The 288358-nt window shown below is 35.5% G+C and overlaps 1 protein-coding gene and 1 pseudogene across 1 annotated transcript; one reads left to right on the plus strand and one right to left on the minus strand.

Annotated features, from left to right (window-relative positions):
• The first annotated feature begins 4844 nt into the window (after nt 1-4844).
• Nucleotides 4845-5697, plus strand: LOC102959067 (annotated as a pseudogene).
• A 27128-nt stretch (nt 5698-32825) lies between these two features.
• Nucleotides 32826-208226, minus strand: SEMA3C (semaphorin 3C). The gene is made up of 18 exons (XM_007076782.2): nt 207921-208226; nt 205701-205841; nt 121858-122018; nt 120679-120741; nt 111140-111259; nt 104828-104918; nt 100771-100890; nt 98820-98962; nt 97178-97292; nt 95305-95374; nt 93393-93537; nt 83953-84175; nt 57799-57887; nt 54607-54648; nt 51227-51384; nt 42590-42657; nt 40309-40439; nt 32826-35713 (listed from the first exon to the last, which is right to left on the minus strand). The coding sequence occupies exons 2-18, from the start codon at nt 205801-205803 to the stop codon at nt 35300-35302; spliced, it is 2256 nt and encodes a 751-aa protein (XP_007076844.1). The 5' UTR covers nt 205804-205841; nt 207921-208226; the 3' UTR covers nt 32826-35299.
• Between the last annotated feature and the right edge of the window lie 80132 nt (nt 208227-288358).

Consider the following 288358-nt stretch of genomic DNA (forward strand, 5'->3'; position numbering starts at 1 on the left):
GAAGCAAAGATTTAATGAAAGAGTTGAGATAATTTCTCAATTGAATAGGGAAGTTAAATCCCTAAAAATTTAAAATGCCTAAATCAAATACCAGGATTATCTCACTTTATTATGAAATGGGGTGTTGAAATGCCTACGCCATTCAAGGTACAGGTAAATCTGCATTTTGGTAGTGTTTATTCCCCCTAAAGTATTTGTAAGCAGCCATGTGATCGACTGGATTTTCTAAATCAAAGCCACTGATCTAAAAGTTCTAGACATAAAATCAATCTCTTTAAATAATCAGATAGTCCAGAACTGTACTAGGTACTCTGGGGGATTCAAAGTAATCTGAGGCCTCTGTGTCTACATATACACATAAAAAAAGTAAAAATAAATATAATACAATAAGACCTCAAATATAAGATAGTACAGTTTTCAGACAAATGCTATAGACAATAAACACTCTCATTTGAAACTTGAGAGGAGTCAGAAATTATATGAGCAATTATTTAGTAGGATTTTTATTTCTTTTATTTCTGCAGGCTATTCTTATTGCTATAATTAAAACTTAGTGATAGATTGGGAGATGTTTTCAAAAAGAAAGATAGGAAAATAGGAGTGGGAGAGCAGGAGTAAATGTAGGGAAAACCAAAAAAAAAAAAAAAAAAAAAAAAAGGCAGAAGTGAAAGGGAGATAAGTGAATATAAAAGCAGAAGGGAGAGAAGGTCACCAGTCAGTGCCATGCTGCTGAGTTGCATCCTTGCCACAGAACCAGGAGTCCTGGGAGAGCATGTGGAGGCTGGGATGGAAATCAAATGCATGCAAGTGTATTACTTAGCTTATCTTAGTCCCATTTTTTTTTTTTCTGCAAAGGACAGTCTGACCCCAGTGACCACCAAGATTCCTTTTTGCTTCGAAATACAAAAATGCTATGAAAGGTCATACTCTAGGCCAGGTGGCAGCTGGGCAATGTGCAAACATGTGTTTATATTCCAAACATATTCCAAAAGCACCCTGTAGAGTTTGAAAAAGCCCTTGAATATGTCCATCCAAAATTCTTAAACAGGAAATATTCTTTGGTCTTTGTAAAAGTGTTCTTTTCTTCTTTTGTACAAGACCTTTGTCCGAAAATGCATTTGGGAAACATCCACCTCAAGATTTCTTGTAGGGTGGAAACACTATTGCATGTGAACTGCCTAGAATAAGTACAAATCTACCCAATGGTCACTACGTGCCATCAAAACCCTAAATCACTAGCAGCTTGGAGGAGACATATGTGTTGGGATGAGTCCCATTCGATTAGTCTGTTTCAGCTGAATTCCAGAGTGAATCAGGGCTTAAGCCAATTTTTAATAAATACACCAGATTTTAGCATCTGGAAAGCAACTGATCCAAATTAAATTATATGATCCATATAATATGTAGCTCTGGTGTGGTCATCTGATTCCTGAGCAGTGACCATACTTTGGATGAGTGGGACGAACTTTTAACCCAACAAATGACAATTTAGCAAACAACAGCTGCACAGCCCTTTTACCGGTGGAACTATAAAAACTCAAATAAAATGAATTGTGTTTATAGTTACATTAGCACTTCAAAATGGCTATTTCTTCTGGTCTTTAGAGAATAAGGAAGCCTGCAGCAATCACATGATTCAGCCCTTCTTTAGGAGATAAGCTACATCTTAGAAAGGCAGTTAAAATGCATGATTTTTACTGGCAGTCTTCTTATACCTTTAGCTCTATATCAGATCTTTTCTAAGGGAAGGAAGAATCTATCTTGGATGGTTTTAACAACTTGGTTTATGCTCTTTTATGACTAATTGAAAAGAGACTGAAAACAGCAGGATGGTGTCACAATTAATGCACCCTCATTTGGACCCCCTAGGCCTTGCCTCAGCAGGTTATGCCCTAATCCTGTAGCCCCAGGCACTTTCAGGTGGTTATTGATTGAAACCACAGATTCAGTTACAGCAAATGACATTATGTGGTCTGTCTCTTAATTACTTAATGCAGTCTCTGTGGGTCATGACAATATACACATTAAAACAGGTGGTATAAATTTAGCTGTAATGAGCCTGGTTGAGGCAATTTTTATAAAAGCTGCTGTACCCAAATGGGAAGTATCTCAAATTCAGTTAGGCAAAGTGTTTCAGTGAAAATGAAGCATTATCCTAAAAGCCATTTGGATGACGTCATCTGTCATGTATAAAATGACCAAATGAAAAAATTAAATTGATAACTGAACCATAAATGTCCATAAGTTGTGGTCTGGATGTCCAGGGTAATATTTTGCCTTGCAGCAAGCTCCTTTTCAAACTAGAATAGAGAAGAATGTTGGTGTGTAATTAGTAAGCAGAGTTCAGTGGGTTCTTATTAAGGATTCTCACTTTGTTCTAAATATGTGTGAGGCATTCTAAATGCCAGATATGGGGAGGGCAGCTCAAGATGACAGCATAGGAAGATCCTGAACTCACCTCCTTCCATGGACACACCAAATCTACAGGTACATATAAAACACTTCTCTCTGAAACAGACCTGAAAACTAGCTAAAGGGATCCTCCACAACAAAAGATAAAAAGGCCACATCAAGATACAGTGGGAGAGAAGAGAGAGAATCTTAAGGCTAGCAAGAGGAAAACAACTTGTTACAAACTAATAACCTCGATAAGACAATCAGCACTTTTTTTAAAGAAACATTATAGGCCAGAAGGGAGTGGCATGATATATACAAAGTATTGAAAGCAAAAACCTTCCAACCAAGAATACCTGGCAGTTAGTTAACATTCAAAATTGAAGGATACGGGCGCCTGGGTGGCTCAGTCAGTTGAGCCTCCAACTTCGGCTCAGGTCATGATATCACAGTTTGTGAGTTCAAGCCCCGCGTTGGGCTCCATGCTGACAGCTCAGAGCCTGAAGCCTGTTTCGGATTCTGTGTCTTCCTCTCTCTCTGACCCTCCCCCGTTCATGCTCTGTCTCTCTATGTCTCGAAAATAAATAAACATTAAAAAAAAATTTTTAAATAAAAAAAAAAAAATTGAAGGATAAATAGTGTGTTCCACACAAGTAAAAGCTAAAGGCATTCACCACCACTAAATCAGCTTTAAAAGAAATGTTGATTTTGGGGGCACCTGAGTGGCTCAACTAAGCATCTGGCTTTGGCTCAGGTCACGATCACACGGCTCAGTGAGATTGAGCACCACATCAGGCTCTCTGCTGTCAGCACAGAGCCTGCTTTGGATCCTCTGCTATGTCCCCCTCTCTCTATGCCCCTCCCCTGCTCATTCTCGCTCTATCTCTCTCTCTCTCAAAAATAAATAAACAAAGGGGCGCCTGGGTGGCTCAGTCAGTTGAGCGTCCGACTTCAGCCCAGGTCATGATCTCATGGTCCGTGGGTTCAAGCCCCGCATCGGGCTCTGTGCTGACAGCTCGGAGCCCGGAGCCTGTTTCAGATTCTGTGTCTCCCTCTCTCTCTGACCCTCCCCTGTTCATGCTCTGTCTCTCTCTGTCTCAAAAATAAATAAACATTAAATAAATAAATAAACATTACCAAAACAAAAAAAAACCCTAAAAACATTTTTAACATGTTGACTTTTAAAAGAAATAGCTTTTTTAGGCTGAAAAGAAGGGGCACTAATTAATAACAAGAAAATATAAGAAAGCAAAATCTCACTGGTAAAGATAAATCTATAGTAAAGGTAGTAGACTAATCACTTACAAAGCTAGCATGAAGGTTAAGAAACAAAAGCAGTAAAAATAAGTATAATTACAGCAATTAAGGCATACACAAAATAAAAGGATGCAAAATGTGACATTAAGAACAGAAAACATGGGAAAGGGGCAGGAAAATGTGGAATTTTAGAGTGTGTTCAAACTTAATTTACTATCAACTTAAAATAGATTGGTCTACATCTAGGCAACAGATACATGTAAGCCACATAACCACAAAGCAAAAACCTATAGTAGATACACAAGAGGTAATGAGAATGGAATCTAAACAGAACACTAAAGAAATTTATCAACTCCAAGAGAAGATAGCAAGAGAAAAAGAAAGGAACAGGGAGAAACCATAAAACAACCAGAAAATAATGAACAAAATGGCAATAAGTACAAGCCTATCTATAATTATTTTAAACATTAATGGATTACTTCTTCAATCAAAAGACAAAGTCTTTATTGAATAAAAAAAAATACAAGAGACTCACCTCAGAAGTAAAGATACATACACACTCAAAGTGAAGATATGGAAAAGATACCCCATACAAATGAAAACCAAAAGGAAGCTGGGGTGGCTATACTTATATCAGAAAAAATAGAATTCAAGACAAAGACAGTAATAAGAGTCAAAAAAAAAAAGGATTATATAATGATAAAGGGGTCAATCCAAGAAGTAGATATAATATCTGTAAATAATTATGTACCCAATATAAGAACATCTAAAAATATAAAGCCAATATTAACAGACCTAAATGGAGATATAGACAGCAATACAATAATAGTAGGGGTTTTAATGCCCCACTTGCCTTAATAGATAGATCATCCAGGCAGAAAAATCTATAAGGAAAAAAAAAGAAAGAAAAGAAAAATCAATAAGGAAACATTGACCTTAAACAACATGTTAGACCAGATAGACTTAACAGATATATATGGAACATTCCATCCAAAAGCAACCTAACACACATTCTTCTCAAGTGCACACAGAACATTCTCCAGAATAAATATATGTTAGGCCACAAAACAAATCGTCATAAATTTAAGAAGACTGAAATTATATCAAGCATCTTTTCTAACCACAGTGGTATAAAACTAGAAGTCAATTACGAGTAAAAACGGAGATGTGGCGGGGGGGGGCAAACACCAGACATGACACCCTCCAGGAGTCTCATGGTTCCTGTAGCAGGGCTCCTGCTGTTGTTTTGTGGGGTTCCCTGGACCCATGTGCAGTAGAGTGACGTGCCCAACATCATGGCAAGAACAGGAGAGAGTTGCTGGAAGGAGAATGGATGATAGAATTTTATGCTCCATGGTGTCTTTCTTGTCAGAATCTACAACCAGAATGGAGAAGTTTTGCTTAATGGGGAGAACATCTTGAGGTTAATGTTGCAAAAGGGGATGTCATAGAGCAGCCAGGACTGAGTGGATGGTTTATCATAACTGCCCTTCCTTCCATCTACTATTGTTAAGATGGTGAATTTAGGTACTATCAGGGCTCAAGGAATAAGAAGGACTTCATAAACTATAAATGAGAAAGAGTGGAAAAGTACTGAACCCATTTCATCATGGTTTGGCCCAGATTCTGTTCTGATGAATAGTATGTCAGCACTCTTTCAGCTATCTTCATGGATCAGGACTTGCTGTAACTATTTTATTGAAGACCTTTGATTATGGGTTTGAGGATAATGTACAGTTTTTGCTTTTAGCAACTCTGCTTTCAGGACTATCATTGGGACTCTGTATGATATTTGTGCTGCACTGCCTTCTTCCTTCAAAAAGATACAGATCAAGCCATACCCTTCCCCCCCAAAATAATTATTATCAGAATCTTCTCAACCTTTGAAAAAAGTAGAGTAACAAGAAGCTCATGAAAATGTTTCAGAAGAGGAAGCCGAAAGAAGGAACAAACAGACTTTCCACAGAATGCCACAGACAATGTCCTGTGGGTCCTTCCTTGTTCACAGATAAATCATGGTTAATTGTTATGAATATTATAATATGATTTTGATAAAAACAAAAGACTGACCATTTGGTTTGAAGTGAACTGAGTCATGCTTGTACATTGCAGGGTTCAGTCTAGATTGTCTTAGACTGAACAAACTATCTTCAGAAAATAAAAAGTAGCACTACATAAAAAAATTTAAAATGGGATTTAAGAACAACAGTATGATGGTTTAAACAATTGTTCAATTTTTGAAAACTCTGGTGCCAAGCACTAAGATTCGATTATGTTTATTGAATAATTTGTTTCAAGTCTGAGTTGAAAAATTACATTTCTCAAGTATTGCATTATTGAGCTATTTAAAGAGATTGCTTTGGATAAAAAGATTTCTCATTTGATACAATTTTTCTCAGTTTCACTTTGTGGAAAAAAAAACGTATTTCCCATAAATGAGAACTTTGCCCAATTTCTCAAGAAATGTTTATTTCAGGAGCGCCTGGGTGGCTCAGTTGGTTGTCAGACTCCATCTCAGCTCAAGTCTTACTCTCAGGGTCATGAGTTCAAGTCCCTCACTGGGCTCCATGCTGGGTGTGAGGCCTACATTTAAAAAATGTGTATTTCAATGACAACTCTGGTCCTTTTAGAGGTATAGCTCAAAATTTCCTCATTTTTTTAGATTATGCAACTAATAAAAAAACTATCTTGCTTTAATTACAGTGCTCTAAACATGATAATACAGGGTATGTTGCTGATTTGGGAAGATTTTATATAAGTCCATGGTGTTGTCTTGATTCCTATAAAGGTCAGTTGCCTTTTTTGTTCCCCTCTGTTCAGTGTATGATTTGTATTTTTCCTACTTACCAAGGGTTACGGTTTTCATTTTCCAAATTGGACACTTTTCTGGAAATATTTTTCATGCTTTAATAAATAGTCCTTTTTTGTTGTTTCAAACCAAAGTATACTGAGGGACCCTTAAAATTGAAGAGCTATCTACTGATAATTTAAAATTTGGGTCACTCATTTCAGATTTTATATAATGATTGTTGAACCTCTACTGGATTTTTTTTTTTTTTTTTTTTGGATATGAAGGTGAACATTACTGATTCTCATTTGATGTAGTGTAAAACCTTTGATACTTTTACATTTTGAAAATTCACAGAAGCTTGGGGCGCCTGGGTGGCTCAGTCGGTTAAGTGGCCGACTTCGGCCCAGGTCATGATCTCGCGGTCCGTGAGTTTGAGCCCCGCGTCGGGCTCTGTGCTGACAGCTCAGAGCCTGGAGCCTGTTTCAGATTCTGTGTCTCCCTCTCTCTGACCCTCCCCCATTCATGCTTTATCTCTCTCTGTCTCAAAAGTAAATAAACGTTAAAAAAAAAAATTTTAAGAAAATTCACAGAAGCTTAATTTCATATAAATGAAAGCATTCTACTCAGGAAGAAGAAAAAAAAAACAAGTAAAAACTGGAAAATTCATACATATATGCAGACCAAACAACATGCTTCTGAAAAGTCAATGTGTCAATGAAGAAATCAAGAAAAAAAAATACGTGAGACAAATTAAAGTGGAAATAAAACATACCAAAACTTATGGGGTGCATCAAAAAAAGTTTTAAATGGGAAGTTCACATCAGTAAATGCCTACATCAAGAAACAAAAAATATCACTAATAAACAACCTAACATTACAAGTCAAGGAAGTAGAAAAAGAAAAAGAAAGCCCAAATTTAGTAGAAGAAAGAGAAAGAATGGTAAAGGTCAGGGACTTAAGGATGGTTAACATCCACAAATCAATCCATGTGAAACACTAAATTAATAAAATGAAGGATAAATATCATAAGATCATCTCAATGGATACAGAAAAAGCATATGACAAAATTCAACACCCATTTATGATCTAAACTTTCAAAAAGTGGATATAAAAGAAATGTACCTCAATCTAATAAAGGTCATATGAAAAGCTCACATCTAAAATCAGACTTCGGGCGCCTGGGTGGCTCAGTCGGTTGAGCAGCCGACTTTGGCTCAGGTCACGATCTTGCGGTCCGTGAGTTCGAGACCCGCGTCCGGCTCTGTGCTGACACCTCGGAGCCTGGAGCCTGTCTCGGATTCTGTGTCTCCCTCTCTCTCTCTGACCCTCCCCCGTTCATGCTCTCTCTCTGTCTCAAAAATAAATAAACGTTAAAAAAAATTAAAAAAAAATAAAATAAAAAAAAATAAAATCAGACTTAATGTTGAAAAGCTGAAAGTGTTTCCTCTAAGAGGAGGAATAAGACAAAAATGTCCACTCTCACCACTTATATTGAACATAGTATTGGAAGTCCTAGACAGATCAATTAGGCAAGAACACTATTTCCAGATGACATGATATTACATAAAGAAAAACAGTTTGGGGGTCCACCAAAAAAAATGTTAAAATAATCAATAAATTCAGTAAAGTTGCAGGATACAAAATCAATATACAGAAATCTGTTGTATTTCTATACACCAATAACAAACTAGCAGAAAGAGAAATTAAGAAAATAATCACATTTACAACTGCATTAAAATGATAAAATACTTAGGAATAAATTTAACCAAAGAGGTGAAAGAACTATACACTGAAAACGAAGACATTCATGAAAGAAAATAAAGGAGACACAAATAAATGGAAAACAATTCCACGCTCATGGATTGGAAGAATTAATACTGTTAAAATGTCCACAGTACCCAAAGCAATCTACAGATTCACTGCATCCCTATCAAAATCCCAATGGCATTTTTTCACAGAAATAAAGCAAACGATCCTAAAATTTGTGTGGAACTGCAAAAGATCCTTAATAGCCAAAGCAATTTTGAGAAACAAGAACAAAGCTGGAGGCATCATGGTTCCTAATTTAAAACTATATTAAAAGCTATCATAATCAAAACAGTATGGTACTAGTGTAAAAACAAACACACGTATCAATGGAACAGAATAGATAGCCCAGAAATAGACCTGTATGTATATGGTCAATTAATTTATGGCAAAGGAGGCAAGAATACACAAGGGGGAAAGGATAGTCTCTTCAATAAACTATGCTGGAAAAACCGGACAGCTTCATGCAAAAGAATGAAACTGAATCACTATCTCACGCCATACTTAAAAATTAACTCAAAATAGTATGAAAACTTGAACATAATACCTGAAACCATAAAACTACTCGAAGAAAACAGAGGTGGTAAGCTCCCTGACATTGCTCTTGGAGATATGTTTTTGGATCTGACTCTGAACATAATGGTAGCAAAAGCAAAAATAAACAAATGAGATTATATCAAACTAAAAAGCTTGTGCACAGCGAAAGAAAAATCAACAAAATAAAAAGGCAACCTACTCCCATATACCCAATATATATGATTTGATATAATATGGTGTGATATATACTAACAAATAAATGTTTAATAGCCAAGATATATTACACTAAAATACAGCTGAATATCAACAACAACAACAACAAAAAATGACTATTACAAGAAAGATCAGAAATAACAAGTGTTGGAGAGAATGTGAAGAAAAGGGAACACTTGTGTCCTGTTTTGGGAATGTAAATTTGGGAATGTAAAGCTATAGTGGAAAACAGTATAAAGACTCTTTGAAACTAAAAATAGAACTTTGATATGATACAGCAATTTCATGTCTGGGTATTTGTCCAAAGAAAATAAAAACACCAATTTGAAACAATACATACACCTGTATGTTCACTGTGGAATTATTCGTAATAATTCATAATAGATAAGATATGAAAATAAGTATTCATTGATGGATAAATAAAGAAGATATAGTATATACACAATGGAATATATTGTCGGGTGGTTGCCAGAGGGGATGGAGTTTGGAGGAGGTGAAATTGAAGAAAATGATCAAGAGGTATAAACTTGCAGCCATGAAAGAAATAATCATGAGTATATAATGTACAATATGGTGACTATAGTCAATATTATTTTGCATAATATGTAACTTTATACAGTAACAGGGAAAAACTAAACTTATTGGAGTGCTCATTTACAATGTGTACAAATATCAAATCATTGTATTGTAGCTCTGGCAATAATATAATGTTGTATGTCTATTATACCTCAAACAAACAAATAAATGCTAGATGTGGACACTGACTAATCCACAAGGCAGGAAATCAACTTAACTACATCATCTGTTTCTAGTTTTATTAATGTATTTTTCTATGAAATAAATCCATTTGTCATTTTTTATTCATCTTTGGTTGGGAATGACTGGCCATTTGGTACAAAATATTACAAGGAGGAAATCAACGATAAAAGATTTGGGAGAAACTGCTGAGCAGCGAATGGGGAAGAAAGGTCTTGAATTCAAAAAGGTTTTCTAGATTGTTAAAAATCCCATGAGTAATTGAAAGTTATGGCATTTTCTTTTTGATTCATCATTTTATTCTAGTTGACATATATGCATTTCCATTAGGTCCTTAGCCCATCAGTATGCCTTGTGTTTTCTGAATGACAGACTCAGAGCACAGAATCGAAATGCTGTGTTATACATGACATTCAATATCCGATCCATTCCTAATTTTTTATACTAAAAAGAAGTGCTGCTGTAACTACAAAAATCAGATCCAGATTATTCTATCAAAGGTTGATTATTTCCGGAAGATATAATTGTTTTTATAGTCTAGCACTTAGAATATATAATATATTGTATTATCATAGTTATATTTCATATTGATTCTGTGATATATGAGGGAGGTAAAAGGAAGGGTTGTATCTGCCAGAAGAGCCAAGTAATTACTCTTGGTAACTCAGTTTTTTAGCAAGAATGAAGAAAAATATTACAGGAACCAGTTTTTGATTAGGAATTTATCTACAATAAAGATATAGGCAGCATGACTTTTTAAGCCTTGGCTATTGACTCAAAGACAAGTTTTGAAATGCGTAGTTTACTGCTAAACTCCAACTGCTATGCTTTTCTTTCCACTTAATCATCAATCTCATGAATTCTGAGATTATGAGACTAGAATTTCTTTAAAAATAAAGAACTTGAACAATTCTCTTGTGGCACATGCACACACAGCTCCTGTGCCGGTTGAACTATGCTGTTGAGTGGCTTCGTCTTCAATAGCAGTGACGGACAAGTTCCTCTTTACTGACCCCACTGCCATCTGTCATCCTGAATTCCACCTACAGTGCATTGTATGAGCTACACTGAACAGGTTTCACCCTGGTCAAGGTCACTGCCCAGCCAATCAGAACTGATGGGGTCACTGCAAATATCCAAATTACTTCCAAATGGAGGTGCTGACAGACACTGTTAATGAGGACTGTTCTGTCAGACTTGTTGATGACCTTTGACAACATTGCTCTTCCAGACTGTCAAGATTAGTCTAGTTTTTCTCTCTCTGACATTTAGGTGGTATCTGATACTTAAATGCACATTTGAGGGTAATCTGAATACAGTGTCCAAAGATGAATTTGCAGAAGTGACAAAATTGATAGCATCATTATCCATCCATTAGTTAAGAAAATATTTTAGTTGCTTATCTCAAGAAAGATCTAAGCCTGTACTTCTGAGTAACCATATGGGAGAAGCAGATGTTAAATGAGTAAATCTATATATTTTTAAGTATAGCTCAATGATGACAGCAAAGCAAATAATCCTACTTCTAAACAATGTCACGAACCTCCTTTTCCACTTGTGGGTGTCCTGTGGTGGCTAATGAGGTGCAGAATATGGAAGAGAATACCTCATTCAAAACTGTTCTTTGCCACTGTGAAATAATGACATCTGCATATGCTGGTGTAACAGAATTATCAGGTATATTATCAAACACACTCTTCAGATCATACCCTTGCCCTTAACATTAGAGAACATTTTGTAACATTTCCTGCTATCCTCTGTGATAACAGCCATGTCACAACAGTCTCAAGAAGCCTTTTAAAATGATGAGGTATAATGGGGCGCCTGGGTGGCTCAGTCAGTTAAGCGGCCAACTTCAGCTCAGGTCATGATCTTGCGGTCCGTGAGTTCGAGCCCCGCGTCGGGCTCTGTGCTGACAGCTCAGAGCCTGGAGCCTGTTTCAGATTCTGTGTTTCCCTCTCTCTCTGACCCTCCCCTGTTCATGCTCTGTCTCTCTCTGTCTCAAAAATAAATAAACGTTAAAAAAAAAAATTAAAATGATGAGGTATTAAGAGAGTGTGTGTGTGTGTGTGTGTGTGTGTGTCTACAGTTCAGTAAGACACCCAGCTTAGAAAAGATTAATATATACTTTTTTTTCTTTAATTTTAAAATTATTTTACTGGAGCACCTGGGTGGCTCAGTCGGTTAAGTATCCAACTCTTGATTTCGACTCAGGTCATGATCTCACTGTTTGTGAGACTGAGCCCGTGTTGGGCTCAGGGCTGACAATGTGGAGCCTGCTTGGGATCCTCTCTCTCCCACTCTCTCTGCCCTTCCCCATGCCTCCCTCCATCCTCTCTCTCTCCTAAATTAAACATTTAAAAATAATTTAAAATAAAATTATTTTACCCAGCAGCCTTCTATATATATATTCCATACATTCAGTTATCTGACTTACAGTAAAACCACTTTTGTTTTCAACATTTCTTCTTCCCAATCACTGATTCTTTGTTTAATGGTCTATAAACTTAAATTATCTGAAGTAAAATTCTTATACAACTCTACTTCCTTAGTTCCCACTGCAAGTTCCATGACCTCTCTGTTCTCTGCTTCCTCGTCTAGACCAAACTGTTAATAAACAGACCTCACTACCTGTTGCCTCACTCAGGTTGCTGTTGCTCACCTTTCTTCCAAAACCTGAAATCTGGAAGGCTGCTTCACAACTGTTTTACGACTTTAGATGAAATTACTTTAATCTTAGAAATTTCCTTAGAATACCTATAATTCAGGAAATACTGTCTGTGCTTCTTAATAATCGCAGGTGATCATGATTGTTTCTAGTAGTGTGCAAAGAAAAGGAACGCTTTTTCTGTGAAGAATGGGAGGAAAGGAGAAATAAATGAATTCTTTTCTCCCTCCAAAATCTACCTTCATCCTCTCAACCATCAATTATAAAAGTAAAATAGAGTCTTGCCAGTCAAAATATGGCCTGCAGACCAGCAGCATGGGCATTTTCTGCAAGCTTTTTAGAAATACACAATCTCCAGGGCACCTGGGTGGCTCAGCCAGTTGAGCGTCCGACTCATGGTTTCAGCTCAGGTCATGATTTCAGGGTTGGGGAGATCAAGCCACGCTTCTGGCTCCACGCTGGTGGGGTGGAGCCTACTTAGGATTCTCTCTCCCACCTTCACTGCCTATCCCTTACTCACGCACTTGCTCTCTCTAAATAAATAAATATTTAAAAAAAAAGAAAAAAGAATACAGAATTTCCACATCCATCCTAGGCTTACTGAATGAAAATCTCCTTTTTAACAAGGTTTGGAGGTGATTTATATACACGTTAAATCTTGAGAAGCACTGGAATAGAGGAGATAGAATGATGGGGGACATGGGGAAAAGAAGGTCGCTTGGAAGGGGGGTAAGATGATGTTGGGTTAGGTCAGAGGTATATCCATCAATTGTCAGGCCATAGTATGCTGGCTTGTCTACAAAAGAGAGGCGAAGCAGAGGACAAACTTGGGTTTTTTAATGATTTTTTTTTTGGATCATTTTTCTATCCCCTATACCTGTGGTTGGTTGTCTGACTCCCAGCGCCAGTTTAAAAACAAAAACAAAAACAATGATGCTGACAAGATAATGATCAACTACTGCTGAGAAAATTGGATAAAATTGTCATTGTGACCCTGAGGGTAAAGCTCTTCATTTATTCACCAAGCAGAAAATGTGGATTAAGGAAAAACATATTCTTGTTTCATTTTGGCCCTGCTTTACACCAAGGCCATGTGTAGCTGAGCAAAGCCAAATGAGACTGACCAAAAAAATCTGGTCTAGTTAGTGCAGTTGAACAGCAGCCAGGCAATAAATTGGAATCTCAGGAACTCAGGCTCTCACTTATTTTATGCTGGCAGCCAAAAGAATAATTTTTTGGTTTTGTGTTCACTTTTCTGCACTATTTAACCATACCTTTAGGTCACTTATGTATATAGGGAAAGCACTGCATCGAGAAATAGAACTGGCCAAATTATAAAATGTGTTGACTTCTTTATGGGTCTCAATTTTGTAATCTGTATAATGGTTCTGTAAGAGCTCTTATAAGAGCCCTGGCTTTCTCACCTGTCCTCACACTTTTCACTGCAGAGTATTCTGAGTTGTAAGAGCCTTTTAACTAAAAACACTTTGTTCTTCATCTCTAGCTATTTCAGTGTGTCCTGACAATGTGTATCCATTGCCCTAGATTTTTTGGATTCTTAAGCCCTATGTTTGCTAAATTCGTCAGAAAGTTTTTCCCAACTAAAGTGTGCCTATTGTGAATAATTCTACACATGGGTGGTGTTTTAACCTGATCTTATCACTGATTTTTCTTGTGATAAAAGTGATGTTCTGGGACATTAGAGTTGTTTTTGGCATAATTGGAGGTTATGAAAAATTCTGATATGATGCAATCATATTATCTGCAGAGACAAATGTCTATTAAAAAGATGACAAAGTTACAAGTTCTCATTTATAGAAATTAATATTTCTATCAAAACTTATCTCCTGGGGTGCCTGGGTGGCTCAATCAGTTAAGCATCCGACTCTTGATTTACGCTCAGGGTCGTGATCTCACGGTTTGTGAGTTCAAGCCCCGCACTGGGGTCTGGTGCTGACACTTCAGAGCCTGCTTGGGATTTTTCTCTCTTTCCCTCACTCTGTTGCTTCCTTGCTTGTGTTCTCTCTTTCTCCCTCAAAATAAGTAAATAAAACTAAAAAAAAGTCTTATCCCCACATTAAAAATCACTTGGGTGCCATTGGACACCTATGGGCAACTAATCATAATGTAATAAGGGCATCATAGTTTAGAATATTCTACTTACTAACTCTGATTAACGTTAAATTTCTTAATACGATTATGCCTTGGTTTCATCATCTGTAGAAAGGTAAATAATAAGAGTATGTAGTTCCTAGGTTTGAAAATGATAATTAAGCAAGATAATGCACATATGCAACAATGCCTGGTAATTAGAAATAGCATTCATTAACGTGAGCTATATTGTCTTCATCATCATCATTATTATTAATTCTTTTATAAAAACCTAAAGCACAAAGTTGGCAATATTCCAATCCATTAGTAATTATTCAATTAACCCAAATGTAAGTATCACAGGCATTCTCTACTTTCACACATATGTGTAATTAAAACCTAGTGCTCGGTGTGCCCACTGAGTTACTGAGAACACATAAGTGCTCATTATTCTTCCACCACTTTAACTTTAGTTCCTCCGTCTCACTTTGATTTCCTTAGAGGAACAGCCAGGACATTCATCCATCCATCATGGTAAACATTTCCCTGTTATTTCTCCCTTCTTAAGTATATCCTTCTCAAAAATGAACAGCAGATCACATTTATTTCATTATGTACGCCATTTGCTTGCACATACATCGAACTTAATCTTTGCTCTTCATAACGTCAACTCTCAGAATCAACCAGTGGATCTTCTTTTGTGTATTTATTAGACATTTCCCACCTCTAAACCCACAGCAATATCCTTCTTCCTCATTAACCTATATAAATTTAATACTGCACAGTCCATTGTAAGACCCTCTGAACATGAAACCTTTCCTGATTACTACAGTGATGTCCTCACTCTCTCAACTGTTACTACCTTGGAGGTACAGGACAAAAAGTAAGTGTGGTTTTCCATCCTAGCTCAGCAGCTTGTGAGCTGTGGAAGGCCTGAGCTTAATTTTCCATCTATAAAATTCATATCACAATGCCTACCAGATAAGTACTGTGGTGGGAGACAGATAAGCCTATTTCAATAGGACTCATGTAGTGAATAGAACACTAATAGAGCAAAGCACATATTTTATTCATGTTCTCTTGTTGCCCTTGTAATAGACAGTTATTTAAGTGTCATCTTCTATGAACAAATATTTTATATTTGTTTTCACTTTCTCTTGGAGAATTGCGATGGTCTTATTCATTTCCTATATGGAAGTACATGGTAGATTGTTACTTGTTTGTTGATAAGTGTTAGTGAGTGTTCTAGTTACCATAATGAAAAGTTTATGCACTTTCAAACTAACAACTGTTCATGCTCTGAAATCTGTATTACAGTATATAGTATTAATGATTTCCTGTTCATTAGATATTAGAGTTTAAAAGGATTTACTATATACTATTAAAAAGGGAAGGCCCCATATTTTTAGTAAGCACCTATTATATGGTCGACACTGCCCTAGACACTAGGAATAAAGTAGCTGTCAAGACACAAAAATAAGAGGTTAAATGTAATAAACAGGGTGAATATTATAATAGTATGAACAAGTCTTGTGGGAACAGCAAGAAAGGATAAACTAACCTGGGGAAGTAGAAGGCTTTACAAAGCTATCCTTTTCTTCTAAATGACAGGATTTCAAGGAAGCCTGAAAAAAATACTTTTATGATTTCTCCTAATGAATTGAAGAAAAACCGGTGCTAATAATCTCAGAACACATTAAGCATTCCCCTTGCTGTTTTCTGGCTATAAATATTTTTTTCTTGACCTTAAGCTAATGGTTTTGGTAGTGGTGGGTGGTACAGGGTAATGCTCTTTAAGGAGAGGTAAAGAAGTGAATCAGTCCTTTATTCCTTCTCCTATTCCTCAAATTTATCTTCCATAACTATTTTTATTCACAAGTGTCCATAATTATTCTGTTGCTAAGAAGAAACCCGGGTTTAACTCGATTTTCAAAACCTCAATGCCAGCTTCTGATGAAACTATCTCAAGGCATTCAGTACAGAGACCATCTTTCCAGAAACACTTTGTTTCCCTTTTTCACAGGGCAGAGGAAAGCAGTAATCTAGGGTGTGGGAGTCTACTGTGAGGAGTAGGAATAGTCAGGGAATCACTGTTTCAGTGCTGACCCCAGTGACCTAATTAAAGATATGAGTTCCTACAAAAACTGCATGGCCATTTCACCCTTCTGAAAAATGATATTTCACCACATGCTCCACTCCCTAAGCTGTCCCCATTGACGTAGACAGCTTATTTCTAAATGCAAGATGAAAGTGCATCATTCCACAGTAAATAAAATCAGGATTAAGTAACGGGGCCATTAAAACAGCTGGCCTTTGCAAATATTTGGTCTCTTAATCATGTTGCATCGTATCTTCAGGAAGGTTATTTATTGTGGACTCTCATCCATAATGGCCGTTTGCATCCTCAGTTATTTACAGTCACTGTCCACGTGAGCCTAGCCTGTCTTAAAGCATCCACACAACATTGTCTTTAACGACCCTTAGATTTTTATCCATGACTGTTTTGTTTCCCAATATTGAAACCAAAGCCATTTGCTTCTCTGGACATTACTAGGTAATAAATCCCTGATTCTGACAGTTTCTGCATATTCTAGCTTCAGACCACTGTTAAGGCTTTCTTCAAGCTACCTCTTGACCTCTGTTGGTGTTCCTTTTGCCCTTCTAGGGCACACCGAGCCAGCAATTCTTCCTCAACCACAGGGGATAAATACTGTCTCATATCAACCCTTACTTCCCTGTTTCAAAACTACACTCCAGGAGGGATCTACTACTAGTTGTTTGTACCTCCATGTGAATGAGAGTCAATACTTAAATCTATCAGAGTTATGTGCTTTCAAAAATGTCTTGGACTCCTAGTTGGTCTTTCTGTTTTCTTTGTTTGCATTATTGCTCTCAAAGTCCTTTGAAATACAGTTAGAAATATTTTGTATTGAATGTAAATCAGTCATCTGACATCACTGGCCTCCAGTAGCTTTTGTAAGCCTTAGAGTCATGTCTAAATTTCTCACCCTCGTCATCAGGACACAGTGACTTGGTTTCTCTACCTTTTGGATCTCATTTCACATGTGGATTTTCCTCTTCACACAGGTCTTCTTTTCTTTCCCTCAAATCCAGCAAAATTTTCTTCAGTTTAGAGTCTTGTCCTGGCTTGATTCTCTGTCTGGAATGCTCTTTCCCCCCGATCTTTCCACGACTCCTTTACCTTTATTTAATTTTCTTCATAGCACTAATCTCAACTTAAGCTATTACATAATTATTTGCTTGTTTCTTGTCTTTCTCTCCAGAAAGTAAATTTCACAAAAGGAGAGATAGTGATATATTCCCTGCCATAACCTTAATACCTAAAATACTGCCTGGCGCATACTAAGTGCGCAATAAATAATTGTTGAGAGAATTAATAAATGGTATTTCCAGTATCAGAGGCATAGTAATAAAACTGCCAATATTTATTTGATATTCACTTTACATTATGTAAATTCCAAGTACGTTACATGAATTATCTCAACCTTGATAGTCCCATGAGACTGTTGTTACCATGATAACCTCAGACCTGCAAAACGAGGCAATAGTAAGCTAGAAAGTCAAATCTAGGTATTCAGACTCTATGGTTTGAGAAAGAGGTTACCTAGAGACCTATAAATCATATTACTGTATATTAATATTTTTGTCATGGATATTCCTTAGTGAAACTCTGGATAATGAAATATGGAATATGCTTAAAGCCTAGAGCTAGAGTCTTTGCATTTTATGCTTTTGGGCCTTTGGAAAGTTTTTTCACTCAGGGCAAGTATGTAAATGCATAAGACTCTCAGTTTTGTCATTTGCAAAACATATTAATACCATCTACTTCCTTCCTGTGAAAGAAGCAGATAGATATAGTGCATACCTTTGTATACCAATGTTCACAGAAAATGCTCAATAGATGGCTGTTTTTAAGAGGATAATAATGGTAGTTCTGATGGTGCCGTAACTGTTGATGCTATGAGTGGCCTAGCACAGTTTTCTCTCCCACTGTGAATTCAGACAAGATTTACTATGCCTGGAGGGTTGCCAGGGTAAAATTGACAGAAGGCTGTAAAAAGGGGATAGCAAGGAGTCTTATGAAAAAGGTCAAGTTTGTAACACTGTAGATGACAGCTAACATCCAGGATGAATAAATCTAAGCTTCAGGAAAGCCGGCTTCTCACAGTAAATCCAAGGTTACCAGGTAAATGGTGAAGGAATTCAACTTGAGGAAGGAATGGGTCAAGAGCCTTTTCCTGATTTGGAAAAATAAAAGTTTAGGGTTAAAAATGAAGATCGACAAGGGGCATAACTTAATAATGATTGTCAGATTGCCTGCCGGACAGGGCAGGGGAGCAGGGATAATGGAAATTAGAGCAATAGTAAAGATAAACTGTCACTGGAAATTTTGAATGAAACAGAGGGTTTTTATAACAGCATGTAAGAAGAGCATTAACTGAACTAATAATATCCTAATCATGCGGCAGGACTGTTGTAAACACTACACACACACACATACACATATACACACACATATATATACATGTATACATATATGTATGTGTGTATACATATATATGTATATGTATATAACATGTATATATATACATAATATGTACATGCATATGTATGTATATACATAATATGTATATATATAATATGTATATATATAATATGTGTGTATGTATGTATGTGTGTGTGTGTATATATATATATATATATATATATATATATATATATATATATATATATATATATAACAACCCTATGAGGTAAGTAATATTATTTTCCTCATTTTTTCAGATAAGGAGCACAAGAGATACAGAGAGGTTAAGTAACTTTCCCAAGGCCACTCAGTAAGCAAGCAGCTTCTGGAAGTCTGTATTACAAAGTATTATTCTGGAAAAACCATGGAGATGGCCCCACTGAAGCAGAAAATCCATCAAAGGCAGGGCTCTAAGTATTGGGACAAGTATTGAGAAGAATGATGGTTTCAAAAAATTTGTTTAAATAAGACTGTAAGAGAACATAATCAAATTGTTAGCTTATTAATTAAAATGAATTTTGACCCTAAAATAACAAAACAAATTAATAAACCAAACAGGAAAAACAAAAAACAAAAAAGGAGAATCAGATCTATAAATATAAAGAACAAACTGATGGTTCCATGGGGGAGGTGGTGAGGGCAACAGGCAAAATGGGTGCAGGGGAGTGGGAGAGTTAGGCTTCCAGTTGTGGAATAAGTAAGTCACTGGAATGAAGGGCACAGCATAGGGAATACAGTCAATGGTATTGTAAGAGCATTGTATACTGACAGATGGAAGCCATACATGTTGTGAGTATAATGTACATAGAACTTGCATCACTATGTTGTACACCTGAAACTAATGTAATGTCATGTATCAGCTATACACGAATTACAAATAAATAAACAGATTCTGACAATAATGATGTGAGACGTTCTTCAAAAGATATCTAAATATTTGAATAGCAGCACTATAATGAAACTTCTTCTAGCTCCATTAAATTATGTAAGTACAATTTGTTCAGGCTTTCATATCTAAAAACAAAACTTAGGAGTAAGATTTTGGTTAAACCTTGTTTCATTCCCTCAAGTAAGATTTGCACACAGGTACCTTAACTAATGAAAAAAAAAGAAGAAGAAGAAGAAGTTCCATTCCATTCATCTCACTACATGTGTTTTCATTTAAGATTTTACTTTTTATGTTTGGTGACTCAGAATTTTGAATTTATTTGTGATCTTTGGCCAAATTATAGCAATTTATAATTTTAACTTAATCTAAAAATATTAACATTAGAGCCTTATGGCCATGGGATATTTTAAAATGGGAATTAAACAAATATACATATTTTGTTGCAAAATTGTTTAAGAGAGTAATCCAAGTCTTTAAGATATAAAGCTTATACAGGATAAAATTTTGTAGGACAAGAATAGATATATGGATAAAGAAAAATAGGAATAATATATAATTTCTGACTGTTAAAAGAGAACTTGTTCTTTATTATTTAAAAATATTATGGTGGGTGCCAAATTCTTGTATTTTAATTCCACTGCTATCATTTTAGAAAGCAATAATAATAATTATTATAGGAACTATAACATATATAACAATAGAATATAATAAAACAAGAGAATAAGAAGCAAGAGGAAGGTAAGTTGAATTATCCAGTTGCAAGATTCTTACAATGTTTTTAAAATAGTTATCATTTGAAAGTATATCATGAATACATAAAGAAAAATACTGTAATCATTAGATCATCAAAAAGAGCACAAAAATATAGCTAAATGACTTATGATGTTTTCACGTATGGTTTTTCAACTCTGCCATCTTTCAAGGATTGTGAAAAAGCAAATCAGTCAGTAGATAGAAACCACACTGTGATTTTTGAACTTTAATCTTTTCCTGAACTAGCAATATGTGGTATAATATTGTCTTGTGATCCTCACAGGCAGGGAACTGCAACTCCCAGTCAGCCACGTGATCATGACGGTAAACAAACCACACACCTGCAGTCATTCTGTATGCAGACAGCCATTCCGTTTTCAACTTTCAGTAAAGTTTTCAATAAGTTACACAAGATATTCAACACTTCATTATAAAACAGACCTTGTGTTAGATGATTTTTCCTAGCCATAGGTTAAGGTATTTTGAACATGTTTAAGTTAGGCCAGGCTAAGCTATGATGTTTGGTAGGTTAGGTATATTAAAAGCATTTTTGATTTATGATATATTCAACTTACGATGGATTTATCAGGACATAGCCCCTTTGTAAGTCAAGAAAGATCTGTACCATGCTGTGGCGATATAGCATTACACTAAGTAGACTTTGGAAAAACTAGTACAAAAAAAAAAAAAAAAAACCTTTTAGAACGTTGAAAGGATCAAGTTCATCGAGAACAATAACAGTATTAAATGGGTATGCACTTTGAATGCTTCTATATACACTAGGGAAATATTGGTAGATATAAAAGGGAAATAAACAAACATAAGGCATAGTTGAAATTTAACAATATTCTTTCAGGAGTTGACAAAACAAACCCCAAAAAGTGAAAATAAAAATATAATTGATGTGAAAAACATTATTGACCAATATGATCTAGTTGACAATGAATAATGCACCTAACAGACAGACGTGGAGCATTTATTAGCATAGACTATAGACTGGTTACAAAAGATGTCCTAATAAATATCGAAGGCTTGAAACCATTCCGTTTATATCATCTGACCACAATGGTATTTAATCAGAAATTAATAGATACTTGATAATAAGGTATCTGAAAAAAAGTCCCTAAGCATTTGGAACTGTATCAACATACCTCTAGATAAACCATGGAGCAAAAACAAAAACAAATAGGGGTGCCTGGGTAGCTGAGTGGATTGAGCGTCTGACTTCAGCTCTGGTCATAATCTCATGGTTCGTGAGTTTGAGCCCTGCACTGGGCTCTGTGCATAGGGCCTGGAGCCTGCTTCAGATTTTGTGTCTCCTTCTCTTTCTGCTCCTCCCCTGCTCACACACTCATTCTCTCTCAAAAATAAAGATTAAAAAAAATTAAAAAACAAAAACACCTGCTTTATTTTAAAATTTCATAATTATGCCATACCAGAAATTATATCTTTTGCAAGTACTTAAACAGAATAAAAAAAGGAGATGTTAACTTAGAAATATCTTTTGCAAGTACTTAAACAGAATAAAAAAAGGAGATGTTAACTTAGAAATGTGTTAGGGGCTACATAGCTTTTCAAAAATATCTTAGAGGGTACTTTAGTGCCAGGGTGTGAAAGCCACTGCTTAATCTCATGGGAGATATTTAATGAATAATTCTTGCCATCAGAGACTGTAACAATGAAAAGTAAAGGGTGGTGAGTACAATAGGGGTTTTGGGTCCTATATTTCTATCTTACTTCTGGGTTTGTGTCTTGAGGATGTATAAGATCTGGGAGGGGCCAAGAAAACACACACACACACACACACACACACACACACACACACACACACTCCCCAGTAATTTTAGGTAAGAGGGGCTCTTGGCTTGTCTCCCAGAATGATGCAAAAATAGCAGAAATAATTATCTTTATTCTTCTAAGCATTTTTGGATGTAGTGGAAAGTTTACCTGCTCTGAAAGGACTTTGCATGGGCAACAAGGGACAACCCAGGGGATACCTCTGCACTGACAGCAAAGTTTAATTAAAAAAAATTATGTTGCCATGCATGCCAATATAGATAAATTACATCAAATACCAATTGAACTACCTTGATGCAATCTGAGATAAAAGAGGAACAAATGCCCAAGTATTTGAAATAGTTATGGTCTCCTAGTGGAAAAATAATAGCATGTACTTACTGGGTCTTCACTATGTGTCAGGCACTACAAGAATTCCATGTGTATTAACTTAATTCTCACCACTACTATATGTGATACTGTTATAATTCCAATCTTAGAGAAAGCAACAGTTCATCCAGGGGGATGCAATGTTCCCAGGTTATATCATTTATAAGTGGAGGAGCTGGATTAGAAACTTGGAGCAGAAATTGAGACTTATTTTGAAATAATAAATAAATAGAATACAGCTGTTTTGTGAATTTATGTGTGCATAATTCATGATATAACAAATATATACACATACATAAATAAAAACATCACTGGGACTTTACTGATTGTCCCAAGCTGATATGGCTTAACTAGCACTTCCTCAGGTTGTGTTTCCCACAGCTTCTTTTCCTATTCAGGAGTCAAGTTGACTTCAACCATCATACCATGATTTACAAATGCCAAATCACATCAACTCAAAAGAAGATACTTTGAAGGTCCAGCTTCTCTGGAAAGCCATGATGTAGCAGAGAAAGAAAGAGTATTACAACCTCCCATATCTAACATGAAAGCACAAGTAAGTAAAAGAAAAAAGAAAACAGAAAGCTTCAACTCCTTTTTCCTATATAGAAATGTAGAAATAACATTTTGAAAGACAAAACAGGAAATTCCTTTTATGTCATTGTACCCCCTTCATGAGCCAAGGATCACATGTATATTGAAAAATATCCAGAGAGGGGTGCCTGGGTGGCTCAGTCGGTTAAGCATCCGACTTTGGCTCAGGTCATGATCTCATGGTTTATGAGTTCGAGCCCCGCGTCAGGCTCTGTGCTGACAGCTGGGAGCCTGGAGCCTGCTTCAGATTCTGTGTCTCCCTCTCTCTCTGTCCCTCCCCTGCTCATGCTCTGTCTCTCTCTGTCTCAAAAATAAATAAAACATTTTTAAAAAATTTAAAAAAAGAAAAATATCCAGAGAAACAATAGTAATGGCTTTTAGTTTCATAAAAATTTTATCATATATCCATTCTGCCATGCAGAAATCATTGTTTTTGGAGTCATAAAATGCTTGAATGACATTTTTATATAAATAATTCAGAGAAACTCTTAAGGAATAGGCTTCACCATGCTTTTGTTCTTGGGTTTTGTTCTTTGTCAGAGGTAACCTGACATAGAATAAACAGTCTTAATGTGTTTGTTATAATGTCATTCTTTAATAGCATTTTATGTAAGTAACACTCGAGCATGGCAGCATAATAGCCCTGAGAAATACACAATTCAAACTGGGTTGAAGTATTATTTTATGAGGTGAATAGACAAACACATTAGTCACTAGACTGAGGATGGCATTTTCTTATCTTGAAGCTAGTTCTCCCAATTCTCAATATCTAAGTGCTATGAAAGTAATATTGTTATTAAACTACAAAAAAATGAAATATATACATATATATATATATATCAGAAACCCCTTAGGAAAAACAATTTATTGACAATGGGATTCACTGAATGGCACACACATAGAATGTATAGCAAATGATTTGATTTTGCAGAGAGGCTGGTATTCTTGTGCAAAAGATGATGGATAAAAGGATGGCGGGTTAAAATCTAAAGGAAAAACAATAAAAATTCAGTCTCCCAAAGGTTTCTCATCATGCATAAGTTCAATGAAATTCTCAATGCCTCTAGGTAAGTAAACATTTCTACTGAGTCTGATTATTTCCTTGTCTAGACTTAAGTGTTTTACAGGCTTAACTATGCTGTAATACAAAGGTGCAATGTTTTTCTTGACTTTAGCTACAAGAATAGGTATAGAAAAACATCATCTTTTTCTTTTTAATTTTTTTAAGTTTATTTTGAGAGAGAGAGAGAGAGGGAGGGAGGGAGTTGGGGAGGGGCAGAGATGGAGTGAGACAGAATCCCAAGCAGGCTTCATTCACACTGTCAGCACAAGGCTGGATACGGGGCTCTATCCAAAACCGTGAGATCATGACCTGAGCCGAAATCAAGAGTCAGATGCTCAACTGACTGAGCCACCCAGGCACCCCTACATCATCTTTTTCTTAAATACTTTTTCGCTTAGGTAGGAGGCATAAAGCCTCAAAAGCACATTTAAATGATACGAAATACATTACAATTATTTTAAACTAAGGTTAAGATGAATTAAAAGCAAAAGAGATTCTGAAAAATAATGATGCAATTAGGGAGTATTGTTGAATCATGAGGTTGGACTATTTGTTGAGATAATTTTTAATATTTTTGTTCACTTTTTCTCCACTTACGTTATTACAGAGTTACGGCCTAGAAATAGAAGAAATCTCTAATGCTTGTGTCTTTCAAATGCGTTAGCAGAATTATGAGTTAACTTGTGGCTACCTTCCCCTCAATTTTATAAAGGCTCATTTTACTTGGTAAGATGTTATCTAACCTGCTGACTGCAGGCTCCCCAGCCTGGGTCACTGGCATGTAACTTAACAAAGAACATGATGAAGATTCCTTTCTGCTCTAACAATATGTCACTTTCTAAGCAAAGAAAATATTAAATATTATTGAACACTTAGTATATCATATGTTCTGTTCTAATACTTTACTGGTATGAACTTGGACAGACAACTAAGGCAAAAAGAAATTCAGTAACTTTTCCAAGATAGTGAGCTTGGATTCAAATCCAGGCAGTCTGGCTCCAAACACCAAGCATTCCTAAACTATACATTTTCCCCCCACTGTTAGAAACAACATAATCTGCAAAGCTGATAGGTGTAAATGGATGAACAATGCCTTTTAAAGAGAAAACAAATGGGAATTTTCTTGCATATATGTAAAATATAGAAATTTACACAGAAACTGACAATATTGGCTTCTTCTGGGGTTAGGACTTGAATAAATGAGGGAAAATGGTACAAGGAGAATTTTCCATGTATATTCATCTGGAAGTTTTGAATTTTGAAATATCTAGATGCATTATTTTCACAAAAATGGATCAATAAGTAAAACTTAAAAAGAGAAAAACAAGTATAAGATTCAGTAGATTCTATCATGTCAACAAGCACTTATAAGTTTCAAACATTAAAAAGAAAAGTTGAGAGAGGGGCCAAGATGGTAGAGCAGCATGGAATTTTTTTTTTTTTTTTTTGCTTCCCTCGGCCCTGAAATGCAGCTAGAGCAACTCCAAACCATCTTGCACATCTAGAAAACTGGTTTGAGGATAAACACAACAATCTGCACAACTTGAACCACAGAACTTGGCAGGTAGGTACGAGGCACGGAGAGGTGAACTGGGGGAGAGAAGCTACCTAGAATAGGGAGGGAACTTATTGCTTGCAGAAAGAGGATGGAGAGGCAGGGTGGGTGGGGAGTACAGGAAAAGCAATCTCTTCTCCCCACTCCCCCCCCCCCCATCCCATCCTGAAAGCAGCTGGAGAGAAAGAAAGACAAAGAGTAGACTGAACAAAAAAGAGAGAGAAAGGAACTGCAAGGGACTGGAAAAAAAGGGAGAAAGGAGAAAGGAGAGGGCTTAAATTCCATGAGTACACTATAAACAGGGGAGTGAAGAGCCTGAAACTCCACAGCTCAATACCTGGTGGTGCTCTGGTGGGAAGGGCGAAAGCCCAGGAGCAGACAGCAAGAGCAGAGGGGTCTTCAGGCTGGAGGACGTCCGGTCCTGTGCAGAGAACAGCCACATTCGCTGGTGTTGGAAAAAAGACGTTAACAGTTCACTGAAGCCTGGTGCCAGGTGGGTGTTGTGATTTACCATAATCCCTGAACCACAGCTGCTACACGATTGCGCGAACTTTCTCTGGGGCGGGCTGGCACCCGGCCACAGTCTCTGAGCATCTACAGCAACACAGTCCTGCCAACGTTCCAGGGGGTGGGCCGGCACCCAGCCATTACTCGAGAGACCTTTCACCAGAGGCTCTGAGCGGGTCAAAGCTGCAGGGTGCTCAGAAGGGAGGGGTTTGGAGACGCGGCCGCCCGACTGAGATAAAACTCGGGAGGACCGTGCCGCCTGGCAGGCTGAACAACTTGGTCACAGTGTAGAAGCCGGGAGGAGACGGAAGCCAGAGACACGGGAGGGGTGTGCTTGATTGCCAGTCAGCAAGAGCACAGAGTCCTGATACCAGAGAGGGGCAGCTGTGTGACACCATTTTCACGCCTCCCACGCATGCGCATACACGCCTACACGCACCACAGTGATCCACCCCAGCAAATTAAGTAGCGCCATCTAGTGGAGAATGTGGTGGCTACACTAAATCCCACTCAACTGGGCCACCATGCTCTGCAAGAGCACAAATCTCTCTCCCTGATTAGTTTGTGGACTATAAAGGGCTTCATAGTTTGACTTCTAGAGGAAGCTGGATGTAATTTCAATCTTATTTCATTCCATTCACTGGTCCGTCCATTCAATTTTTTTTTCTTTTTCTTTTCTTATTCTTGAATACAGAAAGAAAAAATTTTGTTTTCCGTTTTTATAAAAAAGATCCTTTCTTTTCTCTATTATATTTATACTTTGTGTAAATTTTCAAATTTCTATTATACTTTCATTATTTCATTTTATTCTCTTTAATTTTTTCATTTTTTGAACTTTTCAATGCTTTCCTTTTTTTGTTTTTTTCTTTTTTCCTATTTTTTTCCCTTTCTTTCCTTCCCTTTTTTTTTTTCTCTTCTATAAAGCTTCTTTCAACAACCAGACCAAACCACACCTAGGAGTTAGCACCCTTTATTTGATTTTTTTGGTGTTGTTTTTAATTTTGTAATTTTTATTTTTTTTAATTTTATTAACCCTTTTTTCTTCCTTCAAAATGGCAAAATGAAGGAATTCACCTCAAAAGAAAGAACAGGAAGAAATGACAACCAGGGACTTAACACACATACAAGCAAGTTGTCTAAACCAGAATTTAGAATCACAATAAGAATACTAACTGTGGTTCAAAAAAGCATAGAATCCCTCTCTGCAGAGATAAAAGAAGTAAAATCTAGTCAGGATGAAATAAAAAATGCTATAACTGAGCAGCAATATGAATGGATGCCACAGTGGCAAAGAGGGATGAAATAGAGCAGCAAATCAGTGATATAGAGGACAAACATATGGAGAGTAATGAAGCAGAAAAAAAGGGAAACTAAGGCAAAACAGTACGATATAAGAATTAGAGAACACAGTGACTCATTATAAAGGAATAACATCTGAATCATAGGGTTCCCAGAAGTTGAAGAGAGAGAAAAGGGGATAAAAGTTTTATGTGAGTAAATCATAGTGGAAAACTCTCCTAACCTGGGGAGAGACACAGACATCAAAATCCAGGAAGCACAGAGAACCCCCATTAGATTCAACAGAAATCGACCATCAACAAGGCATATCGTAGTCAAATTCACCAAATACTCAAGCAAGGAAAGAATCATGAAATCAGTAAGGGGAAAAAAGTCCTTAACTTATAAGGGAAGACAGATCAGATTTGCTGCAGACCTATCCACAGAAAATTGGCAAGTCAGAAAGGAGTGGCAGAATATATTCAATACACTGAATCAGAAAAAATATGCAGCCAAGAAATCTTCATCCAGTAAGACTGCCATTCAAAATAGAAGGAGAGATAAAATTTTCCAAAACAAAAATTAGAGTTCGTGACCACTAAACCAGCCCTGCAAGAAATTTTAAGGGGAATACTCTGAGGGGAGAAAAGATGGAATAAAAAAAAAAAAATACCAAAAGCAACAAAGACTAGAAAGGACCAGAGAACAACACCAGAAACTCCAACTCTACAGGGAACATAATGGCAATACATTCATATCTTTCAGTACTTACTCTAAAATGTCAGTGGACTAAATGCTCCAATCAAAAGACATAGGGTAACACAATGGATAAGAAAACAAGATCTATATGGTGTTATAAGAAACCCATTGTAGACCTAAGGACACCTTCAGATTGAAATTAAACAGATGGCTCTCCATCTATCATGCTAATAGTCACCAAAAGAAAGCCAGAGTAGCCATACTTATATCAGACCATCTAGAGTTTAAAATAAAGACTCTAACAAGAGATGAAGGGCATTACATCATAATTAAGGAGTCTATTCACCAAGAAGATCTAACAATTGTAACATTTATGCTCCAAATGTGATAGCACCCAAACACATAAATCAAGTAATCACAAAAATACAGAAACTCATTGATAATAACACCATAATAGTAGGGAACTTCAACACCCCACTTACAATAATGGAAAGATCATCTAAACACAAAATCAACAAGGGAACAATGGCTTTGAATGACACAATGGACCAGATGGACTTAACACATATATTCAGAACATTTCACCCTAAAGCAACAGAACACATACTTCTCGAGTGCACATGGAACATTCTCCAGAATAGATCACATACTGGGACACAAATAAGCCCTCAACAAGAACAAAAAGATCAAGATCATACGATGCATATTTTCAGATCACAACACTATGAAACTCGAAATCAGCCACAAGGAAAAATGTGGAAAGATAACAAATACTTGGAGACTAAATAACATCCTACTAAAGAGTGAATGGACTAACCAATAAGTTAAAGAAGAAATTAAAAAGCACATGGAAGCCAATGAAAATGATAATACCACAGCCCCAAACCTATGGGACACAGCAAAACACGTTCATAAGAGGGAAGTACATAGCAATCCAGGCCTTCCAAAAGAATGAAGAAAGGTCTCAGATACACAACCTAACCTTACACCTTAAAGAACTGGAAAAAGAACACCAAATAAAACCACAAACCAGCAGAACACATGAAATAAGAAAGATTAGAGCAGAAAACAATGCTATCAAAACCAAAACAAACAAACAAACAAACAAACAAACAAACAAACAAACACAGTAGAATGGATCAATGAAACCAGGAGCTGGTTCTTTGAAAGAACAAAATTGATAAATCCCTAGCCAGTTTGATCAAAAAGAAAAAGAACCAAATAAATGAAGTCAAGAATGAAAGAGGAGAGATCACAACCAACACAGCAGAAATATAAACAATAATAAGAGAATATTATGAGCAGTTATACGCCAATAAAATGGGATATCTGGAAGAAATGGACAAATTCCTAGAAACATAAACTACCAAAACTGAAACAGGAAGAAATAGAGAAAATTTGAACATACCCATAACCAGTAAAGAAATTAAATTAGTAATCAAACATCTCCCAAAAAATGAGTCCAGAGCCGGATGGCTTTCCAGGGGAATTCTATCAAACATTCAAAGAAGAGTTAACACCTATTCTTTTGAAGCTGTTCCAAAATATTGTAAATGGAAGGAAAACTTCCAGACTCATTCTCTGAAGCCAGCAATACCTTGATTCCAAAACCAGAAAAAGACCTCACTAAAAAGGAGAACTACAGACCAATTTCCCTGATGAACATGGATGCAAAAATCCTCAACAAGATACTAGCAAACCAGATCCTACAATACGTTAAAAGAATTATTCATCACAACCAAGTGGGATTTATACCCGGGATGCAGGGCTGGTTCAATATCTGCAAAACAATCAATGTAATACATCACATCAATTAAAGAAAGGACAAGAACCACATGATCCTCTCAATAGATGCAGAGAAAGCATTTGACAAAAGATAGCATCCTTTCTTGATAAAACCCTCAAAAACATAGGGATAGAAGGATCATACCTCAAATCATAAAAGCCACATATGAAAGACCCACAGCTACTCTCATCCTCAATGCGGAAAAACTGAGAGCTTTCCTCCTAAGGTCAGGAACAGGACAGGGATGTCCACTCTTGCCACTGTTATTCAACATAGTATTGGAAATCCTAGCCTGAGCAATCAGATAACACAAAGGAATAAAAAGCATCCAAGTCAACAAAGAGGAAGTCAAACTTTCCCTCTTCACAGACAACATGATACTCTATGAGGAAAACCCAAAAGATTCCACCAAAAAACTGCTAGAACTGACCCATAAATTCAGCAAATTCACAGGATATAATATCAATGCACAGAAATCGGTTGCATGCCTATACACGAATAATAAAGCAACAGAAAGAGAAATCAAGGAATTGATCCCATTTATAATTGCACCAAAATCCATAAAATACCTAGGAATAAACCTAACCAAAAAGGTGAAAAATCTATACACTGAAAACTATAGAAAGCTTATGAAAGAAATTGAAGAAGACACAAAAAGAAGGAAAAATATTCCATGGATTGCGTTGCAAGAACAAATATTGTCAGAATGTCAATACTACCCAAAGCAATCTACATATTCAATGCAATCCCTATCAAAACACCAGCATTCTTCACAGAGCTGGAGAAAACAATCCTAAAATTTGTATGGAACCAGAAAAGATCCCGAATAGCCAAACAATCCTGGAAAAAAACAAAACAAAAAAAAGAACAAGGCTGGAAGCATCACACTCCCAGACTTCAAGCTGTATTACAAAGCTGTAATCATTAAGGCAGTATGGCACAAAAACACTCAGATCAATGGAAAAGAATAGAGAACCCAGAAATGGACCCACAAACATATGGCCATGTAATCTTTGACAAAGCAGGAAAGAATATCCAATGGAATAAAGTCAGTCTCTTCAGCAAATGGTGCTGGGAAAACTGGACAGCAACATGCAGAAAAATTAACCTGGACCACTTTTTTACACCATACACAAAAAAGGAACTCAAAATGGATGAAAGACCTAAACATTAGACAAGAAGCCATCAAAATTATAGAGAAGAAAACAGGCAAAAACCTCTTTGACCTTGGCCGCAGCAACTTCTTACTCAACATTTCTCTGGAGGCAAGGGAAACAAAAGCAAAAATGAACTATTGGGACTTCATCAAGATAAAAATCTTCTGCACAGTGAAGGAAACAATCAGCAAAAACTAAAAGGCAACTGACGGAATGAGATATATACTTGCAAATGACATATCAAATAAAGGGTTAGTATCCAAAATCTATAAAGAACTTATTAAACTCAATACCCAAAAACAAATAATCCAGTGAAGAAATGGGCAAAAGCCATGAATAGACACTTCTACAAAGAAGACATTCTATGGCTAAAGACACATGAAAAAATGCCCAATATCACTCATCACCAAGGAAATACAAATTAAAACCACAATGAGATACCACATTACACCAGTCAGAATGGCTAAAACTAACAACTCAGGCAACAACATGGTGGCAAGGATGTGAAGAAAGAGATCTCTTTTGCACTGCTGGTAGGAATGCAAACTGGTGGTTTTCCACTCTGGAAAACAGTATGGAGGTTCATCAAAAAATTAAAAATAGAACTACCCTACAACCCAGCAACTGCACTACTAGATATTTATCCAAGGGATACAGGTGTGCTATTTCGAAGGGCCACATGCACCCCAATGATTATAGAAGCACTATCGACAATAGCCAAAGTATGGAAAAGTTCAAATATTCATCAATGGATGAATGGATAAAGAAGATGTGGTGTATGGATATATGTGTGTGTGTAGGTATATATATATATATATATATACCTACACACACACACACACACACACACACACACAATGGAGTATTACTTGGCAATTGAAAAGAATGAGATCTTGCCATGTGCTACTATGTGGAGGGAGCTGGAAGATATTATGCTAAGCGAAATTAACCAGTCAGAGAAAGACAAATATCATATGACTTCACTCATAGGAGGAATTTAAGACAAAACAGATAAACATAAGGGAAGGGAAGCAAAAATAATACAAAAACAAGGAGGGGGACAAAAGAGAAAAGACTCTTAACTACAGAGAATAAATTGAAGATTGTTGGAGGGGTTGTGTAGGGGGATGGGCTAAATGGCTAAGGGGCATAAGGAAGGACACTCGTTGGGATGATCACTGGGTGTTATACATACGGGATAAATCACTGGAATCTACCCCTGAAATCATTATAGCACTATATGTTCACTAACTTGGATATAAATTAAAAACAAAAATAATAATAATAATAAAAAGAAAGAAAAGTTGAAGACATTCTTGGGGAATTCAACATGTTTTATTTTGCCAGGCAAATGATTTCTTCAATATCCAATTAAATATTAAGGTACTAACTACATTTCATTTGTTTTCTCACAGAGTGAACATTCACCGTAATGACAGTTTCATCATGCTAAAATCTATTCACAAACCTACACTTTGAAAAAAGTGCATTCCTAGGAAATTTTATGTACAATACAAATGGAAAACATATTAAATCACTGAAATGTCAAACTACACAAAATAATACTAATTAACCACCAATATTCAGTATATGTTGACAATATTTTTTGAGAAATTTTTCTTTACATTTGGCAGTTATGTTCAAGATTTTCTATAATTTTAAAAGTAATAAAAGTATATACAATTGAATAATGTTCAAAGGAGAAGGTATTAAATAGCACAAATAATATTACAAAACTAAACACCCTTATTGTCTATCATTCTGGTTTTACACTAAGCAAGGGGACCTGTGTAGTTACCCTATCTTCTGACTCTAAAACAATTTTGCTTTAACTCTGTACATAGAATAGAATGGTCATAAACATTGAAGATGGATTTGGCTTTCCACTGATGTGCATTTCTATTTTTGCACATAGAGAAGAAATAAAGAAGTTTAGTTATATTCTTTAAGCAGGCAAAATATCTGTATAATAAACTGCTTTAGTGATTACTTTAGAATCATACACATTTGGAAAATAGCTTTTGTTTATTAGCTTATTTTTGAATGAACATTATTTATGTTGTGTATTTTAAATGCAGTGTTTGCCCTCACTGGGGCCTCCTCTTATAATATCATAACTTACCACCACTTAAATAAGAAATCAGAAATCTTAAATAAGAAATTGGAAATCTTAAATCTTCTTAGATTCTGATCAATGATCACATTAATTTGGACAATGATTTAGCTCAAGCTTTTATACTGTGGCGTTTAAAAAGGTAATAAATCTACCTTAACTTCTTTGTGGACTATAAACTATACCTATAATTTTGTACTAGATTTTGAAAATATATATGATGCAATTTCTATTTGCACCTGGAAACATGACCATTTCTTGAAAAGTAAATAAAATAAAAAAGCAAAAGTTGTGTTTTTAAAGGAAATACAACAATAGAAAGACATTTCTCATATTTCTCCCATTTAATTGCTATTTGGAGTAAAACGTTCAAAAATAAATTATTCTAATGAAAGGATCCAAACTTACAAATAGAAGAAAGTTATTTTACTCATTATAGAACTTATCATATTTGTATTTATATACCAGTGTGCATAAGTATCAGCATTCTTTTAAAAGAAAGTATGTCTATTTTTGTTCATATTTGAATTTTTTTCATTTCTCCACAAAATGAGCACCTCTTCAGCACACATTAAATATCATTTAAAAAGAAAATGAATTGGTGACTTAAAATCTGTATGATATCTAAGGTTGGCAAACCAAAAAAATGTGAGAGTTAATTATTGAAATTAATCACTGATGTTAAAAATTAGTTATATTTTTTATAAACAGCTCTTAATAAAATTACATTCCTTACTTTATTTTTCCCCATTTTAGTTTCACCTCTCATATACAAGTTTGATATTTCATTTTTTCTTCTTATATTGTTTACTTTGCCATGCAGACTAGAAAGTTAGAACAAATACAGTAATTAATTAAACAGTGTGAGATTATATTCTCTGAGTCTAAAATAACTTAAATAACTTCCAAAAAAAGTGCTTTCGTTTGGAAGGTAATAGCATAAGAATATAAACTTAAATGCTTCGCTGACATAACTCCAATCAAAGATGTTTATGGTGAGGGTCATTTATTTTATCTTCCTAAAACAAGAAAAAAACCCAAAGATCAATAACAGGTATCAGCAACTGACCATTTTCACAATAATAAAAAAAAATTAATATATTTCACTGGAAAAAAAATAAACTGTTCATTGTTTTATTTATGAATCACTCACGTTTTATACAATTTTTAGATGCTTTCTTCCTTGACTTGTATCTATTCAATATTTCTTTTGAGAGCTACTCTATCACATGTATTTATACCACTTTTACAATGTAAAAGTTTTAAATGTGGCATTTGTGCTCATATTTAAAATCAGTGACAATTCCAAATCTAAACCATTAATGCAAGGAAGGAAAATCACAGGGTTATGGCCCTCATTCAATTAAGGGAGGTAAGAATTTTAGTTTTATAGCCGCCATATCGATTTTGAAGAAAAAGTAAATAAAGATATAAATAAAATCTAGGTTAACTTAAATATTTATATGCACCATGAGGACCATGACATGTCTAGTGCTAGTCAATATCATACAAGAAAATGCATGCTCATTTCAGTTCATGTAATATTCACTTTGGGAGTGAGTAACCACATTTATCAGGAATTTCCCATGGGTTAAAACACAAGGTTGTTTGCTCAAAATTTGATCATTGAAGACAGACCATTATTTACTGGAAGCATAAGCCCCAAGTAAGAGAACATTATGACTCTGGCAACTGATTCCTCCTGTTTCTACTTTTCCGGCTATTGATGAGAGCTTTTAACTTGCCATAGTCCCCTCTTATCTTCTGGGATTCTTCTCCATGTTGATGTTGCTGCCGAGTGTCTTTGCAGTACTGATTAATCATCTGCATTTCTGAGTGGCTGAATGCCCCCATGATGTCCTTTGGGTGGAAGGGTAAAGCTCTCACAGAGCTGGCCCAGGTCCATGGGGACCATTTGTCTGTCACAACAGCCACCATTTCAGAATCTAAAACTTTGAAGTTGATCTTGGCTATTGTCTGCTTGAAGCTGTTTTCTGTTGCAATGCAGTGATATAGTCCTTGGTCAGAATCCTGAACAGAGCGGATTAGAAGTCCTTGTGAAGTGGCTATGATTCGTTCATTCAGCTTGACCTAAAAGAGAGATTCATCAAAGATCCAAACCCAACTCTGTGTCTTCTAAAAAGATATGATCAACATATACAGAGTATCACTGAACTTCCAAATTTGGCAAAAGCATCTAGTACTGATCAGCTCACTTCTTAGTGAACATAAAGTTTTGGTCAGTTCCACTGCCTGTTTTGCCCAGGAGATGTTGTCTTAAGAGCATTGAATCTATTAAAATCTATTAAAGACAGGATGAAGTTATCACCCACATTGCCAAAAATAGCTTAAAGTTCATTCCCTTTGGATGGAAGTAGTTTCTCCACCAATAAGCACAGAGTTTTGGTTGCTTTGTGAATATGAATCACAGTCAACCTATATACACAAAATTCACAGATAATTTAAAATATCTATTTCATCCTGGAATTCCTGTCTTTAATTGCAACAAAATACTCTCTTAGTAGTAAAATCATTAAGCCACAGTTAAATGGTTGAATTTTTATCATTTTTTAATGAATGAATGAATATTCTCCTAAGTAAAAACTGAAACAATTCATTACTTTATTAAAGCAGTAAGATGACTCAAAAAAAAAAATCATGTAAGCAGAGACTGAGTTTTGAATACTATCGAGGCTTTTTCTAATTATCCCAAACTAAGGAATGACTAAAAATAAGATGAAATGCCATCATCTTCTAAGTCTTCTAAGTAGTTTTACTTGCCAAGGAAAGATAATACAAAGCTATGAGGTAATATTTAATTATAGGCTTGCCCTAGAAAAACTATTATTTGCTGAATATTAGTTAAATGCATGAAATCATCTTTCTTAAAGTTCTAGCTATAGTATTGCCAACAAACAGACTAAAAACTTAAGTGGTAAGAAGTTCTTTGACATGCATACTCGAGAATGTTCTTTCACTGAGGGAAAAAACAAAAACAAAAACAAAAAAAACACCCCTGACCGAAATAAAAATAAAGGAATGCATGTACAATGCTTTTTTAAATGGTAAATTTCTGTGTAAATAGGTATTTTATTATCAACGAAATAAAAATCAAACATAGATTGTTTTAGATAAAAAGTAAGCTTCACACAAAAGCACAAAAAGGCAAAGTATACAAGTGAAATACAGATAATAGAACAGACCTAGAAGAGGGAGGCCAGGAAGAAGGACTGAAATATATAAACTGAAGTTTTGATATTAATTTAATTTTTAAAGTTTAAGTGTGTCCCCAAAATAGTTTCAATCATGTAGAAATGCATTCGAAAAAAAGAGAGAAAGCCTTTTATGTTTGTGCAAAATTAGGAAAAATTGTGGACGCCAATTTGATAAAATCATATAGCATGTATATAAAATGTGATGCAGAAACTTCTTTTCTAGGAATTTATTCCAGAAGATACAGTCACAAGTATGCAAGTATTCATGTAAATGATGTTTGATAAGAAGAAAAACAATAACCTAAGCAGTAGATGGCTTTAAAAAAAACCTTAAGATATATTCATATAGTGGAACACTATGTGGCTAGGAAAAATAAGTTAGCTGCATATGTACTTACTGATATTAAAGTGGGTGAGTGTACATCAGAGAGAGAGAGAGAGACAAAGAGAATGATAAAAATAGGAAAATTATGGGGAATATTTGGAGGAATACATTATGATTGAATATATAATTCCTAGTAGCTTTATACTTTGGGGAATTGTGAATAAATATTGAAGTGAAGGGGAAGAGGACTTTTAGTGATCATTTTATGCTATTCAGTATGAACTATGTACATTTTCTCCATGAGCTTTTATCATTTGTTTTACATTTAAAAAATTTTTTTTAATGTTTATTTTTGAGAGAGAGAGAGATACAGAGTGTGAGTTGGGGAGGGGCAGAGAAAGAGAGGGAGACACAGAATCTGAAACAGGCTCCAAGCTTTGAGCTGTCAACACAAAGCCCAATGTGGGGCTCGAACTCAGGAACAGCAAGATCATGACATAGACCGAAGCTGGACGCTTAAACAACTGAGCCACCCAGGTGCCCCCGTCTACATTATTTTTAAAAAATTCAATATTTACATATTAACATGAGAAATAAGCACCTTTTTGCCTAAACTACTAAGAAAGAATTAGGATAAATTTAATAAGACAGTAATAGTTTGCTTAGCCAAAGTAAGGAGTAGAATTGTGCTCTATAAATTCTAGATAAAATAGATTTGCATAATTATATTATAGTTAATGTTTTCCTAGTCTTACAGCAATCTTATGCTTTTGAGATTTGAAGAAAAAGCAAGATAGTAATAACTGAGTCCCTACATTCTTGGGCATTCTGAAATAAAATATCAGAAGTATCACAAAAGAGATTCAATCATTAAATCTAGAACTCGATCCATTATTAATTGCATTCATTATTTCTGTGGCATGTATTCAAGCTTGTATGTACTCGTTTTCTTTAAATAATACAAATTATATTCACTGATTGTATATGATTCTATTTAACTTTTTAATATTTTTTAAGTTTAATTATTTTTGAGAGAGAGAGAGCACACGCATGTTCAAATTGGGAAGGGGCAGAGAGAGAGGGAGAGAAAGAATACCAAGCAGGTTCTGTGCTCAGCATGAGCCTGATGTGGGGCTCAATCCCATGACCCAAACCGTGAGATCATGACCTGAGCCGAAATCAAGAGCTGCATGCTTAATCAACTGAGCCACCTAGATGTCCCTCTATTTAACTTTTTAGTGAATTAAAGAAAAACATTTTATTCATGTAAGGTAATCCCTGTTTGAGTTGTAGATTTCCAATTCACATATATACACACAGACCTTCTCAAGAAGGACTGTCCATGAATACATGCCATGCTTTAGCCTAAGAACTTCATTTCTGTACAATAATCATCACCACACATTATGACTTCTATCTCAGCTTATGTTGTAAGACAATTATTATCACCTATATCCACTCAAAAGAATTTAAAATTAACTAGTCTGTAGAAATTTCAAGTCCTTTTTGATGACAGATTTTTGTAGCAAAGTAAACAGATCTTAAACAATATTTTTATTAATAATAATGTCTAAAAAGATTTTTTTAGTATCATAGAATTCTGGGGCAAGAAGAGGTCCTAACGTTCATCTAGCTCCTCTTTCCTCCAGATGGTTAAAAAAAATAATCTTTTTTTTTTTTTTTTTTTTGAGAGAGAGAGCTCGTTCCTGAGTGGGGGCAGAGGCAGCAGGAGAGGGAGAGAGAATCTTAAGTAGTCTGCATACCCAGCACAGGGCCCAACAAGGGGCTCAGCCTGAGGACTGTGAGATCATGACCGGAGCCCAAATCAAGAGTTGGATGCTCAACCAACCGAGCCATCCATGTGTCTCAGTTAAATCTCTTTTTTTTTTTTTTTAATTTTTTTTTTAACATTTATTTATTTTTGAGACAGAGAGAGACAGAGCATGAATGGGGGAGGGGCAGAGAGAGAGGGAGACAGAATCGGAAGCAGGCTCCAGGCTCTGAGCCATCAGCCCAGAGCCTGACCGGGGCTCGAACTCACGGACCGCGAGATCGTGACCTGAGCTGAAGTCGGACGCTCAACCGACTGAGCCACCCAGGCGCCCCTCAGTTAAATCTCTTCTTATGCAAGTGTTCATCAGCCTGTGGTTTAATATCCCATAGACATGGACGCACAATGACTAAACTGCTCCTACTGTCTTTGGACAGGCAGGCATGAGTTGTAAAGTATTCCCCATATGGAGCCAACATCTATTTCAGTAACTCTGATGCAGTGCCTGGTTCTATAGCTTTGGATTGTGTCCCTTCTACATAGTCCTAATTAACTTAATATGTAGTACTTAAACTGTCCACAACAGAATACACCCAAATGGGGAAGGCTCCATTTTCCCCTTTGCTCCATCAGACTTTATGAACACTGCTAAAAACATGACATTTTAGACTACCCAAAGGCTTTATATATACATATATTTTTTTCTTCTTCTTCCTCTTATTTGTCAGTACAACATGACATGAGTATTATGGGACTTCATTATTTATAATATTTCACCCTATGCTGTTTTACAATGTTTCCCTTCTAAAACAGCTCTTTAAGATCAGTGAAAAGTTAATGTCAGTGTCCTTTTATTTGAAAAAACTGCTTTTTCCATATCACTAAATAAAGGCAGTGCTCCCATAAACAATGGTTCCATACATTACCTAACCAAAATCATAGAGTTATGGATAATAAAGCAAAGGAAATAGATTACTGCACGGCAGAAAAATGCTTCTTACCATAAAAGTTATAGTTTAGTGAAATTTCTTGCTGAGGAAAATTGAATTTTTTTAAAGCTCCCTTTTATCTTGTGAATCACACAAAGGTGCTGCTGAGTGAGAACTTGGCTTCTGGTTTTGCACACATCTTGTTTCTTTTACAAATGCTTCCTCCTATCACTACCCCCGTCTTGAGTGCAGGCAGCAAGGATTTCTAATTAATTCATCAACTCTACAGACAAAGGATTTTAAAGGAAGTGGCACTTGTCATCCTGAGGACATAAAAGGATGTTCATATGCCTTTTCTTTTTCATTTGATCTGAACTTCACTAAGAGGTGGTGATTTAATGTCTTTCCAAAGCCCTGACTGATTGCTGTAGTGCTGCCTTACTCACCTCTTTCCTCCTGTCTTTGTCTTTCTGTAACAGCCACTTGATAGATGCCTGTGGAGACTTAGGGGCACACTCAAGGAAAGTGGTGTTATTTTTTACTCCATACTGAACAATTTCAGCTGCATTTCTATATGCTGAAAAGCAAAAATGAAAGGAGAAAGACAGGGAATAGAATTCAGAGCATATTCTCCTATATGAAAGTTTATTTCTCTATACAATTGTGATCATCTATAGAAACCACCAAAAGGCAATTTTTAATCATTGAACAAGCAGACTATTATACATTGTTTACCTGCTGTGTTTAGCCTAAAAGGAAGGACAAAAAGACATGGGGGCATTGATGTTTATTCAAGAATTACTTGATACCAAGGAATGTCCTTCATATCACTTTGAACTTTTAATTATTACAATATACTTATGAATTCAGTTTTCTCAGTTTTTCATAGCTGAGAAAACCAAAGCTGTGAATTATTAGGAAACACATCTTACTTAAAGAGTTAGTAAGTGCCAGGCATTATTAAAGCCAGTTTCATCCATACTCAATGTAGTATAGATGAAATTCAGAAGCTTCAGGAAAAGTCAGAAAGCAAAGAGTGTCTACGATGGGAAGTGGTGATTAAAGACACAATCTTTGTATTCAGATGTATTGGAAGCAAAATTCTGACTTCAATGATGCTGGGTGTGTAACCTTACACAAGTTACTTGACCTTTCTGTGCCTCAGCTTTACTTGGCTCTAAAACATGGATTATGTTTTCAAATAGGTTCTTTACTGAAATTCTTAATTTAGGAAGACCATTTAGTATAATCATGTGGTAGCTTAGACATAAACAGAATCCTCATTCATAAAACAGGGATAATTATAGAACTGTAGTACAGTTTCATAAGCATTAAGTGAGATAGTCCATTAAAAAGCACTTAACTCAAGTTCTGACACAAAGCCAACATAGATGTTCGTTCATCGTGACCCCTAGTGACAGACAGTTCTAACACTAGAGTGAATACTATTAGTACAACTGGCACAAGTATTTATAAAATAGTATACAGAGAAATGATAACTTGGATGTATTCCCTTAGATGTATGGAACAACCAAGCAAAATGTGTCATAATTTTCTCCTTATACTTAGTGTAGTTAGTAATGTCATTTTTTTACTAAAGAAAGGCCCACACTCAAAAATATTAGCAATAGGAATCTTGGTGTTAATTGTTAGCAAGAGTGTGTCTGCAGCACCTGCACGAGCTAAGAAGAGCTCTGTCTGAAGATACTTCACTCAAGGGATTGATGTGGAGCTGGGAGAAAGTATACTGGGGAAAGTATAATAATACGGGATCTACATGTGAGGATCAGAGAAAAACGGGTTAGATTGCTTGTAAGACATAAGACAGGACCGCCAAAAGTACTGGAATTGTTATAAACTGTAAAACCAAGGCACTGTAGTATACCCATGAAAACAGCAGGATATTCACATAGCCCAAAGTGGAAGCAATCCAAGTGTCTAGCGATAGATGAGTGAATAAACAAAATGTGATACATGCATACAATAGAATACTTTTCCATTTCCAACAGAAAGAAATTCTGACACATGTCAACAACATGAATGAACCCTGAAGAACCGAAATAAGCCAGTTACAAAACAAAGAATATTTTGTGATCCCACTTATAAGGGGTATCTAGAATAGTCAAATTCATAAAGACAGAAAATAGCATGGGAGCTTCCAGAGGCTGGGGCAGGGGGAATAGGGAGTTAGTATTTAACAGGTATAGAGTTTCACTTGGGAAAGATGAAAAAGTTCTAGAGATGAGTTGGTTGTACAACAATGTGAATGTACTTGATACCACAGATCTGTACATTTTAAAATGGTTAAAATGGTAAATTTTATGTTGTTTCTATTTACCACAATAACAAACAAACAGGGCACTATTCTATTTGTTCTTCAGTGGTAAAGTTTTTAGAGCAATTTTTTTTTTTTTCTTGAGAAAGAAGGTAACAGCTTTGTTTCTTCAGAAAGAAAATAATAGCTAGGAAAATCTGTAACTGATATCTATGTGAAAGACCTACCAACTAACATACCCAAGGTGTCTGTGTCCATGGACATTTGTCTTTTTTACTATACATACAAATGACATTTGATTTTTAATTTCCGTATCTGAACACCAAGAATCTTCATAGTGAATCTTTCCTTAAAATGTGAGATCTGAATTTATTATGAAGGTTCCCTCACTGAAATGTGATACAGAGTTTTGCTACTCTTTACCAAAATTGACCATTGCTCACTTTTAATACCTTTTAGATTAAATCCTCTGCATTGAGTCAATGGATTTCCATGTCTCACATCTTGTCTTCGGCTCCTCCTGTAAGTGCAGAGACATGTATAAAACTGACTGAGAATTAACATTGCTGATTACACCACACTTAAAAGACTGCATGTTTAATTTCACAGTATTTTAATTGCCTAAACTTTCATAAAGAAAACAGGTCTGATTATCTAATACAGCTACTTCACATTTCTTGTTCAACACTTCCATGACAGGATGGGTACTTAACCCTTTTTTCATTCGGAATTAATTCTGTCCCTCCCCATCTAGGAAGAGTGATAAGATGGCTATGAAACCCTTATTATTTGCACTTCCTGGGTAAATGTTAGATTCCAAATTAATAGTGTAAATTTTAATTTAGGGACATTCAGCCAAAATTTTCTAAGATGAAACTTCTAATGTATAAATTCACTGGCATCTTCTTTCTTGTAATTTTTTTCTTAAATGAACATAGCTTTCTTAGAAGAGTCAACACTTTCTAATACTTTTAAGATATTTTAAAACTTTTCTGAAATAAGTGATAGAACATGCACATTTAGTGTAAAATTAAGCAAAATTGTTCATTTACTAGAATAATAATTTTCCTTCAAATTTTCACTTTGAAAAATGTCAAGTCAACAGAAAAGTGGTGAGTACAATGAACACTGATAGAGACATGAATAGTTATACTTTGCCACATTTATTTTTTTCTATCATGTGCAAGTACTGTGTTGTGTATTGTGTATATATTATTTATGCACATATATGAAAACCTTTAGAAAATAAGTTTGCACACATGATAATACTTCACTCTTAAATACTGTGGCGTGCATCTTATAAATAATCACTTATAACAACAGTAGATTACTCGATAATATCATACAATACACATTTTATAGTAAAATTTCCCTAATTGTCTCCAAAGTATCCCTTATGGATTTGTTTTTATTCATGATCCAAAGTTCACTCATTGCATTTTAGTTGTTATGTATCATCAGTTTAAGCATTTCCAAATTTAGGTACATTCTTTCTAAGCTGGTTATTATTTAAAGCAAAGTTTTAAATTATTTCAATACTAATTAATTTCCTGAGTCTATAAATTATATATTTTTAATAAAATTATATTTAATAAAAATGTAATAAATCTATCTATCCACATATAATTCCAATTGTATCACATAGTGAAACAAACCAAAATAGAGCAACTGATATTCTCTTAGCAATAAATCATGGGATGAAGATTGCTATAAGAGAGTAGGAAAGGAACCTCTCTTTAAATATTAGGAATACAGGGATAAACTGATTGTTTACTATCAAGGCTGAGAAATATATACAAACAAGCATATTACTTAATTGGGTTAGCTGTTAAGTCTCTCTTAACATTTTTAACCTTAAAGGTAAATTAAATATTCAGTTAAAGAGCAGAAATATTAAAATCACACAGGGATTATCAAATTCACAAAGTGAGACTAATCTCAAAGTCATTGATAGTGAAAAAAATCATTTTAAGGTTACAGCAAATCGTAGCTTGTAGATTTAATGGATTATATACATCTATTTATGGATATATAGCTATAACATTTTGTGTCATTTATGCATTCTTTTTCTAAAAAAGTCATAATCCTTATTTAATTTTATATTTCTAATACAACCACATACACACAAACTAGTAAAAGTCACTCTTGTCTCAGCAAATACAATTAATGCTGTACTCTAGAATAGCTCCTACATCAGCTCTTTATTGCATTGCATTTGCTATATTTCTAAGTCACTGCATTTTTACTTGTGAGTGCACTATATTATATGAGCACCATGTGAGAGTTCTTATTGCTGAAAAAGTGATTTTCAGCCATCTAGAGAAGCAATATCATTCACAATGGTTAAAATGATTGTCCTGTGACTAGCACTATGTTATGGTTTACATAGCTGGACAACCTGAATTTATGGTATCACATAGCTTCCAGACATTCCAATACAGAAAAGCATTATTATGTCTTGGCTTAAATGATGAGATCAGCAAGACAGCTATCTGAGATTTTTTTGTATTTGTAGATTCCCTTTAGGGCATTCATTCAGCATTGCAAAAGCATGCTGGTAGGCAGAGTAATATTATACTGCATGTAGGATTTGGGATTTGGGCTCAAGTTACCCATGTTTTCTCCCTTAGAGTCTAATCCTTTGGATAAACAATGAAATCATTTTGTTCTTGTATATAAAACAGATAATTTACTTGAAGGCTGAACTGATTATCTTGTCTTAGAATAAAATTTCTTACTTGCATGTCTGAATCCAGAATAAATAACATATGGGATTAAATTGCAATATTTGATACAAATGCACAAATATTTAAAATACTTGAGAATGAAAAGGAAAATTGCTTGTATTGTTTGCTAGGAGCAAACTTTTAAAAAAGAGAAACTACTGAGCCAATAATAGTTAATAACTTTATTATATCAAAGTATAAACACTGATTTCTAAGTATCACTGTACTTGTTTCTATACAAAAGACACGTTTTTGATTTTCATTCTTATGAATTTCTCCATGGTATGTTTGTGTACCAGATAGATAGACAATACAATTGCAATAAAACCAGGTAAGTTAACACTATTAAAGAAAATGAATATGGAAAATACAAGTGATCATTTTTATTATTACTATTAATCACTAAAAATAGATGAGAATTTAGGAAATACTTGATTCAGCAAACATGGTTTGCATTCACTATGATATACGCTTAACTAAGTTTTAAAATAATTTGGAGAACTTCAATAATATGGATATTTTTAATAAAACTTTCAGTGTGCTAGCCAAAGATGGGTATGAATATGTCAAAGAATAAGATATATATAGATATAGATAGATAGATAGATAGATAGATAGATAGATAATAGATAGGTAGTTAGATGATAGAGATCAAACTTTTTCAGCTTTTTGTGACAGAATTAAGACACTGCTAGAGATTCAGCTCTTTAAGGATTACTACTTCCTCTTTCAACCCATAATATATGTTTTCCCCCTTTTCTTGTACTTTTTTTAAATTGAGAAATAATTGATATATATTATATTAGTTGCAGGTGTACAATATAATGATTGGCTATGAGTATACGCAATGTCCACAATAAATCTAGATAACATCTGTCACCATACACAGTCACAAAATTTTTTTGCAATGCAAATTTTTAAGATATACTCTCTTATCAACTTTCAAATAGGCAATACAGAATTATTAACTATAATCACCATGCTGTACATTACATCCCCATAACTTAATTATTTTATTATTGGAAGTTTGTGTCTTTTGAACCCCTTTGTTCATTTCTCCCATCCCCTACCCCACCGTTAGCAACCACCAATCTATTATCTATGTCCATGAACTTGGTGTGTTGTTTTTAAAATTCCACATACAAGTGAGATCATACAGTATTTGTCTTTCTCTGTCTGACTTATTTCACTTAGCATATGGATGGTCCTGAAGGTCCATCCATGTCATAAATTGCCAAGATTTCATTATATCTCATGGCTGAATAGTATTCCAGTAGGGTGTGTGTGTGTGCGTGTGTGTGTGTGTGTGCGGGTGTGCACCACATCTTTACTCACTCATCCATTGAGGAACACTTTGGTTGTTTCCATGCGATGGGGTGCACATATCTTTTTGAATTAGTGGAGTTTTATCTTCAGATAAATACCCAGAAGTGGAATTGCTGGATCATATGGTAGTTCTAGATTTAATTTTTTGAGGAACCTCCATACCATTTTCCATAGTGGCTACACTAGTTTACATTCCCAACAAAACTTTCTTCCACATCCTCTCCAACACTTGTTATTTATTGTCTTTTTGATAATAGCCATTCTAACAGGAGTGAGTGAGTTGATATCTCCTTGTGGTTTTCATTTGCATTTCCCGGATGATTAGTGACACTGAGCAACTTTTCATGACATGTTGGCAATCTGTATGTCTTCTTTGGAAAAATGCCTATTCAGATCTGTCCACTTTTTTAATTAAATTGTTTTTTTAAATTATTTTATTTTATTTCATTTTTTTGCTACAAAGTTGTATGAATTCTTTATGTATTTGGATATTAACCCTTATCTGGTCTATGGCTTGCAAGTATTTTCTCCCATTCAGTAGGTTGCCTTTTCTTTTGGTGATGATGTCCTTTCTGTGTAGAAGTTTTTTACTTTGATATAGTCCCACTGGTTTATTTTTTCTTTTGTTCTCTTTGCTTTGGAGTCATATCTAAAAACTCATCCCTAAGACTTATATCAAGGAGCTTAATGCCTATCTTTTCTTCTAGGAGTTTTGTGGTTTTAGGTCTTATATTCAAGTCTTTAAATGATTTTGAATTAAATTTTGTCTATAGTGTAATATAGTATTCTAGTTTCATTCTTTTGTATGTAGCTGCTCAGTTTTCCCAACACCATTTATTGAAGAGACCGTCTTTCCCCATTGTATATTCTTCCCTTTTTTGTTGTAAATTAATTAACCATATATGTATGGATTTATTTCTGGGCTCTCTATTCTGCTCTATTCTATGTGTCTCTTTTTTATGACAATAGCATATTGTTTTGATTATTATAGCTTTGTAATCTAGTTTGAAGTCAAGAAACATGATGCGTCCAGCTTTGTTCTTCTTCCTCAATATTGCTTTGGGTATTTGGGTCTTTTGAGATTGCATACAAATTTTAGGATTATTCATTCTAATCTAGTGGAAAATGCCATTGGAATTTTGATAGGATTATACTGAATCTGCAGATTGCTTTGGGTAGAATGGCAGTTTTAATAATATTTATTCTACCAATCCATGAACATGAATTATCTTTCCATTTATTTGTGTCTTCAGTTTCTTTCATCAATGTCTTGTAGTTCCAGCGTACAGGTCTTTCACCTCCTTGGTTAAATTTATTCCTAGGTATTTTATTCTTTTAATGCAATTGTAAATGGGAATGTTTTCTTAAATTCTCTTTCAGATAGCTCATTATTAATGTATAGAAATGCAACAGGTTCTTGAGTGTTGATTTTGTACCCTGCAACTTTACTGAATTCATTTATTAGTTCTAACAGCAACCCTATGATACATGGTTTCATATCAGGCATGATATTGTAACATTAAAAAATTGCAAGAGAGTTCCAGCTCTTTCTTCATTAGAAGGAAATGATTAAGATCATGATTTGTGGTATTAGGATGACAATGTGAAATCTACCTTTAAACATACATCTTAGAAAAGATAACTGGGGTTGTAATTAGAGGGAGAATATGAGAACAAATCACAAATATGCAATGATAATCTATATATAGGATGGAATTTTACTTGAGAACTATTCTTTGTTAAATAAAAATGCTTCACCAAAGCCAAGGTCTGGAAATTATGCAGGGAAGGAGTGTAATCTCCAGTTCATTCACATTAGAGCCGAGAGGCTGGTATGCCTCAAGGACTATGGTAAGAATCACTTTGTAATCCTCACATCACTTTCATTCTTAGGAAGTGTGTTGCTTCTGGGACACCTGGGTGGCTCAGTTGTTTGAGCATCCAATTCGTGGTTTCGGCTCAGGCCATGATCTTGTGGTTTGTGAGTTTGAGTCCTGCACTGGGCTCTGCGCTGATGGCATGGAGTCTGCTTGGGATTCTATCTCCCTCTGCCCCTCTCCCACTCGTTCTCTCTCTATCTCTTAAAATAAATAATAATAATAATAATAATGATAATAAAGAAAGTGTGTTGCTTCAGCTTCCTTTAGCACTAAATCTGTTTAATAGGTAGATGATTGTATTCTAGGGGTTAGACATGCCAATTTTTAGAACTCTTTGTCAAGAAAAATGTATTGTCCTACAAACAATTATGGTAATAATTTTTAAATATCACTGCTATCGTAATTGGGAGTGCAAAACAAGTTTGGTAAAAAAGAATACCAGCAATGGCTACAAATATCATTGATTTGAGATTACATGTGGAGTTTGCTTTCCTCATACTATGTGCTCAGTTTTAGATCTCTAGTCCAGTGCCAGCAGAAGATCTCAGGGTACTGAGGTTCTAAACTTCTATGTAGAAATCAAAAGACACCATAGACTTCCTGCCTAAATCTTAAAATGACACAGAAGAACATGGGTCTTTGAACACAGATACTAAAAAGTATTCGTTTGGGGCGCCTGGGTGGCTCAGTCGGTTGGGCGTCCGACTTCGGCTCAGATCATGATCTCGCGCTCCGTGAGTTCGAGCTGCGTGTCGGGCTCTGTGCTGACAGCTCAGAGCCTGGAGCCTGTTTTGGATTCTGTGTCTCCCTCTCTCTGACCCTCCCCCATTCATGCTCTGTCTCTCTCTCTCTGTCTCAAAAATAAATAAACGTTAAAAAAAATTTAAAAAAAAAGTACTGGTTTAAAGAAAGGGTGTTCTCTTCACATTTCATGCCTTTAAATACAAAAGTCTTTCAAATTATCCATCCCAGGCCATGCCTGTGTACTCCAAATTCATATTATATGAGATTGAACATCTCATAGGCACTGCTAACATCATCTTTCTCTCCACATACCTGCTCCTTCCATAGTCTTCTCTTTCTCGGGAAACTACAACTGCATATGCTCAGTTCTGAGGACTTGGTTCATTCTTCAGTCCTCGCTTTCTCTAACATCCTACATATAATACATCAGCAGATGCTGTGAGCTCTATCCAGAATCAGACCACTTTGCCACCTCCACCTCTATCATCCCTGTGCGAGCCACCATTCTATCTTACCTGGATCCTCACGGTGCCCTAACTGCCTTGCAGCTTCTGTCTCCTCTCTCCCCATCCACTTCCTATCCCAGGGCTATAATCCAGCCAAACCCAACCAGATGATCTTTTCAAACCAAAAGTCAAAATAATATCATTCATATGCTCAAAAGCCCTCAGTAGCTTTCTGTTTCACTCTAAACAAAAGCCTACAATAACTTGATAAGTCCTAAGTCATCGTGCATTTTGGCCTCGTTTCTTCCTACCCTTCCTTTTTCTCATTCCAGCATAGCCCCATTAGTTTCAGTGCTGTTTCTTGAACAATCTCGGTGCACTCCAGCTTTAAGGATATGTGGTTCCTCTCCCTGGAACGCTATTCTCCCAGATAATGCCTTTGTGCCATTCCTTCTCACTTAAGTCCATCTTCAAACACCACACCTTCAGTGGGACCATCCATTTAATATTGCAACTCCCTGCTTCCCACATCCTCTGTCTCCCTTCTTTGCCCTTTTAAAATTCATAGACCTAAAAAAACAATTAAAAATTAAAAAAAATCATAGACCTTATCATTATTTGATACACTAGAGGGCTTCCTTATTTATTTATTTTCTGTCTTCCCCTCTAGAATTTATTATCCCTCAAGGCAGGAATTTTCATCTTTTTACTGTTCTTGTTTTTCACGTTGTATGCCTAGCTCTAGAACATTGCCTGGCAAATAACTGTCCCATGATACAAATTTGTTGAACTAATAAATAAAAGTATCAGTACAATCTTGACAGGCAGAAGTGCTAGGGTTCCTTTAATCTGTCAAGGTCTTTAAGGGCCTATATGTATAACAGCGAGTAAAGAAGCTATAAAACACCTTCACCCCAATGATTTTACTTGAAAATCATTAGTGCTTAAGGCTGGTCCTATTTGCTCTCTCCTGCTGACCCTAATTTTGTCAGGTTTTGGCCTTGCCACCCATCATGACCCACATCAAGAAATGACTGAAAATAGCTATGACCTTGGCTGACCCTAAATTATGCATATTCTTTGTTCTATAATCAGTGTCACTACTGGTGGTCCCTTCCAACTTAGTGCAAGTTGGTTCAGAGTTTCCTATCTGAGCTTTTGCTTGGATAAATGGCACTTAGCCTCACATTGCCTAACTCTGTCAATCTGACCAGCATCCATGCACTTACCCCTCTAAGAGGTAAACAGCATGGGCATCAAGGTTCTGAAAGCAATTCAGGGTAACCATGTTGGAGCAATGTTCCTGTTGCCAAAACTAAGAAAACGTTTGATTATAGAAATATTAAGTGCCACAGGAAACCCTAGGAAGGTGGAGTTTAATCATATACTGAAGCACATAAAAACTCAGGTAATGCAAAAATGTTACATGCTGTTTGAACTTTTTGATGGTCCACAGGATTGTGTAGCTACAGGAGCTTTAAGAGGAGAAATAAATTTTTCCAGAGAGATTTTTAAATACAGAGAACAAACTGAGGGTTGATGGGTGGGGGGGGGGGAGAGGAGAAAATGGGTGATGGGTATTGAGGAGGGCATGTCTTGGGATGAGTACTGGGTGTTATATGTAAGCGATGAATCATGGGAAGCTACCCTGAAGCTAACAGCACACTACCCTGAAGCTACCCTGAAGCTAACAGTATACACTGTATGTTAGCTAACTCGACAATAAATTATATTAAAAATAAAATAAAATAAAAACCAAAAAACCCCACAAAAGCGAAAGGACTGTATCCTCACATATCTGTGAAAATCTCAAGTTATAAAGCATAGGCATTTACTTCATTCATTGACTACACGTGATGCTGAACATAGCTACTATTTCTAACGCCATTGAAAAGAATACGTGTGGAGCATGACTCAATTGTCTGGGAACATCGTTTTTGATTCTCAGCTGAATGTTTGGGACTCACCGCTTCCCAGTTGGGTAGAATCTTGAGCAAGAATGGCCATCCCAGGCACAGTAAGGGTCCCTGGCCAGGCAGCAGTCAGCACAGGCTGTACCATAGATGTGGCAGCGATGCAGAGACACTTGGGAAACCCCTTCATTGGAGCTCACATACAACTGTTGCTATTAGAGGAAAGATTATGATTTATTTCAGATGTGGACATTAAAGAGGACTTTTAGCAGGAACACGTTATAATGTGTCTATACCAACTTAGATTCATTTTAAAATAGGCTAAAAATAAGAAGTGAAGTACAGAGGGTAGAAAGCCAAAATAAATAGAATTCTCCTATGTTAATATGCTTAGAACATTACCACTTTCCTGTTTAAAAAAAAAAAAAAAAAAGCTCAGAGCCCTATGTAGAACGGTAATACATTTTAGACATTGGGATTTACTGTTCTCTCAGATGTGAGCTAATATATTACAGATTTAAATTATGACGTTTGCTTTCTCTTTTGAGTGCACAGGCAGCTTTCTTTTTCTTCAAATATAGGAACCCATCACCTTGTAAATTTGAAAAAGTCAAGTCTAAAATAAAGGGTATTTTTAAGTTTAAGGAAAACAGTACACAGTATTAGATAAAATTAAAGAAAAACATGTTTCACATGCCTTTGAAAATAACATATTACTCATTAGAGGAATGTTAAATTATTTAGAAGAATATCAGCATTTATATTTAGATATGTCTTAACTTTTCTGTATGATCCAGTGATCTGCGGCACCCTAAGTCATAAATAAAGATTTCACTCTCCTTCATTTGTTCGATGTCAAGAGCTTCTTACGATGCTGCTCCAATTCTTTTATCTGTGCATAAATTAGTTCTCAGGAGTTGAAAGATTAAGTTTCTAACTCACACTTATTTTATAAGGAAGTGATATTGTATAATTCAAACTAGAGAATCTCTAAGCTGGAACTTAAATATGTACATATATGCACATGTACACACACACACACACACACAGACATCTATACATATTTCACATATATACAACTTAAAATTTAAAATTTAAATTAACAGGGGCACCACTGATCCACTAGGTTCTGGAGCCACACTTCTGGGATTCAAATCCCAGTGCAACCACAAATACACTGTGAAACTTTTCTGAATCTCAGCTTCCTCTTCGATAAAACCGGGATAATACAGTATCTATACCACACAGTTTTTTTAAAGAACTAAATGTAAGGGCTAACTCCATATAAAATCCTTAGAATAGTGTCTGACTCCTAACCTCTCAATGAATGTTAAATAACATAGTAGAATAAACTGCCAGTTAACTATCATCTTACACTTTTTTTAATTCTAATTAATAATTTGAATAAAATCTCAGTGTACTGTTCAATAAAAAATATTTTATTCAGATCAATTAATTTTTTAGAAATTGGGCTGCAAATGATTGATCCCTACTTGAGACAATCAAACTATAGGAAAACAATAGCATATTTTGACAATAATAATTTCTCTAAGAACATTTCAAATAAGAATTTATTGAGTACAGATATAGTGAATACATCAGCTGCATCAAAATATTTTAAGGAAACTGGTTTATTTCAGGAAATAATATGGGTAGTTTTATTCTAGAAATTATCATTTGTATTAATCCAACTATCTTGTGATATATGGAATGCAAGAATAAACTAGGGAATAAGGAAGCATAAAATAGAAAATAATATAATCTGAGCACTAGGGAAGGTACTAAATTCATGGTATTTAAATGTATATGAAATACCATCGATAATCTGTAATTCTTTCTCACTGAAAATTTAATGTCGTATTCAGTTGTGCAAATGAGTTCCCCAAAACTCAAATAATTACCATATCCTAAATCTAATGATTGAAAGAAACATTTTTAATTATCTGTAATATAAGATGTTGAAGACAGATATAATACTCAGTCTCTCCTGTGTGCATATGCGTGCTGCATATTGCAATTTAACGGAATGTATTGTGAACTATGAGTATACCAGCTGAATTTCAAGTTGTATTGTAACTTGTATTACTGTAATTGTATACTGAACTACTCTGCCACACAAATGGCTCTGTGTCCTTTTTGAATTTTATTCTGACACGTTCTCTTTTCATTAAGCTACTGTAAACAAAGGGCTTCCCTGCTGACTTCAAAGACAATTCTGACTTGGGATCAGCTCCCTAGGACATTGGGGAAAATGACGAATGGCTTCTTGTTACTTGGGAAAATGTTTGTTATGCACCACACAAACATTTTTACAGATGAGATCTTTAGCTCCATTGTACCCTATTTATTTTTCTTCATAAAATTGAGTCAAGTGAAAAGCGTACAAGACTGACTGTGGAATACTTCTTCATCTGTATCAGACCAAATAAGGTAAAGAACAGTAACGTTATGTCATCATTTCTGCTAACACTTAAAATCTTTATTCCATATTCCAAGAAAAATAGATCTCAGACTCTTTAAACAGTTACCAAGACCTGCTTTACTTTAGGCAATTTATATAAATTAACTAATTTGTGAGAAAAGCATTACCTTGTAGAGGCAGAAACTTGGGTCAGTGAAGTTTAATGATCTGTCCATAATTTATGGACAAGTTAGTATTCAAATGCATGTCAGTCCCACTCTGAAGCCTATTCCACTTTTGACTATATGACTCTGCCCCTTACAACTATCTTCAGAGAGAACACCTGTGCCTGGAGAAGTACGTGAGTCACACACGTAGAGATTGGGATAGGGCTTTTCCTTTTCTTGGTCATTGTGCATTTGCATGTGCAGGCACGAAGTAGAAGATTAAACATTCCCGAAAATCACAGTCAAACATTTTTTCCTCTAAACCTGAATCCTTATATGGTTTAGATTTGAGACATTCAGATTTTTTAATGATATGTATAAACTCTAAAAAAAAAAATAGCACTTCCTTAGAAATAAGCATAAAAGAATGCATTGCACATTTCAAACATGTGATAGCAGCAGTGACTCAAAAGAGGATTGATTACTCATTCCAAGCCCCTGAGAATGTCTGTGATGTTATAGTAGCCCAAACATTATGCCGAGTTCTTCCTACAAAAAGATTACTTTTATTTTGGTTGGCTTCACACACTGTAATATTTGAGAATATAGGATATACAAAATGTTGGAATATCTTGCTGTGTATATTTATATGTTCTCCTCTGATGGGCTTTTATACAAAATAGACCTATTTTGTCTTCCATTAATGGCTTGTAAATGATGTACCAAAATTAAAGGTGATTCTGTGGTATCCTGTAAATGGTATTAGTTATTTTTCTAATACTAAAATTAATATTTTACAGAATATATTTTTCATCATAGTAAAGGTTTATAACATGCAAATAAAATAAAAACGGGGTTGTTTTTACCTTTTTGGATGAAATTTTCAGTGTTGTTATAGGAGCATGATTCTGAAAATTAAAAAAAAAAGGGGGTCAGCTGTTAAAATAATTCTTTAAAAATATTTACATTAAAAATGTTCTCCTTTCTTTTAAAATTCAAGAAATCATCATTTCTCTATATATGCATGTATACTTTCAAAGTTTAGCAACACTTGTCTATAAACTACATTTCCTTTGCTGGTGATAAAGATGGGTTGTGACACATATCTATGCTTAAACTAAAAAAAAAGTAGCAATTAAAACACATGATCAACACAGTCATTAGAAAAGGAATAAAAATTTGAGAAATTTGAAAGAATTGAAAAAATTACATCTTGGAATATTGAACCCAATGAATAAAACTTAGGCTTGAATGGGGTGGGTAAGATGCTGTGGAATGGTACCCCATGTTATTCCTCCACAGCAGAGGCACTATCTGCATAAGATACTACCTTGCACCTGCCAGAGGTTGCTTTGGAAGGATGTATTAGAATGAATCATGCTTATTAATTCTTCTGTTGCAAACAAAGAAATATTGTTAGAAAATGTCCTCTTGATAAATGTGAATTAGTGAAAGTACCTAAGAATTTTCTGAAATAGTAATCCTTTTTGAAAGTCACTCTATTCATAAACTTTATTCTTAAACAAAATATACTTCCTTTCAAAATTAGACTTGCGATAACCTGATAAATATCTGTGAAGTTTCATTTGAATAGCTCCAGTGAGAGAAAGCACTCAAAATTAACTGTACCTACAATTATTTCGTTTCTAGAGGTATATGTTCTTACACATGTTCAAAAGAGAAAATGGTAATATATCTAAACATTCACTTGCCACAGGTTTTGATCATTGCATAGAAACACACACACACATACAAACCATATTGCAATTTATATAAGTTAAGTTTGAGGAAGCTGGATGTATTTTCAGGAAATATTCTGGACAGAGGATTAAAAGAAGAAATTATGGTTCTGCACTCTATAAAATAAACAAAGGGTCTGGTTTTTAAAAGTTACATTGTGTTTTCTGCAATATATCAGGGTGACACTTAGCTAAGGAATTTGTTTCAGTTCAAATGCATTATTTCCTCACGTGCTAATCACACTATATCATACACACCCAGTTATTTTTACCTCACATCAGAAAATATGACACAAATACCATGTGGAAGACAGTAAGTAACTTGTATTTGGTAACTGTGTCTCTGTTTAGCCATATCAATCACTGGCATAGGGTTCCATAAGAAAGCTCAACATTTTTTAGTCTTGACTGACTCTATTTTTCCACTGAGAGTTTATTCTTCATGATAATAACACCAGCATAACTAATATAACAGACCATAAGTAGTTAGCACATGATCAGAATGACTCACATTTCTTTAAGAGCTTTCCATAACTTATATGTTTGGGTTTGTGTCAAACTCACTTAGTTAAAGTTTTCTGCTTATTAAAAACTGATATTTCAGAATTAAAAATGAAGCTCTGCAATAATAATAATTTTTTCTATCTTCAGGAAAATTCCAGAATAAAGTACTTTGCTATTTTGGCCAAGCCAAGTTGTCCTTATTGAATCGAATGAGGAAAACATATTTTATCTATAATGCAATTTTGGTTAATCTAGTGAAATGATCAATTCTTTTATCAAGCAAGGCATAGAAAAAGCACTTGAAGGTACATAGTTAACATTTGGTAAGCACAACATTAATGCGCTAATTATGAAGAACCTTATGCCAAAGTGAGTCTAGCATTAAAAATTGTAAATTTAATAACATTCTGGAAAAATTGCCAGAGTTCCTCAGATTTCATTTGATTATTTAAAAAAATGTTTTTCTTTAAATTTAAAATTTATTAGCATAACCCAAAAAAATGCATCTTGATCACTTACATGCTTATAAATTCAGTAATATATGTTCCCATATATTAATAAGTTAATATATTCTGAGTCTGCTCAACTAAGCAAAGCAACTTACTGACCCAGCAATAGCCTGCTCCTGGGAGTCCTACAGTGCTAATTTTACTGTTAAAGGCTGACTCTGGGGGCGCCTGGGTGGCTCAGTCGGTTGAGTGTCCGACTTCAGCTCAGGCCATGATCTCACAGTCCGTGAGTTCGAGCCCCTCATCGGGCTCTGTGCTGACAGCTCAGAGCCTGGAACCTGCTTCGGATTCTGTGTCTCCCTCTCTCTGACCCTCCCCCGTTCATGCTCTGTCTCTCTCTGTCTCAAAAATAAATAAATATTAAAAAAAAAAATAAAGGCTGACTCTGGTCTTTTGATATCCATGGGCTTTTTTTTTTTTTTTCCTTAATTGATTAATTTGGAAATAGTAGTCTGCAATAGGATTGATTCCATGGCAAAGTATCTTCGTAGTCCTAACAGATCCTCTGGCTGTGTTTCATCCATTTTTCCAAGTATTTATCAGATAAACCACTCGAACTTCAATGACTTTCATCTTAAGGAAGGAAGGGTATGCAGAACACCACAAATCTGCTCTCCGGGATCACAGATACATAAAGAACAGGCACCTTTTTCTGAGCAGGTTATGTCTTTCAGGAATGAACTTCCTTCTGTGTGCCTTTTTATTGTTGCTGTATACTGTTTTTCTTTCTTTTTTTTTAAGCCCACATTTAAGAACAAAGAGAACAATAATGAAATCTCAAGTTCAGCAGAACATGAGTTTTGAGTGGTAAAGAGACAACATTTGTTTTATGTAACCAGAGTGACATCTGAATTGAAAGCAATAAAACAAGAGAAAGCAAAGTAGTTTTTCTTAAAATTCCTGGATAAAAAATTATGAGAAAGTTTATCTAACAATCAATAATGTAAAGCATTTAAGTTTCAGCGGCTTGTGAAGCAAATGATAAAAGCCCTTTCACGGCAAATCTTTTAGACCTTGACCACAAAAGCCCATTTATAAAAATAATGATGACCAAAATTCTCGGAGTCGTGATAATCGCTGAAAAAAACTAATCTTTTAATGTTAAGATAACTTCTAATGCATAAAAAAAAAACTTCAGTAAAATATTTGCTCTATATTTCTCACTTTAGCTAGCGTTTCCTACCCTCAAAAATTTATGACATTTATTTGATCTTTTATCAAGTATTTTTTCCTCCCAAGTGGCCCTAAGATGAAATAGTTCCATCCATTACGCATGTTCCGAGATTAACAAAAGAGATGTTCAAACCTTAAAGACTTCTAACTCCTCCAGAATGAGCTCACCCCTGGAAGAGCTATTAGCAGGGAGAACCACCACCTTCTGCACAGTGCCTCGATCTGAATCAAAGAAAAAAGAAAAAAAAACAAAACAAAAACCTCAATGCGATGTAGGAAAGAAAGACATTTAAACACAAACCCACTGGCTTAGAATTTAGAATATTATTTATGTAATTAATTAGTCATCAAGAAAATACCATGTATATTCAACTATTACCATTTGCCACATTCTAATTTTATTCCAAATTTCATGTTTATTTTATTTTATTTTTTTTCAAACTTCGTATGTTTAAATTGAGGTAATATATAATTCAGACTGAACTAATAAGAACATCTTATATTTTGTACCTATTTGGTGCAGTCAGAACTATGAAAGAAGAGAATGTCTGAATGTCTTATAAACTCAAAAGTTCTGTTTCTGAACCAAGTGTGTATTCTTTAAATATTAATACATTATTGTAAGTTTGGCCCTTAAGAATATTAGTTAAACCTCCAAACCAACGTCATAAAGTCACACTCCCAGGTTTTCATTAACACTGATACATAATGATTTGATTATCTGAGAAAAAAGATGAATTCACAAACGAATTTTTATAATTGTACTATAAGCACTAGCACTAGAAATTTACATTTGATCTGTGGCCATGAGAGATTTCAGACACAATAAAATGTTTAACTCGCAATTCAAAATAATTTTCAAAGCAGAAACATAAATGTGTTATCATATCAGATGTGGACACGTATTTACAGAATAATTCTACTGTTTTCACACACATACACACACATTTGAGAGAATTTTTTGGATATTCTTAAAATTCAGGGGAAAATATGAAATTACATGGTCCAAATAAACTGAAGAAAAAAAAAAAATTACTCATGTTTCCAATGAGATTGCCCCAATCTCATTTATTTGTCACTCAATAAATTGTCACTCAATTTATTTGAGTGACACCCAAATAAATGTAATACATACAGAAAATGTTATTTATGCCAATATTCTTAGTTAAATAGTTTCATATGTCACATAAGCATTTTATAGACATATAATTTTGCCACTCTACCAATCACATACATTTTAGGTTTAAAAGAAATTAGTTGAGATTCGGCAACGTGGGGTTAAAGCAAATTTGTGAATGAATGATATAGTAAAAATGTATTTCCTCACCAAAATATTAAAATATTACAATACAATACAAAATATTACAATATTACAATAATTAATGAGCTGTATCATAAACATCAAGTCATTAGTTTTAAGTATGAACATGTAACTGTGGGTGTATAATTTGTAAAGATATATTATGGTCAACAGATACTGGAATATTTAAAAATTCCGTTGAGAAATGTCAATAAGAGTTCATTTAAATTGAGTTGTACAGGACTTTAATCATTTAGTGATGAATCCCTAATTCCCAAATCTCACATCTCAAAGTGGTCTGTATTCCACAGGCAAGAGTATCTCTGACATAAAAGATCACATTTCACATTGATAGTTTCTATCTTATCAACCTAAATTGAAAGATTCAAAATAATTCTTACTTTTTGAAAAGTAATCTCTACACTCAACGTGGGGCTCAAACTCATGACCCCAGGATCAAGAGTCAAATGCTCTACTGACTGAGCCAGCCAGGTGCCCCTCAAACAATTCTTATAAAAAATAAACTCTACTTTAAAATGTTACCAACTAAGGGGCGCCTGGGTGGCTCAGTGGGTTGAGTGACTGACTTTGGCTCAGGCCATGATCTCACGGTTTGTGAGTTTGAGCCCTGCGTCGGGTTCTGTGCTGATAGCTCAGAGCCTGGAGCCTGCTTCTGATTCTGTGTCTCCCTCTCTCTCTCTGCCCCTCCCCCACTCATGCTCTGTCTCAGAAGTAAATAAAGATTTAAAAAATTTTAAATAAAATGTTACCAACTAAAAAATTAAAACCTATTAATTATAATAAAAATGTTTGTACTGAAGAACAAGACCTAGAGATTTTGCCAGACCAATCCCTGTGCCCTGTGAGGATACAAAGTACGAGCACCTGATTTTAGAAGTTCCAAACTCTAAACTTGATAGCAATTGGTACTATTTTTCTTGGAAGATCGGTAAATGTGTGTATAAATTTGAAGTGAAAAACATTGGGCGATGCTGTGCAGAGACAGGTCACAATTAAAATGGATGAGTATGGTTGCAGGTGTTTCCCAGTTTCTATTAACAATTCATCACCAAGAGCCTTGGAAACTTCTAAGGGAATAGGATGTACCAAAAACCCTAAAATAAAAACTTTGAAATTGTAACAGCTAGGTCAGGATTTGTGTAGTATTGTGTGTGAGCACGTGTATGTGCGTGTATGAAGAATGAGAGTGTAAAACCATCTTTGTTTTAAATCATGTTATCATAGGCATTATATTTTCTTTTCTTTTCTTTTTTTTTAAAGAGGTCACAGCAGAGGTTTATGGTTCCTTGCTGCAGCTTGTAGCCATTCTTCACGACAGCAATGACCTCTTTCTTGAGCAGAGACAGAGCAGAAACTGTGTAACCATACTCTCAAATAAAACTTCATGAAAAAGAATCTTGATTACAGGGATTCCCAAAGATAAAACTATCAGCTCTGAAAAGAATTAAGTATTCTCAAATGAGACAACTGGCTCCTGTTTTTAACGTAACGTTTTAACTTACTATGTGAGCCATATTTCACACAAATCGTCATTACTTTTGAAAGGATCCACAACAAATACGCACACACTTTATTCATGCCATTTATAAAATATTACCCAAAGAGCGGCTATAAAAATGGTTTAATAAAAAGATAAAGCAATACATGCTTTTGACTCCTTTGCAATAAAAGCTAGAGCATCACTTTTATTTATTGCTTGTCTTTCTATTTTAGTTATTTTTTTGTTGTGCTGGTAATGATGAGTAGATTCCCTTTTATTTTAAGGCCATTAAGATAAAAATATATTTTTCTAACAAATAAAACTGACTGTCAACTTGTCTGAAATTCTTGCAAAAAAATAAGCAAATTCAAAAATTGGTAACATTTGTATTTGAAAATCAAGTTCAAACAAAATCATCGAAATGCAAGATCCCCAGAGAGAAACACATATTTATTGGATGCCCACGATGTGTCTGGCTCTATGATAAAAATATATTATTTAAGTCTGACATTGAAGAAAATAAATATCCATTTTAGTTCCTTTACTTTTCCACCTTTAGGCATGTACTGGTACTTATGAGCTAGTATTTCTGCACGTTCTTCATTACACTGGTTCAACTTTCATCAGTACATCACAAATGAATATATCGGTTCTTACTAGAATTCCATATATTAAAGTTTTATGTTCATAAGTTAGAATATTCATTCAAATGTGTGGATTCAAATATGAATAGAATAGCTTTAAATCTTTGTGGTGTTATTAATCATCATTATTAATTTAGGTTTCATGAGACCTTAAAGTTATGTAATTTGGGAAAGCTTCTTTTAAAATAATATAAAAATACAAAAAGAGTTGTTTGTGTCTTCCCCCAAACAATTACAAAGAGGAACTCTAAATTTTATGCTAAGTCCACCTCTAATAATTAGTTTAGCTTTCTAAAAAAAAAAAAAAAGAAAGAAAATTGTCCATAAATTTGGACAATGCATTCCTTACATTGAAGAATCTCTATCTAATGAAATCTAATCTATAATATCTTATCAGTAGAATTTTATTGTCCAAGATCATCTTTCACAAGTTAGCAAAAGGTTGAAAATTTTCTTCTTCAGTTAAATCTACTGCTCTGTTTCTTTTTTTGATTAGCCTTTATTCTATGGCTACCAAGAATGCATTCAATCTCTTTTTTACATCCCTCCACATTTATCTTTATAATTTCTTCTTCTGGTCTAAGCATGAGCACTCACTTCTGGTATACTTATCCAAATTCAAATCCAAATCTTATTGCTTGTCTTTCTCTGGGCACTGTGCAATTGGCATTATCCTATTTAAAATGTGGTGCTCAGAATTTTAACTGATTATGTAGTTATTTTACCAAATGCCACACCTCACTGAAACTGGACTATTTAAAAGACACAGCAGTAGGGACACCTGGATGACTCAGTCAGTTAAGCATCTGACTCTTGATTTTTGAAGGTCATGATCTCACAGATCATGTGGTGGAGCCCCACATGGGGCTCTGTGCTGACAGCACTGAGCCTGCCTAGGATTGTGTCTCCCTCTCTCTCTGCCTCTCCCCTGTTCATGCTCTCTCTCTCAAAATAAACATTAAATGCACACATGCACACACGCGCACACACGTGCACACACACACACACACACACACACACACACAGTTCTAGTAGTTGATCAACAACTTAGGTGATTGGTCAAGATCTCTAGTACTTGCGGCCAGGGGAAAAAGTATCCTAACTCTACACTATTTTCAAGGTTCTACTCTGGATATCTTTATATTTCTGCCTTCATTACAAACTGCCTGATTCCCACTGTCTCTAGTTCAGATTCTGAAGACATACGTCTAATTTGGTCCAATTTAATCTCGACTAAGGCACAACATATACTAGTATTTAGAGACCGATCAGTTGTCAACGCTTAAGTATCCTTTCATTCAGTTTTGACACCAGAGAAGAGCCAATACACAGGTAATTGCCAATGGCTACTCCCTAAGTAGACCCATGTTAATGGGATAGTTACTCTCAAAATGCAGTCATGGTAGATGTCTATAGCTTTTTTTTTTCAAGACATACAAATCCTTCAGTTTCCCATATAGAAAACACTTTTGAGGTCAATAACTAAGTTGACTTGGGTTATCCGCCACCCATTTTCACTCACTGATTTAACACAAAATTACTGAGTGCCTTCAGCGTGTCAGGTGTCATATCCAGTATGGATGCAAAAATAAATAGGCAGAGCACTCAACAGTTTATGGTCTAGAATTTATGGTTTTTTAAGTAGTAAGTGTGTTCCCATTAAAATGTTAGTCATTGAAAGATACACATTCCAGAATATCCATAAAACTTCCAATTACTTATGTCTACATAAAGCCATCTCTGTACCTTTTAGTTTGAAGATGATAATATAGTTATCAAATGTCTGCTTTCTGAGGGTAGTGAGAATGGCATTCCTTGAATATACTCAAAACATAAATCCTTTCTATTGTTTTATAGAATTTGAGGTATTGCTTTTATTTCCTTGGGGTAAGGTCCATACCTATCATACATTTACAGTGAAGCCGAGTATACTTTTTCCCTTAAGCCTCAGTGTGCTTGTGTGTAAATATAAATAATAATTATACCTTTGTAATGGATATCTAAGGCCTACCCTCAATCACTTCCCTTTCTTTTGATAATAACACCCTGAAACATCTTTTGAAAACACGTCTCTCATTCTCAATCTATACAGTTAAGGAATGGTGTGTGTATCTCTCGTCCAGCTCCAGGGAGATGCCATGACTTAGGCCTGTCCAATAAGAGTATTCCTTTACCCTGGTGATTCATGAAGGAGTGGGCACAGAAACAAGTCAGGGCCCAGCCTTCCCTGGGAATTAGAGATTTGTGAGCCTCCTTCTTTGTGAGATCAGGGCTATTAAAGACTTGTAAATCTGGAGGAGCAGGGCCATCCTTCTGACCACATGCAGGGACTCCATGTGAGAATGAACAATACAGAGGAAAGTAGAATTGAAAGAGGGTGAAATAAATTCCAGAAAACATCATTTAAGCACAAATTCAGTTATGTCTGCGGTTGCCTTCTGCACTTCTCAGTTGAACATACACACGCACACAGACACAAACACACATACAACACATTAATGTTTTAAACTAGATTAAGAAAGATATAAGGTCACTTTCAGTTAAAAGAGTTCTGACTAATAAAAACTAAATGAATAATACACAGAAATTGCTTAGCATGATCATAGTATGCCCTCAATAAGTACAAGTCATTTTTTATTTATAGTTCAATCACTTACTAAATTTTTGACATTATTGGAGTCAACATTTTTTTTCTAAGCCCCAATTTTCTCATCTGTGAGATACAGATAATAGTCATACCTTGAATATATTGAAGCATTGTGATGTGAATCAAGCAGGACAAGTTTTATTAAGTGATTTGCATGATACAAACCTATATACAAAGATAACATAGTAGACTCACCAATCCACATTAGTAATTTTAATTTTCTTTTGTTTCACTGAATCCTTAAAGAAAATTCCCCAGACAAGCTTCTTTCCTGCTATATATACATTTTATACCATCTAGGATTTTTTTTTCTTTCTAATACAAGGAATCATAGCAATATTATTCCTAAACCTTTCCACTGTCTGCAGACAAAAGAACAGCTTGCATTTATAGCACAGTAAACGTTGGCTGTCTCAAACAAGTGATCAAACATAGCTCATCACCCAGCAGGTCATTTGAATGGTCCTTTGTCTATGTATCAGCAGAGTCTCATTTAAAATATAATCCTGAGGGTGTTTCACTGGAAATGGCCGTGCCAAACTGTCTGCTTGCCACTGGTCACCTGGGGATCTGGGAGAACACTGCCTCCTTAATCAGATCTAGTCAGACCCCTTCCCCCAATTGCTAATCTGTCAAAATAATCTAGTCAGGGCTGGCTTCCTGGCTGTAAGACCTGTTCAGTCCCTCAAAGTCTTGCAGTCAGAGACCCATACTTGGTTTAATGCTTTGCTGTCACCTCCTTGAACTTCTTAATAATTTTAAACAAGTGACTCTGATTCTTCAATTTACACCAGGCTCTGCAAATTGTGTAGCCAATCTGATTCTAGGTTTTGGTAATTAATGTACCTGCTAAGGAGTGGCCTTATTCAATTTAGTTAAGAAACACACAAATTCCGAAGGCATATACTCAAGACTTTCTTCTTTTTCCTCTATATTCACCGTGGTGCCTCTAGATGTCGACCCAAGCAGCCCTACATATGATTTCAGAGCCAATTATTGCAAGTAAATCAGTGGTAGTATTTACTATTAAAATTAGTATTATAAAAGATAAAATCAGTATATTTGTTAAATGGCAATTCTTCCTTTATCATAATTTTTGAAGCATTTGTTTATTAAAATAAAGAAACAACTGAAGCTCCCCCAAACCTGCAATAATTGTGTGTGACAAATGAAAGCTTTATATATAAATGAGGGACAAATGACTAGACATCCTACCTTGTAAGTTTCTATAATTAGATCTTACCAGTTGGTTGATTTCTTTCATGTTAGTTAGAATATGTATTCATAATAGATTTTTTTCTGTTAGGTTATCAAACTGCTACATTCTTTTAATGGTTTTATCAAATATACTTTTAAAAAGTGGCAATTCTATTCATGAATGTTCTCCTCTTACCAAAAGAAAAGAAAGAAAAGAAAAGAAAAGAAAAGAAAAGAAAAGAAAAGAAAAGAAAAGAAAAGAAAAAGGGAAAAAGAAAAGAAATTTCTGAACTAGGTCATTTAGCACAATTTCTCACACTTAGCAGAGCTTTTCACACCCAATGTGAAAAGGTAATTTAAGTGCTGTGATATTGACAACCTTCAGCAACAGTCCTTAGGGCAGTTAGAATCCCACTGGGTCATCAAAGGCATCTTAGTGTCTCTATTTGAGGGGAGGCCCTTGGAAAGGCAGTATCAACAAATGCTATCTATTCAGCATCTCCTAAAGTGCAATAGTGTAAAAAGTTTGTAGGGTAAAGTAAATTTGGATAGTACTGGGTTAACCTAAGTTAAAGAGGTTTCTTTGCTGTTTGCTGAAGAACCTTTCAGAACTGTTAAAATATTTTTCTGCAGTGTAAAGAAAATACAGAATTCAGAGACTTTCAAGTGTATTTGCTGACACCATTAATGTCATCTCACTCCTAAGAAACTACCATTCAGGTTTAGAGACCATATTCTGTTGAAAAAATAGTTTCTCAAAATGTGGTGTTCAAACGATCTCACTCAAAATCACCTAGGGAGTCTCCTAGAAAATTTGGGTGTTGTTTTCTATGTCAGATCACAGACTTATTATAATTTTTAGAAGTGTTAATTTTAAACAAACTTTACAGAAGAAATGCATATCTGCTCAAACATTTGCAAATCACAGAATATGAACAGTACAATTCCTTGTACGCTATTTTGTTTCTTGGCAGTTGTATTTGTCAAAAAAAGAGACTACTAAATTAGTTTTTTATACATATGTTAATTTTTAATTTTCTTTCTGCTTCAGTTTAGCTTAAAAACATATTTTCTACTAATAAATAAAATTAATTACTGAATTGGAATGTACTAAAATACTTTGGGAGAGTCTCCAAGCAAATTATAATAAAAAGTTTCAGACATTTTGAAAATTATATTATATAATTATGAAGATATATGTGATTTGTATATAAAGTATATTTATGAAAAAGTACATATATTTTTTAAAGTTTGTATATATGAAATTATAAAAATACCCACTTAATCTGCAAATCTTAAAATAATGATAAAACCTAGGGTTGGCATGGATATAAGAAAATAGCTGTTTCAAACGCTTGGTAGAAATACATTCCAAAACATCTTTCTGGAGGGCAATATGGCAGCTGGCCATGATGAAGTAACCGATACTGGAACAGCCTTCCTGCAGTAAACAACTATGAAACTGACAAACTAAATGAGGTAATTCTTTCTAAGTAATGGATAGTAGATAGCACATGACTAAAAGAAGAAAAACTCACAAGATAATCTTCACAAGATAATCATCATCACCTCACTTTCTGCCTAGGAAAAATCTCCCAACAGAGATTCAAAGAGCTGCTGTCCAGGTAGTAGTGCATGGTGGTCCCACTGAGAAGAGGAGGCAGGATGTAAGAAATTGGGGCAACAGAAGCAAAGTAATTCTGTGGTATGTGGTATCAGACAGACAAAGCTGTGCAGAAATGGGGTTCCAGAAGTCCGTGTGGAAATTCCCTATGATTTTTTTGCTGATACCTAGGATATATGTTTGCAGGATAGGACCTCCCAGGGCTTAACAGTTTGCAGCTGCTATGCAGACAACAGAACAGATAAACTATAGTTTCAGGAATTCTGGGAGGAGCAATCCTAGGTGAAGTGGGAGCTCTGGCCCTACCAGAGTGCACAGATTTCACTAACACCTTCTTAAAACTGCTGGCATCCAACTAACATGAAAAGCCTGAGCCTATGAGAGTAAGTGCCACATTTTAGAGTAAGACCTAAGTTTAGAGCTATCCGAACAAAACTTGTAACCAAGACCTGATAAGACATATAAGGGAGATGGTTTGGAATTTGAGCCCTGCTAAATTAGAGTGACTTACCTTGAGCACAAGATAGTTAACAAACAGTGAAACAAGTCTAAACCCATTCTAGCTGACTGTCTGCCAGAACAAGAATTAATACTTTTCCCCTGAAGACAGAACCTAAGGCCAAAATATTACCTGTAATGTCCAGTATTCAACAACAATGAGAATCATTATACATGGAGATAGAGAGAGAAAGAAAGAGAGAGAGTGTGTGTGTTTAGGGGAGAAATGTGTGGTCAATAGGCAAGAAGAAAAAGAAATTAAAATTATCCAGGTGTTAAACTTAGCAAACTTAGCAAATCCAGGTGTCATTTGCTAAATTTATAGTCTAACTCCATAGACTTAGTAGCAGACTGGAGTTGAAAGAATAAAGAGGGGCACCTGGGTGGTTCAGTGGGTTAAGCATCTAACTTTAGCTCAGGTCATGATCTCATGGTTCTTGAGTTTGAGATCCACATGAGGCTCTGTGCTGTCAAAACAGAGCCTGCTTCAGATACTGTGTCCCCCTCTCTGCCCCTCCCCCACTTGCGCTCTCTCTCTCAAAATAAATAAACTTAAAAAAGAAAAGGAAGGAAGAGTCAATGACTTGAAGCCATATCAATAGAAATTATCCACTTGCAAGAACACAGAAAAAAATGAGTGAATAAAGTGAACAGTCTTTTGGGCATATGTGACATTATTAAACCTTCTAATATAAGTACAATTAGAGCTCTGAACAGACAGTAGGGAGAGATTGGAAAAATATGTGAAGAAATAATGGCTGAAAACTTTCCAAATTTGATGAAAAATATTATGTTGTACATCTAGAAATGCAGTGAGGCTCAAGCTGAATACAGCCCAAGTTGAATAGAGCCACCCCTAGGCACATTATATTTAAACTGTTGACACCAAAAGCTATAGAAAAAAACTTGGAGGAAAAAAAAGAAAAACAGAAGAAAGACATCATGTCATGAGAACAAGGGATATCGTTATTGATGACATTTTATTAGAAATAATGGAGGCCAGAAGATAATGGGACGACTTTTTTAAATGGTGAAAAAAAAAAGTTAACGCAGAATTCTATATCCAGTGAAAATATTCTTTAAAAGTGAAGATGAACTCAATCATTCTTTCGATAAATAAAATCTGGGAAAAGCTGTTGCCTGCAGATCTCCTGCAGTTGTGAAGAGATGCTGAAGAATGTGTTTTAGTCAAAAGGGAAATAATACAAAATGGGAACTTGGGTTTACAGGAAGAACAAAGAGAACCAGATATGACCTTCTTTCTATCAGAGCTGATTGAGTTGCAAATATCTTTGCAAACTTCTGCAGCCATTTGTAAGTAGGACAATGGTTGACATAAGGACAAAGCTGATTCCTGCTCCCTGCTAAGGAGAACAGAGCCCAAAACTCCAAAGAAAGAAGCTAGAGCCCTAGTGAAACGACATCTAAAGCCATTCTACCATTGTTTTTCAGATTTGTGAACCAATAAATCTTTACTAAAAAAGCAAGCAGGATTTCTTAGAATCTCAAGTGCCAGTAAAATAAAATCTCCCCTTCCCCCCAAAAGAGCCAAGCAGAGCCATTTGTGATACCTTACAGAGTGAAAATATAATCAGCATTTATAGTATAATACTTCTATATCAGTAGATTACACTCCATTTTTAATGTAGGCCCGTTATCTTTTTTTTTTCAGTTCTATCCTTTTTTTTTCAATATATGAAATTTATTGTCAAATTGGTTTCCATACAACACCCAGTGCTCATCCCAAAAGGTGCCCTCCTCAATACCCATCACCCACCCTCCCCTCCCTCCCACCGCCCATCAACCCTCAGTTTGTTCTCAGTTTTTAACAGTCTCTTATGCTTTGGCTCTCTCCCACTCTAACCTCTTTTTTTTTTTCCTTCCCCTCCCCCATGGGTTTCTGTTAAGTTTCTCAGGATCCACATAAGAGTGAAAACATATGGTATCTGTCTTTCTCTGTATGGCTTATTTCACTTAGCATCACACTCTCCAGTTCCATCCACATTGCTACAAAGGTAGGCCCGTTATCTTTTTTCTGCAAGTCTAATTTTCAAAAGTTTTGTTTTGTTTTGTTTTAAATTCCTTTGGTGGTAAAATCTGTACTGATTTGAACCAATTTGATCACAAAACCTGACCTGCACTTTTACTTCCGGCTATTTATGTTTTTTTATTTATTGCATTTGGTTTCAAGATTTCTACGTCTCAATGCAGAAATAGTACTATGTACTTTATGGGGTGTGGTCCAAGGTTCTGCAAGCCATTTTACCTAATATATATACACAATCACCTTTTTTTCTTAAAGTTTATTTTATTTTGGGGGGGAGAGAGAGAGAGAGAAGAGACAAAGAATGAATAGGGGAGAGAGAGAGGAGAGAGAGAATCCCAAGAAGGGATTCTGCACTGGCAGCACAGAGCCTGATGTGGGGCTCAAACTCACTAACTGTGAGATCATGACCTGAGCCAAAACCAAGAATCGGATGCTTAACTGACTGAGCCACCCAGGCACCTCCTCACCTTTTTCTATTCAAATACTTCTGAAGGCCAAAATATATTTGGTTTCAAATAGGAAATATAAATGAGGATGGCTTGTTCTTTCTTTTTTCCTTTTTTATTCATCAACTTCATTAAAAAATAAGCATGTGAAAATTGAGCAATTGAAAAATAATTTAAAAGCTATAGTTAAGTAAAGCTACAGACTGAAATTATGTTCCAGTTATTACTAAAATGATAAAGTAGAATGTAAATATTCAAAAGCAGACCTACTTGAGCTACTCTAATTCAGGACACTGCTACTGAGATCACCTAATAGCATTTACACTGGAAGGGATACAACCAATTAGCGCTGTTCCCTCCAGGCTGACCACTGAGTCTCTCTGAGCCACTATGCTGATGGTTCTTTTCGCAGTTAGATCTCACCAGTAGGTAAACATTGTTCTTAACAGCCTAGTTAATGGCGGTTCCTACACCACTCCTGAAAAAGAAAATACACCTACATCCTCTAACCTACAATAGTGTCCTCTATATTCACTGTATCCATTCTGGTTTTACACTTCCAATTGGGATAAACTTTCTCTGTAAAATGTGGACAGACCTTACACACCTGACAAGGCTGTGCACGATCAAAGGAGAGAGCCTATGTGAACCTTCCTTGTAAAGTCTATGGAGAATATAACCAATTTTACTCTCTGTGGTCTGAAATTTTCCTTCTTTATTCCCACTCTTTGTTACATAACATTATTTACTATTCTTATATATCAATGTTTTATTTTTATCTATTATTTCCAGACAAAAGAAATAAATGCCTCCTACACTGCCAGCCGATTCACCCAACATCTGCAGTTTCTCTCTCCTCTTTTTCTAATATAGGGTACACAAATTTAAGTAATACTGAAAATAATTATACAGACATTACTGATTTCCTGTTTCCTCCCACAAGGATATTTACTCGATAAAACAAGAGGCATTTGTGTATTTTGTTCACTGCTATGCCTAGTGAGTAGAATAGCAGTATCAGGATTCATGATAAGAATTCAGAATATTTATGTATGTACATACATACTTATATGTATTTATATTTTTAGATATATATGATTGATTTTTAATAAATATATATTATGTAGGTACAAGTATACATGTACCTGCTGAATACTTACTAACATCTAGGGAGTACATTCAGGGTTTTACACATAACATCTCATTCAATCTTTGAAATAAGTTCATAAAGTAGATATAACTAAGAAAGTAAAGCTTAGAGGTGTTACATAATTTGCAAAGGTCATAATACTGACAAGTAATAGAGGGCAGGATTTAAACCTATGTCCTCTGAAGTCAAAGTTATGTTCTCTAATTCTTAGTCTAGAATTCATCCAAGGATAACTTATTATACTTATTCTAACAAGCTGGTCTATATTTAACAAGGTTTTGGAAAAATCCCAACCAAAATTAGAATTGGCCATTATGATGAAGATCTCTGGAAATTTTAATTTGCCATTTCACGTTGCCATATATAGATCTAGAATATCACAGGTAAGCACACACGTACTTATATCCATTACTGCTGTGTAAAAACTCAAGAGTTTTTTATTTAGATAAGTTAATTAAAAAGTAGTCTTCTGGAGAAAAGTTGAACGAGAAATCTTAATGCCAACAATTTTATTAAATCAGCAATTCTATAAGAAATAATGAAATTTATAAATTTTATAATAGTTTACAACATAATATGCTTGTTTGTTCTGGTTCTAGAAGCTAATTTTCTCTGTGAGGATTAGAAAAAAATTAATTTAGCATGAGACTATGTGATAATCCATCCACATATGCATTATTACAGTTTCCTAGTGATACAACTAAAGAGCGCTCAAATAGGGCCTCAGAAATCACTAAAATAAATGTTTTAGGGTGTTGTAAACTACTAAAACATATAGATCATATTTTAGTATCATCATTGCATTATATAATGAATAATTATTTCAATTTAATTTAAAATAAATAAACTTACTTTGAATAATGCAGGTGTACATTCTCTGTAGGGTGTAACTAATCCCACACAGTATGCAACAACTAAATTTGCAAAGATTCAAAACTGGGGCCAACTCTTTCTATTTAACCTTCCAACATCCGGGGAAAGAATCACTCATCTGCGATTCATAAATTTTATGGTCACTAATTAACTTGTTTTCCTGCACCATTTTTATCATAAGATAGGCTGTTGGGTATTCGTTGTCAGAGTTTAAAGTGTATATTGGATGCTCCATGGCCCGGAGCATCTACCTATGTTTCTGGGTGCTTGGGTACAGAGAAGAGCTTTCCCTTCTTTATTTGGTCATCTCTCAACCTAGCATTTACTTGCCCTTGTTGACCTCCTCCTACTTCCTCCTGTTCACATCTCATTCTTTTCACTGGAATGGCAATCCCCCTCTCAAATCTTGCTGGTACAAAAGGAGACAGGGTAATGAGGAAAGGAGCATATTACAAGGTCACTCAGACACAGCTGTGCCACATCTGATGCTCTTGACCACTGCTTCTTTCCCACCTGTTGCTGTCTTTGATCCAGGAGACCATGATGTTACTTCCTCCTCTTCTGTTACTTTCATAATTGCTCCTTCTCCATTTCTTTGGTAAATATTCTTTATTTTTGTACCCTTCAATGAGCACCCCAGAGTTAAATTTTTATCTGCACCGTCTCCTAGGGTGGCCTCAAGGATTGTCATGGATTCAGCTAACACCTACATCACTATTGACTCCCGTATCTATATCTCTAGCACAGCCCTTTCTGCTGAAGTGTATCTACAACAACACTCTCTGACTTATTCATCTGGATGGTCCCCAAATGTTTAACTCAATGTGGAGCAAGCATGTTTTTGAATTTAATTACTGCTCCTAATAGCTTCACACCCTAAGAAAGCCATTTAACCTCTCAAAGCTTCAGTTTACACAACTGCAAAATGAGGATACGGATTCTAACTCATAGGATCACTATGAGATTCTGTTAAGATAATGTATTTTAGGTGATAAACTCAGTCTCTGATACATAACCAGGTCGTAGGAAAGTGTATGTGTGCCATTCAAAAAGGAATTCATTACTCTCCAAATCTGCTTGCTGACTCTATATTCCCTTGAACAGTGAGTGAGACTTCTTTCCACCTATTGCCAAGCTACAAATCTACAAAACATTCTAAACACAGTGTTCACCCTTCCACCTTTCCCAAATCAATTTGTTATCATAAAGTCCTTACCTCTTCCAAAATATCTCTTGAACCCAGTAATCCCTCTCAACTTCCAACTTCTGACATCTGTCTTAATTGAGGCTCTCATCCTTTCTTTCCTATACTAAACAAAAGTCTCCTAACTGGCTTTCTTTTTCTGCCTGTAATGTATGCTCCACATCATTGCCGAAGTGATCTATCTAAAATGTATATAGACAGTGGCTGAACCACTCCAAGGTGACCTCTGAGGAGTCATGCCTTTGTGTATCCTCTCCCGCGGAGTACAGGTGGAATGTGTGACTTGCTTCTAACTGACAGAATAATGCTAAGTTGATAGCATGCCAATTCCATGACTATGCCACAGTATATGGAACCCCATTTTGGCCAAATGAAGGCAGAAACTCTGTTAAGTTTGAAGCAGCAAATAACCATGACTTGAATGACCGATAAAAAGATCCATGTGGCAGTGTGGCCTCATTTCTGTATCAAAATTAAAGAACTTAATTTTTTCAAACCTCATGTGAGTTGGGAAGACACCTTGAACTCCAGAAAGTGATGCAGCCTGGCTTACACTTTGCAGCTTTGTGAGACCTTGAGCAGAGAGTCCAGCTAAGGATTCATCTACAAAAACTGAAATAACAAACGTGTGTAGTTTTAAGCCAGTAATCTTGTGATGATTTGATATGCAGCAATAGAAAACTTTCTCAAATGTATCAGGCTTGTATCAGGCAGCCACTTCCTTCCTGAACTCTACAGATCCTTACATTATAGATCTTAACACAATACTGTCTATGAAGAGTTTACAGTGCTCTTTCCCTAGATGTTCCTTTGGCTAATTCTCTTATTTTTTTCAAGTCTTTACTCAACTCTAACCTCTCAATGAGACAAACTTGGACCACGAATCTCCTTTCCCCAGGTGTGTGTGTGTGTGTGTGTGTGTGTGTGTGTGTGTGTGTGTGTGTTTCATAGCAATGACCAACTTTAAACAGGTTATATAATTTGTTTATTGTGGTTAATTTTATTTCCAGTAGAATGTAAGCTCCACAAGGGCAGAGATCTTAGCCTCTTTGGTTCACTGGTACATAACAAGCACCTGTGAGAGTGCCTGCCACATAATAGGTGTCCAATAATATTTACTGAATTGGATTGAATTGTCTCCTCCACTGGCCACGGGCTCCTTCAAGGTAAGTGTTATTGCTATGTTTCCTTATATATCATAAGCCTTGGCATGCAATAGACTCAATAAATTCTAATGAGTGAATAAATAATATCCTTGTGATGTATTACTATGTTGTTCTGTACTGGTTGAAAAGGAGCTATAGAACAAAACATATTATCATTTTGCATTAATCAGCAAAGGCTTGGACAGAGTTTTAAAACATCAGATTGATTATTTTTATTTCAGGAATTCTTAAGGGAAACATCAAATAGATTTTATTTATTTATTTATTTATTTGAGAGAGTGAATTGGGGAGAGGGGCAGGGGGTGAGAGAGAGAAGCATAAGCAGGCTCCATGCTCAGCGTGGAGCCCAATGTGGGGCTCAATCCCACAACCCTGAGATCATGACCTGAGCTGAAATCAAGAAGAGTGGGAAACTCAACAGACTGAGAAACCCAGGGGCCCCTCAAATAGTTTTATTGTAGTCTTTCAACAAAGCTAGAATTCAAAACCAAGTTATAGTAGTTTCCTGTTGCTGCTATAACTAATTAGCACCAATTCTGATCTTAAAACAACAATATATTTATTACCTTAGACAAGAAGTCTAACATGGGTCTCACTGGGCTAACATCAAGGTGTCAGGAAAATTGCATGCCTCTCTGGATAGTCTAAGGATAATCCACTTTCTTGCATTTTCAGCTTCTAGGGCTCATCCAAATTCCTTGGCACATGGACCCCCTTCCTCCCCCTTCAAGGCCAGCAGGATCACATCTCTCTAACATGTCTTCCTTTGTCATATCTCCCCCCCTAATGATAGCCAGGAAAGGTCCTCTACTTTTGTGAAGTCATGTGATTAGATGGAGTACACCCAGACAATTCAGGAAAATCTCTTCATCTCAAGGTCTGAAACATTAATCCTCTCTGCAAAGTCTCTTCTGCCACATAAGGTAACATATGCACACATTCCAGATACTACGATGTAACCTTTGGGGGGCTATTAGTCTACCTGACACATCAGTGAAAGAGAAAAATAAGCATACAACTAAGTAAAACATATATGACTTTAATACCACAGATTCACCTCAGAAAATCAAGTTTCACATCTTTTTGTTCCAATTTACACTATACTTCATATTCTAAAATGAAACACTTCCTTCCATTTTCTACAAAATTTGAATTTGTTGTTCAATAAACAACAACAACAACAACTTTAAAGGCTGACTTTCTACAGAAACCACCCCACAACTAAGAGCTAGCTATAGACCTCCTTTGGGTAATCACATAGAGAAGGCCTGGCCATGCTGAGTATAAGGCTGTGAATTCTTCTCCCAGGGACAAAAGCTGCTAAAGCTGCCTCACAGAAACTTGGCAGCACATCAAAAACAAAAACGTAGTGTGGTTATCTCTTCTTAACACACAGATGAAAGATTTTAGATCATTTTTAGGCTAGAAAATGGGCTTACATTCATATATGAGTAAAGAGTTAAATGAAGGCAACACACAGGGATGAGATTTGGCTGTAGTGGTTTTTAAGTCACCTAGGAAAACATCAGTGACTAAATGGTAAAAGAGTCAATGTTACAGAGCAAACCATCAGCATCTTTCCTGCTGAGAGACACTGTCTCCATGCGTGATATTCTGAAATTCTCCAAATATATCAATTGAGTATGCACAACCCATTTTAATTAAGTAACAGAAGCATGCCAAAGAGATCTACATGTGTTTTGGTGAGTATGTAAGACATACTGAAGACAGATATAAGCCCCACTTAAAAAAACTGAAATGAGCAAAGATTTTAGTGATACATCAAAAATTAAGGTGAAGACCTACTCCATTTTTGCAACCTCTCCTCCCCCCCCCAAAATATAACCTCCTTCATTCTTAAATATATGGTTACTTACATAAAAAGATATCAGATTCACAGTTTACGCTTGATCTTAGCCAAAAGGCCAAGAAGTGATTCAGATTCACAGTTTAAATTCCAGCTGAGTTAATTCACACACAATTCCGGTCTGTTCTAAGTCTTCTGTCACCTTTTAAGATGTGTCTTGTTCACATGTAAGACTCAGTGACAATATGTGGGTAGGCAAAAGTGAGTGAAGTGCTCAAACAAAACAATGCTGATGCTAATGCTACATGTCAGCTCATGAATAGTATCATCTTGACATTTGTGGATGAAATATTAAATTCATTGTAAAATGAGAAAGAATAAGTTAAATTACCTGAACTTCATAAGTAAAACAAAAATAATATAAAATGGTGTTGGTAAACGAGGTAGTAACTTGAAGAGAATAAATGCTCAGGATATGAAATCAGCCAGCAAGAGTTTATACTTTAGTTGTATCATACACCAAATATCTATGTGATGTTAACTCCCCTGAGCTTCCATCCAAACATGATGGAGGATAAGTACAGCTCATTCATTCATTCATTTATATCTACTGAGGGGCAACTTTGAGTGATGCACTATTCTAAGTACTGAAGATACAACAGGGAATAAATCAGACAAATATCCTTGCCCCCCATGGCATCTGCATTCTCACATTTTCTCACAGAGTAGTGATAAGGGTTGGATGAGATTCTAAACAAAAGGTATGTATTATGAATAAATTTAATTAGCATCATTATAATAGTAATAAAAGATTTCAGAAAAAAGTATACTTATTTGCATAATAAGTGGAACACTAAAGAAATAAATGGGTTATTCAGGCAAATTAAGAACACTATAAGTGATTTATATAATCACTATGTGAGATTGTATGCTGTCTTAAAAAAATATATCTTGAAGAGTGTCTTGAAGAAAAAAAAATTCTGCTATTTGCAATAAAAGTTTTTCAGCAATTAGCCATATATGTTTTCAAGAAGCTGTGTTTTGGAGGCATCATTTAAATGAGAACATTTATTTCTGGATTAGCAATCACTGTATGGGCTACCTTCCTTTTCTTCCTCCCTCTCTTTACATATTCCCTTTTTGCTACTCTTCTACATGATCAAGCAATCATCACACTGCGATTTATCATCTTCTCCTGTCAATTCAGCCATCATTCCACTGTGTTCCATTAGTTTTTCCTGCTGTGAAAATCCCAGTAGAATCCTTGGTAAATTCTCAGAAGTTTCCAGGTTCTGCTTTGGAAAGCAGTGAACCACAATGTTATTAAAATCCAGTGACTTATAAAGGGATTTGTTCCTCACTCCTAAGCAAAGGGGAAGTCTAGACATTATCCTCAGAGTGACATTCGTGCCCAGCTTCCAACTGATGGGAGTCATTTCTGAGCTCAAAAGCACAGCTCTAGCTATCAAATTTTACATGGAGTATTTTAGGGAGTTCTTTAAAAATCAAAATGTCTGGCTCTGTGGTTCATTAAGTGTGCCATTCCAAGAGACAGGACTGCCAAAACCGGTTCATTCCTATGAAGGTAGTTATCCTGTAATGCTGCAAGGCAAACGTATTAAGACTTTAGTCACATATGTGGCATGCACTTCAAAACTCCACGCTTTCAAAGGACTTGCTGGAGCCAACATTCCAACTTAGTACTCATCCAGTGAAACGGAAGCTAATAAGAAGCATGAAACAGTACACAGTATATAAGAATTTTGGCAGAACACCACATGTATCGACCTTACATTTAAAAATCATAATGGCATTAAATCATCCTAAACTACTAACATCCATTCACAAGAAACTATCGTGCTTTCATCAGAAATCACATGTCATTCTGATTCATATATAGTGCTAAAAATATAAATTTGATCGAATGTATCTGAACTTGACCCAGACATTTAGATATTTTCATAACTCCAAAAAGAAAACAGGCAAAAATGTCTTCACTTGTGCAATATAGTCAGCTTTGAACAAATGGCCTGGATGTAAGCAGTAGGTGGCAAAGTTAAAATAGAAATGTTAATCCTATAAGAGCCCTTGCTGGCTGTTTTACAGCCTTTCTTAAAGATTAAGAAAAAGGTGGGGGGGGTGGGGGGGAGCGGGTAAAGATCATAAAAATACCCACATCACTAATTCTAAGAACTAATACACAGCACAAAACAAAACAAAACAAAACAACAAACCACAACAAAACAAAGATGCTACAAAACACCAACAAATACCACCAAATAAAACAAAACGTGATTTTAAGATACATTTTTTTCAACATGAGATCTTTTTTAGAGGAGTAGCAGCAGGAATGAATGGGAACAAAAGGAAACTTAGTTTCTAGTTTAAGTTTTAATAGAACATCAGAATATTTTTTACTCAAGATAAAAGGAGAAATATTTATTTTGGGCAACATTATGAATTCCTGTATTATATCTACATATTAGAAAATAGCTCCTTTAAGAAGTCTTAATTTTTCTAAAATTATCCAACTATCAGACAAAACAAGGTCAGCAAACTTGTTCTCTAAAAGGCCAAATAACAAATATTTTAGGCTCTGTGAGCTAAACAGTCTCTGTGGCAACTACTCAACTCTGCCATTGTAGCACAAAAGCAGCCACAGACAAAATGTAAAGGAATAACTGTGGCCGTATTCTAATAAAACTTTATTCATGTACGTGGTAATCTACAAATTTTGTCATTTTCAGTGCTCATGAAATATTCTTCTTATTTTGTTTCAAACATTTAAAAATGTAAAACGACATTCTTAGCTTATGCACCATACATGCAGTGGGTCAGATTTGGTCTAGGTTGTAGTTTGCTGAACCCTAGACTAGACATTGACAATGCAAACTGTAAGAAATAAAATATGAGTAGACAAAGCTCAAATTCTTTCTTTCTTTCTTTCTTTCTTTCTTTCTTTCTTTCTTTCTTTCTTTCTTTCTTTCTTTCTTTCTCCCTTCCCCTCCCTCCCTCCCTCCCTCCCTCCCTTTCTCCCTCCCTCCCTCTCTCCCTCCTCCCCTCCCTTCCTCCCTCCCTTCCTTCCTCCCTCTCTTCCTTCCTCCCTCTGTCCCTCCCTCCCTCCTCCCCTCCCTCCCTCCCTTCCTTCCTCCCTCCCTCTTTCCCTCCTCCCCTCCCCTTCCTTCCTTCCTTCCTTCCTTCCTTCCTTCCTTCCTTCTCTTTTTGCCTCCCTCCCTCTCTTTCTTTCAGTTATTATTTTATCTATCTGTCTGTCTGTCTTTGAATCTGACAATACACAAAATATAATGAAGTAGTTCCAGGTGAGTGGAGAGTAAGATTATCAGCCTCTCAAACTCAGCCAGTATAGTACACTATAAGGGGCTAATTGTAACTCTTACCAGGCATTGGACCCACATAACTACCATGGAGATTCTGGGAGTTACAAAATCATTCACAATATTCAAAGTGAATACAGTTACATAATATCCTATTTTCATTCCAGTTAACTGTCATGTAAGTTTTAAGTTTTCTTTTTTTTTTTTTTTTTTTTTTAATGGCATCTTCTTTGACAGCTAATGTCTTCATTGAATTCCTCTGAATTTTCCATAACGGTAAAGAGAAAAGGAAGCCACGAGAGAAGCTTGCCTCTGGCAGTATTTGCAATATTATTATTTACTTATAACTGCTGAAAAGCTCTCCGGTAATTAGGGAGTTGGCAACACCATGACATCTTATCTCCTTCCTAAGATATTTAGATACACAAGGTAAGAAATCCTTGGGAGCAGTGACCTGTAATTCTCCCAAGTTCCATTTCAGAAAAGGTTATTCTGTTCACTTTTAGTAGCAAACAAGCACTGAGGACTCTTTTGAAGAAGTTTTGCCAGCGATCCAAAAACTACCTGGGCAACAAATATTTCTATACCAATATACTGGCTGTTAGAGTTTCAGGTAAATTGGAATCACTGCTTCTAAATTACAGTGCAGATTGATTGGACCATGGGGACAAGATCCAATGGTTAAGTGAGTTATCATCTCTTCAGAAAGATGGTGTCGGCAGAGGTACTATCATAGCATGTACTCTCCTGTTGGAGGAGAGTCTTTCAGAGACTCATGTGGCTTTGTAAGGAATCATTAGGGAAGCGTCTCAGTACAATTAAAAACATATCCCTAAACACTGTTTTTCAAAATGACACAAATGTTTAAATACCAACATAAAAAGTCTATGTAAAAGTGCCAGATACTTATGTAGTAAGGAAAGCCAAAGAATTTGTGCAAAAGTATGTTTTTTACTGCCTTCTATCTGAATAAACTGCTACACAGTTTATAAAGACTTGAAAATTCCATCCATTAAATCTACATATTTTATGCAGACTTTCATGAGAAAACAACCCAACTGTGACATCAGAGTCCACTTTTAACACAAGTTCCAAAAGAAAAAAAAAAGAAAACATTTTTTATGAGTGATATAAGATATTAGGGAGAAGAAGGACTCTAAAATTTACCACTTCACTCAAGGAATTTTTTTTTAAATGCAAACTCCATGTTAGATGATTGAGCCAAGGCTAAAAGCAACTCTTCAAAGTCCTCCACATGGAGGTTACATCTTTGGAGAACACAGCTTATATGCAAATGAAGAATAACTTTTGCAAATAGTTATGAATTCACTTCATTATATGAGTAGCAATGTATTTAGTCATGATATTCAATTCATCTTGACAAATATTTATTGAGCTTACCACTGTGATATGCCTAGAGAGATTACATATCAAGGACAAACAGAACCTTGAAAGGAATGTGTGGTAAGAATACAAATATGGGAGACTTGATTAAGAGTCTGAGAGTTTGAGAGTCTTAGAAGTGGGTAAGTTGAGTTTGAAGCATGATGTTTGAAATGTTAAGGAGTTATACAATCTGTGTTCTCTAAAAGTAAGATGTAAATCAACAACACAGGTGTTGGTGGGGATGTGGAAATAAAGGAACAAGTGATGCACTATTGGTGAGAATGTAAACTGGCAGAAAACGGTGTGGAGTTTCCTCAAAAATTTGAAAATAAAACTACCCTATGAACCAGCAACTGCACTACAGGATATTTACCTAAAGAATACAAAAACACTAATTCAAAAGGATACATGCACCCCTATGTTTATAGCAGCATTATTTGCAATAGCCAAGATATGGAAGCAGCCCAAGTGTCTATCAAGTGATGAATGTATTTGCACACACACACACACACACACACACACACACGATGGAATATTACTCAGCTATAAAAAAGAATGACACTTTGCTATTTGCAACAATGTGGAGCTAGAGAGTAAAATGCTAAACAAAATAAGTCAGACCGAGAAAGATGAATACCATATGACTTCACTCATATGTGGACTTTAAGAAACAAAACAAAAAAAGCAAAGAAAACTAGAGACAGAGTCAAAGCAAGAAACAGAATTTTAATTATAGAAAACAATCTTATGGTTACCAGAGGGGAGGTGAGCGAGGGGATGGGTGAAATAGGTGATGGGGCTTAATGAGCGTACTTGCTGTGATGAGCACAGGGTGATGAATGGAGGTGCTGAATCCCTATATTGTACACCTGAAACTTTAACACTGCATGTTAACTAACTGGAATTAAATACTTTAAAAAAATTAAAAAAAATAATAAAATAAAATACAAAAAAAAAAAATAAGATGGGGTGCCTGGGTGGCTCAGTCGGTTAAGCGTCCGACTTCGGCTCAGGTCATGATCTCACGGTCTGTGAGTTCGAGCCCCACGTCGGGCTCTGTGCTGACAGCTCAGAGCCTGGAGCCTGCTTCAGATTCTGTGTCTTCCTCTCTCTCTGACCCTCCCCCATTAATGCTCTGTCTCTCTCTGTCTCAAAAATAAATAAAACATTAAAAAAATTTTTTAAAAAGATGTAAATGCAAATATTGAGCTCTGGAAATGGCAATGACTAGAGATATACATTTGGGATTTGTTTGTACATAATGGAAAATTAAAAGCACATGAATAAATGAGATGGCCAAAGAATATGTAAAAAGAAGAGGACTGTGGACAGAGCCTTCGGGAATACCTATGCTCACCAGCCGGAGGAAGCTAGGCTAATGAAGGAAACAGAACTGCCAGGGAAAGAAGGGAGGTATATTACTTGTGGCCGAAGCAGCAGGTAAAGAGAGATTCTGCAGTACCACGTGACGCGAAGAGAAAAGGGAAGCACTTCATTGGTTTAAGGTCATTGGATTTTCTTATGAGGACACTGAACACCTTGACACAATCGGCAGAACAGCAGGGATGGCAACAGGTGGAGGTGTTGTCTAGTTTTGTATCCTGGTGTAAGGTTTCCAAGCCAAAGATATAGTAGAGAATGAAATGAACAAATAAAGCGAATAAGAAAATAAGTGATAAAGAAAGGTCCTGGAGATAGCAGGAAAGGATAAAATTGAGAACACTGAAGAATGATTCATCTGGGAAGGAAGGATTATTTCTCAGGGCAAGCAAAGCGAGGATCAGTAAAAACACAGATATGTCCAGGTGTGAAGCAGGATGCCAAATAGTACATGTCAGCAGATTCTTGCCCTCAGACCAATACAAACTGAAATTACATGAGACTAAAAGATTCAGATCTGGGTTTTAAGTGTAAGAACAAAGTAAGAACTTCATAAGAAAGGCACACTTTGAAAGTATTATTTAGCTAGGAAAAAATATCCACATCTTAAACTGATTGAAGCCTGAAAGCTCAGAATACATATTGCACAACTACATATCTGTTTTTAAAAAAAAATGTTTAGTTATTTATTTTTGAGAAAGAGAGAGAAAGAGAGCAGAGGAGGGGCAGAGAGAAAGGGAGAGACAGAGAATCCCAAGCAGACTCCATGCAGTCAGCACAGAGTCTGACACAGGGCTTAAATTGACAAACCGTGAGTCATGACCTGAGCTAAAATCAGCAGTTGTGTACTGAACAGACTGAGCTACCCAGGCACCCCTGCACCACAGCACATCTTATAAATCACGTTTACAGACACATTTTAGATCTATTTCTGAAACTAGTAGAGAAATTACCTAATTTCATGAAGTAGCTCTGATATTATAGGTAAAGAGATTTCATCACTTCCTGCAAGGTAGTCAGGAATGTTTGAAAGATGTTAATTACTGCCTGTCAAACTAGTTTTTTTCTCTAGAGTAGTGGTTCTCAAACTTTAGTGTATATCAAGTTACCTGGAGGGCTTGTTAAAACACAGACGCTGGGTCTTATCCCTAGAGTTCTTGGACTAGAGCCTGAAACTGTATTTCTAACAAGTTCTTGGGTTATACTGATTTTGTTGGTCTGCGGACCACATTTTGAGAACTCCTGCTACAAGGTCAGCCATTCCACATTCGTGTAGGTCTACAAACAAGAGTATTTTTCACTCAACTAGTCTATTAAAGTAAATTGGCAAACTACAATTGTGAATGTATTAAAATACTACCATTAAAATACATATTAAAATACTACCATTTAAAAAAAAAACTATATTTGTTATTAAATTCACTTTTAAATGTTATCTAGAACCATCTACCATTATCATTATCACTGGAAAATGACTCTGTGTATTTATTAAAAAGTTGCAGGGGTGCCTGGGTGGCTCTGCTGGTTAAGCATCTGACTTTGGCCCAGGTTGTGATCTTGCAGTTCATGGGTTCGAGTCCCCCAATGGGCTCTGCACTGGTAGTGTGGAGCCTGCTTGGGACTCTCTCTCTCTCTCTCTCTATCTCTCTCTCTCACTCTCTCTCTCTCTTTCTTCTCCTCCTCCAGTTGTGCTCTCTCTCTCTCTCGAAATAAATAAATTAAAAAAAATTTTTTTTAAAGTTGCAGAATTTGGTTCAGTTGAGAGAAACACTAACCCATCCTTAAAAGTCTTCCCATACTTTCATTCAGCTCATAATTATTATATTTCACTATAATATGTGCCAGGGACTCTTCTAGGTGCTTTACATATATTATTCCACTAGTTACTCATAATAAGCCTATACAGTAATTTGTTTTATTAACTCCATTTTACAGATGTGGTAACAGGCATTGAGACATTAAATACCTCAGTGAGAATCAGACAGAAATACCATTGGAGTCGCTCTGATTCCAATATTATGGTCCTGACCTATTATGCTCTTTGACTACACATTAAAGTATAGTTTGAGCTCAAATACTTACCTGTTCCGAGAAACAGGACGTGGTATCTACCATCAGCAGCATTCACTCGATCCACAGCTATCTTTGTGTACTTATAGTCAGTACCTATACGAACAATCAGAGGTCTTCTGTGGATTGGGTAGATAGAATTGTACATGAGAGGATGGTTCCGAATAAAAGTGACAACGTCATCTGGGAACTCCTTAGTGGTCCGCATATTGGGCGTAAATGCTCCTCCTGGGCACTAATAAAATATTTTAAAAAGAACCAAATTAGTAAATAGTTACTTCCTTTTAGTAATAACCAAAAGACCTCCACTTTTCAAAATATTTAGAAGCTCAAGTTGTTGTAAGCACAGATCCTCTTTGACTTACAATTATGGGTTTAAATTCTGACAAACCCATCATAAATTGAAAATACTGTAATTTAAAAATGTATTTGATACACTTAACCTGCCAAACATCATAGCTTAGCTGAGCTCACCTTAAACGTGCTCACAACACATATATTACCCTGCAATTAGAGACAATCAAGTAACACAAAGCTTGTTTATACTAAAGTGTTGAATAGCTCATGTAATTTTTTGACTGAGCTAAGAGTGAAACACAGAATGGCTGTAAGTGTATGGGTTGTTGACCTTTGTGATCACAACAAGACTGGGGGTTGCCGCTCGCTGCCCTACCCAGCATCCAGAGAGGAGAAATCACTAGCCTGGGAAAAGATCAAAATTAAGTATTCAAATTACAGCTTCTGCTGAACTTGTATTGTTTCTGCATCATTGTAAAGTCAAAAAACCGTAAGATGAACCATCATATTTGCTACTCATTGAGGAGAAAACAACATGGCTATATATACAACTATCTATAGCAAATGAATTAAAAAAGTGTACAATTTGACCACCTGAACAAGGCTAAGTCCACTTTTCCTACTCCGTTTGTTTTTGGAGAGCAGTTGATGCCATTTTATATATAAATTTTTACGCTTCCCATCTGTCACTTTTCTATTCCTATTCTTGCCAGTGACAGTGTTGTTAGGGGTGGGGGGGCACACTTGTGGATATAATCTAGTACTATCACTGGCTAAAACAGGTTATCATTATCAGATTCAATCAGAATTGAATTCAATACAAGAGTTTTATTCCATATGGTTCTTTCCTCCCCAAAGAGGGATCTCTGAAGTCAGAACTTGGATTGGATGTGGAAAATGAGAATTGATAATTCCCTTCTAGAAAAGATTGCTACGACTTCCATTAATCTTTGAATAAAATTCCCATCCCTTAGCATGGTCTCTAAGCTCCTATATGTCTGGCTTTCATCTACCATTCCCAAAGTACCTCTTGCTCTTCTTCAGTCTCAAGCACGCTCCCGCTCCAGAACTTTGACACTGGCTATACCCATTTGGAACGCTCTTCTCCCTATAACTCCATTCTGACCCTCATTCAGTTCTCAGTTCAAAAGTTACTTCTTTAAAGGTAACACATATAAAAATAGTTCCCCATCTCCATCTCTACTTTCTATCTCCTTAACCAGCTTTATTTTTCTTCACAGCTCTACTTACCTAACTGTATATTATATATTTGTTGTTTGTATGTCTATTGTTTGTTTCTCCCTCTGGAATGTAAGGTATGTATTGACCTGAACTGGGTATATTTTGTTCATCGTTTCACTCTCAGAGCTACAACACAGCTGATAAAGAGTAGATATTCAACAAAGAGCAGTTTATTGAGAGAATTACTCTATTACATCTGGCATTCAATTTTGGTGCAGGGGCTGTATGAAACAAGAGCTTCAGTTCTGGCCAGGAGAGGAAAGATTCAGAGCATCAAGGTCAAAGAGGCAGCTAGACAGCAATAATAACTGAAAAGGGACTGCTGGACAGCTTTAGCAGTTCTGGAAAGAGCGCATGACAAGGGCTTCTGGGGAGAAGATTCCATTTATAGGGTATCTGAGGTCAAGCTCAGGGGCAGGCTGGGAGCTTCTGAAGCTTGGAACTCAAACTTATCCACTAATAGGATCCAAGTGTTAAGTTATACAAGCAAAGCTGTTGGTATAATCTTTAACACATACAAACATTATTTGTGTAACCCTATTAAATAAATACCTGTCAATATTTCTACTTTTAGAAACAAAAAAAATATTTAGTCATATTTTCTTGAAAAAGACCATTTCTTTTCTAGTTTTCATTTATCCCCTTTAGAGAGGTACAAGGTAAAAAGAAATCAACAAAGCAAACTTTCTGATCAATAGCAAATCTATGGCAAATAGTAGGATGGAATGGGTCAGTAACATACTGGAAAGTTATACCTTTTCTTTTTTTTAAATTTTTTTTATTTAATGTTTTTATTTATTTTTGGGACAGAGAGAAACAGAGCATGAGCAGGGGAGGGGCACAGAGAGGGGGAGACACAGAATCTGAAATGGGTTCCAGGCTCTGAGCTGTCAGCACAGAGCTCGACGCGGGGCTCGAACTCACAGACTGTGAGATCATGACCTGAGCTGAAGTCAGAGGCTTAACTGACTGAGCCACCCAGGTGCCCCAAGTTATACCTTTTCAAGAGTGGCAATGAACACTCATTTCTAGCTGATTGCTCCTATGCAGGAATACATCCTGGTGTGGCCAGATTTCAACAGAAGATAGAAATGTGGAATTTTATGTGAAATCTGCCAAAATTTTAATGTTAATTCAATATAAAAAGAGAAAAAATAACTTTAGGGGTCCCCCAAAACATGGTGATCTCTAGGTTAAACCCTTGCAACAACTTTCCCACAATGTTAGTGCCTCTGGACCAGCATCCTTGGGCAGACTCACATTTGCAAATAACTCCCAGCAAATTATAATGTTGCCTCACTCATTTAGACTCTATCATACTGAATGCAATTTTTTGACTCACTTTGACCAGTTAACGTTACTAGAACTTTTTACAGGACCAGTAAATATAGCTCTTTTTTTATAGAAAGGCACAAGGAGCAATTAATTGACTTCAGTAAGGAGAGATAATGAGACAAATAATAAAACTAAGCCTCCCCGTTCATAATCCCATTAAGTAGACTTTCATCTGGGGCTCATGTGCTTTTCTTTTAGGAAAAAGCATTATATTTAAATATACATGTTTATAAATTGCCCACAAAAAAGACCAAATGAGGACAAAGAATTTCATTTGAGGGTATTCTAAACTGATGCATATGTTCCATACTTCTGAAAAGTGTAGAATTATGGGTGTTTTCTACCCTCATTCCACACACAAAGTGGAAAAAGATAAATACATTGCTCACTGAATGAAAAAATGGAAAGACCAAATGCACGGGCAATTCAGATAGTTCCAGTTCCTCATAAAACACCACTAATTATGGTTTGCTAAGCTGAGATGTCTCTTTAAATATTTGCAAACATTCTCATTTGTAGGTTCCAGAAAGATCCAAAGTTAGCATATATTACTGAGCAATTTATATAATTTCCAGTTAACAATTTTCATGTGTGATAAGGTGATTAAATTATAAGTGTCTGGTTTCTTGGCCTTATTTAATTGAAATTCGGTTAAAATTATGTTTCAGGTGCTCAAAACTGTAGTAACCCAAATAAATCAACTCACAACTCTAATCAGTTATTTTATATTCATTCAAATGTCCCCTATCTGGGACTTTTGTTTTATAGTCACAATGAACTTCTTGCTTAGAAACAAGTGTTTCTTGGTAGGCTTTTATTTTCGAAATTACCAAAGAATTCTTTTTGACAATAATTATTTTTTTTCATTGATTCGTGGCACAAACTTTACAGATAAGACACAGGGTGAGTGAGAACAATGGTGACAAGAACAAAAATGGATGACCCTTTGCAGGTTCTGTATCTGGACTTGCAAGTTTGCTCAGTGTAACATTACCAAATACAAATAAGATGCAACTAACTTATCCCTTGCTTTGTGATATGAGAAAGCATATGTACTAAAATCTCAAGATAAATATAACATCCACGTACTACCATAAAACAAAGCCTCTGTCCACAAATGAGGCTGGTGTCCCCCTCTTTAGAAAGCTGATTTAGCTCTGCAAATTTTCATTAAGTAGTTTGGGTTAAACCTCAAGTTGTTTTTCTCCAGTTCTAGCATTCTGTTTATCAAGCAGTGACAGGCACTCCTTTTTTGAGTAAAGACATTTTAAGTATTTTGATTACTAAAGTGCTGGGTGAAATGCTGGGAACAATAACAATGCCATGTTAAGGACGTATCAGCAATTGTCATCCTCACCTAATTTGTTTCCTATTTTTAGGTATTCTTGATGTCTTCCATCCTCTGATGCTCCTCACAAAGCACACCCATGATCCTAGTTTTCAATATTAATATATTGAATAGAATATCTCCATTCTTTGAACACATTCTTTAAATTTTTAATTGGGGGGGGAGGGGCATAAACGGAGAGGGAGAGAGGGAATCCCAAGCAGGTTCTGCACTATAAGCATGGAGCCCGACACGGGGCTCAATCTCATGAACTGGGAGATCATGACCTGAGCCAAAATCAAGAGTCCAACACTTAACCGACTAATTTTATTCACCTTTTAGTCAAAAAGCATTTTGATGTGCCCAGTAGGAGACATAAGAATAAGAAGCTACCATTATCTTCTAGAAAGAAGTATTCTAGTAAGGAAGATGGGTATATTCAAAGCAAAATAACAATTAAGTCATATAATAATAATTTAAGACAAAATAAATAACAAATGTTGGTTTGTGATCAGTTGTCATATATGTTTAAGAGCAAATATATTTTAAATGAATTCAGAATAGTAGAGAACTTAAGGGTTTCAGGGTTGGTGAAAGGTTTAAAGATAGGATAAAAATGTTGGAATATTTAAGGAACTGTAATTCCTGAGGCACTGCTGGGTCATAGAGCACAAAGCAGAAGAAGGCGGTAGGAGTTGAGATTAAAGACTGGAAAATAAAGGCAAAACTAGTCAGAGAAGGAGAGACTGACATGGTCAAGAGGAACTTGACCTAACACTTGAAAGATGAGTGATATATGGATAAATACATGGACATTTGGCATTCCAGAATCTGGGTTAGTTTCTGGCATTGATCTCTGAAACTTGTATTCTGAGAGAAAGTGATACCCTTGCTGAAACCCTTGGTAGTCTAGACCCTTTATTTGAAGCCTAAAGAATTACATAGTTGAAGACTTGTACTTTTATGCACCAGTTGGTCCTCATCCTATTTGCATTTATCTTCGATTGCTGACAAGACTGCTCTGCTCCTGTCCTATTAGCTCATACAGAGCTTCTAGAAGGACTTATTAATTTCTATCTTTGCCTTATAATGTAAGCTGAAACATCCTTCCTTCCTAACCTAAATTATCCAAATCCAACTGCCTTCAGGGCCAGTTCAGTCTCTTATTGTTTATATGCCTTCTCTAGAGAAGGCTATCCCATGGCAGTCTTTCTGTCCTCTGGACTTCAATAATATTTATTGTCTATTTTATTCATGTGTCTTGAATAATGATATGAAACAACATATAATGAATTTTTCATGTCTATATGCCTTATATATTTTATTGTAAACTTTCTTCACAGTGTTTTAAACATCCTTGAAGAATAGAAATATTTCTAATGTAAGAACCATGAAAAGATGCATGGAATCAACACAAGTGCCAGCAATAAAGTTCTTTTTTCTTGCCAACACTAACTAGGTGGGTCATGAAGTTTCTGTGTTCTTTTGCTGCACCAGGTACCAGACCTGTAAAGCACAATGATTAAAGCAGATGGTTCTGGTCCACTTATAAACAGATATTAAAACAGAACACTTTTATTAGGTTCTGCTTAACACGATAGCATAAGCAAAAACAATTTTCTACAGAAGCTTTATACACGTTGCAACAGAATAATGTAATATGTTAGCTCAGCCACAGAGAGAATCTGCAGTCTTTGGCTGCCCTTTGCAACATACCAAAGGTGTCTTGTTTCTTCCACAAACTTGAATCACTTATGGAAAAACATTATGACACAATTGGCAGGATTCTTCCCACTGACTTGTGCTTGCTAGTTGGGGCAGTTTGCTAACATAGCTATCCACCCTGCTTTAAAAGAATCACCTACAAGGAACATTAGAATGAGGGTATACAATGTCTGCCCCTGTCATTTCTTTAAGAATTCAGTCATGTATTTATGAGGTTGACCTGGCAACTGAACTACTGTGTAGGAAAATAAAATACAGCAATGACAGTTGATTCTTCATTGGGAGGTCTTCAGAAGCAACATTTTTAACCCGAGAGAAGAGGGAATGCTTTGGGTCACTTGGCTGTAGGTCTTCTGGCTACATCAGTGGGATATTAAACCCTGGAAGCCCAGGGAAGAGACAGACACTGGCCACTCTGAGTCACACAGCTGAGACTTCATGGTGTGTTGTTCAGTGAAGGGTGGAGGGACTAAATCTGGGAGGTTTGCTTTTCCAGAAGGAGTTCCAGAGGTCTTCCTCCACCCTGCCTCTTTTACTCCCTAAGGATCACTCATCTGACAATTTTTTTATTTAAGGGAGCTGCTCCGGTCTCAACACCAGATGTAAGAAACCACATTATAGAAATATGTCTCAAGTACCGACTACTCCCTTTATTTCACGGAGTCAGCTCCAGATGTGTGTTACTAAGCCCTGGCTTATACCACACTGCTTTACAACAGAAAAAACATGCTTATTCTTAGCAGCTTGGAAAGAGTGAAAAGTGGGACTGTTAGCAGAATTTTCTAATTTAGCATTGGCTTACTTTGTTTCAATAAAAGGGGTTTATCTATTCCCACATTTTATGTAGAATAATCGCTATTCAACATGAATGGTTTTCTCACTATGATTCCTGAGAGTCCTTTTGAGCTGCCATTCCGGTGAAGTCTGACAAGGGTTGGGAACAGAGGTGGCTTTTCTTTAGGAAAAGCAAAACAAAACCCTCACTTGTAATAGTCATCAATTTCCATACTGTAACTACTCTCACCATGCTAATCTCAAGTTACTGCTGGGAATCCCTACTTGAGACAAGGCAAGGTGTACGCAGTATGTTCTGTAAACTGGATATAGAGTAGCTCCGACCCAAACTCATTGAGGCTCTGGGGCCTCAGACCTGATTCAATTAGCATGGCTCTCTTTTATCAATCTTATTGGTTTATCTGAGAAATGTCTCTTAAGGATATACTTGGAGGAAAGTAGAATTTTTTGAGTTCACAAACCACCCGTTCCTTGACTAATCCCACATGTGTGTTGCAAAAAAGAATAATTAATGGAAGCATATTCTATCACAACCTCCCGTTAATTTTCTGTATTAAGATGAAGGAACGACTTGGTCAACTTCAAATAGCAAGTAATCCTCAAAACTAACATTTATCTCTGAATAGATTATCAGTGAGTCCCCTGGAAATGAATGAAGGGCACTGAATGAAATAATGAGAGCCATGAGTTATAATGGAATTTGAAAGTGGTTCAGCTCCCCCTTCTGTTGTATAATCTCTGCTCCTTACCCAACCCACCTCAAGTTGAGATACCCTGAGATTGATACATCTGTTGATATTTTCCTTGTGTTATACAAAATCATTAAGTACTTTTTCCACTTTCTGTTGAGCTATGGGCATCAAAGAGAGATCATTTAAAAGGGGATAGATTGTGAATTGTATAATAGGACTTCATCCCCAGCCATGATTAAGTGTGGCTCTTCAAAATTTAATTGTTTCACAGGTAAGGAGCAATGATGATAATCTTTTAATTAAAAGTTAATTATTCCTGGGGCACCTCGGTGGCTCAGTCGGTTAAGCGGCCGACTTCAGCTCAGGTCACGATCTCGCGGTCCGTGAGTTCGAGCCCCGCGTCGGGCTCTGGGCTGATGGCTCAGAGCCTGGAGCCTGCTTCCGATTCTGTGTCTCCCTCTCTCTCTGCCCCTCCCCCATTCATGCTCTGTCTCTCTCTCTGTCTCAAAAATAAATAAAACGTTAAAAAAAAATAAAAAAAAATAAATAAAAGTTAATTATTCCTATAAACCACACATTTAAGATGATGGAAAAATAAAGGACTGAATAATACATTGCAAATAAACTCTAAGAATAACACAAAAAATAAATTATCAATTAACAAATAGTTATGTGGGATGAATATCTAAAAGCATATTGGCAGAGGGAACTTCATAACTAAGGAAAAAGGAAAAAGAAACATTTTAAGAAAATAATATTCTAACAACCATCTTTTGATTATTTTCCATAAAATCATTCTTCTCTACTCACATCCACCCTATTTTATAATTATAACCATATTATGAAACTGAAAATATAAGAAAATTATATTCCCTATGAAAGTCCATTGAAAATCATATTCCTCTTGTTTCCTCTCAGTGTACCATGTGACATTTTATAGAAACAAAAACTAATCAATATTCTAGAATTCAATAAAGCATTATAATGCGCCAAACGAAAAATAAATAGTAGGACTGTGATCGTTGTAGTGCTGGAAAAAGTTCAATTCCAATTGGTCAGTGTACTGTCTGTAGCTGGAAAGGTTAGTTTTCAACGTACTCCTTAATACTCCTGGTATTACAAAACATGGATATACCTGTATACCTCAAAACTGTAGAGTTTACAAATATTTTACTGAACTAGAATATCACTTTCATCGTGTTTATTTACACATACTATTTCTTTCTTTGAGAAATATACAACATAATTTTTAAATATATCCCTTACAATGGAAAGATCTACGTATGATTTATCTGTAACTTAATTCTCATATGGTTATTCCTTTATTAAGATAGGTAACATTCCTTAATATTAGGAAGGGCTGTGTGAAAAGCATTAAAATTCTTTCAGGATGCCGCCAAAATGTTAATAATTTCCAAACTATGGCTTTATGACAATAAAATTAGGAAAATATCTCTGCCATGTCTAACATATCCAGTTGCCTTCAAATCTAAAAGAGATTTTATTAGCAATAGCACTTAGAAAAATTTGTGGAGAGTGCTATACTATACCATATTTGTAAAATACCAAATCTGAGAACCCATAACCTGAAAAATTACAATAAGTGAATCAGTAAGTCAGTAAATATATATATATATATATATATATATATATATATATATTGCATATATATGTATATCAATGCAATATATATATGTATGTGTATATATGCATATATATATATATATTTTTTTTTAATGTGTATTTATTTTTGAGAGACAGAGACAGAGCATGAGCTGGAGAGGGGCAGAGAGAGAGGAGACAAAGAATCTGAAGCAGGCTCCAGGCTCTGAGCTGTCAGCACAGAGCCCAATGCAGTGCTTGAACCCATGAACTGTGGGATCATGACCTGAGCTGAAGTCAGACGCTCAACTGACTGAGCCACCCAGGCTCCCTTCGATTATATTTAATAAACATCAACATGATATCATATCATGGTAAGTTATATATATATGTTTTTTAAAAAGCAAAATAACAAAGAAATTTTCCTAGATACTTACAGTTCCAGGGCGAGGATACGGAATTCTACCCTGATAGGAGATCAGCTGATGATTGGGCCCTTCTTTATGGGCAAAAGGCCCATTAAACACAGTCTGTATATCAGATAAATGATACACACACACTGCTGATCCTTTAAAAACTGAGCTAAAAAAAGAAACAGAAAGAGATCCATTTTCTTATTTTTTTTAACTTCTAAATACAATTTAAAAAAACAGATGGCAAGGTTTGTGATGACGAGTTGATAATTCATCATGGAAAAGTTGAACATTACAGTACACACTGTAAAGCTAAAAGATCTTCTCTCCTATTTTGAAATAAGCCATTGGTACATAAAGCATTAAAACATTTAATCCATTTCATGGAGGCAGTAGACAATAATAAGTTATAGAAGAGTTCTCAATGTTTCCAAAATATAGGACAAGTCAAAGAGTTTCTAACTAGTTTATCTTAACAACAAAAAATAAATTCATGATTTATTCAAAAATATGAATTTGAATTCTAAGTCACTGTCAATAAAATCTATCATAATTTAACTGAAAGAAATAAATCTCATTAAGAGAAAACTGTATTTCTTTGTCTTAAGATTATTTTAACGTGAGAATGTTCTCACATTTATCCTAAAGAGTAGTCAGAGAGTCTAAGTTGTCATAATTTATGTATTTTCCTTGTTAATGACAAAAAAAAAGAAAAACAAAAACAGTAAAGTCTAAAAAAAGTTCATTACATTAACGCCAATATAATCTCAGAGAATGTGTTTGGATCCTTACTAAAAACTATTTCTGTTGTCACTAAGGCAGATTGACTGAAACAAACATTTCTCTGACTTACATATATCTCTTAAATTAGATGCCTAAGGGAAAACTTAGATGCCCATTGAAAAAAACAAGATATGTTATTAATCATTAGCACTGCTGCTCAGAAATGACAATTATGAATTTTTCAAAAGACTATTGGTGTTGGGGAAAACAAAAACTGTAGAAATATTTTTTTGAAACAAACATTTTCTTCTGAAGAATCTGGTTCTTTTCACTTTGTTCACTTATTTCTGAGTTAACTCAAGACCATTTTCTCTTTTAGAACACGAGTTAAACTGTTCATCCTGTAGGACATATTTTTACATATTTTATAGGGCAAATGTAAATATGACATATAATCAATATCTTTGTGATTTTATTTTTCCTTGAATGGACCATTACAGTTTACAATTATGCTGTGCTTGCCCTGCTAAAGAAGAATGCTAAAATCGTCAAATTTTTGTTGTTTGGTTGGTTTTCTAATAAAAGGCACAGATTACATTCTGCATTGGCCCTGCTATCGCTCGGGTACTGTGCTGCCTTCTGAGTAACATTCTCAGTGTAAAATAATTAAACACAAATATATCTAGGAAAAGGTGAGAAGACGGCAAGTTGTCTTGAAGTATATGAAAATTAGGATTGGACATCCCAGAGAAGTTAGAAGACATTAAACCTATTTTCCAGTATATGAAATACTGCCATATGGGACATGAAAACTAGTGCACTATTTTATTAGTTTCCAGTCATCATTTTAGATTGCTCCAGAAGTAAAACTTATTTTAGTAGAAATACCAAAAGTTTTAGGTGAATCATGGATCTTCAAACTACTTCCTTAAAACAAAATATCTTATATACTTTATTCCTACATTATAATTCATATTTTCCTTTCTTTGAGAAAAATAGCATACAATCATTATAAATACTCTGTACAAAACCATTTTGAAAGTATTAGTTCAGCTTGAATATATTTTGGTCACCAGGCAAAAGTAATAAAACAGGATGGTTATATCCTGAATGCTTTGTAAAATTAAAAACTGAAAAGAATGTTTTGTAATGATTACTGTCATTTAGTGAAGTTTATTGTTTAACACATAAACTGTAATTGTTTAATAATTACCTTGATGTTGTAAAAATGCCATACACTAGTGTTGTCCTTGGGTTATCTGTTTCCAGCAGAAACACATCCTCTATAAAAGGAAAATATCATTCGTTTAAAGTTCCCAAATATTAACCATATTTAAAAAAAATTTACCCCAAGAAAATAATTTCAACTATGAAAAATATTATCGAGAAGCATATTCTGGCAGTATCATTATAATCTGGAAACAACTAAGTGAACCCAATGAAAGGCACGTGGTAAAGTGAATTAAATGAAATATCATACAAACACTATAGGGATGTATATAGACTGCAACCTTATGGAAACCATGCTAGTGAAGTAATATTAAGTGAAAAATGTATAGTGGTACGTAATATAGACTAGAATCATGTGAAAATCGTACAACTATATAACAGATTACAATAAGATTACCAGTAAGTATTTCTGGTTAGCAGAGCTATATTTTCCTATCTTCTTTTGTATGCATTTTCTATATATCCTTTAAAGATAACATAATAGTTTTTTAAATTTAAAAAGTATTACGTTCACAGTTTCTTTTTGACATAGGGTTGGAAGCTGGAATGTGGAAGAAAACTCAAAGCAACTTTTTTCCTTATATAAAAGAAGACTGTTTTGGCTTTTGGTTAAAATTGCTAGTGACATTTTTACTTAATTGATAATTTGCCTAATAACAAAAAGTTTAAAGTATATTAAGGCAAAGACAAAGGTACAGATAGTAAGGCTCAGTACCACAGAACAGAACCTGGAAGTAGATTTCTGATAGGAAACATCAGTGAATAATCAATTGTCACAATTACAAGAAAGGTCTGAATTTAGTAACATTTTTTTGCAAATAAGATTCTTGCTGGGAAATACAAAAAAAAAAAAAAAGATGTAACCCATTTTTATTGCTTACCTCTCAGATGATGAGGTAAAAAAAAATCTGAGAATAGCCAGTAGTTTACATTTTAATGGGTTAAAGCAAAATAAATGTCATTTCTAAATGGCACTTAGTAAACATAACACTAAGATGTGTATCAAGGTATTCTGATTAAAAAGAGAACTGTTTCTTGGTAGAAAGGAATCAGATCGTAAGTTCTTATTTGACCTGGTATAACTCTACTTATGTCACACATCCTGAAAGTAATTCATCTCAGGGTCACCCAAGAAGGGCTGATTAGAGTACAAATTTAATTTCCACCCTGAAACTTTCCCATCCAACCTTGATTTTGCTAATTAGCTATTAATAGTAAAAATATTTAGCTGTATTTGCATACAAACTGATTTCAAATCAGAATATTAGAATTTATATGCACATGAAATACACATTCTTTTAGAAAAACACAAATAGGGGCGCCTGGGTGGCTCAGTTGGTTGAGCGTCCAACTTCGGCCCGGGTCATGATCTCACAGTTTGTGGTTTCAAGCCCCGCATCAGGCTCTGTGCTGGCAGCTCAGGGCCTGGAGCCTGCTTCGGATTCTGTCTCCCTCTCTCTCTGCCCCTCCCTGGCTCACACTCTGTCTGTCTATCTCTCTCTCAAAAATAAAAACATTAAAAAAAAATTTAGAAAAGCACAAATATATCATTACTCATTTGTCAATTATACAAGCACCTCTCTTTCTGTCTCTGTCATACACAGACACACACACTCATTCACATATCTTGGGTAATTCAGTGAAGTAAATGTTTCAGTAGTGCACTCAGGGGCAAAACAGATTTAAAAAGTACTTAAAGAAATTTATGAACAGTAAACAGATCATTCATTCAAACTGGCACATGATTTATGCTGAGAACATTCATGGAATATACATCCTCTGCTGAGAGGTTATTAAAACATATAAACTTTACAAAATCTTTTTCAAAAACATTTTTCAATCTCAAATCCATGTACCTAATTCATCAAAGTATGTTTCTGGGCCATCTTCATCGGTTACAGAGCACACCAGCCTCGCTTTTAAGAAGGTCGTCCACTTGTTGACAAGGCTACGCAGACCTCCAGTGTCATTCTGAAACCATTTTGAAAACACATTTCACATGGCTTAAATAAATACTAAAATGTATTAAAAATTCATCTTAGATTTGTATATCTTGGGGATTTGTTATAATCCGAAGTATGCAAATGTTAACTATATCCGCATATCAAAAAAGAGGAATATTTAAGATTTATAGTGCTTTATAAAATAGCTATAGCTATGCAATGAATTTTCTCCAATATGGTATCAACTGAAGATGTTTCGAAGAGGAGTTTAATAAATATATGCCCTAAAGCTTTCTAAATTTAACAATGTATGATGAAATACCTTTGAAATGTTATGGAGAACATATAATTTAATGTGCCTTTTCTTGATAACTCATTGTCTTCAATATGAACATAAATTATTGTATGCAGTGAAGATTATAGATGCTACTGTGGTCAGGAAAGTATGTTTATACTTCTATCAAATGGTCTCCAATTTGACACTCACTTCTCTGTGTCAGCATTTAGTCCTCAGTATTTCCAATCAAATGCTTTAATATACACATTTCTCTGGCTAGGGCAGGAAAAGTGGTGTTTGGATCATTCACATAGTCTCTACTGATTGCTTTCTGTATGTCCAGAAGCCTTTCATCCCTTCTGCTGCCTTTACTTTCTGAGGAGCAGATGACCTCCACAATCAGTGGAACACTGTAATATCTAAAAATAATGATTTTAAATACTAAACACTTGAAGAAACACTTTTGCACAAAGTATGCTAATCATAAATCAGTCAGGGAAAACCTGTAAAAATCTCATACGAGAGGGCATCATGAGCTTTTTTGAGTTGCTCCGTATACTTGCTGTTTATACACAAGACCATTTGTTTACTGCTTTTAACTAGGACTGTATTTTATTAATGCATTTCTTAATTTTCACTGTTGTAGACAGTTCCCCAACAATTGTCCTTACTGAGGTTTTGCTGTATTTTATTCACAAGAATTATTCTGTTTCTGTGATGTACAGTTTAGCTATTTGTTTTTAATACAAATGTATTAAATGGATTAATGCATTAAGTGGAAAAGCAAAAATTAAATAAAACTTCTCATTTGTATAAGACCATGACCAAAATATTTCTTTGAATTAAGCTTTTTTATTTATCTCATATGACCGATGTGAATAAACATTAAATTAAAATGTCTTCTCTCAGGGCACTGGGGTGATTCAGTCAGTTAAGTGTCTGACTTGATTTCAGCTCAGGTCATAATCTCACAGTTCGTGGGATTGAGTCCCATGTGGGACTCTGTGCTGACATCTTGGAGCCTGCTTAAAATTCTCTCTTTCCTCTCTCTCTGCCCTTCCTCCACCTGTGCATGCTCTCTCTCTCTCTCTCTCTCTCTCTCAAAATAAATAAATAAACATTAAAAAAAAATCTTTAAAATGTCTCCGGAGTCTCAATATTGATTTAATTTGTAACAGTAGATGAAAGTAGGAAAATAAACTATTAGCAAAAGAAAATACATTTATACAATTTGAATTTGTGAGTCTTTCTTCAAATTAGGACAGGATTAATACTTACAGGACATATTCTAGCAATCATGGAATGAATCTGTTTTGTGCTTCTGCTATTGTCGGTCAGTTTCTCTTTGAAGAAGAAGTACACCTTAGCATCATTTGGATCCGTGCCATCTGGGATGACATGTGCATCCACAAACATAGGTTCTGGAAAAAAAATACAAAGACTAAATATATATATACTCATGATGGAAATCTATCTACCGTCCACCCAAGTAAACCACAGGCACGTGCCTTCTCCATCCTTAGTACAGAAGAACAATTCAGTGTTCATAGGCACAAAGTCTACAAGCAGTAATTGTATTCACACAACATATTGTATTTGGAATGTCAAGTGCCACAAAATATATCTATAATATAACAGCTTCAACTACTTTTCCTGGGGGGCACTGGGTGGCTCACTCGATTGAGTGTCAGACTTCAGCTCAGCTCATGATCTCCAGTTCGTGGGTTCAGACCCTGCATGAGGCTCTTTGCTGACAATTCAGAGCCTGGAGCCTGCTTCGAATTGTTTCCCTGTCCCTCTGCCCCTCCCCCCTGATGCTTTTTCTCTCTGTCTATCTCTCCTTCAAATAGAAATAAGTATTTAAAAAAAAACCTATTTTTCCCTATCCACAATACATTCTAGAAGTTCAATAAATGCAAAAATTCTTTGGGCAATGATGAGTTCTAAAAAAGTAAAAACGTTTCTACCAGTTATTTCCCATGGAATATAATGGCCATTTTACGGAAAAAAAAGTTTGTTTTTCAAAGTATAGTTTTCAATCTAGTGCATATAATATAAACTCAAATTCACTGAAGCAGAATGAGTGGGGAGTCCAAGATCTGAAAAACACATTTTTTTTCTTAAAATACAGCATATGAAATGAAGGGGAAATTTTTCAAGGAAAAAATGCAGTCATTTGAAGACATAGAGGGATTCCTTATTTCAAGAACAAAAGAAGTTTTAGAATACTCTATTTCCAGATGTACTAGTGTCATAAATTGAAGAAGTAAATGGACAATCAATGCTTTCTTGTGCCTGTCTATCAGTGAAATAAGATGCTTAAGTGTGGTGATTCATGCTTTGCTATGCAATGTTAAGTGGATTGCCAAATTTAGGGTCAGCTAGAAATCTTCCCCAGGGAGAAATGACAAAGTTCTTAGTGGTTTCTGCCTCCTCTAAACAACAGCAAATGACTGAAATTGTACATTTCAAATGTCAAATGAATATCTTTCATGATGTGAAATTCATGTGACACCCCCAAAATTGGAAACAACTGAATGCTTATAATCATAAAGTTATCATACCTATGGTTTCCATTAAGTACTAAATAAAGTATAAAAAATATATATGCCAGTTTTATAATTTAATAATCTAAATATAAAACAAATAGGAGGAGTTCTTGAAAATATTTTAATCATTATATCTATCATAAATTTAGGAAATTTTTTAGATTTGACATTAAAATATTCAAGCATGATCTCGCGGTTCATGGGTTCGAGCCCTGCACTGTGGGCTCTGTGCTGCCAGCTCAGAGTCCGGAGCCTGCTCCGAATTCCGTGTCTCTCTCTCTGCTCCTCTCGCACTCATGCTCTCTCTCTCTCTCTCTCTCTTAAGAAAAAATAAACATTAAAAAAATAATAAAATAAAATATTCAAGCAGACTATATGAGTAAAATAGCATATTTATGTGATATATAATTGGAGAAGATTCTTAAATGTGAGCCTGTATGATAAATATCACTGTCATTTTTATTTATTAATATACCTTATGACAATTGTATGATGGTTAATAAAGAGTTAGAATATGAACTATGGACTACTTCGATTATTTATGTATCCTAAATATTAAAAATAATAAAGTACAGAATTGTGACTTACATCATGGCTTTTTAAACAATTTTAACCTTTCTTCATTAGAGAATAAAATAGTTTAAAGGATGATTCTAAAAAATGCACAAAATGTTTCTTACCACTGAGCCATTTGGAATTGTGTTGATCAGTTCTGACTGCATTCCTCTTCGTTAAACTTCGAAAAATAGCAGCATCTGTGCCCATGAAATCTATATACATTCCAGAGAAAAGCTCCTCATCTACGAAGAAGAAAATGTCAACACAATTTTAAATCTTTTTTAGAAATCAAGAACTTGCTTATTAGATGATCACACAGATTACAGAGTGTTTATAATTGTTGTTTTTCATTGTCCATCACATAAAAACATTGGATAAAATGTAATCTGATGTCATTATTGCCTGTGAGTTTACTAAAACAACTTTATTTGTTATAGAAATAAAAATTATTCTGCCTGCACTTAATTATACTAAATACATATGTTTATATAGTATGTATCAAAAATGGTGGAAATAATATATGTGTTAAAGATAATAAAATAGCTTAATTATTACTTTCTTTTAATAAATAAATAAAAACTACTATAAGAGAGAACTCAGTTTCTAATTTTGGCAGTAATTAACCAAGTGGGAATTAGGGCTAAGTCATTTAACACCTGAATCTCTATCTTGTCATCTGTAAAATACAGGAATTGGCTTATGATTTCAAAAGTTTTCACTATATTAAGAATTCCATGATTTCACCAAACAGATTGAAGATATTAGTTTTTATTGTCAAAATATTATTAATGGTAAAATTATCTTACGATTAAAAGTATATGTTTTAATTTGTATGCTATAAGGTTTCTATAAGGTGAATAAAGTGCTACTTTTTCAATTGTAACACTCAATTTATTAACATTATGCTAAAAATATAATATTATGTTAATAACACACATATGGTTTGACATATGAAACCATAAAAAATAGAATACAGAGATAAAAAAATATATATTTTAAAATTAAATTACCATCATTAATGGAAAAATCAGATATTTTAATATATATTTGCACAACATGAGACATTGAGCTTATTTGTTAAGGTCCATATTAATTTTTGCCTATTAAGGAGAGTAAGCATTGAACTGGTATGTGCGACCCTAGAGTAAAAAATAGTAGTTAAATGTCTATTTAAAAAAGAATAAAAGTTATCAGGTCTGATCCAGGGAAAAACCATGCAGTTTTTTTTCTTTGACTGATGTTCTAGAATCAGTCTGGCTACCTTCAGATCATGGTCCTTTTGGCAGGACTATAGCATTTTGAAGCACTCCAGTCTCACTCCTTAGTAATAAGCAGTACCAGCTAACCGAGGACAGAATGGAGAATGAAATGTTTTTAATCTCCAATATGATCTCATCAGGTCATGAACTGGACCCCTACCAGTGAGCGAGTGGGTATGGCAGGCATTATGTTGTTACCCAGTTCTGCTTCCTAGTAGGGGTCTGAGGTCCGTGGGAACAGATTATAGGAAGATAACAAAAATGTCCATGAAAGCATTTTGAGCAATTTAGCTTCAAAATTCTGTGAACATTTGTGAAGCATCTACACAAGTATTCTGTAGATACAATGGTTGTGACAATTAAAATAATTTTGCAATTAATTATTTCACATTCTTTTTATACCTGATACCCCCCAAATGGTGGGTTATAAATTTCTGCTATTCAATGGATTGATTAACACAGCTGTCAATTATCGGATCTGTTTCCAGGAAGAAAAGGAAAAAAGACACTCAGAGGATGATGTATGGCAGAGAGGGCTGAGTCTAATCTTATTGCATACCACTTATTAATTATGTCTTAGCTACTACAAAAGCCTGCCAGTCTAATTGGCTTCATAACCTGTCTTAAATTCTCAGTAATTTCAACAGCAAATCAGGAATAATGAAGTTTCTGCTTTATTTTGTATAAGAAATAATCAATTCCACTTTAAAAAGAATTCTGAATAGGGATTTTTTTTTCAGAATGTTTGTGGAGGATTTATGCAAAGATAAACTTGTGCTTTTTAACGTTAATCCGAAAATACTTTGCTTTCGAATTTTACTTCCACTGACCAGAAAAACCTCATTAGGGTCTTTATAGGTTCTTTAAGAAATGTCATCTGACTTCTTATTGTGATACAACAATGGCATGACAAAATAGCAAAAAGCACTAAACTTGCACACTGGGTTAGATGCCACAACTATATTATGAAATTTGGAATTCTCCAATTCTTGATGCTTCTTGGCACTTTAACAGATAGAAACACTTTAAACATTCTGTGTTATTTAGTACCTTGCAATCCAACAGACATGATAAAGCCCCAAATGCCAAAGTGAGATGACTACACAAATTGACTGTGTAATACTGGAGATAATATTGGAGAGAATGTTAGAGGGATAATCAATAAAACAAGTAAAATGACAAATGCAAGCTAATAAAACTTCTTCCCCCTTTTAGTTTCAGTTTTTAAGGTAAGCAAATAGTTTACTGACTCTTTGATAGTTCAAGTTCTAATGTTAATCAAAATATTGAAAGGTAGTATAGGAACATAAGCATAGGAATTGAAGTCTTGGATCCTTAGTATATGAAAGCCAATAACTAATTTTGTAAACAAATCCAATTCTCTAAGGACAAAACTATTAAATGACTTAACAAGTTTAACAGGAATATTTATAGTGCCCAGTTTTAAGCCTTTCTTGTTCCAAATGATATTTGATGAGTATAATTGTTAACACAACTTTGAATTTTATTTTCATAGCATTTAACTTGAAGTAAGTAAAAACTCTACATATTTATCCAGTATTACGTAGCATACCATTTTGATAGGTGAATACAATTTTCTTCCTAATGAAAACACTTTCCATGCACTGACTCTATTAAATAATATTTAGAAGCTTATCTGAAAAGTCCCTGCATCAGACATAATTGGGTATGTTGTGACTTCAAAGCTTTATACTTCTTGGTCCCAATGATATACATTCATCTCCTCCCTGCCCAATCTGAATAATCATAGGAAAGAATTCACTGGATAACCTCCAAGTTTACATTTTAGTCAGTGCTGGATGTACCTGTCTTAATTTAGTTTCCAAATATGAGAAAGATGAGTTGCTACATTAAATGAATAAAAGCAAGGTGTTCTGAAAACAATAATCACCTTTCCACCTGTTCCATTGTCAAGTAATGCAATTTATCACCGGCAACACATAAGAAAGCAAAGGGTAAAAGCATCTACTGTCCATTCAACACACTGAAATCCCAGATTTGTCCCCACAGGCAACACATGTTAAGTCAGGCATATTCTGGAAGTGTCTTAATTAACCAGAAGAGAATGCCTTTAAGTTAATTACAGAAAGGCATCCAATGATTGAGATTCAAAGATATTGATTTGTTAATATATATAGCACCAAGCGACTGGGCATGTTTTTTAACTGATACATTTTATAGAAAATGGGGGGGGGGGAGTCACTTTGCTACCACCTCTTTTTAGTATAGTACCTTCTGGACAATTGATAGAGAATGTATTTGGCTAAGACATGCACTTTGTTATTCTTTCATTTGAAAGAAATACCATTTTTTTAAAAGTTTACTTTGTGGGGGAGAGAGAGCGTGAGTACATGAACAGGGGAGGGACAGAGAGAGAGGGAGAGAGTTTCTCAAGCATGCTCTACACTGCCAGCTCAGAGCCCGATGTGAGGCTTGATCTCACAAACCATGAGGTCATGGCCTGAGCTGAGGTCAAGAGTCAGACGCTTAACCCCCTGAGCCACCCAAGTGCTCCGAAAGAACTGCCATTTTAATTATCTGTAAAATATTGCTAAAATTTATGAGGAAAAATGGGTATACTGAATACTACAAAAACAACTACAGAAAACACTGAGAATTACTTTATATTTCATTACATGTATACAAATACATGTTTTGTAAATGTTGACATGCTCTAGAAATGACATCAGCAACACAGTAAGTGAAAAAATAATTGCTTATCATTTAATCATGAATTCTTGAAAATGAGAAACTACAATTTCTCAGTTTACAACTTTCTGTTACCTCACTTAGGTCTATCATTCATGCTACCTTCCCAATGGGCACACCATGTCATGAATTTATTTTTTTAATCCTTTTTATTTTATATTTCCCCCTCCCTCTTTTATTTTTGACTTACTGATCATAACAGACACCGTGTTCACATTGGGGTTGAAGGAGCAGCGTCCTTTTCCAGATTCACACTTGGAGTCAATCACGAAAACTTGGTCCTTTATTATAGACAAAATACAAATGTAGCAATAATAAGTAGCTTTATATTTAGTTAACCAGATGGTTCTTTAATAAACAAAGCATCATCATAAATAATATGCTTTTTATTGGTTTGCCTATGTTTTCTTAATTTACTTTGTTAAGACTTTCTTGGCCTATGTGAAGAAATTATAAATTATAAGCAAACTTCACTAGGTAAAAGTTTTCATTCTACTACAATCCCCGTGAAGCTGATTCAATAAGTTTTCAAATCTATATCGGCAAAAACCACCTGGGAATCAAGGATCATTGTAAACCTGAACTAGATAGCTTGAACACTGGCCAAAAGAAGAAAATTGCCCATAGAGGAATAATGTATACAAGGATTATAATAGTTCCAAAATAATCAAGACATTTATAAAATACAAAATTTTTATCACCACTTAATTTTGTTATATAAGCATTATACTCAATTCAACAAAATAATTCATAATTTAGATAAAAAATGTTTTTCACTCATTTAACAAAAATTTATTGAGCATGTTTTTGACTCAACACATATTAAATGAACATCGAAAGTCTGCCATGCACTCCTCAGCCATCATTAGTTGCTTCAGGGCCAGCTTATTAAGCATTTACTATATGCCAGGCACCAACAAAACATGAGGAATACAGTAAACCAGACAAAAATCTTCTTCCTCAAGTAATTTATAATATAATGATGGAAAATATGAATATAAAAAGAATAATACACAAAACATAGAATATGTTACATGGTGCTCAGTGATCAGGACAAAAATTAAGCAGAAAATGGAACTAGGGAAACCCAGGGATGAGAGGTAATAATTCAGTTTGAAATATAGTGGTCAGCGTAGCCTTACAGAGAGGGAATATTTTGCTTGTATATTTATCTTATTCTTAAATAAAGTCAGTAAAAGCTACTACTAAAATTCAAAGACCAAAGTTTTCACTTTTGTAGGCTGCATGAGATTATGAAGGATCTTAATTATTAAGCTAAGGTTTTGCAAAATTTTCCTGAAAGAAATTCAGTTTCAATATTTTTGAGTATGGAAATGAAAGAATCAAAACACTGCTTAAGAAGATTGGGTCTTACCTTGGTGTTTTAAGAAGATTGAGAAAGGCAGTTATAAAAACAGACACTGGATTAAAGAAAATAGATTTGTTTTCAAGTGCAGTAGTCCAGGAATTAGGTAATAATACTCTGACATGCCAGGATCTCAGTGATCATGGTGAGAGGAGTAAAGATGCAAGAGAATTTGTAAAGTAAAAATCAACACAGCTCGGCAATCAATTACCAACTGGATGTGGTTCAAGGAAGAGGAAGAAAACAAAGATGATTCTGAAGTTTTGACTCCTTAAAGAAAATAAAACTAGTTCATTTTTGTTACATTGATTTTGATGTGTTGTCAGAATATCACTGACATGATGGGGGAATCATAGAACTTAAAAAAAATCACAGTCCTCTATCCTGGAAAAGTCTTACAGAATGATTTTCTTCAATGAATTAACTCTACAGATGAGGAAAATATAACTTGCACAAGATCATGTAGTTAAATTATGACAAAATTAAAGTTAAAATTCAGTCTCCTGACTCCTCACTATGTCTATTTTCCAAAAAGTCAGTATTTATACAATGACCTTACTTAACAAATAATTGAGGAAAAGCGATGAAGTTTAGTAAAGCCAGCTGTGATCAGTTAGCCAGAGATGTACATATATTATACTAAAAAAGTGAGAGTTGGCGTTGAAGGAGTTGATGAAATTGCTTAGGTACCACTTGCTCTCCACTGAACGATTTCTTTATTGTACGACGTCCTCATTCTCACACGGTTATAGTCTAGATCTTGTCATCACCAGAAAGAGTATGGTCCACCAGAATAATCACTAACTCAAGCACATAGCAACAAATCTTCAATTTTATCTCCTTTCCATTTTTTCTCAGTTCATCAGCCTTCTGTCTTCCTGACTTTTTTGTTAACCTGTATAAATTCAATGCTATTTATTTTCAATATGTTTTTTACAGAAATACTAAGTTCCTTGAATCTGCGATTTTTTTCATTGAAACCACAGCCTGGAAGGGTATGTCTACCTGTACATTCTCCATACTTGTTTCCATATATCTAAGTATTTTGCAGAAGGTAGTCCAAAAATGTAAATTCAACAAAAATAATGATTTTTTGGTCACCAACACAAAATGGATCCTTATACAGCTCAGCAAACTTTCAAGGACACTCATATCAATTGATTGTTCCATTAATAATTTCAAACCACTGTCACTATAGACAAATCTATTAACAAATGATTGATCATATAATTGCAGATTAAGTGAAGCCTTTAAATGAGATGTCTTTAACTTCTTACTACCAAACACATAAATACACATACACTAATACATGCATTAGCACATTCTTGTTCCCGCCTCTCTACTTCTCTGACTGTTTCTTCTTAGTCATGTTTGAAGGTCCTTTCCCCCATCTTGCCCTTAAATTAAGAAACCCTCAAGTCTCAAGCATAATCACTCTTCTTTTTTCACACAGCACTCTGCGTGATTAAACCCTTGCATTTCCTGGGCTTCAGTTATTCTAGTAAAACAACGACTCAAACATTTATATAGCCAACTTTATATTCAACTGCCTACTTGACATTTCTACTTGGATCTTTCAACAGCAACTCAGACTCAAGAGAACCCAACCCAGGCTTAAAACCTTAACCTCAAACATGATTTTCTTTGTTCTCTCTCATCTCAGTTCATGACAACTATATAACTAAAGAAACCAAAAACCAAAAATGAAAAACAAACAACAAAAATGTCAATACCTGTATCATTGTAAATTTCCTTTTATATAGCCAAATCCACCACTGTCAACTACACCATCTTACACTTTGTGCTTATTTTTCTGTCTTTATTGCCACTCCCCTGAGTATAATAATTTCTTTCTTGGCCTATTATATCCATTCTCTAACTGATCTCACCACAGCCCTCTCAACCCCTCCCTACCCTCAATCATTTATAATACAATACACAGTGACAACACAATGCTTTCCTTGCCATTTTCTGCTTAAGATCATTCCAGTTGCTTCTCCTTTGACACAAGATAAAGATCAATATCTTAAAGGTAGCTTACAAGTTCTAATATAATTTTGTGTCAGTGTGTCAGTCATTATCATTAAATAAATACATATTTGTAGATTGAATCAATAAAAGAGAAATAAATAGGACCAGAAAGAGAGTAAATGGTGAAAAATTAGGAAAGAAGGCATGGCAAAATGTTTCATGGTTATAGGTGTTAATAATGGCATTGAAAAATAGGGGGCATGGCCAACATGTTATAGATCGGTCAAGGAAAAAGGATGCAGATTAAGGGAATTAATTTGATCACTGAGGACTCTTGGCCACTAGAAAATAGTTTTAGTTTATGGGTAGTAATGAATGTCAGATTAGAAAGGTTTAATAATGATATGAAAAACAGGAATGTAAAACCAAATCATACTCTACTAGTCTGAGAAGTTTTGTGATCAGTAAAAGAGGGAAAAAAGAAGTTGAAAAAGGTCACAGACCCAAGATAATGATTTAAGGAAAAGAAATATGATCCTATTTTTAATCAGGAAAAAAAGTAAATGCAAGAGAAAGGAAATGAAGATATAAAACAGTAATAAAGGTTATTGATAAAAGCACTTTATTGAGAAGGAAAATGGACAACTTTTTTTCTGACAAAAGGAAAGCTACAAAAAGACACATAAGCAGAAAAGTTTGGTGGCTAATTTGCTTCAAATGGCACAGGGAATGATTTGAATGCCTGTGTTATGCTTGGTCATTCAAAGGTAAGGTTATCTGCTTAATGACTGGCAGAGTCAGAGGCTTAAATGGTATTCAACTGCTGGAACCAATGTATGGAGACATCTTATAAAATCAACCAAAAATGAGATGTAGGAATAGTCCATGAATGTGTAGTGAAATTAACCCACTATTTTTTTTAATGTTTTATTCATTATTTCAAGTCATTATTTACTTGTGTTGCTTTATCTTTTTCCAGGAACAGAAGACAGGGGATGAAGACGGCAGACAGAAGAGAAGAACCGTGGTTAGGAATTGGTGTAGCAAGGACTGCAGGCATTTTGGATGGGCATCACTGAAATGTTCTAGGAAAGCTCTGAGTCAGTCTCACAGAATAACGGGAGACTCATAGGATATAATGAAAGTGTGTGATGTTCCAAATGTGGAGTAGGCTCAGAAAATGCTCTCTGAGAAAAAAATGAATGACTATTTGACAGATAGATAGAAGGTGGTCGATAGTATCTAAGAAATAAAACTAAATAAGTAATGATTATGTGACCCTAATTTGGTTCACTGTCAAACTGGTTGTAAATACAGGAAAAATACCATATCTCAGTATCAGCACATGGTGTTACTAGTAAGTACTATCTCTGGTCATTATAAAATGCAATGATAGTGATGCATAAGAAGGAAAATTCTCTCAAAATACAACCTCTCTGTATCATGTCTTCATTTTACACTAGGGGATCTTTTATCCTAAACTAAAGAAAATAAATACAGGAGATGTTTGATAAACTACATAGTCTATATTTCTGTTACTGTTTACATACTATAGATACATAAAAATGATGTTATGGTAAAACCCTTTGACTTGAACTGATTGCATACAAAGCTTAAAATTCATTAACTCTTTTCATACTTAAATTGGCACTTAAGATGTTCACATATTATTTAAAGAGATTAATTAATGGAAATGCTTCCCCTTTGAAATCTATCTTTTGAAGTGAGACTAAAGTAGTTCATATATTTAGTAAAGTGATTAAATTTTATTCCATGCTGGTTTTCCAAAGGAGATTATTTTTTGGACCGACTTTCCAATTAAGCCTTGAAGTGCATAGTGGGCAATTTGTACATGGGAAAATGATTTTATTTGAAATCTGTGCTCTGAAAACTGCTATGCTATTGTTGGCTAGTACAGTGAGTGCACAGCCTTCAGTGGCGTGTCTGACAGATGGCAGACGTCTGGGGCAGTAGTTTATTTAATCAATTGATCACAGGCATGTGGTTCTAATGACAAGTTCAATGTAGCCAACGTACTTTTGCAAGAGGCATAGTTCTACTTTTAAGAATTGTAATATTTCGTATCATCTTGAACCACCTGGAAATGCCTCATTTGGCATTTGGGGGTCAACTTGTAACCACTCAGTTATGTTTAAATGACTTTTTATTTACCAAAAGATATGTATGTATAAATTACATGTCCGAAAAAAATTTAATAATAAAGTAATATTAAGAGAATCATTATTCAATTATATTTGTACTAAAGTAGATTAATCTTTGTTAAGGGAGGATAAACTTAATAAGATATAGCAGTAGCAACATTTAATTTTTTTAACAGTTCTAATCTCTAAAATTGAATTAATATATAAGAACTGGACATTCTAGATTTAAGTTGTATAATGGAAACAAAGCAAGATAATTTGAAATAATTAAGTTTTTTAAATGCTTACATTTGTTAAAACAACATGTTTGACTAAAAGAAGAAGGAAAAACTCTTTGGTCTAATGCATACTTTTCTTAAGTCAATAATTTTAAACTGGGACAAACACGGTTTTAAATCTCATAGGTGAAGTTCAACCAGCTTGTATTTATCTATACATTAGGTATACATTTAGTGTTTAGCAAATGTTTTTGTTCAAAGAACCCCAAGTCATTTTAACTAATGTAGGAAAAAGGATAGAAAAGTCTAGTGTAGACTAATGTTTGTCTAAAATCAAAGTATGACCTTTGATAGAAACTTCTTTTCAGCAAAGGCACCTGGCATCCTGCTTTATATATCTCTTACAGGTATCTCATAAAAGTTTACCAAGTTTGAAAGTTAAATAAAAAATTACTTAAAATAGGTTTAAGAAAGTGAGTTTATACTACAATATTTCTATAATTTGGAATAAGCATTTTTGATACTTTCCTTTCTAAATAATTATAAAATTACATCACTTTTATTTCCTTTGTCTCTTGCAGATTTTTTATTCAGAAGTTATATAAAACAGCTACACTCTAAGTAACTTGGGGGACAGTAACCAAATGGAATATATTTAGAATTAAAAGGGCTTGAAGGTTTTTAATGGCTATTGATGATAATTCCAAGTTTTTACTCTCAAATACAGTTTTAAGAAATCTTTGAAACTCACGCCATAACTAAAAATGAAAAACTTTTACACTTACCTCTGATCTTCTCCCTCTATTCAAATAAGTACACACTGGGCTGAAAGCCCCACTGCCACAAACGTACAAGTGAGTGCGGTTGAAAGCTTGAATTACACGGACGAAGTTCCCACAGCCATGCTAAAAGAGTAGGTGAATAAGCAGTTAGTAATAAAGGACTTGTATTGCTATTTCTAAGTGGTCCTGTCATACTTCGCTATATATTTTCCTTTCTGCTCTCACTTTTTTGTTGTTGTTAGGAGATAACAAGAGAATAACATTGTTTATTTTATTGGTTTACTTCAGCAAGAAGGTAGTTCAACTTAATGAGTAAAATGGCATATCTGTCTCATATTTCAATATTTTATACACTGTGTAAGTTTTTATGTTCTGAAACTTTATGAACTTACTCTTTACCTGAAAAAATTGAGAAATCGAAAAGTACACCAAATTGTTTCCTCAAATTTTCATCAATATGTTATACACACACACACACACACACACACACACACACACACACATTATAAACATGTTTTTAATGAAATTGTGCTTATACAAGGTCCATATCATCGTGAGTACACAATGGCAAACACTATTAGCTTTTAGAGTTGGTGAATGAAACAAGCCATAAACAAAATGCCAGCACTGTGATGCGATTATTATCTCTCTGCCCTTCATCCCCTAAAATACCTTCTTCCCTAGTCTTCTTTCTCACCTGCTCCTACTCCAACCATTGGAAATGTTGTCATTGATTCACTCAATGAAATGCAAAATAATTATTGTAATTATAAGTTGACTATGACCTTGCAGAAGTATATAAACACAGTCTGCACCAAAGGCATATCCCTGTGACTGAAGTAATCATTGCATGTCTATATTGCTATGTTCACTAGACTTTGCTGACTACAAATTAATCAAGCCTGAAACTGAATTTTCTTTGTATTTTTTTCACAAAGAACATCATTAAAAATGTTATAGATTATAAATTTTTTTATAAATATATTAAAAGTTAACACTGGTTTTCCCATGGGTGGTCAGACAACATATATTTCTTTTTTCTCTTCCAGGTACCATATTATTAATTTTTTATAATGCACATCTATTATTTGAAAAGTAAAAAAAAAAAAAAAAAACAATTCTGTTAAAGTAGAAGTTAAAGATTTTAGAAGTTAAATTTAAAGTCAATATTATTTTACATTTTCTCAAAATTTTCTCCTTTTATATAAGTACTTGCCAGCCATTATATACGCTTAATTTTTATATGGTAATTTTATACATATGTTTCTATTATGGATTTTATTATGAAATAATCATTAACTCAGCTGCCAAAGAAATTAATCCTTACAGACCAGACTATACACCTATTCTTATTTTAAGACATTAAGAATTTTTGTTAAATAGATAGTATCACTGTATCTTGACACCTGTTTATAGAGGTACTTGGAAATTGACTATGTAACTGCAGATGATAATGTGTTTCTCTGTAGAAAAAGAATAGATGAAGTATGGTGTGTATATAACATGTCTACATTAGGGATATCAGTGAGCAATGAGCCTTGTGTTTACTTTTTTCACATCCAAGTTTAGTTATTCTAGGATTCTGTATATACTATTTTCCCATAAGACATGAATCCAATTCAATTCTATTAATAACAGATTATATGCCCTCTTGAGTTTTGTAGACAGTTTACTATCATGAATGATTGGTATTGATAAAAAAGAAGGATGGCACTAATATGTTTTATATTTCAAGTACAGATTATACTTGTTTCATGTATATTTCTATATACATTTTACATTTACTTATTATAGCCAATATCTGTTGATAATTTATTATGTTCTAGACATTGGAATGATCATTTTATATATTTAACCTGTTTTTATTTCCCAGGACGTTTGATTTTTACCTTTATAGCTCATATTTACTGAGAGTACTTTATGCCACTTGGGCATTTAACATTCATTCAATTTGTACAAGTCCTTTTAGAAAAATGAAGCTTAGAGCTTTTTTAGTTAACTTGCTTAATGCCATTGATCTAGAAACAGGTAAAACAGATTTTCAAACACAAATATGTCTAACATTAAATCTTGTACTTTTGGGGGTGCCTGGGTGGTTCAGTCAGTTAAGCATCCAACTTTAGCTCAGGTCATGATCTTGTGGCTCATGAGTTCGAGCCCCGCATCAGGTTCTGTGCTGACAGCTCAGAGCCTGGAGCCTGCTTTGGATTCTGTGTCTCCCTCTCTCTGTGCCCCTCCCCCACTTGAACTTCATCTCTTTCTCTCTCTGTCTCTCTCTCTCAAAAGTAAATAAAAAATTTAAATATTTAGAAGAATCTTTAACCAAATCTTGTACTTTTAATCACTTTGTATTTTGTCTTTGGGTGAGGAATCCACACTTGGCAGAGTGGAGTTTTTACAAGTTATTGATATTTACAGAGCTCTTAAGCCTTTGATATTAATTGTTTTTTAATCCTCAAAGCAATGTGCCAATTAAAGTATTAGTTCCATTTTATTGATAAGGAAATTGAGTCCCAAAAAAGGTTAAATGAAGTGCTCTAAGTCTTATTAAGTGACTGAGCTGTGTCTTGAACCATGGCTAGCCTCCAACATCCAGCTTTTCTAAAGAAAGGGGTTGAGGGACGCCTGGGTGGCTCAGTCGGTTGAGTGTCCGACTGTGGCTCAGGTCATGATCTCACAGTTGGTGAGTTTGAGCCCCGCATCAGGCTCTGTGCTGACAGCTCAGAGCCTGGAGCCTGCTTCAGATTCTGTGACTCCCTCTCTCTCTCTCTCTGCTCCTCCCCTGCTCACACACTGTCTCTCTCTCAAAAATAAATAAAGATTAAAAAAAAAAAAAAAAGAAAAGAAAGGGGTTGAGGGGTGCCTGGGTGGCTTAGTCGGTTAAGCACCTGGCTCTTGATTTCGGTTCAGGTCATGATCTCATGGTTCACGAGATAGAGCCCCATGTCAGGCTCTGCACTGACAGCAGGGAGCCTGCCTGGGATTCTCTGTCTCTCTCTCTGCCCCACCCCTGCTTGTGCTCTCTCTTTCTCTCTCTCTCAAAATAAATAAATAAATATGAAAAAAAAAATTAAAGAAAGGGGTTGATTAACCATGAGAAAGATTTTCAGACTACCTGATGATGCTCAGTGTGCCCCACCAACGTTCTCCAGAGAGATAAACACAAAGGAAGAAAAAAAAAGCAAGTTAATTACTGAAAATCATTTTCTAGTTCTTTCCATTTCCATAGTTTCTGTCCACGTTATTTCTGATTTAGACCATAGCAACCATATAATTCTTATCCAGCAAATACTTACTGAACTCATTCTATAATTTGCATATCGTGTCAACGACACTGAAATGAATAGATTCATCCTTTCCAACGAAGGAAGCCATGATACATCAGGCTTAGTAGATACTATAGCAGAGTTACACTTTTTAAAAATGTGCTATAGGAGGAAAGAATCCGAAAGAATGAGTAATGCTGACCTGGATGTAAAGGGTTTGAGAAGGGGGTGTCATTTTAGCTGGAACTTGAAGAATAAGCAGAGATTTTGATAGGCCAAAGCATAAGGGAAGAGCATTCCAAAAGAAAGTAGAGCATAAACAAAATAATGGAGGCATGACAGAGCAGGATTTACTTTGAAAGTGGTGCCTAGAGGGGATAGTGAATTACTGTGTGATCAAACCAAAGAGGCAATTAGAGTTGGCCTGTCATCATGCCACAGTCTTCAGATGGGAAGTAGACAGTGGATTCAAGTGTATAAAGTTCAGAGCTAACTGACCTGGGTCAAACTTCAGCTTTACCTTTCAATGGCTGTTTGAACTTGAGACATTTACTTAGCTTCTCTGTGTTTCAGTCTTTTTATCTGTAAATGGTGATGATTACATTTGTTGTCAGCAATATACTAATAAGCTCGTGGAATAGTGTCTGGCACATAATAAATATGCACAGTGTCAGATATTGGACTCTTTCATATGTATTTTTTATTTCAGTTGTTAGGACAAATCCAGTGAAGTGGACAGGGCATTTGTCCTGCACAGAGCTTAGTATAGGTTCTGGTCGTAGCAGACATCTATGAAAGGTTTAGAGAATGAGCCTTCAGTGCAGTTCAATACCGTGGATGCTTTTTTAAAAAATTCCTTTTCAAAACTATTTCCTGGTACAATGCTGTATGAAGTATAATGGTGTTAACATTAGTTAGAACATAATACCATTTTATTTATATACCTATATATTTCAAACAATAAAATGCTGAAAAAGTATACCCCGAATCTTTTAAAAATGTTTATTTTTGAGAGAGAGAGGGAGAGAGCATAAGCACACACATGAGTCAGGGAGGGGCAGAGGGACAGGGAGACAGAGAATCCCAAGTAGGCTCCTAGGCTGTCAATGCAGAGCCCCACAAGGGGCTTGATCTCCTAGATTGTGAGATCATGACCTGAGCTGAAACCAAGAGTTAACCACTTAACTGACCATGCAACTCAGGTACCCCTACACCCAATTTTTAAGTTGTTACATTTTGATAGTGGAATTTTTTAATTTATGTACTAGTAATATACCACTTACTATGCTCTATATACTATTCTAAGCTCTCTTCAAATATTAACTCATTAAACACCATAATAACAACTCATAGGTACTATAAGAATGCCCATTATGCAGACAAGAAAACTGAGGCACAGTGAGGTTAAGTCTACAGGGTCAAAGAGATAAGAAGAGATGGTTTTCTGTTGCTGTTTACATGCTTTTCTAGGCCTTCAAACATTTCTGCATTGAACATATATTTGTTATGATATTTTTAGCATAAATGTTTTTGAAAAGGTATCCTGGAACACAGACGTGGACTTTAAAAATATTGACTCTTCATGGCCCATACTATGCAATGGAGGAAAAAAATCCCTTTTATTCTTTTCTTCTTGGCCTACACTTCTTTGGTCTAGACAATAAATCAAGATATATGATAAATGTATTTCTTTTAAAATTTTTAATGTTTATTTATTTTTGAGAGAGACAGAGACAGAGCATGAGTGGGGGAGGGGGGCAGAGAGAGGGAGACACAGAGCTCGAAGCAGGCTCCAGGCTCTGAGCTGTCAGCACAGAGCCCGACGTGGGGTTCAAACCCATGAACTGTGAGATCATGACCTGAACTGAAGTCGGCACTTAGCTAACTGAGCCACCCAAGTGCCCTGATAAATATATTTCTAAAGAAAATAGATTTTCCAGTAGTTCGGGATCCTTTGGTCACATAAATATGGAAACTGACACTCTACAATTAATAAAAAAAGTTTGACATTGTGTGCATGTAACTCACATATGTCTAAATATATGTAATCCTGCTTAAATTTTCAACAATCTCTTACAGTATTTACTTAGTGCATTCATTATGCCCTATCTCATTGGATATGTCTGACAGCACGTGCTACTGTTCAAGCTCAATTTATTTAGAGAATGAATAAATTATTAACATTTAGAAATAAATGAAGCATGTAGGAGTGAATACATATAGGCCCAGAGGGAAATGGGAGGCAGATTATAGTCTTTTAGCTAGGCAGAAAATTAGTTCTATTCCCACTAGGACAATGTATTTTCTTTATAAACCTTAGTTTATTATAATATTATGATATTTTATTTCTGGGATCAAACTTTAGCTTCTCTTGAATTATTGTCTAATAATTAAGTGTTATTTTTTCTAGCTTTAATTAAAATTTGGTATGTTAAAAAATCTAAAGGAATAAGTGATACTCGATTCCATGGTGTATATTTTCTTTCAGTTGCTAAAGCAGTATGGATTTTAATTGTCACTAGTTTAAGTTTTGCCTAGTAGATGATTACTATAATATTTAAAATAAAAATATTTTAATTTAACCAAAATGAACTTCTAAAATAAGTGCATAATGAATTTATTACAAACATTATTAATTGAAGGACACAAATACACTCATCATCCACCATGTCCTACCTCTAACTCCCGACAATCACTTAAAACAAATTCCCAGGCTTGCTTGTTTCTATCTCCACTTTTTCAGATCTTGTTTAAATTTTATTAAGTGTCTAGATAAAGATCTGAGCACAGAGAATAATGACACTACACAGTATTACCAGTCAGTGAGTGGAGGGTTATAGTTAAAAATGCAGTGAAATATATGACAGAGTGTTTCAGGCATACACACAATAACAGCTAGCCCAGTCCTGGGTGGGCAGAGAAGACTTCCCAGAGAAGTGACAGCTGCACTGTCACTTGAGAGGAGGAACAGATGATTTCCAGGCTAAAAAGATGGGAAGATAATTGAACAAGGAGAGAGTCATATGTGATTTGTGCCAAAGGCAGAAAGAGGAAAAGGGTATAACTTATTTGAATTTCAGTATCACTAAAATAAAATAAAGAGAAAGGTTAACATAGACCCAACACAGTTGCCATCAAGTCTATCAAATCTTCCCCAAATATCCCAACTTTAGTGTGTTTTTTCTTTGTATTTTGTGTGTATACTTAGCATTTAGCAAACTCTTCCTGGTGAATGGCATGCTTTATCAGATAAGAGTTCAGGATCCAGAGCCAAAATGTGCCTGAGCCAGGCAGTGGCCTCCTTCCCACTTGCTAGCAGGGCAGGTTTGGTAAGTTCCTCACTCTCTTAGTGAGGTTTCTTGATCTTAAAAATGTGAACGATGACAATAATGTCCATCTTGTAGCATTGTTGTGAGGATTAAAAGAAAGCCTTAGAACAGTGCCTGGCTCACTCTATTAAATGTTGGCTACTATTATTTGATAGTTATTGCATATATTTTTCATCATCTCTAGTATATTGTAAACACACCTAAAGGTAGATGCTCTACTTTGGTTTCTTCACAATGGCTAACTGATTTCTACAAAATAAAATATTCAATTCCTCTGTTTTAAATAAAATATTATTAGGTATTTATTGTAACAGAATTAATATTAATTCTTAAATATTTGGTTTTATTAAAGAATGTAATAAAAATGTCATGCTCTAGAATTGTAAAAACTGATTTAGCATCACTTTTCTACCACTGGTCTTTTTTTTGTGTCCTGATTAAAAGACACTTCTCTATAAGTATTTCACATGTATGAAATGAGTTAGATTCTCTTCTCTTGCACAGACAAAACATGTATTTGATAGAGTTAGGCTGATTATTTCTCAGGACCCAACAATGTTGGCTGTACTGGAAGAGAATTCTTCACCAGTTACTTCTGTTATGTATACTACTTTGCAGTATAGCAGAATTTAAAGATATCCATGAACGATATTACAACATGAGTAAACTATGGGAAAATGTAAGCATGTATTGAAGATTTCATCTAATGACTCTTAATTATAAGAAAGCAAATGACAGAGCATTTTTATTTTGCCAAAGGGAGAAAGACATCAAATGATTTGGCTGAGATTCTTCACAAAAGCAACAGCAATCTTTGGAAAGAGAATGTGCAATGGTATCTAAATCCAACATATCCTGTCTTTGACAGTTCATATGAATGGGAAATGAAAATCTTTTTGAACAAAGAGGACAATTAAATTCAGTAATTACAGCCACAGGATATTACTGTGGCAAAGGGCAAGACATGATAGGATCCATAAGAATGGCTAAAAACTTTATTTTAGGGAGATTAAAATGTTAGAGAATAAAAAAAAAATATTTAAACTCATGCATAATTATAGAAATAATAGCTTCATGAGACAAAAAAAAAAAAAAAAAAAAAAAAAGATTTCTCCACAACATTATACTTCACTCTACTACTGGTTCCCTAGAAGACAAGTATACACATCTCTCTGGATTTTTTCCTGTAGAGTATGGCCCAGCAGATCTCGTGGGTAGCAAATATGCCTATGCAACTCCTTCAGCCCATTTTTAAATTTCCCTTAAAAGATCAGTTATAAAACTGAAAAAGCGAGACCCAGAGCTAAGTCACTCCCAGTGAGCTCTCTCAACAACACCCTCCAGTGAGACCCAGAGATACTACATGTCAGAGTCTTCCATGACTCTGTCTCGCACCAGGCGTTTTCTGAACCTCATACCTGGACTGTTGAGAGTCAGCGAAGATAAAATTTTAATTCCCATGCTTCCTTTTTCCACAAGAATTAGTTTTTTCCTTGAGCCACCATGATGAATCTCTGAAACCCTCACTCTCAAGGCTCAGTGCATAGACTGAGCCGCTGAAATCAGCATTTCTTATCTCTACACTTACAATAAGTGCTTAGTCAACATTTTTCACACTAGCTCAAGGTCGTATTTCTTTCTTTTTAAATTTTTTTTAATGTTTATTCTTTGAGAGAGAGAGAGAGAGAGAGAGACAGCATGAGCAGGGGAGGGGCAGAGAGAGAGGGAGACACAGAATCTCAAGCAGGCTTCAGGCTCCGTCTGAGCTGTCAGCACAGAGCCCAACATGGGGCTTGAACTCACAGACCGTGAGTGAGATCATGACCTGAGCCAAAGTCAGTCACTCAACCAACTGAGCCACCCAGGCACCCCTCAAGGTCATATTTCTTTAGACCTCAGATTTCATTGTGTGTATGTGTGTGTACAAGTACTAGTTTTTCTATCCAACTGCCATATTTAAACTGCATACCTGCATAAGCACATATTTCTATGCTCATTTGATTAACGTTGACTTCTCCAATATGATAATAAAGTTGAGAAGAGTCAGATTGTGCCTATTGTGGCACAAATTATGTCTGTAGCAATTAATACTATGCCAGACACATAATAGGGGCTCAATCAATATTGGCTGAATGAATGAGTGAAAGAGTGAATAAATGCATAAAAAACTTCTCTACCAAATTACTTGTAAAAGAGTGGGTAATTCTGATATATGGTTCCATTGTGATATTTTCTGTGATTTGAGACAAGAAGATAAGATGACATACATGTTTCTTTATAAAATTAAATAACATATACATTATAGATCTGCTCCATGTATTTATAATATTCAAGAATCAGTTAATATGTCAGTTTCAGCAGATTGTTTGTAGAAATCCATACAGATTTATTTCTTAACTCTTTACATGGAATTCCACTTAAAGGTATACAGTTTGCACAAATGTTGCATACTGAACATTTAATTGATGTTCATATCTGCCTTGGTTTTTGTTTCTGTGGTTATTTTTAACTAACAAAGATACCACTAATCATTGGTGATTTACGCCTCTGGAATGTGCCGGCTCACCAGTACCCTTTTGCTGAGATCTTTCTTTGGAAAAGCCCACATGGTATCTGGGAGCTTCTCCAGACACTTGCATTATCATTATTTCAGCGGCCTGCTGAGAATTCTGCAGGTTGGATCCACTGGAACAGAGGTTATTGCTGAAATCCATCATGAAAAGTGTCAGAATGCAATAATGGAAGCAATGCAAAAAATTTTTACCCGGTCAGGAATTCCTAAGTTACAGTGTTTAAGAGTTCCAACTTCTTTACATTTACATTTTTTGCCATGCGTCCAGCAGAAGATTTAAAACACCAACACCCTTTGTCTTACTCTTGGCTGCACTCAACGTACATGGATTCAAAGACCAAATATTTAAGTTTTGGGTTTTTTTTAGGCACTCACTGTGGGATCTTTGCCAGCCATTTTGCACTCTTCGACTTTGATTGTAGATGCTGGCCAGAAAACCTGCTCAGAAAGGAAAATAAAGGTTGCATAATCTCACTTGTATATATGACAGTCATCATTTACTTTATCCTAACACATTTCTTTTAGGCATTTCTATATTTATATTTCAAGATCTTTCTTCCAGTTTATGAACTCAAATTCCTAAAGATTTTATGACTCCCACCAATTTTCCTTTAACAAATGCCTTTAATAGTATATGCCCATTTCCTAATGATACATATTAAAATAAGGTCACTAATGTATACAATAAAAGGTGTATTTCCTTCCTTCTATAGTACACTTTTCTCAACTGCTTATATCACAATGAATTTACACTTATATTGCTATTTTGGTTTAATATTGTTATTGGTAAACCACACAGCCACAGCAGATTTACTTAAAACAGGTCTCCAGGTACTTCAATAGCTAAAATAACTTGGACTGCATCCAAGAGATTCCCTCTCTAAAATACTCTGCTAGTGTTCTCAGTAACTGTACCTTTGGGTCAAGTCTCTGATGGTGATGATTATTGTTTTGTTTTGTTTTGTTTTGTTTTGTTTTGAATTTCCAGCTCATTGACCCTTTTTAAAATAATAAATTCAGAAACCTTGTTGTGACAAATTTTTAAATAATTATTTTTTATTTTTTTTACTCCAATAAAGATAAATTTATTTCCTTATTGTGAAATAGAATGATAAATATAGGTCACACTTGTTCAAAGAACAGTGTCCTTAATAACTATATTCCTTTTAATTCCTTTAAGCCTTGTTGGATTACATACAGATGACAAGGTAGATCTTCCTTTAGTCTGATCATTTTGTCAGGCTATACTGCATGTTTCTCTCTCTCTCTCTCTCTCTCCACACACACACACACACACACACACACACAAATACACACAGGAAGTATTTCTTCATTTAGCTTCAGTTTTTAGAGTGTTAAAATCTATGAAGCTAGACAGACAGAACTGACTTGATCATATTTTCAGTCCATGAAATAAGCACTAACATCCAATTATTTATTGACATGTGGCCAGTATTTTCTATAGTTCTAATGAAATACACAATTTTTTCATTGTATGTGAAATTTTTAAATAAAACAAAGTCGACATGGCCCTAATGAAAAGAATTAACTTACACTCAAAGGTTCTTGACTTATATTGTTAATATTCAAGGAAAGAATGTGATCTTTGCTGCCCACATATATCCGGTCCTGATCTTCATCCATTAATAATATCCTGTAGTCTAAATGATGGTGGGACAGGCTGAAGTGTTCAGAGGTCTTGGTTTCTCGAAGCTCTGAAATAGTGAACAGCACAGTGAAAATAGAGTATCCTGGTTCTACGATTCTATTATTTTAATGAAAATTATTTTATATAAATATTTACTAAGAAAGTTAAGATATATTTTCCTCCCTACAATAATATATTAATTTTAAAATAGAATTGTGTTAGTGGATATTTTTATTTTTTGCCTCTTTGCTGAAGTAAAACATAAATAAAGCAATAAATGCAATGCTAAATTTTATGGTAGTACTATTTTATTGCAAAATTATTCACATTTTGCAAGAATCCCAACTCAGTTTTATTACTGGTTATCATCAGCTCAAAAGTAAAGAGATCAAACAAAAAAATATAGTAAGTGAGCAGACTGAGCAAAAAACCAAAAAACAAAAACAAAAGCATTGACAATGTGATGTCTTCTTAGCTTCTCTTGATGTTTTATGGTTATACTCAATACATTTATCATTTTAGGATTGGTATTTCCTGCTTACTCAACATAATTCTAACTGGTTTGATATTTTTTTCTATAAATTATGTGAAAACAAGCCATACCTCATTCAGAAGGCAATGCTGTTTAAATGAGAGTATGCCTATGCCTATATCAAAAAGAAAATTACAAATATTCAGATGATCTGAATTTTTAGATTTTTTACCTCAGTGATCACTGACTCATTCATGCTCATTTAACTTCTTTTACATTATGGGTAAAATATGTGCCTGTATAGCTGAACTTTGAAGACTATGGATGTACCATGAAAACTTAAAAATCAATAGTCATTATAGCAGAATCAATTTTCTTCCAGTCAAAATGTTCCTTTGTACAATTTAAGACTTTCCCATTCATTTTTTCAGTTTTAAATTGTTGATAAATTTGAACCATCCAAACAATTCAGGATTGATTTATTCTTGGGATTATGATCATAAGAGAGTGACAACTCTAGAAAGCAGTTTGCTTGCACATTTTACTCTTTCAATGATGTACTATTTCTAAATTTTAGACATTGAATCACACATACACTTCTAGAAATTCCCAATAGCACCTTCTAATAAGAGTTCCCAAGGAAATCAATTGAATTATTACATGTAAATGTTTGAATTTAATGAAGAGAAAGTAGTCAATAAATTCTAATATTATTACTGTTAGTATTAGTATAGTATTATCAAATTTGAATCGCTATCAAAAAGATGTATGGAATTAGAACAAATAGGTACACGTTTTTCTATTTTTCTCTTTTTCTTTTAATTTAAGGAACCAGACCCCTAAAATTACTAACACACGATCACAAAACATAGTCTCTGATGCCGCATCCATACATTGAGAGTAAAGTGTAGATTTTTTTTTCTATGTGGAAAAAAACCATTAAGCAGTTATAAAAATACTTCAGAAGAGTATTGAGAAGTAAATCATGAGAGAAGATAAGAACAAAAGACATTGAAAGATGATTTAAACAAGAGACTAGATGACAGATCTGGAAACAGGAGATTTGAGATGCTGAGCGCTGTGTGGCGTGCTAACCTAGTTACAATTCTAAGTTACTGAGCCTCAGTAGGTCTCAAAGACAGGTGATGCTGTTGGCAGCAGTGGTGCCACTGGCCCAGAAACTGGAACAACTTCTTTCATGAGGAGAGCAAGGAAGAGTAGAGGGATGTCATTCAGGAAAAAAGTCAGCCCCTCAGAGTGGCCAAAATGAACAAATCAGGAGACTATAGATGCTGGCGAGGATGTGGAGAAATGGGAACCCTCTTGCACTGTTGGTGGGAATGCAAACTGGTGCAGCCACTCTGGAAAACAGTGTGGAGGTTCCTCAGAAAATTAAAAATAGACCTACCCTATGACCCAGCAATAGCACTGCTAGGAATTGACCCAAGGGATACAGGACTACTGATGCATAGGGGCACTTGTACCCCAATGTTTATAGCAGCACTCTCAACAATAGCCAAATTATGGAAAGAGCCTAAATGTCCATCAACTGATGAATGAATGAAAAAATTGTGGTTTATATACACAATGGAGTACTACGTGGCAATGAGAAAGAATGAAATATGGCCCTTTGTAGCAACGTGGATAGAACTGGAGAGTGTGATGCTAAGTGAAATAAGCCATACAGAGAAAGACAGATACCATATGGTTTCACTCTTATGTGGATCCTGAGAAACTTAACAGAAACCCATGGGGGAGGGGAAGGAAAAAAAAAAAAAAAAAGAGGTTAGAGTGGGAGAGAGCCAAAGCATAAGAGAGTCTTAAAAACTGAGAACAAACTGAGGGTTGATGGGGGGTGGGAGGGGCGGAGGGGGGTGATGGGTATTGAGGAGGGCACCTTTTGGGATGAGCACTGGGTGTTGTATGGAAACCAATTTGACAATAAACTTCATATATTGAAAAAATAAATAAATAAATTATCTGTATTTTCTCAAAACAAAACAAAAAGACAGCCCCTGCTAGGTCAGAGATTCTTAGTGACATAGGGGGGAAAAATGAAAGCGCTCAGAATATGAGAGAGAATAAGGAATCCCAACAAACGTCTCTCAAAAGTTGCAAAAACAAAGACGGCCTTGATTTTGCCTAAAATTCAGGAGACATAAAGCTTGCTTTTCAGCATATGGAGGAGATTCATGGCTGTACATTTTTTATATAAAAATATCAGGAGAAGGTTATAGCTTGGGGTGAAGAATAGATGCTCAACATGTAGCAGTAAATAACACTCCGGTGAAATACATAGACTAAAGAAGTAAAATGTGACTGAGTTCATGGCCTCTGGGGCCCAACTGCTAGAGCCTGAATCCTAGCTCTGCCATTTCTATATATACTTGGCAGGTGCCTTTATCCCTCTGTACTCTAGTGTCTTCACGGGTAAGGTCAGAATAATAATAGTACCTACCTCATAGGGTGTTGTGAGGTTCAAGCATATATGATGCTGATATACATCAAGTGCTTAACAGAGTGTCTGTCCTATAGGGACATGGGTTACATTATTATGACTTGGGAAAAGACATCAAGTGTCAGCCAGAAAAGTAAGAAGAATAATTCCTTAGACATGCAGAAAATATAGAGGACCAGATTGCCTGATTTTTATTTATTCATATATTTAATACTTCATTTTTTTCACATGGAGAATGTACTCAGATTATGTGAACAGGAGTATAAAATAATAAGTCATTTTTAAGGAAACTAGTTTGCTTGAGGGGCAGGATGATTTTGAAGTATGTGAGTCTGGAAAGCTAACAGATGCTAATTAGTCCAGATACGATGCTGCTGAAGACCTGATATGCTAAGAATGGAAAGGAAGAGTTGATGTACAGAACACTTTAAAAAAAAAGGATTTGGAATAATTTTATATGAAGCTGGTCTTGGGGTAAAGGGAAGCTGTAAACTGAGAACAGGAGAAATGAACGTGCCTTTACTACTTTTGGGAGATGTGAAAGGGAAATTTCTTTGGTACAGAGATTACTTGAGTGTTGATGGCTTAAATTCAAATCAAAGCAGATATGTCTCATGAACATGTAAAATTAGAATATTAACTTGCCATTAGAAATATCTAATATGAAGGTAGAGTTTTTCAATTCTTCTCATGGATGATGTGAGTCTCTGAGAGTAGACAGCTCTGAGGAAGCCCTGAGAAGACACTCTGAGGGGAATAAGTCTAAAGTGAAAAGTAAAACACCGAGATGCATTGACTGTTTCAACCAAAAAGAGAAGCTCTGTAATTGAAACTGAAGGTGCATCATGATGTATCAGCAGCAGCGTGATACTGCGGTGGGGGTATACAACTGGGGTCAGACAGCTCTGAATCGAAATCCTAGCTTCTTCACTTATTAAGTATGTTATTTTAAGAAAACTACCTCACTTTGCCCAGTTTTGATTTCCTCATCTATAAATTAGTTATATTAATACAGAGTTCACAAGATGTTTCACCAGCACACAGCAGAGGATCAGTGCGTGTTCTTTTAACAGGAGACACTGTTGACCTTCTAAGAGATAATTTTCCCCTTCTTCCCTGTAGGCAGAGTTGGTCTATGCCGACCACAGTTGTCCCACCACCCCCCAGCCAGTGAGTGGTCTATATGTGACATGTGACTAGTTCTGGTCAATGAGATTTAAAGGGAAGCCTTCTGCAGGGGTGCTGGAAGAGGTTCCTTCAGTTTTAAAGACTGGCATAAAATAAGAGGTGATTTCTTTTCTGCCTCTGGACATTGGTATGTAAGGATATGATATCCGCAGCAGTTACAGCTTACCAAGAAGATTGCTAGCTGAGAATGGCAAGCAAAAATTTTTTCAAAAGGAAAAAAAAAAAAAACCTGGATGAAGAAACGATTTGATCTCTGAACCAACCCTGGAGCTACTCTATCACTGGACTACTTCTGTTATATAAGTTAAAAAAAAATCCATACATTTTCATTTCCTGTTGTTGAAATTCTTACTGGCTCACATATCTTCCAGGTATTCATAGCCCTTACCTACCACCTTCTCACCCTTTCTATCATAGTTTGTTTAGTGCCACTACTTTCTCAAAATATTCCTTTTTATTTTTCTTTTTCCCTTCTCTTCTTAATCTATACTGAAATAAAACTAAGAGTGTGATCTTAGCTGGGAAAACAGCCTCAACTGAATTTTATTTGCAAGAGACAAACAATGGCAGTTTTCCTCTTCATCTGTTTCATCAGAAAATAATCAATTTCTTTCATTAATTCAAATACCAGAGGGAGCAATAATTGCATTAACTTAAGACCTTTCTGGTCCAAGGATTTTATCTATTTTTCTGATCCATAAAGCTATCTTCCAATTTAATTACCTGCCGCCCATTGACAGTTGACAGCTGTTAACCAAGGAAGATTTACTTAAGAAGTGCCCTGTTGGAAACCTAGAAGCCAAGCCTATTTTGTTTAAATGCTATTTCAATTGCTGTTACTTAGCCATAATTGAACTCTGGAGCTTGGGAAACAAAACAAAACAAAACAAAACAAAACAAAACAAAACAAAACAAAACTCTTTTTTAGAAGAAAGACATGAGTGCAATGCATTGAGGACTTTTATCTATAACAAGAATGACTGAAGAATCCGTAATTTTGGTTTAATGCAGACCCAACATAAAGGAATGATTGAATGATTTGGTCACAGATAGAGAACATGACTGATTTCATGATTTGGCTGGTGAGAGAAGTGAAACACAATTACTGGCCTTTCATCTAAACAAGTCAAAGAGTAGCACTGTCCTGTATTTCTTTAAATCCTAACAATGATGTCAACCTTTTTATAGCACTGGAGGTAGAACTAGTTGTGTTGTTTTTCAGAACATGCTCAACTGATTGAGAAGGAACGTTGGCTGAGAATATGTAGTATTAAAAAACACAGTGGCCCCACGAAGGGCAGTGCAGGTCTCTAAATCCCTGGGAAAATCTCCTGGGAAATAGTATTAAAAAAAGAAAAAAAAAATGTATTGCATGCTTCTATCCTGAAATCTGTATTACTGTAGAGTTCTATGATGGAAAATTACTGTAATGCCTTCCATGCCAACGCTCCCGGAGGGAAAATTTGCAGCACAATATGCTTACCTGAAATTCATGTATTGACATGGATTTTTCTTCATATAGTTGAAACTACTGTTAGCCTTGAGAATTTAACCAAGGCTAGGAGAACAATACATTCCCCCAGAATATAAACCCTAGCAATGAAAGCTTCTGAGTTCACTTGAATATAGTCAATATATTGCTGTAGCAATTACAACATAATTTAATATACTGTAATATATTCTGTCTATAAATAACGCTCTATTTCTAACCACGTAAGAGCTAACTTTTGTTCTCTGCTGAGCTAGTCAGAGATCTTAACATTTCTGTGGTGACCAAGTCAATAAAAACTCATTCAAGTGCTCAGAAATATGATCTTGGTGGAGGAGGGTGGAGAGTCTTTCTCTTTCATGAACAATACATATTTGTTAAGCTATTAAGTAGGGGAACTCATTCACTCAGAATACTACATTATCTTTGGCCTTTTATACATTACAGGTAGACAGAAGTTTACTTGATTGAAAATCAATTCCCAGGGGTCCCTCTATTAGAAACATAAGCAGTGGTTACTTGTTAATTAGATTTAAAGTTCAGGATGTGTTATTAATTTATGTATCAATATATGTGTCAAGCCCTTATCACAGCTGACTAGATACTGCTCAAATAAGAGGACACAAATATGAAGATACCATGCCCTTACAACAATTGCAAATCTTATCTTACATTCTGTTATTCTGTTTGGCTAGCCCACCATGACCTTCTCAACATAAACCTTAGCTCTCCCCCAGGCAAAATGCACATCTACAGATTTCAAAGTAAAGCCTTAGGATATCTTTTACTTCAGAGGTATTGCTACTGACAGGATAATTTCCTCTCCAGAATGTCTTATCTCAGAAGAATTTTAAGTAGAGTGGGCTTAAATGACCCATCCTCTCCCCGAGGCTCACTATTCTGAAACTGGGTTAGAAACTGAACTTCACCTGTCCCTTTAGGACAAACAGGCAGATAAAGAAAAGAGCAGTGAAACTTCACCAGACTGAAAAGACAGCTCCTAATTCCTGTAGCAAAGAGAGGCTAGAAGGCATGTTGTTAAAACCACATTTGCTCAAAAATAATAGCCCCAAATAGCCACCACATGTGGGTTTACCATTAGGAATAATGGTTCTATGTGCTTTATAAATGTATTTCATTTAATTTGCATTCAAAGCCTTTGTGTTAGGCCTTAATATTATTCCTGTTCCACACATAAAGAAACCAAATTTCAGAGAATTTGAGCAATCTAACCAAGGTCACATAGTAGTGAGTAAAAGAGGCTAGAGCCAGTATTCAAAGCAAGGGGAGTCCCTTAATCCATGAATTCAATTGAATATCCTCGTTTTTCAAATCAGACAGACTTCAACTCTATTTGTTGGGCTTCTATTATGTGGTATACTTCTTATATTACATTCATACACCACGAATCTGTGCAATATCAAATGTAGTATAAGAAATGCTTCTGCCTCTCAAATTTTCTTTGCTAATCTGAGAAGCATGGCAGAGGGGGAGGGGATGGGGTGACCACACTCCAAACAACTTGAGAATGATCAAAACTTCTCAGGGATGGTGTTCTTACGAAACCAGCATAGCAAGTCTGAGAAAGGCTACATGAAAATGAGATCAGAGTCGAACATCACTTCACATAAAGGTAAAAAGTTCTAGCAAAATGCCAAATGGATGAAAGTAGGAATATGGGAAACAGTTCTATTCAGTGAGCCTGACCAGGGAAGGACAACAGTAAAGACAGAATATCTCCCAGGAGTTGTTGTCAGAGGGAAAATCAGCCAATATACAGGAGCCTTTAAGAAGGAAAGTTATTCTAGTTTGCTCCAGACAGTCCAGTTTTTTCCAGCAAAATCATCTATAGTATCTCTTCTGCACTCTCAAAGGAGTCATAGTTTGGATGTTAAATTATATGGTCAGTCCACTTTTAAGCTGCCTCTTCTTGTCTGGCATGGTTTTCCATTACTTTCAGAACAACATCTGATGTTTTTCGTGTCCTTACCATGATCTGGTTTGAGATTAGCTCACTAGAAAACCTCAACCATCACTATTTGCCTATTTTCATTGTGTTCTCACCCTTCTGGCCTTCTTTTCATATTTTTAAACATGCCTTCCTCCTTTCTGCCTCCGGGCCTTTGTGCATGTTCTTCCTCCTGCTGAAAGGATTCCTCCTGTCTTTTTTTTTTTAACCTCCACTCATAACTCAAGCAGCAGTTTCAATGTAACTGAAATTGGATGCTTCATAAAGGCTGCCTTGATCCCCTAGATGAGGTCAGCTCTCCAGTCTGTTGATATTTGCTCAATTTCCCTCAGTGGTTTTCTCTTAAAGACTGCCTGGAAGATCACTTGAAACGTTCTGAAATACCATGGATTGGAGGGTGTGGGACTAGACTGTACAGCTAAAACTGCCTCTGAATCCAAGACAAAGTTCTTTGTCCATTCACATTCTACCCTTTTTCTGCTATTTTGAGTCTTATGATCTTTTAATCTTGGTGAATTAAAAATTTTGAGCATGAGCCAATAAAATGAGAAAAAGTGCTATCAAATTTCAAATATTTGGGATTACATGATTATAATCTATTCCTATTAAAAGGTAAGGCTTATGGAGGCAAGAGGGGAGGCTGGGTTTTGGAATTAGCCAACCAGAGCTGAAGTAACAGCTTTACCATTTGCTGATAAGGGGCTTGATTTTTCCCCCTCCCCCCAATCTCTCCCTTCTACCCACCCTGACCTTAGGTCTTAAATCTACAAAATAAAAGAAGAATGAGATTATTTATTAAGGAGAATAATCTCTAATGTTCCCTGCAGCAATAAAAATGTCCATGAAAATAATTCCTTTTCCACTGTTTACAAGTATTATCTACTGTTGTACAATATCTGTAAAGCTAATGTAATCTTTCATATTACTATAAATCTGACAGGAAGAAAGGATATGTTTAAAATCCTATCTTAGAAATATGACCACAGAAATAAAACTGTGTCTCTTCTGGAAAAAATGAAACTAAACCAAAACCTAACTAAGGCTTTTCTTTCCCCTACCTAAAGCATACTCTGTTTGTGTTATACAGCTCAATCAACTGGAGAATTATACATTCTGACTTGCCTTCCTCCAAGCTCACTTGGGAGACATGAAAGCACTTTTCAAGGATGTTAGGTGTCAATCTCTGGCTCCTTGTATGGAAAGGGGCAGCTAGATTCTACCTCAGAGTATGAAGAATATACAATTGGGAAATAGCTAAAAAGTCTTGAGATTGTCTGAACTGGGAGCAACTTGTGGAAAACAGAACCAAATCTGAGGCCGTTGTGGAGCTGGTGCAAGGATGTGCTGAGTCATCACGATCATAGGTGTTCCTACTCCCAGGAGGGCCTTGGCTTCAGAGTGTCCACTTCAGATGTAAACAAGGGAGATAAACTTGTGGAGGAGGAGACACTTGATCTGACACCTCCTTTCTAGAACTCTTGACACTTGTGGAAAAACTGCCTTGGGGCAAGGTGTTCAAAAGCAGAAGATGCAAGGTAGTTAGCAAAACAAAAGCAGAAACACAAGAGAAAGCCACAAAAAAGAAAAAAAAAAAAACAAAGGGATATAATAACAGTTGGAGAATGGTGTAAATGAGTGCTTCTCTACCAAATCTGATATTATACTTTCATTACAATTGTTTAAGTAGAGCTTTGGAGATATAGAAAGCATTTTTTCATGCTGTTATGCTTCGAAAGCAGGCTATATTCAATATGAAAACAAGACTAGGAAGAACAATTTTAAAATATTAGCGCTAAAGGTCTTTGGATGGTAAGACGTAAAAGTTTAAAGACAAGAAGACAATACCTCAAACCAACGTGTGTGTAAAGGGCAGGGGTGAAGAGATGACATGGTATATTATACCAGCAAAATCTCAGAGCACACAGAATATAATAAACCCCACTACTCCATGACAATCCCCCAAGGGACTATACCAGGTCCATCATATGGAAAGATCCTTATGGTAGTACTGAACACTTGTCTATCCCGAAATTTGAACTGTTTATTGGTTTTCCACACTTCCAACAAAACTTCCTTTGGATACATTGTGGCCTTCCAGTGGGAACTTCTAGTCAGTACCCTTGGTTGTAGCAAGAGTAGTAAAGATTCCATATGCTGAGTGAGGTCTCTTGTCACATCTCACCCCCCACAAAGTTTTCTAAACCTTTGTGCCACAATTCTCTATGACACAAAGCTTACTTTTTATATAATATAGTATATTAGCTCTACACAAAATTAAAATATTTTTGAGGTATATATTTTTTCAATCATTCAGTAGACAGTAGATAAGCCAGGGCTAGGTAAAAAGATAAACATTCTTGGTCTCTCTCCTCAAAGTGGATAGTGCAGAATGGGAGGGATATAAACAGCTATGAGTACAAGAAGATGACTCAGGAAATCAAGGGAGCACTAAAGAAGGAAGGTCAAGGCTTCCTGGAAATAACAAGGAGATCTTAAACAGAAGGAAATGCTTGACCTTATTTCTTCATTCAACAAATATTAGTTGAGCCACTTTATCTATTAAACTAATAATCACAGTGATAAATGCTAACATTTACCAAACACCAACAAAGTATGGTAGAAGACAGGATAAGCGTATAAGGCAAGGGTGGCTGCCACACATCAGGAGTCAGAAAAAGCCGCTGTAGGGAAGTGTCATATAAGCCATGGCCCAAGGAATAAATATAAGTTAATAAATAAACATTTTCCAGCGAATGGAAAGAGTTTGAATAGAAGTCCTGAGATGGGAGATCCAAGGATAATAGGAAGTTTTTGGAGGTGATAAAGAAGAGGATTTGGGTGAACTTTGTTAAGCAGAAGCAAGGAGTCAACCAACATGCCAAAAAGCAAACTTCTTGAATGTCACACGAGCAACATGCAGTGATGCAAACTCCTTGTGCATCAAACCAAAGTGGCTGATTTTTCCTAAGGTGTGTAAGGTGTCAGTGGAAAAAAAGTCTGAGAAAGTGCAAGACACGATCACTTAGAAGTCTGTGGTAGGAAGATATTTCTGCTACTAAGGGGTTCTCAGAGCAAGATTATCTTCTGATATGATAGTGAGTGAATAAAGTAGAATAAAATATTTGTATAACTAAACTATAAGGTATCTGCATAGAAATAAATATGCATAGACAAAAGTCTTGGAAAATACTCAGCTGGGTTAACAGTCTTCTTCATGATGTGCTCAGTTAAAAATAAGAGTCTGATAATACTGGTGGCTCAATTTAAGCTTCTGTCAGTTTGAAGAATTATAATTACTCTTTAATCGAGAATCAGGCAGTGCAAACTTTCTCCACAGACCTTTATGATTTAAAAATATTCTCATCCAGGAGTCTGGTTGTACCACACCTAACTAAATGTTGAACTACCCAAAGAAAGGAATACCAGTTATCACTAGCTGGGAAACAGCTCTGTATTGCCAAATTTTTTTGATCCCTAGATTCTTTCAGGATGATGGAAGACCACCCACAACTTTTAGTAAGACAGACTATTTGGACTTTAATAACCCAGCTCTCCCACCAACCAAAATTCTTGAACTCTGCTTTCACTTGATGCATTCTTAAACCCATTTTCATTTGCACACAGAAAAATATCATAAACTGTATACAATAAAATCTCAAATCTAAAGAACCAGGCTTCGTGAACAAAGAAATACAGAGATGTTTTCCTAAAAAGACAGCTATTTTATCTAAACATTCTTTAATTCAGTGTGACTCACTGTTTAGCCAAATTACTGCATTTGGCTTCAAAACAAAGAAACAAGTTGGAAAAATGTAGAGGACAGTAGAGACATGTTCATTTCACTTTAAACACATTTGCCAGTCATTCAGTGCAGAAAACTTCTTTTCTCCTTTCTTCTTTATCTCTCTCCCCTGACACTGTCTAAAATACAAGGTCAGTGACTCTCAGTGCTCAGCTGCTGGAGAAGAGATTTGAAGGGAGTCCTCGGGAGTGTGCCTCTACAAAGTAATAGAGCTCCCCTTTGATTCTTTTCAAGAGAAAACACAAAGGATCTGACCACATTTCCTGCAGCTTTGAAAAGCCTAAGACTCATCATGTATACAATGGCTTGCATATACATTGTCTATACAATTTCTCTTTTCTTCAACCTAGATTGGGAAACCGTTTTGATTCCAAATTTCACATGTTGGTATTTTGAGATGGAGTGGATGCAGCATCATTCAGTCTTTCAAAAGAGAAGATTATTGTTGCACTTTTCTGCTTTTGCTCTGGAAACAAAATATTTATCATTCCTGGAGGCACTTCAAGGAGAATAGCAGAATATGGACTCAAAGCATATTTATTTTACAAAATGCTATTGCATCCATGAGCCAAGACTGTCTCTTTAATTTTCAGAGTACAAGTAAAATCTTTTTGTGGAAATAAGGCACACTTAAAAGAGGAACTGACAGGCTATGGGAAACCAAAAGTTTGACCTGAGTATTAACAGCTCACAGTCGTCTTTTTAACGGGGAGGGAAGTTTCATTCCACTGATTTATAGCCAGTTTTTCTCCTGAATCTCAAAAAGCAAAACATAGTTTACTAGGCAAAACGACAGGTGTAGAGAGTTGGGATGGTGTTATTTGAGGGATTTCACATTAAGTAAAACAAGGCACTTTATGCCCTAAAACCAGAAAGTGGATAAACAGGTTTCTAGTTAGGCATTTGCCTTTGGTTTCTCTTCATCAAAGAAAAATACAAGTTGTACCTCCATAATTTTAAAGCTTTGCAAGTTTTATTACTCATAAATAATGAATGTAAGAATAACTAAGATTGTCTTTTAATGTCCTAGTGGACAATTAATTCAAGTTAGTACAATTCACGTCCAAAAATCATATTAACCTAAGACATACAGATAATTAAATGAAACTCTTTTTATGTTCTGTTTTTGTGCCTTTTTAACCAAATGCATTTCTGGAATAAAGTCTGATGTCTGAAGACAGATATATGCTCAAGTCTTGGCACTGCATCTGACTAGCTATGTGGCTTTAGGCAAGTTATTTAAATTATTGGTGCCTAAGTGCTCCCACCTGAATGATGGAAATAATACCTATAGTGTGGAACAATTATGCTAATAGGGAAAATGTGTGAAGCACCTGAAGCATAGTAGCTATCATTCATCAGTGTTAGTCTCTATTCCAAGATGAAAGTCTCCATTTTAAACAAGTTATTTGTGCACTGTCATAGCTTTCGGGCATTACTCTGCAGTTGTTTTCTGACCTGATCCTGCTAAATAAAGTCTGTGAATTAATGTCTAATTTATATTGAAGTAAAATTTGTATACCAATAAAAAGTTATAATGCTTCCAAATTCTAGCAAAAATAATTCTCAAATTTCAGTGCAAAAGCAAATGATTCTTTTTTTTTTGAGAGAGAGGGTGAGAGTGCGCATGCACACACACACAAGTGAGGGAGGGGCAAGGGGGAGAGAGAGAGAGAGAGAGAGAGAGAGAGAGAGAGAGAGAGAGAGAGAGACACTCTTAATAGGCTCCACACTCAGCATGGAGCCCAACATGGACCATGACCGTGGGATCATGACCTAGCCAAAAATCAAGAGTCAGATGCTCAACTGACTAAGCCACCCAGATGCCCCAAAAAGCAAACAATTTTTTTGTTTGTTATTTGCTTATTTTGAAAGAGAGCAAGGTTGAGAGAGCAAGGGAGAGGTAGAGAGAGAAACAGAGTATTGCAAGCAGGCTCCGTGTAAGTGCAGAGCCCAACGTGAGGTTTGAACCCACAAACTGTGAGATCATGACCTGAGCTGAAATCAAGAGTCAGATGCTTAACTGACAGAGTCACCCAGGAGCCCCAAATTATTTTTTTTAAAAATACTTTTCTTCATCTTTTTCTAGTCTGTCTCTCCTAACTTACTACTCATGCTAGCTACTACCTACTGAGAATATATGAAGTACCTATCAATTTACTAAAAAAGTTTGCACTGCCTTATTTAATCTCCACAGCAATCCTACTAACCAGGTCCTACTGTTTTCTGCATAAATATATGAAAAAATTGTGGATGAATCTTGGGTAACTTTCCCAAGTTTTGGATGTAAGTCTGTGTGACTCAAATTCCATAGTCCACAGGCCCTCATGGAAGATGAGAACACATTCAGCTGGAGGACTTGGTCTCCTTCACTTTTCTCTTAGTAAAGAAGTGGTTTCCAAATTTTAATATACAGAAGATATATGTGAATTGCTCATTAAAAATAAAAATTCATAGGGATAAAAATAGTTCCTTCCAGAAATACTTATTCAGAGATCTGTTGAACACATCAAAATTGTGGAAAATTGCAGTACCAGGGTGATTGCCAAGGAAATTAACTAAGATCTTCCCAAGCTTGCCTCCTTCTTATGATTCAGATCTTAACTGGCACCTAATCTGAGGAATATCCCTGCTCGCTTTATCTAAACAATGTCCTCCCATTTTATTTTCTATGTCATAGAAAATAGAAAATAAAAATGTATTATCTTCAAATCCTTAATATTGTTTCTGGCCTTAAGTCTCAAATTTATTCTAAATATTATGCTGTTTGGGAGAGAATTAATATCAGTATGTGACTAGCAGAATGGTTTTTGGAGTCTATGCATTTATGTGTGAATTTTTGACAAAGACAATGACTTAAAAAAAAAAATAATTTGACAAAGAATTTAAGGTGTTCCAAAAGATGAGACTGTTTTTCTTCACAAAGCTTTGTGTGAAGATTAGAGATAATTTATACTTTGGCTCAATTCTCCTGTTTCTACAAAGAATTTGGAGGGTCTCAAAAATGCATGAGATAGACACAAGTGAGAGGCACTGAAGGGCCATGCACAACTATATCATCTGTGCAGAAAAGCTTTCTCCCTAAGTTTTGGTACTGAAGATCCCCAACTGATATATAAATACAATACAAATCTTCAAGCTAATTATTTTAGATTCAAAACTAATTTTCCCTGAAAAGAAATGACTGTTATAAGCTGTACTAAAGTTCACAGTTTTCCCTTGCAAAAGCCCATCTGCCTAATTATCATGTTATTACTAATAACGATAATGAAGCAAATGTTTGTCCAATAATATTTTCTAAGATTTTCCATAAATAATCATTTATCTTCATTATAGTCTTATAAGTTCTGTCATGTTCAGTGTGGTCAGGGTGTCAGGGTAAACACTCTCATTGCCACAACTTTTGTGTCTTGCAAAATTACTTAATTCTTTGGAGCCTAAGTTTACTCATCTATAAAATGGGGATGATGAAATCATATATCTCATTGGTTTGTTAGGATTAATTAAGTTAATAAATTAAAGTAGTTAGAACAATTACAGGCTCATTATTTTGCTGTAGTAATATAATACAAGTCAGTAGAAGATAACTATCTTTAAAGACAGGCACAGAATGGCACAGGAATCCATCATCCAACCTATAAACCAGGATATCATTCTCAATTCCTCCCTCACAGCCAATCAATCAGTTGCTGAGTGTTGCTGATTTACCTCTAAAATGTCTCTTGAATCTATCCTTTCTTCTCTATTCCAATTACCACTCTTTAATTCTAGACACTTGTAGTGTCATCTCTGACTGGATAATTGCATGAAATAGATAATTTCTCTGCCTGCCATCAGTCTTATCCTTTGTTCAAATATTTACTGAATGTTGGGAAAACATGGGCACTATGAGGCAGTCTGTGTTCTGGATGCTACAGATACAACAACTGTGACCCTACCCTACAAATCAAGTGGAATTCTCACATCAGCTTCATGTTTCCACCTGAGTTAACTACCATCTAAAAGTTAAGCACGATGATGGCTTTTACACAGCACTCCTGTCCTACTTTAAGTCTATTCAGTGACTTCCTATTTCTAAACTGATTATTCTGAGCATGTCAGAAGCTGTGGGGGCACTTTAAGAATCTAGCAAGTCTTACAGCCTTTCTTTTCCTCAGAAATTTCCTATGCGATTGTAGTCATAAAATACTGCACACTTCAGGATGTCACTGATACCCTGGAATTCATTCAGGTATCACTCCGATGTTCAATGAGGGCGGTGGGGGTGGGAGGGTGGGGAGGAGGTGGTCCATGTACCCAGGTTATAAATGTCCTATCTAAAGGGAAAATCCCATGCCTACAAGTTTGTAAAGCAAGGTTTTTCATGACTTGACCCACTCTCTTAGCGCCTCAGCCCTAACACCTGGTATTTTCTCCTTGATCTTTTTTGTTCCTGCAGTAGAGCTACCTGTAATGTCTGAAAAACATCTTACTATGTCATGCTTATCAGCTATGTTCACACTAGTCTTTTTGTCTTACTTGCCTGGCTAACTTTTCCATATTTTAAAGGCTTCACTAACACTATAATTTCTATGAAGTCTTTCCCAATTCTCACTTTCTCCTGTGAGAAATGAGAATGACTTACCTTTATTAATAACATACTATTTTTTCTGGCACTAAGATGTGTTTTAATTACATATATTTAATCCTTGCACTATGAGATTTGTATATAATACTTTATGTCTTATAAAGAAACTACTGTTAGAGGAGTCAAATAGGTGCTGATCCACTATAGCTAAGGAGTAGTAAAATTGGGATTGGAATCCAGAATCCAGGAAAGCTTGACTCTAAAGTTTTTTACACTTTAACACTTTGAGTACACATTCATTCTTACACATATTAGACCTAACCAGACTCATTTTCCCCCAATCTAGGCACTTCTTAAAAATTTTATTATTTATTTTAGAAACTTCCAGAATGCCTTAAAGAGACTGGAAAACTATACCTATTCAATGAAAATTGTTTAAATGAATCTGTAAAAGTCCTTTAATTTTCAACCCAATTTGGGAGGGGGAGGGAGAAGAGAAGAGAAAGGATTATATGTCCCAGCAGGTGATGTTGCCTGACTTAAAGTATTTGTCATTTATCAGGGATGGAATTTGAGACAGTGTTATAGCCTAATCCTTTTCAAATGATCAGTGGTGAAGAACAAGTGTTTTTTGTTTTGTTTTGTTTTAATTTTTGTAACATAATAAAAGTAAATATCTGGGCACATGAAAATTAACAGCAGCAACTCAGCCATACAAAATAAAAGCCCAGATTTCTTAACATTAGATTCGGTAGATGTCAAATGTCTGTACTAGGATTTTCTGTATTTACCACGTTGTGGACTGGTAACAACTGTTGGCATTCTCTCCAGTTATGGAGGATCACACTTGAATAATGCTGGTACAAACAAGTTGAGTTTTTGTTTGTTTGTTTTTCCTTTTACAAAAGTAATAGGAGCAAATTCACTTGGCATTCTCATTTTGCTTGTGCCACAATTAGGACAAACAATGAGTGAGTCAACAGCATGATTAGTCAACAAGGCTACCAATACTGAGCAATTTACACAGGGCTGACTGAGGGAGCAGGCAGCAGAGCCACGGTTACAAACAGCCAGGTGGCAGAGGCATTTATTAGAAAGAGAATCGGTAGCAAACAACAATCTTGTTCTTAAAACCAGCCTTTTACTCTTATACATATCATCTAATTCAGCCTTAGTTTTTGCATCTGTAAATAACAGAATTGAACCAATTAATAAGATCCTTTCTAGCATTGGTCTTTTCTAAGATTTTTTAAAACTACTCTTAACCCCTATCTCAACATAGATGGAATTCTTTCCAGTTTTATCTAGAATATGCTTTTTCTTCTTTCCTGATATTATTTCCATTGTTACACATGCACCTAATCCTAGTGTCTCAGAAGCGGTTACATAATTTCTGAACAATGGTTAGACATGTGTACTTAACTAAATTTCAATTTGTATATCTCTAGTTTCCTCTGATACGATACTCAGAATAAAAACATAAATAACTTAAGTTTGTAAAAATAAATAAAAAACATTTCAAGTAATGTTTCCTTTTGGATTTAGGCTAGAACTATGCCCCCTGTTTAATCTCATAACTTACTTGAAGCTCTAATTTTTGACTTAGGAAGTCATGTATTCTCTCTGTTTTTTTTTTTTTTTTTCTAGTTGTTTTTTTTCGTTTGTTTTTAGGAAGCCATATATTCTCTTGACTAAAATCCTCCATCTATAAAGAGATCCCTATGCCTATCTAGTACACACTAGTGCATACAAACAATTTAAAAATTGTTATTTATTAGATGATAACTTTACTGCCTTCTTGTCTCCATACCCTGCACATAGAATAACATTCAAGGTCAGGTCATAGGTCACTGTCAAAAGTTCCTTCTCTTAATACATTTGGAAGAGAAAAAAGAAAGCCTCCATTAGATAAGTCTAAAACAACTTCTTAGTCCCAACCTTTTTACAGTTATTGATGTTTTTTTATTCATCAAAGGATTTCTATTCTCTCAATTCCTCTGTTAAGTATATTTTTAAAAACAGGCAAAATACTCCAAGTCCAAATTTTTCTTCAAGTCAAGCATTCTTTCTTGTCATCCTTCCCTTTATCTTATTTTAATTTAGTGTTTCTTTCTAACATATCATTTATCCAGCTTATGTAGTTTATAGAAAATAGTCATTTGCATCCCATGTTTTCTTTTCACGTTTTAATCTAAGATGGATCTACTCATGATGATTTTATTGTGGAATCTAGATCAAGGAATTCTTTTTCTGGCTCTGGAATCCCTCTCTTGAAACTGAACACAATCCCTTGCAGAATAGATGATAAGATCACTCATAAATCCACTTCGGCACCTTTCCCTTACCACGTTTTACAGAAACCCATGTTTCTTAATCTTAGAGCTTTTGCTGCCTCTTTAACCCAGTATATGAATGTCATACAAAACATCATTTTGCAGATAAGTTTCTAAATTTAGCCTTAAGTATGTCTATCTAATTCCACCATGAGCAGATGATGCGTAATCTCCTACAGTTACTGTAATGCATGAAAAATAATATAAGAATAGTTATTTAGCCTTTATTTTACATCACTCATAAACAGCCTTTCCACCTAAAATTTCAGACCAGATCTAGAAGTAGCAAGACTAAATTTTACTAATGGTGGCAATTAAAGAACTATTGATGCTTTTGCTGAATAGATATGTAAAAAGAAAAATTACCATTGCTGAAAAAATACTTTTCCCTGATTTTAAAGTCTTAATATATTTTTTAAACTGATAGACTATATGTTACTTTTTATCAAGGCCTCTACTCCATGTATAACAAAAAACTGTATGCATAAAAATACATTTTCTTTTTTTTTTTAACTTTTTAAAATTTATTTTTGAGACAGAGAGAGACAGAGCATGAACGGGGAAGGGGCAGAGAGAGAGGGAGACACAGAATCAGAAGCAGGCTCCAGACTCTGAGCCATCAGCCCAGAGCCTGACGTGGGGCTCGAACTCACGGACCGCGAGATCATGACCTGAGCTGAAGTCGGACACTTAACCGACTGAGCCACCCAGGCGCCCCAAAAATACATTTTCTTAAAGGGAGATGCTACTGAATATAGTGGATAATAATGTACCTTTGCATAATATTTTTTCAAAGAAAAAGAAAAGAAACACTATAGATGAGGGTATAGAGTAACAGATACTCTCAACTTCAATTGGTACAAATATAAATGTGTATATTGCTTCTGGAAGGCAGGTCTATTATAGATTGAAAAGTTAGACAACAACCCCTGAGAGGATAATATAAGAGACTATCTTCATGGGCTTTGAATAGGTAGAGATTTGTTAAATACACACATATATACATATACATATATATGTATATATATACACACACCAACAGAAAAGAATGAATTGGAATACATTAAAAGTTGGAACCTCCATTTATGCAACATCGAATGTGCTAAAAAGAAAGCCTAATGGAAAAATATTTAACTCTTATAACCCACACAGTGCTGATATCCAGAATGGATAAAGAACTCCCGGAAATCAGGAAGAAAAACATAAACTATAATAAAATGTGCAATGTGTTGAAATAATTGCCCTATAATATATCCAAATGAACAAGAAACATTTGAAAAGGTATCCAAAATCATTATTTATCCAGAGGATAAAAATTAAAACTATAATGAGATACCACAGTGTACCAGAATAGCTAAATCTTTTGTTTTAATAAAAAAAAAAAAAAATTAAGACAGTAATTCCAAAATTTGGCAAGGATATAAAACAAATGGAATTTTCATATTCTCCTGGAAGGAATATAAATTTGTAATAACCACTTTGGAAAATAATTTGGCTCTATCTGCTTCATTTGAACATATGCATACTATATGATCCACTTACTCAATTCCTATGTATGTGCCAGAACACATGTATATGAATGTTCATAGCAGCTTTATTCACAGTAGCCCCAATCCAGAAATGACATAAATGTCTATGAACAGGAAAATGGATAAATACAGTATGATATTTTCCTATAAGGCGTGGTACTCAGCAATAAAAAAAAAAAAAAAAATGACTGAACTGGGGCACCTGGATGGCTCAGTCAGTTGGGCATCCAACTTCGGCTCAGGTCATGATCTCGCAGTTTGTGGGTTTGAGCCCTGCGTCGGGCTCTGTGCTGACAGCTAGGAGCCTGGAGCCTGCTTTGGATTCTGTGTCTCCCTCTCTCTCTGCCCCTCTCCACTCACACTCTGTCTGTCTCTCAAAAATAAGTAAACATTAAAAAAAAAAATAAAAAAGACTGAACTACTTCTACTCATAATGTCAATGACTCAAAAAAAAAAAAAGTCAGACAAAAATAAAATATACTATATAGTTCAATTATAAAAAGCTCAAAATCAGGCAAAACCGAACAATGTTGTTAGAAGTTAGGGCACTGGTTACATTCAAGGAGAATAAGAATTGAGAGGGACAAAGGAGGACACATAGATTTTTCAGTCTGGATGAAAGTATGGTTTCTTTGTGCCAAGTCACATGATAACTCATTGGTACAGAATATTTTTGCACTTTTCCTGTACCTATTTTTTTTTTTTTTAAGTTTGTTTATTTTGCGAAAGAGAGCAGAGCCTCATGCAGGGCTGGATCCCATGACCCATGGGATCATGACTTGAGCCAAAATCAAGAGTGAGACACTTTACCAACAGAGCCACTGAGGTGCCCCTGTACCTGTGTGATTTGTTGAAAATTGTATTTTAAAAAAGAAGAGGTATTTAAATCTATACATGTGTAGTTTCTGAATCAGGGTGTGTTAGTTTCTGTGTTGCTGTAGCAAATTACTATGAGCTTTGTGGCTAAAGACAACATAAATGTATTTTCTCAATTTTGGAGGCCAGAAGTCCAAAATCAGTATCACCAGGCTGAAACTGAGCCGTTGGTAGGGCACATCCCCTCTGCATGCTCTAGAAGAGACTTGTTCTTTGTCTCTTTCAGATTCTGGGGCTACTGACATTCCCCAGCTTTGAAACCACCTCACTTCAGTCTCTCCCTCTGTGGTCCCATTTCCTTCTCTTCCTCTTCGATTTCAAATTTCTCTATCACTATCTGATAAGCAAACATGTAATTGTACTTAAGTCTCACCTGGATATTACCCAGGATAATCTCCAGATCTCAAGAGTTTAAATTTGTTCATATCAGTGAAGTCAATTTTGCCATCTAAAGTCACGTTTATAGGGTCTGGGGATTAGGATGTAGCTATCTTTCAGGGAGCCCGTTATTTAGCCTATATGTAGTGCCATTGACAGAAATCACTATCTCTGAGTTCAGAGGATAGGTAAACAACCCAGTACTGGCATCAGCTGAGACGTTCTGGTGGATCAGGATGGAAGAGCTGCATTTTTATGGATAATGGTATCAGAACATGTAAAGAACAGGAAGTTATAGTCCAAAACGGCCACAGGGGATGCCAAGCATTAAAGGGGAAAAAAAAGTTTAGTATAATCCACTACTAAAACCAGTGTTCGCTGCATTCACACATCAAAACTGACACCAGTGAAAACGTTCATTTTAGCATGTTAAAAACATGATCGAAAGGGGAAGATCCTTGACCACTTTTGTTTGGTTGGGGTTTTTTTCCACACTTCGGAAACCCTCTGTCATCTCTAAATGCCTGAGTTTATTATTCTTACGCAGAGTTACTTAAGCTGCTAGTACAAACACAGAGCGCTGTTAGGGATGGAGCATTTCACCAGCACCCTGCCACCTTAGCAAGACTCAGGCACAATTTCTTGGAAGCAGAAGAAACTGTTTATTACATTCCCTAGTCAGGTCTCTGCGAGCAACCCTGTGGAGAGTCAAGAAACTCCCATATGTCGACTCCCGCATTACTATTGAATTATTGTTACGAAGCTTAATCCCTGACCTTATCAATGTCACTGGTACAAAATGCATGTGTGTCCCCTTGGAACTGTAGCTGGTGTCACTTGTTATTCATAAAGCTCTTCAAAAGAAAAGGATATTCTTTTTTGACATCCTTTCAAAGAAAATGAAATAATTTCACTATCTTACTCTCCACAGTGAAAACTCAGGTCATTATGCATTTAAAAAAAAAAAAAAAACTTTTCTCTAATACAGTATGATTACAAATTTAGACATCAGAATGATCCAGAAAAATCGGTTATGTGCTTTAAGTGAGGTTGCTGAGGTTATTCTTATAATTCTGGAAAATCATATGCTCCACTAAAAAAAGCTGTCAAAGAAAATGATAAAGTCCTTCCAAGGGTTCCCATCAGTTTTCTTTGAAGTGAACTTTAGAGAAGACTCCACATGAACTGCACAAGAAGGCAGCTTATGAATCTACATGGGAAGAGGAGACTTACTCTTCTTTACTTGCTCATGCTTTGGGATAATTTTCCCTGCCATCCATTTGGGATTATTAAAGGAACAGCAAAGGAATTCCCATTAGAAAGGTCACAGACTAATGCTGGAACCCAATTCTGGGGACCTGCTGGTGGGCCAGAAAGGAACCTTTTAGTTGTTGGATCCTGGGTGAGACCAAGGTGGTGGGGTAGAGCTCATGTGAGCAAAGTGGGAAAAAGTCACCTGGGGTTTTTCAATATTTTAATATCAGTACAGGCAAGTTGATGCTCATCAGCTGAATATCAGGCCTGCATCCGTTGTATTAATGGTTGGCCATCTGTGCTTTTATACCTTTATGGAGAGGATATTTACCCAGCAGCTCAATCCAGTTATATTATGGCTAATACATAACCTCTTATGGGCCTAAAATAACAGCTGCTTGAAAGCTCAACACTAACTTCCATATATGTTTTCTACCGATAACATTATTTTCCATTTTTGCATTCTATTATTCTAGTGATTTTAAAATTATTAAATTGTGGACCCATTGACAGAATATATTGTTAGGATACTTAGATGTTAGGATACTTAGATACTTAGATACTAAGAAAAGACACAACCAGATCTTTTGAAAATAGTATTTTCAGAGTGTTGAGGATGTCATGCTTCTCCATTTTCCATTATGTTACTATGCAAGGGCAAGGACAGCTCTTTTGGATTTCCCTTGTCAATTGTGTTTCTTTACATGGAATTAAAATAGATAAGAAATATAATAATCTTGTATTAATAAGAAACATTTCTATAAGTGCTTTATATAATTATGGATCAGCTTATTTATTCTTTACAGTAGCCATATAAGAAAAGAGACTTTATATTTTATCATTTAAAATGGGACATTTTTGAATGTGAAAGGGGAACTAGTAACAATTCCTTCAGGACAACTGGTATGAATGGGGACTATCCGTGGCACACTGAGATGGATGGCTACCATATGTATGAGAACTATTTTTCTCCTTACACAGGTGAGGAAACCGTGGTGCAGATGTTTCAAAAGCATGCCCACATTCACAGCATCTATTAAGTGACAGAATCAGGCCTGACTCCCTGAGAAGTCTGACCCCAGAGTCCTTGACCTTAATCACAAGCCTGAAAGACTGCAGTAGAATACACATGGTGTAAACGCAAGGGAACCGAGAGCAATAAAAAGAGATTATAATGTTAACAATTTACCTTCATTGATATTCAGTTGTTAACACCAGTTTGAGCTGGGGAGATTACTAGTTTTGCTTGTGTTTAAATTTCTGTTCACCATGAAGTTCTTTAAAGAAATAAACTTTTCTCAATCACTCATGTTGTTTTAACTAGACTTGGCATGTATTTAGCAATCTCATTATCATATATTTATATAAAAGATAAGCCTTTATGAATTTATTAGTTGCCTCTTAAAAAGGGGCTGTGTGTGAGGAGATATTTGGATTAAATGTATTTGGATAATACAGTTTTGAATAGTCTTTCATAAATTAGCAAAGGAATTCTTAAATATTGTCACCAAATTTTTTAGAGGTTTAAAATTATTATTATTTGTGGAAGGGCTCTCCATGAATATGCAAGTAAAAATTCACCTTTCTTCCAATTTCATAAAGGTGTTGGGATAACAATGGATTTGGTAGATAATCTGAGTTTAAAAAGTGACCCTTTGAGGCTGCATATTAAGACAATTGCTCTTTCCTGTCCATTTTCTCCTACACAGAACAGATGAAGTGTGCCTGCTTGTGAGACACAATAAAACATCAACACTCAAGCAACAACAACGAGAAACAACCATGAATATGAATTCACGGCGAACTAACAATTTGATAACCTGGAAGGAACAAGGATTAGCAAAGGCAGGGAGAGAATGGCACTGCCATGCTGCACTGCATTCAAATAATGGTGACGCCCCCACCAGAGATTTTCAAAGGACACATAATCCTGATGGAGAAAGTAGGTCAGAAGAGGAATTTATGCCGATAAAAACTGTGTACTTTAGGCTTAGAGTTTAAGGATTAATAAACAAAGAAGTATTGTGCATATAAATTCTTTTCTAGAAAAATATGTTATAAACGATGTCTTATTATCTTATTGACTTCTGTTACTGGGTAACACTCATTCATTTACATGTCTCCACGGCTGAAGAAGCTGGAGCTGAAAAGAAAATGGACCTGATCCTTTATCTGGGCCTATGGCCCTTGGTGTGAACCAAGAGGAACCGCACCCCCAACAAGTATGGCAGAAATTCAAGCGGGTTATCAACCTAAATGGTCACTCCATTTGCCTCCCCTAGGCTTTGGAATGAAAATTACAGCCCCTGGGATTGAGCTTGAAGCAAAAATCAACATTAGCCCTATCCTCCCTTTCCTCCCTTTTTCCTCCCTCTTATTTCATTCTAACAACCACATGCCACCGGATAATGGGATCAGGAGGAGCAGTCACTGAGGCCCTAACCTCACAAATTTCGTCATCAATGTATGTTAGTGAAAAACACCTCTCTTCACCTCCAACTATACCTTTCATTAAATTAATTCCTGAGTTTAATTCATTTTCATTTCTTTTTGTCTTCTCATGTATCTGTGTTCTTTAAATTAGAGTCCAATTCCTGACTTCCAAGAAGAGAACAGCAATGCTTCAAGTGATGCTGGCTTTGGCAGCAGTGACATGGGGTCCTTTATTAAAGGGAATTAGAACTTTCAGAACGTGTCCACATGACATATATTCTTAAACTCAACAAATTATGCAATAAAATAATAATTTCGCACATGTTCAGCAGTGTAAAAAGGAAGGAAAAAGCTAGAAAAGACCCCCCAAAAAGTTTAAATTACATAATTAATTCCCCAGACAGGACATCTCAGAATTGCTTATTACTAGATAAAATATTAAAATATTAATTTTTGTCTTAAGGTGTATTAAAATTTTTTTAAAAATTAGTAGCCATAACTTGATATGGTTTTTTCTCTATCCACAAATATATTATAAAAAAATTAAAATCACATAATTATGAACACTTAAACGTATCAAAAATTTTCTAGATAGTATGACCAGCAGCTCCTCCCTTTCTCCACACCTTCTACTGCTTGACAGTAATATTGAGGGAAGATTTTGATCAGACCAGTAATGACCAGTAAGTTTGATCAGACTTAGCATGAAGACTATATAAAGGAACTAAAAGCTCTTTGCTAACTAAGCAAACTAAGAACTTTTACCAGCTCACAGACTTTTAACAGCTAAGCATTTACTAGTGTCTTAGTTGCAAGACAAGTTTATTAATATCTTGTTATTAAATGTGATGTCTCTAAATGTGGCCAAGGATATTCTATATTCACAAAGTAGGAAACGGAATCTGTCAGGCTGATAATTTTTTCTCCTCCCCTGAAACTTCCATAGTGTTTGGATATTGGACCCTGATATGTGGTTATCTAAGATATTGTTGTAATTTCACCTTATTTTTAATATGTCTAAAAGACTCAACCACACTTAAAGCATTGACATGTTGAAAGTATCATTAGGCATTTGCTACTCTAGATAGTGCAGACTACTAAATCCTTCTGTATAAGAGGAAGGCTTTCAGGAGAGTCTTATAAGAATAAGCAACCCAGGCCCCACTGTAAACCACTGGATCACAATTCCTTTGGGTAGGGCTCAACAATGCATACTTTAAATAAATCTTCCTGACAATACTGAATCTCAAGCAGGTTTGAGATCTACTGATCTATACTATGATAGAACAAAGATGTTTGCCTGTAGGCCTTCCATCTAGTTTAATTGATGGCCTGACATTAGACCTCAGAAGAAAATGTTTGGTTATCTAGATATCCAGATATACTCTAAACTGAAAAACCTGTGTGAATAATGTACAGCAAACCAGAGTACTGTTCATAGGATAGTTTGAAATTAGAGTTTTATGTTGTAAATTCATAAAACCACAGAGCTTTTGAGGAGGAATTTTAGTCCTTATTTTTATAGACGAGGAAACCACTAAATAAAGTAAGTCATGGCATCAAATATCTGTGTTTACAAATCACATATACTCAAATAAGAGTGCAAAAAATGAACAGGATATTTTTTAAATGCCTACCAATATCAACAGAAGAAACAAGAAGCTTGAATTACATCAGGCTGAGCCATCCAAGTTCATAAAGCTGCTAGGTACAGATGAGAGACCATTCTTGTTATATCATCCCACACAGCCCGGGGATTTTTTTTTAAGTTTGTTTGTTTGTTTATTTTGAGAGATACAGCAGGGGAGGGGAAGAGAGAGAATTTCAAGCAGGCTCCCCACTGTCAGTGCAGAGCCCGACGCAGGGCTTGAACTCATGAACCGTGAGATCATGACCTTAGCCAAAACCAAAAGTTGGACACTTAACTGACTGAGACACCCAGGTGCCCCAGTCCTGGGATGTTTAATTAGGTCAAATGCATTTTAGCCTATATGGGCTCCAGCCTTGAAGTAGAGATAATTCTACAATTTCTCTTCCATTTAATTTAGGAATCATAGTTTAGGGAGGAAATAAATCTTTCACTCCAACTTAAATTGGAATATAACTGAACCCTAGACATGCTAGAACTGAGTGGTATCTAGAAAGAATGAAGTTTGGACTCCTTCCTTAGAGTCATATTATTTTTCCCCTCACTGCAACACTCAGACTTGTCTAAGAGCTTTTGGTTTTTTAGGCTTATTTTTGTTTCTTTTACCTTTTATAATTTGAAACCTTCATCATATGAAACATTTGTCTGAAACTCCCTCCTAAAACAGACATTCATTATACTTTAGTTCTGAGACCATAAATCCAAGGGAAATGAGCAATAGTAAAAACTAAAGATAATTCCCCATTTTTTTGTGTGTGAAAACTATGTATTTTAAATATATAAATGAGGCATTATAATGCTTTACCCTAGTTACATGCTCAGACATACATATATAGACAATTTTTCCCCTTAATGTTTGTGGGTCTAGAAATCACTTCCATTGCTGTTTTTAACAAACACATCGCTAAGTTTTGGCACACCTGTCTTAGAGTTTTCGGTTGCTTTGGAAAAGTATCCAGCACATCCACAGAAGGGATATCTGATCTTTGATTTCCAAGTTCATCCTAAAGATTTACATCAAGCCTCAGGTGGATCCAGTAAGCTCACAAATGCTTAGAAAAGCTTTCGTCAGGGTAGCAACCAAGCCTCCATCGATCATGGCTATAAGACTGCACAAACTGAATTCCATATGTTGAAGACAACCAAATGGGAGATTTAAATCAAATATACAGCTGATATAATTTTTGGAGTGTGTGTTTTCTATGTTAACGATTGTTCAGGGGCACAAATTTTGAAACTGAAACTATTGCCACCGTATGTTGACAGCCTCTGTTTGGGTGTTTTGTGGGTTCACTGGATGACAAGCTCCTGTGTAAGACAAGGCACAAGGCCTTATTTGGTGATGATAGCTCAGCCTCCAGCTCAGTGGCTGGCACAGAAAATGTTTTTGAGCTGAACTGAAATTTAGAAATCTCCATCACCTTCCACATATGCTTTGGTTTAGGAGTCCCTTTTGTAAGTCGGCCAAACATAATTTATGCTTTAAATAATCTATTCTTAAGAATGTCTCTTCTGTTGGGCTATAGACTCATATGTAAACTTGGGAAACAACATTTTACTTAGGTATAAAATATAAAAGGCTATATGATACCCACTTAGCTTTTATTCAAATAAGTCTTAATTCTTCTGTTAATAATCCTAGTGTTTACATGCATGTCCAGCAAATGCATATAAGCCAGTATTTTCATCCCACTCACCACTCAGCAATAATATTATTTCCTAGGGGAAATTAACTGTTGTCTAGTGTTAACCGAATATAGTAAACTATAACTATAATCCAGGAGCTTAAGCTTATAATTATAAAAATAAGTTTTTTAAAAAAGATTATGAATCTTCCCTGATGGCCAACTATTTTCCGGATTTGGGGGATATATGGACACTGCTGTTACTTTCCCAAGATTCTTCACCATCTTGATTATAGCTACCCTTCAGATGGAGAACCATCATACTTCTGTTTACATGAGACTCTGGGCATATGATAGGTCCAACTATGTCCCTTAAAACATTGCTACAACATGGAAGAGAAAACTGACTCAATATGGTAAAACCTAAATACAGCCTGAGCTCTGTCCAACAACCTGATTGTTACAGAGACATTTTCCTGTTTCCATTTGATAGTCTTAAATAATCTCAATCAGAAAGCATGATCTAAGTTTAATTGGCAGAAACCCACAGTGGAGGTTTGAAATCCAAAACTGCAGAGGTCAAGGGCCCAGGGCCATTATTCTTCCAGCAGTGGCAGAAACAACACTGGCAAGTGCATTCAGTCAAAAGGGATGGACAGTGAGTAGGAGGCCACCCACACAAACCTTTGTTGTTTGCTTGGTTCTTTTCATAGAATACCATGAAGACAGGTGCTGTGGGGCTTGAAAGATTCTGTTTGGGGAGACCCGCTGCTTGGTGAGTGCTTTTTCTTCCACAGGTACCTCCGAAGCATGCTTTGGCATTTCTTCTTTAATTATATTTTGTTTATTTAGTGTCACTAATGTTGACATAGCTTTATATGTGACTTTAAATCAAAGGCACACGGGATGAAATAATATGGATTTTCACTTAATTAACAAAGATCTTTATCCAGTTGACCAAATACAAAATAATGGGAACATAGCAATAAGAAAATACTTTTGCCATTTTTCCCCCTGACAATACTACAACACAGATTTTGAATATAGGGCATATAAAAAGTTGTTTTTCTCCTATATTCAACAAAACTTTGACTTTTAAATCTATTTATCCATCCATTCTTAAACCATAGAAAAGTCTCTCTTTAAAAAGAAAAAAAAAAAAAGTATTTCCAAAGGGCGTTGCTTCTAGATCAGTTACTTCAGAAAACGTATTATAAACACATTAGAAATTACCTAGTCATCATTTGTAATAATGTAATAAGTTTAATTTGCAGTTAAACTCATCACTAAATAGTATGATGTAAAATATTTACTTGCAATGGTTTTCAATATTATAGGCCTGCTTTGAATATCCAATAAAATACCTAAATTTTATGTTACTTCATTTTATGGCTACATCACACTTTACAAGAAGTAGTTGTGGCAATATATCAAGTCAGATATATATCAAGCCAGAATCTAGCTCCGTTCATACAAATTAAACAGCTGTAAATTTAAAAGGTTAAAGCCTTTATAAAGATTATCTCAAAGTTCAAAACATATAACTATTTTTGAAAAAACTACATTCACTCCTTCAAAAGTATTCTTCAGTATACATTTTTTGCCAATCACTAGGCTCTAAGAATATAATGTTTAATTAAAACACCATGTCTCTCTCTTCATAGAGTTTTTATTCAATGTTTAACTCACTGCTGCAGGGTTATTATGTTGTCACTAAAGTAATGTTCAATTGCCCAATGATTAGAGAAAAATATCGAGAAAGATTGGATATAATGTAGATTAATAAATAATAATAATCAAGAAAAACACACCAAGAAACAAAACAGATGAATGTATGGGAAGGGTGTGTGGTGGGGGTGGGGGGGAAGAAAAAGAAACAAACCACAAGAAACTCTACATGATAGAGAACAAACTGAGGGTTGATGGAGGGAGGTGGGGGGGATGGGCCAGATGGGTGATGGGTACTAAGAAGGGGACTTGTGATGAGCACTGGGTGTTGTATATAAGTGATGAAATCACTGAATTCTACTTCTGAAATCAACATTGCATTGTATATTAAAGAAAATATAAAAAAGAAACACACCAAAAAACCCACCATAGAGCCTCCAAAATATTATCAGATAAAATAGGTTTATTCCCCAGATCCACATAGATATAGACAGTTAAGTCTATCAGTCTAGATTCTACTTCTCTCCTGGGCTTGCAAAAATGCGACCAAATGTCTATTAAATATCTCTTCCTGATTTTTGTAAATATAATTCCACGGCATGTGTTGATCGGAACTCATTATCTTACCTTCAAACCAGCCTTTGCCTTGTTTACTTTCTGCTGTGAAAAGTGCTGTGATTCTCCTGGACACTTTCCGGGATATCTTTCATTTTCTCTTAATGTTTCCCCAGCTCTCACTGCATCCTTTCTATTGGATTTGATGCCACCTGACATTATATATTAAGTGTTTTTTCATCATCTGAATATTGAAATGATCTCTTTTCTTTTCTTTTTTTTTAACGTGTATTTATTATTGAAAGACAGATAGAGTCAGAGAGTGAGCAGGGGAGGGGCAGAGGAAAAGGGAGACACAGAATCTGAAGCAGACTCCAGGCTCAGAACTGTCAGCACAGAGCCTGATGTGGGGCTCGAACTCACAAACCACGAGATCATGACCTGAGCCGAAGTCAGATGCTTAACCGACTGAGCCACCCAGATGCCCCTATTGAGATGATTTCTTAAATGTATTTTACTATCTTAATCATTTGTAGTATTTACATATGTTCTGGGGAAATATGAATCTTCTTAACATCACATTTCTAGAAATATTTTATTAATTAGCTTTGTGATCTTAAACAGGTCACATAAGCTCTCTGAAAACTAATGTGTGAAATTAAATGGTATCTGAAAGAGACAGAGACATATTTAAAAGATATGTTTAAAAAATTTTTTTAAAGGCCTCATTTCCACATAGGCTACATGTAAACTTAGACCCTGTAATACTTAATTAACCTGTCTGTCCATTTCATCCATGACACCTCTAAACATATCTTCCACTCTGGCCTATTGGTTTACTTAATATGCCCCAAGCATATTCCAATCATTCTATCTCCCTGTCTTGGCTTTTGTTCTCTCTATTACTTAGAACATTCTTTCCCAAAGTTCATTTTTCTATCATTAAGAATGCGTATCAAACATCCAGATTTTTCTGATCTCTCTCTTTTCAATATCCATAGTGCTTAGTTTACACTGTTTCTACTTTGCTTTATTTGTAAGGAGATAATTTCATACATTATAGTTCCCAACTATAAATGTATAAGAGGAGGTACTATATTTTGCTTCCCTTTTATCCTTTGTAGTAGCTAATTTAGTGTTTTGCATATAGTAGGTACTAAGTAAATAATCTTTTTAATAACATTTACCTAACAATTGGAATAATGTAATTTACATTATTATAACAGGTTAAAGATTCCAAAGTGCTTTCAGATATATTTCCTCAGTAATTTGCAAAAAACTCTGTGATGTAGATCATATATTCTATGATATAGTCATAGATTCAATCTGCATATAAGGAAATTCTCAGGCAAATTAAGTAATCTGTTAAGATTCTATAGCTAGATGGTGATACTCAGGCCCAAGATTAAAAGAAAGACTGTCTTCTGAGTTCCATGTTTTTCCTACGATATTATGATCAAAATTAAAACTAAAATGAAATTTTATTTGCACAATGAAAACCACACTCTAAGAAGCTTCTTGGTTTAAAAAAAAACATCTGGAATTAAATCTAACACAATTATTTTTATTCTGCATTTTTCACAGTTCTTCAAGAAGTAGTCATGTCACCTGATTAAAGCCTTGTGTATCACTGAATTCCATGATGATGCTTGTGCATAATTACAATCAACACTCATGCAAAGTGCCAGGGCAGCTGGAGAAGGGGTTTGTTTTTACTGAAAATTGTCTGTGCATTCTGAAGAAATAAATATTAACTTGGTGTTGAAGAAGCTCATTGTTAGAGCTTCTTACAACTCAGTAGTAATTTTAATTGATTGTAATATTCAAAATATGAAGCATTATAAAATATATGCAACATTCATTTGCATTTATAGACACTGCATTTCTAAGATAATATTGTAAGGTAGAAATATTAAACAAGAACATAAACTTTGCACAGAAGTAAGTTCTTACGCCTACATAGCTTAAAAGCTGACACATTAGCCAACTAGATATGCTTACAGAGAATGCAGAGAGCAATGCAAGGCTCAAATTGTGGAACAATGAAGCTTGTGAACCGACAAACTAGAGCAAGTTTTAGATAAGCAGAAAAAAGTGAGAGAGAATTCCAGGGAAGAGGTCCTGTCGGAATGCCTATTGGAGGAATGCCTATTTGGAAAGCATTTACTTGTTAATACCTGAAATAAACAACAAATTACCAATTTAACATATCATTATAGGAATTCGTAATAATACCTTCTGATTAGTGGTTGTGGGACAATGTTTTGAAATAATTAAAATATATCTTTTCAAAGAAAGAGAAGATGTACAGAAGGCAATGTTAATATATTAGGACCCACCTCCTAATAAAAGTGGCAATATTTCAAAGTACCATAGTATGAAAATCACTAATAAAAATGATTTTGTGAAGGGGCGCCTGGGTGGCTCAGTCAGTCGAGCATCCAACTCTTGATTTCGGCCCAGGTCACGATGTCACAGTTCCTGAGATCGAGCCCTGCATCGGGCTCTGGGCTGACAGTGTGGAGCTCTCTCCGTCTCTCTCTGCCCCTCTCCCACATGTGCTTTCTCTCTCTTTCAACAAAAATAAATGATAAACTTTTAAAAAAATTAAAAAGTGATTTTGCGACTTTAACTCTGTTCTCACTTTTGTCTAACATTAGGTCAGTTGAACTCCCCATGTTTCCCTGTCTTGTCACAGGTACTTTTGTGAAATTTTGTGTACTCCTGGTACAGGTAGGGGTCATGTGGCAATACTGAAACTAGGGAGGGAAATGAGGGTGCAGAGCAACATTATAATGGGAGCATATTTATCATTTTTTTATATATCCATATATATAAACACACACATGCCAACCTTCTCCCTGTAGAAGACATCACGAGAAGCAAGTACTCCATACCTTTAGAGACTAAGTATGTAAGGCAAATGAGTCGAGCAAGCCAAGAGATATTATAAACTGATGATCAATAGGAAGTGAGCCTTGGTCCCAGCGCTAAGATAAATAGTAAGACATGATAAGAGCAGTAGAAATAGAAAAGTCCGTGCCCTGTCTAAAGGGGGTTGCTATTTCATAGCTACCATAGTCTGTGTACTGCCAGATTTTCTAATTTTGCAAGAGAAACAGAAAATTTAGTTTTTATTATGAAATCTTGCAATTGAACAACATTGGCAACTAATCTATTTTCTTTAACACTGTGTATATAGGTCAAGCTATACATACCTGTGGGTCAATCTGGCCTGTAGGCAGCAATTTGAGACTTCTAAAATAGAAAGTGCTGTACTTTGGGGCACCTGGGTGGCTCAGCGGGTTGAGTATCTGACTCTTGATCTCAACTCAGGCCTTGATCTCACAGTTCGTGAGATGGAGTCCTGCATCAGGCTCTGTGCTGACAGCACGGATCCTGCTTGGGATCCTCTCTCTCCCTCCCTCTATGCCCCTCCCTCACTCATGTTCTGCCTCTCTCTCTCTCTCTCTCAAAATAAATAAATAAACTTAAAAAAAAGGGGGGGGGGGGCTGTACTTTTCCAGTGAAGACTAACAAAGAAATGGCAGACTTGAGGCAACACCAGGAACAAAGCAAACACGCCTTCCCTTTGTAGCACCCTCCCTTATATTTTAAAGGACACTGATTATTAATATAAGTGTCCATTAGTCATGTATTTGTAACCAGATGATGGCTATATACTTTCCTTTCTCTGGAGGCAAAGACTAATATTTGTGAAACTTACATGACAATGTCAAACTTTGTTATTTGGGTTAGAGGGAGGAGAGGTCATTGCAGTCTAGAGAAATTCCACAAGTAGCAAGGAGATTGCAGGCAACTTCAGCTGATGTCTGGGTGGTTGTATAGCCTGCTATTGTGGCCGTACCAGGTGTCATTAAAGCAACAGCAGCAAACAACCAACAACTTTCTGGAAAACAATTTATCAGTAAATTGGGAATTATCCATTTTAAATGCATAACAAGCTTGCTTTGTCAAAGCAAAGGCTACATTATAACACTAAAATACATGTTTAAAGTTAGGAAAGAGATTTAGTATTCCCCCAACCTGAGTTAATTATATATTTAAGAGCATAAATTTCCCTGCATAATTTCAGTGGAATAAATTATGAGTAACTACAATTCTAACTACAATTAGGGTAGTGGAGATTTTTCAAAAGGGTATTTTCTATATAAAATCCTGGTATTACAGCTCAGGGCAATTTTTAGTAACTTAGATGAATGAACCAGAATGACCCCCTCCCCCTCTCAGGCACAGATTTGGCAATGCTGTGAGTAATCACATATGAATTTAATGTTCATAATTAACTATAATTAGCTAGCAAAATGTTAATGAAAGTATGTTTTTTAGCAGCAAAGAAAATCAGCATCTCATTATAAGACAAGCATAGATTGTTTGATGTATAAATCCAGTTGTTCATAGATTAGTTCTTAAATGTTAAAAACACAAATTTTCTGTGTAACTTTTGGCATTTACAGCCCCATAAAAAGTCACAGAAAAGAGGTTAGAGTGGGAGAGAGCCAAAGCATAAGAGACTCTTAAAAACTGAGAACACACTGAGGGTTGATGGGGGGTGGGAGGGAGGGTAGGGTAGGTGATGGGCATTGAAGAGGGCATCTTTTGGGATGAGCACTGGGTGTTGTATGGAAACAAATTTGACAATAAATTTCATATATTAAAAAAATAAATAAATTTTAAAAAGTTTTAAAAAAAGTCACAGAGAAGTAAAAATGTACAGTAGGTGATGTTTTTCTACACAGCTATTTCTCGTTCCCATTTCTACATTTTTCTCCTTGGTCTTTCCAGACCCCACACCACAACCTTTCCACAGGTTGGATTTGTATTTATTGATGTTCTCTATGCCAGGCACTGTGGCAGGAGCAAAGTGAATCAGAGGAGCCCTGAGCACCTCAAATATGTTTTTGATCAATATGTTTTCCTTCTGTTGGTATTTAAAAGCATAGAATTTATTGCTAGATGTATTATTTTCTTCCCCAAACCAGTATCTCCTTTTCCTTAAAACACTATACACTTAATAGCCTTTTTCTGGTTTCTGGGATTCAGATCTCCATATCGTTCTTGACTCTTACTCCCCCATTCCTCAAATGAACAAGGGCCTTGTGTCCAGTGGGTTCTAATCCTGGGATCTTCGCATTTTTAATTCCAACTTCAGGTTCCTTCCCTTCCTGGATACTTTCTCTTTGCACCAATTCCTCCTTTACCTTGCCATCAAAGCTTATTTCCTTAACAGAACAGATGACAGATGATCAAAAACTCCCATCCTCAAAATTTCCAGCCTCCTCTCTTTCTTGTAAAGGCCCAGACTATACCTGATACAGTTCTGTGTCCTCCATGCTGTTTCTCCCAGATTAATGTTACTACTACACCACCTCTTACTGTGTGCTAAGCACAGTGCACTCTTCATTCTGGAAACAGCCTCAGTCAGGGCCTTCTTTTCATGTCATGCTGTCATGCTGAATAGCATGACAACACCCTTCTAATGTGCCCAATGTCCATCCAAAAGCTCCTTTCCCTCCCATGTCTTGTTTCATGCCACTAACCAAAACTGTCATCTTCCTCTCCATTATTCCATACCACCTTATTGATGCCTGCAGTAAAGCTCTCGAAGAGTTTATATTTTCTTTTTCCCATTAGACTGAAAACTGACTGAGACTGTGGATCTTATTCATTTTTAAAAGGCATTATGTATTCCTTTCACTCAGCACATGCATTTGTTAAATAGTTCTCTCCCTTTTAGTTGAACTAAAGCAAGACTTCTTTTCTCTTTTTATTTTTAGTAAGGAAATCAAAGCTTAGACATGTGAAATGACCTAATCGGTTTCGTGGCCATTTAGTTGTAAGGCTAGTCCTCCTGGACACTCAGCCCGCTATGCTGCCCACGATGCCATAACAATAAACACTAACACTGCCAGAGAACGTACTATGTGTCAGGGGCTGTTCGAATTCTTTTTACACGTGTTATTTAATTTTCACAACAACTCTATAGAAGTCTCTATTTTACAAATGCATAAACGGAAGCAAAGAGATGTTCAACTTGCTGCATTAGATCATGCAGTGAATATAACATGGAGACAGAATTAAATAACAGGGGTTTGGTACCAGAGCGCCAATCTTAATGTTCTCTATGGGATTTGTAGTTTAAAAGAGCACAGCAGAAAGAGACACTTTAGAGAATGTCTCTTTAATGGTAGAGTTTAGACACTTGTGCCCCTGGGTGGGAGAGAGAAAGACCTCCCTTGGAGCCCCTCAAACCACACCACAGACACCACACCTCCTTGCCTTATATTAACGGCCTGCCTTGGAGGAATATGTGTATTTTTCCCTGAGAGAGTTCAGACGTTAATACTGGCCACCTTTAATTTATGTTGCTCTATAAAAGTTAACATGAATTTCTGGCTGTAAATTTGTCAGACCTTACTAACGAACTAAATTGTGTTTTCTGTTCAGTGTTCCATTTAAATTGATGTGACCTCATTCGTTAGCACAAATATATTTATAGCTGTAAGAAATATACAAGGGTTTCAAAAACCCCTGCCCCTCAAAAAGCTAAGGGGGGGATTCAGTTGAAGAGATGGTAAAGATGTAATGTAACAGGAAGACAAATTTAAAAATGATTTTATTTCATTTAACTTTCACTATAAAATCATTTTTCTAGTACCGAACTTTTTTCCTGTTACTTCTATTTGGAAACTTTAATTTTTTTCTGCATTAGCTGCATGATCAGTTTCACAATGCTGCTTGTATGCAAAGCATCTAACAGAGCTGGCTCAAACCTAGCCTAAATATAACTCCCTTTCAGATGTCTTTGTTCATATATTAATTCACTTGTTCTCAAGTTTACTGAGTGTGTACAATCATCACGAACTATTCTAGGTGCTGAAGGATGTTAAAGTGGTGAATATAATAAAGTCCTTGCCCACATGGTGCTTATATTTTAGTAAAATAAACAAGTAAATAGGAGGTAATGTCAGTGTTTGATATATATCTTAAAAACAACTCTCAAAATTTTTGATCTCAAGACCCCTTTGCACACTTACAAATTATTATGTACCTCAAAGAACTTGTTCTGGCTTTGTGTTATTGACATTTACCATAATAGAAGTGAAAATGGAGGAAAAGCTTAAATATTAATTAACATATTAATAACCATAAAAACACAAGTGATATGATTTTATGACAATAGCAATATTTTCAAAGCAAAAAATTAGAGAAGACTGGCATCGTTTACATTTTTTAAGATCTTTCTAATATCTGGCTTTATGTTTGAATTTTTATATCTTCTTCTGCATTCAATCTGCAATACCACCTGTCATGTAACTTCTAGAAAACTTCATTATACAGGCATGAAATAATAAGAATGAAAAAAAGAAAGCTACATCTCATTCTGTAATAAAACTAATTTTGACCTTATAGATCCTCCTGGTGGATGTTGGGGGCCTGCAGGGGTCCCCAGACCACACTTTGAGACCCACTGGTGTAAGGGAAGGAAACAAAGGGCAAGGAGTGGGGTAGTAATTTTAGACAGGGGTCTGGAAATACCACTCTGAGGAAGTGAATGCTGAACTGAGGTCTGAAGAATGAGAAGGACCCAAAACAACAGTCTGCATAGAAAACAACACACACACAGGACCCAGAGTGTGGAAGAGCTAAAAAAAATCTGAGAACCTGAGAGGAGGTCACTGTGGTGAGAATGTGGTGAGCAGGGGGAAAGAGTACCATGAACTGTGGTTCAGAGCAAGGCAGAGCCAGACTGACAGGGCAGAGGTCATAAACCAGCGGCTTGTGGATCTGGACATCTGTCTTACAGATGTAGTGGTTTTTTTTTGTTTTTGTTTTTGTTTTTTTTTTACTATTGATATTGAGACAAATGTTTTAAAAAGGAATTTCACATAAAAATCTGTATTTCTGGGCTCTCTTAAATAGACCAGAACACAAGGCAATAGCAGGGCTACTTCCGCGTGGGGCATCTGGAGCTAAGCACCACCCCATTGCATTAGAGGGAGCCATAGTCCTGACCACTCCTTACTGCTTCCTCAAAGGTGAAGCCCTCTCTGCTTCAGCCAGGCCTGTACCACTTATTAAGGTCATCTTCTGCATGCCAGAGACATGTTGTATGTGTGAGACCTCTGAGAAGAGACTTTATAACAATTGGTTTTTAATTCCAAGTGAGATGGGAAATCCTCGAATTATGGTATGTAACATACTCTCATTGATGTTTTTATTGTATTGTTTTTACATTTTAAAACGTTATTTATTTATTTTGAGAGACAGAGAGAGTCAGCATGAGCATGGGAGGTGCAGAGACAGAGAGAGAAAGGGAGAATCCCAAGCAGGCGCCATGCCGTCAGCACAGAGCCCAATGTGGGGCTCGATCTCACAAACTGGGAGATCATGACCTGAGCCAAAATCAAGAATCAGATGCTTAAGTGACTAAGCCACCCAGGGGCCCCATCTCATTTATGTTTTTAAGATACAACCAGTTGTTCTGTGGAAAACAGACTGCAGGGGCAAAAGTAGAAGCTCCTGTTGAAACACCCGTCTGCACCTCCTCCAGCCCTCAAGCGCAACACAACCTTTGTCTTTGCTCCTGCCTTTCCCAACAAGAATGTCCTTCCTCCCACTCGCACCTCACCTTGCCTTTTCTTCCTTCAAGACCCACCTCAAAGCCACCTCCTCAGAGTGGAGATGTGGGTGGAGGGTATCCCCACACCACAATCACCCCCTGAGGCTCCTAAGGTGCTCCTTGTTTATATGCTGAAATTATCATCCGTGGTTTTTGATCTTTTCACAATAAGAACATTCTTAGCAATTAGCCTGTAAAATCCCTTGAAGGCCTGAACTTATCTCTCTACTTCTCCTAATATCTGGAACCGACTGCTCCTACCAAGGCAACAACAACAAAAAAAATCACAACAACTAGCAGTGCTGTTTCCAGCATTTACAATTCCTGAGGTGCTTTCCTCATGCCGTCTAGGCTCTCAGTATCTCTTGTTCAGCGGTTGACTGATCTGGATAGGCAGGCCTTTGAGAAATGACCAGAATTATATCTACATTATAAGCACCTGCTTTTACACTACAGGTACTCCCTTGTTCTGTGTATTATTTAAAAGGTTGTGGGCAAGTTATTTAACTTCTATTTTAGGTTCCCCATCTGTAAAATGAAGTTATAATATATAGCACCTCCCTCATGGGCTGTTATGAAGAATTAATGAGATAATACACACACCATGCTCAGTTCTTATCATTAGCAGCATGACTTTCAGATGCTTGTTCTCATATATAAGAGAAATGTCTGTGCTATTCATAATTCAGAAAAATAACTTTGTGACAGTTTTATAAAGTCCTCCCCACTAAATGGCATATAGAAGAATACTTTCTTTCATGATATTGTTTGTTACTAAAAAATATTTTCAGCACCCTCACAATATATGTAATACTTAATAATATATTATTATAATATACTTTACATCTTATGTTACATATATTACTTAATTGCTTAATATATGTTACTATATATTACTACATACATAATAATACATTATTTAAAAGATACCTTTTTGTGGAGAAATTTATGACTATCAATTTACATATTAATAATTTCTCTAATGAGTTAATTTTTTAGTAACTTTGCAATTTCAAATTTTCTCATACTGAATCCAGTATCAAGCTCCACAATCTTTATAGGTGCTACCACACTACACAGGTGGGTTGAGTGTTATAAAGAAATATATAAGGCAGCATAGAAAAAGTGAGATGATTAAGAACAACGACTCTGGAACCAGATGGCTTGGCTTGGGTCCTGGATCTACCACCGGTTTTCTGTCATAACTAACCTCTTTGTGCCTCAATCACCCCATCCATAAATTGGGGCTAATAACAATATCTAAACTGAAGGGTTGTTTTAGATTAAATGAGTTTTGGTCGTAATTTACAATTTTTGTCTCAAAACATAAAAGCATTATTAAATTACTTTAGTAAACAACTGAAGTGTAAATGAGGCTTCTTTTTCACTGTTAAAAAATATTTCTCAAAATTGTTTTGATCATTAAATAACTCCTTCTGCAATATAAAGGAAAGCCATTTGATAATTTTTAAAACAGGCCACACTGAAAGTCCCATAAATTTTTCAATTTCTTTGTCAATGTGATTTGTCACACACAAAATACTTCTTAAGCAGCGTGAAAACACTTGTCAGTAAAATGAAAATGCTGCTGGTTTCCAAAAGCGCTCATTTCTTTGCTCTTTCCATCATTGCATTGCTCCCAGCAGTTCCTGGGGAATTGCTTTCAGGGTCACGCCAAACTAGGCCCAAGAGATTGCAATAATTACATCCCAGTGGTGTTGACATTCAGCTTTGTCCCACAAGCTGCTGAGGACGGGCAGGGCGCCATCTGTCACGTTAGATGGCCACTAGCTAGCTATAAGTGATAAAGATTACTATTCTGACATGCTAGAGTTTGCTTCTGAGCTAACCTTGTAAAGTCTGAAGCAATTAGAGTTATTTTGGAAAAAGATCATAGCACGATTGTGAGTATATGTTAAAAATACATAGTTACAAAATTTACATAGCACAATATCATAAGAAACACACATAGGTCACTCTTCATTACACCACAAACTTTCTTTACAGTGGTTACCATATACTTTTAACAAGTGTCTTAATTTATTATGTGTTTCAAGATATGATATTTGTTAGTCACACCCTACTGAATTCTTCAAATTTGGAATGTTCTGCCTCATTCTCCTCCAATTGTCAAGCTCTATATAGGCTGAAGTTCTTTAACTTCAACAGAACACTTTCCATCATACTGAAAATTATTATTTTTTAAATCCTTGGAAAGATTAATCTAAAGGGTTATTTTAATTATCATATACTCCATCACCTAATCTTGTCTCAATGTTTTCATGCCATTTGGTGATAATGGCCACTGATACTTCAAACAGTATTATAACTGCATTTATCCTTAAATATACTTATTAGTTGACAGATGGAACTAAAGAAATTATATTCACTCTATGTTTTCCTCTGTTCTTAAAATTAAATTCCATCTTCATGTAGTTTTAGCAAATATATAATTTAAATATATTTTTTCCTATCTAGTCGTTTGTTCTGTATGGATAAGAAAATTGATTGTAATGAAGTACTATGTATTTTAAAAATTTTCCCCAAACTAACTCTTCTGCAAACTTTGAAATGTAACAGATAATTTATGATGTGTGAGATTAGATGTAGTGTAGTTGGAAGCAATCTGACTGAAAGAAGGCAAAATTCCTCTCAATAGAACCTATGTATTGAATTCCCACTCAGGTTAAAATTATTTCTTTCAATCTAAAGCACACTTTTGGGTAGAGTCTGTAATGACAAGTTTAAAATTTATAATCTTCATTCAAATTTAATAACTTTTTATGATTATAAGCCTCTTCCATTAATGTGAATTTTATTTTCACAATGGAAATTATTGTATTTCCTTCAAGTTCTATAGAATCAAAATGAATATAATTTCACAAAACTGGACATTGAAACACTGAGGTAATTTAGGAAGTCTTATGTTGTAAGCTGTAAAGGACAAGGTAATTGATTACATGAGAGGAGTGGAGGGAGTGAAAAAGGAGTAAAAAATGGTGCCCATCAGGGAAAATGTTCTGTATGACACAAACTATATATTTGTACTATGTATTTGTACAAACTCACAGAATTACAATATCAACAGTGAACCTTAACATAAACTGTGTAGTTTGGGTGATTATGATGTGCCACTTGTAGGTTTGTCAATTGTACAAATCAATCACTCTAGTGGAGGATGTTGATAATGGAGAAGGCTATGCATGTGTCAGAGCAGAAGGTTTATGGGGAAACCTGTATCTTCCTGTCAAATTTGTTGTGAATCTAAAACTGCTCTAATAACAATAACAACAACAACAACAATAATAATAATAATAATGGCACTTGGGTTCCTAGCTTGGACACTGGGATATACAGGGTTGTCATTTACTAGGCGCAGAAGTAGGTATGGAAGGAAGAGAGAGGAATTTAGGGGAAGGAGTGGGTGTTCAGAATTAGACATGTTGAGTTTAAGGGCAACTATGGGATGTGGATGTTCACACGGGTGTCTGGTACACAGCTGTATGTAAGAGCACTGGCTTCAGGGGAGACCTCAACTGGCGATACATCTGGACAGGGTCGTAGCATGAAGATGCTGACAGGAAGCCTTGTGGGGGAATGAGATTGCCAAGACTGTGGACTGTGAACTTGGGGACACTGGTGTTTACAAAGTAGGTGCAATAGGAGGAATTTGAAATGATCAGAGAGAAATTACCATAGAGGTGGGAAATGACTTGAAAGAACATTGTCATTAAAAAAATATTTTCAAGAAGAAAAGTGGCCCAAAGTGTCAGATGGTATAAGGAGATCAGATCAGATACAAGGAGTGAAAAGGGGCCTCATATAGCAGTAAAGAGACCGTGACCCTTCAGTGAGGTAATTGGGAAGAATTCCAACTGCAGAGACCCGAAGCCTAACAGGGAGGAGAGAGCATGCAACTAGCATGTACAGAAATGCGCCCAAAGAGCCCGGTACTGAACAAGAGAAGGCACATAGACAGACAGTGCTAAAAACCTGATGTAGAAAGGGATTTTTTTAATGATGGGAAACATCTGACCGTGAATTAATGGAAATGGTCATGTAAGCAGGACTTGTTGGAGATACAGGCCAAGGACAGTAAGTGATGGAAAAAAGTCCCTTCACAGACGAAGGGTAAAGAAATCCAGAGCACGGGGAATCAGAAAGAGGGACACTTGGTTCTTTTCAGTCCTCAGAGCAAGAAGCAGAGAGAGACGCAGATGCAGTAAGATTGCAGGCACTTAACTGTGCTCTCAAGATGCTGCACCAGGAAGTGGAGGCAAAGAAGCATGGATCCCAAACACTAATAACACGGTGAAAACACTTCTCAGGCCATGCATTAAGTTACGTGTGTAATTTTAGCTACTCCTTACCTTGGCTTATGCTATGGACTCTTCTCTTTGTATACAGTTTTCTTTTTCTGTCTTTCTTTTTTCTATTTTGAGCTAAAGCCATAGGGCAAAATACCAACATGGAGTCAGAATCACAGGAGGCAAACCACGAAGAGGTTAGCTGGTATCTAAAATGACTTTGGACACATAGCCAAACCTAATTCAGGATGACTTTGAGCCAAAGGTCTGTAAGGCTTCTCTATCCAGTTTACAGAACACCCAGCTCTTCTCTTTGGGGGGGGCTCATCACAGTACTGCCCTAATGAGATGTGCACCAACCGCCCCCCCCACCCCCCTTCAAACCAGTACCTTTTTTTACTTTATCCTCTCCTACTCCCTCACTTTGCTTCAGCCGCACTGGTCTTCTTTCTGGAATCTGCCAGGAATGCTCCCTCACACCTTTGGGCCTTTGCTCTGGCTCCTTCCTCTGTCTGGAATGCTCTTCCCATAGATACCCGTTGATTATCCCTCATCTCAATCAAGTCTCTGCTTAGTCTCAGTCTCAAGAAGGTCTACACTGGTTGCCACTTTAATATTGCAGCCTCACTTGCCCTAAGCCCTCTAGGGCGCCATTATCCTACTCCACGTCTCCGTTTCCATAATACTTATCATGGTCTAGGACACTGATCATTTATTTATTTTTCATGTTTAGTGTTTATTTATGTCTTCTTCCACAAGAATATAAGGTCCACTGTGGTAGAGGCATTTGTTCTTTTCAATGATATTCTGAGCACTTACAATAGTACTTGGTACATAATAAGAGCTAAATAATAAGTATTTGTTACATGAATAGCTGAATTTGAATGATGTTGTGATTTATCATGTTTAAAAATCATAATGGTTGCTTATCTTGGAAATACATGTTACATAATTTACAGAAATCTTTCCAAAGATCTGTATCCGTTTGTGTATCGGAGGGAGAAATACAATTGAAACGTTCGCTCTTACCCGCGCTCATAAACAATGCTCTTATCCAAAAGTAGATCATACTAGAGCATGAAATAAATCAGCATGTCCTTTAGTGAAGTCCCTTGCATTGTAAATATTCAATAATAGTCATTCTTATGGAATTATAACTTTGACGACAAACAGCTAAAATTAATTGCTAGGATGTACAATGGTGTTTCTGATAAAGAATGATCTTCTACCAAAAATTTCATACCTGAGTGTTATCCTTGTTGCCCCCCCCCACACACACTCAAGCATATCAATCCTTTTACCCAAGAAGTCAACAATAACATGATTAATCTTCCAAAGGAAACTTAAATATTGCTCTATCTATAGTTTCTTAGCTAATTTTGTAACGTTTTTATATTCAAAAAGAACCTCTAAGATATAATTTATGCTGTGCTTTACGATGAAGTCCTTTCTTTCCCCACCAGAAACATAGCAGCACCAGCTTCCAAGAAAATAGGTTGATACTTCCTCTAAGCACACTCTGAGTTTTATACAGTACTTAAAAGAAATAATAGACAAGTTTTGGCATCATTGAAAGGGTTTTGCATATGCAATTGATTAGGAAACTGAATGCTACAATTGCTACATTCTCCTAGAGCTTATCTTTTGTAATATGGAAAAATCAAACTTCTCCTACATGTGGTGTTTATCTTAGTAATCGTGGAAACTATTATCTGCATTTACAATTGGCTTCACAGCAGCAGCAGCAGCAATGGGTTGAAATAAGGTTAGAGAATTAGATTCATACTGCTCCTTGTGCAGATAACCAATGACTGGGGCTGTAAACCTCTAATCAGCCAGGGCATTAACATGATGACAGTGTAAGGGGAAAATGTTAAGCCACAAAAAGTTTGTAGTGACAAAGAAAGCTTGCTGAAAAGCATAAAAGGCTGAGGAAGTTCATCTGTATATGGACACAAATATCATGTATTGGGGGAAAAATCATGAAATACAGTACTCATGATTCTGTTGATTTAATCTAATAATAAATATTTTAGCATGTATTATATTTAAATAAAGCATAAATATATCAGTAAGAGGAAAAACAGTAGCATAAAGGAACATTTAGGCACACAAGAAGGTTAAGTGTCACGTATGCAGTATGAAATTTACCATGATCATACAAAAAGAATCAGTAGACTCTAGTCATTTAAAACTGATACTATAGATTACAACACCCAGTTCCCAAAATGCTATGATTCAATATTGTATGGACTAGACCACTAAAATGCTATCCACCCCAACTCAAATGATCTCAATTTATAAAATGAGATGTGTTAATCATGTCCATGAACACAGTCCCTATTTCCTGGGAGGTACTTTATTGGCCTGAAATTCAATACACCTTCCGGCATTCTTATTTTCTGAGGCTGGACTGTTGCAAGACCTTTGAATCACTGTAGAGCATGGAGTGAAACCTCAAAACACAATCTGGAATTTTTAGAAAACACATTTTTTTTCTATTTTACACTGTCAACTATGCCTCATTTAATTTGCCTATTTGCTACAATGCAATCATATAAAAAAGCCATGTAATAGAACTCCTGACTCATAGTAGGCATTCACTGAACACTTGGTAACTTGTTAAGCACTAATGTCAATGAAACATTTCATCTCCAACAGGCACATTAGTGCCAGATTAGTACTGGCCTCCCCCTTGAGGAGCCACGATTACCTCATGTCTCACTTCAAACAATTTATTTTTCTTGTATGCATGGCTGAGTTCAAGAGTTCTTTCCTTGTTTGAATTGGATATATTATTTTTTCCTTTTTTTGGTATAAGCCCTATATTACAGTAAGGGCATCCAATAGAAGTCTCTGAGAGTTATCTGGAAAATCTTTACACACAAATGTTTAATTTGGACAGCTTCCACATAAAAAGGGATGTGCACGTATGAACATTTAAAAAAAAAGGAAAGGTCCTGAAGAGGAGACTCCTATTAAAAAGTGACATTCACCTAAACTCAGGTATAAAGCAGAAGAAGCAGAAGGAATGGATTAAAATTACGAGGATTCCACGGCATCTCATTCCATGACACCAGACTCCCTGAGAAAACAAGTTCTCTTCCAACAGGTAGATTAGCTGAAATGACTTCTTTCCTGTTTTCCGATTATAATTCTCTACATTTTTCCCTCATATGTTTGTTAATATGCCACAACCCACACTACATGTAATGCTTTTCACATTTAGCAATCAGCATAAAATGTAGAACATTAAGAAATGTTAAATCTAACACAACAGCCTCCTTCCCAAACGTAAAGTCAGGGGCTTAGAAAAGTTGATTCTGCCTAAGCACATCACAGCACAATTGGAATTTAGACTTGGTTCCAAATCTCAGACGGTGGAAGCACACACCTCAGCATCATGGCCCCCTTGCTCCAAATCACAAGGAGCAGCATGGGGTACAGGCAGTTCTGTGTTTGGACTGCCTGATCGGGGATAGTTTCAAACTGAATCAGAGGCAACTCATTTGGGATATCAAGTAAAAGTAATCGTATAATTCCATAGCATAAACTTCTGGGGAAAATTTTTGGTCTTACTCTCATTACATGAGCTTCTGAGAACGGCTGCTCACTTCCACAACTGTTTTTGCACACTCAGACATAAGGCTCTCACCCTCTCCTTGGAGTGACATTTTGTCTTTTTGTCCTATGACTCAAACATGCTTCCTGGTGTTCCTCCTGTCCTGGACACAAAGGCTCACAGTTTGCCCTAAGACATGCTTCAGAAGCAGCTTTTCTGTGGTCCTTCATGGTATCAAAGCATACACTTAAATTAGGAGGAAAAGACCAAAGATGTCATTACAATGAACTCATACCATCAATTAACCATAATTTGCGAGGATCATCACTTATCTTTCATTTTCACTTGGTAGTCATTATTTCCTACAAGAAATGTTTCTAGAGTCCACTCTGAGTGCGAGGCACTGCCGTAAATGCAAGAGGCTATAACCTAGTCTGGGTTAAAGTCAGCATCACGGCCACTTTGTGAGCAGAAATTTCATGTCAGTGAAAAACAACATTTGCTATGTTAAACTGCCCTCTTCAATTGAAGTTAAGTGTATTTTTGCTTTATAGTCATAAAACATTATAAACAAAAGAAATTTATCCCTAATTTTATATATGAACATATCTCAAAAAATGTCATATATTCAATAAACCCATTTCCCTTAAATGTTAAGAAAATATTTTGGATCTAAGGATCCATTTGAATTTCTACCATTTACAGGTAACAAAGTTGAGACTGGTCCACAATCAAAAGGTTATTAAGGAAAGAATCAAGGTAGTTTTTTGACTCCACCATAGAAGACTTTAAATTATGTAATTAACCTCTTTCTAATTGCTACAAAACTTTGAGGCCCATTAACTCACTTGTCAAACATGAGATAGGCTGTAAGAATATCTGTTCTTAAAAATGCCACTATTGGTCATGGGGCGCCTGGGTGGCTCAGTCGGTTGGACATCCGACTTTGGCTCAGGTCATGATCTCGCGGTCCGTGAGTTCGAGCCCCACGTTGGGCTCTGTGCTGACAGCTCAGAGCCTGGAGCCTATTTCGGATTCTGTGTTTCCCTCTCTCTGACCTCCCCTGTTCATGCTCTGTTTCTCTCTGTCTCAAAAATAAATAAACGTTAAAAAAAAAATTTAAAAAATGCCACGATGTTCCAATATGGCAAAGAAATGAATGAAACTTGTGTTTTACAGACTATTATACAGGCAATTCTATAGCGAAGAAGAGTAGCAAATACTTTCCAGCAGTCTAAACAGAAAGGCCAGGCAGAGAGAAACTTCAGACTCAGAGGGAAAGCTGATGTGAGAACATAAGCCATCCATGCTCCTACAAACTGTGGCATTGTTTTCCATGGAAGCTGGTGCAAGGCAACCGAGATGTAAGCTGTTGCCACATGTTCGGCAGAAATACTGAAGTGACTGTTCCTTTGTAGAAGAATTTCTTCATGTGTTTATTACTGCTTTGATGTACATCATAAATTTCTGCTTAAAGGTCACAAGATTGTGATGACACATCACAAACCAGGTTGTAATAATATGTTGACTGTTGAGGAAAACTGTGTAAAGACCTGAAGAATAATAAACATTAAGGCCAGTGTATGAATTTAAAAAACACATGCATTAGATGTCCTTAAAAAAAAAAAAAAGGATTCTAAGGAAATCTTTGGTTCTCAAAGGTATAAGTAAAATATTTTATTGTTGAGTTGAAGTCATTCTTTTTATGAAGTCACTGCAGTTGCAAACTTCCATAAGATTATAGTTTTGTGACAACACTTCTCTTTAGAACGAGACAAGGAAGATAATTCTAACATTTGTTTAAAATTTTGCAACCTAGAATTTTCCCCTATATTTTATTCCTTAAGCAGAGTATTACCTGACATCTGAAATGTAAATATAGTTGCTTTTTATGTTTTCAGACATTGGGAACATAGCTCTTCTCATTTTTCTCTCTAATCCCTAGGTCAATTGTGTAAGGAAACTTTTTACTTAAAAAAAAAAAATCCGGGGGCACGTGGGTGGCTCATTCGGTTGAGCGTTGGACTTTGGCTCAGGTCGTGATCTCCCAGTTGGTTTGTGAGTTCGAGCCTTGCATCGGGCTCACTGCTGTCAGCCTGTCAGCACAGAGCCCACTTCAGATCCCCTGTCCTTGTCTCTCTGCCCACCCCCCCAGCTTGTGCTCTCCCAAAAATAAATATTAATAAAAAAAAAAAAGAGTCTTTACACTGGTGACTTCATCTAAAATTCCAATAAAGTAAAAAAATGTAACAGCTCTTTGATAATGAGTTTTAAATACAAGAGTCAATTCGAAGTGATTGTTACACCCATGTATATTTGTTAAGTTCAAAATCTCTCTCTTTTCATTACTATATCCCAGCCAAGGCACCTATGAATTCTAGCCTCACTGCCCCCCAACAGCGCTCCAAATACCACATTTGTATATTTGCATGCCTTGCTGCCCTGGTGATTCTGCCTCTGCAGTCCTGTAATCTAACTGTCCTGTGACTGCCTAGTGAGCCATTAGTTTATACAAACCTGCTGTGCTAAGCATCTATTACAACAAACCTGCTGGTGACATATTGATTTTTTAGTTTCAGTTGTCTCCCTTGAGACTTCAGAGCAGCTGTGTTTTTTTGTAAGATTCCACTGAGCCTACAGCATACTCACATTATCCACTGAAAGCAATTCAAACGGAGGGATAGTTGATCACTGGTGAATGCATCTCCTGTTGAAGATGCTCACAGTAAAGACCAATCAGCAAATTAATTAATTACAGCTTTGCACATATCACGTCATATTTTTAACCTCCGGTAAAGTGCTTCTCAGTTGGTATTTGTGCAATAAGTGTATGCTGTATATGCAGTATGTATTCCTATGTCCATGTATTTATGAAAAAAGGCTTAGCTGAGCATGTATGTACATTCAGAAACGAAACTTCTTAAGGATCACTTTCTTTCACAAGGTCACCCATGGCAAGTGACTATTTGAAGTGGCTTGGCGATCAGGGATTCGAAATTCTAGGAGTAAAACATAATATCTTAAAATTTGTTAAGCTTTGTGCTAAAAAGTAGCCAGCGCTGGTTAGATAAACCAGCGTTTGTCCTTAACGCTGAATAATATGGTTGAATTTATATAAACATTAAAAAATCTCACTAAGTCAATTATTTTCTTAAAAAAAGACCAATGAGAAAGGAATTAGGATATTTCTAGGCAACAAATATTGATCAATTTTTCTCTCATTCTAACACTGACCACTAAGATCTTTAAATGTGTGCATGTAGATGTAAAGTCACGAATAGGTTATGTTAATTAACCGGTGGCATATATTTACAGCCTCTCAGGGCTTAGCTTACACAAACTAGATAAATTATCTAGATACATACACACTAGATAAATTATCCCATGAAAAGATTTCTATTTTAATGTAGCGATGTAATTTTAGAGATCAGATCCAAAGTTTAAGGCATGGGTCAAATAAATTTACATGTTCTCACATGGAATCCTTATTTAACATGTTGATGAAATTTTAAATGAAAAGAGTTACTAAATGTTTAAAAAGATTGAGCTTGCCAATTTATAGATAGCATCCAAAACAATTATTTCAATTTGGTTTGCCAGAAATAGGTTGAGAAAACAAACGTCAATAAATAGAAAAGAGTGACCCACTGAATGCCTCTCACTAAGATTTTTGTCTTCAGTAAAGGCTGAATTTAGAGTAAAGCAGAAAGATTAAATTGATGATTTACCTCCCCAAACCAACATAAAAGTGGATGATTCAAATTCCCAATTCAAAGCATTGGTAGCATGTCTAACAAATTATAGTATTAAGAAATACAGTAGCCTCAAGGCAAAAGTTAAAGGGTATTACCTTCAATCTGTCAAACCAGTTTTGAGATGCTGGTTATAGGCTTTATGGTTCTTAGAGTTCATTATAACAAAGACCTGTTCCAGGAATTGAAAGCACTGCCTACCTGAGAATAAAGAGTAAATGAGCCTGGATACCAACCTGCAGTTGTGTATCATGCAAGAGAATCTTAAAAGACTCCAAATTTATATCTTTAAAGCAATATTCAAATAGTCAACATGATCGAGTATAGAGGCTTTCTATTGATTTTTTATGTTATCTTAGACATCCCAAAGAGTAAAATTTTTATTTTAGTTTGACACCAGTAAATAGTCTATATAAACAATATACAAATAGTCTATATAAAGAAAAAAGAATGGGAATATAGATTAATGTCTAAGAAGTCTCTTTGCATGTTTTAAAGATTACAGATTTAAACAAAATAAAATGAAACATTTTAGAAAGATGTCCCTTGGCATTTTTTTCCCTTACACCACTTAAAGTCAGAGATATTCCTGAAATGGCCTCTAGGAAATTTAAAAAGAAATATTTTGTACTTGATATGAAATTATTGACATAAACACTAAGTTTACAGTACTAATATAGTGAAGAGACATCTGAAAGGAAGATGATACACACTGGACATCTATTTATATAGTATATGACAAAGAATTCAAAAGATCTGTTATTCTTAAGTAACTGAATTTTTGTCTTTCCCACTACTTCTGTTTCATGTCGCAAAGGTGTAAAGATCTTTGAAATGGTTCTGATTATGCCTGGACATAGTAAACATTTTATATATCTATAACCACAATAATTACAGAAATACACTAAGTCCAATTAAGGAGATACAATATGCTGTATTTTGTCTCATAGTTTAATGCTACAATGTCTTTGATTTGATTGTATATTTGAAATATGTCCTGAATTGTATATCACAAAAATAAATGTCTATTTTTCTATTTGATCTCAAAATAATCCCGTTGAGAAAGAAAAGTTATTATTATTTTCATTTAGATAAGAGAAAAGGAAAGACTGTGAAGTTTAAAGGAATAGGAAGTAAAATTAAAACTAGAATCTAGGCCTCAGTATTCCTAATCTTGTACACTTTGTGTTACATATAATCACATACATACAATCTCCTTTTTATATTATGGATAAATCTGCAAGTAATTACTTATCATGTATAATTACCTTTTAATATAGAAAGTGTCATTTTCTTCTTTCTTATATTATCACCCATCCTTGTGACTGACCTAAAATACCTGTCATATAAGTTCTAAATTATAATTCAGTTTAACCTTTAAAATATATTCTTCTCAAAGAGATATGTTTATAAATTTAGTGTGCATTATTAGTAAAATGTATATTATTTTATTTATTTTTAAAATGTATATTATTTACATAAAAATAACACAATAGTAAACATTTCCAAATACAGTACAATATTGTAAAAAGTAGTTATTCTAAGCATAAATGTGATGATAGAAACGATGAGACATTGTACATTATAAAAAGAAAAAAGGATTCCTTTGTGTAGCACCCTCCTAAATAGTATCCAATAATAAAATATTTTTGTATCTATGACAATTTTTAATACCACAGTCACAAATAACTAATTTAGTCAAGACAACCATGGGTTTGGGAGAGGGAAAATAATCATTCAAATTTTATCTTTGCACCTTTAAGCAAATTTAGCAACCATATTATTCAGTTTTTAGATGTTTGATCTTCTCAAATGCAGTCTATTGTTCTCATAATTGGAAAAACTAATTAAAATGTGTAGAAGTGAATCAGATTAGATGTGTGTTAAGAGAAACCATTTGTTTTCAGAAATCTAACATATTGAAGGCATTGACATTGTGGCTAAAAAGTCTGTTGTCTTTGACAGTCTGGGCACTTTTCCAATTTAATCTAGCACATTTTCAATATGTAAATCGTTAACATTTATTGCTGTCACTTTCGGATAAAATTTTACCATGGCTCAATCAAGGGCAAGAAAAAAGAAAGCTTATTTTTAGTTTTGATCTCCTCAGTGGCTGATACGGGCAAATGTTTCCTGAAGGAAGCTGAGGGTCTTCCAAGGTTCCAAAGGTACCCTTTACTTGCCACACCCTTTTCAACATCGACCATAAAACTCAATGAAAAGATTAATGACAAGGTTAAAAGTGTACAAAGAAATATGAAAGTAAGTTCAGAAAACTTATAATCTTGAAAGGGTACTTGGTAAAATAAACTTTAGAAACCACTTCTAAATAACCTAAAGGCTCAAAAATGACCAAAGTTGCTTTTCACTTGAGGTTTGGCTGAGTTTTTTTATTATATATACTTGCTACTTTTTAAATCTGTTGGTCTGAAGGCTGAAACACATATGTTCAGTGGTGACTGAACTTTCCCCAACTAGCTTGGCACATAATGAACTAACTACACAGTTCATGGAGTTCCAAAAATAACCAAAGAAGAACCAAGAGCTCAGTAGTATCTCTACAGAGAAAATGTAGATTCTAGCTAAGTTTTGTTTGTTTGTTTTGTTTTGTTTTTTAAATACTGTCCTGGATCATGTGATATTACTAGCATATTATCACTTTTCTCCGAAACCCCCCAAAACAGTCAAATATCCTGTGTATGTATCAAATAAATGCACAATCTAGATACAATGCTATCATTTTATGATCTTTCCAGTATTGTATTTTAGTGTATTTTTTTTTTTTAATGTTTATTTTTATTTTTGTGAGAAAGTCAGGGAAAGAGGGAGACACAGAATCTGAAGCAGGCTCCAGGCTCTAAGCTGTCAGCACAGAGTCAGATGCGGGGCTCAAACTCATGAACCATGAGATCATAACCTGAGCTGAAGTTGGACACTTAACTGACTGAGCCACCCAGGCACCCCTTTTAGTGTATTTCTTTATGAAGCATATGCACATGTAGTCTGTATGTTACCTGATGCCTCCCTAAGCTAACAAAATTTAGTGAATCTTGCTTCAAACCCAAATTTCTTGGCCTACTACAATCAAAAGTCTTGTACTTCTGTTTTACTTCTTGGTTCAGAGCAGTCTACATATACTTCTAACCCATGTGAGATAGTGTTTGGATGTTCCACTTTCCTGCTGATTTCCACAGAAATTTCAGACACACTCAGCATTTTGTGATGCTTAGCAAATTTACAGATGGCCCATGAGTGAGACAGGAGTATCTCATCAGTCATTAAAGCTCTTTTGTCATCTTTCCTCTACACTCCTTCCTGAGCCCAAACTCCTGATATGTGTACCTCCTCACCATGTACAACGTACTGCAGTGAGTCCAATGTCCCTCCATCCCTATCCTCCCTCCCCATGATACCTCTACTGTGTGTACTAGAAATAGCCAGAAGGCCAGTTTATCAGCTCCAACCCCCCTTCAAATTCTGACAAATGGACTATATCCATTGCATTACATACACACAAAAAATTCTTCAAATAATTTGGGTTCCATCTAGAGGAATGAGAATGAGGAAAGAGAACTTAAAAGCAATGGAAAGCAAAGAGACATAACTATGTTTCTTTTTCATACTCTTTTTTCTGGTTTTAATGGTAAAATACATTGATAATCAATTGATTAATTTTTTTTCCTAAGGGGAAATATCTAATTTTTTTAAAGAACAAACAAAAATATGCAAATTATTTTTTTGAGTCCTGGGGAAAAATATTCTACCTTTTCTGCTGACTATAATAGTCAAAATCAAACTAGAAACTACAAAGGTACCAGGACTAGAAATTTCACCTGCTTAACTGAAATATATTATCCAGACAACTGAACTATTATACTTTGCCTAAATCATGATTATTTCCCCCACACTAACTAGAAAATTGTATTACTATGGCATTTACTCTTGGATGGAAAAAGCATTTGGAATGGTGGAATTCAGGGGTGCCTGGGTGGCTCAGTTGGTTAAGCGGCCATCTTCAGAGCAGGTCATGAGCTCACAGTTCGTGAGTCCGGGCCCAGCACCCGCTCTGGGCTGACAGCTCATAGCCTCAAGCCTGCTTTGGATTCTCTGTCTCCCTCTCTCTCTCTTTGTCCCTCTGCCACTCACGTTCTCTCTCTCTCTCTCTGTCTCTTAAAATATAAATAAGACATTAAAAAAAACTATTTGAAATGATGGAATTCAAATAAGAATAATTATGTATTTTTTTCCCTCTGATTCTTCTAAAAGTGCCTACCATGTGTTTAAGATAATAACTGCAAAAGTTTGAAATAGTAAATGTCTTCTTAAAAAAGATATATTCCGGGGCACCTGAGTGGCTCAGTTGGTTAAGCGTCTGACTTTCGCTCAGGTCTTGATCTTATGATTTGTGAGTTCAAGCCCCACATCGGGCTCTGTGCTGAGAGCTCAGAGCCTAGAGCCTGCTTTGGATTCTGTGTCTTCCTCTCTCTGACCCACCCCCACTCACACTCTGCCTCTCTCTTTCAAAAATAAATTAACATTAAAAATTTTTAAATACACACACACACACACACACACATATATATATATATATATATATATTCCTCCATTTATTTTTCTGTTAGTTACAGGCTGCTTCATTTAGAAATACAACTTTGTAATTACTCTTTGCATAATGTTAAAATCTTAGGATCACATACAAAATTATTGGCTTGTATAGATAGTCTATTTACAGGAGACAATAAACTACTGCTTTACAAACTGACAGAGATTACTTTGACATTTGATTCATCTTGCAGTTCTTTGTAATCTTTCACAGTTAAATGTTGAGTACATTCCAACGTTTTAATGGGAGATTTAGCACAGATTATTGAAATGTATTTACAGAGAGACCATTCTCTACTTTAACACTTAATGGGGTCTTTAAAAAATATATATAATATCAAGGTCATCTATATCCTGCAGAGTTATATAGATTCTTTTACATACAATATTTCAAAGATGGTCATGGTATTTACTTCTTTTCACAGGACTTTCGACTTTATTATAGACCTGTGATTAAGTTCCATATGTATATTGCCTAAAAAAGGAGACAGAAGGAGGTCCCAGACATTGTAGGAAAATGATGTCCTAAGAAGTGTTGAAACCAAAGGGAAAAAGAGAGAGACAGAGCATCCTATAGATAACAGACACTAAGACATTCCAATATGTTTTGAGTTGAAGAATATAAGCCACTAGATCATTTTTCACAAATACAGATTCTTCAAAAACATGGTCTCTAGCATTCATTTTTAAAGTAATTTTTAAAAATTCAGGTGTAAGTATTTTGTTCTGGATCTACTCAAGTTCCTAACCAAACTTCCACTCTGAATAAGTGACTCCCCTGTTAAAATTAGGCATGTGTGGTTGTATTACGATCTTTTTTTCCCTCTGTTTTCCATTGCTGTAGCATGAAAATATTTTGTCTCTTGTGAACTTATTCTAAAACAATATAGAACATTGACTATTCTTAGAGTATCCCCCTATTTTTCAGAAAAGAATGGAAGTCAGGAACAATGCTGTATTAGATAATCAAAGTTTACTTCAACCTCTTGTCCCTAAACTCTTTCATCAGAAGATGATTAATGGAAAAAAGGCAGAAAATGTGATGCCCAGAGTTTCTGCTTACTTTTAAATAACAATCATCCCCTTTCACTAGTTTATTTACATTTGTCTCCTTGTCTAGCTCTCCCTTTTTCTTAATGTTGTACCTTGAACTCCAACCGACTGGCCATGCCAATCAACTTATCTGAACATTTGGGAAACACATTAGCCAGGTTAGTTTCTCCAATCCAATTTCATCCTAGTCCCTACAAATCAACATCGTTCAAATCCATCACATGATGGCTGAGACTCAAACAGAACAAGTTGGGAAATTAATGTCTATACCATTGCTCTATTAGATACACTCCCCACCTTTTTTCATGGCTGCATGTTCTTAAACTGTACACTTTCTTCAGGTAAAACTCAGATTTTACACCACCTCTTTTGTTGTTGTTGTTATTGTTTTTTATCTCTTTAGCCTTCAATACTAATCATTAACAGTGTCACCTACTGACTTATTATTTTCTTCTTCTCCTTAATGGGATTGTATATTCCTGGAAAGCAAGGAATCCATCATTTGCGGATATTCTGCTTAATAAAGGAAATGATGCCTTAAATGCGGTAGGTCCTCAATCAGAAATTTTTAAATCAGAAAATATCTTGAAAGGCTTGATGGAGGTATCATATTGATATAGGGCATTGTGTATTTTGCATTAGTTGTCATCCAGTGTTTATGTAGATTCTAGCTCTGAGATTACATGAATAATTCAGGGAATTACATTAAGGATATTACCAAGGTATATCAAATAATTCCTGAAAACAAAAGACCTGGACTTATCAAAAAAATTAACTTAAATTTCCCTTCAGCCATTATGAAACAGATAAGGATTTTAAAAACACAAACAAACCTTAAAAAGTTACAAGGATTTTAATGCTGTGTCATGACTGAAAGGTAACGGAAGACATCTCTCTACTTTGGCTATATTGCTATAACTCACTTGAGTGTTAACTTTTGTCACACATGAATGATGAGAAAACTAATCTCACCTCCCAAAGTCCTTTCACCATTGTTATGAAATAAATATCCAGTTTATAGTGCAACAAAATAATTCTTCCCTTGGTAGACAATACAAATATGTCAAAATAGTTCCTGAATATCGTGAACTAAAGTTTTAACTGTGGCAGTTGCATAACAGAGTGTATTAGAATATACTACTTTTTTCACATTTAAATATGGGGGCCTCTATTGATAAAGAGTCTAAAAAAACTGAATTAGATTTGTATATGTGCAATTTAAACTCCTTGTGCCTCCCTGGGGTACCTCGGTGGTTCAGTCAGTTAAACGTCTGACTCTTGATTTCCTCTCAGTTCATGACCTCACAATTCATAAGATATAGCCCCACATCAGGCTCTGTGCTATGAGCACAGAGCCTGCTTGGGATTCTCTTTCTCCCGCTCCCTCTGCCCCTTCCCCTGCTCACGTGCACGTTCTCTCTCTCCCTCAAAATAAATAAATAAACTTAAAAAAATAAACCTCATGTGCCTCCCCAATAAAGTGGAATTCTTCATATCTAGTATACTTATTTCATTATCATTTTAGTAGAATGTTTATTAGAATTAACCTTTACATGATTCATTTTTTTCACATTTTTCACCAGAAGGATTATAGGAGTTCTTTAGAAATACAGAGATCATGGATGCATGTTTCTCCCAACAGAATTTTTTTTTAAACAAAATTCATATATTTCTCCAGAGAACATGTTTCCAAAGTTAGAGGGATTTGGACCTGCTCTGATACTGGCTAATTAGCACTTCATGGGTTTGGGAGGCAGAGGACTATAAATGCTTTCTTTTTTTTTCTCTTTGGGATGCTAACTGTAAACAGTAGGTATAAAACATCAACACATGTTTATTTGCTTTTGGTTCAAAGACTCTCCTAGTTCACAGTTCTCAATTTATCTTTTATGATTGTATCTTTTTAAAGCCTGATTAGATCCATTCTTTCCCTCTTATCCTTCCCACTGCATTTGCAGTTTTGCTACATACCCCTTACATGGATAGGTAGAGAAGAGAGGGAGGATGGTGTGGGAATGCCGTGGACAAGTAACAAATATACTCAAGTTGTAGTTATTTGCCTAGTGTCCAAGATACTCAATCTCTTAGGCTTTAGCTGTAATATAAAAGGGCCAGATTAAATGACCTCTAATTTTTCTTTCAGCAATAAAATTCTGATTCTAAATATAGGAAAGTATGCATATTCTTTCTGGCCATCAGAATGCCACATAGCATTTTACTTCAGTTAGACTGTTAGAAATAAGACTGCAACATAAAACATGTCTCAATCACTAATGGCACCCAACCCAACCACCATGACCTGATTTCTTCCTAATTGATTTATTCCACCCACCCCCTCTCTCTCACATACACACACTCTCCATAAATCCACACTCTGAAAGTGCCATTTATTTTAGTTAAAACTTTTCCTAAACTAGTCTTTACTAATGGTGCTTAATCTCTATGTGGCTTAAAGTAACAAACCAAGGAGTCTGTGTGTGGTGAGCATGTGGTCACGTACAAGAGGAAATCTGAATTTAAAGGGCAGAAAGCAATGGAAAATGGAAGCCAGCTGACTAACTCTGTTTTTCCAGCTGTTTCACTAGTAAAAGAAATTCTAATAAAACAGATAGTATTTCTTTATAGCCTCATTAGTTTTCCCTATGTAAACTGACAATGCAGGGCAGTGTTCCCTGAATCCAATGTTGAGATACAGTAATCTTTTAATTTTTAAAATATATTTATTGATGATGTTTAACAAAGTGGCAAAATTTCATGAACATATTAAATGTAAATGTGAGGAAATTCTAATGCTTGATAAATAAAACAAATTCATTTCCTACATCAAAGTATATATTAGCATAGAGTGATTAGAATATGGCAGAGATTTATAGGTTTAAATATAAAAGGGTCTTAGTAATATATGCAATCTATTAATTATCTAGGTAGAAACAATGATTAGCTTTAAAAATACACAGAGGAGAAAAAATCTCTTATGAAACATCCAGTTACCTCATTTTCTAAAATATCTCTATGATCTGCTAAAATCAAGGTGATGATTCAATTTAGGGCTATCTAAGCAAAGCTCATCCTACATAAATTAATTATGTCAAGTGTTCTTATTTTTTTTCCCCCACAATTCACCCTTAACATTGACTGTCTGATATTTAGGCATGTGATACTAGTAAATGAATAAAGTTTGTAAGTACTCCCTCATTAATTTTTTTCATAATATTTTTTTAAAATGCAATGAAATGAAAAGAGAAAATACAGAGAGCACAGCATTTTAAATGTAAGATTTATGTTTAGTTTTTCCTATCAATCATAGTATTCTCACACAATTTTTAGCATAATCACAATACTGTAATTCACATTATTATGTGATTTTTACATTTATTTATTTTTGAGAGACAGAGTAAGACAAAGTGAGAGTGGGGGAGGGGCAGAGAGAGAGGGAGACACAGGATCCGAAGCAGGCTCCAGGCTCTGAGCTGTCAGCACAGAGCCTGACGCAGGGCTTGAACCCACAGACCGCGAGATCATGACCTGAGCCGAAGTCAGACGCTCGACCAACTGAGCCACCCAGGCGCCCCTATTATGTGATTTTTAAAGTGGCTTTTAAATAGCCCTACAAGCACAAACATTAGACTCACTTATTAATCTGTAATAACAAATTAATCTATAATAACAATGCAAGTGTAGAGAACGTGAAAATGCTTCAAACCACAATGAAATCAGCATCTTAAAGTAATTACTCACAGTACCCATTGATATTATCATATATTATCATTTGCATCAACTCAAGGTAACAGTAAAAACTCTTGTCATCTGCCCATTAGTCATTCCAATTATGGGAGTTCTTTCTCATCTTACTATCTCCTGATGCTGTCAATTAACTAGGCCTCAATCATATGCCCTTTTCAAGAACAGGTACATCTCAGGTTACCTTTTGTAAAAGTGTCTAGAGTAAAGGAAAATAAACAAACAAACAACAACAACAAAAAACAAGGATAGAAAGGGAAGCAAAAAGCCATGTATGTAGGTAGCCACCTAGACCAGTCTGTAACAGTGACATGGAACCTCAGCTGGAAAACACTAGTAGCCTATGGGGCAGTGTATGGGGTTGTAGGGCAGTGATCAGAAATATTAAATTTGGGAATTGCCATCAAAACACAGAACAACAAAAAGCAATATTCTTTTATTTTTGTTCCTTATTGGATAAGTAGATCTCTGGAGTGAAGAAATGTCTTCTTTTAACACTGGGGACTGTAAGCAGTAAATATAGTTTAAAAAAAAAAAAAAAAAAGGCATAAAAAGACTGAGTAGGGAAGACCACAGTTTTCAAACCGCTCCTCTGCCCAGGTCAATTCTGGCCTCCCTTTGAAGGGTAGGGTAAGTGAAAACAAGATGAGGTGTGCAAGGCAGGGCACACGGACAGAAAAGAGGGTTCAGACGTACAGAAGAGGAAAGAATGAGAATCAAGAAACTGAAGTTCAACAGAAAGGTAACTGGCTGAGGAAAAAATTCAGAAAATAGTGCGAAGCTATCTAACTAGGTGAAAGATTAGATACTAGGGAAAACAAAGAATTGAATGGAAATTCAAGCTAAAAATATTAAGAAGAAGGTTGCACTTACAGTTTAAAGATTAAAGCAACTATGCTACTTGGTTTAAATATAACTTTTAAATTAAGAGTTTCTTACTTTGTTATGCAGTATCTTTATTAATTGATATAGTCAGATTGTACAGAACAATGGATCATAGTTATGTTGAAATTAATACATAATGAAAAATTCTAAATTCTTTATGAACTATCATAAAAAATAATGAGAGAGAATTTACATGTAGTTTATGTAGACCATTTCCATATTTGTTTTTCTTAAAAAATTTTGCAGATTTAAAAAATGAAAAATATGTAAACCCAAAGACTAAATCTGAAATAATTCTTATTAAAGATGAGTAACATTGAGTTCCATGCATAAGAATAATAGAAACAAAGATAGAGATATGTATCATAATAATAATAAAAATGAATTATATTATTAGTATATATATGCTCCAGGTAATGATTTTTGTCTGTCAATATTTAGCAAAATATGGGCAGAACCAAATCATATCAGTCCTGCTGCTCACAGTACCAGGGGATCAGACTTCCATAATAACACTGTGTTGTATATCAGAACACTTACATAAGATATCTCTTTCCTTAGGGGCACCTGGGTGGCTCAGTTAGTTAACTGTTGACTTCGGCTCAGATCACGATCTCACAATTTGTGAGTTTGAGCCCCACGCCCCTGTGCTGCCAGCTGAGAGCCTGGAGCCTGCTTCAGATTCTGTGTCTCCCTCTCTCTTTGTCTCTTCCCTGCTCATGCTCTGTCTCTGTCTCTCTCAAAAATAAATAAACATTAACAAAATTTTTTTAAGGATACCTTTATTTAAATAAATATGTATGAAGCTAGGATATCTGGTGATACGTTTTAAATGATTGAATAAAAAATTTTATGAACTTTTTTAGATATGATATAATGGCCTATATTATCACATTAACTCCAGCCTACCCATAAGTTCTCTAACTTCTACTAATCATAGTGCCTTGATAAATTCTATTCCAGAATCTGTCAACATAGCCTATATGATTTTATAGGCAATTTGTGCCTTTGTCCAAACCTTAACATATGCATATACCTACATATTTATGAAAAAAATCAGTTGTGCTGTTGTTGATTCCCTTCACTAGATAAACATTTCTTAAATGCCCTTTCACAACATACTTTTTTGTAACTAATATTTTCAGAAACAAAGACAAAAGTAAATGTATTATTTTGTTCAATTTGGGTCAATTCATGTTCAATATCATGAACATGATATATGTATATATTTTAGAAAGCTATGATACAAACCTTGTTTTATTACGCTTACTTCCTTTTCTAATTATATATTCTTGAAAGAAAGAGTTCTATTTTTCTTTTATGCCCAGTGCCATCAAGCATTCTTGAAAGAGCTTTTGCTTTAGCTAGAAATGATTTTTTAATCCGTTATTGTGTCAAGAGTAGAAAACTCCATATTGGTGAGGTTTAGACAGATGAGCATAAATGAGTAAAGAAAACCAGGCTAGAAGGGGATAGCCCTACTCAGCCCCCCTCTATACTTCCTAATCCTCTGACTTTTTAAGACCAATGAGAAATATACAGCATCAACTGAAATCTGAGTTTTAACAAAAAGTTTATTTATCTATTTTGAGAGAGACAGTGCACGTATAAGTTCGAGTGCGAGCAGGGGAGGGGTAGAGAAAGAAGGCAAAAGAATCCCAAGCAGGTTCCACCCTGACAGCAAGGAGCCCAAGGACAAGGGAGATTCTGAACCCATGAAGTCATGACCTGAGCCTACCAAGAGTCAGCCGCCAAACCAACTGAGCCACCCAGGCTCCCGTAGACAATATATTAAGGGGCATGGAGTAGATCTTAGTCATCTTTTAATTCCCTTAGCTTCATACAAAATTATAAAAATAATGCCTAACATGTAGATTTTTACTCTGTGTCATATTTGCTAAATGTTTTACATACATTACCACATTTAAAATTCATAAGGAAAATATGAGGTAGCAACTAATTCATCTTTAGTTGATAGCTTAGTAAAAAAAAAAAAAAAGTCAATGGAAGTTGAGGAAATTGCCATGAATTACATGGCTCCTAAATGTTGGAGAAATATTTCAAACCCAGGCAATCAGCTCCTAAGACTGACCTATTTGCCTTAGCCACAGCTTGTGCAAAATAGAAACAGTTGTTCCATGGTTTAAACCAGGCAAAGATAATAGGTAGGAGGGCCTATTCACTACTGTCCTGTAAATTATCCATTAAATTTAAGTAAATAAAACCCTTCTACCTAATATGTGAATTTATAAAACATAGTTCCTTTATGACTAGTTCATAGCACAATCATATAAATACTCCCTCACTTTTTTCCTCTTTACTTCTGAGATAACACAGAAACAAGAATGAAATGTATAATTTGTATTTTAGTATGTGTTCCCTGAAAGAGATGTTGGACTAAATGGCTTAAAAATAAATTGGGGAATATTGCACTATAACACCTCATTTCGCACATTGTACTGAACACCCTGGTATAATTGGGTGGGGGAACTGAGTCACAGTTTTGCCTGCTAAAGTGGGTGGTACAAGGAATTACCGCACTTTATTTTGGTGTATAAATTCCACCTGAATAATATAAGAAAAGTCAGGCAATTTTTCCATTTGTCATGTTAGAATTAAATGATGATATGACTTTTATCAGTGATACTCTAAAACAAATAAGTGAAATACTCCGTGGAGGTGGGGGGGGGGGGCAGGACCAAAACTACCTTTGACTCATGACCCTAAGATTTACGAATGTGGCTATTTTAGTATTTTACAAAAGTGATTTCCATGTAGCATAGCAATTATTTTTGTACCACTGAAGGAAGTACAGTTGTGAAATCTGCATTTTAATTTATTTTATTTTATTTTTTTAACATTTTATTTATTTTTGAGACAGGGAGAGACAGAGCATGAACAGGGGAGGGTCAGAGAGAGGGAGACACAGAATCTGAAACAGGCTCCAGGCTCTGTGCTGGCAGCACAGAGCCCGACGCGGGGCTTGAACTCACAGACCGTGAGATCATGACCTGAGCCGAAGTCGGCCGCTTAACCGACTGAGCCACCCAGGCGCCCCGAAATCTGCATTTTAACACACATAGAGTTGTATTCTTAAAGTCTACTAGGCCAGAGATTGGTATTTTATTCCCAGAACTATTTTATTCATTTATTTCTTAGTTGTCAGTTTGCTTTGTTTTGTTTATATACTTTGCAGGACCTGCTAACAGGTCCTAAATAATAGAAGCACACTAAATCTAATCATTTCTTTTAAAGGTAAATATGTATCTTTCCATTAAAGATCAATCAATAAAGTTATAGGTGGAAGCTTAGAAAAAATGATACCTGAGTTTGACGTGACTGGAATCCTAAAAACACACAATGTCCTAGAATACCATTTGCTGTTTCATTTAATAAGTGGCTGACTAATTTTATTCTTCCTAAACTGCATCCAACGAGTAAAATGTGTTTTCTGGTGTTTGCTCATTTTATATATATTGTACATTTCAAGGTGTTAAACATAACTTCCACAAAAACAGAAAGTTTTTTCCCTCTTTTTTTCTCCAATGAAAGACATCATATTGGTGCACTGAAACATACACCATAAAGCTCTTGACAATGGCCAAGTTTTTAATTCATGCTGTTTTAATGTAAACAAGTAAATATGACATATCATTTTTGGTCAACACTGACTCTTCAAAGGCCCAAAGTAATTGATGTTTGTTTTGTTTATTGACCTGCTCATAATATTGCTTTGTTTATTTCTATCTCATAACTTTTACACATGGTATTTTACTCCAGACATCTTTTGATTTGCAAGTATGCAGACATATTTCCTAAGCTAACAAAAGCCATGTCTATCCTGCCTACGTGACAATAGTAGGGTCACAGTACAAAGCCCAGAGACCTAAATCAAGGTAATTTTCTAAGAAGGTTAAAAGTGTTTTAAGAAAGGTATCTCTGAATTATTGGCACTTCATGATCCTGGAACTTAGAGCTAGACAGAGTTTGATTCACTACTTTTGTGCTTTCTGACCTACTTCTGCTCCTCTCTACTACTCTAAATTGCTGATTCAGATATAATTCATTTGTTCTTTGATTTTCAGGCGTTTATTAAGTACCTACTACACATCATGCTCATAAAAGAGGCTAGAAAAGCATGATATAGGAAAAAAGAACAGAACTTCTCATTTCCATATGTGACATATTTTTTTCTGAGAAGAAATCTTCCCTATCTTATACCTACTCCCATTCTTCGCACCTATACTTCCCATACTTCCTGTACTTCCCACCACTACTACCTATAATCTCGTAACTTTCTAGAGAGTCTGTTATCCAACAATTAGGCACAAAATACATACAAATGAAATTACGCATGAGAGAGTATCCATTGCATGAAACTTATTTAATCTTCTTAGCAAGAGACTCTGTGTCTGGTAATGTAACATAAATGAAGACCTAGCTTAGGTTGTCAGGAACCTCACTGAGATGTCACTACATTTCAAAATATAAAGGAAATAGAAAATAAAACATAATTTTCTAGGTCATGGCTTTGCAATGGATCTTCACATTTCACACAGAAAGGAAGGATATCTGTTTACTTTCAATGGGTTGTCAACCCATTATGCTGCATGACTATATTGATTATTTCTCTGGCATTGCAAATCTTACTTATTGACTAAAGGAGCCAAAATTTACAGTTTATCACTATGCTGGAAACCATTAGAGCAACAGATTGAATACAGTTCTCTTTCATTGTTAAAAAATCCTTGTAGATCTCATGTTCTTTAGTAGAAAGTGAACTTCAGGGATTTGGGGACAGTAATTCCTAACGTAACTGCAGACTGGAATTGCCTGGAGTAGTTTCAAAACACTAGTTTCTACACCCCATCCCTAGACATACTGACTTAAAAACTCTGGGTGTGGTCTTGGCAACAGGATTTTAAAGCTCCCAGATGACTCTTACGTGTAGCTAATGTTGAGAATCACTGTTCTTAAAGGTCTTAGGTTGAACTCATTCACTCATTCCCAAAACTCAGAATTACTGATTTTTTAATTTCTGGTTTAATTTCTTCTGTCTTATACCCTTATGATGTAGGGACAAACTGCTGATGGGAATGAAAGCCCAGAGAAAGCATGAACTCTGGTATAGAATTTATTTGGGGGCATGGAAGATGTTTCTGAAGACCTGATTATTTTGAACTTCTGGTGTTTAAGACAGGCTCCTTCATGCCTTTGCTCTATCCCTCAAATATGGCCAAGATGGGGGCGGGGGGGCGGGGAAGGAGAGAAAGAGAGATCATGTGAGCACCAGAGCTAACAAGAGAGATTTGGAAATCAAGAAATGGAAAGGATAAAAGCAGTCCCCCATCTCTACCACCACTATAAACAGTTTCGGATTTTTAATGCTGGGCATTTAAAGACAATTTGGCAAACTGGAGTCAAGCTGTTTGTCAACTGATCAGTCAGGCAGTGATACTGATTCTGCAGTTGCAGGCACTGCTGGGAATTTGGAGGTAAATAACAAAACAAAATCCTGCAGAAGTGCCTTGCCTCAGAGGCTTGGAGACCTTTGGTTAAATGCAAATATCTCTTCCTTGGCATTCCAACTGAACTCTGCTCTCAATCTAGTTTATAACCATGATAAAAACTGTAATCCCTTCTAGCAGAATAATTAATGCCAACAATGGGTTTAAAGCCAATATTCTAAACCAATTTAAGATAATGTTTTTATTTCAAAACTGACCTCTTCTTGTTGTCTGTGCCTCTTTTATGGCCTGGTGTGCCTGGTATACCAGTTCTTTATGAAGTTGGCTTATGTTGCTGACAAGAACAGGTGGTCACTGAAGAGAGGATTCATGCTACACTTCTATTTGTATCGAAAGATGTAACACACAGCATTGCACAGGATGGGCACCCTAAAATATTCCGGGAATTCAATACAGTTCTTTGGGTCTTTTTTCTTAATTTAAATAATGTATTAATGGAATCTATCTAAAGTAGGGAGGATGAGTGGGAAGCAAAGGAATAAGAGACAGATAGACACAACACTGTTTATAAAAGTCTAAAACTTTTTTTTCATACTGACCCATAATTTGCCAATAATCAACCCTAACCATATTTCCCAGCTTTCTCTTTAAGGTGAACATAATTTGTAGTGTTGGCATGTAATACAGATACTTGTATACCTTGAAAAATATCTATGAGGGGGGGCTGGGTGGCTCAGTAGGGTACGTGTCCAACTCTAGATTTCAGCTCAGGTTATGATCTCATGATTCCTGAGTTTGAGCCCCTCATGGGGTCTGGGCTTACAGCATGGAGTTGGTTTGGGATTCTGTCTCCCTCTCTCTTTGCACCTGCCCCACCCCCTCTCAAAAATAAATAAATAAACATTTAAAAATATCTATGCTATTAATGGACCTCAGCAAGCTTATCTTTAGTTATAAAAATCTAATATATAATCTATAATCTACCCAGAAGCAGTTTTAGAAAAGGTTTTAAAATTCTGTTTTATTATCAAATATTTATTAGAAAATTTGGAAAGCAAATATGGTTATTTGTTGTAAAGATAATTTCACCTAAGTGCTCAGGACACTGAATTTCACTTCCAAAGCATACATAAATGACACATCTTAACTCTAGGCCATCTTTAAATCAGTTCCTGTTACACATTCCATCAGCACCTGAGCTCTGAGGCTTTCACCATTTCGTGAATAATTTCAGGCTAAGCTTGATAATCTTTTTCTCACTTCAATTAAAAAAGAAGAAAAACCAAAGAGGGGACATGAGGAAAATAAACACAAGGTGATAAACTGCTGGATGAGTCTATTTTATGCTTTAAATTTCTAATGTAACATCTGATATGTCTACACATAGCTATATGTATAGAAAAGTGTCAAATACATATCAGAAAATTAGATAGGAGGAGAAGTAAATAGTGCAGAGGATCATTCAAGATTCTATAAAGAAAAACTGCTGAAAATAAACCAACTACAAAAGAGACATAGCTAATATAGGCACAACGAAGTGAGAAGCAATCCTTTCCTTTCACCTAAAATCAGAATGTTTTATTTTTCTGTAGCAAAGCAATATGTACTCCTTTTTCCTTCAACAAAATATAGCCTATTGAATGTTCTTCTCCTCCTGTAATAGAAAATAGCTTATAGCGCTACAGTTGATACAATTAAATGAAAAACCAAAGTATATAATACTGGCATAAAGATCTCCTTGTTTATCCTACTTAAGATATGAAAAAAAAACCCCTGCATATCACACACACATTATAAGATCCTCTGGAAAAAAAATTGTGCATAATTAGATTTTCACACAATGGTTTTAAAACTCCAGTCATATCAGCAGGTTTTGAGTACTAATGAAAAATGGAATTGATACAATTATGTTGAACAGTGGCAGGAAACATGCTTTTAAGAGAATCAGCTTAAAGAAAAAATTCCCAGTTGCATGAGCATTAAAGCTGTCAAGACGTTAAGCTAAAGATCTTCTCTCTGTGCCAGCTAACCCCCTGCCCGACTCAGGAAAGTAACTTCCTGAAGCCATGCCAAGCCCTTTGCTTGAAAATAACATCTTAATTGGTTTCTTCTAATAAAATTCAAAGTGTTCATTTTGGTGATGATAATACATTCATTGTTTTATTCCAGCTTAAAGTTCTGGTCTCTTGGAATGTTCTGAGTATTACTGTTCAGGGGAAAGGAAAGGAAAGGAGAGGAGAGGAGAGGAGAGGAGAGGAGAGGAGAGGAGAGGAGAGGAGAGGAGAGGAGAGGAAAGAGAAAAGAAAAGAGAAAAGAAAAGAAAAGAAAAGAAAAGAAAAGAAAAGAAAAGAAAAGAAAAGAAAAAAAAAAAGAAACGCTCATGGGTCTGAATTTATGTAGTAACAATAGGTGGATGGACCAGCAAAAGTTGGAAGTTTTTGATGCCAAGAAAGACTGCTTCTATTTAAATCCAGATTTGTATATAATACCAATGAGATTCTAATTACTTCACACTGTTTGCATCATTATTGCTTAATAACGTGCATGTGTAAATACAGAGCCAGGTTGATAAGGTTTAGAGAATGTTTAAGGCTCTTACTGGCAACTGACACAAGATAAATTATCCAATAAGTCTTTTCAAATCAAGGGATAAATTTAAGTCATGAGGTTTTGTTTTTGTTTGAATTATAACAACTAGTGTGTATTTAAGAGGTTGGAAAGTTATAAAAAGAGCTCCAACATATTCACTGCATCATATTATCAAAACTTCTACATGCCTGGTCATCATCTTAAGTTTCTTTATTGAAAGTTTTTCAATCTAGTCTATTGAATGGTTTGTATACATAGAGACAGAACTCTAATTTCATAATGAAATTCAACACAACTTTTATTTTATAGAAGCCAATTTTATTATCACTTTGCTGCTATTCATTTATTCATTAAACAAGAATGAAGAGGTCCCTGTACTAAGAATTACAATTCTGTTGGAATTGCGCTTTTACATGTAATGGTCTCCAACACTTGAGAGAAACTGTGGCCACATACACCACTTTTACCCGACCCAAATAAGCAAGGTCAGGAATACTAGGGTATTTGACTCCCTTTACTCTCAGTTTCTAATTTTGTTAGTGTGGTCTTAAAATCTTCAGACTCGTGTCCATTATCAAGTTTCAGTAATGAATGAAGAGCCAGCTTGGTGCACTTCACACAGTTTGTACAAAATTATGTCTATTTACAAAAGAAAAGAGGTCGTTTCTAATCTAATTTTGTGAAATGAAGACTTTAGAAAATGAAACACGGAATGAAAGATTATGTTTCACATGCTATAATTGGAAATCTGCTAACTCCTTGGCAATTGATGCTAACTACAGTAAGTAACACTAGCAACCTGGGTTGTAAGACTTCACTAGCTGTCAAAGCAGCAAGCCTAGTGAACAAATTCATGCATTGATGGTGTCTTTACATATGATTTGCCCCATTCATTCCCTTTATGTTCCTATTAGCTGTAGTAAAAATGGATTACCTCCTTCTGGCAGGTTGTTATTCAGCAAGTCCTTTAGTTCTCGCCATTCCTCGCCATCAGTGATGGGAAGGAGGCAAGGCTCAAATACAGAAGTCACTAGAGTTTCTTGCTCTGCCCCTCAGCTCACTTGCACCAAGCTGTTACTGCACACCTGTGTTGCAGTAATATGACAAGTACTAAAGTGTTTGCCGAGCTAATCACCCAATTATTATGCAAATATAAAGTTGTGGTATTTGAACCTTTAAAGTAAGAAAACATATAAATAATATATTAAAAACGATACCAGGAATATAATAGCTTTTTTTTCCCCTGACTTCTCAATTTTTGTTCTGTGCATTTACAGGACAGTATACACTTAGGAAAGACCTAATTTGTTGTGTGAAACACAACAAATCTTTACTCACAGGGTATGTGTATGTAGGTATGTGTGTGGGTGTGTGTATAGAGAGGACATTTATTTTTTACTCAGATATACATCCCCTCTCCATAACTGATTCTATTTTTAGAAAGTGAAACTCCATACCAAGGAAATAAGATGTTTTTCTTGAAAGAATTTAGCAACTGTTTCTCTGGTGCTATTACTCCTGCAGAGAATCAAGGTTTTCATTTTATGATATCAGCTGTCTGACCCTCTTCTTAGAAGAGTAGCAATTATTGTTTGTAAAATTATATTGCTTTGACTCCTTTGGTCTATCAATTCCACTGAGACTAGAGACTTGATATTAGCCATTACATTACATATAAGATTAAAGGTGAGCAATCTTAGTTGGGGGTGCCTGGGTGGCTTAGTCAGTGTCTGACTTCAGCTCAGGTCATGATCTCACAGTTTGTGGGTTCAAGCCCCACATCAGGCTCTGTGCAAACAGCTCAGAGCCTGGAGCCTGCTTCAGATTCTGTGCCTCCCTCTCTCTCTGCCCACCCCCCCCCCCCACTCACGCTCACTTGCTCTCTCTCTCTCTCAAAAATAAACACTAAAAGAAATTTAAAAAATATGACCAATCTTATATTCAAAGTCTGGTATCTGCTCATTATTTATAAGAAAATAGTTTCAGTGAGGAAGTAATTTAAGAATTAATTAGGTAAAATATTTCATACTTTTTAATGAAGTATCTTAAATGCTAGCAGGTATTAATATTGAGAAAGGCAGGAATATTAGGCATGTTCACTGATATCACTTCAAACGAGTACATAAGGTTATTTTAATGATTGGGGCGCCTGGGTGGCTCAGTCGGTTGGGTGTCCGACTTCAGTTCAGGTCATGATCTCCTGGTTGGTGAGTTCGAGCCCCACGTTGGGCTCTGTGCTGACAGCTCAAAGCCTGGAGCCTGCTTCAAGCTGTGTCTCCCTTTCTCTCTGTCCCTCCCTTGCTCATGCTCTGTCTCTATTTCCTTAAAAAGTAAATAAACATTAAAAAAATTATTTTAAAGACTGTTTTCCTCCTAAGGCAATATATAAATAAGCAGAATAGAATATTCTAAGGATTGACAAAGAGGAAAATGGTATCCTGATGTATATAGCACAACAAAACTCTTGATTATGGGCGTTGCAACTTGGGAAAGGCAAGACAAAGCCTGTTCATTCATTTATATAATTAGAGACAAATAAAATACGAATTTTTGATATTTATTGCCTCAACCTTTCCAAAGAGAATTGAGAAACATTTCTAATATAGTGTTAAAGTTTGACATAATAATCCATAAATTATTGCTACAAGGACAGCTATAGTTAATTTTTCTCTCCATATACCATTTTCTCTAGTATTGTCTCTGCCACCATCAAGCTGTGTCTGTTAGCCAAAACAGCCTGTCTGGGCCTTCATGCCTAACTACTTCATAGGCATTCTGTAATAAAAGACATAACAAGTGGAAAATCTCCAAAAAGTTAAAAGCAGTCTGCAACAGTAACCTACCACTGTTGAGTTCTCAAAGGCAGTTAATTCCCACTGAATAAGGAGGGAAGGCTGAAAAGATGGTTTTTGAAAAGCATGCACCTTGAAAATGTAGAATGAACTTGCCATCTTTTACAGCTCAGCACATTGTTCCAGGGCTGGCGCTACCCTAAAATAGCACATGGCTCAGCACTGAGCTCTCCCTTTTATGTGCCCTTCTTGCCAACTCACACTTCTGCATTAGAAAACGTCAAACTTTTCTGTTCCGTGCTTTTAAATTTGTTTTCATTAACAACAGTGGTCCTCAGGAACAAAGAAATGAAAATGCAGAAGGCAAAGAAGTGCTGGAATTTGCCCAAAGCTTACATTTGAGCTCTTTCTCGATACTTTTACTTTTGACAGTAATGGAACTAAAACCAAAATGATAGTTTTTCATACCTTGTTATATAAAAGATATTTAGGAAATGGAAAAATTGAGCATATCTTGGTGTTATAGTTAGTTGATGCTACAGTGGTATCTGTAACAAAGAACCAATCATTTTCTTTTCTTTAAGAGAAAGTGTAGGCTATGTTGAACTTATGGAGACTACTCTGATTAATTTGCACAGTGAGGTGAAGGGAATGAATAATAAATTTTTCTACAGTCATCCTTTGTCTGAGCTCAAACTTGTTTCCACAGCCACAAAAGAAGACCTTACCCACAGCAACGAAATAAGCATGTTCCACAGTTGTAATTCCCTTATCCTCACCTGGGTGAATCTGAAATTAAAGGGGCGATTAGGGGCAGTGTAGAGAATGAATTTTATCTCCTTTATTTTCAGGAAGGATGGATGTTCTAAAAGAAAAGCAGAAGTCTACTGTGACACCTTTAACATGATAAAGTGAGTTTACAGAATGCCTGAGAAAAATGTTCTTTTCTTTTAATTGTGATTTTGTGAATCTTAAAACTAATTCTAGCAACATCTACCAAAATGGCTCTGGCTCTGGCGTCTGACTGCTTGTGTTTTAACTGTGTCCTTTTCCATCCCTGTGACCTCAGGCAAGTTACTCTTGCAGAATCTCCATTTTATGAGGATAAAAATAGCACCTAACTCACAGTGTTGTTAAGAAAATTAAAAATAATGCCTGGCACAAAGGCAATATTAATGTTAGTGATTATTATATAAATGCAAATACATAACCAAAATTATTTTGTAAAAACATAAGATAATATCCATGATATTATGGATATTATGGAATATCCAGGATATTATGGATATTATGGATATTATGGAAAAATGCATATCTTTATTTCTAAGTGTTCTTCTAAATCAAATTACAAAGAAAGGTATGTAACATATACTTTCAATCTACATATTTGAGTAACACATCAAAATATTTAATCAACATGTGAATGAGTATAAACCAGGTTATCTAAAATAAGCAATCTATAGATTCAATGTAATCCCTATCAAAATACTAACAGTATTTTTTCTTTATCAAGATACCAATAGTATTTTTCACAGAACTACAGCAACAAATCCTAAAATTTGTATGGAACCACAAAAGACCCCGGATAACCAGAGCAATTCTGAAAAAGAAGGAGGAAACTGGAATTATCACAATCCCAGATTTCAAGATATACTACAAAGCCATACTAATCAAAATAGTATGGTACTGGCAAACAACAGATACAAAGATCAATGGGACAAGATAGACAATGCAGAAATAAACCCATACTTATATGGTCAGAAAGAAAACAAGAATACAATGGGGAAAAGACAATCTCTTCAATATATGGTGTTAGGAAAACTAGGTGACACATGCAAAAGAATGACACTGGACCACTATCTTATACCATAAACAAAAATAAATTCAAAATGGATTAGGGACCTAAATGTGAGACCTGAAACCATAAAACTCCTAGAAGAAAATATGGGCAGTAATCAGTCTTAGCAATATTTTTCTGGATCTTTCTCCACAACCAAGGGAAACAAAAGAAAAAATAAATAGGATCAAATCAAACTCAAAAGATTTTGCACAACAAAGGAAACGTTCAACAAAATGAAAAAGCAATCTACCAGACAGGAGAATATATTTGCAAATGACATGTCCAATTAGAGATTAATATCCAAAATATATAAAGAACTTACACAACTCAACACCAAATAAATAATCCAATAAAAAGTGAGCAGAGGGGATCTAGATAGACATTTCTCCAAAGACATACAGATGGCCAACAAACACATGAAAATATGCTCGACATTACTAATCATCAGGGAAATACCAACCAAAGTTACAATGAACTATTACCTCATAACAACCGGAATGGCTAGCATTTTAAAAAGACAAGATAGAAGTGTTGTGCACTGCTGAGAGGAATGTAAATTGGTGCAGCTGTTAGGGAAAACAGTAGAAGGATTCCTCAAAAAATTAAAAATAAAAATACCATATGACCCAGTAATTCCATTTCTGGGTATTTACCCAAAGAAAACAAAAACACTAATTCGAAAAGATACAGGTACCCCTATGTTTATTGCAACATTATGCACAATAGCCAAAATATGGAAACTACCTAAGCGCCCCATCAATAAATGAATGGATAAAGAAGATGCGGTATAGACACACACACACACACACACACACACACACACACACAGACTGGAATATTACTTAGCCATAAAAAGGAATGAAATCTTACCATTTGCAACAACATAAATAGAGGGCATTATGCTAAGTGAAATAAGTCAGACAGAAAAAGACAAATTCCGTATTACTTCACTTATACACAGAATGTATAAAGCAAAACAAATGAACCAACAAACAAAAAAACAGAGACAGACTCATAAATACAGAGAACTCTCCTCCAGAGAGGAGGGTGGGGGGGGATGGGCAAAACAGGTGAAAGAGATTAAGAGGTGCAAACTTCCGGTTATAAAATAAACAAGTTACAGAGATGAAAAGTACAGCATAGGGAATAATATCATAAATAACAGTGTAATAATGTTTTACGGTAACAACCGTTCACTACATTTACCATGGTGAGCACTGAGTAATGTATAGAATTACTGAATCATTATGTCACACACCTGAAATTAATATAACATTGTATATCAATTATATTTCAATAACATTAATTAGTTAAACCACCTAGCATCTCTTGATAGCTCAAGAGTTCAGTCATAATTGTTTCCACATATCTATGGATAATCATGGACTACGACACATTTTCTCATGGAATTGTTTTGATCAGATGACTGAATAAACATAGCACAAAACACTCTTAATTTCAGGTCATTGGAGCATCTCAGCTTTGTTCTCAATTTCAGGACCCTTGTACGTTTTTAAATGGCTTAATATCACAGCATCGTCTTTTGGCAACAGATTTAAGCTTATTAGAATTACTTTTTTATGCCAGGAAAATAGGAGTTTCCAACTTTTTTCTAAGAATCTTTAAAAGAAGACATCATTGTAACATATTTCTATCCTAATACTTCTCAAGGGACATTCTTTGCACTACTTAAATCTTCCCCAATTCAAGGCTGTAAAAGATATTTCATTTTATTTTGACCACTAAGAGTCCTGAATCAATATATATTACAGGGAAAAACAGACATGAAATTTCTCAGCAATTTCTTCTCATCTTCTGTTCTCAATGTGTTTATAACAGTTTTAACTTGCTCTTGTATCATAAATTTAGTGCTGCTCTACTTAAGACTCTTTATGATTTAGGTAATGTCCCGCTCATAATTGTATTTATCAATCCCTTCCTGATTTTAAAGACACTCTCACAGGGGAAAAATGCAGAGTTTTATTCACAGAGCATTCCTTGTTGAGTCTGAGTTTATTAAAACATAAATAGTTTATGTTATTAAAGATGTTTAATTGGCATTTAACTGAAACCGTCAGAAGGGGAATTAAGCTGTATTAACACAAGTTTTCCCAAGAACTAAATATTTCAGAAGATTCAATACAATCAGAAGGAGCGTTCTCCAAGATTAATGGAAAAATCAAGAACAATTGGCTTTATTTTTATCTCTTGGGCAACCATAGACAAACTGTTTTCAACAAATGTGCCTTGTAATGTTAATGCTACCAGAGTTCATAAAGACACTATTTATTATTTTGAGTTTATTGTCCAACAACAATTCATTTAGCTCACTAGTTCCCAGGGGTCCTTTTATTTGTTGTTTAATTATTATGCTTCTTGTCAAATGAGGCAGGTATTAAAAGATAAAAGGTGTTTTGTAAAATTTCGTCATCTTTCATTTATATACTATCGATGACCTGGAGACTTTGACAATTATATTAATGAAAATTTCAGCACTGAAAGAAGGCAAAAAAGCATCAAAGTAAATAACTGAAAGAACTTATAATCCTATGCAAGCTAAGTCCCTACACTTAATATACTTGTTTCCCAATATAACTCAGACTGACATTTTTATGTTTTTAAAACACTGTTGTGCACATGTAAATGTAAAAGTCAACCTTGAGCTGAAAAACTGGCCAATATTAGCTAAAGAAAAATGTATCCAAATGGTAGAATCTTTAATTTTTTAATTATCATTTTCCTTTTGAGTTTAAAGCCATGAGTCATAGGTTTCAATGGGGTGGAAAGCAGTTTAGTAGTAGGGGATCTTTACTGTTCTAGTGAACACCAGCAAAGAATTAATAGCAGTCACAAATAATCGACTTTTTTGCCATGTATTTATCAGTCAATTTATTTTTGAGTTTTCACTGCCTTAAATATTTCCATGGGCATCTTGATAACTCATAAGAGTTTCAAGCCAAGAGAAAACCTGAAGTAAAGCCAGACTGCTGTCTATTCAATAAAATGATATTCAGGTTTTTTGAAGCCTGTGGAATATTGAGTGCATCCTACTTCTTTATTTTATATTGTGTTTTGAGTGTGTGTGTGTGTGTGTGTGTGTGTGTCCCAGGCTTCTTTATTTAAGAGCAAAGTGATGAGTGATGTGGAGATATACTACTTCTTTATTTCTGGATATTATGTTTCTAGATCTAAAAGCATGCAAATAAAAATCATAATCTAATATTCATCAGGATTACTTAAAAATGTCTGATATCTTAGACATTTGTAGTAGAGAGACAAAACATGCACATGACTGAATTATTGCCTTTATGGCAACAGAGGTGGGACTGTGTAATTTTGGGTAACTCCTGAATTGCAGTTGATACCCAATCTTATAAACAAACAAGAAATTTTGCTATTTCAGTAACTTAATAATATAAATACTCATTAGATAATACAAGATAAACGAATTGAGTAAATAATTCTCAACTGAAGTAGTGAATTTTGCGGTGCCTGGGTGGCTCAGTCGGTTAAGTGTCTGACTCTTGACTTCAGCTCAGGTCGTCATGATCTTGTGGTTTGTGAGTTCCAGCCCCAAATCTGATTCCAAACTGACAGTGCAGAGCCTGCTTGGGATTCTCTTTCTCTTTCTTTCTCTCTGCCCCTCCCCGGCTCTCTCTCTCTTAAGATAAATAAATAACCTTGAAAAAATTAAATAATAAAATAGTGAATTCAGGTTCTGTTAATTTCTTCACATAGAAAGTATTCCAAAGAGCAAATATTCCTGAATAATTTTCAATTTATTCATGAAAAGAAAAAGGGTAAAAAATAAAATATAATATTTAACAGCCATTACTTTAGGAGCATGTATATAACCTATACTTGGTATTTATATGGATATATTTACATTTGTATTTTATTTTATGGGTCTATTTATACAGATATATTTCATATCAAGGTACAGAAGTGGATCAGAAATTATCCTGATTTAATTATCATGACTCCCTGCCTTCCTGAGGCTTTATGGTACTCTTTTTTTTTTTTAAAGCTTATTTATTTATTTATTTATTTATTTATTTATTTTTAACGTTTACTTATTTTTGAGACAGAGAGAGACAGAGCATAAAAGGGGGCAGGGCAGAGAGAGAGGGAGACACAGAATGGGAGGCAGGCTCCAGGCTCTGAACCATCAGCCCAGAGCCCAACGCGGGGCTCGAACTCACGGACCGTGAGATCGTGACCTGAGCTGAAGTCGGACGGTTAACCGACTGAGCCACCCAGGCGCCCCTTTATGGTACTCTTAAATGTCCCAAGAGTGGCAAATAGTTAAATGCAATTTCAAGCCATCCACTATGCCATGGTAATCATAAGAAGTAAACTAAGTAGATGGAGTTCTTATTAAGTTCAAGCTTATCATGAAAAATTGGACTTCCAAAAAAACCGAATCTTAAAATAATGCATTTGTGCATTACTTTAAAAGTCTAGACATATCTAGACATGCTAGACATACTAACTTATATATATGCCAACAGTATTAAGATTTAAGGCAACATCCCTGACAGGCCACCAATCAAGGCCCTTTGGAAGGCTGTGTATATATGAGATCTCTTCCTTTTAATATAAAACACTATGCTTCCAATCAAAACACACACAAAAAAACTCAGAGGTGCTTGGGTGGCTCAGTCAGTTAAGCGTTTGACTCTTGATTTCAGCTCAGGTCATGATCTCATGGTTGGTGAGTTCAAGCTCCTTCTCGGCTCTTCACTGATAGTGTGGAGTCTGCTGGGGATTCTCTCTAGGCCTCTCTGCTACTTGTGCTCTCTCTCAAAAATAAATAAAATTTGAACACACACACTCAACAACTTTCTGGAAGAAAATATCTAACATCTATAGAGAAGAAGGTCTATTAGGGAAGAAAATACAATAATTAGGAGATTTGAGAATTAACTGGGAAGGGTAAATATAAACGTTGAATTCCCAGACAACATTGAATCTCTGTATAATGTATAATGTAGGAAAAGGTTGTAACTAGATGGAAAATATTTGACCATCAGCAGTGTACCAGGATATGAGTCTAAAGTTATTCATCCACAAATTAACCAAAATTTTTCTCCCATGATGCTTTTACCTTAATGCTATGATGAAGAAATTTTGTGCTCTACCTAGTCTCTATCATTATTTTTAAATTAACTAAGATTCACTGAAGCGTGTTTATAGTGTACCAAGGCTCTACTGGTTGGGGAGGTACAGTGGTTAAGAAGTATCAAAATTTATGTTAATTCAACATTTATTGAACAATAACAAATGGCAGTCTCTATGCTAATTGGGGGGGACTAATTATAGTACAAAAGAAGACCATATTTGTACCCTAAAGGAATTTATAAATGTTAACTCAATTAGAGTAATTCTTTGTGTATTTTAACAAGATGCACACTATAACCACACAATACATTTTACAAATTTAATTCATTTCATTTTCAAAACAGTTCTATGAAGTGTGTGTCATTCCCATTTTACAGATGATAAAATTCTGGATTAGGGAGATTAAGTAACTACCCCAATGTAGCATTCCTCAGAAAGTAGCAAGCAACTATGACTTAAAATCAGCTCTGTAGGACTTCAAAATCTGTGAACTTTTATAAATTGTTTAGTTTTGTTCTGTCCCTTGCCCAAGTCCTTCATACAAAATGTTCTTGAAAGCAATGAGAGGAATTACTATACAAGCCTTCCTTAAAGAAGATGATATTATAAAAAAAAACAAAAACAAAAACTAAGCTTAAACATCATAAAAATTTAGGGCAATAAAGAGTCTTAGAGTTTAGTTAGCCCCCAAATTTTTTAACTGGTTGGGAGAACTGAGGTCCTGACAAAGTTTCAGAATTAATTACTGAGGAACCAAAGCTTGAAAACTCTGTTATTTTTTCCACATAAATGCTGTTCTCACTATACTGCACTGCCAATCAAATGTCCATACTTTTACATACATCAAAAAATATATGTTTAGACATGTTTCCTAATATTTTAACAAAAACTTCCCAGAGGTCACTGGAATCATGACAAACATTTTCCCTACTTAATTGTAACTAAAATTTTGTTGGTATTTTTCCTTACACAAAAAAGACAGAAGTTTTATGTACAAAATTAATTTCAGAACAATTATTACCAAAAATAATTGGTGATATTTTGTAATGGAAAAGAGGTCAGTTCATCAGAAGGCATAACACTCTTAAATAGGTCAGTATTAAAAACAGAAATTCAAAAACATGAAGTAAAAACTGATAGACCTGAAAAGAGAAATAGACAAATCCATAATTATAGTTGGAAAGTTCAACTTCTTCTGTAAGTAATTCAAAGAATAAGTAGACAGAAAATCAGTAGGGATATAGAAAACATAACAAACCATCAACTGACTGAATCTAACTGGCATTAATAAAACATTCATGCAATAAAAGCAGAATACAGATTCTTTTCTATGTAGGCTACATTCAGTGTCATAAAATGATTTTTAATAGTTTTTTAGAAAATCAGAAGCATATTATGTATGTTCTTTGACAACAAGAAACTGAATCAAAGATCTACAACAGAAAGATACATAAGACATACACAAATATCTTCAAATTATACAACATATTTCTGAGTAATTTGTGAGTAAAGAAAAAGTAAGAGGAGCAATTAGAAGACATTTTGAACTGACTACAAAACAAATTTTATCAAAATATGTGGAGCACTGCTAAACAGTGTTTCAAGGGAAATTTATAGCACAACTAGTTACATTAGGAAAAAGTTCTCAAATCAGTGATCTAAGTTTCCATGTTAAGAATTTCCAAAAAGAAGAGTAAATTAAACACAAGACAAGAATAAGATAATTTCATTTTAGAGCATAAACCAAGGAAATATTAAACAGAAAAACAATAAGAAAAAAAACACAACAAATCCAAAAGCTGATTATCTAAAGAGATCAATAAAAAGAAAAAAATGATTTCTACAGCAGTCAGAACATAAAGGAAGTAGATGTAAATTAATAATATCAGAAATGAAGAAAAAGACAGTACTACAGATCCTACAGGCACAGTGAGGATAATAAGGTAATATTATAGATGACTTTATGTCAACAAATTTAACATTTTAGATTCACAGCCTAATTACTAGGTGAAAAATAATCTTATTTTGAATCTACCTCATTTTTAAACAGAAACAATGTTAACATATTTAACTCAGTAATCATGTTTTATATCAATTCAAATATAAACAATATGTCCATTTTTCTCAACCTTAGAACCTTTTTGTAAAATGACATGTAACTGATGCTTTTTGTCAAACTATAGTATCAATTCCTGGCTATGTAAAATACTACAGGCTAAAGTCTCTACTGGATAAAGGCAGAACCATTTCAACAATGCTTTCCCTTTTATATTAACAAGCAAAACAAATTTGTCTATTGAATATATGTAGCCTTGACTTATCTTATGACCCTTATAGATTCCAAAGATTTTCTGAGAAAAAAATTACAATGACAATAATGCTATGAAATGTGAATCTGTTAAACCACCAGATTTTTTTAAACAAAAATTCAACTTAATCAAAAGGTATTTCATGAACTTTATATTTATTTGAAAAGCTATTTGGAATAAAATTAGAATGATAACAATTATAACGTGTAATATCTAATAGGAACCATAGTTTTTTTTAACATGCAAGATTTAGTTTGTACAAATGTAACTAATTAATAACATCTGAAATACATTCTCCCACAGGACAGATGACCATCTGGTTGACCTTACACTAGATCAATAGGGAAGGCAAATGTGTAAATCAATGTCTCCCAAATGTTATCTCTGCATCATTCTACTACAAGAAGGGATAAAACTTGGATGTAAGAAGAGATCTCATTTCACACATTTTAAAATTGACTTTGTTAATTGGACTGTAAGGCAAGACTGAGAGGATTCTTCTAAAGTTCCATCCAGAAAGAGACTGGCAGAAGACCAAGTAATGGTGAAGGAAAATAATTCAAGACAAAAGAGTCAGGAGGCAAGGAAATTCTGAGAATATAAAGACACAGATGATATAATTTGATGTTATTTGAATTTCCTCAGAATCATTTTCCAACTCATAATATTTGGCTGAAAAATAGTGATAGAAATTTTGAAATAAATAAAAGTATACACTATATGTATTTTAATTAATATATGTTCATATATGTGTCACCCTTACAAAGTTCTATATTTTGATGTAAAGAGTAAACCACTTTGGAAGAAATTTAGTAACTTATTGTGATATACAGAAAAGTTGTAATAAAATGAGAAACTTTAAATAATAAGAAATTTGGAAAAGGTACACTGAAACAGGTGCACTGTCTAATCTATTAAGAAGAGGATGATGAGCTGATTACAATTTATACCTTTTAACACTTTTTTTTGTCCGAGGTATTTTTCCTATGATAATATGTCTAAAATATAGTTCACTTCAGGAGTTTTTTGTATTAATTTAGAAATTATGGAGTTTCATTATTTGTTCTCCCTGTTGATATATATCTTTAATACAAATAAAGTGATACTCTGTATCTCTGGTTATTTCCTAGCATGACTCTTCAGAAAAACAAAATATCAGGAATTGGTAGAAATCTCAGATCAAAAGCTTATCGCATCATGCTGTACTCTACATATGCTATAAATTAAGGTAAGTCTCATTCTGCAAGAATCTGTTTTGACTTTGAGAGCATTTAAAATATTAGACATGGAGTATTTTAAAAATCCCATCACAACTTCTAGTCACTTTATATACAGTAGTTACTGTCCTACTTAGTATTAGTTTGGTTTTAAAAGATTATACTAATTAATTTCTTCTGTAAAAGATAAACTGTAAAGTCTTTCAAATATGAACTTGATGGATTATCTCTGGTGATACACGTGCTTTTACAGTTTACAAATTTTGGGTTAAGTTTGGGTTAAAAAAAAAGTTTGGTCAGATTTGATGTATTAGAGAGAACAGGTTCAGATAACTAACCTGTGGGACCACTCCATCTTTCTACATATTGGGAGACATATAGAAAAGAGAAATTGCAATACACCCTAATGCCTTTATTTTTCATTTGATTAGATATTTCATAGTTCTCAACTTGGAAGAAAAGGTATAAGTAGACTACAAGATGTTACAGTAATCAAAAAAAAAAAAAAAGACACTTCAAAGGGTCTGTTTTCCCTTTCTTCATAACTTAACTGGACAGCCATGGGTTTTTAGTGGAATGACTGGCTTAGAAGCTAAAGAAGCAATTAGAAGGTCACACACTCTAAGTTCTAAATAAAGCTCTTTCAGTGCTTATCATAACCTTGGGGAAAGCCCTTAGTGACTTAAGAAGGAAAGAAAAAAAATAAGATATCCATGTGACTGATAAGTGTCAGTCATACTGCTGTTTGAAATTCAAGATAATAGAGTGTTTCAAAGACACTGCTATAGAAAGTTCTGAGAGTTTACTGTTTCTCAAGTAAAATAAAATATGCTCAATGACACCAATGTTTATGAAGAACTTAAGTTGAAAGAAGTAATAAAAATATAAATAACCCTTATTGGCGAGATGATCTTCCTGATCTATTTCTTATCCCATACGTCCAACTAGTATGGGTTATGTGACTGACCAAAATCATCCATCTGTAAGTTGTTTGAACTATATACATCAAAGCTCATGGATACATTTGGCAAACCATTTCCTCAGAGGATCTTACACCTTTTACATTTGTGCAAATTTGAAATCACGCCAATTTTCCCAAACTTCTGAAGAAAACATTTGTACACAACAGCAGTCAAAAACATATTTCCAACTATTCTTTTAGATCCTTTTCAATTAATTAGGAGATTTTGCCAACCTCAGGAATGCCTTTTGGAAATGGAAAAAAAAAACACCATTAGAACAACATATGGAGAAACAAGTTTGGAGGCCAAGACCAAAACTTATGAAGAAAAATTTTAAGTAATTAAACTTGCATAGACTTCTCTGCTGATGAGCATTAGCACATTGAGGGTGTTTCTCAAACACCAGGTGACTATTAAGAAGAAACTTCAAAAAGGGTAGAATATACTTCAAGCATTTTCATAAACACATGTAGTAGAGAGCTTTTGCCTATGAACACATAATTTAAAATAGCCATGTCCTCCAAAAAGCAGTCCAGTAAATATTTTTAAAATTAATCAACATTCAATAATATTTTACTGTGTTTTATTATTAATGTTTGAATCTGGATGTGAAATTTTTAAAAAGACTTCAAATAACATTTTTCCAGAGTATTTATCTTACCATCAAATGTTAAATAAACTCTTGCTTGGGGCTGAGACGATCCTTTTACACTGATAGAACAAACAAATACTCCAACCAACACGAAAATTGCCTGGACTGCCATTTCTTCAGATTTGCAAATTAATATCCAAGAGAAAATACCTTTAAAAGAGAGGTAACAAGTTTGTTATATTTCATTTCACATTTTAGGAGCATACACGTACATGTGTGTGTTTGTGTGTGTGTGTGTGTGTGCGCGCGTGCACACACACACACACACATATAACTAGTGATCTAGACAGAGCACCTTATTCATAAAAGATATATCTGAACTTTTACAGTCATGCAAACAGTAGGAGGTGCTCTGACTTTGTTGCTTCGATGTGAAAAGTTGGATTTAATTCATTTATGTCTGGAAGTCTTTGCAAAAAGAGAAACTGTTTCTTTTTCCAGGAAATAATGCTAATCTTAAAGCAGAACAAAGCAGCTAGGAAAAAGGTATTGATTCCCAAAGGAAACTCCATATTTAAACTTGATCTAATAATCACATAACATTGAAAAGACTTGAGAATGGTACCAGTGGGTATTAGATGAAAACTTGTCTTTCTACCATAAATATTGTAGTAGCAAGAAAAAGTCACATGAAAAATCATGTATACCCACTTGCTTCCACCCTCATTAGCTCTTTTGGAGTAATATCTCTGAAATGATGTTTCTACACATAAATCTATGTGTGCTCAATCCCTGACCACTGAAATCACTCAAATTAGTTATCTGCCAATTTATACAGATGACCATGCAGCTGTTAAATGATGCAGATGAGGTAACCATGGACTAGTGCCAAGTTCAAACCAATGACTTAGTGGTGAGCAATCCACTGAACCATGTATCCCTCAATGCATATTTAAAATAAATCAACCAGAAAGCAAGCTGTCAAAATTCCAAAAGATAAATCAGAGACAGAAGCATTACCTTTTGAAATTGTAGCTATAAAATTGATACATGCTATTAACTAATGTCTGAATACTAAGGAAGATCTAGTAATGGGTAACTAGAGATCTATCTACAGCAGCTCTAGTGGCCACAATATGCAAAACAAACTCAGGACCATGAAAGAAATCCTGTCATTTTGAGTCTAATATAATTATACAATAAAATGACAGAGTTTAATCTAGAAATGTTTTACAGGTTACAACAATGCTAATCTTCAGTATTATATGGTTATTTACATTAAAATCTTAACACTATTTTATTTAAGAAAGAAACGCCACTAAAAATTGAAAAGACTACTTCACTAATACAGAAGAAAAAAAGTATTATATTAATTAAACAATTAAACTGAACACGCCATGTTGAACAACTGAAACATTTTAAACAGTGGATTTCCTAGGTGGTACACATGTCATAAGACTTAGAAACGAAACTGTCTGCCTCTTTTGCCACACAGATGGGAGGAAACCTTAGAGATGTTTGTACTGGTAATTTTCAAATGAAACAGTTTCTTCCTGCTTCCACAACCTCTTCACCTTGTCATACCTAAATTAACTTACAAGAAAACTGATTTTATAGGATAACTTTCCCTTAATGGTTTGCTCCCTGGTTTTGTTGACTTTATAATTAAACCAAAAAAAAAAAAAAAAAGCTATAAATATGCCTAACCTTCCTCACTTCATTAAGCAGGCAGATAATTACACATTTTTACGTATTGCTATTATCAGTGTCTTATCTGACATGTCTCACCAAAAGCGACATGTGCTAAAAAGTGAGAAGAATAATAGTGGAGATGAAATGACAGGTCAAATGAAATAAGTATACAGAGCAATGTGATTTCAAGTCTACCTAGCGATGAGAAGTGACTGAAAGCCAAGTGTCTTACATGTGCCCGCCCCCCTCCCCCCATATAACTTCCCTTTAACTCATTTAGACATGCTGTTTGTTGTTTTCACTTCTGATGGAACACTAACAACATGTAAGAAAAGGAATCTTTTATGTCCTCTCGAGCAGTTCTACATCAGAAGGCACGGAAATACTCCACTTTAAACTCTCCGCAGGTGTCATATCTAAAGAAAACTCAAGCAGGGCTCTCAGCAAGGGAAACACTTCCCTGACAAACTGCATGTGCTCTTCAGAATATGTCCAGACTCAAGCACACCGATGTGTAAAAAGTCGATACGCAGAACCAAAAGTTAGGCTTGGTATTTTGCTAAATGTGTAATGCTGACAATAAGGAACCCAGCTTACCGAGATGGGAAGAGATCAGCACGGAAAAGTCATCAATTTGCTACCGGTGTGGCTCCGCGAGTGCCTCTCTAGTCTTTTTCCCAGAAGACCTTAATTTCTAGAGCGTCCCAGCGGTGAAATTCTTTCTTCCCGGTCGTCTGAGTTTCTTTGTAAAGGAATCCTCAGCGTAGCAGTGCCGCGGCACCGGGAGCTCGACTCCGCGTCGCTCAATCAAGCACCTCGGAGTGAATGGAAAGTGGCCGGGCACCGGGGGCGAGCGCTCGGGTGTCCGATTACAGCGACGCGGCGCGCGGCTCGGGCTGCCCGGGCGCGCCGCCCAGCCGGCTAGCCTCACCCGCCCAGCACACCCGCCGCATCTCCGCCGCCGCGAGGCCCCACCCAGAGCGCGCCCGCGAGAGGGTGGCAGGGAGCCGCGAGGGCGGTCGGCGGGCGAGCGGCCGGCAGGGCGGGGCGGGGCCCAGCCCGGGACCCGCTGCCGGGAGACGCAGGAATGCGTCGCTGCAGGCTAGAGGTCCAGCTGCCCGAGTCCGCTCCTCTCGCGGTCCGCGGCGGAGTGAGCAACTCACAGGGTGCGCTCTAAAGCTTTGGTTTGTTACCGGCAGCTCTTGGAAGGCATACAGGATTTGCTTAGCCATAAATATCAAAGTGCAAAGCAGCTTTCTTGCCAGAAAAGGATCACTGCATCCTTTTAAGGCAAAGAGATGCGTTTTTAAAAGGGCACGGGTGTTATCCTTTTCCTGCTGAAGATTTTCTAAAACCGGTAGAGATAAACCAACTATCTCGTCGCAGTTTATCCTTTTAATGGGTATTGTTTCCCATTGCGTTTCCTTAATATCCCTAAGGCAGTAATTCTGTTGACCTCACCACATTGACTCCTGTCCAGTACTCTTCCCTCCTGGATAGACGTTCCCTCAAAACATAATTACAAGAAATTCCTTAACAATTTTGTGGAAGAAGGCTGTTCTGAACCATGCCAAGAGAATAGTTTACAAACTCAAAGGTATATTTCCAGCACTACTTTCAGGAAAACTGGTTACAGTCTGGAACTGGCTTTAATGTTTAAGTGAAAATTATTTCTACGGACCACAACGGACTACATAGTTGAACAGCGGTAGAAATGAGCTTTGACCCCCATAAAATGAGCAGGTAGTTGTTTAAAAACCACTTTGGGCTACAGCAGCCCACAGATGTCACTGTATGTAGAAAATATGGAATATGATTTCTCCAACTTGTTCTTTATATATATATATTTTCATTTATGAAATAAAGCAGATCACTAAATTCTTAAAAATTGTATCACAGAAAATACTTCTGGGGGTGAAAAATCATTGCTGGTGTGGGACAGTTGAATTAAATCTCAGGTAAGAGGAAGTGAACAGGTGATTAAGGCGTTTCTTCCTTGTGTCTAAGCACCACCTGTCATGTCCTGTCGACATAAACATGCCTAACTCTTTCTGTATAGATGAGCTATGAAGGGATGACATCAAATGCCATTTTAAGAGTTCAAAAGAATGTAAGTTTAGAAGTTCAAAATTATATTCCAGGGCAAATATTATCTTCAAATGTCTATGTTTATGAAGGAAATTACTGATTCAATGGATGGGGTGTTTAAAAGTTTAACACAGTTGAGCTGTTTTTGTGATGATTAGTGCAATAAAAATATGAGCAGCTCCTTAACATAAATTTTAGTAATGAATTTCATCCACCAAACATCTGACAGTTTTAAAAGGCAGATGCAAACATGAATAAGCACCAAGCACATTTATCTGAAGTACTTCTAAAACTGATTAAGACACCATATACCGAGCACTATTATCTTGCCAGTGATGTCTGAGTCATAAATTAAGGAAGGAGAAGAAGAAATCATTAGAGAAGATTGCTGTGAACCTTCACACAAAGTATATATTTGTTAATTTGGAAATGTGTAGCCACAAGACACTGATTAATTTGTAAATCGATGTAAGGTAGAATATATTTATACATTTTATCTTTAAGTTCCAGGGAACCAAGATAAAGACATGCATGTCAAATGCTGTTTTTACAAGGAAGTTTACTACCTATCTCAGTTTACAAAAATCCAAAGAATTAACTCCATGTTTCACACATATTTACAAAGCTTTGGAAACGATGACAAATAGCTTAGGTTTAGTCGCAGACGATGCAATTTGTGTTGTGATTCTGTCTTGTGTAAATAAACTTCTTTTCAATGTACTTAACTGAATGCATTTTGTTTAATACTGAGACATTTAATAGTATTTGCTTAGTACTGAGATATTTACCATTGGCCTCACCTCAAAATAAGTCATGAAATTATTGATAAGCATTAAGCCAAGGCACATTTAATTAGTGCTCATGCCTGCCTGAAACTTGGGCCATACAGTGAAATTTTAAGAGTGGCAATAGGTGCCCCTAATAAGAGTTCTCTCTGCCCCCATTTCTCCAAACTACTCAGAAACCTAAAACACCTTAATAAAACAGGACCTTTATATAAGAAATATTGATGGCCAGTGCCACTTGCCTAGGCTGGGTCTTTGACTCTTTCCCTAGACATGGGAAACAATATGAGCTAATTCAGTGAGCTAGTTTGGGAAAGGAGGACACTGAATAGATCCATAGGAGTAATGACACAATTCAATTTAGAGGCCACAAAGTTTGCCCTCATCAAAGTATCTTGGGAAAAAACAGCCAAGTTAACATATTTAGAATCAGTCTCATTAAGATGTTAAAGAAACGGTGTGGTGTCTTATACACTGAAGTTTCTCTGCTGTAGTGGCCTTATTTTTAATATTTTATATTTTTGATGGTCCTGAAAGAAGCCATTTAACTGTTGGACTGATTTTGAGTGATGTACCCATCTTTTGTTTATGAGTTGTGCAGCTGTGAATTCTCGTTTCAAATTTACAGAACGTAGACTGTTTTCAGATTTTTCTCCATCATGTAGATGAGCTATATGAATCAACTTTATCTAACAAAAGAATCTCAATCCTCCAGAGATGGAAAGTTGTCTTCTTATTGTCATAAGTAATATTTGTCTCAGGAGATTAGAGACTACATTTTTCCAAGCACTTTGTGTATTATATGAATAGCATTCTTTAATGACGTTACTATCTCCAAAAGAGAACACTGAAGCTTTGTCCAAAGTCACACACAGATAGTAAATATTGGAATAGAGTTACTTAAGCGTGACTGACTCACTGCCTTGAGTTCTTGAATATGAACCTGAGCAAGAATTATTCTCCTTCCTTCTCTTCTCTATCTTCTTCCTCTTCTCAACTTCCAGATACTAGCACTTTAAATTTCCTGAGCTTTATCTTTGGAAAGTCTCTGCCTCAAATGGTTATTTACTTTGTTTACATCAGCCTTTCTTCTCCTTAGGTACATTAGCTGCTCTGAGACCAAGCCGGTCAAACAGGTCTGGTCTAGAAATCTGTGTGTGCAATTACTCTCTGTACAGTTGATAGGCTTTAGTATTTCCTTCATTAAAACCATTCTTTATTTTTCAATAAGATGAGTGTACCTCTACTTTCATTCTTAACACATTGCTAATGTATATCCCTGACCCTTGATCTCTTCCTCAGTTGGTTAAGTGTCAGACTCTTGATTTCAGGTCAGCCTACATTCTAGGCTTCTCAAACTACAGGGCCACTGGCATTAAACAAACAAAACAGTTACAGTGGTTTGTTCTGGAGAGGAAAACTGGCCAGAAAGGGAATTTTCACTGTTTTCTTCTTTTTACCTTTGTAATTTTAAGCCAGGTAAATGTACAAACTCTTAACAAAATTCAGAGTTTAATTCTTCACCATTTGTTAAATATCTTTCAACATCTCAAACATAATAAAGTGACATATTTTCCAACTCAACCAAAATAAGAACACATTATCTCTAATGTCTACAAATTACAATATTTCAAATGTAAAAGTAGAATATTAAAGAATTTCAGTAAAAGAGTCTGCTGGTGACTTTGCTTTTTTAGTACTTGCACCTGATAAAGTTGTAAGAGTGTTGTGATCATTCACACTTGTATCACAGGGGTGAAATGCAAACTCTGTTTTGTCTTTATTCTAATATTTCATGTAAAATCTCTGTGAGGGGACTACATGACTTTAAGATGAATTTGATACAACTGCCATTGCAAAGCAATCCACCATTATTTCAAAGAAAATGCTCATTAGTTGAATATACATATATACATGCATCCACAATCATATTTCTTTGAAGTAAGGCAAACTGCTTTTATAGACCTATTGTATCTAATGCTCTCTTTCTCTTCACCTGGGAGTACAAAACCCTTTCCATATTTATTCTCATGGGAGAGCCAGGAGAGGGTTGCATAAGTGCCTCTGATTGTCAGATGTGTGTAATGAGGCTCAAAAATAATAACCAGCTGGAGTAATGAATTCAGGACTGTTAGTTACGGCTAATTGACTCCAATCTACAGCCCTTTAACATGGTCAGAGGCCTTTTCCATGTAATCTTCAGATTTCACCATTTTTCTACTCTTTATGGATTTTAAATGGTTGACTAGAAAGTAGAGAATCGAATTGTGTAAACAACTTTCACAACCTAGTAGAGACATTCTCATGATGAAAATCATATGCTGAACTCAAGTTGTCCTCTATTACCAGTGACTTCCAGAAGATGGAGAGGGGCATAGAGTAAACTTAAAAAGCATCATCTCCTTATTTTCCTTCCTTATTTTTTGTCATGATACTTAATGCTTTGAAATTTCAAGGGACATTTAATAACTTTAAAGAAGGACATATAATTTTTATTTTTTAACAAACAGACTTAAGTTAAAATATGCAACTCTAAGGGTACATTTCAGTGAAAGACTTCTTGTTGATGGATTGTATCCATTGCAATGGGCTCACTGAACTTTAGACCACAAGTGTACCAGAGGGGGGTATGCTTGAAAGAGCATGTATTATTTACTAAATATTTTACAAAGAGTACTTCTTTTAGTCTCCAAAGAGAAGACAGAAGTATCTCCATTGTGCACACAAGAAAGCTTATTCAGAAATTTGAGGTACCCTTTCCCTACCTGGGCCCCACCCCGAGGCAATAAATTCAGATCTGCCTGTTCCAGAGTCCATGTGCTTCCTGTTTTTCACTGCTATTGGTGCATCAATCTAATAGTCCAATAAATAGGAAAAAGGGAGTGGAGACCCTCACCTCTCTTCGTAGGCTATTTAGGTTCTGAAGAAGGTTTTCTGCTCTTGTTGGATACTAAATATTTCATCCCATAGATTTGTATTATAAATGCAGACATCCTATCTTCATCATGAACCCACAGCTTGAGAGCAGAATCACTGTCTAATCTTCCTGTACATCTCTTAGAACAGTTAGACCTGTAGTGATTAATGAACAACTTGACACGTAGACGGAGGAGGATTTTAGGGAATATGGGGGGAGAAGAGGCAACCAATAACAATTGGCTAGGTAATGGACCACCCAGTTACAAAACAAAAATTCATGCAAATTCTTTCATCATCCATCCAAATACCTTTATAAAATTATATAAATTGGCTTTATTCCTTTAAAATATTTAGTTTGTAAATTATGTGAATTTAGTAAATGTTAACCCAGAAACAAATTTACACAGTGGATTCAAGCCTAAGTAACATGAAACTAATCAATATCAGGGAAGATTAAGTCTGATTTTAAAATTACGGGTCACAGGGGCACCTGGGTGGCTCAGTTGGTTAAGCGTCAGACTCTTGATTTCAGGTCAGGTCATGATCTCATGGCCACTGTGGTTTTGATTTGCATTTTCCTGATGATGAATGATGTTGAATACCTTCTTATATGTCAATTGGCCATTTGTATGTCTTCTTTGGAGAAATATCTGTTCATGCCTTCTACCCACTTTTTAATTGGTTTATTTGTTTTTTGCGTGTTGAGTTGTATAAGTTCTTTATGTATTTTGGATACTAACCTTTACTGGATATGTCATTTGCAAATATCTTCTCTCATTCAGTTGGTTGCTTTTTAGTTTTATTTATTTCCTTTGCTGTGAAGAAACTTTTTATTTTGATGAAGTCATAATAGTTTATTTTTGCTTTTGTTTCCCTTGCCTCAGGAGACATATCTAGAAAAATGTTGTTATGGCCAATGTCATATTGTCCATTCAGTGTCCATATGTCCACTCAGTGTGGAGCCTGATGTGGGGCTTGATCCCAAGACTCTGGGATCATGACCTGAGCCAAAATCAAGAGTCAGACACTCAACCAACTGAGCCACCCAGGCTCCCTGGTCTTTAATCCATTTTGAGTGTATTTTTTGTGTATGGTGTAAGAAAGTAATCCAGTTTTATTCTTTCACATGTAGTTTTCACAGCACCATGTGTCAGAGACTGTCTTTTCCCCATTGCATATTCTTACCCCCTTTGTTGAACAGTAATTGACTATATAGTGGGTTTCTTTCTGGGTTTTCAATCCTGTTCCATTGATGGACATGTCTATTTTTGTGCTAGTACCATACTGCTTTTTTTAAAAATACTGTTTTGATTACTACAGCTTGGTAGTATAACTTGAAATCTGGAATATGATATCTCCAGCTTTATTTTTCTTTTTCAAGATTGCTTTGGCTATTCAGGGTCTTTTTTGGTTCTATACAAATTTTAGGATTGTTTATTTTGGCTCTGTGAAAAATACTGTTGGTATTTTGACAGAGATTGCATTATATCTATAGATTGCTTTGGGTAGAATAGATTTTTAAACAATATTTGTTCTTCCATCATGAGAAAACCATGTCTGTTCTATTCTGTGCTGAGCATGGAGCCTGCTTAAGATACTCTCCCTCTCTCTCCCTCTGCTCCTCCCCTGCCTTCCAGTGCATGTGCACGCACTTACTCTCTCTATCTCTCAAAATAAAAATAAAATAAAATAAAATAAAATAAAATAAAATAAATAAAATAAAATTACAAGTCACAGATTACCCGTTATGCCAACTGTCACAAGGGTTACCAAAAAATCTTTTGTTCATTTACTGAAGGATAAGGTTCCAGTTTATTTTAGTAGCTCTTACATTCCCTTTCACTCCTTTGTTAACATTAATCCCTCACTCCCTCTTACCCATTCCTTCCTCTGTCACTTTAAGCTACATATGTATCAAATGCCATACCTTAAATTCTTTGATCACACTGTGCCTCATCACACTTCTGTGGTTTTGCACATGCTATTTCCCCTATTTTTTTCCATCTCATCCACCTAGAAAATTCTCTTATTAATTGAAACTCACCTCAAATAAATCTTCTCTGTAGAAAATTCCTTTTTCTATAATTCTAGGCAAAAGCAGTAATCAAGTCCTGGATGTTATGTATCAATTGGTAACCTTATCAGTTTTGACGTCAAATAAATTTTTATTTACATCTCTAATACCTAACTGTGAGTTCTGCTTGCTTGCCAGTGTTAGTTTTGTTATTTGCAAAATAAGAATTACAACTACCGTTGGGTTGATTGGTTAATTGGATAGTATAATGTGTGTTAACACCTTCTCTCTCATTTCTGTATTCCCATAAATTTGTTTATTCCTTTGCTGTATCACTTAATGTTACAGTTGCATGAACATTTTCTCCATTGATGCCCAACTGCTACAGAACAAGACCCAGGAATCTTAGATATTTTTCAGCCAGCAGCAAAGCCAAGTCTTGTTGGATAAATGGTCATCCAATTAATTAAACCAAACTTTCCTTTCAGTGATGTTCTGTGGACCTTAAAAAGCCTAAATAAAATATTTTATTGTCACTGTTGGTGTTGCATTCAAACACGTGCAATTTCTTACAGGCTTCTTAAGTAACCATTTTCCAAGGTTCATAACTTTACTCTCAATGGTAATTATGTTGTATTTTTCCCTTTAGGCCATATTTGAATTTTAATTTGAGTTTGTAAAAACTGTGGGAACATTTGAACTGGCTGATTCTTGATCATCAACTACTATAGGAACAGGTGGTATGAATTAATCTTAAATTCTTTTTCCATTTAAGTTTCAAAATTAAAACTTGGAAAATATGTTTTGAGTTCTTTGTGTAAAATTTAAAACAAGATTCTGTGAAAATCTTGTTGCATTAAACATAAAAATAAGAGCAGATTAAAAAGAAACTAGTAGCAGAAATTCTTGGCATAGAAAGAGAAAAAATATCTGTTTCCAGAAATTGGATATAATTTTGTTTCTCTTTATGTTTTATTCCAGCTTTCTTCTACCAAGGTCTTAATCTGAAGCAACAAGAATATAATCTTTTAAGAAATCAATTTTCTAATTTTATTTTCATATTTTAATCTATCAACTTTTAGATTTCCATCTCCACTTCTTTCTTTATTTTTAAGGTATATATCATTTACAATAATCTCAGATACTAAACATCTGGAGTAATCTAATGCATTAATAATAGCATGGTGTTTAAAAACTTGCTTTACCAAAAGATTCTGCAGTTTATCCAAAAGATTCCTTTAATCAGCATATTCCCCTAATATATCCAAGTTAAAAATATACATACATGCGTTGGTTTTCAAAAATAGCTATGATTGAAATAGTTATAATACATGTCATCAATAATACCAAATATTCAGTTTTAAGATACAGTGAGGAAATTAATGCAAAACTTTTGTAATTATTAGCATATTATTTCAGGGATATATGGTATACTCTGTATTTATCTACAGCAAACCCATATTAACTAGGAAAAACAAGCATTTGTACCTCATGATTATAGAAGCTTTGAAAATTTTATAAAAGTAAACTTTATTGAGAAGCATGGAGCTGTGACCAGGGAATCAAGTGTTATTACTGGATATTTTTCTCCTTGATACCTTAGAAAACATAAATGTGCACCTATAACTCCAGAAAATCACTGGGTGAGATTTTATCTAGACAACTTTTCTTTTCAATATGAACAATTTGTCTTCCTTATTTTCAAAGGCCTACCCCCTAACTTCTAACACACATGCATATATTTTGAAAAAGTGTCCTATTAAAATGTTTTAGGAATATTCCGACCCTGGGTCTGCAGTGTTTAAGAACAAACACTAAAATATACTGTAATTCTATTATAACATAGGTATACTGAAGACATAACCTTAATTTTTCCAGTACAAATTAGTTCTGTGCATCCATTTATCAATGTTGTTACTGTCTATGTGTGTGTATAGAGACCAAATTGAAAAGGTTTCTACAGTGCAACAGTCTAATACTAGGAAATACTTCATTATTTGAGTTCCACTTAATTTAAATCTCTTGAGTGTGTTATAAGCTCTTTGGTAATAATATATTGTTTCTCCATGGGATTTATCTTTACATACCTTACCTTATGTATCTCCTGAGGTACAATTTGATTATATGACACATTTATACAAGATATGCATATTTGATTCATTTTGTTTCCCATTTTAAGGCTCTCTAAACCCATAATCATCTGTTGTTTTTATTCTTTTTTGCACTCCCTCCCTTATCAGCCTTTTAAAAAATTTATTTGGGATAATGATTTGAATGAAAGCAAAATATGGTGGGAGTATCTACAAATTAAACACAAGAAATTACTTTTAATGGAGGAAGTAACCTTGAAACAATGAGTCATTAAACAATGCACTGCTTAACACTCAGTGAAGTTTTGAATGTGCCGTGTTTAATTTTCTCTGGTTTGGAAAGGCAAACACGTGTCCTTTGCTTTTAAAGTTTAACATTTTCCCCATATTTAGACTTGAAAGAGATAATCTATTCACTGTGCAGTTTCATCATTTTTAAGCTAAGATTTTACAGGTTGACATAAGCTCAAATATGAATCTCCTTTTCTCAGGCATCATAGCCTGGTGACTAACCAAATCATATTGATGATCCATATTTTACTAACATGCCAGTTTACACAATAGTTTAACCCAAATAATGTACGGTCTTTTAGAATTTTTTGAAATGTTTCTTACATGGTGTTACAAATCAATACAGTAAGCCACCCTGGTACCTACAACCACTGTCCCTTTCCTCTTGTACTGTCAACTCCTCACTGTCATCTCTGAGACAAAAAGCCCATGCCTGCTGCTGAAATATGGAAGCATTTAGGGAATCAAAATTTTGCTTTCTACAATTCCAAAGAAAGTTGGAGGTGGAGGGAAATACTTTATTTCCCATTTCTTATAATTTCTAACAATTGAGTTTGCATCCTACTGTCTTAAGGAATTTTGCAAGGAACAACTCTGTTAGCATTTACAGCTTATATTTTTAGCATATCCTATCTTCTACACCTCAACCAAGATTTGAAAACAATGAAAGGTAAGGACATAAGTCTGAGTGAAACATAGGAAAGACAGAATGCTGTACTCAGAATCTCCATCTCTTCCTACTTTTTTTGGGTCATCACCATTTAGCCCTGCCACATCCCCTGGAATGCTCTCCCTCCATGTAGGCCATGACTACATTGTCTCAACTACAGTTTCCTCAGCTTTCTGAATTATATCAGCGTTACTCAGGAGGAATTATGGGTTCAATTGTGTTTCTCAAAAATATATGTTGAAGTCCTAACCCCCTGTGCCTGTGAATGTGACCTTTTGGAAACAGTCCTTGCAGATAACCAAATTAGGAGGTCATTAGAGTAGGCACTTAATCCAATATGAGTGGTATCTTTCAAAGAAGAAGGCCTTGAGGTGTCTGGGTAGTTCAGTCACTTAAGTGTCAAGATCTTGATTTCAGCTCAGGTCATGATCTCACAGGTCATGGGTTCGAGCCTAGTATAGGGCTCTGCACTGACAGTGCAGAGCCTGCTTGGGATTTTCTCTCTCCCTCTCTCTCTGCCCCTCCCCCACTTGCACACATGCTCTCTCTCTCTCTCACAAAACAATTAAACATTTAAAAAATAATAAGAAAGTTAAAAGAAGAAGGCCTTGTGAATATGGTGGTAGAGATTTGAGTTACATTGCCACAAGCTAAGGAATATCTGAGGGCTACCAGAAGCTGGAAGAGACAAGGAAGGATTGTCAGAGAGGGCTCAAAGGAAGCATGGCACTGCTGATACCACTGAGTTTGGACTTCTAACCTCAGAACTGTAAGAGAATAAATTTCTGTTGTTTTAAGCCACCCAGTTTGTGGCATTTTCCATGGCAGCAATAGGAACTTAAGTAATACTAATTTATTTTCTGCTCCTGCTGCCTACACTGTGCTATCTTCTTTTCTCTGGATCATACTATTTGCTGCAAATTAACATTGTGTGAGAACTTGGACAAGTTCTCTATTCTCTTTCAGCTTCAGAATCCTGACTTGTCCAATGATGTTTCCTTCCCACAACCGTGTAGCTTAAACCAAGTAACAATATAAAATATCTGACATGTATCGGGAATCATTGATCATTTCCCTGTTTCACTAGAAGTTATAGATATGTATGTGTGATGATTAATTTTATGTGTCTGCGTGGCTGGGCCACAGTGTTCAGATATTTGGTCAAACATTATTCTGGTTATTTCTGTGAGAATCTTTTTGGATGGAATTAACATTTAAATAAGTGGCCTTTGAGTAAAGTACACTACCCACTATAATGAGGGTGAGCCTCAGTCAATCAGTTGAAAGTCTGAATAGAAAAAGACTGACCTCTCTTGAGCACAGAGGAATTCTGCAACAGATGTCCTTCAAATCTAAACTGAAACATTGGCTCTTCTTTGGATCTCCTACTTGCTAGCCCATCCTGAAGATTTGGTACTTACCAGCCTGCATAACCACATGAACCAATTCCTTAACATAAATCTCTTTCTATAATGCACATATTCTACTGGTTCTTTTCTTCTGGAGAACCTTAATATAGTATGTATACATGGATCAGCATACATGCATATAATACCTAGCAGTATACACTGAGAAATCCTAGAAGCAATGACACCATCACAACAAGCACAGCCAATACCTAGCTAGACCTTGGTCTCTGAATACCATTCTCCAATTAAAAGGAATCAGGGCGCTTTGGAGAAATGGCTGGTTCTCGGACTGGGGCAAAAATAAATAAATAGGTGCACCTGGGTGGCTCAGTCAGTTAAGCAACTGATGTCAGCTCAGGGCATGATCTCATGGTTCATGGGTTCAAGCCCCATGTCGGACTCTGTGCTGACAGCTCAGAGCCTGGAGCCTGCTTCAGATTCTGTGTGTGTGTGTGTCTCTCTCTACCTCTCCCCCCCGCTCTCGTTCTGTTTCTCTCCGTCTTTCAAAAAATAAATAAACGTTTAAAAAAATTAAATAACAAACAAACAAACAAAGAGTCTGGATTGTCTTGTATTTCCAAAAAGCAAAGAACTGTTAAAAATGAAACACTTCAAAGAAACACAACTTAAAAAGAGTTCTCAAGGGCAAATTTGGAACAATTTCAGGAACAAAATAAGTAACATAGTACTAGGTTTAACTAAAGTATAAAATAAGTATACTTGAGTCCATACTGATGTAAATGACAAAATGAATAAATAATTGAAGGAGAAGAGACAAATGTTTCTCCCCAGAAGAATTCCACATAAGAGGTGTAGTCACTACCCCCTACAGCAGGTGAAGATTAATTTCTGTCTCCATACATGCTTGTGGCCTAGACTTAATGACTCACTTCCAAAGAATAGAGCTACACAAGGGGAAATAGCAACTATATCGTGGAGAACCACAGAAAACACTAACATAAGATATTAAGATTAATATCATGAGTGATATAATTTAGATAGCATGTACTTCTGATAACGTGAAGAGAGGGGCACTTCACCGGTTGTATTCTTTCCAAAATCCATGACCATGGTGTAATACTGAGAAAACAACCAACAAAGCAAAATTAGAAGGCATTATGCAGAATACCTGTCCAGTACTCCTCAGGATTGTCAAGGTCATGAAAAACAAAGAAAGACAGAGAAACTGCCACAGATCAAAGAAGAGTAGGGATGCCTGAAAACTATGTGCAAAATATGACCCTGGATTCTAGATCTGGAACATGGAGGACATTATGAAAAACTTGGTGAAATCCAGATAAAGTCGAATTCAGTTAATAGTAATGAATCAATGTCAGTTTCTTAGTTCTTTCTTTTTTTTTTTTAGCTAATTTTTTAAAGTTTATTTATTTTGAGAGAGAAAAAAAGTGCAAGTAGGGGAGGGGCAGAGAGAGAGGGAGGGGCAGAATCCCAAGCAGACTCCACACTGTCAGCCCAGAGTCCAATGCAGGGCTCTAACCCATGAATGAACCATGAGATCATGGACTGAGCCGAAGTCTGACGCTTCACTGACTGAGCCACTCAGGCATCCCAGTTTCTTAGTTCTGATAAATGTACCACAGTAATGTAAAATGTTAACACTGGAAGGAATTGAATGAAGGTATATGAGAACTCTATACTATCTTTGTCACTTTTCTCTAAATCTAAAATATTACAAAAGAGAAAGATTTTTTTAAAGTAGCGCTGATTTTAAAAAGCAAATCGTAGAGATGGACTTAATAATAAAAAATAGCAGTTCTCTGGATAATTCCTGTTTTCCTCCAGTCCCACACTCTAATTTTAAACATGTGTAAAGGTATATTAACATTTCTTACTCAATTTCAGAGGTGATCTTTTGTGTCCGTGGAATGATAGGTGGAAGCAGAGAATTCATAAAATATATCATTTGTTTTCAATTTTCTCTTCCTGTAAGAGTGAGATTATGATTATTGTTACTTTCACTTTTGTTTATCTTGTAAATTATATTCTTACACTTTTATTCATTATTCCGTTAACACTTGCCAGTGTCTCTCAAAATCTCATTTCGTAAAATCTGTATGTTATTACTACCCAAAACTTTTTCTTCAATTCTTCTCCAATGTCTTCTCTTCAGTCATGTGAGCATTTTCTTACATGTTGTTAAGGTTGGTTACATTTTAGTCTGTTCTAAATAATAAATAACACTTCTGGTCTTCATGTATAGATTACTTTTTTTTAATGTTTATTCATTTTTGTGAGAGAGAGAGCAAGTATGTGCTTGCATGAGTGGGGGAGGGGTAAAAACAGGGGGACAGAGGATATGAAGCAGGCCTTGCACTGTCAGCATAGAGCCTGATGCAGGGCTGGAACTCATGAACCATGAGATTATGACCTTAGCTAAACTGACACTTAACAGATTGAGCCACTCAGGTGTCCCTAGCTTACTTTTTAAAATTGAAAGGCAGTATGAGGCCTTTCTTATTCATACCCACCTAAATAGTATTGCCATGGAACCTGTGATGACATTTTCTATTCTATACTTTTAGTCATTTATTCCATTATTTATATCTATCCTGGAGTTTAAAGTTTAAGGTGACTTTTTTTTTTTTTTAGAGACACACATAGAAAGTGAGAACAAGGAGAGGGGCAGAGAGAAAGAATCTTAAGCAGGCTCTGCCCTCAGCACAGAGCCCGACATGGGGCTTGATCCCACGACCCTGATATCATGACCTCAGCCGAAATCAAGAGTCTGATGTTCAATTGACTGAGTCGCTAAGGTGAACTTTTTTTTTTGTAGTCTTTATCATGTTTTATGTTCTTCAAAGTTCTCAAAGTAACAAACCTATGAAATTCTCTTTTCTTCCTCATGAAATAACTCCCTTCTCCACCGTTCATTGTCCTGCTGCAGTCGAGGCTGATTACTCTATAAAATACTCTGGTACATATCTGTATGACTCTCTCAAGGTTTCGATTCTTTTTTTTCTACATTCCATTATGTTCATCTTCCTCTTTTGGGGCTAGTTTGCCCATTTACACTTTAATTTTTCTGCAACCTATACTTAAGGAACTCCCTTTAAAAAGACTATGTGGAGGGGCACCTGGGTGGCTCAGTCGGTTAAGCATCCGACTTCAGCTCAGGTCATGAACTCATGGTTCATGGGTTTGAACCTGCATCCAGCTCTGTGTTGACAGCTCAGAGCCTGGAGTCAGCTTCAGATTTTGTGTCTCCCTCTCTGCCCCTCCCCAACTTGTGCTGTCTCTCGCACTCTGTCTCAAAAATAAATAAAACTTAAAAAAAATTAAAAAGACTATGTGGAAAGTAATATTCTCACACCTTAATTGTGTGGAGATGATTTTCCATCCACCGTTCTCTTCATATGTTCCAGTATGAAGACTGGTCAACTCTGAGGGCACTATACCACTTTCTTCCAGGATTCAATTTTGTTAAGAAGTCTCATACCAGTTTGATTATTATTCCTTTGTAGTTAACCTGTTTCATCTTTTTCTTTGCCATACTGAAATTTTATGATATTTTACTAAATGTATATCTTTTTCACATCCTTCCCTAAGTACTCAGCTCTTTTTTATTTTTAACTTTTTTTTAACATCTATTTATTTTTAAGAGAGAGAGAGAGTTGAGGAGGGGTGAAGAGAGGGGGACAGAGGATCTGAAACAGACTCTGTGCTGACAGCAGACAGCCAATGCAGAGTTCAAACTCACAAACTGAGCCACCCAGGCACCCCAGTACTCAGCCCTTTTAATCTGTAAACTTATGCCTTTAAGTTTCAGAAGTGATTGTCTATTAATTTATTTTTAATTCTCTTCCTTGTATTTTCTCTCTTCATGCTTCCTAGAAATTTTTATTAGTTTGACCTATGTCCCCAGGACTGATCTTCTATCTTTTTTAACTTCTTGAGAAATTTCTTTGACTTTATATTCTAAACTTCTTAGTGAATTAATTGCAGGCAATAAATTGTTAATTGCTAGGAGATCACTTTTGTTCTCTGATTATTCCTTTATTATAGAATCCTATTCTTATATGATGGGTACAGTATATTCTTTAGAAAAGCCTAATGAGCCTATTATATTTTTTATGTTTTATTCTCTTTTATGAATTATCTGTTCCCTTAGGGTCATTTTTGGTTTGTTCACTTTGGCTTTTTCATGTTTCATACTCTTCTAAACTTTCCTGTGAACTTCAGTCTTCCATTTATGTGGACTCATGGTTATCAGTCTTTATGTGTGTGAGGTATTTGCTGATTGCCAGACTGCTTGGAATGAGGTCAGGAAATTGGATTGCTACGTACTTGGATCCCTAACTATCAAAATATAGGTGGTCTTATGATAGCTGGTCTTACGATGACTATTTCCAGACATACAACAACTCTTAAAGGTTCATTTTTGATCTTAGAGTTAAAAAGCTGCCTGCCAAGTGTTCTACATTGAGTTGCAATAAACAGAGTAGGCCAATTATTCCAACTACAACTTTAAATTAATCTTCCATCTTTTATGGTTACTGCTACCCCCAGTTCTTAACCTTCTTGTAGTTTTGTAGCACATACTGATTCTTTCCTCACCAACTGCTGCCTTCCCCCATATTCTCTAGGTCACACATTCTTTTTCTTTCTTGCTTGCTTTCTTGCTCTTTTTCTTTCTTTCTTTCTTTCTTTCTTTCTTTCTTTCTTTCTTTCTTTCTTTCTTTCTTTCTTTCTTTCTTTCTTTCATTTTGAGTGAGAGAAAGAAGGAGCAGAAGCGGGGGATGGGTCAAGAGAGAGGGAAAGAGAATCCCTGTTAGGCTCCCTGTTAGGGCAGAGCCCAGTGTGGGGTTCGAACCCACAAACCATGAGATCATGACCTGAGCAGAATCAAGTGTTGGATGCTTAACTGACTGAGCCACCCAAGTGCTTCTCTATCCTTTTTCAATAGTATCACTTTATGATATGCTTTCCATCTTCTAGAAATATGTCAAAATCTCATGAATAGCCCCATTCTGCTCACCTGGTTGTTACATTTCCTTTAATATCCCTTTACCACAAAGTTAACTGGGAAAGATATAAATACAAATGCTCCATCTACTCATTAGATAATATCTCTTCTAATTTAATAAATTAATATATATATATTAAGTAAGTAAAAATATATGTACTAAACATATTCATGTAAAATTGTTTATGTATTCACTAGTCTTAAGGACTTTGCAAGTCTCTGCATCTCCTTGTAAGGATATTTTTCTTTATCACCAGACAGTAAAATTGCCTTCTGATGTGTGGTGGAACAGTGACTTCAATGACATTTAATGGATTTTAAGTGGATCCTGACCCTGACCTTATCTTATTTGAATGTGGCTTTCTGTAAACCACTAAACCCATGTTCTTTATTCAGTGAACTTATGTGGAACAAAGCCAGTACCTTCCTCACTTGTCATTAATTTCTTTTGTTATGTGATGAACCAATATTTGTAAATCATTTTACTGATATGATAAATTAGTGATAAAGTTATTTTTAATTATGGTATAAAAGGAATATTGATGCACCAAATTTTGGATTTGTGCATCTGGGTTAAACATTCCATGTGATGCCATTTCCAGTGTCAGAAATGGCCTCTGTTTAATGTACGGCCATTACAATGATATCTAGGCCAACTTGTGTTTCTCCACTGCAGGTATTTATAGAATTTCCTTATGTGCCTGCCTCGTCTCTTTAAACTACTTATTGTAAAAACCTGGCCTTTTTCACTTCTGTATATAAAGTTAAATTAAAAGCAAATGCATTAAAACAAAAAGTTTATAACCACTATATTTTGGTTGTGATAATTAATATAATTTTATGGAGGGGCACCTCGGTGGCTCAGTCAGTTGAGCATCCAGTTTTGGCACAGGTCATGATTTCACATTCATGAGTTCGAGACCCACGTGGGCTCTGTGCTGACAACTCAGAGCTTGGAGTCCACTTCAGATTCTGTGTCTCCCTCTCTCTCTGTCCTCCCTTGTTCACACTCTGTTTCTTTCTCTATCACAAAAATAAACATTAAAAAATTAATATAACTTTATACAAGTTATTAATACACACTTCCCTTAATATAGAATATTCCTTTAGTTTTTCTTTTGGGAATAGTATTTTTATCTAAAAACTAGTTTTATACTTGATTAGATTAAAATCTCGTCAAGCTGCCTTTTATTCCTAAATTATCTGTAATGCTATTATCCTAGAATTAGAAGGAATCTTTGAAATCATGTTGCCTAATTCATTCTTAATACCTATAGAAAATGATGCTTGAGTTGGTTGGTGAATAGTTAGAATAATAAAACTAATATGCATTAAAGCCTAAGATAGAATCAATACCTGTTAGTTACCAGTCCAGACCTCTTTCTGTTGTCACCTTGTGTTCACCATATTCTCATACCTCAGTAAACTAGATATTCATTCTTCATGGGTTCGGAGAACTTGGTTCTCAGGAAATCAGTTCATTTACTACCGTACAGAAATTTGTCATTTACTGTTGTACAGGAATCCAGAGTCCTGGTATCAACAGATAAGATCTTAGAGATCATTCAATCTATTATACTTATACCTTCTGTACCCTTATAATGTGTATCATGTTTAATATTGTATAGGCTTAATATATGCATATTTTTGTATTCAGTTTATATCCTATGCATATGTTTAAATCTTGATTTTTTTATTCAATTAAAACTATTTATTGAGTACTTACTACATAAAAAGCATATAGCACTTTACATATATTATCTGATTTAATTCTCATAATGACCCTGAGAAGTTTTCTTGTCCCCAGTTACAGATGAGGAAGCAATGCTGACAAAACTGTCTTTGAGCGCATGAACATCTCACTTTGTATCTCATGGAGCAGGAATTCCACTTCAAATCTATTTTTCCCACAGTCTATATTGTTAACAGTACTTTTCTTTGGATCCTCACCTTTATGTTCTTCAAAAGTGCCAAACTTGGTCTCACTTTGGGGTCTTCTGCCTGGGAATGCTCTCCCTTCTTGCATGCTTCACAACTTCTAGTATTTAAGATCTAAGTAGAAATGTCAGCTCTTCAGAGAATCCTTGTTCATTTATTTGTTTATATTTTAGTTATTATTTTAATTATGCAGGCATTTACTTTTTATTCTTATTTTTAGTGAGTAAATTTTTCATAACTTATTTTTATCAATCTATCTATGTATCTATGTATCTATCTATCTATCATCTTCCCATGGCTCTTTCTCCTCACTAGAATGTAAATTCATGATAGCAATACATGTATCTCTTTCACAACTATAATCTCCCTAGTCCAATGCCTGGCATGAAGTAGCTCTCAAAAATTATGACTTGAATAAATGAATTGCACAATTACAGACTCTTAGCACTTTTTATGTTATTATAATCTCATCATAGGAATCAATGAATATCTTTAACAAAATAATTTATTTTCAGTTATAGCACATCATCTAGAAGATGTGTTATAATTTACTTAATAATTCTCTATTTTTCATTGTTTTAAATATTTAGTTTGCTTTTAACTTCTTATTGTTCTAAATTAAAGTTTCTCAATCTTGGCACTATTGGAATTTTGGTCCAAATATTTCCTTACTGGGGATGGAAGTGGAATGCTGTCTCTTGCATTGTAAGATGTATAGCATCTTGGGCCTTTACCCACTAGAAACTGGTAACTTCCCCATCCCCAAATTGTGAAAAAAAATCCCCCCAAATATGGCCAAATGTGCCAACCTCCAGTTGGGAACCACATCTCTAAATCATGCTGCAATAAATACCTTTAGGTATAAAGCTTCTTTCCATATGTAAAAGTATTTCCAAGGGTTAACATTCAGATTCATTTTATAGATGGAAAAATAGAAGCTTAGAGAGTAAAACACCTTGCCAAAGTTTACACAGTTATGAAGTGGCGAAGTTGGAATTTTATCCCCAATCAATATGAGTTCAAGGATCATGTTTAATCATGTTTCAGAACCCCTAAATGAAGGACCAACATACTGTGGCCCCAGACTACAGTAACTTGCTTTTCTGTCCCCTGCTTCACCCTACTTCTACTCCTTTTTTTCCAGATTATCTTGCTCTCTTCCATCCTGCCTTCTGGTAATCTATTCTCTTATCTCACACTTGGAGATTCCTATTTTCCCTTTTTCTCCTTTTTCACTTACCTCTCCTTTTGTCTTGGTCAGGTTCCAAAGAAGCAGACCCTGAGCCAAGGACATATGTGTAAGTGATTTATTAAGGAAGTGCCCCCAGGGGATACTGGTTCAGGAGTTGGAGGAAGCGGGAGAGAGAAGGGAAGGAAACCAAGCAACAGTGCAGATGTAGACTCAAGCCTAAGTCTTCAGCCTGCAGGGAGCTCTGAAGTATACACTGTGTCTTAGAAGCACCCCGATTGGAGGCAAGAGAGCTGTTTTCACAGCATCTGACAGGCTTCCGTCATTGTTGAGAGGTAGGAGAGAGATTGCTGAATACACATCAAACCATTAACAACCCAGAACCCCCACACCAGAATGGTAAAGAGAATCCAAATGGATCTGTGAAGAGCCCCTACACTGTCCACTACATATTTCTCAGATGTTGAGTCAACTCTACCATAAAATTTACCATCTGCTCCCTGTGTCCTGTTCTTTGACCACTCTACTAGGTCCTGGCTAATAAAGCAGTAACATGTAAGCCAGATTTGAGTAATGGGTTTGGGATAGCCTCCTTTGGGAATCTTTGGTCTTTACTACAAAAAAAAAAAAAAAAAAAAAAAAAAAAAAAAGAAGGAGGAAAGAAAAGAAAGAAAGAAAGAAAGAAAGAAAGAAAGAAAGAAAGAAAGAAAGAAACTGTGTGTGAGAATTCATTGATACTCTGATAAGAGATTGCTGAATCAAAAGTGGCCTCTTGAGGGGCTCCCATTTCAAGGCTCTGTCTTAGATAGAACTGGACTTTTTGGTCTGAGAATAATGGCAATTATCTAACCTGGGGACAGCTGGTGCCTTCAGGGGTAGGGGATTAATTTTGTAGTTAGAAGCTAGTCATCTTCTGATTCATAAATACAAACTCATTGTTATAAGCAATACACCAAGGACAGGCAGGAAGGACACAGCAAAGACAATTACAGTCTTCTTTCTGTGCCATAAAGAAATTGTCACATGAGCCTGGACAAACAAATTCCTACAAATGAGGATCATGCAACTATTGCCCAATAAGTTCAACAGAATGATTGCACTTAGTCTTAATTGCCCAGTTTCTGTCATAAAAAATTAAACACTGGAAAACACAGCGATACATAATATAAAGAGAAATTCTTAAATTTCTTCTTATCAGAGACTGAACACAATCCCCAAAACAAATATCAAGCCATAAAACCCCAATGCAAAATACATTTCTATATGGATATCATATCACTTACAAGAAAAATTTATGTAAGTACTATTTTTTCAACACTCCTGTTCAACAGAATCTTTTATCCTTTCTGTTCTGTTGTTTGGTCACCTTTCTTCTCTCTCTTCTCTTTCCTCTCCCCTTTCTTCCATTTCCAATTTAGTGTTTATTTCTTAAGAAACAAGTTTATAGATCGCTTGGTTATTTCCTTGCCAACAGAGACTTTCTTCACTTCTCAGCTGTAAAAACAACATATTTTACTAACAAATCCATTCCAAAGATAAGTTCTAATATCTGCTGATTAAATAATAATTGTTTTCAATGTGCTTCAAATACATTAATAATATTTGAAAAAGTTATGGTAAGGAGATAGAAGACGTCTTAATATTGCAGTGCTGAAAAAAACTTCCTTTGTATAATCAGATTGTGATTTAGGAACGCTGATTCTAAATAGAAGGCTCAGTTTTCTCTTCTACATCCAGGAAACACCGGCTGATCCATAGCCCTTGCCAGACTTTCATAGCTGCCCCAGACAGCCCACTGCAGAAACTCTGGCTGAGTCATGTCTCTGCTCAGCTACTCAGTAATGAGCCATCTCTAGGGACATTCCTGAGACGTGCCAGAGATGTACTTCTGGTCCCCACCTATTTATTTGTCATGCCCCAAGCCATGCCCACATTAGTGGAATTTCCAGTGCATTGCCCACTCACAAGGACAAAGAGAAAGTTTACAGAATTGCTACTTAATATTACTCAATAAATCAGTAACAGAAGCAATGAATGGAATGGAATGCAAGATTTTTGGCTGTTAGCCCTAGATGGAACCACTTCCTTCCTATGAACACACAGTGGTTAATAGGTTGGCTTGGAGGGCTCTAGGAGAGGGATAGTTTCTAAGTAGTTAATTTTACTCTGAAAATATGGAAAACGTTAACCCCTTCCATAGGGAGGGACTATGCTACTTTTTTTTTTCCTTTTTATTCCCCCTGGATTAATGAGTATGTACTCAGGTAATACAGAGTCAGTGAACAAATGTTTACTGATTTTAATAATTAAACAAGATGATTCAAAAGATTTACTGAACAAACATTTGCTGCTTTAATAAATAACATTGTGATTCATATATGAAGTATATTAGTTAGGTTCTATGAATGCTATACTCTTTCCTTTCAACCAATATTCTAGTTTTGTTCCAAGAGAGCCTCCAAAAGAAAATTGCTCCTGCAAATCTAGAAAGATAGTCATCTGAAAACAAACAAACAAAAACTTAATATAATACAACAAAAATATGTGGGAGACATCAGACGTAGAGATTGCAGAAGCCTCTCTTCGTTTCATCCCTACTTTATTAGTAGTTCATCTGTGCCAAAACCAAAGTACAGGAATGGACAAACTTTCTTTTAGACTCCAGAAAACTGCTTCCTATCCCTGTTTCTTAATTATCTTTTTTGAGATGCCATGCTGCTGTCAACTTCTAAAATATCTCTTCAGTTCCAACACTCCATTTGGTTCCCATTGCAAAAGTCTCAGTGCTATTGGCACTGCTCCCTCAGGAACTTCACCCTCTATCCAGTGTGTTGATGTTCCTGTATTCATGAGCCACACCCTTTCCCCACAGATGGTAGACATTGCTGTTGGATCAACAACATTTTCTGCAGAAATTTCACTTGAGACATGTATCTAAGTGCTTGTGATTTACAGGAATGGGCAAAAAAAGATAAAATCTATTTGCTCCAGTAAATGTAGTCATTCATCTTTTTTGTCCATGCTTCAAAATATCAATAATGTTGCTTTAAAAAAATAAATCTGCATAATCCACTTCCATGTTGAATCTTGGGTGGCACATAGTTTCCTAGAAGATTAAAGGTAAACTCTTTAGTATGGTAGGGTTATAAAAGCAAAGAGTAGGCATTTTCTCTTTCCTTTAAGGGGAAAAAAAATAGAATATTTATCTCATCAGATTTTCTGGCTGAGGAATTATAGCTTGGAGGTGGATAATGTAGATGTGTGGATCCAGTTAGTGTATGAAAATTGAAAATATTTGAAATAGATTTGATATAAACTGACAGGACTTGATGCTAGATTGGACAGAAAATTTAAGAAAGAGGGAGGTATCAAAGATGATTATCTGCTTTCTGGCTTAAGCAACTAAGTGGATTTTAAAGTCACTTTTTGACAATGGAACACAGGAGGAGGCAGCTGGCCATGAGAAAATCATGTGTTCCCTGAATGTGATACACTGAATATGAGGTAGTTATAGTACACCTGGGTGGAGCTGTCCAGTAGGCGAATGATTATTACATTAGTGTGATGCTCAGACGACAGTTACAGGATTCAGATTTCTATCTTAAAATCTCCCACACACAGAGGGTAATTGAAGATAATAAAGTCCAAGTAAAAAGTGCAGTGTGGTAAAGGAAGAAAGCTTAGGAGAGAGCCATAAGGAGCTTCAGCATTTTAAAGTGTTTTAATAAAGAAGGAGTGTCAGTTAATCAGACCGAAAGTGTGTGTGAAATACTTTACCAGCTATTAGCAAGCTAGCGATTTAAGAAGACAAACTAATTTTACAAGATTTACCAAAGTGAATTTTGTCAAGGTCCAACAAAAAGTTTTGTTTCACATTCAGGTAATTCAAGTTAAAATTAAGTAACTTAAGAAGAAAAACTGTTAGTAGAGATCTAATAGATGTAAAAATAATATTGGTCCAAATACTATAAAATCTAACATGGATGGGTGGCATTGTATTATAATTTTTTTTCTGAAGAGAAGCCCCCAAACTTTTCCCCACATGAATTATTCAGGTGAATATTAGCATTATGTTATTAGAAAAATAATATAATCAGAAGTGCTCACAATTATTAGAAGAGTTAAAAAGTGTAAAAAGTTAGCCTTGGATTTATCCCATGGATAAAATCTCTGGGCTAAAAAATCAAACCTCTGTGCTATTTGTCACAATTTTCACATTCTTTATTGCATTTAGAGAATTTAATTGATATTGTTTTACCAAATACTGACATCATACATCATCTCATTTACCTAAAAGTAAGAGTTGGCTTTCTAAAAAAAAAAAAAAAAAATTAAGTTTATTTATTTATTGTGAAAGAGAGAGAGAGTAGGGGAGGAGCAGAAAAAGAGGGAGGGAGAGAATTCCAAGCAGGCTCTGCACTGTGAGCACAGAGCCTGATGCAGGCCTTGAACTCACAAACCATGAGATCATGACCTAAGCTGAAATTAAGAGCCAGATGCTTAGCTGACTGAGCCAACCTGACGCCCAAGAGTTGGCTTTTTAATTTGCTTCCCCATAATGAGAACAAAACCTTTTTCTCAGAACCTTTTTCTGAGAACACAGTAATGTGTTGGTCTTAGAACTCCCTGTTAGAGCAGTGAACTGATGTTCATGAATATGCTTAAGACAAATTTCATTTTATACAAAAATAAGATATGATGAAGCATATGCCAAGACACTATTTTTTTTAGATTTTTATGTCAGAATTTAATCATTATTTTATAAAGTAATTCCTAGTAAAATCTAATTTTGATTCAATGACTTCTTTTCTGATACAAAACATACCCTTTGAATATTAAATCTCCCTTTGCACAAATAAGTCAAATGGCCTGAAGGTGTGGCATTGTCATTATTTTCTATTAGAGCTGTAGGAAAAGAGATTTGAACTAGCAAGTAAACTTGGCATTCATAAATCACTCAAAAGCAAAATCAAATATCCTGGACTTTTGGAAAGCATTTGCAATAACTCTTAAAGCAGAGGACAATACAAGGACAGGCAGACAAATACAAATGAATTTTTCCAAGTTAAGAGTTAAGAGGGTTTCTGAAACATTCAAGCAATGAGAAAGGATAATATTTGCTTTCATAATAATGGCAATATTATTGTTAAATCTTTCATATGGCATTAGATGGTTTGAATATTTGAGAACTAAGCGGTTCCAGAAATCCACTTCTCTTCTAAACTAGTATCTGAAGTGTAATTAGAAGAATGAAGATTGCCATAGGCAGAGAATGACAGGAAGGCTGTACCATCTGAGAGGAGATATGAAGAGCTATAGGAAAATGAAAGGCAGTTGGAAGAACCAGCTAGTATAATGGTATGCCTAGAACACTCTGTGCCTTAAAGAAGTAGCAGAAGGTCAGGATGAAAAGGCTGCACACTGGGCCAGCCACTGTTTGATCTGCCTAGTACCTTTCCTTCCTTCTGAGAAAAGCCGTCTTTTCTTTTCAATCATGTCTTGCTCATGTCACTAAAAAATACAGGACTCTATTTGGGACTGCCAATTATGATATATTGTCTGGCTCCCAATCCCATCCTTGCCACAAAAATGGGCAGGTGGCTTTTGCCAGACTGAGTGGAACTCTTCTCTAGATTTTTAATTTTTTTTTTAATTGAAATGAAGGACAGCTATAGTGTTTCTACAGTTTGGTCCTTGGGGTAGGCAGAAAAATGGCCCCCAAGAGACGTCCATGTCCTAATACACAGAGCCTGTGAATACGTGAGGTTACATGGCAAAGGGAAACTAAGGCTGCACGTGGAGTAAAGGTTGCTAGTATTTGACTTTAAAATAGAGAGACTATCCTGAATATCCAATTAAGCTCAATGTAATCACAGTATCCTTCATTATGGAAGAGGAAGGCAGAAAAGGATGTCAGAGTAGTGAATACCAGTGTATGCAGAAATTTAGAGAAACTGCATGGTCTTCAAGTAATTTAGAATTTCAGTTTCTCATTCTCCCTTACAGCTTGCACTTCCTGATACAGACTTTCTTCCTTTGGTGTTCTTGTTAACACAGGCATTAATGCACCATATTTCTTTGGTCTTCTACCATAACCTCTATGTTTTAAAATATTTATTAAATTAAGATGTATATCTTAAATCTATCTTCAGTCTCTATATATCTTCAATCTATATGACATTTAACATAGTACATGTCATGCTACTATTTCTCCTTGAATGGTGGCGTCAGGCCAATAGTGTGTCTACAGTCCATAATATCTTAGAATTGAGGCAATGTGCTAACTAATGCACAGTTGTCACGAGGATTAGATGAGTCACTACAAATAAAGTGCTCAGAACAGAACTTAGTATAAAAGTATCACTCAAAAAATGTCAGTCATTATTATCATAAACATCATCATGATTACCTTATGCAGGATAGTGGGATTGTTAGAAGCACAGTTTCTGAAGCCTAAGTTCAGATCTTACTCTGTCATTTATTACCTGTGGGTCCTGGAAAGTTATATAATTTCTCCAAGCCTAGTTTCTTCTTACTAAAAATGGAAATATAAGACTTCTACTAAAAAAGTAATGAGATCTGGGGCGCCTGGGTGGCTCAGTCACTTAAGTATCCGACTTCAGCTCAGGTCACGATCTCAAGGCTTGTGGGTTCGAGCCCTGCATCCGTCTCTGTACTGACAGCTCAGAGCCTGAAGCCTGCTTCAGATTCTGTCTCCCTCTCTCTCCCCATCCCCGCTCGTGCTCTGTCTCTCTCTCTCTCAAAAATAAACAAACGTTAAAAAAAATTAAAAATAAGCAATGAGATTAAATGAGAACATCTATTTTACGAGTTTATCATAGTGCTTGGAGCACTTGGAGCAGAGCAAAATCTTTGCTGAGAAGATATTAATCTGCTCTCAGTTAGCTGCAGGCAATCATTAGAGCATTTAGCATTCTGAATCTCAGGCTCTGTTCACAGGACTAACTAGCATTTGTCAGCAGGTGTTTTCAGGAAAAGGAGAGACAAAAGAGAGCAGAATGTATCTGATGTGACTGGTCTTGGCTACCTCCCTACTCCTATACCCAGTACATTACTTTTGGATTTAAACTTGATGACATCTCTGGGCCTAAAATGACAGATGATCACGGCTTTGTTGCTGTTGTTTATAGAAAGGGATAGGAAACTATCATAGGATATCCTGGTAGTGACCTTGGGTACAAGTTTTGGCAGATTCATGCAGTGATACTTTGGCTTCTTTCTGTGTAGAGGTCTCAGTTTGGTGGGAGGCTCCAAGTCTTTCCATTACTTTTACATGATTGTCAGGGAGGCAGGTGGGTGGTAAGAGGTAGTGGCATCCCGAGTAGGCTTGTATTGGCCTTGTAGAATGGATTATTATATTTTCAGGAGTTTGGGAAGCCAATTGTCCAACATAGTCAGTATTAAAATTTTAATTATATACTTTTACAACTTAATTATATTAAAAACAAATGTAATAACCATCTAGAACGTATAACTTCATAATTTTCTTTCTACATACTTCTATTGTTAATGCTTCGAGGCTATTTAAATGTATTGTCTTTCTATGGTAAAAATACTATCTAATGGTGTATTACTATTACTGCACTTTACTTTTTAATTCTGCTCATTGACAGCAGGTTAGTAATTTTAAATCAGCCATGATAGGAGTATATGCTACAGAAATGTGTCCTCTCACCAAACTGGTTCTTAAACGTTTCCCAGGATACTACTTGAGTTAGCATAGAGTCAGACACATAAGAACATAAGGAAAATGTTAAGTAACCATTATGCATAAGGACTCTGCTAGACTTCTTTGAATACATTTAATGTCAAAATATGGTAATTTAAATAATTGCTTTCTGTCTCTGTGTGTAGGTGTGTGTTTTCTTTCTTTCTTTTTTTTTTTCTTTTCTTTTCTCTTTTCTTTTCCTCTCCTCTCCTCTCCTCTCCTCTCCTCTCCTCTCCTCTCCTCTCCTCTCCTCTCCTCCTCCTCTCCCCTCCCTTCCCCTTCCCTCCCCTCCCCTCCCTTCCCCTTCCCTCCCCTCCCCTCTCCTCCCCTCCCGTCTCCTCCCCTCCTCTTTCTGTAAGACAAACTAGTGAGTTCAGGGCAGAGGCAGGTTGTGCCCAGAAGAACATGGTTGTTAAATATTCAGGAATTGTGATAGCCAGTTGGTAAACTGTTGGTAGCTTGAAATTGTCTATGATGTAAGAATATCTGCACTTCAACTCAGGATGGTTTCCTTGTTGTTTTAAAGAGCTTTACCAATCCCACACCTAAAAACCTAATTTTTGCCTAGAGCTCCAAGAAAATGTTACCTGGTTTATTACTGTGCTGTCATTTTAGGGTCATTCTTACTCAGTCTTTGCACAATATTTAGTCGCAGTCTCTGAATGATGTAAAGATAAATTCTATCAAACATTCATAAAATATATTAAACCCGAACCCACAAAACCAGTAAAAAGATTACAACCATGTATTGACATAATACATGTATATGGTATAATTTTTTTATAATTTTTCTATTTTTAAAATATTATTCTCTGAATTCCTCTAGCATTTATTTCATTTGAATTCTGTCTCCTATTATGTACCTGAAAACATAATGGAATCCCTTTTGCTTTGTTAATGGTTTTAGCCAATAAGTAACTTTCTTTAGTGGGAGTAAAAATATACAGTAATAAGCTTTTTGCTCAATTTTCTAGACACTACTGTTAACTCTACATTTTATGGAATTTGAAATAGAACACTTTACATTCCAATACATATAATGAGGGTCAAATTCCAGAAAATAATTATAAAAGCAAGTGCTCATAAATTAATTGCTAGAAGTTTTTGCCTGGTTGTGTTTGGCCTGGGTAATTAACTAATGATTTATTAATTATTGGAGATCTAAATATTCACTCATGGCTAGTGTAGAGGTGCAAAGTAATTTATCATTCTTTAATTACTACTCCATTTATAACACTGAAAATGCTAAAATAAGTTCTCACAGAAATAGTGTTAAGACCAATAGTTGTAACTGATAATGAACTATTTAATAAAAATGTCATTTACTAAAAGGTATTTGTATAGAAATATTTTTAGAGGACTTTGTGGAGAATCTCTCTTAGAACAGCTAAAAGGGAAGACAGAGAGATGGTTTGATAATACAGATCATCAGAACTCTGGTACTGCTATCCTCCTAAGTCTCCAGTATAAGTGGTTCTGCCTTTCCTATTCTGAGTATGGTGCATCATTGCCAAGAACTGCCAGAGCATGCATGAAGCTTTTGGAACTTGATCCTCAAATTCCAAAGGGTCTATCACATCACAAAACCCTCTTTGATTTTGCAGATCTACTAATCCAATGCCTGTCCAGATGATGCTCCCAGGATAGAACCAGAAGGCCCCACAGCTTGGCACTTAGTTTATATGACATGGCATAAAGAATCATAAAACAGAGCAAAGCTATATATCATTATCCAGGAGAATTTGCTGAACTTATTTCAATGACAAAATGGGTGTTATTTCTATACTCTAGACATTTCATATGATTTTAAAATTTTCTCAATTTTTGAGATTAAATTCTATTTTAAGGTCCAAGAGCAAGTGCCTTGCATAGTAGCTGAACTAATTTTGAGTGATGAAGCAAAATTGTAAAAAGTTATGAAAGTGATGATTTATTATTTATGCCACCTTATTTATTCAGTATCTATTGTTCAAGTAACTAGAATGTGTTTGGTATTGAATAAACTCTAGGGATCAGTGATTTTTTAAGACACACATTTCTTGTTCTCAGGGAACTATGCAGTGTTACGGAGAAGAGAGGTATTAGGGAATAATTATATGAACATTTTAAGTGTTTTTAAGAAGCACAAAGTAAACTGGGAACCAAGAACATAGGAATTATAGTTTTGGGAAGTCAGAGGATGCTTTTCAAAGAAAGGGATGTTTCTGCTCAAGATAGAGGGAATCAAAAGACTTAAGTAAAAAAAGAAGGGAGCAGTATCACTAGGCTACAGGAATCTCTATTTTTCATCTGTATGCTATGCAGTTGTCCTCTTACCACTGTCTTAGTCTGTTTAAGCTGCTATAACAAAATACCATAGACTAGATGGTTTATGAACAACAAACATTTGTCACAGTTCTGGAGTCTGAAAAGGCTAAGATCAAGGCACAGACAGATTTGCTGTCTGCTAAGGGTCTGCTCCTGGTTCACAGACAGATTTTCTTGCTGTGTCCTCACATGGGAGAAGGGGGAAGGGAGCTCTCTAAGGTCTCTTTTATAAGGACACTAATCTTATTCATAAAGGCTCCAACCTCATCATATAATTATCTCCCAAAGGCCCCACCTTCTCATACCATCACACTTTGCTTAGTATTTCGCTGAGTTCTGGGAAGACACAAATATTCAGTCTGTAGCAACACTTTTTTTTTCTTTTTTATAGTTTCAAGTTTTTATTTAAATTTCAGTTAGTTAACATATAGTGTAATATTAGTTTCAGAAGTATAATTTAGTGACTCATCACTTACATTTAACACCCAGTGCTCATCACAAGTGTTCTTCTTAATCCCATCACACATTTAGCCCATCCCTCCACCAACCTGCCCTCCAGTAACCCTTAGTTTATTCTCTATAGTTAAGAGTCTGTTTTATGGCTTGCCTCTGTCTTTTTTCCACCTTTGTTCATCAGCTTTTTCTTAAATTCCACCTATGAGTGAAATCATATGGTATTTGTCTTTCTCTGACTGATTTATTTTGCTTTGCATAATACTCTCTAGCTCCATCCATGTTGTTGTAAATGGTAAGATTTCATTCTTTTGATGGCTGAGTAATATTCCATTGTACATTTATATTTATATTTATTTATATTATTCATACCACATATTCTTTATTTATTCATTTGTCAATGTACATTTGAGTTTTTTCCATAATTTGGCTATTGTTGATAATGCTGCTATAAACATTGGGGTGCATATATCCCTCTGAATTAGTATTTTTGTATCCTTTGGGTAAATACCTAGTAGTGCAATTGCTGGATCATCAGGTAGTTCTATTTTTAACTTTCTGAAAAACCTCTATACAGTTTTCCAGAGTGGCTGCACCAGTTTGCATTCCCACCAATAGTGTTTACTTGTCAAGGGAAGTAAAGAGAATACACTGACACCTGAAACTCTCCTCCCCCATACCACCTCATAATCATAATCTTATCTTCTCTTATCCCAAAACTTAAGCAGGATTCAATTTAATTCAGGAATCCAGTGGGACTACCTAAAAGAAAGTTGATTTTTGAGGGATGGAATGACAGTAGTCACATATGATTTACTGCTTCTCTTTATCCTCTACCCATATATCTCCTCTCCAATATTTATGAATTATCTGTAATTATATGCAGGATTTTCTATATGTGCATATATATATATTTCCCTTTCTTCCCCCAGAGGGAGGCTTCGTAACCATCATTCACTTAATTTTCAAATCAATCTGGGCCTAGAATAATAGAATTGTCACAAGAAAATGGTCCAACTTACTAATATAAATTAAATCTTTACCTATATTTCTTCTTGTTCTTTTATGGCTTAATTATAAATTTAATTATTTAAATACATATAATTTAATTTGACATATAGCACAAAGACTCAATAAAGATAAATGCCCTCATTATCCATTGCAAGGCATCTTTTATTAAGTGTTATGTTCCCATATGTTACAAGATCTATTTCAGGGCTACTCATAATAATCTTCTAATCTATATGCTGCTTTTTTATACCAACCCCTTGGGATGTTTTTAATTCTTGTAATTTCATACTCAACTTGCATAGCTAAACTCATTCTCTATTTCACATTTTCCTTGTTTTTAATGTACATTTTGAAACTATTTTGTCAAGTTACCAAAAACAGCCCATTGAGATAGTGACTTGAAGAGCATTAAATCTATACAATCATGAAGAAAATGAATTGCGTTACAAAATCAGCCTTTTCAAGTTTATTTATTTATTTTGAGAGAGAGTGCATATGTGCATGCAGGTGGGGGAGGAGCAGATAGAGAGGGCAGTGCGAATCTCAGGCAGGCTCCACGCTGCCAGCCCAGAGTCAGGAGATCACGACCTGAACTGAAACCAGGAGTTAGATGCTTAACCAACTGAGCCACCCAGCTGCCCCCAGAATCAGACTTTTCATTGAATGACATAGCATGTTTCTCTTTCTTTGATGTAAATATTTTTTCCTGTATGTTCTATACACTTCTTACTTATTTCTAATACCATACAGAGAGGCTATCACAAATGTAGTCTTCCCTAGCTACCATTTAAACAGGTCAAGTTTGGTTATTTATTTATTTAGCTTTCTTCAGTTTATCAAACTCTAGTTTTCATTCTAAAAGATATAAAGTTGATTCTTTTGGGTTTTCTGTATAACCACAAATGACACAAATGTAGATTATCCTTCTCTAAATCTCTTACTGTTTTGTTTTGCTTTTTATCCTATTGTATTTTCTAGAACTTCTAATGTAATATTACAGTCCTGGTAACAGTGGACATCCTTGCTGTTGTCCTAATTGTAAAGGAAAGTAATTTATAAGTGTTTGGTGAATAATTCTCCACATGTGATTTAAGGAAAATGATATTCTCATTGAAATATAACACTTCCTTTCGAATCATGTAACAATCTGTGTTTATGCTCAAGGTTAAAATATTCATTCTAGCATAGACTCACATCCTGTGCTCTTTATTAACAGAGTTATCCACCGTACTTCATGACCCTAAATATAGGTGCATTCATTCTTATTCAATTGTTGCTTCTTATATACTTCCAAGAAATGCTACATCTCACTTAAAACACTTCAACTCTAGAGTAGCTATTACGCAAAGCTTCAATAAGGTGTTTTGTGTATGTGCATGAATTTCCATGCATAATATTGGAAACAGTCCGGGAATATAGCTCAAATTTCACTTCCTCCACGAACCCTCTCTTGAGCTCTTGGTCATAAATAATTCTTCCTTCTAAACCTCTAAAATAATTTGTTTCCAACACTCATATGTCACATATGACATATGATTAACAAGAATATGTATTTTTAAATAGTTTTATCCTTTCTAAGTTATAGTGGTAACAATCACAGGGTCAGAAATTACACTAACGGGTTTCAAACCCCAGTTCTGCCTCTTAACCTAATTTGTGAGCTTCAGCAGGTTTCTAGGGCAAATTATTTGACCTCTCTGCATGACAATTTCCTCATATGTAAAATAAGACCAAATAATATTTATAATTTATTTAAAATTTTATTTTAGAATGTTCTTCTGCAAACCAGTGAACTTTATAATTACTTGAGATTGGAGAGTTTTTTTTTTTTTTTTAATTTCAACGCCCATGGTACTCCTATACCACTTAAATATGAGTTTCTGAGGGTGAGGTTGAAGCATTAATATATTTAAAATTTTCTAGATGGTCTCAATGTGTAGCGAAGATTGAGAACCAGTGGGTTAGAACAGCAGTTCCAATTGAAACCAATTAGAATTTGGAGAAATAAATTCCCAAGTCTCCAGATGGGTCAGGAAGGTCTTCAAAGCAGAGGTCTTTCTTGATATTTAGAGGTGAAAAGTATGCCAAGGAATCATGGGGAAAAGAATAAGTAGGGAAGGGGTGTAAATATGAACAAATAAAATGTGCAAATGCACAACAGAGGAGAAAGAGCGCAGGGTACACTGGGGCAATGCAAGAATTTTGCACTCCTCGACATCTTGTACCATCCTGTGATCTTATCTGTATAATTTTGCTTGCAATTCTTCATCGATCATCATCTTTTATTCTAAACATATGGCTTTCTTTGCTTCTTCCTTCCCACTGGTTCTCTGATAAACCATCCAGAGGGTATTTTCTTTGACTATCCAAAACAATACTATTTTGATCACTTACATTTTGCTTATTATTTATCTGTAGCCAGTTTTAACTAAAATATTTATTGTAGTATTTAACTTTTAGAGTCTACTGACAAAATATTGGATAATAGATGGTTTCTATTAAATTATGCACACTGTAAGGGTAGAGTCATTTATTTTTTAAGTAATATGTCTAATTCTATATGTAGTATGAACACAGTATACCATTCTTACTTAAAATAATGTTTTTCTATTGTGTAATTTGTTGCAAATAACCTGATTCTTTTTACTTTTGAAGAATTTAGGTATTGTCACCTATATTTCATATTTCTAAAAGTATTAATAGGTATCATTTTATTGAAAAACAATAGAAACTCTAATGCCTTAAAATTATATGTGTGCAAGTAAATATATATATGTATATTATATATATATATATTATACATATATATATATATTATATACATATATATATATAATATACTATAAGGTAAAGTGCCAAATTGAAAATACATGCTATTTCAAAAATGCATTAAAATTGAAGTCTATGATAAGACATTCTTTTAAAATAATGTATCTATGTACCTCAAATTGCCTTATTAGTAAAAAATTAGATATTTTATTTATTTATTTAATATAATTTATTGTCAAATTCACTTACATACAACACCCAGTGCTCCTCCCAACAAGTGTCATCCTCAATGCCCATCACCCCTTCTCCCCTCTCCCCTGCCCCCATCCACCCTCAGCTTCTTCTCTGTTTTTAAGTCTCTTGTGGTTTGCCTCCCTCCCTCTCTGTTTGTTAACTATTTTTTTCTCCTTTCCTTCCCCCATGGACTTCTGTTAAGTTTCTCAAGATATGAGTGAATACTGGTGCAACCTCTTTGGAGAAATTAGAGATTTTAAAAAATAGCTACAGATGGGAAAACAAGTTGGGTATAACAGGGATTTTTGTAAAACCTATTCTTTTTCCTCAAACCATGTAAAAACGACTTCCAGGAAATAACTGGTCAGAATGTGACATGAGTCATAAAATTCCAAAGACTATAATAAAAGCAAATTAAAATGCTATGTAAGTCTGAGGGGGGAAAAAGTTGTTTACTATAAATCCAAAGTAGAAAATACAAAATATAAAAAATTAAGATATTTCCTTTTCGCAGGACTTGGTAGCAAAACACAACATATGGCTTGAAAATACACTGATGACAGTTTTGGGAAACTATTCAGTGGTATCCAATATGAAATCAAAAAATAAATATCATACTGTCTTTAAAATGTAATAAATTAACCTGTGTCTGAACTGTTTAATGAAATCTTCAAGTACTAACTGCCCTGTGAGAGAAACATAATACATAAGTTAAATTGATAGGTTAGAAAGTTAATTGACCAATTTGAACTGGTATCTTCACAATCATGTGCCTGACAGTGTTACACATTCAAAAAGAATGGCTGTTGACAAGACATTTCAGATAATACGAGAAATTTTACAGGCCTCTAGAAAATGTACATGAAGCTTTGGAATCACCCTTTGGATGACACTATTAGAGAATATGTGAAGTAAGGGCTCTGAAACAGTATTCCCCTATTCCCTGGGACCATAGCTAGTAATTACCAAATCCACTGTTACCAATATATCATGTTCTACAGAATATGATACAATTGATTGGTTCTACTGTTACCAATATATCATGTTCTACAGAATATGATACAATTGATTTTTTTGATTGTATTTTTATCTCCATAATATAGGTCAAAAGCTGAAAAAGTGGGATTCAATGAATACAGTTTTAGTTTTTTAAACATCTCCACAACTGAAAACATGTTTTGCTAAGACTTCAAAAATGATGTCATTTTCACAAATAGCCCTCTAGAAATTTACAACTTATAGCGACATTAAGAGATAATGTTGATATTGGGGTGCCTGGGTGGCCTAGTCGGTCAAGCATCTGACTTCGGCTCAGGTCATGATGTCATGGGTCTGTGAGTTTGAGCCCCGTGTTGGTCCCTGTGCTGACAGCTCAGAGCCTGGAGGCTGCTCCGGATTCTGTGTCTCCCTCTCTTTTTGCCATTCCCCTGCTCATGCTTTCTCTCTCAAAAATAGACAAGTATTTTTTTAAAAAGGAGATAAGTTGATATTAACCCCTTATCAGATATACCATTTGCAAATATCTTTTCCCATTTAATAGGCTGCCTTTTTGGTGTTTTCTGTTTGTTTGTTTTTTGTAGTTTCTTTCACTGTGTATAAGCTTTTTATTTTGGTGTAGTCCCAATAGTTTGATTTTGCTTTTGTTTCCCTTGCCTGAGGAGACATTTCTAGGAAAATGTTTCCACAGCTGATGTCAAAGGAATTATTGCCTATGTTTTCTAGGAATTTTATGGTTTCAGGTCTCACATTTACATCCTTGATCCATTTTGAGTTTAATTCTATGTTTGTGTTAGAAAGTGGTCCAGTTTCATTCTTTTGCATCTAGCTGTACAGTTTTCCCAACATCATTTGTTGAAGAGACTCTTTTCCCGATGGTATATTCTTGCTTTCTTTGCCATAGATTAATTGACCATATAAGGAAATTTATTTCTGGAATTTTTATTCTGTTCCATTGACCTATGTGTTTATTTTTGTGCCAGTACCATACTGCTTTGATGATTACAGCTTTGTAGCATATCTTGAAATCTGGTATTGTGATATATCCAGTTTTGTTCTTACTCAAAATTGCTTTAGCTATTCAGGTTTTTTGTGTTTCCATATAAATTTTAGGATTATTTGTTCTAGTTCTATGAATAAATGCTGGTGGTATTTTGATATGGATAGTGTTAAATCTGTAGATTACTTTGAGTACTATGGACACTTAAAATTTTTTTTTTATTATTTGAGAGAGAGAGCAGGAGAAAGCAGAGAGAGAGAGAGAGAGAGAGAGAGAGAGAGAGAGAGGAAGAGAATCTTAAGCAGACTCTATTCTCAGTGCAGAGACTGACATGAGGCTCAATCCTTCAGCCCTGGGATCATGACATGAGCCGAAATCAAGAGTTGGACACTCAACTGACTGAGCCATCCAGGCATCCCAAGCATGGACATTTCAATAATATTCTTTCTTCCAATTCCAATGATCATGGGGTATCTTTCCATTTGTTTGTGTCATCTTCTAATTCTTTCATCACTGTTTTACAGTATTTGAAGTAAGGTCTTTCACCTCCTTGGTTAAGTTTGTTCATAGGCATTTTATCATTTATGGTACAACTGTCAAAGGGATTAACTTCTGTTTATCCTATTTCATTATTACTGTATAGGGATGCAACAGATTTCTGTATATTAATTTTATATTTTGTGACTTCATTGAATTCATTTATCAACTCTAGTAGTTTTTTTTTTTTTTTTGTAAATCTTTAGGGTTTTCTATGTAGAGTATGATATCATCTGCAAATAGTGGAAGTTTTACTTCTTCCTTACCAATATGGATGCCTTTTATTCCTTTTTCTTGTCTAATTGATGTAGCTAGGGCTTCCAGGACTATGTTGAATTAAAGTGATGATAGTGAATATCTTTTTCTTGTTCCTGATCTTACAGAAAAATCTCTCCGTTTTTCACCATTGAGCATTACGTTAGTTGTGGGTTTTTCATATGATGGCCTTTATTATTCTAAGATACATTCCCTCTGAACCTACTTTGTTGATAGTATTTATCATGAATTAATGTTATCTTTTGTCAGATGCTTATTCTGCATTTTTTGAGGTGATCATATGGTTCTTATCCTTTCTCTTGTTAATGGGATGTGTCACACTCATTGAATTGCAAATATTGATCCACCCTTTCATCCCTGGAATAATTACTACTTGAAAGTGGTGAATGCTTTTTTAATGTACTGTTAGATTAGGTTTGCTAATATTTTGTTGAGAATTTTTGCTTTTATGTTCATCAGAGATCTTGGCCTATAGTTTGTTTGTTTGTGGTGTCTTTATCTAGTTTTGGTATCAGGGTAATGCTGGTTTCATAGAATAAATTTGGAAGCTTTACCTCCTCTTCTATTTTATGGAATAATTTGAGAAGAATAGGTAGTAACTTTTCTTTAATACTTGGTAGAATTCACCTGTGAAGCCTTCATGTCTTAGACTTGTTTGTTGGGAGTTTTTAAATTACTGATTCACTTTTGTTGCTAGTAAAAGGTCTGTTCAGATTTTTGATTTCCTCTTGATTAACTTTGGAAAGTTATATGTTTCCAAATATGCATCCATTTCTTCTTGGTTGTCCAATTTGTTCGCATGTAACTTTTCATAATTCTCTTATAATTCTTTGCATCTGTGTGATGTGAGTTGTCATTTCTCCTCTTTCATTTCTGATTATTTATTTATTTATTTATTTAATTAATTATATATCTGATAAGGAGTTAATATCCAAAATATATAAAGAACTTATACAACTCAACACACAAAACCCAAACAATCCAATTTAAAAATGGGCAGAAAACATGAACAGACATTTCTCCAAAGAAAACATACAGATGACCAACAGACATATGAAAAGATGCTCAACATCAGTAATCATCAGAGAAATGCAAGTTAAAACCCAGCGAGATATCACTTTATGCCTGTCAGATGGCTAAAATAAAAAATACAAGCAATTATAAGTGCTGGCAAGAATACAGAGAAAAAGGAACTGTCATGCACTGTTGGCAGGAATTGGCACAGCCAATGTGGAAAACAGTATGGAGGTTCCTTAAAAAATTAAAAATAGAAATACCATATGATTCAGTAATTCCACTAGTGAATAAAACAAAACATTAATTGAAAAGACATATGCACCCCTTTGTTTACTGCAGCATTACTTACAACTGCCAAGATATGGAAGAATTTAAGTTCCCATTCACAGATGGATAGAGAAGTAGTAGTATATATACATATAGTATATATACGTATGTGTGGGTGTATAATATACTTTATATATATAATATAAATATATATTTATATGTAAATATAAATATATATAAATAAATATAAGTATATAATACACTTTATATATACATATTTATACGTTACATATATATGTATATATATAAAATGGAATGCTAGTCATAGAAAGGAATGGAATCTTGCCATTTACAACAACATGGATGAAACTAGAGGGCATAGTGCTAAGTGAAGTAAGTCAATCAGGGAAAGACAAATACCATATAATTTCACTCATATGTGAAGTTTAAGAAACAAAACAAATAAATAAAAAAGAAGACAAACAAAAAATCAGACTCTTAAATACAGAAAGCAAACTGGTGGTTGCCAGAAGGGAGGTGGGTGGAGGGATAGGTAAAATAGATATAGGTTAAGAGTACACTTATCATGATGAGCACGGAGAAATGTATATAAATGTGGAATTAAATATTCTACATATGAAAGTAATGTAACACTATATTTTAATCACACTTCAATAAAAATCTATCAATTAATTAATTTACAAAAGAGAGATGAGCCAAGTGTTTTTAAAGGTAACATAACACACTGGCAAAACCAAAGATGTGGGGATCAGGAAATTTGTGTGTGTTTTCATAGCTTTATGACCTCAGGTATGACACTGTATGTTTTTAAACCTCTTTTACTTCTGCAAACTGACAATTACACTAGATTCAGTGGTTTTCCAATATTTTGGGTTGTTGTTTATTTGTAGTGAAATGTTTTTTTAATCTGAAATCAGATGTGGAACATTAGATTTCAGAATATGTCAGTATGTCTACCAACGTACCTGTCTATCATAAACTAGTCAGGGAATGAAATCTGAAGCTCATGTAAATAATGATTGGGAAGGTATATAAAATCATGTTTGTTCTTTGAGAATCACATAGTTATTACTGAAATCCAAAAATAATTTTGATAAAAGTAGGGTTCAATCAATGGTTGCAAAAGGAAAACAATGATATCTACTGAGGCATTCTAGTATTTCTACAAACCCGAGAGTATAATATTATTTCTTACTACATAGTTTTAACCTTTTGAAAAACTGCTAAAAGATAACTTTTATTTACCAATTGCTAAGTGTCTGGTGCTATTCTAAGCATTCTATGGATAATACTTCTTGTTGGTCTCATTCAACTTGAATTACAGAAGAGGAAACCAAGGCACTGAGATGTGTGGGTACTTGCCTATGACCATGCAGGGATCAGGTGCTGGAACCGGAATTTTGAACCCAGGAGCTTAGGTCCATAATCTATGCTTTTCACCCTCTGGTGACTTATAATATAAGTTGATACAGACTAGAGCAATCAAGGAATTAAGCTATGCTGGCTGGTTAACTCATTATATAGGCCATGGATTAATGCAGCTTCTAGTTTCACTGTGCATATTACTCATCTTTCTGTAAATGTAGAATTCCATACCCTTTGCTAAAAATAGCATATGGTTTTATATTTACATTTATGCTTATAAAAAATAGTTTTATGGAGCATAAACATCTTTTGTTAATGTTTCTTTATTTTTTTAATATGAAATTTATTGACAAATTGGTTTCCATACAACACCCAGTGCTCATCCCAACAGGTGCCCTCCTCAATACCCATCACCCACCCTCCCCTCCCTCCCACCCCCCATCAACCCTCAGTTTGTTCTCAGTTTTTAAGAATCTCTTATGCTTTGGCTCCCTCCCTCTCTAACTTTTTTTTTTCCCTTCCCCTCCCCCACGGTCTTCTGTTAAGTTTCTCAGGATCCACATAAGAGTGAAAACATGTGGTATCTGTCATTCTCGGTATGACTTATTTCACTTAGCATAACAGTCTCCAGTTCCATCCACGTTGCTACAAAAGGCCAGATTTCATTCTTTCTCATTGCCACGTAGTATTCCATTGTGTATATAAACCACAATTTCTTTATCCATTCATCAGTTGATGGACATTTAGGCTCTTTCCATATTTTGGCTATTGTTCAAAGTACTGCTATAAACATTGGGGTACAAGTGCCCCTATGCATCAGCACTCCTGTATCCCTTGGGTGAATTCCTAGAGTGCTATTGCTGGGTCATAGGGTAGATGTATTTTTAATTTTTTGAGGAACCTCCACACTGTTTTCCAGAGCGGCTACACCAGTTTGCATTCCCACGAACAGTGCGAGAGGGTTCCCGTTTCTCCACATTCTCATCAGCATCTATAGTCTCCTGATTTGTTCACTTTAGCCACTCTGACTGGCATGAGGTGGTATCTGTGTGGTTTTGATACGTGTTTCTCTGATGAGGAGTGACATTGAGCATCTTTTCATGTGCCTGTTGGCCATCCAGATGTCTTCTTTGGAGAAGTGTCTATTCATGTTTTCTGCCCATTTCTTCACTGGGTTATTTGTTTTTCGGGTGTGGAGTTTGGTTAGTTCTTTATAGGTTTTGAGATAGGCCTGGATTGCAAAGGACTACAGCCCTTAGTCCAATATGTCATTTGCAAATATCCTCTCCCATTCCGTTAGTTGCCTTTTAGTTTTGTTGGTTGTTTCCTTTGCTGTGCAGAAGATTTTATCTTCATGAGGTCCCAATAGTTCATTTTTGCTTTTAATTCCCTTGTCTTTGGGGATGTGTCAAGTAAGAAATTGCTGCGGCTGAGGTCAGAGAGGTGTTTTCCTGCTTTCTCCTCTAGGGTTTTGATGGTTTCCTGTCTCACATTCAGGTCCTTTATCCATTTTGAGTTTATGTTTGTGAATGGTGTAAGAAAGTGGTCTAGTTTCATCCTTCTGCATGTTGCTGTCCAGTTCTCCCAGCACCATTTGTTAAAGAGACTGTCTTTTTTCTGTTGGATATTCCTTCCTGCTTTGTCAAAGATTAGTTGGCCATACCTTTATGGGTCCAATTCTGGAGTCTCTGTTCTATTCCATTGGTCTGTGTGTCTGTTTTTGTGCCAATACCACGCTGTCTTGATGATTACAGCTTTGTAGTAGAGGCTAAAGTCTGGGATTGTGATGCCTCCTGCTTTGGTTTTCTTCTTCAAAATTACTTTGGCTACTTGGGGTCTTTTGTGGTTCCATACAAATTTTAGGATTGCTTGTTCTAGCTTCAAGAAGAATGCTGGTGCCATTTTGATTGGGATTGCATTGAATGTATAGATAGCTTTGGGTAGTATTGACATTTTAAAAATATTTATTCTTCCAATCCATGAGCATGGAATGTTTTTCCATTTCTTTATATCTTCTTCAATTTCCTTCATAAACTTTCTACAGTTTTCAGCATACAGATCTTTTACATATTTGGTTATGTTTATTCCTAGGTATTTTATGCTTCTTGGTGCAGTTGTGAATGGGATCAGTTTATTTGTCTTTCTGTTGCTTCATTATTAGCATATAAGGATGCAACTGATGTCTGTACATTGATTTTGTATCCTGCACCTTTGCTGAATTCATGTATCTGTTCTAGTAGACTTTCAGTGGAGTCTATCGGGTTTTCCATGTATAGTATCATGTCATCTGCAAAAAGTGAAAGCTTAACTTCATCTTTGTCAATTTTGATGCCTCTGATTTCCTTTTGTTGTCTGATTGCTGATGCTAGCACTTCCAACACTATGTTAAACAACAGCGGTGAGAGTGGACATCCCTGTCGTGTTCCTGATCTCAGGGGGAAAGCTCTCAGTTTCTCCCATTGAGGATGATATTAGCTGTGGGCTTTTAATAAATGGCTTTTATGATGTTTAAGTATGTTCCTTCTATCCCGACTTTCTCGAGGGTTTTTATTAAGGAAGGATGCTGAATTTTGTCAAATGCTTTTTCTGCATCAATTGACAGGATCATATGGTTCTTCTCTTTTCTTTTATTAATGTGATGTATCACGTTGATTGATTTGTGAATGTTGAACCAGCCCTGCAGCCCAGGAATGAATCCCACTTGATCATGGTGAATAATTCTTTTTATATGCTGTTGAATTCGATTTGCTAGTATCTTATTGAGAATTTTTGCATCCATATTCATCAGGGATATTGGCCTGTAGGTTTTTTTTGTTTGTTTGTTTGTTTTTTTTGCTGGGTCTCTGTCTGGTTTAGGAATCAAAGTAACGCTGGCTTCATAGAATGAGTCTGGAAGTTTTCCTTCCCTTTCTATTTTTTGGAATAGCTTGAGAAGGATAGGTACTATCTCTGCTTTAAATGTCTGGTAGAATTCCTCAAGGAAGCCATCTGGTCCTGGACTCTTATTTGTTGGGAGATTTTTGATAACTGATTCAATTTCTTCGCTGGTTATGAGTCTGTTCAAGTTTTCTATTTCTTCCTATTTGAGTTTTGGAAGTGTGTGGGTGCTTAGGAATTTGTCCATTTCTTCCAGGTTGTCCAGTTTGTTGGCATATAATTTTTCATAGTATTCCCTGATAATTTCTTGCATTTCTGGGGGATTGGTTGTAATAATTCCATTTTCATTCATGATTTTATCTATTTGTGTCACCTCCCTTTTCTTTTTGAGAACCCTGGCTAGAGGTTTATCAATTTTGTTTATTTTTTTCAAAAAACCAACTCTTGGTTTCATTGATATGCTCTACAGATTTTTTTAGATTCTATATTGTTCATTTCTGCTCTGATCTTTATTATTTCTCTTCTGCTGGGTTTGGGGTGTCTTTGCTGTTCTGCTTCTATTTCCTTTAGGTGTGCTGTTAGATTTTGTATTTGCAATTTTTCTTATTTCTTGAGATAGGCCTGGATTGCAATGTATTTTCCTCTTAGGACTGCCTTTGCTGCATCCCAAAGCATTTGAATTGTTGTATTTTCATTTTCATTTGTTTCCATATATTTTTTAATTTCTTCTCTAATTGCCTTGTTGACCCATTCATTATTTGGTAGGGTGTTCTTTAACCTCCATGCTTTTGGAGGTTTTCCAGACTTTTTCCTGTGGTTGATTTCAAGCTTCATTGCATTGTGGTCCAAAAGTATGCATGGTATGTATGATCTCAATTCTTGTATACTTATGAAGGGCTGTTTTGTGACCCAGTATGTCATCTATCTTGAAGAATGTTCCATGTGCACTTGAGAAGAAAGTATATTCTGTTGCTTTGGGATGCAGAGTTCTAAATATATATGTCAAGTCCATCTGATCCAATGTATTATGCAGAGCCCTTGTTTCTTTATTGATCCCGTGTCTAGATGATCTATCCATTGTTGTAAGTGGAGTATTAAAGTCCCCTGCAATTACCACATTCTTATCAATAAGGTCGCTTACGTTTGTATTTGTTTTATATATTTGGGGGCTCCCGTATTTGGCACATAGACATAATTGTTAGTTCTTCCTGATGGATAGACCCTGTGATTATTATATAATGCCCTTCTTCATCTCCTGTAACAGCCTTTAATTTGAAGCCTAGTTCATCTGATATAAGTATGGCTACTCCAGCTTTCTTTTGACTTCCAGTAGCATGACAGATAGTTCTCCATCTCCTCACTTTCAATCTGAAGGTGTCCTCAGGTCTAAAATGACTCTCTTGTAGACAGCAAATAGATGGGTCTTGTTTTTTTTTTTTTTCTTTAATCCATTCTGATACCCTATGTCTTTTGGTTGGAGCATTTAGTCCATTTGCATTCAGCGTTATTATTGAAAGATATGGGTTTGGAGTCATTGTGATGTCTGTAGGTTTCATGCTTGTAGTGATGTCTCTGGTACTTTGTGGTCCTTGCAACAATTCACTCACAGAATCCCCCTTAGGACCTCTTGTAGGGCTGGTTTAGTGGTGATGAATTCCTTCAGTTTTTGTTTGTTTGGGAAGACCTTTATCTCTCCTTCTATTCTAAATTACAGACCTGCTGAATAAAGAATTCTCAGCTGCATATGTTTTCTGTTCATCACATTGAAGATATCCTGCAATTCCTTTCTGGCCTTCCAAGTTTCCGTAGATAGGTCTGCCACTAGTCTTATGAGTCTCTCTTTGTAGATTAGAGCCTGTTTATCCCTAGCTGCTTTCAGAATTTTCTCTTTATCCTTGTATTTTGCCAGTTTCACTGTGATATGTCACACAGATGATCGATTCAAGTTACGTCTGAAGGGAGTTCTCTGTGCCTCTTGGATTTCAATGCCTTTTTCCTTCCCCAGATCAGGGAAGTTCTCAGCTATGATTTGTTCAAGTACACCTTCAGCCCCTTTCTCTCTCTCTCTTCCTCTTCTGGAATTCCTACTATATGGATATTGTTCAGTTTGATTGCATTACTGAGTTCTCTAATTCTCCTCTCATACTCCTGGATTTTTTATCTCTCTTTTTCTCATCTTCCTCTTCTTCCATAATTTTATCTTCTAATTCACGTATTCTCTCCTCTGCCTCTTCAACTCGTGCTGTGGTCACCTCCATTTTATTTTGCACCTCACTTATAGCATTTTTTGGCTCCTCATGACTATTTCTTAGTCCCCTGATCTCTGTAGCAATAGATTCTCTGCTGTCCTCTATACTTTTTTCAAGCCCAGTGATTAATTTTATGACTATTATTCTAAATTCTTGTTCTGTTATATTGCTTAAATCGTTTTTGATCAATTCGTTGGCTGTTGCTACTTCCTGGAGTTTCTTTTGTGGAGAATTCTTCCATTTCATCATTTTGGATAGTCCCTGGAGTGGTGCGGAACAGCAGGGCTCTTCCCCTGTGCGGTCTGGAGTAACTTGTGTTGGTGGGCAGGACCGCAGTCACACCTGATGTCTGTCCCCAGCCCACCACTGGGGCCATAGTCAGACTGGTGTGTGTACCTTCTCTTCCTCTCTCCCAGGGGCAGGACTCACTGTGGAGTGGTGTGGCCCCTGTCTGGGCTACTTGCACACTGCCAGGCTTGTGGTGCTGCTTTGATGGGATCTGGCGTAGTAGCCGGGGTGGATCTGCAAGGTGCACAGGGGTGGGAGGGGCAGGCTCAGCTTGCTTTGCCATTGGTGGTCCCCTGTGGAGGGGCCCTGCAGCACTGGGAGGGAGGCCGAACCATTGGAGGGATGGATCCACAGAAGCACAGCGTTGGGTGTTTGTGCGGTGCAAGCAAGTTCCCTGATGGGAACTGGTTCCCTTTGGGAATTCGGCTGGGGGATAGGAGAGGGAGATGGCGCTGGCCAGTGCCTTTGTTCCCCACCAAGCTGATCTCTGTCTTCTGGGGCTCAACACCTCTCCCTCCTGGTGTCTTCTCACCCTCCTGCTCTCTGAGCAGAGCTGTTGACTTATAACATTCCAGATGTTAAGTACCGCTGGCTGTCAACACACACTCTGTCCGGCCCCTCTGCTTTTGCAAGCCAGACTTAGGGGCTCTGCCTTGCCGGGCGGGCTGCCCCTCCACTGCCCTGGCTCCCTTCTGCCAGTCCGCGTAGCACGCACCCCCTCTCAGCTCTTCCTACCCTCTTCTGTGGGCCTCTTGTCTATGCTTGGCTCCAGAGAGTCTGTTCTGCTAGTCTTCTGGCGGTTTTCTGGGTTATTTAGGCAGGTGTGGGTGGAATCTAAGTGATCAGCAGGACGAGGTGAGACCAGCATCCTCCTACGCCGCCATCTTCCAGTCTCTCTGCACATACCCATCTTCTAACATAAAACTCTAAAAGCAGGAGTGTTTGACTGTAACCCTTGCACATATTTTGTTTTTAAGTTATCCTTTTTTTTTCCAGCTAAAACTCCAAAGTAAATCACAGGGTGAACCTCAATGCACATGTAAAGCTTTTACTTATTTAATGTGTGTCAATGAGAGTAATTTTGTTGTCTTAAAGATGTTAAAAATTGAAATCAAGGGCTTGAAAATACAGTTGTAGGTAATATCTGTCATTGCTCTATTTTGGTTTGATTGTACCATATGCGGATCATCTTGATTGACACAGATTTGTAGTTGCAAACATAACTTTTTTCCCAGACATTACCTTGCAATTTCAGGACAATCTTTCAAGGCCTGGTGGATAAGCAGATGGTGGGAAATATTGAAGTTGAAGCACTGTTATCATAAATATAAAATGAGGAAAAGAAAACCCAAAAGTGGTAATACTCTACAATAAAGTGTTGTTCATTTGTTATTTATCCATTTGCACTTTTATTCTGACATGTGGAACTACTGAGAAAATGAATCTGAGCCTCACTAATGGGGCTTGATAACAGGTACATTTGGTTGAATAATATACTCACTTATACTGATTTACAATAATGAATAGGCTCAGAGGCCTAAATTTTTTTTTTTAATGGGGAAACACAGTACTGAACTGTACTTTCTTAATTCATGGTAAGATTTACAAGAAATTCAAGTACGTGCACAGAAATCGCTGGAAATGCTTTAAGAGCTGCACGCGATGAGTTAACCCTGAAGAACACATTGATGTGTTAGTGATTCTGAAGGGTTGCAACTTAATACAAAATATATTTGCTATGGATGTTGTCTCTCATCATAACTTTTAAAGAGTTAAAATATATTAAAAATTTTTTAAATTATAAGTAATTGATTATAGAGCCTCCCAAACACCACCACAGGACTTGTTTACATTTTGAAAACAATTAAACATTGATTCTAAAACATGAATCAATGTGTGATGCTACAAATTTTAAAATTACTATTGGCTATTAAAGTTGTGGCTGCATTGGTTTGTTGTTGGCAGATATTTTGACAGGTGTACTTTGCTCATCCTCTGTCAGACTTTGAATGGGGAACACATATAAAAAGACGTACAATATTTTAGGTTTGATACTTTCATGCTATATTGTTTAATTTTTATCAGGAAAATCTGGAATAATCTGGATTTACACGACGAACTACTATGGGGATTAAAACTCATTCCGAGGCTAAAGTGGTAACACCAATGCAAAAATGCCTTCCTTCATTCCTAAAAATGTTTGCATTCCTATGTGTATGTGGGCACCAAGAATGTAAATGGAGATTTAGTACAGTCAAAAGGTAAAAGCATTTCTTACACTTGTCAGAATGGCTAAGATAAAAAACACAAGAAATAACAAGTGTTGGTGAGGATGTGGAGAAAAAGAAACCCTGTGCGCTTCTGGTGGAAAGGCAAATTGGTGAAGCCACTGTAGAAAGCAGCGTGGAGGTTCCTCAAAAATTTAAAAATCAAAACATCATATGATCCAATAATTCCACTACTGGGTATTTATCCAAAGAAAACAAAAACACTAATTCAAAGAGATGTATGTACCTCTATGCTTACTGCGTTATAAGTTACAATAGCTAAAGTATGGAAGCAACCTAAGTGTCCACTGATAAACAAATGGAGAAGGGATATATGGTATATACACAGTGGGATATCACCCAGCCACAAAAAGAATGAGATATTCCATTTGTGAAAACATGGATGGACCCAGTGGATATTATGCTAAATGAAGTAATTCAGATTGAGAAAGACAGATACCATATAATTCCACTCATATGTGGAATCTAACAACATAACAAATGAATAAACAAACAAAATGCAGAATCACACCTATGAATACAAAGAACAAACTGATGGTTGCCAGAGGGAAAGGGATAACAAGATGGGCAAAATAATTGAAAGGGAGTGGGAGACACAGACTTCCAGGTATGGAATGAATAAGTTAAGGGAGTAAAAGACACAGCATAGGGAAGAGAGGCAATGATACTGTAATAGCATCGTATGGTGACAGATGGTAGCTACACTTGTGAATATAGCACAATATATAGAGGAGTCACATAATTATGTTGTACACCTAAAACTAATGTAACATTGTGTGTCAACCATTCTCAAATACAAATTAAAAGTATTACACAGGTATGAAAATAAGTATGTTGGCCAAGACTAATAGTATCTCTCTTTTGAATGTGTTTGTAAAGAAATTAGCCTTTCAACAAGCCTTGAATATGTACCATTTTGTTCTTTTTCCTCTCCTTTAACTGTGTAAATTATCAGCCTCTGCAATTACTCTTTCAACATGTCATGTATCTGTCCCCTATGTTCATTCTCCTTGTAAGCCATATAGTCCCAGCTATCTGTGTGCATTACTGCAAAATACGGTCTCTGTGCTTCTAAAAATTCTGCCTCTTTTCTCCAGATTAATCATGAAAATGATTTTATATTGTCAAACCTTTTATCAAAAAATACTACAAAGATTCCACATTTCTTCCATGATAAGTTCCAAACAATTCAGCATGAAATTGACAACATACAATGCACATACACACAGCTTTTCAATCTAATCCGCTCATTCCTAGTGTAAACCCCACTACTCTATATATGCCAATCTCCTTACTCTTTCAACTATCCTTTCTTGTTATTTAAAAATTCTTGAGTTTGCTCAAGATTTAGAAAGACCTATCCTTCCTCATTTTAACAGAATTTTCCTATTCTTTAAAAACATTTTTTTAACATTTATTCATTTTTGAGAGCTAGAGAGACAGAGCACAAGCAGGCGAAGGGCAGAGGGAGAGGGAGATACAGAATCTGAAGCAGGCTCCAGGCTCTGAGCTGTCAGCACAGAGCTGGATGTGGGGCTTGAACTCACAGATGGCAACATCATGACCTCAGGCTAAGTAGGAAGCTTAACTGACTGAGCCACACAGGTGCCCCCAGAATTTTACTATTCTTGATAGTAATAAGGAATTATCATGTCATTGTGATAATATTTTGTTTTCCATTTATTTTATTATTTTATTTTATTTTATTTTATTTTATTTTATTTTATTTTATTTTATTTTATTTTATTTTATTTTAATTATTTTATTTTTTCTTTTGAAGGGTGTGGTGATTTCACCTGAGAAGTAACTTTTGCTTTGTTGATTTTGCTTTCCTGTTTCTTTTCAAGCTTCTTCTATTTTTTAAAATATTTTTAAATGTTTATTGAGAGAGAGAGAGACAGAGAGAGACAGCAGGGGGTGGGGTAGAAAGGGAGGGAGAGGGAGAGAGAGAATCCCAAGCAGGGGCTTGAACCCACAAACCATGAGATCATGACCTAAGTAAAATCAAGAGTCAGATGCTTAGCCGGCTGAGCCACCCAGGCACCTCATAAACTTCATGATATAGGACATACAGTTGTCCATAAACAGCAATAGCAGGGCATTAGCCAGATGATGTGAGAGAAACTGAAGCTGGTCATATTGGCTAAAACTTATCTAAAAATGATGACCTTGTAATTTACTGACACATACCATTTGCTTGCCCTAACAATGTTCAATTACTTACTTCCCTGTAATTCATTTAACAAGCATGTATTGTGCACTGTTCTGGGTGCTAATGACATAATGGTGAACAAAGGAGAGAGAGTCCCCTAGTCTCCCCGAGTGTACCTTCTAGTGGGGCAGAAAGGCACTAATCTGCAATAGTCCAAGCGAATATGACAAGGGATAAAAAAGCACTGTATCAGCCTACAATAGGGCACTGACCTAGGGATAAAACTCTGGGAACTTTTCTTGAAGGAGTGATCTTTCACGAACTCAAAGAGGGGACGGAGGAGTATTCTAGCAGTGGGAACAGCATGGTTAAAGATCTTGCAGTAGAAGGGAACATGCTGGTTCAGAACATGAAAGAAGAGCAGAGTGACTGAAAAAGAGAAAGCAAATGTGAAGGAAAAAATAAGGGAAATGTAATAGAAGATGAAGCTGGAGAGATAAAGCTGGAGGCAACTGCCAGACTTGTGTTAAGCCCACATAATGAGATTTCTTATTACCTTAAGAGCACAGGGAAGCCAAAGAGAGGCTTTAATCTGGGGGAATGATATATGTAGGACAAGACTTACTACTAATTGGTGATTAAAATATACAATTTGCAGGTTTAAAGCACAGACAATAAGAGTAAACCCTTGGGAATTGTTAAGAGGCCCATTAAATGCTATGCTATTTTGTTTATATAAAGCACTTGAAGTTATAATTCAAAAGCATATTCTATGTGCTGACATTTGGAGACTATATGATGTCTGATTAAACGGCAACTAGAGTCCTTTTATAAATAATCCATAAAGACTAGGAATGACCCAATGTTTTTATTTTTTTAATCTTTATTTTTTGAGAGAGAGACAGAGTGTGAGCAGGGGAGGAGCAGAGAGAGAGGGAGACACAGAATCTGAAGCAGGCTCCAGGCCCTGAGCTGGCAGCCCAGAGCCCAATGCGGGACTCGAACTCACGAACCATGAGATCATGACCTGAGCCAAAAGTTGGACACTCAACCGACTGAGCCACCCAGGTGCCCCGACCCAATGTTTTTAAATTAAAACAGTGGAACTGAAGAAGTGACCAAAATGTTTATGTAATAGGAATTCGATGTATCCAAGGATTCCTAAGCAACTTTACCCGTGTGTGCTCCTGGTTTGCTCCCAGCTGAGGTTAGAAATGACTTGAAATTGTTACCACCTGACAGCTGCTGACATATTTGAAATTAATCAACTCTCGCCTTAGCTATTAGAGCAGGTGTCTATATAGTAAGCCAACATCCTAATTGCTACCAATTGGTTTTTTCTTTAGCAAAGTCAGTAAAAAGGTCAGAGATCAAGTTGTCTAATCACATAAATAAGAAATGGAAAAGACCACCTTAAGTCACTTTTCCTCTTCCCTTGAGACCAGAACAAATTTGTTTCCTATCATTTTTCCTTAAGTGTTTTGCCCAGTCTGATTTAAATGTATCAAATCATATGAATTATTTGCTTTCCTCATAAAACCTCTAAACCACTTTACTTTTTTTCCTCACTTGTTTTCTTCTTTGCTACCTTAGTAAACATCTTAAAGAATTCCTGTTTCTTCTCTGTATTCCCAGGATTCAGAGAGTAAACTGAGATGTTCACTTAAGTCATGAAGAAGGAATGAGCTGGAAAACAACTGCCTAATTACCTCAGTGGGTGGTCCTTGTATAAAGGAATAAAATGTATCAGAAGGCAGGGATTTTAGTAACTATGAACTATCCATAATACCATACCATAGTCCTAAAGATGATTTGCTATTACAATGAAATATTATTGAAAACAAAAAAATCACCATAATTTGTAAATAAAATACGTTAAAGGATGGAGGGAAAATAGGAATCTGTGATCTGAAATATTTTATTTGTTTTATTTTTTAAGGCTGAGTGAGTGCAGTTTATGCCTGTAACAAATACTCAACAACCAGACCTTGAGATGTAGGTAGTTGAAAGGAGTTATCACCTGTGCTATAGACTGAATGCTTGTATCCTCCCCAAATTGGTATGATAAATCCTAACTTCCACTGTGATGGTATTTGGAGGTGGGGCCTTTGTATAGTAATTAGGTCAAGAGGGCAGAGCCCTCATAAATGGGATTAGTGCCCTTATAAATGAGACCCCAGAGAGCTTCGTTCCCCATTCCCATTCTACCTTGTGAGAACACAGGGAGAACACTGCTGTCTGTGTGAACCAGGAAACAAGCTCTTACTAGACACCAAATGTGCTGGTGCCTTGATGTTGGACTTTCCAGGCTCCAGAACAATTAGAAATGAGTATCTGTTGCTTATAAGCCATCCAGTCTATGGTATTCTATTCTAGCAGCCCAAATAGACTAAGACAACATGTGTTTGGAATTATCAGAAAAGCATTTCTACTAGTAAGTTCTTTTTTACATTATCAGAAAATATCTTTTAAAGGTATTCTTTTCATGTCCTTATAATATGACCTTATAATATTTCTTATTTCACAGTGTAGGGAAGTGAAATTAAGTAGTGTAGTGAGAAGCAAAAATAAAACCCCTCAATCAGAATTGATTCAATTCAGTCAGAATTGAGGGGTTTTATTTTTCAGAGCCTACTTATTTCCCCATTACCATCTGTTAGGTTTTTCCTTTTATAGTGTTCTTTTTTTTAATCATATATGAGGGCCAAGTGGACTGTTTCTGAGTTATGACAAAGAAATCTTGTAGCTGTGGGGGTAGTGGTAAGGAGGGGAAAAACCTTGTGTTGAACAAAGCATTTAACAGTTTGGTGTTTCACACATGGAGAAACCATCTTGAGGTCACCTAACACCTGTTTTTCCAGATTCGGATATATCTGGCTTACATAAACTCCTTTATTCTCCTTTTTGAGTGAAGGATTTTACTGCCAATTAGCCATAGGGAAACAGAATGTCAATAGCAGAAATAATGTGGGAAATTAATAAAACTCATGATGTGTGATCCCTAATCATTATCTTGTAACTTCTTTATAGAATTTAATAGTAATTCTAAACATATTAATTGTGAATCTTCCAGAAAAATGAGAGAGAGGAAAATTTAAGAACTGATAATTTTCTACAGAAATTACTCATAGACCCTGGGGTTTCCCAATTGTTCACTTGTTGGAAGAACATTTACAGAAAACATCAGACAATGACTTTATAACCAGGCCATAAAATGGAAAGTCTACATTATTATTCTTTTGATTTAGGCTTTATCAGCATGACTCTACTAAAATTTATCTTCCACAGGGTGCCTGGCACATGGTGTGACCTCTTAATCTGTTTGTAGAATGAATTGTTTGGAAGCCAAACTCAGTTAATCGATAGAAACTGCAGGTCATTGAAGTGTAAGGGTAACTAGGAGGTACATCAAAGATAATGTGAACAATTAGGTCTTTCATTGGTAAAATGTATTGCTTATCTTCCATTACTGGGAGTACCATGACTTTCATTCAGATATCCCACACCCTCATGCAGCTAATGTAGATTTTATGTTGTTTCTTTCCCAAGTTTGATTTTTTTTTTTTACTTTCTATAATTTATTTTTATAATTTACATCCAAGTTAGTTAGCACGTGGTGCAACAGTGATTTCAAGAGCAGATTCCTTAAGCCCCTTACCCATATGCACACTTTGATTTTGAAATTTTCCTTGATCCAGAATAATTTTTTAAAAAAATAAATAGTTATATAAAAGTTAAAAATGAAGATTTGGTTCTTTATTCACACAGACTATTGTTATTGCTCTTGTGCCAACTGGTCAAATAACTACTGTAGGGCAGACCAGTATGCTAAGTATTAGGAATGGGACTGTGTTTTCCAAGCATTTGCTGAACAATTAATAATAACACTAATGCTAAAAAAATGTATAATTCCTATTGGCTGTGAAACTCAGTCATCTCTTCATAATTGTATGTATTTTAATACTTTATAAATCTGAATCCAATCAGGAAATAAAACCATATAGTAATTTGAGCGGGAAGAGTTTAATATAAAGAATTATTAGATGTAACAGGGGATTGGAAAAACAAGGGGTTGCCTAGTAGGAATTAAGGGGAACTCTAACAAATCTGGAAATGGAACATACAAGGAACAGTCAGCACCCTAGAGATGAGATAAGGTATCCACAGAAGAGTCTCCCTTCCCCAAAGCCTGAGATCCAGAGTTTGTTGGAGAGAAAATAATACTGACTCACTAGAAGGGTAGTTGTTATGGTGCAACTTGCAGGAAATCTGTCCTTCAGAACTTGCCAACACTCACTCTTTTGGTGATTATCTAGGAAAAGCTATTCTTAGGGAGCTGTGTCATCAGAGGCACTGTCTTATGAAAACCACCCAGGGGTATGCTGGGGAAGCTTTTGATACCTGAGTGGTACTGATTACTGCACTGCAGAAGCCTAGTGTTGAAGAAGCTATTTTTTTTTTTTTTCTTTAGTGTTTGTTTTTGGGAGAGTGAGACAGAGTCTGAGCAGGGGAGGGGCAGAGAGAGAGAGAGAGAGAGAGAGAGAGAGAGAGAGAGAGAGAATCCAAAACAGGCTCCAGGCTTTGAGCTGTCAGCACAGTGCCCAATGCGGGGCTCCAACTTGGAAATAGCAAGATCATGACCTGAGCTGAAGTCGGACACTCAACTGACTGATCCACCCAGGAGCCCTGAAGCTACCTATTTTAAAATGTAGGTTTTATTATTCAGGTATGGTGAGGTCAGTGGATCAGGAGATGATTGCTATTGAAAAGACAGTTACATTCACACATCCCAAGAGGAGGGGGCATGCCATCGGGGGAAGCACCAGTGTCAGCTGAGAGGCAAAGAGAGTGAGAAGAAAATGTGGCAAGAAACTTTATTGTTTCGGAGGGAAGAAAAAGGCAATTCAGTGTAAGCAGGCTTATGATTGGTTAGTTTGAATAATTTCAGTAGCTTCTGGGGCATAGGAACTGTCTCTAGTAGTCTGGTACCTGACTCAGGGACGACTGGGGCAAGAGGAGAGTGACTCAGAGTATGAGAACCCGGTAAAGGGAAATCCTTAGGGATTAGGCTCTGGATTGGTCAGTATGCTTATGAAAGAAGCTCTTGCAAGCAAGTTGTTTGCTTTCTATAGACATTAGCTAACACTGGGAAGGGCAATCCCTCCAGTATCAGCAAGGCCCCAGTGTGTCAAAGCATCAGAATAGAAAATAAAAGAATGGTTAATATACAACCCCCACTGCAAAAGGTGTGCATTAGGGAAGCTTTCTGCACTGTCAGAAGCAGACGATGGAGAGGCCGCCCTCGCTGTTGTAACCAGGTACTAGAGGAGCTGTGCATTTATAAAGTCTTCCAAGAGAGCACAATGGAAAACTAATCCTGCAATATCTTTCCAGCCCCCTTTACTGACAAAGCTTAACATCAATACAAGTAGAATCTTGTCAAAAGTAGAATCTTTAAAGGGTTCATCTACATTTTTGCAGAACAGGCAATAAAATGTGGATTTGGAGCTAAAAGGCAATCTATTTGATTTTGATAACTGAATGTCTCTATTCAAATCAATTCAACACGTTGTTTTGAAATCTCACCCAGTGTATCAAAATGGAGTTAGAATCAATCCCAGGTTGGGCTGAGATAGTTGGTCCTTTATACCGTTGCATTATTCTGTCACTGGATATGGTTGCCTAAGAAGTGTCAAAACTGAGGCAGTGCCTGACATATAATAGGTGCTTGAGAAAAATGTTTTAAATTTGTGGTTATTATCATTTTTTTTCTAACTCAATGGGATTCTTGCTGTGTCCCATTATACCCTTTGGGAACCAGGACTTCTAAGCCTATGATGGGCAGAACTGCAAGCCCAGGTAGCACAGACTCCCAAGTGGGTCACTGGAAGTAACGATAAGTCATTTTGTTGTTGTTGGATTCATCTACTCTTTCTATTGGGAGTAGAGTGTCACATAAAGGTCTTTGATGTAAAGTGTATACTTCTTTATTGCATCCTAGAGGATGGTGCCCCATTTTCATAATGTGTCATCTTCAAACTACCACTTTAGCTACGACTTTAAGAAGCTGTTATACTGTTCTGTCAGGTCAGTAGATTTTGGTTAGTGTAGAATGTAACACAGTCCTCACTCCTGGTTCCACTCTGGCATCTTCTTTGCTCTAAAATGTGTTCCCTTCTCTGATGTCACATTCATGTGGGGCCTTGGGCGAGTAAATCCTGTAGGCAAGACAGAAAAGAACATACCAGAGTTCCTGTTTCTTCCCATCAGAGAGAATTTCTGGTTGTTCCCTTCAGGGCAGAAGAGGTCCAAAGTGGTCATCTTGACTCTCACTATCCTGTTATACAACCCTTGAGGGATTACCCTAAATAAGGAACCCAACATTATTAGTTTCTCTTTCTGGGCACTATGCATAAGTTTCATCTCTATCTCAATGGACACATTACAGTCAGGTGGAATGAAAAGGCTTAACTACAAATGGACAAATCATTTTGTCTGCTGAGTTGTTTTGTACTTCTTCTCTGGTGGATACTCCCTGTAGGTATGAGGGTGTGATACACGGATCTTCATACTTGATTCCCATTTCTTTTTTTTTTTTTAATTTTTTTTTAACGTTTTTATTTATTTTTGAGACAGAGCATGAACGGGGGAGGGGCAGAGAGAGAGGGAGACACAGAATCGGAAGCAGGCTCCAGGCTCTGAGCCATCAGCCCAGAGCCCGATGCGGGGCTCGAACTCACGGACCGCGAGATCGTGACCTGAGCTGAAGTCGGACACTTAACTGACTGAGCCACCCAGGCGCCCCTTGATTCCCATTTCTATGTGTACATTCATACATCTCTATTCCAGAATTTCTTGTCTCTGACACTGCTCTTTCTCTTTCTAGGCCCCTGACTAGCCAGGCAAACCATTGTCCCTGTCCATGATTTCATGTATATTCTAATCTAAAGCCACTTCTTGTTTCACACAAAGTAGATGACCAGGTGCACTGCACAAAGTTCTGTCCATTGGGAGGATCCCAACACACTTTATATGTTTTAAATCCATTTGAATATACTAGTTCATAAGCACCAGAAATAAAGTTACTTAAACTTCAGACTGGATCCCATGGAGAGCTTTCTCTTGCTCTGAGCCTCATGAGTTTGGCATTTCAGATTTATTTGAAATAGCCCCCAATGGATTCTGCTTTCAGTTAACCAAGTAGGCAAACAATTTAAATCAGTCCCAATTCTATATGTTAGCACTCTGAATCACAACCCTTAAAGGCACTGATACCAATAAATTCAGTCCAACTTAAAATTAGAATCTTCCATATTCATTCCAGCACCCTCAGGATCAAGTTCCTCCCACATTTCTCCAGCTTTGCTAGTATGGTGCAAACTTGAAACTGAATATTTGTAGAAGTAAGCATAAAGTTATGGCCCATGATATGTCAGCTTGCAATTATGGAAATGCCATAGCATCATAATTCTTAGCTGAGGAGAATTCTGCTACTACTTTCTTCCCCAGGATTGATGAGATACTTTGGGTTGTCACAACTAGAGAGGTAGGTGTTAGTAGCATCAAGTAAGTAGAGGTCAGGGATGCTGCTAAACATCCTACAATACACATGGCAGCTTCAACACAAACACACAAAATTATCTGGCCAAAATATCAATAGTGCTTGCTGGTGGGAATGCAAACTGGTGCAGACACTTTGGAGAACAGTATGGAGATTCCTCAAAAAACTACAAATAGAACTGCCCTATGGCCCAGCAATTGCACTACTAGGTATTTACCCAGAGGATACAAAAATGCACATTCATAGGGATACATACACCCCAGTGTTTATAGCAGCGTTATCAACAAGAGCCAAACTATGGAGAAAACCCAAATGTCCACCCACTAATGAATGGATAAACAAGATGTGGTATATATATGCAAGGGAATATTACTCAGCCATCAAAAAAAAAAAAAAAGAAATCTTGGCATTTGCAACGACGTGGGTAGAGCTAGAATGTATTATGCTAAGTGAAATAAGTCAGTCAGAGAAAGAAATATCCTACGATTTCATTCACATGTGGAATTTAAGAAACAAAACAGATGACCATACGGGGGAGAAAAGAGACAAAAGGAAAATAAACTACAAGAGACTCTTAATGATAGGAAGCAAACTGAGGGTTGATGAAGAAGGTGGTGGGAGGAGGAAGATGGGCTAGATGGGTGATAGGTATTAAGAAGGGTACTTGTGATGAGCACTGGGTGTTGTAGGTAAGTGATGAATCACTGAATTCTACTTCTGAAACTAAAATTGCACCATATATTAACCAACTAAAATATAAAAAGAGAGTCAATAGTGCTGATGTTGAGAAACCTGCTAGACTCAGAGAAGTGGTTATGCTGGAGTAAAGAAAACCTACTATGGGAAGAGACAGATGATGTACTTTTAGCAAAAGATGGGTTCATTGATGGCTCTGTAAGCCAGGGATGACAGAAAGAAAAGCCATTAAAGAACTAGGCTCTCTAATGGCAATGGGGATGATACAACCCAACTAATGGTTATTACCCCGTTCCTGAATGTATACTTAGAATAGAGTAGAAGTACTTAGTAGTTGGTACAAAGCCACATTTGGGTTTGTACATATATGAGTTAAGAGCTATCATTATTCTGGGTTAAGAGCTATCATTATTCTGTATTTCTATAGCCATCCACTTCCCTTTACAAATCAGTTTGCTCTCCTGAAAAATCTAGATAACTAGTAGGGGATAATGATGTTCCTAGTTAGAAAAGAATCAACATTCAGCAACTATTATAGGGATGTAAGTAACTAAAATTTCCCACTAAAAATTTCAAAATGTTTCCCTTGAATTAGTAGAAATCATCAGCAGTAATGTAGCTTCACTATTTTTCCTTGTTCATAATGATTTGGATCTCTCATTTGGACGGATCCAGAAAAGTAAAGAGTTTGTTCTGTATTAGGTACAAATATGTCAAAATAACACAAGAGAACAATAGTGGAAATGACAACAACAAAAATGAACTTGGGCTCTGCTTATGCATCTACCAAAACATAAAATATGTTTCCTTTGTTTCCTCTCTTTAAGTGCAGACTGAAAACACAAGCTTATATTTCCAATCTAAGTCACTTAGCTGCTATCTAGAGAGTTAAAGATTCAAATTTTTATACATAAAAGTGGTTTAAAGTTTTATTATATGAATAAAGAAATTGAATCTCAGGAAACTGAAATTACTTCCCCAAGGTCAAACAGTGTTTTAATTGGCTGTTACCCAGTATTTTAGTTTAGATTTCTGTGTTCCCATTTAATGCTACTGCCATGAAATAACAAAACTTGAACTCCAGGGATAGTCATAATAATTTTAGTTAATTAAAAATCATGCTATGTAATTCTATTTTAAATGAAATTTATTTACTTGGGTCTAAACATATTTTTAGCCCCAAATGAAGACATCCATATTAAATATATCTTTATTAGAATACCCAGTTTATTTGACATCCCTAAAAGACTCATTTTGTTTCTAATGTAATTTCCAACTTTCAGCATAAGACCATGAGAATCTAAGGATTGATATCTAGGATTTATTTCCATTATTACTGATACTGTACATGCTCTTGATAAATTGCTTTGTTCTTTGTGCTTCTGTTTCCACACTAATAACTCTGCCTTTGTTCTCCACCTCATCTCAGTGGGATGCAGGTGGATAAAAGCACAAAAGAGTTGTTGTTGTGAAGACAAAGTGGTAAGAGAAAAAGATTTTAAATAGAAGTTTCCTGGTGTATAATTTAAGAGTAACAGCATTGGGCTACACAGTGACTAAGTATGTTTGAGCCAGATACTTGGTGGAGAAGAGGTAAAGGAAGAATAAAGAATAATAATAGAGTGTGTTGGAGAATTTCGAAGTCCTAGGGCTTATGTTACAATTCTTGTTTTCTACTTACAAAGAGAATTACTTTCATATGTGGCTATTTGTCCTAAGGTCTTCAATTCTCATCCAATTCAGGAAAGACAAAATATTATTCTTTGAGTCTCACTGTACAAAGAAAATCAAGATGTGAATGATAAAAATATAATTTCATAGATAATGTCTAAAAGTGACTTCATATTATAAATTTAAATCCTAAAATATAAGTAAAACAAATATTCTCATTTTTATCATAAACTTTTTCTAATACCATCCAAAATACTGTGGACTAGGACTTCAAATAGGATGAAGAAGCTCAGTAAAACCTATTATCTCACTTATTATAAGGTTGTATGTCAAAAGCTTTCTCTATTCTAGCTAATGCAGTTTAACTTATACTTTACATCTTATGCTATATTAGCTCTAAATTTCTTCCTGTGTTACTGTTTCATTTTCCTTTGATAAATGTTTATCATTTCCTGAACCAAATATATATTCATCTATTCAACAAATACTTATTGAATACTTTTAAGTCACAAAATTAACTCCTAAGGATCAGAAGAGAATGGTTCCCGACTTTGAGAATCTGACCGTATTAAATAGCACGAGTAAACTAAGTGCACTTGGTTCAGCAGTAAAATCTATGCAATCAGGAGGTTGAATGGAAACTCAAAACCATTTACTAAATTATTTTCAAATATCCAGTTACTTTATCTAAAGAAAATATTTCACTCAAAATATTCAAAATCAAAATGACAAAACATCATTTAAGGAAATTCTATTATTTTATTTTCCTCATAAAATATAAATACTGAATATTTATCTAGTTTTGAAAATCATTAATCCCATTCCTCAAATAAATTAAATTGAAAACTCATTTCATTTGTATTAAAATGTTTCTATTGAAAGAGTTATTATTTTAAAAATCACTTATGTTACTTTGTATGTATCCTATTGTGACGGATTAAATTTTGTGACAGAAGAGACATAAATCTTTGTAAACTCATTGATACATTTTATAGCTGAACATATTGCCTATTGTAGAGAACATTTCATGTGCACTTAAAAGAATGTTTATTCCACAACTTGAGGAGTATATGGTCAAAGGGATTGATAGTAGTATCAACATAGTCTGTTTAGTTAGGTAATTAGTCATTGTACAATCATTTATTCAGATGGTTGTTAAAAGCTCTAAATATGATTTTGGATTAGTCATGGTCTACCCTTAGTTCTGTCATATTTTGCTTTATTTTTGTAAAGAATGAACCCTTCTATCATTTTACATTCATTCTCTCTGTTATTCATATTTCAGGTACATCTTTTATAGACAAATGTAACTGAGTATTGTTTTTTTATTTATTTCTTTTTTGATTATTAGTTCTCACTTTTGAATCCAGTCTAACAAACAGATCAATTTGTCTAATGTGCTTGACGTTCAAAAAAGAGTGTAGAGAGACTGGGAAAGAAAAATATTTGAAAACAATGATATTGTCTCATAGATGACAGTTTCTCTATTTGTTCATTTCATAGACACTTTTCCCCTCTCTCTTCTTCATATTAGACAGTTGCTATTGATTTTCTCTTCCTGTTTACTGCCCTTCCATTCTGTTCTCTCCAATATAATCCCAAGACCACACAATGGATTTTTAAATTTCAGATACTGTAATTTTTAGTTCTAGAATTTCCAATTTGAGTCTTTTTAAACCAGTTCCAATTTATCCTCTGAGATTCCTCTCTGGTGCATTTCATATGATAATTTTCTTTAAGCTAGTCACTGAACATATTTATTAGCTGTTTTAAAGTCCAGGTCTGCTAATTCTAGTATCTTAGTGATCTCATGGTCTGGATCTATTGAATGGATTTTATCCTAATTGTAGGTCACTTGTTTTTCTGTTTCTTTGCATAAATCTTTCTTACTGTACACTGAACATTGTGGGTGACATATTGTACAGATATTGGATACTGTTATATTCCTCTGAAAACTGGTAATTAATCTCCTGGCATGGGGTTAAATTACTGACTGATGCCTTGATTTTACATTTTGTTAGAAAGGGTCAGTTTGTGTTTTGCCTTAAGGAAAATTCTTAGTTCTAAGGCACAGAACTATGTGAGGGTGTGGGCCTTCCTAGGTTTTAACAGAACCCACTAATCTAGTACATTTCAAATTTCAAAATCTAACTCCCGTATAGTGACCAGCCTTCGAAGTTCTACTCAACATTTTCTGCTTTACAGCTTTTGTTCCCTGCATGATTTCTTGTAGTCTTTCATATTCACGCAATTAAAAGTTCAGCCAAGGATATAAGGGAGTTATATGCAAATTTACAGGTTTCTATGTTTATGTCTTTCTCCTTTCCTGAATTAATCTTAATTTTCAGCGATCTGGTAACCCCAAACTCTATGCCTCTGACACTATACCTCAACCCAATAACACTGCAGCTTTCTGTTTGATCTCTAAAATTTTCCTCAACGTTGTGGCCTATGTAAGGCTCAAGAAAAACACAACAATGACAACAACAACAACAGTAACAAAAATATATAAGCATAGAACTCACCTAGTAAAATTCTTTTTTTCAAGGGTCAACTCTCCAGTTTCTGCCTGGTTTGTGTCAGTTTCCTGCGATTTCAAAATCTATTTTTTAATACCATTTGTCCATATTTAAGTGCTATTTGCAGAAGAGTTAGTTCTATCTAAGCCATTAGATATTATCGAAAATGACAGGTGAGTTTTGGAACTGTATTCCTTGGAGACACACTGGATCCCAGGTAGTTGCAAACAATGATAGAGAAGTTAGGCCAGTAGAGAAGCTCATCTTTCTAGCGCCGTTTCGAAAAGCCAGTCTCTTTTTTTATGTCTCATTTTACTCATCATTGTTTTTCCTTGTAGGATTTTGTTTGGAAAATAAAATCTGCTGAGGGTAATTTGGGGAATCACTAAAGTAAGGCCATTTACTCAACAGATTTTGAGGAATATAATGACATGTGGTGCACCAGACTTTGAATTTTAATTTTAGTCAATGACTAATGATAAGGTTTACTGTAAAATTTTTAGTACCTTAATATATACCATTTTTTAAAATATGCCAGGCTTCTTTATTCATACATTTATGAAACTGAAATGAGTAGCACGCCTAGGTAGAAAAAAGTAACTTTTTATTTCAACATTTTACCATATTTAAGTTTTTGGCCATCAAAATTTTTGACTAAAAATAATTTTTTAAAGTGTACTTATTTAATTCAAGGGAGAGAGAAAGCATACACAGAAGAGAGAGGGAGAGAGAGGGAGGGAGGGAGGGAGGGAGGGAGGGAGAGAGAGAGAGAGAGAGAGAGAGAGAGAATCCTAATCAGGCTCCGTGCCATCAGCACAGAGCCCAACTTGGCACTCAGTCTCACAAACTGTGACATCATGACCTGAGATGAAATGAAGAGTCACACACTGAACTGAGTCACCCAGGTACCCCTGACTGAAATTGTTAAATAGACTCCTCTCATTCCTGATTTCTAGTAATAGGGATAATTGAAGTATTTTGAATTTCCAGTCATTATGGAATAAGTCCAATAAATATTTTATTATATAATCACTTTAAGCATAATTACATAAGATACCAGTAAATACTATGTAGAAAACTTTGCTATTTAACTTTAAAGAGTGACATAGATGAATGTATCTAATTGCTTTTTCCAAATATTTGACAATGTACTATAATATTCTTATTTGCTTCTGAGACAGCATTCTTTTATATAATTCTATATACAATTTTACGTAGCTTTTATAAAATTTCATAAAATACTTTTTATCAGGAGTTTATATAAATGAAAAAGATGAAGTTATTTCCAAATAAATGTAATTTTAACTTCTTAGTATAAAAATTAGCATGTTAGTTTCAATTTGAATGATAATTTTATAACACTTGTGTGTATTCCACCTGAAGGAAAAAATATGAAAGGGTACATGATTTGCCATCATGAGACAAAAATTTGTCTGAAATTTTAAGGAATCCTGGGAAGGATTCAGAGGAATCTCTCTGAACTCTGTTTCACCAAGTTGTTTAAAAATCTCTATTAGTGATTCACTTCTTTAATATTTATTTTACATTGAAAAAGCCTGGAAAAGTTTCTGTATAATTATTTATGCCTTTATGAGTCATTATTACTCCTTTTAGCTAATGTAAATAAAATATGAGTTAGAAAAACAGGACCAGAGATAAGATCTTAGGAAAAAATCTTGCAAAGTAAAGGTTTTAGTTTTATAGAAGGTTGGAAGGGAGGTATTGTATTCCTAGACCAAGAGGAAAGTAAAGGATGAACAATTAGAAGCAGAGAGAGGAGAAATGGGATACTGAAAAATTGGGAGAGAAATTGAAAAAAGTCAAAGGTAGCCTAATTCTAAATTGGAAAGTTGCTAAAAGAGTAGATCTTGTATGAACAGACCTTCCTCCAAAGAAGGCATACATATGGCCAACAAACACATGAAAAGATGCTCAGCATCACTAATCATCAGGGAAATGCAAATAAAAACCACAAGGAGATACCACCTCACACCTGTCAGAATGGCTAACATCAAAAACACAAGAAACAACAGTTTTGGCAAGGATGTAGAGAATAATGGAACACACATGCACTGTCGGTGGGAATGAAAACTGGTGCAGCCACTATGAAATAGAATATGGAGGTTCCTCAAAAAGGTAAAAATAGAACTACCCTACTATCCAGCAATTGCACTACTGGGTATTTGAAAAACATGAATTCAAAGCGATACATTCACTCCTTTGTTTATTGCATCATTATTTGCAACAGCCAAATTATGGAAGCAGCCCAAATGTCTATTGATGGATGGATGAATGAATGGATGGATATATATATATATAATATATATATAAATAACATATAAAAAATATATTTTTTTTTAATTTTCTTTAATTTTTTAATGTTTTTTTTTAGAGAGAGAGAGAGCGAGCGAGCAGGGGAAGGGGAGGGAGAGAAGGAGACACAGAATCCGAAGCGGGCTCTAGGCTCCAAGCTATCATCACAAAGCCTGAACCACAAGATCATGACCTGAGCCAAAGTTCGATGCGAAAATGACTGAGCCATCCAGATGCCCCTATACTCTTTAAATATATAAATATAACTTTAAAGAGTATATATTACACACACACACACACACATATATATACTATTTATAATATATATAGTATTTGTATATAATTTTATTATATATAATAAATAACCTAAGTATATGTAATAATATACTATATATGTGTATGTATGTGTGTGGGTGTGTATATATATACACACATACTATTCAGCTATAAAAAGAATGAAATCTTACCATCTGCAACAACATGGATGGAAATAAATGATAAAAGCCATAGGATTTCACTCATATGCAGAATTTAAGAAGCAAAACAAAGTAAAAAAAAAAAAAAAAAAAAAGAGGGACAAACCAAGAAACAGACTCTTTCTTAACTATAGAGAACAAACAGTTGGTTACCAGAGGGGAGGTGGGTGAAGAGACGGTGAAATAGGTAAGGGGGATTAAGAGTATACTTATCTTGATGAACACTAGGTGATGTGTGGAACTATTGAATCAGTATATTGTATATTGTACACTTTATAAACTGTATGTTAACTATACTGGAATTAAAATAATAAAAATTAAAGAGTAGATCTTGAATGTTCTTATCACAAGAAACAAAATTTTAACTATATGTGGTGATGGGTATTAACTTAGGGTGATCACTTCACAATATATACAAATATCAAATTATTATGTTGTACACCTGAAACTAATATGTCAGTCAAACCTCAATTAAAAAAAAAAAAAAGACAGCATAATTCTGTCCTTAAATGTAATCCCTTAGTTACTTCAACTAAACATAAAGAGAAATCATTTCATCTAACTTTGTCAATTTATATGTAATTTAAAATGAGACCAGTTAGTTTACACAAATTTTCTCAGGTTGAAATAGCTAGATACCGTAAGACACAGGACCAGGCACAGGCGACCAGAGTCTACTTGTTCTCATTTCAATTCACTTCACTACATTACAAAGTAAACAACTCAACCTGGTTTTCTTTAAATATGCTATTTTACAAAAAATGATTTTATACCAATATTGACTGTAAACTTGTTATTATGGAGAACATATTGTAATTGACCAAATGAGACTGAACAAAAATTGCAATATAGTTGGCTAGAGGTGAATTTAATCATCAAGATTAAACAGTTGAAACCTAACACACTAACAGGAAATTAAAGAATAGAAAAAAAAATGTTGAGGATTTGTATGAACATTCCCAATTTCCCTTGGAATTATCTTGTCCTCAAAAGAACAGTGTCTTATTCCCCTTCATTTTTTCCTATAGTGCTTATTCAGCATTAAGACAAGAATTATGTTTGTATAGTAATATATCATCAAGACCAATGGATACCCATTTATTTAAAATTACATAAATACATACCTAAATACATTTTTCCAACTTTAAATTCTAAAACCACTTCCCCTAAGGGATTCATAATGGTGCAGAATTACTCAGAGTACACACCTAGATTAAAAGACAAACCACACATTCCATAGAGTCTAAATCGAAGAGTGCCTCATCATAATATCACTCCTGAATGTTGTTTTAGAAACTTCTGCCAGATCCGAGGTCTGGAACTTGTTACACATACAAGCATGATAAATAAGAAAAAAATAAACAAGTGAGATGAATTTTTAACCACGGCAAGGAACAAAAACTGCCAGCACAATTTCAACCCAAGAAGCACTGAAAGGCTCTTTTATGTCTAACCACCATCTAGGGGAAGGGAGGCAGAGGTAGAGGATGGAATAAATGCATCTTTGGGTCAGTTGCAAACATTAGCTTTTTTGGATAACTTATGCTTTCGTGGTGATGTGACCTGAGAAAACAGATTGACTCTAAATTCTGTAAACAGTCTTTTCTTTCAGAACACAGTGCTTATTCTACAAGGGCATTTTTGCATCATCACTTATTTGAACCAATTTTTTATCTTATAAACATCAGTAACAAAAAAGATGCTTATGTCTGGGTGGCTCAGTTGGTTAAGTGTTGGAGTCTTGATTTGGGTCAGGTCATGATCTCAATGTCTTATGATCAAGCCCCACATTGGTCTCTGAGCTGGGCATGGAGCCTGCTTAAGATTTTCTCCCTCCCTCTCCCTCTCCCCTTCCTCCCTTGCTCATTAAAAAAAAAAAAAAAAAAAAAAAAAAAAAAAAAAAAAAAAGGATGCTTGTGGATGTAGCCATGAAAAATAATCAGTTTGAGGAAGAGTGATATAATTATTTAAGGAAGGATCTGTCTCTTCCTGAGTACTACTTCCATGAGCTCTGTTAGGCAAAGATAGACTTTGGGCCTCTTACAAGGGTGATGTGTGTTAAGATTGATTAAAACATACAAATGAACAAACAAACCACTAAATATCTCTCCATAATAAAGTTATAATAATTCATGATTTCCCAAAGCTGCTCATAAAGAGAATGACATTGCCTGGGGACCTGAAGTAGTTGGAATTGGTGAGAAGCACAGGTAAATGGAAGGTCCAGAAACATGGTAGGGAGGTGGGGCCTAAGAAAAAGAGTGAGCTGTGAGATAGTCACAGCTATGGATGTGGCACAAATATTTAAGACACACATGTCCAATTTCTAGTGTAAGTGTGGTAGATAGTTGTGTGCTATGCTTTGTGCATTTAAAAGTAACCACTTTACATACTCTTAGACCTCTACTCCTGATTTTTAATAAAATTCTTGTATATAAAATACCTTGTATAAATGTAACTTAAGAAATGTAAGAAAATATTCCATGACTGGATCTATGTAGCAAAGAGAGAAGAAAAGGTTGCTAAGACTATTTCAAACAAAGCAAGGAATGAGAGTAAGTCTTGACTAGAAGACACATAAGAACCATTTGGTGGGACCTGAGGGTAATATGTCCTACTATTTGCAGAAGGAGATTTTGATATCCCCTTCTTAAAATCAATCAAGGGCAATGAAAATAAAACAGGATATAAGAAATTCCAGAATGGGAGGAAGATGCTTATTTAGGCTGGATGGGAAGGCTCTTATTTGAGCTGAGACATAAATGCCGAACAGGAGGCAGCTGATGAAGACACAGGAGAAGAGTGGTAGGAGATTAAGAAACAATTCTAGAACACAAATTAGCCAGTGCAGTTAGAATAAAATGGATCAGGCCTATTGGTGGAGAATAAAACAGGGTAGGTAGGCTGTGGTCAATTATGTTGACCTTGCACTCTGTGGTAGCCTGATTTCCTTAGAAAACAGAGCCTGAGGCAAGCTTAGATACTAACAGTATACTAGGAGGAGTATACTCTAAGGGTAGGAAATGTGAGGGGAGAAAGGAAATTAGGCAGGGAAGGAGTATATAGCAATACAAGGAGAGCTTTACTAAGCTAACTATAAACTGTTGCAAGGTCAGGAAACACAGTGCTATAGGGCCCATATGGAATCTCATTACAGTCTATAAGGGAAGATGGAAGAAGACAAAATCTATCTCTAAGCTCTTTTCATATTCTATCTCTCACTGGTCAAAAGTCAAAGTTTTCCATGTGGGATTTTACCTCCCTTATCTTCCTAGGTAGACAACTGCTGGTGGTACCAGACATTTTGTATGTGTGGTTGGGTGAGCGCTAGGCAGTGTAGTTGCAGTGGTTTCTGCCATAGGTAGCAGGATAGAGGTCATAAAGAAACCAGACTATTAACCCCAAGGGGAGGGTGAATTGGCCAGAGGAATTAGGAAATGATGCTGCAAACCACTGGTTGGAACTTTGAAGACAAAGTTTTAGGATTTCATTCTAATTTCAAAATCAACCCATTGTTATTTTTTTTTAAAGCAAGTGATCAATATTGTTTTATTTACACATTTAAAAGATCACTATCTGCTGTGTGAAGTAAAATGAGGCATGGACAAGAGCTTGGTAGTAGGTAGGGATTTTAGAATTCTCAGCATAGCATTTTTTTTGTTTCTGTTTTCGATTTGTCAATTCCACTAAAAGTTTGAAAAAGATGAGAAAAGAGAAATTACAATTTATCTCAATATGGAGATATTAAACAGCCTTGATCTGAGTCATGATAGTGAAGTATGGGAACAAAAGCATGATCAGAGTGAGTAGAAAATAAAATGGACGGTTATAAAGTGAAGGTATTAAAATAAGAATACATAACCCTTTGGAGAAGTTGTAGGGTGATTTCTGTCAAAGATAATACCTCATTTCTAAAGTGATAATTTTAAGGTGTTTCTATGTGTTGGGAATGATCCAATCATGATATAGAAATTTATGAAGTAGGACAAATTGGGGATAATTGCAGGACAACTTGCCAGAGTGAGATGACAGACAGCTGGGTTAGCCTTGCAGGATCAGAGGTCCCTCTTTAATCGCAACATTAAAATCCTAATCATGAGTTACTTCACATCAATGTGAAAGGTCCATCACTAATTACTAAAATGTCCATCACTAATCAACTGATAATCACTCTATCAAGAATCCAAGAGTTAAGAGTTAAACTTTTAGAATCCAGGTCCAAGTTCCAAATATATGTCACAACTGATACTTGCCATCAAAGAAAAACTGGGGAATCTTACATTAAAATTTTTTCAACTGTTGCTATTATTTAAAAACAAATTATTCTGAAAACCATGCATTATTTCAAAAGTATGTAATGTGAACATTACATTTTGAATTTTGTGTTCAGTTAATTCAAGCCAATTCCTTTCCTGTCCATAACACTTTTCCCTATGAGGATTCACTGAATCCTCACAGTCATTATGATATCAATAGCACCAAATATGTACATGCCCTTTGATACAAAATGCTTTTTCTCAGAAGCTAATCTATGACAAAATACCTTAAAATACAGAACTGGGGGGAGGCTGTATGGCATAAAATGGTTATTTCTGTAGTGTTTCCAATAGCAAAATATAAGTGATGATGCAAATGTCTAATAATATCATAATGTTTTGATATTAAACAATTACAAAATGGAATATTACACAGCCATTAAAAATGGTTTCCTCATGCTTATGTAAGAATATTAAAATACTTTGAATTCTAAGTAAAAAATGATATTAAGTGCACATATATTACTATTAAACATGCTTAAAATATATTAAAAATAGCTGAAGGATAATGCACAGAAATACACAATGTCCTTTGAAACACAGTGTTACTATCCCATTGCTATTTATTAATACTCCATGGGTCACCTTGGTTGCTCCGTTGGTTAAGTATCCAAGTCTTGATTTCGGTTCAGGTCAGGACCTCACAGTCCTGAGAACGAGCCTCTCCCTCAGGCTCTGTGCTGGGTGAGGAGCCTTACCTCTTTTCTCTCTTTCCCTCTGCTACTCTTTTCCCTCAAAAAAAAAAAAAAAGTATTCTACAAGTTTTTTTTTTTGAAGAGACTTTAAAATCACATACACACATGCCTATAAATTGCTTTTGATCTTGCCATAAAGATCTAAAAAGGCATTTAGATTCTAGTTTCTCAGAAATCAAGTACACATTCTCTATAGTCTCCCTCTCTCTTTTTAATGAACATTAAATTTTAGAGTTTAATTTAAGGAACCAGCCTAGTTGAAGGGAGGGGGAACTAGAACAAACAAATAAATGCATGATTCCCTTCTCACTAGCTAACTTTGGAAATAGCTATTATCCATTACAAGCTCTACTCTTATCCCACGCAAGTAGTAGGGAACAATGAATCCATTTGTTTTACTGCCGACATAATTTGGAGATGGAATCTTTATAATATTCCCTGAAGTATCTTTCTTGTTTTTTTCCCTTTATGGGTCCAATTTTTCTAATTGTATATGAAAAAGGACGTCAGGGCAATTACACTTTTTTTTCACATACATATAGTTATTTAAATACTATTTTCTATCAACTATATTTCAATTATCATCATTGCTAGCTCATTTTCAGTTACCACATTGGATATTCTAAGATTCACTAAGGTTAGCCTTGGCATGCTTTTGAGGATGAGGGAAGAAAAAAAAATTATTAAGACAACAGGTACATTTTCTCGAGGATGTTGAGATATCAAAGTTTATTCATTATTCTGTATGGCTTCTTATAGCTCTTAAAAATAATAACATACTAAATTTTATATATCAACAATAAGAAGTGATGACAAAGTCAAACACTAAGCACTTTAAAGCCATGATATTAAAAAATTCCTTCACTGGGTGGGGTATAGATTGCTTTATAAACTGATTCTTCAGGGGTTTATGAGCCCATAGAAATGTAAAACCCAACAAAAATAATTGTTCTGTGAGAGGACAAGCAAAAATTGCCAAATAATCAATAAAATACAGAATACATCTGTTTTGAGCTATTATTAATGGTTGCATAAAACCAACAAATAAAAACAGTAACAGAAATGCCCTATGTTTATTTTATCTCGTAAGATCTAATATTTAGGGCAACTAGGTGGCTCCATCAGTTAGGAAACTGGCTCTTGCCTAAAATTCTCTCTCTCTCTCTCTCTCTCTCTGTCCCTCCCCCATTCTGTGCACACTCTCTCTCTCAAAAAAAAATCCAATTTTTAGGTTCTTAATTGGGTTAGGAAATAAGTAAAAACTATTTTATTAGATATATGTATTGGAATATACTCTACCAAAATACGTTGTTATTGCTAACGATCCTTTGAAAATGCAATACTGCAAAATGTATGAGATTTTAAAATTACATAAATTATGAGAATGTATAGCCTCTATGGGTATAAATTAACTACTAAAAAAGGTAATGGCCCCATTCAATTATTATCTGGTCTTATCAATTACTATCTTGTCTCATGAATAAATATCACCTTTTTTTTTCTAAAAAGAGTAACTTAAAACACTAATTATGTGATTATATATAATTTTCACCGCAGATAAATTGCATTCAGAATAAGACTTATAGAGCTGAATTGATGTTATTTATTAATAGTCCATTTTATTATTGCAATTAATGTATCAGAATTTTTATAACCTCAAGTAGGTATAAATTTTTAAAATTTGTTTTTTTAAATATTTTATTTATTTTTGAGAGAGAGAGCCTGAGCAAAGGAGGGGAAGACAGAGAGGGGGGCAGAGGGACTCCGTGCTGACAGCAGAGAGCCTGATGTAGGGCTCAAACTCAGGAACGGCAAGATCATGACCTGAGCCTTAGTCGGACACTTAACTGACTGAGCCACTCATGCACCCCAAGTAGGTATAAATTCTTAATGCAAAGGGTAAGCTCATTATTCATTAAATCTCAGATACCTCAGATATCTGAATTATTTCTGTTAACCTTCTGTTTTGCATACTTAAGGCAACTTAAGTGGTTTTATACTTTCAGATTTTGGAGACTTGGCTCTCAATCCACCTCCTCTTTAAGTAGTTCTTTTGAGCAGTGAGCATAGGAATTTAAGATCAACCCAACAGTTGGGAGTATTCACAAAAGTAGTAAGAAGAAACATTTATTTTAGGTTTATGTGTGTAACTCATGACAAACTAAAAGTAAAAGTACATTAAGTAGTGTTTCTCCATTTCCTGCTCCCAATTTCTTTTGCACACCTAACTCATGTTACACACATTTTTATCTTTGCTTTTGTTTGTTTAACTTATAAGAATCATAATTAAATTTGCACTAAGTAAAACAAATATTTTATAATTTTTTAATTTTTTAAATGTTTATTTATTTTTGGGACAGAGACAGACCACGAGTGGGAGAGAGGCAGAGAGTGAGGGAGACACAGAATCAGAAACAGGTTCCAGGCTCCGAGCTGTCACCACAGAGCCCAATACAGGGCTCGAACTCATGAGCAGTGAGATCATGACCTGAGCCTAATGTATTAATGTATCATAAGTCAGACGCTCAACAAATGGAGCTATCCAGGCACCCCACAAATATTTCTATTAATAAATATTTTTAATTTTAAAATTTAATTCCTAAAATCTACACTAAATTCAGTTTTAAATAAAGAGGAAAAAACTCAGAGAAACCTAAATGTTTGTGTGTGTGTCCTGATTAAATATGTTTGTGTGATATGTCTGAGTGTTTGTGCTTATATGTGTGAATATATATCCCCTTCCTTGGAAATGCTGGAAGAATAATTGTTAAAAAATTTTATTCTTCTTACTTTTTATGTACAACATTGTTATTGTACCTTTCTTCAGTACCAAATTTTTTCAAATTATTTTATCATTATTTCATTATTTAACTTTCATTTTTCTTAAAAGGAAAGGAATGAAATGGTTGAAAGACATATGAAAAAATTCAATATAACTCGATAATGATTTTTTGCCACCAAGAGAAAATTGTATTATTTCATATTCTTAACATTGTTCTCAAGATGAGACACCTGTATTTAATTTAAGACCATGAATTGTTCTATTGATTCCAAATGAACTGGTCCAGCACAGACAATATCTATCTAGTGATTAATTACATTAAAATACTTTAGACATTACCTAAACTCGTCATTTATGTAAGAATCTGTTTATATAAGTCTTACATGCAATCTAAAATTTATCTATTACAGGACTTTTCAACCTTGGTCCTGTGCATTTTAGTATGCTTAGCAGTATTCCTGACATCTAGAAGCTAAAAGTCAAAAGTTCCTCTCCAGTGTGACAACGAAATGTGTCTCCAAAAGTTCCCAAATGTCCCCTGTTGAGCAAAATCACCCTGGATGAGAAACACTCATCTCTTCCAATGAGCCATATGATGCTTAAAACTCCTCTTTGTTCATACTGATTATACAGGATTATTTTTCTCTTGTATGTGAAAAGTATCATTTTATGAGACAATTATATTGAAAAAATAAGGGAAAAATACTATTTAACTTAGCATTTTTAGTACATCTCATCATAGTTTGCATGTTTGTAATAGTTTTGAGAAAATTTGTAGGATAGAGTTATTTTATTCTAATCTCAAAATATATATTAGTTGATTTTTTTACTTTTCGACTGAATAAGACCTGTATAATCCATCCTGTAATCATTTAGACATTTAAATTAGTTATAAGATTATATGATAAGCATCACAATTCCCTTGTATCTCTCAAAATATTTACAGAAGTTAAATGACAACTTTAGTTTTACCTTTAAACATTTTGTTTTGACTGTAAGTGCCAATGAATAAGCAATTAACCCTTTCTATCCCATATTAATTCACTATGAAGAATTATTCAGAGATTAACGCTGTGTTGGCCACAATAGTGAAATAAATGCTATTAGTCACAATTTAACCAATGAATTAAAACATGACAATCAAGTTTTAGTGAAAACTTCTATTTCATGCAACTAAAAAGCCTGACCCCTGAGGAAGAGGCCAGGGAAAGAAATGAGGTGATGTCAAATCATTTACAAGTAAGGTACCAAGAAGCCTGAGCAAAGCTATTCCTCACCTTCTCAGTGCCATGATCAAATCAACAAGTCATAAGAGAGGATGAGGGTGAGTCTAAGAGTGAAAATGGGACACTGTATTACATTCAACCTTTCACCCACATGACCAGAGAAACCCCTCCCATTTTGGAGCAGAGAGAGTCAGATATATCCCATGGTGACTGTTCAGTACTCATTTTATTCAGACCCTCTTCTCTGAAAAAAAGGGGGAAAAAGAACAATCACACATGATTCATCAGAAAAATACAGGAACATGCCTTGGAAAAGTAATGGCAACAGGAACAGGATGGCCAAAGTGGGACAGTATTGAAGAGCACCCCCATAAAACAATAGAACAAAGTATGTCTGGCAATGGGGAGGAGATTAATACTGGAAGAGGCAGAATCACAGTCCTTTGGCAGGAGATAGTCCTAATGAGTGCAGCAGGACTGTGGGTGAACATTAGGAATGATGGCTGAAAAGCCACTGCTGTAGCAGAGACAGCTCTATGGGATTCTGGAACTGGAACACACTAGAGTTTAAAGCACCATTCAGTAGCTAAAGCATGACAAGTGAGAGAAAACCAGAGGTAGAAGGCCATTATTCCTGTAATGACAATGTCTGGCTTTAGTCAACCCTATAATGCTCGTTTGAGGGGGTGAGCTTCTCAATGCTTGGGTGCTACAAGCTGCATGTATCCTGTTTCTTTCTGTATTGGGGGAACCCGTGGAATACCGAGAGAAGGATGGAAAGGGAACCAAACCTGAGCAATGATACCTGAATTTCCTGAATACTATGATTGTTTAAGAAAGCTATTTCATAGTTGTTTCCATAAATCAGGAGAAACATGCAAACTCGCAGATAGTAAATCTAGTAGGATTCAGTAGGCTCCAAAGGAAAGAGAGAAAGCCCTAAAACTAAACTATCCTGTAAATGAGTGTATTTAGAATTTTGATTATAAATTTGAATATCATTCATATGTAAGCTCAAGACATGTGAAAAATTAGAGAGAGCCAAGGAATTGGAAGCATAAGAGAGACGACCTACGAACACATTTTCTCATCCTGAGGTGGCTGGTTGCCTACCATTCTCATGTGCAGCAGATGGCAAAAAGGCAGTAAGGGTGGGAGTGGCTGGCACTTCACAGACTGCCAGGCTCCGTCTGGGCTCTTGATAAATATTAATTAAATGAACTGAATCCATTCAAGAGTGCAGTCCATGCTGCCAATTATGACAAACAGTCTTTGTTGTATGTATGACAACCAGTCTCATGTTAGCATGACAGGGAAACTTTGATATGTCTTTTTAAAGAATAAACGTGGTACACAGATAACCCAAGAGAGGTGAAACCAAAGGCACACACGTTTTTAGACCCTACTTTATAAACATATTATTACAATCATATCCTGGTGACATTGATTAGCAATTCATCTGGAAGTAAAATTGTAATACTTTAGCGAAATCAATCTGTGTACAATAAAGACTGGCAGAGCCTTAAGTGTTTTTCTTCACCTGGCCTGGGGCTGTAGTGGATAACGAGGGAAAAAACAGCAGTACAGAGCTCTCTCGTGAAGGGGTCTCATACTCTTGGGCTCACAATCCATGTAACTTAGCAATTGTGAAATGTTACCCGGGTTCCTGAATTGAAAACTTTTCAGAGTGGTCTGTGTGCCTCTCTTCAGGAAACATGAGAAGGTTGGGAGAGAGAAGGTTAGAGAGCTACAGCCTAGATAAAATGAAGACAGCCTAGATAAAATGAAACAATCTCCTTGAGGGATTAGAGTTAGGAGCCATAAAGAAATCTAGATGTTCAAAAGCATCCCCCAAATCAGGTGTGTTCATTTAATTTTGTAGGCAGAGGTTTCCCAAGTGAAAGCGTCATAGGAATACATCTTCTTTACTACAGCAAGTTACCCATAACGTCTGCAGGTCTTGCCAGCCTGTGGGTTCAGATAAGGATTCATTAATATTAATGCCCCAATTCCACAGGCTCTCTCTTAATGGCAAGATATCATTCTCCCTCCCAGTGTGCAATGTTTGCAAATCTTGGCCAGTTATTTCTGGGAGTCCTCAAGTGCTGCCTCAGAAGTTGTTTCTTTTATTCCAGCTTTCTAGTTAATGGATACTGCCAGGCAATGTCCCAAGGGGAGGCACCTAGTCACTGGCAATTTCCCAGGATTTTTAAAAAGGATATTGTTAGGCTCCAGAGTTATCATATGGGAATGATGTCTCTTTCTCTTGTGCCTTGTCCTTTGTGCCCCAAAGCAGCACAATTAGTGCCTGGAGCCCCTCCTGAATGCAACTCCGTTTAGTTTTTGTATGTCAGACTTAGCAGTGGGCACAAGTAAGGAACATTCAGGCTACTCCTACCTATCCTTCAGGAATGAGGATAACATTGCTTCCCCAGGAAGCATTTCCTGACTTTCAGAATGGGTTGGGACTCCTATCTTTCTGTTCTCATAGTTCCCTATGTTTCTTTCTTTCTTTTTTTTTTTCCCCCACCATGATAGTTCTCTATATTTCTGTTATGGTAGCTAGTAATTTCATTTTTATTACTTGTTGGTCTGTCTTCCCCCTCTAAACTATTTATAAGGGAATAAACTTTGTATGTTTATATAGCATGGTGTTCCTTAGCAGGGCTACACCTGCACAAGTCCAGAAGGCACTACTGACATTGGATTCTCTGAATTTGGGTAGCAAAGGCCCCAGTCTGCAGCATTAATATAACATGGTAGATTCTTAATAAGTAATTTTGAATGAGTAAATCCTATTATGTATTTATATGTCTCTCCAAAAACTTTACTTAAAACCCATGTATAAAACACACTTCCAAGAATAATAAATAGTGCAAATACTCCTGGGTGACTCAGCCCACCCTAGAGCAGATATTTAAATTCTGAATCCCAAATTACACTTAAGTAAGATACTTGAAATTTGTTATAAAAGGAAATCAAGATAAAGGACAAATTACACTTAAGATACAAGAAATTTATTATATAAGGAAATCAAGATAAAGGACTGCATATATAAAAATACATATCTAATATAATGTAATATACTACAATATGAGATCTCGTTCATTTGGGAAAACTGGTGATGAAGCAATACTATACAGAAGAATCTGAAATTTCCATCCATCCAATTCAAATGTCCATACAGGATGAAAACATGGTAAAGATGTAAATAGGAGTGAGTACATGGGAGTTGGGGCTTAGGAAGCATAAAGGGGACAGGAACATGTATTTGTTCAGTTATTTTACAAATATTCATTGACCACCAACTCTATGGCAGATGCTAAGACTAGGGGAATACAGTGGTGAATAATATGTGGGAAATAGACGATAAATAAATTAATAGATAAATAAATAATGTTAATACTTAGATATTAATTGTTGAAAACTCAGTAGAACCACAGGATAGAGCATAGTATAGGCATGATGTGGTTATTTAATACAATTTGGTCATGGACTGACCTCTCTGAATCAAGAGGAGAGAGCATATAAAGATACTGGGAAACAGCACTGCAGGAGATGAAAAAGCATGCTGAGGTAAATAGGTAATACCAGTGGAAAATATCCTTGAAATTATTTGGTGAATCAGAACAAACAAATGAGAAAAGTATCAAAGTGGGATTTATAGCTAAACTTAATACATTGCTACACATTCCATGTTGTAAACATTTGCAGTTTACAGACCATAGAAAATGGATGCTCCATGCATTCTGCTAAGCACTTTACATTTAACCATCTCAACACTCCTCGATGTAAGTTGTAACATTACCTCTATTTTACATATGAAAAGGTAAAGGCCAAAAAGTAGAAAACTTTCCCAAGGTCACAAAGTCAACAAATGTTAGTGCTAAGATTTGAATCCAGAAACTTTCTATAGAATATATGATATTAATCAGATACATATGCCCTCTAATGCATTTCCAATTTTAATGTCATTTGGGAACTCAGACATGGGGAAAACATGTACTTTAATATTTGAATTATTCAAATAATCACCTTTTAATTTATTTAAAAAAATTGTTTTAAATGTTTATTTTTGAGGGAGGGTGGGAGAGAGAGCGAGACAGAGACAGAGACAGAGTACGAGTGGGGGAGGGGCAAAATTAGAAGGAGACAGAGTCTGAAGTAGGCTCCAGGAGCTGAGCTGTCAGCACAGAGCCCGATGCAGGGCTTGAACCCATGAACTGTGAGATCATGAGCTGAGCCGAAGTCGAATGCTTAAATGACTAGCCACCCAGCCGCCCCTCAAATAGTCACTTTTTTCACTTAGTGTAGATAATTTGGTTTTCTTAGTTGAAAAACAATAAAATAAAACAAAATACTATAGTAATAAAATATTTTTTATTCTTTATATTGTGCTAGTTCAAATGTCTGTGTCAGAAATAGCCATGAAAGAGCATAAACAACACAATGATTTCCATTATTCTTGCAGTTGTTGGTATCATCTGGCATCATAAAATAATAAAGTTAGCTATGATAGTTGGTGTCAATTACTGAGGCAGCTAAATGAATGGGTCATCTTCACTTTAAGTGAATAAATGATAATCTATGAATTTATATCATTTCTAACTTTACATCAGCCGAATCTACTTATGATGCTCTCTGGGTGAGAAAAGAAACAATTTTTAGAATCTGTTTACATTTTATTCGGTTCTAAATATTAACTAAGGAATTATTTTTAAAAGATAATTAAAGTAATATTAGAGGAAATCTTAAAAGAGAATATTAAAAATGGAATCAGCCTATGGTACAGCCCACAGAAGATGGCTCATAATGTACTACAAATAATTTCTGACAGTGTTTCTGGATGCTTCTTGGAATTCTTCCCTTGGGCAAAGTTAACAACTAAATATCAACATTCTTTTAATGAAAGTATCCATGGTGATGAGCAAATATATAAACACAGACAACTTAATTCATGGAACATTTATATTAATTTTATTGATTAAAAATGTGGCCGCTATTATCACTACATATCCATTACTTCATAGTTCAGTGAACGGAAAGCTGGTCCCAAACTGCTGCTTTTCCCCAAACATTAACTAAAAATCTTCTACCAATTTTACAGATTTAAACTTACCAGCAACAACGGCCCCACCAATATATCTGTGGGTGACACATTTTCTGCTCTGTAAAAATCATGCTATCCAAGGTGTTTTGCCTCCTGTCAGACAAAGCTATGGTAGTAGGAATAATGGATTTAACAGATACACATTGTAATGTCTGGGAAAACAGTGACTTGAGGAGATCACAAATGGGAGAGAATTTTAATGCTAAAAGCCACTCCGAATGTTCCAGTGGGCAGTGCCAAGCAGAAACACGGTAGATGACAGATGGTAAATATATTCTCACCAACTGACAATTGCAATTCCCATGGCCAAACAGTTCCTATGTCATACAGTTCCCAGGTCAAATAGACTTCATTCTATACTATGCTTGGCAAATACACTAATTATCTTTAGTGAACTAATGTCTTGAGCTACCAGAGTACTTCATATGTATAATGAAATAATTGTTTAAAAATTTAGGACAGTGAAAAATCTATTTGATCATGCATACTGTGCTACTTTACTCTGGAATGTTTTTAAGTATTATAGGAGACTCAGTTAACATCTTTAGCGTTTTGAAAAAATATTTCCCCACAGTGGAAACTGATACAGAAAATCATACAAAACTGTTTTGCCAAGTTACATGGAAATGAATTAGAGAGATGATTAAAACTGTCGTAAGGTAATTTTTATATCAGGCTTTTGCTGTGTGCACTTGGGTGTTTTAGAAAAAAAAAATTACTTGGTCCAGAGTTTCTTCAGATTGGTATGAATTACATTACTTAAAATGAAAGGTAATCTGTTTTGTTTCAATATTGCTATGTTACATTGATAGAAGTCTTTAATTTAACATTAGTAAAAAGATCACCTGTTCACCTACAAAAAAATGTCATTTTCTGGTCTTCAAATATGCAACAGATTAGGAATGTTGGGAGTGCTGGCTAGCTCAATACAAAAATCTTTCTGACTTTGATTTTGCTATTACATCGAACTCACATTTTGGAGTCTATAACCACCCTGCTGAAAATGTACAAAGGAAGGTGATCCGTACTACACACAGGGTTGAGACTGTCACACTGAAAAGGATCCATTCCCCCATACTGGCAGCATTTCCTATGTATTTCTTTTTCTCATTCACTCTGAGAATAGGACTGAGAAGTTTTGCCAGATAAAATCTTGCTGGGACTTGGAAGCTAATAGTTTTCAGTTGCTAATTTACATTAACCTCTAGCTATGCCAGCTTCAAAAATGAGACCGAATACAAAGCCAGATGACCTTAAGTAACTCTAAGAATGATCAGTCGCCTCTGCATTATTAATTTGACCGGCTCCTATATAGTGCCAAAATAGGTAATACAGATCTGAGTTCCTCAATCCATGTCATCATATTAATCCAGTAATGGCCAAATTTCCACGTAATTCCTTCTACCCCAGTCATACCATAGCATCAAGAAAGATTCACTGAAATTTCATTTTCTTAT

Source organism: Panthera tigris, chromosome A2 (assembly GCF_018350195.1).
Source record: "Panthera tigris isolate Pti1 chromosome A2, P.tigris_Pti1_mat1.1, whole genome shotgun sequence".
NCBI lineage: Eukaryota > Metazoa > Chordata > Mammalia > Carnivora > Felidae > Panthera > Panthera tigris.

What these genes read in the sequence shown, in the direction of transcription:
- SEMA3C (XM_007076782.2), bottom strand. Translation starts at nt 205,803, where the DNA reads ATGGCAGTCCAGGCAATTTTCGTGTTGGTTGGAGTATTTGTTTGTTCT. An exon ending in TAAGTCAAGAACCTTTGAGT is followed by an intron (nt 120,742 to 121,857) that starts GTAAGTTAATTC and finishes CTTTCTGAGCAG; the next exon opens with GTTTTCTGGCCAGCATCTAC. An exon ending in AGGAGTTAGAAGTCTTTAAG is followed by an intron (nt 54,649 to 57,798) that starts GTTTGAACATCT and finishes TTTAATTTTCAG; the next exon opens with AATCATGCTCCTATAACAAC.